This window comes from Phyllostomus hastatus, unplaced genomic scaffold (assembly GCF_019186645.2).
Source record: "Phyllostomus hastatus isolate PE091 unplaced genomic scaffold, TTU_PhHast_1.1 phas_scaffold_216, whole genome shotgun sequence".
NCBI classification, from domain to species: domain Eukaryota; kingdom Metazoa; phylum Chordata; class Mammalia; order Chiroptera; family Phyllostomidae; genus Phyllostomus; species Phyllostomus hastatus.
The window spans coordinates 14,802,704-15,083,873 of record NW_025334018.1 but is presented as its reverse complement, the minus strand read 5'-3'; the positions used below and the strand labels follow the sequence as shown (position 1 = coordinate 15,083,873).

The following is a 281,170-nucleotide window of genomic DNA, read 5'->3' as shown; positions in this document are numbered from 1 at the left end:
TAGGGCAGTCCCGGAGTCCTGCAGAGAGGGCGCAGGCCGCTGCCCCTGCCGTCTAGGCGGAGAAGGCAAAGCCCACCCTATTGTTGGCCATATCGTAGACGGAATAGTACTCCTTGAGGAAAACGTCGCCCAAAATCCACAGGGGCTGCCCGCTGGGGGAGGGCAGGTAAGTGGCCTCGATCCCCAGCCTGCAGTAGCCATTGTTCTGAGGAGACAAAGGACATAAGGACATAACCAGTTGCACTGTAGAGACCTTCGCCCACCAGAACCTCCCCCAGCCTGTATTCCCCGGCACCCATTGGGGTCTCTGGATCCTTGTTCGCCCTCAGCCCTGCCCCTGGGGATCCAGGGAGCCTGGGAGCGGCTACGTACGTTGAGGACGTAAGCAGAGGGAGGCAGAGGGAACTGGGCCCCGCTGATGATGAAGGTGATGGTGGGCAGGCTCTGCACGGAGCTGCAGTCGACCACAAACTGGGAGACGGAAAGGCGAGGCTGTAGCCGCCAGGGGACTGGAGCCCAGACGCAGGGCCCGAGCCCCCGTCCCTGTGAGACTCTCTTCCCGACCTTCCCTTTTGCAGGGCACGGCCGGCAAGGCCTGACCCCAGGTCCAGCTCCGACCACGCCCTCGTGCTGTCCGTGTCCTCTCCTTAGACACATCTCAGCCCTTAGCTTTTGATGCTATCAATATGGCCATGTGGAGTTGGGCTCACTCCAGAACACAATTTCTACTCTCAGAAAGTATGATTACAGAGAAAAGGCACAGATACACAGCAACAGAGGCACGCACACCACACACCCACCACACACCACACACACACACCCTGGGGGGCCAGGATTCCGTCTGGGCCCAGACTCTCATGCAGGGAGCAGCAGCTACTGATACGTGAACCAAAGCGGGGAGGTGTGGGGACAGGGGGCTTCTCAGAGTCACACTCTAAGGTGTATTCCCAGCGAAGACAGAAGCCCACGTGGAAGGGGAAATGCATTGTGCCCCGACGACAGTGTCGTCCCATCCCAGCGGCCAGACCCAGCTGGCGTGTGCTCCTAGGACCTGCAATGCATTAGCAGCCCCTCCTGACTCACAGGCTGGACGGAGCCGGTGCAGCTTGTGCCCTTGCCCTTCCTGGCGTGGAGGGTCCATGCCTGACAGGTGTCCGCACCTGATCTGTCCTGCCAGGGGCTCGAGGGCCTACCCAGCCCTGCCTCCTCCCTCTCGTGAGCCCCCTGCCCGAGCCTGGGCTGCCGTGTTGAGGCCGCCTGGGTGGACCAAGAGACCCACGGCTTCCCTTTACTCACATCGCCGTTCTGAGCCTGCTGGGCTCCCGTCGCCTGCAGGAAGGAGCCCATGTACTGCTGGGGGACCGCCAGCAGGAAGGTGCCCGTGTCCACGATGGCCTGGCAGCCCTGGGAGCACCAGCCAGTGGCCTGGTTACCGATGACAAACCTGAGGGGGACACCAGTTGCAGAGAGAGTCATGACCCTCTGCTGCCAACGTGACCCATGTCCACCCCTCATGCCCCCAACCCCGCAGCTCTGACGTTTGGACTCTCCCGGGAAGCCGAGCCACCCCCCACCACCTCCGCCCAGGTAACGCTCCTGTGCAAAGTGATGGCTGGGGCAACGGCCTCAGTCCCGGCCTGGCAGGAACTGGAGCTTGTCTTCTTTAACCCCCGCGTAGGTACCCATGGGCCCCGCACATGCGCCAAAATCAGCCAGGGCTTGGAGTCGACTAATAACTCCACCTGGAGCACCCGCCACGCGCCAGGCCCTCTTACAGGGGCTGAGGTGATGTAAAGAGGGGTAAGCGGTGCTCGCTGCTTTTGAGGAGCTTGTCCTAACAGAGATGAGCCAGCGCGAGACACTGAGCCTCGACTCACACTCGGAGGCAGCAGTGGACGAACCCCACACCGCGGGGTGTAGAGAGGCCCCTGTGAGCCAGTCCCCGGTCCCTGGCCCAGCTCTCTTGCTGCTCCGCCCTTCCTCTTCACTCCACACGTGTGTGGTGCCGTCCGTGAGCCAAAGGACATGGAGATCCCATGGGAGCAAGACAGACACGCGTCCAGTAGAAGCGCCAGACACATAACAAAAGCACACGGTGGTGCGGCGCCAGGAGGGGCCGAGCAGGGAGCCCTGTGTGCCTGAGAAGAAGGGAGTCCATCTAGCTGGTGTGGGGCAGGGGCAGGGGTCAGATGAGGATTTTTCCGAGCAAGTGATGCTTTAGAAAGAATGAGACAGGCACCTCTATTCCAAGCACATTAAACTAGTCCCCGGACCTGCCTTAGCTCTTCTCTCTCTCTCCCTCTCTCTCTCTCTCTCTCTCTCTCTCTCTCACTGGGTCATTTCCCAGAGGCTCACCCAATGGTTGGGACATGTAAACTGTGACAGGGGCACAGGTAAGTACTACAGGAGTGAGAGAGAGAGAGGGACAGAGAGAGAAAGAGGGGGGTTGATTACTGGGCTCGGCCGACTTTTTGGAGGAGACAGGAATTCACCCGGCCTCACAAGGCTGTGCCCACGTGGGAGTAAGCACAGAGGAGAGGGGTCATACAGCAGGGGATCGATTCGAAAGCAGAGAAGTGAGAAAGTCCCGACAGGGTGCGGGGACACAGTGTGGGGTCACAGGGCGGGGACTCGGGGAAGCCCGTGCCTCAGGTCGGGAGGTGGTGACACGGCCGCGTTGACAGGCAGAGCCGGGCTTTTGTGTGGCCTTGAGCCCGGGCCCAGGGTATTTTGTCTTTAACCCGCATGCGCTGAAGAATTTTTGAGGACCTCGGGTGTCAGCGTAACTGATCCCTGATCGTGGGCTTCGAGATCCGATACACCTGCGCTCAGGTGTTTGAAATGCGCGAAATGCGTGCCTTGGGTAAGCTGCTTACCCTCCGAGCCTCGGTTTCTTTATCTGTAGAGTGGAACATACTGCTGCCCTCCTGGTGTTGCTGTGGCTAGTACACTCAGTGATATATGCAAAGCACTGAGCATGGTATCAGACACATAGAAAACAGCAGCGCCAGCGGCCGCTGTGACTAACGGTGGAAGGTTAGAGACTGTGCTGACTGCGACAACGAAGCTTCCAAGAACAAAGACAGGGACTCGCATGCCTGGGCATGGACCAGTTTGCTGGCACCACAGGCCTCAGTGGCCAGTTCAAACATTCAGTGACAAGCTGGCCACCAGAGTGTATCACAGCCTGAGGGTTTGGCGATTCCTTAACAAAGCCGTGGCGGGAACGGGAGATACCGTCCTGCTGGAGAAGCACCTGGGAGTGTCCACACGCCACGGGAACAGCCCTCTCTACTTACTCCTGAATGCCAATCTGCCAGTACAGCTCCCGGGTGACGGGGGCCCAGACGATCTGACCGGAATAGAGCCGGGGGTCCACCCCTCCGAGGACGAGCTCCCCGCCGTACTGGTAGGTTGGTTGGCTGAAAAGAAACGAGCGTGAGTTTCCACAGCACGAGTGGGTCATCGTTCTTCTCTCTCAGCCCGCCCCCTCCCTGCCCGCCCCCTCCGGCACAGGGCACTGCAGAGCGAGGGCTGCTCTCCCGAGGTCACCGTCTCACAGCACAACGGAAAGGGGAACCCTCAGAGAAACACGCAAAGTATTAGGACTCTGGAAACACGGACTGTCTGTAAAAAAGGTGGAATTGGAAGCCAGGCACCCGAAAAGGAACTGTAAAAGGAAACCCTGCCTGGGGCAGAGGGAGAACCCCCACTGAGAGTCCCTGGAATGGGCCCGATCTCTCACAGGGGCGCTGGAGGGGCCCTAGATAACGCCAACAGGACTGAGAGCCATTGGGTTCACTACCCTGCACCTGCCAGTCATAGAAGAGAGACATTTGGACCTCAGGTCCTCTGAGGAGCATGTGTCTAGAGAAAAAAAAATCCAGGAATAGAGCATGTCACAAAAGTTCAAGGCCAGATGGAGTAGGAAAAGCTCTGGATTTCAGCTCAAGATGCTTATGTTTGAGTCTCGGCTTCACACCTCCCAGGAGGGGAACTTCCTCAGCATTCACAACCTCTCTGAGCTTCCGTTTCCCCACCGGAAAAAGGAGGCTAATTGCAGACGTGTAAGGTGTCATTTGAAGGCATTGCTATGAGAACCCGTTAGAAAGCCAGAGGCATCGTTATAACTATCATCTCATGGTTGCTCTCTTTGCCACTGAACGCTCACAAGTCCAGTTCTGTAGTCTAGCACTGTGCTGCTCCAACACAGCGATCTCCAGGTTTACTAGGCAAATACTGAGGGACTATTGTTTATTTTTAAGAAAAGAGTCATCGCCCTGGCTGGGTAGCTCAGCTGGTTGTAGTGTCGTCTCACTGTGCCAAGGTTGCTGGTTCGATCCCTGATTCGATTCAGGGCACATATAAGAATCAGCCAATGAGTTCATAAGTAAATGGAACAACAAATCAATGTTTCTGTCTCCCTTCCCCCTCTCTCTAAAATCAATAAAAGATTTTTAAAAAGAGGCATCATATGGTTTATAACCATAATAAAAAAATTCTTCCATTGCACTTAAAATCGCCCCCCAAAAATGTGCTTATAAACTTTCAGAGCTACATGGATTGTATGTAGCAAGTTTTATTCACTGAGTCAGAAAACTTGATGACCTGAGCCCCGCCTGAGGTTTGAGTCCCCCCCCAACCCCCACCCACAAAGCCCCCCAGAGCCTCGCCTGCTGAGCGCTTCCCAGGACGTGGCCCCCTACCGAGAGAAGTAGAAGCTGAAGACGGGCTGGGTGAGCTGGCCTTGCTGCAGCATGCCCTGCATGACCGTCGGGGCGCTGCCCACCGCCATGCTGGGGTAGGCCATCCCCAGGATGCCGTCGAAGTCCGAGTAGTAGAAGGGGCTGCTGGGCTCATTCTCGCTCAGGCCGAACTCCTGGTTGTTGACGACGATGTTCTGAACCTGGGGCGAGCAGACGGAAGAGCTGAGCGGTTCCCACGGACAGACCCCTCCCGGACGTAGGTGCCCGAGGGCTGGAATTTAGCACCTCTCCTGGGGAGAGAGAGGAGTTGGCTTCTTTCCTGCCAAGCTCCCTCGTGGGTGTGGGTGTGGATGTGGGAGGTGAAAGGGCAACAGCGTCACCCGACCGGGTGTGTTTTGGAGACGAAGAGCGTGGGTGCTGGGAAAGCAGAGGTGGTTGTTTTCTGGAGTTTGAGTTTCCATTGCCAAGGTCAGCAACTGCGTTTTGACCGAATAATCCGTGTGCAAGGACGATGGAGAAACCATGGGTGTCAGATGTAAAAGCACAAGAACACAGTGAAAGGACAGGCCCTCAAGTATCCAGAGTGAACGTGTGTGCGGAGGAGGAATGCAGACTTTCCTGTGTGGTTGCAGAGGGCAGACTTTCCTGTGTGGTTGCAGGGGGCAAAGCCGCAAGGAGGCGAAACAGGAGAGCATTCTGCAGCCCGGACCGCGGCGGAAGCAACTCCGTCCTGGGAGGAGGGCTGAACGAGATGGCCTTCGGCGTCTTCCCCAGCTCTCAGCTGCGGGGGAGGCTGGACCTCACTGCTTGTCGTGGATTTCTCTGGCCACTAACGGCTCTAGAAATGGGAGCCAAAGCCCAGCCCCTCAGAAGCCATGAGAACATCACTCACGGTCACGGTGTCATATCCGAGGACCACGCTCAGGCTGCCGCTCCCGTAGGACAGGGTGTAGGTTTGCCCGTTGTTTCTGAAGGTGGAGGACAGGCTGGGGTTGAACCTGTGGTGATTGGCTGGGAAAAGACAGGACGAACTGTCACCGTCACGCCCTGCTTCCCAAAATCCTTGGAGGCAGCTTACCCTCCCTGGCCTGGGCTCGTCAGACCGAGGCTGGGGTGGGCTCAGCCTCAGGTCCTTTGGGGCACTGACCACCTGTGTTGGCCCCAGAAAAGCCTGTCCCCTTGGGTAACAAACAGCACCTGAATTCCTTCCAATCCATCATTCCCTGAGGGATGGGTCCCCTCAAAAGTGTCGGAAATCCTGGCCCACTGGAGAGAGCTGAGGGGAAAGGACAATGTAGAAAGAACTGGAAGTTCTAGTCTATTTCTGCTGTCTCTCTCCAGAATGGCCAGCACTTCTGAAATGTGGCCTGAGGGCGAGGTGGCTGGACACTCCTCATTTAAAAAGGACTGGACAGTGGATATGCACCAAGAACTCTGGACTGGACACTGTGAGGCTGGGCTCAACCCTGCCCCCACCCCTCACTCTGCTCCCGCCGTGGCAGGTGGTGGTGGCGGTGGTCATGTACTCACAGCAGGCCTGGCTCTGGCAGTAGGTGGAGGGCACCCACAGGTTGGAGGAGCCGGTGTCAAAGAGGACCAGGAAGTTTTGGGGTGGTGTCCCAATGCTGATCTCCCCAAAATAGAAAGCCTGCGAAGAAAGCTTTGTCACCCTCACTACGCAGCTTAGCCTTGTCCTAAAGAAGCTGACCCACCGGAAGTCACATTTTGCCCAAATCATTTCCTTGCAGGAAAAAGAGGCTCCTGCCACAGCTTTTCCACCCTGTGTGGAGCTAGCTGTCCACAGTATTTTACTTTTTTGTTGCTAATTGTTCATCCTTGACCGGCTGAGACAGTCTTACAGGACAATATCTTCTAAATGGGTTTTCTCCTTCGAGGTAAGGTGATACCCCCATAGATTTACCGCGCTATGCCAGAGCCTGCAACATTTGAGAAGCAATTGCTTTGTTCTCCTTTCCTCCTCCTCCTTCTCTCTCTCCCTCTCTCTCTCTCTCTCTCTCTCTCTCTCACACACACACACACACACACACACACACACACTTCTCCCCCTTCTCTTCCAGTGTTAGATACTCCCTCCACTGTCCTCCTCCCTCCCGGCCACACACCAGCACAGGGTGCTGGGACATCTAGGACGAGAGGTTGCCGGGAAAGCCAGAAGAGAATGTCACTGAGAGGCGGTTTAAGTTCTAAGTGAATTTCCCATGTCACTTCCCTGCCTCCCCTTCCTCCACCCGTAACATGTGAGGTCCCTGAAGCGGCTTCCAGCTCTGACGCTCTACGTGACACGTCCCTAAGGACAGTCCACAGGACACCAGGCAGTTGAGACGCCCTAGGCAGACACTGCAGCCTCAGGAACGTGGGGATACTTTCTCTGGACACCAGCGCATCTTTCTGGGGGGTGGGGGGCACACAGAGTCCAGAGGCTCTGGGGATTCTCCCAGGGGCCCTGCACGGGTTTTCCTTCTTCCTCCTGCAGCTCATCGCTAGGACTTCCTTGGGATCGGTCCACTGAGTCGAACACTCCCACCGTGAATCTCTTAACCATGGAAGTGAGGCTTTGGAGAGATGGGCTGGTGATGAGAGGAAGGAGGGAAGGACAGGGAGCTGCTACCTGTCAGGTGGTAGCAGCTCCTCATGTATGCAGATACTTTCCACAGGAAAGTGAAAGGGAAGAGCAAGGCCAGACCGGAGCTCCCGAGGGGGACAGAGAAGTACTCAAACACGGCCGTCAGCCAGCCGAGGGTTACGGACACGCCACTCCCTTCACTCACGTCCAGGTAGTTGGTGATGGGCTCATAAGCAACAGCGTCGCTGCTGAAGCGATACTTGGCGGCGGGGTCGGCCTTCGGGTGGCTCTTCAGGAATCGCTCCAGCACGCCCCGCTCCTCCAGCGTCTGGCGGATGGACTTGCCCTTTTTCAGGATGACTCTGCAGACACAGGGCGGGGAAGAGGGGCGAGCTTCGCCTCGTCCCACTCAAGCCCTCTCTCCCCTCAACGGTCCGACCTAGCGTTTCCAACCGCTCCTGTAGCCAACTCCGCAAGCACCTGTCAGCGGGAAATCCTCCTGGAGTTCCGCGAGTTCTGACCACCCCAGTCATTCCAGGAGTCCCGGCACAGAAATGCACTACATAATATTTTGGGGGGCTTGTGATTATCTATTATTTCCAGAGAATAAATGTCTGTTTCTTCCCAGTCTGTCCTCTAAGCTCGAGACAGGGATGGTCCATCCTTCTTACACCAACAAAACACCCAACCCACGCTTACACACGCACACACACTCTCCACCCACCCACCCACCCATCCACCCATCCATGTCAAGTCCTGGCCCCCAGTGGGGCTTCAGTTCGTGGCACCAAGAGACAAGCTGACCTCTCCAAGAGACCCGTAGAGGAAGCCCTTTGTTCTTCCCCATCTCGCCTGGCTCCCTTAGTGCTGGAATTCACAATGGGGTGAATCCCAATACACACCTTTCCACACCCTCTGAGAGCTGTAGGAAAACCAAGACCAAGACCAGGATCTTCATGGTGCTGATTTTCAACCGCCCGCCAACACTCAGGACACAGCGACAGACCCGTGTTGGGACACGCAGAGGGAGGTCGGGTCCCTCTCTTATACCCTCATCTCCCTGGGCTATTAATCCCGAGGCACGTGGGCTTTTCCAGCTCTGTACCAGCCTGTTCCCCTGCACGTCCGAGGGCTGTTTGCTTTTCCCTTTGGCAGGCGCACAGGTCTTTAAAGTCCACTCTGTGGTCTATTTAAAAAGCAGTTAATGGCTTTGCTGATGGAATCTAAAGATTAGGCCGTGATAACAAATGTAAAGTGTGCTGGGGACAAAAGATCCCGGTGCCCGCGTCTACTGGGGAGTGTGCGTGGCAACCTCTGCCAGAGCCGTTCGCTCCCACCTCCGAAGGGCACATGCTTCTTTGAGATTTGCAGTCTCCTCTCCATGTCTTTCCTGCCTCTTCCTCGGATCAGCCTCACCTGCGGCTCTCCATATGCGATTCTCGGGGTCCACGGCAGTCTGCTGTTTCGTTTCAACGCCTCCGTTCTCAGATTAGCCAACATTTACGGAACGCCTACTCCATGCTCACTTCCTATCTGAGCTCTGGAAGTGCAAAGATAAGAAATGGGCCTTGAATGCAAACAGCTGCATGCCTGCTAAAATGATTGACACATGATGAAACTGTGAGGCAATGAGACTACCCTAGGCATTCAAATGTGTGTTGAATGAAGTCCTCCTAAAGGGAGCAGGGAGAGGGGATGCGGGCTCCTGCTGGGGCGGGAAAGGCTGCACAGAAGAGGCGGCATTTGAGTCAGGGCCTTGCAGGCTGCTGGATGAGGGAGCACGGGAAGTGGAAGAGCCACTAGAGGCAGGAGGGAGGCGTGCAAGCGTGAACCCATGTGATGAATTCAGAGAACGTGGTGAGCCCTGGGCCAGAGAGCAATTCCCAGCATGCATCTGCCCAATTCTCCTCATGCTAGTTGCAACTTTGAACATTGTTTCCTACTCAAGAAACCATTTGAGCCCTGGCTGGCGTAGCTCAGTGGATTGAGCACGGACTGCGAACCAGGCATCGCAGGTTCGATTCCCAGTCAGGGCACAAACATGCCTAGGTTGCAGGCCATGGCCCCCAGCAACCACACATTGATGTTTCTCTCTCTCTCTCCCACCTTTCCTCTCTAAAAATAAATAAATAAATAATCTTTAAAAAAACCCATTTGAAATGGAAAGGGCTATAACGCTAAAATAGGAATAGTCTTGCATCTACAACACTCAGTAAAGGAGTAGCGTTTGGTATTTTAACTATTACCCTACCAAATTACATATGACATGCCTCATAACTGATCACAACACACCATGGTTAGAATCCCTGCAGTGCAGCATGCCCAGATTGTAAGGCGGGCCCTACATGCCTGGCTAGGCAATATTGACTTTATTCTGTGAGCAGTAAAGAGCCACTGAAGTTGTTTAAAATCCAGCAAATGACACACTTAATACTTTTCCTCTGCCATTTATACCATGTGACGTTCTAGAAGCATCAGTGGGAAAGGCCAGTTACCAACATGATTCTCTCTGTAAAATTGTGGCTGGCAGAAGAGAAGTTACTGGAACTTTGTCACGGATCTGCCCTCCAAGCTGCTGAACTATGCACAGATCAAAAGAAGCTTCCAGTTTCACGTGTGTGATCCAATGTTTCTTATATACATGCTAAATAAATTCTTCAAGGGAAGCTTAAGAGCTACTGTGGATATGCTTATAACAGTAACTCCCACGCATTGAGCGCCATCTTTGTCCCAGGCACACTCGTCACGCGCCCACTGCTGATTTAACTGCCCGCTGACCACACAGCTAACAAAGGGCGGAGCGGGGATTTTACATCTGGTTTCTCTGAACTCAGCTTCGACCTAACCACAGCCTCCTCTTTCCAGCAAGAGGAGCAAGTGTGAGCAAGTTCTGTTTGCTTCGGTGTGCACGAAACTATCGGCTTTAACAATAATAGCGATAAAGAAATTTATACTTGAGTCCTCCTTTTTTGTAGAAAGATACTCCAGTCGCTTTTTTCTGTGCTTCGAGTTTTCTTCCCATCCCTGTAAAACGTGTAGCCCTGTGTGCTGCTGCCCCCTGGTGGCAGTACTCCTCACTTGCCAAAGCCGTTTTGGAAATGAAAAGGGAGGAAAGCGGAAGGTGGAAGGATCAGTGAAGGAACGTGTATGAAGGACCCGCGGACTGGACACGGACTATGGAAGGGGGGCAGGCTGGGTGGAGGGGGGCAAAGGGGGAAATAATTGGAACAACTGCAAAACATTAAAATGAATAAGGAAATAAATAAAAGTGAGAAAAGCTCATAACGTCTGTACTCATTTTCCCAACGAGGACCACCAGGCTCTCCTGAGCCCGCCCCCTCGTGCCCAAGCCAATCAGCCAACCAGTCACCTTGCAGCTGCGTCCTCAGGCCTCCCCCACCCACCGCTGTGCCTCTGGCCTCTGGGCGCTGCCTCAGCACCCTGGACTCTGGCTTCTACGCTTATTCACTGATAGTCCGTTGTTAGGAGCAGCTGCCCCTTCTTCCCCATTGGATTACTCGATTATTCCCTGATAGCACGTGAACTCACAGTGTGCACTTCAGTCTGTGGGTTATAACCCATTATTATCGTTATCTTGTTGCTCAGACTGTCCCACTCTTGGCCACTGGGAACTCCTTCAAGGTGGCTCTTGGGCCCCTCTGATGGGGTCTTAACGTTTTTGAGGACTTGTTTAGTTTCTGGAAACATAAGATATTCCTGTCTTGTACCTTCCCTGCTCCAGCCCAAGAATCAGCCGCCTCTTCGAGGGTTCCCCAGTCCTTTTATTGGGAAACAAAATTTAGGGATCAAGATCTGGGCCTCCTGTGGGCCTCCTGCTCCTGAGATGCCGCTACCTCCAGGCCCTCTCAGTGGTCCCAGCCAGGAGTACATTTATGTGATGCCTGCTGTATATCTCCATGCCAAGTTTTCAGGTGACCTGTTGTACACTGTGAGAACCATGAGTTCGTACCGAAACCTCCAATTCCAACACCACCGGGCTCACTCCGGGCACTCCCTGTCTAGCCTGTTCTGCAAGTCACTACAGTTTTGGGGTTGGTTTGTTATGTAGTTTAACTGATTTGTGACTTGTGCTGTGGCCATTGGCCTGTGGCCACGAACTCACACGTGTGTGGGTACATCCTTACCTGTTCCAGTCATTTTGGATGGGTGCCTGGCCTCACGGGCATTCTAATTTGAGACTCTTAAAGACTCGGAGGCTTGCACTTCCAAAAGACAAGGTAACATCAGCCCTGGCCAGTGCAGCTCAGCTGGTTGGGGCATCATCTCATAACCCGAAGGGTCTCAGGTTGAACTCCTAGTCCAGGCACGTGCCTAGGCTGCAAGTTTGGTTCCCGGTCGGGGTGCGGGCAGGAGGCAACCCATCGATGTTTCTCTCTCTGACGTCGATGGTTCTCTGTCCCTTCTCTTGTGTAAGCATGTTCTCAGGAGAGGATTTAAAAAAAAAGGTAGCATCACTGATAGGCATGGCTCCCACTCTGAGCATCATGGTCTCCTAGAAGGCGGGGCCAGAAACTGGGCCTGTGTCTATACTGACTTACGAGGGTCCGTCGGGGCAGGAAGTGCCCCCGGGGGGCGGACTGCAGGGTGGAGTCAGCAAGAACCCACACGTCTGGAGGAGACCTGGGAGAAGCGTGCAGGTCACACACAAATTGCATGCAGGTCACACACAGGTGTGCTGCGTCTGCTTCCCTCTCAATCACTGCCTATGGGAAGAACGAGCAGGGAGGGATCTTTTCAGAGACAGCTAAGATGCCACCAAGCAGGGAATATAATTGGAAGGTGCAACTTCTGCCTCCTTCTCCCGGCCTCCCTTGAGCATGACGGAAAACTCCAGGAGAGATTCTGGTTCTGACCCACAGTCACGTGAGAGGTTGGCAGAGAGAAGCACAGAGCAGAACCATCCTGTGGATCCGACACACCTCGCTCTTCCCAAACCTGCAGTAGGGGAAGTGGCCTTGAAAAGGAGAAGCTGAAATCGGGTTGCACAGGCCACCTCAGGAAAGTAACTTCGGGCTTGGGGTGGTGAACACACAACACGATATGCAATTGATGTGTTACATGTAGAATTGTACCCCCACGACCTCTGTAGTTTTATCAACCACAGTCATGCCAGTCAATTCAAGGAAGGAAGGAAGGAAGGAAGGAAGGAAGGAAAATAACTCCAGAGAACTCAGACGGATTCTTTGTTTCTAGTTTATTTGACAGAAAGAGATTAGCTTGTTGTGGCTTTGCCCCATGAGTGGTTACGAATGGCTGGGGACAGGTGGCTTCTGTCAAGAAAAGACAAGGGCTGTCCCCAGCATGTGCCACCAACAGAGCTTAGGGTCCTTGACCCACAGAAGAGTTTTCTAGGTTTCCTTTCCTTAGAGAGAGAGGACTCGGAAGGGACATCGAGTTGACAGAATGCTTTCTGTCCACGGGAAACAAGAGGTTGTCAAAAGCAAGAGACATGTGTCCTGGGGGCTCGATGACAGGCCACAGGGCAGAATCCTGTTCTCAGCTCCCATCTAAAGACCAAGGTAACCTATCGGGGTCAGTGTCCCCTCAGATGTCAAAGTCCTCCCACCAGGAGGACCATCATCTCTGCGAGGGACAGTCATCTTAGCAGGTGCTACAGCCTTCCTTCCACGGACCTCGACCTTCCCTCCAGAGGTCTCAGTCCGAAGAGTCACGGAGGCCAGAATCATCTACTCAGGGGCCACAGGAGTCACGATCTTTTCTACAGGGGTCACGATCTTTCCCACAGGGGTCACGATCTTTCCCACAGGGGTCACAATCTTTCCCACAGGAGTCACGATCTTTTCTACAGGGGTCACGGTCTTTCCCACAGGGGTCACGACCTTTCCCACAGGGGTCATGGTCTTTTCCACAGGGGTCACGATCTTTCCCACAGGGGTCACGGTCTTTTCCACAGGGGTCACGATCTTTTCCACAGGGGTCATGGTCTTTTCCACAGGGGTCATGGTCTTTTCCACAGGGGTCACGATCTTTCCCACAGGGGTCATGGTCTTTCCCACAGGGGTCACGATCTTTCCCACAGGGGTCACGATCTTTCCCACGGGGGTCACAGTCTTTCCCATGGGGGTCTCCGTCTCCCCTTGCAGAACCACACTGTGCTTCACAAAGGGTGCGGTTCCCCAGGTGGGGCTCACTGCCCTGCCTCTGGGGAGTGTCGTCACAGTGTCAGCCTTTCTCTGGGTCCCAGTGGCCACGCCCTCTGCCCCTGGGAGCAGCCCCCGCGAATCAGTGGTCAGCGCCTCGGTCACATTCACCCCTCCTGGGAGCAGCCCCCGAGAATCAGTGGTCAGCCTTCCGGGGCTGGTTCTTGAGGAATTTGTAGCAGATGAGACCAAAATTTTTAGTGAAAGGGTTGAGCTGGACTCTACAGAAAATCATCAGAAAAGGATGAGATTTCCCATGTCTTCCTTCCCATCCCATAATTCCTGGCAGGGCCAGCACCACCCCAGGCCTGAAGTCCCTGCTCCCCAAACCCAGAACTGGAGGATCTCACAGGCACCCACATGAGGACATAGGTAAAGTCCCACCGCACAGAGGCCCTGCTCCCCGGCCTCATCACATACACCGGACCCCAGGCACCCATGGCACTCAGTGGGTTTGCCGCACTCCCGGTGAAGGACCCAGGAAGGCGCCTGCCAGGCCTCTGTCCTCAGGCCCCCACTTTGGCCTCTGTGACGGCCCCTTCAGCAGGACCGCGCCCCCAGGGCCCAACTCCTTACTTGTTGAATCCTCAAGGCGAAACCGACCGCGCCCCCCATTGTAGGAGACACTAGGAAGAGCCACAGGCCGAGGAGGCTGTTCCGGACAGCGTTTCTTACAGACCGGGGTGCAGTCCAGGCTCCCCCTGGCAGCTGTCTTCCCGTTCCGAGCCCCCTCTCCCCTTCCCCCCCCACAGTGAGCCCTGCACACCGTCAGCTCCAGGGCGCCAGGCCCCCTGCCTAACTGCCAGGGGGAGTCTCCAGCGCCCAACAGATATCAAAAGAAATGTAATTTTTCTTTCTGGCCCTTGGTCCATGAAGGCAGGAGAGAAAAACCGGGAGGAATAAACTAACGTTCACTGAGCGCTCACCATGAGCTTGCCGTTTCCCTTCCCTATCTCGTTTGGTGGCCGTAGCATGTCCCGAGTCTAAGGACCGCTCCCGCAGGACGGACGCAGGAAGCCAGGCCCGGAGAGGGCAAAGGACACGCTCCCAAACTGGGAGCACAGATCGGCCTGGGAATCGTCGAAGCTCCTCCCCTTCCCTCAGCGTCCCCTAAAGCCTCAGATCTGACGCACGCCCAGTGCAGCCGCTCACACAGCTCGCGACCCCAGCTTCCAGGTCACAGCCACTCACCGGCCTGCCGCAGGAGGCGATGCAACACGCAGACGAGGGGGAAAGGGCCCTCGCCGCAGAACACGCCCCTGACGTCGTCCAGGTCCAAGGTCCACACCATGGCCCCCCCGAAGTGCTCTCTCTTTATATACGATGCCTGAAGGGGGAGTGGTCCGTCAATCTGCTGTCCTGGCCACCCTCGGACAGGCCCCCTGGCCCAGAACAGAAGACGGACTCCCAGAAGGCAATGCGGCAGGAGGGTCAGGAGGACAGCCTGTGTCAGAACCTAGCCTCTACCACTCACCAGCTGTGGGATCTTGACCCACCGAGACTTCTCCTCTTCCAAATAAGAGGGCTGGACCGGGTGGGTTTAGGAGACCTTGTGTAGTTCGGGTACGCCTGAAACTCACACGTGCCTGCCTTTTCGCCCTCTACTCAGCACACACGCACCCCCCCCCCCGCCCCACCCCAGTGCAGACAAGGGCCTCGTGGTAGCCAGGGGGAAGCTATAGGCTGGATCGAGAAGAACTGAGGGCTCACCTTGTATCTGAAGCTGGTGGGGTCGTCATAGCCAAGCCACTCCTCCCCTTTGTAGGCATACGGGACGTACTGGTGGTCGATCCACAGCTTCCGCGCCCCCTGGAGGAAGGAGCACACCTGCCCGGAGGATCTGGGTTAGTTCTGCGGAGGGCCATGGAGGGAAGCGGCCGCAGGCGCCCTGCCCCGTGTCCGGGAATGAAGCATCCGGAACCCCGCACCGGGGAGGGAGGGGAAGGGGGACCCGAGCAGAAGTGGGGGAGCCACTTGCAGGAAAGCCTCCCTCCGTTCTGAATAAACCGTCCTGCTCCGCATCGCTTCCTCCAGCGCCCACGATGGAAAGGACAGCAAGAAGCAGGGGGCGAGTGACTCCCGTGGGAAACCCAGCCTGGGTTCCGTAAAGAATGCCAAGAGCAAAGTCCTCGCCGTGGCACACTTGACCCTGGACCCAACCTGTGTCTTTTCCAAAGAGTTTTCATGAGCAAATCTCTCTGTTCATTAGCAGTTGGTGTGAACTGCCCCATCTAGGGACTTGTCGAACTAGCTTTTGAATCTAAGGAATTTCAAGTTCCCGAAGGCAAAGAGAAGTAGGTCATGGCAATCGATCACGCATCCGGGGGCGGCGTCTCCCTGCAAGCGGAGGTATTTGAGCTGGGTGCAGAAGTTAGTATCTAAGTCTTTGTGGGGTTTGATGGTTCTTTAAAAGTTCTTTCAAAATCTCTTTGACCCATAATGCCCTCCAAGGACATTATTTCACTACATTCTTATTCATCGCGATGTTTTCATTCATCGCGATGCGTCACTGCATTAGCAGGAAAACGTCCCTGCAGGTCAGCGCGGAGCAAAGATTAGAAAGACGCTGGCCCCTCCCCCTGGCACCCCTACGCCCCGCCTACCTTTGCGCCTGCTGCCCTCCGCCTGAGAGGGCCTTCCCGTCTTCCCGCTCCCGCCCGCCCATCAGGGCCCTGCTGCGCTTCGGAGCTCTGCTCAGCAGCTGCCTGCTCCAGAAGACCTTCCAGCCCCGACCGCCGCCCCCCTGGGCCTCTCACTGTCTACTCCCGGGCGTTACATCGCCTTGGTGCCTTGTGTCTTTCCTCCACAAAAATCGCAAGCTGTGCTGAGACTGGGGTGAAGGACGTAGAATTGGGGTAGAGGAGAAAGAATCCGTGGTACAGATTGTTTCGGAATTGCCTCAAAACAATCTCGTGGTGGGGAGGGAGAGGGCCAGGGACTAGAGGTGGGACAAGGTCGGCCAGGAGAGGTGAATGAATGAGGCGGGTGGAGGGGCGGCACTGGGGGAGGGGAGAGGAGATGGTACTATTACTTTTGCAAATGTTTACAATTATATATATGTATACATAGAGCAAATATTAACTATTTCCATTTAGGCTGTATAGTAAGTCAGGATTGACTAGTATGACATTGAAGTCTTTCGAGGGGTAGAATATCAGTCCCCCTTTATTCAGATCCCATCTAGCCCCTCAGCCCTTGCAAAGGACTCACATAACTTCCCCTGAAGAAAAAGGAACTGCCCCAGAGAATGGATTTCCCCTGCCCAGCAAACTACTTCTCGGCCCCGTCTCCAGCCCTCACCCTTGCCTTTGCCCCTGACCTTGCTCTCTGGCCCAGCTACAGGTGGGGGGGCCTTAACCAACCGACCGAGGTCCCTGTTCCTGTCACCTCGAAATAAGCCAAGAAGCCGGGCTGCTTGGTGTACTTCCCCGGAGCCGCAGGCCCCACAGCTTTGGCCCGCAGCCAGTTCTCAGAGGCCTGGCGGAGGTGAAACGTCCGTCCGTAGGTGGGGAACCCCATGAGCAGCTTCTCCGAGGGGGCCCCCGACTCTCGCCAGGAGTTCATGGCATATGCCTGCACAGAGGAAGAACAGACCCCTCCTGTCACTGCGGCGCGGGCTTGGGGGCAGATGTCCGGGCTGCCTCTGGGAGCGTCCCTCTCTCACCGAAGATTTGGGGTCTCCGAGCTGAGAGAACAGGGGGCTGTTGTGTCCTGTGAACTTTTCCCAGCTTCCGTGTAAGTCGTACGTCAAGACGCTGATGAAGTCCAGGAGTCTGTAAAGGGCGGGAGGAGGGCATAGGTAGAAAGTGTGGGCTGGCTAGTCGGCTCATCACAGTGCTAACTAGATGACTAGCTAACTAGCTAACTAGCTGTGTGCTGGCCACCCAAGCTCCCCTGCCGTTTCTGCCTGAGGGGCCGGCCCAGCTGTGCCATCCACTTTAGATGCTGCCACCAGAGCAGACTGCTGGTTAGGCACACCTGCGTCTCAGGACCTGCGCCACCCTGAGCGTATCCATGGAAACAGGGAGGCGCCACACTAGAACACCAAGGCCCTCCAGAGGTGTGCACACGTTGTCAGGAGCAAAGCGGCACTGTCCCTCCACAGTCAAAGAGCTTCTGTCGTCTGCCACTCAAGGGACCATCGAAACCCCCGTCATCCAGGAAGCTGTCACAGTGACGAGGTGTACCGCACTTACCAGGTCACTGGAACTCGAGTTTCCATGGATTATCTCATTTAATTTCAATCCGGCCAATACCCTGAGTACCGCAGCTGTCTCCGTGTTAAAGCTGCAGAAACTGAGACCTGGCCGGGTGAACTGACTGGCCTAAGGTCCCCCAGGTGGGGGAAGGCAGGACCCCCCTGCCCCACCCCACGGGGCCTCTTCCCCTCCCGCTCACACTGAAACCCCTCTCCCTGGCGTAACCACACACAGGCGCGCCCCCCCCGCCCCCCCGTCCTGTCTTTGCTCGGCCGGCATCCGTCTGTAAATACTTAATTCTTTTTTTTTTTAAGATTTTATTTATTTATTTTTAGAGAGGGAAGGGAGAGAGAAAGAGAGAGAGAGAGAAACATCAATGTGCGGTTGCTGGGGGCCGTGGCCTGCAACCCAGGTATGTGGCCTGACTGGGAATCGAACCTGCGACACTGGTTCACAGCCCGTGCTCAATCTACTGAGCTACGCCAGCCAGGGCTTGTAAATACTTAATTCTTGAAATTCGAGCAAATTAGTGCAGAGCCAGCCTGGCCAGGAGGAGTTATGAGCTCTTCATTGTCTGGCTTTGGAACTTTTGCAGGGTTCCCGAACCCTGAACACTGGGCCCGACTGGGAATTTCTGTGCCAGATTATGTGCCAGTGATTGGTGATTCAGCTGCCTCTCAATGTCGGTCACCTGCCAAATGGCAGATGTCCGCAGATGGAGTCTGGGACGGCAGAGGCCGGGCCCATGGGCCACCCCCTGGGAGGCCTGGTGGTGGGCTACGCAGGAGATCCTACCCGGGACGGTGTTGTGGGGACTGGCGCTGCCTCCCCTCCCTCTGACCCCTAAAGAAAGCCTGGGGTCTCAGGGATCCCGTCCGTGTCCCCACCATGCTCCTCAGCCCACCCCCTCCAAGGGAGGCACGCAGGAGGCTCTAGGGCAGGGTCTGGGCAGCTCTGGGGTTCTGAGCGTGAGAGACATCCTGCCTTCTGACCTCCGAGGCGGCCCCCACTCACCTTCCTAGTTGGGGCACATCGTACGCTGTTTGGATGACGTGCGGGTCCCCGGAGACAGCCGCAGACAGCAGCAGCCTCGGGCGCGAGGTGAGCTGGGCCTCCTTCTGGAAGGCCGACAGCAGTTCCTGGGGGGACGAGAGGCAGCCAGACGGCACAATCAGGGAGAGGGGCGCCCTCCAGGACCCCTTCATTCGCAGAGCCCCTTGAGCCAGGCTCTGGAAACGTGAAGGCGAGCCAGACTCAGGCCCTGACTCAGGCCCTGCCCACGGGCCCTTCAGAAAGGCAGGCATGAGCCAATGTGGTCAGCGATTTAAGAGGGGGGGGCAGGCAGGGTCAGGAGCAGAGGGTGCAGACCGCCTGCCTTTGGGTGTCCAGGAAGCTGCCCAGAGAGGGCACCGCTTAGCTGGAGGCCTGGAGCAGGACCTGCACACGACAGAGAACAAGCTACCCCAGGACACCTGCTCAGCAGCTCTTTGGCCCAACACCTCTAGGCTGATGGCAGGAAAAGAACATTCTGTTACCACTCTCTCCTGCCCTTGCCCTTGGCCTCCTGCTTGCTCTTCCCATGCCACGAGCCCATATACGATAGAAGTAGAATCATTTCCAGACCCGGGAGCTGCCAGACGGGGCTTACTTGAATTAAGAAGAGAAAATTCCACCGGTCGTGCGTGGGGCTGCCTCTCAGTCCCGGGTACAAGAAGCAGAGGTCCAGACCATCGAAGCCGTGTGTCCTCAGGAGGGATATAGCTGAACTGATAAACCTCCCCCGGGTGGCGGGTGTGGACAGCATATGGGTGAACCTGCAGGGAGACCCGGGCTGAGGCCAGGAGCGCTCTCTGTGAACCACCACCTCCCGCAGGGCCCCTGGGTCCTCATCCCGTGAAGAGCACCAGGATGTGGCTGGAGGAGAGGAAGGCGGGTCTTTGAAACTCTCAGACCCTTGTTAGATTCGCTCCCAGCACTGGGGGCCGAGTACCCAGGAATGGGGTATCGGGGCAGCGGGGAGGAGGTACAGAAACCTTGACCTGGCTCTGGGCGGGGGCACCAATAAGCCCCAGCCTGGCGTGGGAGGCGGGCTCCGTCTCAACGGCGGCAGGAACACGGGGCCCACCGGCCAGGCACTCTGCCTGCATGGCCCCTTCACTTGTCTGGGCGCTGACACTCTGTCCCTGACCGAACTAAGGGAGGGAACCCCCGCCGAGGGCCAGCATTTCCTCAAAGCTGTCTGAGCTAATCTGGGCCGGGGCTGCAAGATGAGGTGTAAGAGGCCCGGGCTCTGATAGGGGTTCTGGCCTCTTTGCTCTTTGATTCGTCAGCTGTTTGATTTTTTTTCTACATTACTGGAAAATGTGTAATTAATTGAAGTTGAACTGGAAGCTATGCTCGGCTAATTCTATGTGCAGGGATTAGACACCTCACCAGGTTCAGGGTGAGGCAGACCGGGGTCCCTGACCTGTCTGCCACCTCCCAGGTGGGTGGTCGCAGAGGGACACCTGTGTGCAATGTGGCAAGTTCCCTAATGCCTCTCATTCCTGCTTTCTCTTCTGCAAATGTGCAATGCAAAGAAGCCCTCTGTGAGCCTCTTCCGAGTACCCACGAGATGGTGTGTGTAAAGCCCCCAGGCCCTCCTCTGCACACAAGTGTCTGCACACAGGTGTCTGCATGCAGCCCTCTGCACACAGCCAGCAATCAGGGGCCCCGGAGGGGCGGGGCCTGGGGTGGGGCCTGGGGTGGGCGGAGCCAGCTCTTACCCACAGCCCATCCTCCCTCCACTGTCCTGCACAGAAACAGCCGTGCAATCCCAGGCCACCAGGTTGCCCTCCCCTGAAGCTCCTTCCTCCAGGGCGAGGTGGATAGTTATAAATACCCATTTATAAAGTGAGGAAACCCAGGACCTGTGAGGTTTGGGGTTTCTTCTTCTCATCCTAAACAGGACCCCTACCTCCTAGGAAGGGTTGCGGAGACAATGGTGAGGCCCCATTTTGTCCCTCATTTCCCCCCACCCCCTTTCTCATACCCGGCTGGAAGTTCCCTGTCCCTCTCCCTCGCCACAGAGGGGAGGCGGGGGGGCCCTTGAGTCCAGGGCCAGGTCAGGACAGGAGCGGGGAGGGGGGCCTGGGGGCGAGGGTCTGCACTAGTTTTCTCTCCGCAGCCAGGCTGGCTTCCCCTCCCTGTCCTCACTTCCAGCCCGCCTGCTGCACCCTCCCACCTGCCACCCCCCGCACCCCAGAGAGAAGATGGAGCCGCACCGCCTCACCTGGACGTGCCGAAGTTCCAGCCTCCGACGGACAGCAGAGTTTTCAACCCCCGGTTCCTGCGATGCGGGAGAGAGTCAATCAGCTGGGTGCACGCGCCAGTGGGCGGCTGCAGTCTCCGCTGTTCCCGTCATTCATTCGGGGGGCCAATGGGAAGTGGGCGGTGGGAGGGAAGGAGCAGAGCAGAGCACAGGAAAGGGGCGCAAAGGAGAAGAGGGGAGAGATCAACCCACAGGCGTCACCCCCCAGGAAGCCCCAGGCTGCCCAAAGTCCGCCCAAGTTCCCCCCGTCCCCATACTGTCCCCGTGAAAAGGAAAACGTAGGCTGAAATGTCTCTCTTCACTCGTTTTCTTAATCAACAAATATTCACTGAGCGATTACTATGTGCCATGGAGTGCTTTCGGTGCTTGAAATTCGACAGCGAGCACGACACTCAAGCTGTTCCCTACTCACAGGGGCCTTGTAATCTAATGACACGGGTTTTCCTGTCTGCTCGCCTGTGACCATCCACGCAGGCACAGAGAGAGAGAACCCAGGAGTTGTGCAGGAAGGAATGCTCACACAGCACTCACGGAGCGCCAGCGCTGCGCCAGGCACTGACCTAGCCGCTGGGAGACAAAGACAGAGCAGACCCCGCCCCTTCCCTTGGGGGTTCACAGCTGGGGGTTGCAGGTGACAAGTGGCAATAAAAACGCCAGCATTTGTGAGGCATCTGTGATGGGCAGGCCCTCTCTGAAGCACTTTAGCACAATGCGTGAAATCCTCACCACTGGCCTTGAAGGGTGAGTTAGGGGCAGGCAGGCCGAGAAGAGGGAGAAGGACATTCCAGGGAGAAGCATCAGCAACCACAAAGAGAGAGGGCAAGGAGTTCAGGGCGTCTGTCAGCAGGGAGTTCCCAACTCCTGGGATGCTCCCGAGTCCTGCCTGAGGGGAGGCTGGGACCCGAAGAATCAGAGGAACACTGGGGAGGAACAGGAGAAAAGCCTTGATTCTCTTCCATCTGTGAAGCCTGAAAATGTGACCCCCACGTTCAATGCAGACACACCTCTCCTTGAGCTTGTTGAACTCCGGGTAGAGAATTTTCTCATCCTGGAGGTCCTTGGCCACCAGCTGATTGTCGTTCATTGAGGCAAAGGCGAATACCAGGTGGGTGCAGAGAAAGGGGTCCAGGTCACGGGGCCAGATCGAGGCCAGGCCAGGCCGGCTGTGTGCCCAGTTGGTGAAATAACACACCAGTTTGTGGGCAGCACCTGGCAAGGGAGAGCACGCGTCAGCTGGCAGAGGCCAAGGGACGGGATGGAGCTCAGCTTCCAGACAGCAGTGTGGACACAGCCCGAGAGGACAGGCCACTGTACTATCACCCCTCACCCCTGCCCCCCAGTGCTATGCTGAGGTCCCCTGCTGCTGAGGTCCCAGAAGGAAAAGAATGCCTAGAACTCCTGGTCAGAATGGGTCCTCGGGCCTGGATCCCAGCACACAGAGAGTGCCACCAACAGCAGGTGACTGAGAAGCCTCTGCTGAACTGTACGGGACCAGCGACCCCTGACCCAGGGCCAAGGCAGGGCGAGGATGCAGGGCACTGCCCAGCCGGAGAGTCGGCCTGGCTCTGGAGTGGGGGGCACAGCGTCCTTACCGCCGTGGTGCTGCAGCGCAAGGGCCAGCCCTGCAGGAAACGAAGGAGGCCATCACTCACAGATTCGGCGGGTGCCCAGAGTGGGTGACATGCCCCCCCAGCCCTCTAGGGACCCACCGACCCAGCACCATAGCAGACGCAGACACGCCAATGGAGACTCACGCCCTGTCCACTTGTTTCTTCATCTCTAGGCTGAGTCAGTGCAACCAGACCTATCCAAGCTCCTTTGCACTCCAATAAACCCCATGTGCACACACACATGCTGTGCTCAGGGGCGACCAGAAGTCCCAGCCAAAGCCCTGGGCCAGTGGTCCTCCACCCAGCTACAAATAGGAAAGCAGTGGTATCCTGGCTCCTGCCCACAGAGGTTCTGACTTCTCTGGTCTGAGGTGGAAACCAAACCTAAGAATGTTCCACGCGCAGCCAGGTTAGGGAACCACTGCTCTCCTCACTCCTCCCCGAGCCCCTCCGGCCCCGCCCCACCTCTGTCTAATCCAGGGCACCCCGGGGCCCAGAGGGAGGACAAGCTTACAAAGCCTGGACTGAGGGACACACTCACCAACCCACAGCAGCAGTCTCCCCATCTCCAAGGTCTGAGGGCTGCAAGGCTGGAGACCAGGGCCCTTTATATGAGCTGCCCCAGGTGACAGCACCGTGGGACAGCGCCGGGGTGGCCCAGCAACACATGTGCACGCACACACAGCCAAGGACAGTGACTAATGGGCTGCTGCCCCAGGGTCAGAGCGACCCCAGCGCCTCCTGTCCTCCCTTCTCTGGCTCCCAGAGCCAGCAGAGCAGAACCTCCAGCAGACAGTGGCTTGGAGCGGGCGTCCCCACGGGCCGTGGCCAGGGCAGGGTAGGGAAGGGCTGGCCCCTCTTCCTGGCATTCGGCCCACGCGGCCCGAATAGGAGGGGAAACCCCGCATGGGAGCAGAACTGCTAGTGTTACGAGATTGCTGTGGAGGGAAACGTGTTACAGTTTTAAAGCCCCGGCTTGGGACTCGGGCGGGCCTAAGCGTGCGTCTCAGCGCTACCGACGAGAAGTTCCACAGTCTGGGGCAAGTTCCTCAGCTCTTCGGGCTTCAGCTTCCACCCTTGTAAAATGGAAATAATCGCCCATAGCACTCAACAGGCTTTTAGAGGAGTTAAAGAGGTAACATCTAAGAAGTGTTAGGTCAGTGCTTGGCAGCCCCTAAGGGCCCGGTAAATGGCACTGGCCACTGGGTGGGGGGCAAATGAGCTGCCCAGCAGCACAGGGTTCTCACACCCAGACGCTGGCACTCGCCAGGCAGGGGCTCGAAATGGCTGGAGGGACAGGACCAGGCAGCTCACTCTCCACGCTACCGGAGGAATAACAGTCAGAGCCCAGTGACACGCGTCAGCTGACACGAAGCATCTCAGGTCAGGAGACAGCAGAGACTGGCCGGAGCAGGGACGTGGCTCAGTAGCCACTGAGGGCAGCCGCGTGGTAAAATAGACCCATGTTGGAAGAAGAGTCTTTGATGTCTCAAGAGAAGACAGACAAAAGCCTGAATTTCTGTCCGAGCCGACAGTGACTGAGCCAGCGTGTGGGGCCACGCCGAGCGTGTGCCATGCACGGAAGGAATACAATGAATGCAGTTCGGGTACCTGAGAGCCGAACTTTGAAACTACAACAGAGCCACAGGAAAAGTGAATTAGATCGGTGGCCAGGTGCTTTTGCGGTCCCTCCATTTCTTTTTCCCACGACAGAAAAAGGCCGTGGGTAGGTCCCAGAGTTCAGGACCTGAATCTCGGGAGGGCGGGGGGCACCCAAAGTCAGTTGTGCTCAGTGTCCATCCCCAGAGACTGACACAGTCACCAAATCCATGTCCCCGAGGTACTAACCAGATGCCAACAGAGTGAATGAGACAGAAAAATAACACTGCCTAGCAGTTGAATTTGCTTCCCTTCCGGTGTGAAGAAACCAGCAGAAGCAACCTTTTCATCAGCAGTTTGCTTGGGTGTCACAGAACGAGATCGATGGACGGGACGGGACGGGACGTTTCGGGCGAGGGTGTTGCGCTGAGGCTGGGAAAGCCTCGTGCAATGCCCGCCCAGCAGAGGCTGTGTCTCCTCCACCTGCTCCGCAAATACTCCTCGGGCAGGTGCCCGGCCCGCTAGGCGCTCCTGCCATGTCTGATTCCATGGAGATCGAGACACAGTCCCTGCCCGTTAGGGAGCTCCGGTCCAGTGAGCAGATGGACCCCGTGTGCGGTTCTCTCTGGGAGAAGAGGGTGACTCTCATCCCTCTTGGGTGGGTGCAGCGGGGAACACATGAGCCCCGCCTGCCCCCTCAGCGCCACCCTCCATCCCTTGGGTCAGTGCGAACCTGAGCGGGGAGGTAATGCAGCCTCCTGGGAACAGCAGTGGATCGGGCTTGGCGACATTGGCACCATTGGGTTAGATTACCCCTTGTGTGTAGCTTCTGACTCTGACGACCTTGCTCTTAGCTGTGGCCCAGTTTCTAGCCCAGGGGCCCTGATTCTTGTTACCGGCTCTCTGCTTTGATTCCCCTTCCTGTCCCATGTGCTGTACAGTTGATTCCTAGGGCCTGGGGCCCGACTCGGTCTCACCGGGCTTCCGGGGCCTTGCCGGCTGTGTCTGAAGACCCCCTTGAGGTGCAGTGCCTGCCTCTCTCTCCTCCTGAGCCTCCCCTCACCCCAGGCCTGCTCCCCAGACTCCACATCGCTGAGATTTCCCACTGGGTCTGTGCCCTCCTAGCCAGGCTCCTGCCAGGGGCGCTGGCTAGAACACTGTACCCATCTCAGAGCCAAGTTCGCTTATCTGAACCTCATTCATCTGCACTTGGGTCACTCCTCCGGGCTCCTATTCTGCTGCAGCGGGCAAGGCAAGATCGCAAACCTCACCATTTCATCCCTACAAAAGTGACCGGTAATGCGGAGAGGAGTGCCAAGCGATCACAATGGATGCCCGGGAGTGAGCTCTGCTTCACTCAGGGACGGCCGAGCCCGAGAGGTGGCAGCTCCGGCTCTGTGCGCCGCAGATGATGAATAGTGGGATGTCGAGGGAGGCGGGTGTTGGGAATCAGTGTGCCACATCGCTCTGTTTGTTCTCGGTCCTCGCCCCCTCCCCCGAGAGTTCTTGCTGTCAGAAAATGCAGCCACTGCTTTTTGTCTGTGCACCCCCACCCGGATCCTAAAAGCACTCCTCCTCTCCGGGGCTCAGCCTGTTCTCACCGAACGGGAAGAAATTTACAAATGCCTCGTGGGTGGCTTCCCAAATCCCCGCACCAGTGCGGCCTCTTCCGTATTTCCCCGCACTCAGCTAGACGGCGGCGTGGTGGTCTCCACCAGACCCTTTGGTAGGACTTGGAAGAGGTAAACTAGCTCTCCGTAAGTGCCCACTTTTGCTGGAGAATCCCAGAAAATGTGTTTTGGGTCTCCAAGGTTGGTCTGCTCACTTGACTTTTCCAAAACCCTGCTGTATGGGCTGCTGGTGTTTGAGAAATTTTAACTCAGGAGTGAGGGTGAAAGATTCCGACCGAATCTCTCATGAGTATGTTGAAGGAACTGGAGAAGTACGATTAACAAAATCAGCTGGTTGACGGTGTGGGAGTGCAGGGTGCTGACTACAGATCTACAGATCGGTGTAAACTCCCAGGTTTGCCCTCACCTTTGACACGGAGGAAATACACTAGGGCAGTGTTTTTCCCTAATATTTAACACAAAAGATGGCTTTTGGTTGTGCATAAGGATTTTTACAAATTTAAAAATGTATGTTTATTTTAATGTGCATTAAAAATGTATCTTACCCAAACAGCCATCATTTCCCGGATATCATTGAAGTTTAAAAACTGAGGCAGTTCAAAAAAGACTATGTTAACAAAGTGGTAGAGGTAAGTACTGTGTCCAAGCGTGCGTCATTCATTACCGTCCCCAGCTGAGGGTTCCCGCTGAAATGGAGAAGGTCAGCGTGACGTTCCTAATGCTTGTACCATGGTGCCGCCCAAAGGGGTGCGCTTCCTCGGAGCCTGGCACCCAACGTGGAAGGGACAGGCGAGATGTCTGTGTTTGCTGAAGGGGCTTCCAACCAAAGGCACTGGCCGGGCACCCACCCGGAAGCTAAAGGATGTTGTTTGGAGATTTATCTCTTTACATACAGATCTTTTGAAGTTTAATGATGTATTTCACCTCGAAGCTGCAGGACATTATTTATGAGACAGGAGAGTCTCTGGAATACGTTGAGCACTACACTAACCCTTACTCCAGACAACCAAAGGGCACTGCAGGGTCCTGGGTTGCACTGTCTCTTAGGACAGATTAACCCCTCCTCTCCTGATGGGCACAGCTCTGTCTCTCTGGTTTGCACTAGTAATGGGACCGTGTTGTGAATTCATGTCATGAATAATGATGAAAAACTTCCTGGTGGCCCATTTTTGATGGAGAACTCAAGAAAATATGTTTTGGGCCCAAGACTGGTCTGCTCACTTGACTCCCCCCCCGCAACCCTGCTGTATGGGCTGCTGCTGTTTGAGACAATTAACTCAAAACTGAGACCAGAGTGAGCCTACCTTTCTTCCAAATGCAGTTTGCTGCACAAGTGACTGCGTGTTGTGTGACTCAGAGGGGCAGTGAGAAACCCACTATGAGAGGTAACTGGTCGTGAACTCCCCGCATCTGCCCCACACGCCGGCTTTCCTCCGGTGCCCCTGAGCTTCCCCAGAGCACATCAAGGCACCCAGTGCATGCCTTCCTGAAATACTTAGGCAAGCACACTTTGGGACAAATCTTCTGTTTGTAGATGCAGTTACTAAGTCACGCCACTACTGACACACAAATGCGAAAGGCACAGTATCCGTGCTGTTCGAAGTCAGCAAGACCCTGCCTTCTGAAAACCGCAGCCTTCACTCCCAGGTCTAGCTGTGGCCTGTTCCGGGGCCCTCTGAAGATAAATGAAACTACAGGGGCGCCCCCACCTGCCCCCGTTCCACCCCCCAATTTCCTGCCCTTTCGAACATGCCGCTCGGAGGAAACAAGGACGGAAGACAGAGCGGGCAGAGCCCGGGTGACTGTGGCGGTGCTGATGGCAGATGCAACTTGCTCTCACGGGCCCAGATCCGAGCCCAAACTGTGTGCAACAGCAATGCGACTGTCCCTTCTCTGATGTTTCCCTTCTCTGATGTCACTTTAACCACCTTAACCCAGACCTACCTTCCCTGGGGCTCTTAACCTGTTACACCTGTTCTCTCTGCCACTCCAAGTCCTCACCCCTGGCCTCGCTATCTCTAAATGATCACAAATTTTAAGCTTTTACTTCTGGGAAGAACTTAAGGGTTTCTACCAACTCACTCTGTTTACACTTAAGAACAGAGCTTTGTTCCCATCTCACCTGGAACCTGGTAGGTCACATGACCACAGTCCCCATGGATTTTCCCTGGAGGGGACTGGGAGACAGGTGGAGCTTGGCAAAGGAAGCTTTACTTAAAACATTGTGTCTGTATTTCCTCCAAATGCCCCATTTTTGAGTGAGTGTAGCTACACTAAACTTGCAAAGCACATACTGATTATATTTAGTGCTGATACACTCGGTAACTGATCCTTGACTTCTAATTGGCAGGGGTAGCCGGTCCACCAACCTGAGGAACCCAGTGTTTACCTTAAGTTCCAACCAGCTACTCTGGGGGGCTGGGAAGTAAAAAGAAAGGGGGGGAGGGGTTGCACGACTGACACCCTGACAAGGGAAGTATGTCTAACCGTACAGAAGACACGCTTCAAAGGGCAGGCCAGCAAGGCCTGAATGTTTTATTCACGGGCCAGTATTTCCGGTCCTCTTTCTGATGCTGTAATTCAAGGCTTCCGCGCCTCCCCCCCCACAGTTTTCAGACGCCCCGCATCCACAGAAGGGGGTCTGGAGGCAGGAGAGGTGAGCCCCAGGCTGCGTGCAGGTAAGGAAAGTGGCGTTCCTCTGCACGTCTGGTCCGGCTTTACCTTCACTGAAACGCTAAGCCCTCCCCTGCACCCCAAACTCCCCCCGCCACCTCGTGGCATCTGAGACAGAAAGACACTCATCCCGCACGTACACAACTCCATGGGAGGCGGGGAGGCATCACACAGGCACCAGTCACATTTTATTGGGCCAGAAAGTGGATTTCTGAGTCAGTTCAATGGCAAGATGTGCAGAACCGTGGTGAGCGATGCGGCTCTCCCTCAGGGTGAGCGGGGTGGATTTCCGTGAACGGGGCCCCGCCCACGCCCGCGGTGGATCAGTCTACTAAAACGCTCCGATGTCCATGAGTGGCCTGCGAGCTGCGTCCTCCGGTCCAGGAATGCCCACATCCCACATGCCACCCGGTTGTGGCCAATTCCTCACGCACAGCCACATGGGAAGCACAAAACCCTTTTGTGAACTCTGTTTTAGGGTGGTGGGGAGGGTGAGCCCCAGGAACAATGTGGGATGGACTTCTTATCCCCCCTACAACCAAAAACTACACACACACACACACACACACACACTCAGACGTACAAACCAACCCATCTTCCAGGAAGGTTTTCTTCCCCGCGCCTACAGGATCCCAGCACCCAGACACCCCCCGGCTGGGAGACACGCCCAGTGATGCCCAGATCCGGGCGTCAGCCTGCCGCGGAGGCCTCCGCACGGCCTCACAAGCTGAGGGGCAGGGGCAAAGGGCGAGGCTACTCTGGGGGATCTGCCTTTTGTCTTCAACCCGGCCTACTCAGCGACACTGTTAGGCCCCGGGGCTGGGGGAGGATCCGTGAGCACCACGTGGTGGATGACCCGGTGGTCCCAGCCCACGGTGGTCAGGAGGGAGTGGTTGAGTGGAGACCACGTGACGTCCCTCACGAAGTCTCTGTGGGCTCGACTTCGGAACCTGGAACAGGAGAGTCTGAGTGCGGTAGGGGGCAGGAGGGAAAACCGACTTGGGGAGGAGAACCCGACACACCCACGCCCCCCTGGGTGTGGGGCTGCCGGCAGGAGAGCAGCGTGGCTACCCTCCAGGGTCTCCTCCATCCCTACTGCCCCAGACTCGGGCGACTCCAGCACGGGCAGGGGTGTGGGCAGCCCAGATCAGACGGCACATCGAGGCCAAGCAGCAAGCACACTTCAGATATTCTGTGGGGCGCCTGTCCCCCCAACAGGCTGCATCCGCTGTGGTTCTCTCTGCAGAAAGGGCAGCCCGCCCTCCGGGAGACAGAATGCCAGCCCTAGAATCCCACCCGCCGCCACCTTCCTCCTCTACCCAGGGACAGAGCCGGTTGAGCGCCGGCCCCAGGAGCAGAGTGGTGGCCTTCACCCAGTCCCCTTGAAGGAAGACAATGCACTTTTCTGCAGGAGAGGAAGGAGCCGGCCACCCGCCGCCCCTCTCCCCAGCTCCCCCTTGCACTTACACCTCGGACAGGCTCGAGTCCAGCAGGGCGAGGGAGCAGTCCTCGCTGACAGATGCCAGCAGGGGGGCGCTAGGACAGGAAGGAGAGGGTTGTGAAAGGTGCAGCCCATGGGACCCCGGACACACCCTGCATGGCAGCCCCCAGCCCGACCCCCACGTCGGGCTAAGGTCTGGCTGCTCCTCGGGTCCCCGTCACAGGGCCCACGCAGAGACGAGGGAAACAGAGGGGAGCCCTGGGTGACACGCAGCCTGCGACTAACCGTCCCGCCCGGCCCCACCCCCGCAGCTCCAGCCACCACCCACACACACGGGCTTTTCAACTGCACTGTCCCCACAGTATTGACCAATCTGGGCGCTGAGCAGGGTGTCAGCCACGGCAGACAAGGACCGCACCACCCAACAAAGGGTGCCAGACGGCGGACACTCTGAATCCTCAGGAGAGCAAACCCACTCGGCTAGGCCTTGGCCAGAGTGACCCTGCCCCCTCGAGGGGCCCGTTCACGCCCAGCAGGCCCTGGTGACAAAGGACAGTACCTGTGTGGGGAGAACACCAGCCCCGTGACGCACTGGGAGTGCACCGCCGAGCTGAGGGCGCAGCCCGCACTCTTGGTGTCCACGAGGGAGACGGTGCCGTTCTCATCACCTACAGAGAAGACAGGGCGCGTCACAGGGGGGGAGGGCGGGGCCCCGGGGGCAGCTGGGCCCGGACCCGAATGCCCGTCCCTCGAGGCTGGACAAGTCAGCCGGCTGAGGACCGGTTTCCTCTCTGGGTGAGTGGGGACGAGCAGTCGCTGGCGGCCGTGGGAATTCAGTCAATGGATGATGAAGTGGTTGTTTTAACCACAAACCACGTCACCAGCACAGCACTACAACTACCCACAGTGTAACGAAACCCCCTACACGGTAAGTCCTCACTAACGTGGTCCGATTGTGTGAGTCTAAGGGAAACAACATACAAGGAAACCAACTTGACTGCAGGCGGAACTGATACCAGAGTTACTTCCTAGGATGTCCCATCAACATTGTAACGAAAGGACGTTGAGTGAAATGACATCACTTGAGGACCTGCTGCATAGTGAGTAATCCGTGTGCTCTGGGGCCCACTGACTCCCAGCCATGTCCAGGATACCAGAACCAGAACCAACAATCGGGACTCACATCCCCCGGGGAAAAAATCATCATGTTGCCCAAAGCTAAACTGAAACCACTTTTGGGTCCCCACCCCTCCCAGCCCCCCATCAGCATAAGCCATCGGTGCCCAGGGGCGCCGAGGATGGAGCTGCCGGAGCCTCGCGGGTGTGGAGCTGGCACTGCCCCTTCCCCCCTCCCCTCCCCAGAGTCCCCACACGGCTCCTTTGTCGCCCTCACCAAAGACGAAGACTTCGCTCTGCTGAGGATGCCAAGCCAGGGCGGTAGGAAGGTGGCCAGAGGCACTGCAGCCTGCAGAGGACAAAGAAGGGGTCAGGGAGAGACCCGGAGCCCGCCCCGAGAGGCAGCCTCCCGGATGGAGCCCCGCTGAGTTCCAGGAGCGCTGCACTCGGGCCCCCCCAGCCCGCCCAGGCAGCCGTGCCCTCCGCCTCCTCGGCCCTCACAACCTCACTGGGCCACCAGCCTCCTGCCCTCTCCGGACACAAGTCACAGGCAGGTTTCGAGCACACGGCACGAAGATATCAGCTCTGGCCCCTGTGCTGACCCTTCCAGGAAAGGGGAATTAAGTCGCCCACCCAGGACCCAGCCCTCCCCCATGGTGCCCGCTGCACAAAACGGGGTCAGCAGAGCCTCAGCGGCAAAGAAAGCAATCGTGTAACTCAGGCCACAGCAGCGGGGCATTCGGTAGCTTGTCCTCCGACCCGGTCCAAGGCAAGCCCCTTCCGGGCGGGTTGGCGGTACCGCCCGCCCACACCGGCTCTCAGACTCACCCATCTGCGACGCCGGCTTGGGGCAGCGGGTATCCCAGAGCAGAATCCGACTGTCCTGGGAGCAGAGGAGCAGAAAGGGGGCTTCAGACCCAAAGCAGCAGCTGCGGGTCAGGGGGTTGCCACACTGGACACTGGCCTAAGGGCTGGAGAGTGGTGGGGAGCGGGGAGGGAGGTGGAGGCCGTGTCTCACCTCGCTGCACGAGAGAAACACCGAATCCTGGTGGGGAGAGGCGGCGACACGGGTGACCTGCCCCGAGTGAGCTGCGGAGGAGAGAGGAGGGGACTCTGACACAGGAGAAGCTGGAGGTGCCCCCCCCACCCCCCACGCAGGGGGCAGAGGGAGGGTGTGAGCGACAGGCCTGGTCTCCAGCTGCCATTTACTACATTTCATGAGATACTGAATTAGACCAAACCTCAGAGGAAATGGTGATGGAGTTATAAAACCTGAAAAGGCTTAGGGAAAAAATCCAATTAGCACAGATGATGCAAGAGAAATCAGGGGCTGAAGAAGAAGAGGGAGGGAACTCGTAGCTGGCCCCCACTGTGCTGCAGTAACCTCCACCCCGCAGGGCACGCCTCAGCGGGGTTCTGGGCACCAAGGTGTTAGGGGTGTCGCCCTCCTGAACGTCCTCCTTCCTGACAGTGACTGAGGAGCTGCCTGCAGTCTCTCCGGGCTCTTCCCCGCCTCTCCCTCCGCAGACACCTTCTCCCCCGTCACAGAAGGAACACGCAGCTGTGTCCCAAAGCTCACCGCGGTACAGTGCTCGGCGGTGTGACCAGCAAACGTGCGACACAAAGGGGGCTTCTCCCCGAGAGCCGCAGAGCAAGGACAGAGCCCTCAGGTAAAATTCAGGGAGGGGGCCACCTTGCCCCTCCCACACCCGACTTATCTCCGTCAGTCTAAGGATGGGAATGTTGAGAAACAGGACAGATTCCTAAGCCTCAAGGCTCCTACTTGGAGAAGGCCAAGGATCTGCTGGGGCTGGGTTTAGCTACGGCGCAATGCCTGAAGGGGCGGTGATGGTGAAAGGGCTCGAAGGCCGTGACAGGACAGTGGGACTTTGGTCTGCAAGCCACAAGGAACCAGTGGCAGAGCAGAGGGGACAAGTCCAGAGCCGAGAGTGCCACCGTCTGTCTGTGTGAGGTGAGGCCTAGAAGCAAGTGGGAGCACGAGCAATGGGAGGGAGGTCACTGCCACATGGAACAAGGCGCACAGGAACGCGGTGATCGACTGAGAGCGGGAAGCAGGGGAGGGGAAGGTGACTGCGACTGAGAGCCCCAGGTGGCCGAGAAGGGGGTGAGGCCATCAACAGAGGCAGGGAGTTAAGGGAAAGGGCAAGGGACGGACGCCTGTGGAAGAGAGCCATCAGGCAGGAGAGCGGGGGCTGCTGCCCCTGACTGACATCCAAGCCAAGTCCAGGGCGCCCAATGCGAAAAATAAGAATGACACAGCTAAGGCCAGGGCTGGGAAGGAAGAGTGGGCACTCACCCCGGTACGAGTTCAGCACCATCTGCTGAGGCAGGTCCCAAACCTTGATGCTAAGAAGCAAAGGGAAACGGATACTTCAGTGGATTGCAAGCCCTCTGGGGAAACCTTACAGACGCGCCGTGTTAGTCACTGGGTTCTCACGATGAGTCCGAAGCATTATACAATAAGGCTAATCGGACGGTGAGGACACCGCAGGAGGCCCAGGGACAGGAGTGCTGAGGGCGAGGACCCACCAGAAGTCCTGGCTCCCGCTGACAGCCTGCGTGCCGGAGCGCAGCACGCTGACGCTGCACACGATGTCGTCGTGCTCGTACTTGCAGAACTTGCTGACGATGAGTGTCTCGTTCTCGTCCAGCTCCCACAGTTCGACAGCACCTGTCAGGGAGAGGATGCAGGGGGATGGAAACAAGCTTGAATTCCACCAAGACAGCAACTCACTCCCGGGACCCAGGTAGCCCATCACCACTACACTAACAAAGTAAGTTATTTCTACAACAGCAAAGTCCATATCATTGGAAGGGTTAGCCTCTATGCTGGCATTACTCTTTTCCTAGTAACGGCCCAGACAATTAGGTGAGGAAGACTTCTAGAAAAAGATGGAACAGCCAGTAAAATCCATTACCCCACTTCCAGTGAGAAAACACTGGAAAAGAAGTTCCTGGGAGAAAAGGACAACAAAGCTTCCTAATTATAATAAATATTTGCTGAACAATTCCAATACACATCTCACGGAATCTTAAAAATACACGTTGAACAACACAGTGTCTTGCACAGTGACTGGCTAAGTACTGGGAACGCCCCAGAAGTTGTCCTGAGTATATGAAGTGTTGAAGTTCAACTGTCAGAGAGGGTCAATTTTTACTGTCCACATCTACCCTTCCCAGTGAAGCCTGCCAACACCCAAATTCTGTGTTTTTTTTTAAAATAACAAAGTCTCCACTACTGAGTCTGACAGTCAAAACAAAGAAAGCAGAGTAAAGACATTTATGAAGAAAAAAATGGGAAGAGACAGCACAGATTGGCTTGGTCTGGACTGGGGGGATACGGGGCAGGTTACATAGAAGGAAAAGTGAATGTAACCCATTTCTTAATTTTTCTGTGGATTTTGCTAGAATCTTCTATCCGGCCACTTAGAATCATTGTGTAGAAAAAGGCATTTCTACCTACACAAAACCAACACCCTCAAGCTCCCCCAAGAACTCAGTTTGGGGCATGAGAGTGAACCTAGCCCGACCTGTACCCCCTGGCCTCCATTCCCCCTGCGAGATTGAGGAGAAAGTGACTCACCTGAATCGGAAGCCACCAGGATACCTTTGTCCCCCACCCAAGTGAGGTCAGCCACTCCGGCCTCCGTCTGGACTCCAGCGGAGCAGAAGCCTTCATTGGGGGCGGCACAGGGGTCTTTGAACAGCCAGAGGGAGCCAGCCCAGCAGCGACCACTCAGGCTTGAAGCCCCAAGCAGGAGCGCTCCATCTAAAGGAGGTACAAGCTGTCAGCGCAAGAGGCGTGTAAGGGCTCGTCTCCATGGCGACCGCACAGAAAACCACGCGGGCCTGGATTTGAGCTCAGGAACACTGGGCACAGTTGGGGACAGAGCTCAGCGAGGGAGGGACCAGGGTGGCAGGCGGGGCGGGGGCAGGCTGGAAGGACTAGTCTGGGGAAGGGTCCTCCCGAGCCGGGGTGAGAGAGCCCCAGGCCCGCGATCTCCGCTCACCCGACCGGTACCGCGCAGCCTCCAACTGCCGCTCCATACAGGCGGGCGCATTAGGGGGAAGGTTCCACTCGCGGGCCGCCGGGGGCACTACAGGAGGCGGCGTTTCCTTCCTCATGTCCACGGTTTCAATGCCAACCTAGACCCAAAGTGGCCGTCCGCAGGAGATTGAGCCCGGAGAGTTCCCACGTGGTACCTCCCAGGGCCTCCGCCCCTCTGGACAGGCAGGCTCTCTACATCTCGCGAGAATTGCTTCTACTTTTCATTCTGCGTTCCGGCTGCCGCCCTCAGCAATAGGTTCACCTCGTTTTGTGCTTCTTATCGCGAGAGAAAAAAATTCGACAGGAAGTTGAAGGGAACGAGAGTTCACGTTCTTTTCTCGCGATCCTTGCGAGCGACCATCTTGCTCCTGCCCCTGACAGATTCTGTCGTTCAGGTCACTGGGACGCCAAGAGTTCCGAGCGGACCCTCGCTGACCATGCTGTCTCGAGTGGTACTTTCCGCTGCCGCCGCAGCAGGTAAGGGGTGTAGACCGTGGTCTGACCTGTCAGTGACTGTAAAGCAGCCCGTCTGGGGTTATATGGAGGGGGTGGAAGGAAAAGGGGCGAAGAAAGGCGCAGCGGGACTTGGGCCTGAATGGGGATTTATTAGCGCCTCTCGGAAGGTGAGCGTGGGGTCTCGGGGGACAGGAAAGAGGGTTTGAATGGCCTTAGTGATCGGGCCCCGGGGGGACCGAGGAAGGGGCAAACCAGATTTCACCTTGACCTTGCTGACCTGCGCCTTTTGTATTTGCAGGCCCCTCTCTGAAGAGCGCGGCCCTCCTCGGGCCAGGGTGAGTAAGAGGGGTGTAATAACGCCCCTTCGTCCTTGTTTTAGCATCACTTTTCGCTTCTCGGGGACCTTCTCTTAGCTTCGGGCCAGGAATGACCTTTCTTTAAGGAATTTTGGAACTCGTAAAGCATCATTCAAACATTGGGGCTTTTGTAACTGCCTGGAACATTATCGTCGTATCACATAATGGCAAAGTTGAAGGGTTTAAATGACGTGTTCTAACTGAACTACAAACTGGTTTTGTTGTCTTCTAAGCCCCGCCCATCTCCCTGTGACCTTCAGCTAGATACAACTGCCAAAGCTCCGATCAGAGTTCCTAGAGTAAGAATTTTTGCATACCCAAGAACACGTTTTTGCTTTCTTTTGAATTAAATTTATTGGGGTGACATTGGTTAACATTAAGTTTCAAGCCCACAATTCTCTCGTGCATTGTCTGTATATTGTACTGTGTGCTCCTTCGGTCATCATATATCGGGCCCCCTTTAACCTCTTCTTCCTTCCCCTCTGGTGACCTTCATGCTGTTGTCTGTGTCTGTGAGTTTGTTTTGTTAGTTCATGGCTTTCTGATTCCTATCCCACGTATGAGTGAGCAGGTTTTGTTATGAAGTGCATTGCTTTTGCTCCGTATCCCAGATTCCGACTTTCACTGTTAGATCAGAAGAGTTAGAGAAATGTATTGACTCAGTAGGTATTTATTTGCTACTCGTAGAACCAGAGTTAGAAGGGGGAGTGAGGCTAAGTGCCTGCCTTTATGGAGCTCACACAGTCTAGAGTGGGGGTGGCTATAGAGCAGTGGGTTAGAGTGAGGACTCCAGAGCTGGAAGAGCGAGGGACACCGGACCTCCCCACTTAGCAGCTGTGTGACCTCAGTCTCCTTATCTGCAAAGTGGAGGTAATAGTACACTGTGGATTTTAAAAATTACAAGACTTTATTCCCATGAAACTGTAAAAACAGTGCATGGTATAGTGTGTGCTTGGTAAATGTTAGCAGCTGTTACTATTAATATTATTTCATAAAACATGTCGGTTTTGGGGGGAGGAATTTCTGTTTTTAGCCCTAAATCTTGCCAAATTTGATAACTGTACTATGGCTTGAAAAAGTGGCTTTCTTCTACCTGCAACTATTTTTGTGTATGCAGTAAAGTGAGACCGCTTTCATAATTGACTGCTTCCAACTTACCAGAGGTAAAAGTAAGAGACTCTCTATAGGCGGATAAATAATCATTATATGGGTAATAAGTGAAATATACAAGATAGACACATAACATACAAGGAACATGCTCGATTTCGCCGCCTTTCACATTCCACATCTCATACATCAGCAAGGCTCTCCACCAGCTGAGGTCTGGACCCCGACCCCTTCTGCCGCCACCACTGCTGCTGGGCATGGACCCCCATCAGCCTCCACCTGGGAGATTTCAGGAGTCTCCACTAGTTTCCTTGCATCTCTTTCTTTCCCAGTGCAGCCCGTTGTCACAGCAGCCACAGGGATTATGTCCGTCCCCTCGCCTGTGCCCCTCCACAAACCCTTCAGAGTTCCCCATCCCACTTGAAATAAAATCTAAACTTACAGAACCCAGAAGACCCAAAATGCATCCATCCCTTCCTGCCTCTTTATGTATCTCCTCCTGCTGTCTTAGCTCATTCTGTGGTTACAATGGTCTTCCCGCTTGTCCTTTGAAAACTGCCAGCGTATTTTTGCCGCAGGGTCTTTGTACTTGCTCTTCTCGCTTTCCCCTGGTCCTTGGCTCACATGTCCTCAGGCCTCCCGCCAAAAAAAAGCCATTCTCCCACTCCGTTGCTCCCTCCCTCCTTCCCTTGCTCCTTCCTTCTCCATGGGATTTAGAACAGCTGCCTGAAATTGCGTGTGGCCCTGTGCGTGCACGCCCCACACCCCTGCTAGAGAGTGGAAGGTCAGGACTGGGTCTGCTCACCGCCGTGCTCTCAGGGCCTGGCATAAGTACCAAGTCGGTGAATGGTTTGTGGAATGAATGACCCTTAGCCCAAGACTGCAGAGACCTTTGTAAAGGATGTCCTCGAGGTGTTCTGAAGGCTGGGTGGGGGGCATGTCAGACAGAAGGAACGGCACGAGGCATGTTTTTATTGTTTTGTTTGTTGTTGAGACTTAAGTACTTTCATATGGCTGGAGGGTAGGAGAGAGAATAGAGGTGAGGGTATAAAATTTGACAGGTGCTGAATCGTGTGTTATATGAGTTTGTTTTCTCTAGGCAGGAGAGAGCTTGCTGGAGTTTCTAAGTCAAATTTGCGTTTTAAAAACATTGACGACAGTGTGGAGGGGGCTGGGTTTAAGCGATATTTGACCAGAAGAGAGGAGGTAAGGGCTTGAACTGAGCCAGCCAAGTGGGAAGGGATTTGTGTCAGCCTAAAGCGAGTTCTTTAGTGCTGTGATTAAAGTCAGTGGTTCCCTCCACGGGACTCCTGTCACAGTCTGGAAACTTTTGGTTGTCACTCCTGGGTGGGAAGGTGGGGGTGTGACACCAGGTGCCTGCAGTGTGTAAAGGCTGCGGAGACGCTGCTGGTCACTTTGCAGTGCACGGAACTGTCTTCCGCAACAAAGAATTGTCAGTAGTCCCAGGTGTCAGTGGTGCTGAGCTTGAGAAAACCCTGATCTAAAGGGAAGAATCTCAAGCATGGTTCTCAGACTGCAAAAGTTTGGTGGGGTAGCTAATAAACTGGGGGGCAGAAATAATATTCACACTATGCTGTGCACCTGAAACTAATACAAAATACTGTTGAATATAAATTGTAATTGAAAAAAATAATATTCAAGAGACAAGCAACTAACCAAAATCAAAGAAATAATATAAACTCTTACATTGCACGGGGAGGCACAGAGAGTGGGGAGGGAGGACAAAAACATGCTGCGGATTTGAGGGAGACTAAGCTTGACAGCAGGTAGGGAAAAGACTAGGGTACTTTATTTCATCAGAAACTTAATGAGATACCAGTTTGCTATAATCACTAAGAATGCAGTCTTAGACTACTTCGACACAAGAATAGCTTGCAAATCTATAGTACAACAGCTCAATCCCAAAAATGGCAATAGCGAGTTCAAAATGTCTATTTGTGGAATGAATGCTTTGGTCGTGCTGTACTGGTGAATCCGCTCTGTGCACCTCGTTTTTGTAAGCAAAGCCACCGAGCCCCTTGTGGACGGTCAGGAGCGTGAGGGAGCGAGGTGTCTAACCCAGATGCAGGAGCGTTACCTTTCTTTCAGAGAATGGTGTTAGAACCAACGGAGGGAGGTTTCCAGGACGTACACAGCTGTGCAATTCAAAGGTGAATGTAATTAGCTCTGCCTAACACTGAAAACCCTGTTTCACATAGTGTGGTTGGTCACCACCCTATCACAGAGAGTATCAAAGGTCAAAGTTCTTGCCAGGGAGCGCACAGCACAGAGGGCGTGTAGTAGCTAACTGCTCACGTAGAACTTTACCATATGCCAAGTACTATTCTAAACACTGTACGTGTACTAACTCAGTTCTCACCAGAGCCCTGCAAGGCGGTACCCTTTATTCCCACGTACGGGAATCGGACAGTACAAAGTTTAAATCGCTTGCTCAAAGTCAAGTGGCAAGTTTAGGACTTGAACCCGGGTGCTATGGCTGCCGTCCGTGTTCCCATGTATTTCAGTGCTAACAGTAGACGTACAGAGTGCCAGACAGACAACTGGTGAGACTTACCAGTGGGATCCTAGTGCTGGGGAGGAGATGACATACGGCTCTACCAGGTCATTTACCCTTGTCACACAGCTGATCATTCGACCCTAACCTTCCCGTTCCTGGTCTCGTCTCTCCCTGTTGTGACCGTGGGAAACTGCCTCCGTCCTCACCCCCATTCATTGTTTCTGCTGACTGTCCCTACACTGAGTTCTCTTTTAAAGAATGGGCGTTGAGTTTGCACAATTGCTGCCTGCAGGGTGTTGCAGGCAACCAGGATCTTCCACACTGGACAGCCAAGCCTGGCCCCTGTGCCGCCTCTTCCGGAATATGGAGGGAAAGTTCGCCACGGGCTGATCCCCGAGGAATTCTTCCAGTTCCTTTATCCTAAAACCGGCGTAACAGGTGAGCGTTTGCCCATGCAGGTGGCACGGTTCATGCTAACCCAGGGCGTTGGTGGCCTCTGACCTCTTCGCACGTGCCACGCAAGTCAAGTCAGCGGTTGTGGAAGTAAGCTGTGGGAGTGGCTCCGTGCAACAGGACCTTGAGTTGCTCTGACTTGTCTTTGGAATATATTTGTTTGGGATTTTTAACTTGAATTTTAGCATTGTCTTCTCCATTTGTGGATGTACCAAGTTCATCAAATGGTCCAGGCGCACAGCGGTGAGCCAGGGGCCGGCCATCACGGGCCTCAGATTCAATTGCAGGATGCACAGTCCAGAAATGCAGAACTATAGGCTGTACTGTCAGATAACAATGGAAAGAGTGGCAGGTTAAAATAAAGCATGAAAACAGAAATTGGGCCGTATTTATCCGTTTTTCCCCTCTCAGAAAAGCATAAACTGTTCTGAAACCTTGTATTTTCATAATGTAATGTGTTTTCATTTAACATTATTTAATGCTTACAACAGTCCTATGAAGACATTTTTATTATCCAGAAGAACTAAGAAACTGCGCTGGCTGGTATGGCTCAGTGGACTGAGTGCCGGCCTATGAAGCAAAGGGTCGCCGGTTCGATTCCCAGTCAGGGCACGTGCCTGGGTTGCAGGCCAGGTCCCCAGTGGGGGGCATGTGAGAGGCAACCACACACTGATGTTTCTCTCTTTTCCTTCCCATCTCTAAAAATAAATAAATCTTGAAAAAAAAACTAAGAAATCAAGATTTTGCCAGGGTTTATTCTCTCTTCATGAGTTGTACTTGAATTCAGGTGTTCCGAGTACCCAGTGTCCTTTCCCCTGCATGCGCTGCCTTCCTTGCTGAACCCAGTACTGCTGGGACGGAAACCTTGGGAACCGGAGGCTTTGTTTTTACCCCCAGGGAGTGGCCTAAAATAGCAGGTCCCTAACCGAAACTTTTGCAGGAAACATTAGTGTGCTCAGAGCTTCACTAAAATGTTATGTGTGGCGGGCCTTTTAGGTCTTTTTTTTTATATATATTTTATTGTTGATGCCGTGACAGTCATCCCACTCCCCCCCCCTCCCCCCGCCATGCAGCCCACCCCACCGCTTCCACAGCCAGTCCCCGCACCGTTGTCCATGTGAGGGCAAATGTTTAAAAAATAACTTGGAATTTGGTGTGGGAAACTCAGGGTAAAATATATCTGAGACTATAGTTGACCCTTGACATGCGTTCAGACTGCAGGGTCCACTTACATGCGGATGTTTTCCCATAAGTACTGTAAATCTTTTCCTTACGACTTTCTTTTCTCCTGCTTGTTTTGATTGCTGAATGTAGTGTATAACCCATACAGTGTACAAAGTACGTGTTGATTGACTGTTTATGTTACTCACTGGTGAGGCTTCTGTCAGCAGCAGGCTGTTAGTGCTTAAGTTCTGAGGGAGTCAGAAGTTACATGCGAATTTTGGACCGGGTGGTGGGGGCAGCACCCCTAACTTCCCCATCGCCCACCACGTTGCTCCGGGGTCTGCAGTACAACCCTTTCGTTCTCGGCAGAGCCTCCCATCCGCTGGTGCTAGTCTTGCTCGGGAACACTGGGAGAGCTGCCCCGGGGGCCTGCCTTGTCTCTGCGCAGCATTTTGTGAGGGGAATAAAGATAGCTACATCGATGTGAAGCATTGTGATTGGGAATTGAGAGTTCTAACACTTAATTTTTCATTTTATATATATATATATACTATTTTATAGTTGTGGGGTTTTCTTTAACCTTCGGTGCCAGGTTCCTGTTCAGTAAAAATGAGCAGGAGTGGGTAAGTTTTGTCCCGAGCAGTGTCCCATTCAGTAAGTTGTGCAGCTCGCTGCACAGATTCCTTCTGAGAGTCACCATCCTCATGGAGTGGCTGTTTGCTGTGCGGCCGTGCCAGGCCCTTGACACCGTTATTTCTGTTTCATCGGCCCTGGGAGAGGGCCCTGTTCCCGGGTTACGGAGCAGGAAACTAAACGCCGAGGTATTTGTGTTGATCAGCTCCGTACAAGCGCAGAGTCCCCTTTCCTCGAGTCCAGATCCCTGCCCTCTCAGCTCGGCTGGGTGTCTTCCAGTCCGCAGTTCCTCACTCGGCCATGACTTCACTTTGCCCGCCACTGAGGGAATACAGAAGTGCCTCTCTGTCTTCCCCTTCTCGCCCAGGCATATCCGTCATAAAGTAACATTTTCTTCTTTCAGGACCCTATGTGCTCGGAACTGGGCTCATCCTGTATTTCCTGTCCAAAGAAATATACGTGGTCACTCCCGAGACCATTTCTGCCATATCAACCATAGGGCTGCTCGTCTTCATGGTGAAAAAGTACGGCGCCTCTGTCGGGGAGTTCGCTGATAAACTCAACGAGGTAAGAGCCGCAGACCCCAGTTCCCACTCGGGGCCGCACCTGATGCGTCCATCAGGGCCGTCAGGTGGTGTTTTCCTGTGTGAATGTGTGTATGTGTGTTCGATATAATCGGAAATTAGCCTAATTACTATGTGTACACTTATAGGTATTGTTAGATACTAATTTGAGATCAGAAGTTTAAGGATTTGTGCATTTTTCCTATATGTATGTTTCTTCAAGGCGTCGTGAGCTACTTAGAGTGTGCTTTGATTTTATAAATGAGGGGTATGACTTTGAGGAAGAATGAAATGGATCTGTTTTGAGAACCTTGGTGCTTTCACTGATCTTTGTTATAAATATCATAATTGCAGCAAAAAATCGCCCAGCTAGAAGAAGCGAAGCAGGCTTCCATGAAAGGCATCCAGGATGCAATTGATCTGGAGAAGTCGCAGCAGGCGCTGGTTCAAAAGCGCCATTACCTGTTTGATGTCCAGAGGGTAGGTTTCGGAGCTTCCTAAGGGGAATGAAGTTACTCGTCCGTGTGCACTTGAAGCAGAAATTCAGAACCTGTTACCTGAGGAATGGCTGAGTGGATAGAGCGTGTTTCATTCAGGAAAGAGAAGATGGGGGGGGAGTTGGCGGTTATTGCTGTGCAGACATTGAAGACCTATCCAGTGGGTAGTTGATTAGGATTATTACTCTGAAATTAGGAAGAGTGCAAGTTATAAAAGAACACATTTCGGATCCACATAAAAGGAAATAGTCATTAATTTATAGCTGATTAAAAAATAGTATTCACTGCCTAAGGCACGTCATGAGGACACATTTGCCATAAGACCGTCTGATACCTTACATTCCAAATTCACAAAGCAGATTTGGGTAGCACTAGAACTTTTCACTGTGGTCAGAGCATAGTTAGATTCTCAGACGTTTTGTTTCTAAAGCAATGTCGGGAACATACGTGTTTGGGTGTTGTGTTGCTCACTGCTTTGAGCCTGGCACTTCCCACCTCGTGTTTACAGTGAGGCATCCTGACAGTGGGGCGTCTGTTACAGGAGTCCGAAGATTGTGGAGTTTGAACCTCTGCCAGGAGCTGTCCAAAAATCTGTATTTTTAAAAATAGGATCCCCCAAAATTCTTAGGTGCATAAATGTTTGAAAACCTTTTTCCATGCATATTTAGGTTACGAGGAGCGAATGCTTTCTGTCTCACGTATAATATGTACACACAAAGAAGATCTGACTTTTGAGGACGTAGTTTTTTCAAAGGAATCAAATGCTAGTCTCTAACATTCTTATCATTGAGTTCTCCCTCTGCGGAGACACCGGCAGGGCAGGGCTCTGGGATCACAGCAGAGAACAAGGCAGAGTCTGCCGTCATGGAGTCTATGTTTTAGCCGCAGTTTGAGAGGACAGAAAGGAAAATCTATGAGACATGAGTTCAAGTGGCAGTAAGTGCTCTGCAGAGCAATAAAGGAATGTTAAAGGGGCAGAGTTTGCAAGGAGGGAGTTCCAGTTTCTGTGGGCAGTCCGGAAAGGCCTCTGGTGTGGTTTTTGAGCAGAGACCTGAAGAAGTAGTGCTGTGAGCCGTGTGGACTCCTGGGGGAACAGCGTTCCAGGCAGAGGGAGGAACAACTGCAAGGTCCCCTACCAGGAAGCTTGCCCGGTGTAGGCAAAGCAAAGGAGGGAGGCCGGTGTAGTGAAGGAGAGTGGGTGGGGCGGAGGACTGGAAAAGCGAGGTGGGGTGTGGCCAGGGCCAGCTCACGGAAAGTCCTACAGGCTCCGTGAGAGCTTGGAAGTGAGCAGAAGGAGAAAGTCACTGAGGGTTTTAGGCAGAGATGGGATAGGATTTCCCTCCTGTTTGAAGGGTCACGCTGGCTGCCTTGCTGCAGCCTCGGTCTCAGGCGCCCGGGGCCGGAAGTGCCCGCGACGTGGTGGAGCAGAGCTTAGGACATGGGATGTGTGAGTCTGGACCTGACGGGGAGACGTGCGGGCTGCACTCCGGGGGTCCTGAGTTGACAGGTGGCACTTGAAGCTGTAGGACTGGGACACACAGGGGAACCGCAGGTGTTTCAATTTGTAGTCGCTTACGATCAAGTGATAAAGGGCCTAAGAATTTGCCATAGGATGTGGCCACATGGAGGTTCTTGGTGGCCTCAGTAAGGGCTATTTTAGTGAAGCGATGGCAGTAGATTGGGGGAAAAAAACAGAAAGAAAGAAATAGGAGTCAGTATAGACAACTGCAAAAATTGTCAAGGAGTTTTACTGTAATGGTGAACAGAGGAGTTAGCTAGGAGGAGAGGGTGTGGCGGTCAAGGCAGATTTTTTTTTAAAGATGGAAAGCACCATTACCTGTGAGCATGTGACAGGAGTTAGCAGAGAGAGAGAAGTCAATGCAGGAAAGGGGAGGGAGGAATTTGCCGGAATGATGCCCTTTGGGAGACCAGAGGGCCTGTGGGAGAGGGCCCCAGCGGAGGGGCTGTGAGAACGTGGGTGGGTCAGCCGCAGTCGCATAGAGGAAGGCAGGGTGCGTGAGTGTGGGGTCAGGTGGGCTGTCTCACGGGGTGGCAGAAGTTCGTGGGGAGTCTGGCATCGCTTCCTTTTCTCAGTGACGTGGGAAGGAGGGCCGTTCGCGGGGAGTCGAAGGCAGTGAGGGAGAGGGAGAGGTGGGAGCGGAGAGCGAGGGCACTGAGGAGGTGTGCTGGGAGTGCTGGGGCCTGCTGGAGGTGGATGCACCAGGCCTTTATGTCTGACGGGCAGACCTGGAAGGGAGGGGTCTCATCACAGACTGGCCAGTGAAAACATTCCTATCACCAGTATTAATTTGATACTGTTCTGGAGGCAAGAGTTGATATGATTAGAGAAGAGAAAGTTGATTAATAGAAAAAGTAACGAGTATCCAGAAGTATTCAGAGAAAGTGAATTCATGGGGAACAGTCCTACCAGATACTAAGATTCACTGTAAGATTAGAATGAACTTGAACCAGCGCAGTGCGGTGTGAATAGAAAGGTTGGCCAGCAGGCGAGACGGTTCAGACGGACCTGCACACAGAGGGCGGTTGGGTAGGAGGCATTCTCATCGTGGGGGAGGAAAGACAGGTGGGCACCTCCGTTGATAGTGTAAAGTTGGTCTCCTGCCTTCCGCCTCGTACTAAAACAAGTTCCAAATGAATTGAAGATCTTGAGAAATGGAACCATAGAAGTAGAAAGAGAGAACGTGAGAAGCGATACGGCACCCTTGGCATTGACAGGGCCTTTCTGATAAAACCAGCAGAGTCCAGAAGTGCATGCGTGGTGACAGATGGTGACTGGACTCGTGCGGTGACCGTTTCACAGTGCATACAGATACTGAGTCGTCATTTGTCCGTGTGAAGTTACTGTACTGTTGTGTGGCAGTTACACTGAATGAGAAAGAGAACACTCAGAAACTGTGGGAGGCAGGAACCTCTGAGTGGAAGTGATCCTTGAGCTGTGCAAACAGTTTTCATCGTTTCTTGCTTTTGCTTCAGAATAACATCGCCATGGCCCTGGAGGTCACCTACCGGGAGCGGCTGCACAGAGTGTACCGGGAGGTGAAGAGTCGCCTGGACTACCACATCTCCGTGCAGGACATGATGCGGCGGAAGGAGCAGGAGCACATGATAAATTGGGTGGAGAAGCACGTGGTGCAGAGCATCTCCGCACAGCAGGTACGCGGCGTTGGAAGCTTCTGGAGTTGTGGCGGGGCCTCTGCCGTGCACCGGGTGACGGCTGTGTTAGGATCGGAGGGGCCGGCCAGGAGACCTCAGCCTGCAGACAGGCCCTGGCTGCTTCTCCTGCGGAGTGGGGCCTAGAAACGGCTGCACGTTCGCGTGCTGGCTTCTTCCGCCCTCAGAGTCTGGTTAGTGTCCCTCACCTCAGAGGTCAAACCACAGGTTGCTCAGAACTCTGCTTGTTACCGACTTGTGTTCAGGTTCCTCATCTGGGAACCGTCCACCAATGTCGCTCACTTCTCCATAACTCTCAGCCACCGGACAAGGCTACTTCCGAGCCTCTTCCGTCCTAGGTCCTTGACGATTATTCCGTTTCCTCTTCCTGCCACTCGGTTTATTGGTCTGGAACAGAAGTGTTTTCTGTTATTTACCTGAACTTGATTTCCTTTTTAAAATTATATTTTTTATGTACTTATGACCTAATTTCCTCTTTTCCAGATATATAGTATATTTAATGAGTTTTTTTAAGAAACCATCTTTTACATAAAAAGTACTATATACTTATTAAGAAACTTGGAAAATACAAAAAAGTACAGAAAAGAAATCAATTATTTCCATCCCCAACGTTTGCTATATTCCTACCGTTCGTTAGTGTGGTCTTTAGCGGGTGGTAACCCGTGCAGGCAGCTAATACCTGGTCGTGCAGGTTAACACCAGTGGCACGTGGTTACAGGGGCATCTGGCTTCAAACTCTGCGTAGGTTTCACTTGTGAAAGCTGTGAGCCAGGGGATTCTAACTGCAGGGGTGCCTCGGCACTTGTTAATTCGTTCTGGAACTTCTGACGAGTGCCCAACGACGAAGCATTTTCTCTCGTGGGGCGGCATCTTGACGCGAACAGGTTCCGGCAGACGCAGCGAGTCCTGAGCAAGCGTAGGAGCTGAGACATTTTTCTCGTCAAAAGGCCACAAGTGCAGGGTGTGACGAGTTCTGAGATGTGGCTGTAAGTCCCTGGATTTGCTCAGAGTCGCACCTTCCCTGTGTACATCATTAAGTAATTCCCGGTAGTCTGTTGTTCTGAGCCAGGCGTCCATTCTGAGGGTGCAGAGGAACCTCCAGGTCCCGCAGGGAGCACCCTTGAGATGCCGGTGTCGGGCCGCCTTGGGAAGGTCTAACCAGGTTTCTCTTTCCTCGTCACAGGAGAAGGAGACGATCTCCAAGTGCATTTCAGATCTGAAGCTGCTTGCAAAGAAGGCCCAGGCGCAGCCCATCATGTAAATGACCCACCCAGACCGGGACGGCTAGAAACCCTGACTGAGCGGAAGCCGGGCTGTGGCAGAAGCTTCCTGTGTCGCCTCCTCCTGGAGTCCAGCGCCCCCACCTGAAAGTGAGGAGCGCGGGCTCCCTCTCGTGAGGGAGTTAACACAGTCTGCTGGCCAGGACACGTTTCTTGCTCCGCATTTTGAATCGTCTGATGGTGGTTTTGGAAAAAGCAGTGTGCTTTTAATAATATTTGGTGCCTGGCGAAAGACTACTGAGTTATCATTTACATTTGTAATTAATTCTGTCGTCTTACAATAAAGTGACAGTTGAACACGGTTTGTCAAGTCATGTAATCTTCTGAAATGATATGGTGACATTTGTTGTGTGGGTAAGAATTAAAGATGCCATTGAACCGATAACCTTGTGGAGAAGACTGTTACCGGTGAGCTGCTTCTGGCTGCCTGGTAGGTGGTGGGAAGTTTAGAGCCTTTTAGTATTCTTTAAATAACTAAAGGAAATACTGTACATGAAATCATATCACTGACTTTATTATCATTTTTGTAATGTCTGTAGAAAATATTAGGGACTCAGTATGTTGTGAAATCATTCTGAAGAATCCAGCAGGTAGCCCTGGCTGGTGTGGCCCCGTGGGCTGAGTGCCAGCCTGCGAACCAAAGGGTCGCCAGTTTGATTCCCAGTCAGGGCACATGCCTGGGTTGCAGGCCAGGTCCCCAGTGGGGGGCGCATGGGGGACAACCGGACAACCACACATTGATATTTCTCCCCCTCTCTTTCTCCCTCACTTTCCCTCTGTTAATAAATAAAATCTTAATAAAAAAAAGAACAATCCAGCAGGTAAATCAGAAAACTCTGCCTTCCCATAGGTTTTTCTGCATTTAGTTCTTCCATACTTGTATAAAGATTTACTTGTACGCAAATGGACAACTTACATAATAGGAAATATTTGAGAATAGGTATCGTATGGGTGATAGCTATTTTCTCGACTTCTTAGGATTTTAATTTATGTAACAGTCATCTGGGTCGGTGTTTACTGATGGCTAATGTATTCATCTACTGTGGAAATCACATTGACATCTTTATTGTTAAAAGCGTGTGAGAGGGTCAACACAGGTGTTCTGAATTATTTGATGATTACAGACACCTAGTTCGTGCTAAGCCCCGTCTTACACTGGTCCTCCAGAGATGCCAGGTCCTAACGCAGAGGTGAAAGTCGGCTGGAAAGGCAGTAAGAACATGTGACACAACACCAGAGAAGCAGCTCTGCTGGGACACGTGTGTGTGCGTGTGTGTGTGTGTGTGTGTGTGTGCAGGGGTTTGCCTGCACCCCGAGTGGGAGCTGGCCGAGCCGTCTCCGGGAGGCCGTGTCTCTGTTCCTAACGCAGGAGCTGAGGCTCACAGAACAGGCCGTTCAGGAGGGGAGATGGATGTAAAGTGGGAGAGAGCGGGAATGGGTGGGAATCACAAGCGCACACACACCGAAATGGCCAGTTTTATTACCTTGGACGTCGATGGTAAGATTGCCTGCAAAACCCCAGGCCCTTGACCACACACGCCTGGTCTGAAGGTCAGAGACCCCTCAGGCTGACCCCGGGAAAGGCTGGGAGGGCCCCGCCACGACTGGCGAACCAACAGGCCGCACGTGTGTGGGCTGCACGATCGTTGCTGCCTCGCAGCCGCCCTCTAAAATCACTCACGAGTCTCTAGCGGCTCACTCAAATGTTCTAGCGAATATTCCGGGAGTAGAATTCCGGAAAGTACAGTTCAGCCTAAACAAATGGACTTGAGAACCACCACAACTGCCTTGTCAAATGTTAACCTGAGAGTAACACCTAAAGCAAAATCTCGTCCCACGAAGGCAAGTACAGCATCCAGGAAAACACGGAGAAAGCAGGAGAGCAACTGGTCCGAAAAGAAATGTCCGACCTGGCATTTTGAAGAGGAAGTCAGCCAGAAGAGGGTCGGGATTGGAGTCCGGGAAGATGGAGCAGCCAGCGTGCATGATTGTAGAGGAGCCAGTGAAGGAGAGTAACATTTTTTAAGCCCAAGAAATTAAGAGGGTTCCCTGGCTGGTGTGGCTCAGTGGATCGAGTGCTGTCCTGCGCACCAAAGGGTCGCTGGTTCGATTCTTGGTCAGGGCACGTGCCTGGGTTGCGGGCCAGGTGCCCAGTAGAGGGCGCTCGGTAGGCAACCACGCATTGATGTTTCTCTCCTTCTTTCCCCCTGTCTCTACAAATAAATAAAATCTTTTTAAAAACATTAAGAGGGAACTATAAAAAGTAAGGAGTTAACCTTAGGGTCCCTAAATACAATGCTTAGAAGTTAGACTTTGTTCTGAGGACAGGGAAGCCCATGAAAAACATCTTAAGCAGAGGAATGATGACCAGATTCTTGTTTCAGAACATCAGTAGCAACTGGAGGGCAGTTTGGAGAGAGGACATTGGCTCCTCCTAACTGTAGGGCATTGAAGACCTTGGCAGTGTGGATGGAAAGGCAGGAATCGATGAGAAATACAAAAGACAACATTAGTAATGCTTAAGTAGGGAGTATATGGGAGAGGGGAGGAACTGAATCACAGTTCTCTTGAGAGAAGGAAAAGGACGGCGCCATCCACTGTGATGTGGAATATTGGAGGCAGTTTGTCTCAAGAAAGACGGTAGGCTGAGCTCAGAGCCATGGCGGAATGCACGCCAGAGGGAAGGCAGAGACAGGGTTCTGCAACGGGACGGCTGGCCCCCAGGCAAGGGGAGTGAGTACGAGAGGTGCATGTAAGTTGTCCCCTAGGTTTCTGGCTTGCGGTGGCGCTACAACTTGAGATAGAGGATAGATGAGAAGAAGCCAGTTTCTGGGGAAAAGGTTCTGCTTTCAGTTTTATTCTTGGCCATGAGTATTGAATATCATTTTGAATAGGAGTGAGTGAGACCACCATGTGGTGACATGTGGGAAACGAACTTACATTATGGCTGGAATCACAAACTAAGGCATCCGTGGCATATAGTATAGATAGTCAGGTCCTGGGAGTGGGTGAAACAACCTAAGAAAATAGTGTGGAGTGGGGAGGGAAGGCTGTCTCAGATCAGATGGAGGTCAAGCAGGCCAAGAGGGGAAGTCTGATGCTAAGAGGTCGAGGTAAACAAGGGCCCATTTGACTCAACCACAGCGAGACCACTGCTGCTCTTCGTGGGAGCGCTCTGTTCAGCACTGTGGCTGCAGAGAGGAGGCCCTGAGGACAGACTCCGGCCGGCAGCCAGTAAGAAGCTGGGGCTCGGTCATACAGCTGGAAGGAAGCGAATTCACACAACAAAGAGGGAGTTCAGAAGTGGATCTCGCTCCGGTCAAGCCTCTGATAACACCGAGGCCGCAGCCAGTACGTGAACCGCAGCCTGGTGAGACGCTGAAGCAGAGAACCCTGTGAAAACCGCCCAGGCCTCTAACCCACAGAGACTGGGATCGTAAATGTGTGTCAGTAAAACCCTCTAAATCAGTGGTTGATTGTTACGCTGCAGTATAAAACCGAGACGGCGAGGATCCCTGCCATTCCCACCTGCGGCATGGGGTTTCCCTGTTCACCCGCTGGGGGTCCGATGCGCCTTCCCACCCTCCAGCCGGCTTTCGACTGGGTCTCCTGACCGCGTACGCCCGGCCTGGACACCCCAGCTACAGGTCGCCACACACAGGCGGCTGTTTCCGGAGCCGACACCAGCTCCAGGTCTCACTCGACTCGCTTCCTTTCTGACCTTTGAGGATTCCCAACGTTTAGTTCAGCCACGCGTGTTTGAACTATGGTCTTTAAAGTATGTGACCCAGCTTGTGCCGGTGTTCTTTGACAAAGATTTCTTGAAAGATCTGTTCTGCTCTCTGGGGTTTTCCCATTTGCCCTTCAGCCCGTTGAAGTCTTACTCCCCACCCTGACCAAACCCAGGCCGCTGTAGCAGAAGAGATTGTGATCTCTCCATTTCCAAACCCAGTCACCTCTTTCCAGGCCTTGTCTGCCTTGGCCTTTGAGCAGACTGGCAGAATTAGCCGCAACCTTTCCTTCCTCACCATCCTCCCTGGCTTCTGACCGCATTGGTTCACTGTCACTGTTTCTGTTTCCTTCAGTGACTCCTTTTTTATTTTTTTTAAATTTTTTGCCTCCCTCCTAAATGTTGGTGTTCCTTTGAGTTCTAGACTAAGGACTTTTATTCTCATTCTACAAACTGTACCTGCATGACCTTGTCCCCTCCCTTGGCCTGTACTGTCACACATATGACGATGACTTCCTAATCCGTGTCTCAAATTGTATTAAGCCGGATAGGTTAGACTAAGTGCTTTAAGAAACTGTCCCCCCAAATCTCAACAGCGTAAACATGGAGAGAGGTTATTACAGAATCCACTCCAGGTTCTGGTGACCCTCCGGAGAAGCTGTCCCTGTATGGTGGCTCGGTGACCTGGCCTCAGAGCTTTCAACCTCATCTCCTCATCCAGAATCTCCGTGCTCACCCTGCAGGGGGGGCGGGGGCGGGGAAGGGGGCAGAGGAGGTCTAGCTTCAGCAGTGAAGTGATCCAACTAGAGGGGGTAGCCATGACTGTTACACCTCGCCCACTGGGCAGAATTTGTCACGTGGCACTGCCCAACCACAAGTGGCTCTGTGACAGAAGGAGCCAGCCACTGGTCAGGGACGAGCGCTAGTGTCTGCCACACAGATCTAGGTCTCTTTTGTGAGCCCCAGACCCGTGCATCCGACCACCCTCACTATGTCTCTGGCAGAATGCCCCGCAGGCACCCTAACCTCCATGTCCAGAAGCGGACTCACTACCTCCCCCGCTCCCACATTCCCCTGTCAGCCAGTGAGACGCGCAGAAAGCCGGGAGTCATCCCGAGTGCTCTGTCTCCCTTCCCTTCCGCTCGCATCTAACAAGTGGATACATGCACCAGTCCGCCTGCCTCTTCTTCCCCGTGGCCACGGCCTCTGGTCACCTCTCCCCCACTTCTCATCACAGCTGCAACGCCAAACCCCTCCTGACCAGCCCTCGCGAGTTCCTCCTGCGCTCTGTTGCCTCAGCCCAAATGTCATCATGTTCCTGCTCTTCCGCAGTCTCCCTGTGGCCTTTAAGGTCAAGTTCGTTTAGGGTCTTGCCCTCCTCTCCAGCCTTTCTTAACTCTTCCATTTCCCATCCCCACCCCACGCTCATACCCCGCAGCACCTGTGATGGTGAAACAGTATTTGCACTTCCCTAAACATGACACAGCAGGCGTTTGCTCACGCTGTCCCTCTGCCTAGAACACGTGAGTCAGCTTTCAAGACACAACTGAAATGTCATCTTCGTGATGCTTTTCTTGATACCCACTCTCCCTCCTTATTGCGTAGCCTGAGCTGCTTCTCCTTCGGGTCCCACTGCATCCTGCAGAGACGCCTGATGTCACATCTGCCACATGTCACCACGCTTGCGTGCCCCGGAACGTGGCATTGCGTGTGGGTGCTCAGCAAACATCGGTTCATGGGTTGATCCTCGCTCCCAGTCCTGAGCTGCTGCTGTTCCCTTCTCTGGCTTCCTCTTCCTCCTGCCCTTCCGTGACATCTTCGGCCCCAGTCTTTGACGGTTTCCCCTCCCGTGTTTCCCCACCACCCTCCCAGATGTCCCTCAGAGGAATTTCTCTCCCTGCCTCTGCCTACTGCTGGTCCGGGCTCTCCGTGTCCCTCAGCTGGCTCCCGGCGGGAACCCCTCCTCAGCCAGGGGTTCCTTGGCTGCCCCGGCTGCCTCCCAAACTGTTCTGGCCCCCAGTTTTAGGGATGCTTTCAGACCGCAAGTCCGATCGTGTTCCCCTTGTTTAAATAAATGCCTTTGGTACAGATAACCCACTTCTCTTCTAAGAAGCCAGAAGCTCTGAGGAAACTGGCTCCTTCCTGCTTCTTCAGCTTCTCTCCCCCCCGCCCCCCCCCCCATGCTGCATGTCCCAGCAGCCGCACACTCTGGCACACTCTGTGCTTGAGAAACCACCCCTCACGCTAGTTTGGTCAGACTTCCTGTCCCCCTTTCTGACACAGGGCTTTTGGGCTTTAATGTTCTGTTCCGTGTGATCATCACCCACCATGCCCCCCTCTGCTTTTGGCCTAAGGAAACTCCAACTGGCACCTCAGAGTTCGGCTCGTCTTCCTCCTCCAGGAAGCCTGCCCTGGTTCCCTGTGTCACAGACACACACGGGCGGGGGCCCCGTGCCTTCACAGCTCATTGTCTTGCTCACCATTACAACCTCAGAACTTACACTCAGGCGTGGCACAAAATAAGTGCTCGCTGTGGAGTGAACGAAAGAACGGATTCTCTCCGCCACTGAGATTCAAAATCTTTGCCGTCCGTCATCGACTCACCTGCTACATCCTCCGCCCCCCCGCCCCACCCTGCGTCCCCGAGCGCCAAGTCCTACTACTTCCAGTGTCCGGGCCGGTTTCCCGTGGGCCCCTCCCCATTCTCGCTGCTCCCGCCCACCCGTGTTAAATACCTCGAACACTGCCCTGCTCTCCTAGAAGATTCCTGCGCCTCTTTCTCTACCCGCAGCTTATCTTACGTGATGTGCTATCACCTTCCTTAATGGCCATGTTTACTATATCCCAGTCCAGAAACCTTTCACGGTCCCTTATTAACCCTGAAAATACATTCCTTGCTCGGGCTGAAAGACTCCAGCAGTCTGGCTGAAGTCCACCCAAGGAACTGAGTCTTCTTCCCCACGTTCCGGCTCTTGTTTCCTCCCTCAGGTTCCTGCTCTTTGGCAGTCTTTCTGTGGCCTTTAAGGTCAAGTTCAAATTGCCCCACCCTTACAAACGCCCCGCCCTGGAACGGTGCTGAGATCTCAGAAATACAGCGCTTGAACCCAGCAACCAGACATGGGCCTGGGGCGCTCCTCACACACTTTCTCCTTCCCTCCCCGCCCCATCCAGGTGCAGGCCCCGGCCCCGGCCCCCAGGTCTATCCGCAGGCATCTCTGCCTGATGTCGCCCACTCCACGAGGCCCTGGGACTTGCCCTGTCTCTGTCTTCCCCAGGCTCTCTGCCTGGTCAACTCTGTCCTGTCCTCTCTCTGGTTGTCCCTGAATGTGTCTGCTCCTTCCCCGGGCACCTGTTTTATCCAGAGTCTCCCCCATGGACTCTCAGGCATGGGTGGCGTTTGCTGCTTTTCTCCGTGGCGCGAACTCGACCCGCGATCAGCCTCCCCTTCACTCGTCTGGCCATCTCTGCCCCGGGAGGTGGTCGGGTCCGTGACAGCACCCAGCCCGCTGTGTGGCCCATTGCGTTTACTTAATGAGTGTATTTATTAATATTGTGTTATGAATAAACGTTTATAAATGATTTGCCTTCTCTTTGAAGGGCTCTCCGTGCTCTTAACACAAAGTCCGCACAGCTGGCATTTAACTTTATTTTTTTAATCCTCAGCCGAGGACATGCTTCTTGATTTGGGAGAGAGAGGAAGTGGGGAGAGAGAACTGGTTGCCTCCCGTACACACCCCGATGGGGGGTCGAACCCACAACCTAGGTATGGGCCCTGACCGGGGATCGAACTCACAACCTTTTGGTGTACCTGACATCGCTCCAACCAATCGATCCACCAGCCAGGGCAGCGCTTAACTCTTCACACAGCTGCTCGGTTTGTCTGTTTGTTCTATTCACCTCATCTCCGTGGTTAGAATAAATGACACTGTAAGATGCTTGATGACAATGACCATCCCACACTGCTCACCACCGCCCCCAACACCAGTACCTGGCGTGTGGTTAAATACTCAACATGTACTTGATTAAAAATAAATTTGTCTGATCCCTTGTGCTCTGACTTTCATGTTTCAAAAGATATGAAAGAAGTTCTCTGCTTATGGGATTAAAAAAATACAGTGTTGTCCTCAAAGAGGAAGTCCGCCCTCGAGTTTCATTGATTTGCAACACAGCTTGATGAGGCCACGACAGTGACAGTAGTCACTTAGTCATTTTTGAAAAATAAGAGTAGCTGCGGAAGCAAGTTTCAAGTTCAGTTTTACACAGTGGCTTCTCGTGACTGGACGTTTTCTGAAAAGGTAAATGGATTTACCCCATGCTTTTAATCTAGACAAGATAATCATTCACCGAAGGAAAATGTCACCTGATTGTTAGTAGTTTCTATCACTTTCTGTCTTCTAAACTTCATCTGGTGGGAAGGGGATTGGGTTTGAACGCCCGCACGGAGTTGGTGAATTTAAGCGCAACCAGGAAGGTCCTGCGGTGCTGGACAGCATGTGAAAAAGTGTACGTAGCATTGTTTCTGTTTCATTGTCTGCTTCTGCCAAGTGCGTGAGTGTTGTTTTCCAAGGACAATGTGTTTCCCTCTTTCCTCCGCCTGGATTTGTAAGTAGCTATTGCCCTGTGGTGTTGGGTAATGGTTTTGTCTTTCGGGTTGGGGTGGCCTGACTTTTTTTTAAGGCTTCTGTGGTAACATTTCTTTGGGACAGTTACAAATTCAGAGCCACTGTGGTGAAGGTTCAGATTTTACAGAAACCTCTGAAGATCTTCTCTTCCACCTCCCCAGGGGTAGTAGGGTCTAGTATAAGTTCATAGGACAAGTTCATACTGTGTTTCTTTGGCTCAAGCCCATATTTCAACATATTTTAAATGGTGTATAAATATCTTATGGTGCTTTATAGAGCACTGTTGATTTTTAAATGCAAAAAAGGAGCAAAAGAGTGCTAGAAAAACCATTGCCACCGCTGATTCCACTACGCATGGTGGCCTTCTGTTCTCCTAGCTCAGGGTTCTCGCACCGTTTCCCCGCTGGTGCCTTTCTTACCGTCCCGCTGCGTGATCTAAAACAGTCGGGTCGAGTGGTAAGTCGCTGGATACGAAGCTGCTGTTGCTGCTGCTCCAAGGCAGTGAGGTCCTGCTCCCAGCCCTCCCCCACGTGCAAGGACTTGGGAATTGATTCCCTTTTGAGAGCTGGACGATTAAACAACTGATGTCATTCGTTGTCTAGATACATTACCCTAAAATACAGTGATATAGCAGAGCCAAAAATTCTTACCATGGGTTTACTTAAATATGAGATAAAAGTGTGGCCTCCTAAAATTGTTTTATTATAAAGTAATGAAATATAAATAGTAACACAAGTGGAGACGTTTATGAACAAGCAGGGAACTGGGTAAGCAAGCTGTAGTGCGTAGCTGTAGCGGAAAGACCTGTCACCACGAAAAATGCTTCTAGGAAATGTTCTGTGAAGTGAGAGAATGCCTATGATAAAAAGCTTTTTTTTAAGAACTTCCGGCCAAGATGGAGGCACAGGTAGACACACTGTGCCTCCTCGAACAACCAAAAGAAGAACAATGACAATTTAAAAACAAAAAGCAACCAGAACTGCCAGAAAATTGAACTGTATGGAAGTCTGACAACCAAGGAGTTAAAGAAGAAACGTCCATCCAGACCAGTAGGAGGAGCGGAGTAGGGCAGCTGGGTGGAGAGGACTCCCAGCAAGGTGGTGGCTGGAGGAGCAGGCAGTCCCACATTCTCATGCAGATAAACCAGGAGGAACAACTGGGAAGCAGAATGAACTGCGCAACCCAGGGCCCCAGCTCGGGGAAATAAAGCCTCAAAACACCGATTGAAAACACCTGTGGCAGGAGAGACTCCCAGCCTCACAGGAGAGTTCGTTGGAGAGACCCACTGGGTCCCAGGAAAGTACACAAACCCATCCACACAGGAATTAGCACCAGAAGGGCTCGATTTGCTGGTGGGAGGCAGGGGAAGTGACTGAAACCCGGCAGAGAGCGGAGCAAGTGCCATTGTTCCCTCTCAGACCCCTCCCCCACATACAGCATCACAACGCAGACATGGGTTGCCTCGCCCCGGTGAATACCTAAGGCTTTGCCCCTCACTATGTAACAGATGCAACAAGACAAAAAAAATGGCTCAAACAAAAGAACAGATCAAAGCTCCAGAACAAATAAAACTAAGTGATGAAGAGATAGCCAACTTATCAGATGCACATTTCAAAACACTGGTAATCAGGATGCTCACAGAATTGGTTGAATTTGGTTGCAAATTAGATTAAAAAATGAAGGCTATGCTAAGTGAAGTAAAGGAAAATGTACAGGGAACCAATAGTGATGGGAAGGAAATTGGGACTCAAATCAATGGTGTGGACCAGAAGGAAGAAAGAAACATCCAGCCAAAAAAAAAATGAAGAAACAAGAATTCAAAAAATGAGAAGCTTAGGAACCTCCAGGACATCTTTAAATGTTCCAACATCAGCATTATAGGGGTACCAGAAGGAGAAGAGGAAGAGCAACAAGTGGAAAGTTTATTTGAACAAATAATAAAGGAGAACTTCCCCATTCTGGCTAAGGAAACAGACTTCCAGGAAGTCCAGGAAGCTCCGAGAGTCCCAGAGAACTTGGACCCAAGGAGGAACATGCCCAGGCACATCATAATTACATTACCCAAGATTAAAGATAAGGAGAGAATCTTAAAAGCAGCAAGAGGAAAGGAGACAGTTACCTAAAATGTAGTGCCTATAAGACTGTTAGCTGATTTCTCAAAAGAGGCCTTACAGGCAAGAAGGGTCTGGGAAGAAGTATTCCAAGTTATGAAAGGCAGGGACCTACATCCAAGATTGCTCTATCCAGCAAAGCTATCATTTAGAATGGAAGGGCAGATCAAGTGCTTCCCAGATAAGGTCAAGTTAAAGGAGTTTATCATCACCAAGCCCTTATTATATGAAATGTTAAAGGGATTTATCTAAGAAAAAGATAAAAATATAAACAGTAAAATGATAGCAAACTCACAATTATTAACAACTACACCAAAAACAAAAACTAACTAAGCAAACAACTAGAACAGGAACAGAACCACAGGAAGGGAGATCACATGGAAGGTTATCAACAGGGGAGTGGGAGGGGGAGAGAGGGGAAAAGGTACAGAGAATAAGTAGCATAGATGGTAGGTAGAAAATAGACAGGGGAAGGATAGGAATAGTATGGGAAATGTAGAAACCAAAGAACTTACATGTACAACCCATGGACATGAACTAAAATGGGGGAATGATGGTGGGAGGGGGGAGTACAGGGCAGAGGGGAATAAAGGGGAGAAAAAAATGAGACAACTGTAATGCCATAATCAATAAAATATATTTTAAAAAAGCTTTCTAAAGCCCTGGCTGGCATAGCTCAGTGGATTGACTGCGGGCTGTGAACCAAAGCATCGCAGGTTCAATTCCCAGTCAGGACACATGCCTGGGTTGCAGGCCATGGCCCCCAGCAACCGCACACTGATGTTTCTCTCTCTCTCTCTCTTTCTCCCTCCCTTCCCTCTCTGAAAATACATTTAAAAAATAAAAATAAAATCTTAAAAAAAAGAAAGAAAAACTTTGTTAGAAATATGTATTTAAAAAGCTTTTAAAAAATAAATAAAAGGATGTGTGAAGAAATACTTCAACTAGTCTTTTCAAAATGTGTGGCAGACACTCTCATGTGTGTGGGATCTTTACAAATCAGACTTGTAGATCCAGAGAACAGATGCCAGAGGCGGGGGCGGTGGGGACATGTGGGAAGGGGGTCAACGGTACACACTTCCAGTGGGAAGAGAAATAAGCCCTGGGGACCTAGTGTCCAGCATGGTGAGTACAGTGAAGACTGTATTGCATATTTGAAAGTTGCTAAGAAAATAGATCTTAAACGTTCTCATCACAAGAAAGAAATTGCAGCTAACTTACTGTGGTGATCATTGCCATGTATACATATATCAAATCATTGATTTGTAAACCTTCCATGTGTACACCAATGTGATGTGTCAATTATGTCTCAATAAAACTGAAAAAAATAAAACATTAAACAAAATTTAAATTCATGGAAGTACAACTAAAAGGAAATACTCTAAAATATTAACCATGGGGCAGTGGGAGTTTGGGTGCTTTTACTTTTCTGCTTTTCAGGACTTTGTACTTTTTGGTACAAATATAAGTAAAAGCACAGGGCGGGGGGGCGAGGGGGGGAAGGGGATTGAGAACCATAGCCTAGACCAGGATATTGACATGCTTGAAAAGCAGTGTGCGAACAGAAGTGTCTCATGGAGCCAAAGGACCGCCAACAGCAAGTTTGTCCACGTTCACTCAGTCTGGCCGGGGAAGAGGGAGGCAGATGCCTCAGACCTAGATAACAACCGGTGTTAAAAATATCCGCCCTGGCTGGTGTAGCTCCATGGATTGAGCACAGGCCTGTGGACCTCCAGTAGGGGGCGAGCGAGAGGCAACCACACAATGGTGTTTCTCTCCCTCTCTCCTTCCCCTCCTCTAAAAATAAATAAATAACTAAAATCTTTTTTAAAAATATTATTTAAAAATATCCATTTGTCTTCTCCCATCCTGATTTCAGTCGTGTGGTTTTCATTGGCTTTCTTACCTGTTCTGATAGAATGCTACCTGTCCCACCAACATGTTCCTTCTGTCATTTCAGAGCCTACCTCCGTCTGCTGTGAGTCGGTCGGTGGGAGCTAGTTCTGGAGTAATCTGTCCGTTCTGGGTTCCCTGATAAGATCAAATTTCTAGGCCTGCAAAGCTGAGGAGGACTGGCTGCTGAGCTGCGGCAACCACACCACAGCCCGTGACCACTGACGCCGGGACCACGCCCCGCCCACGACCTGCCTCCCTCTCCCTGGTACTGCTCCTACACTGAGATCGCAGTTGACCCCTGCGCTGCCTCTCCTCTCCAGGCTTTCTCAGAGGCACCTTCTTCATTCTCAGGGGAAGACAGCATGGGAGCAGGTCCATCCCAACCTGAATGCAACAGTAAGTCCGGGACAGAACCCGTTGCCTGCCTGGCCGCTTTGTTCAGAGGACCTGGCGTGGCTGGGAAGTGCGCCGTAATGACGTAGCATTTCTGAAGTTGGAAGAGCCTTGCTTCCCTGTGCTGAAGAGTGGAAAGGGGCCCAGAGAGAATGGACCCTCCAACTTTGAGTAAAGGGTGTCTCTGTGCTTGGTAGTAGACCAGCGGGGTAGTTTGAGGAAAGGCAGTTTGCGTTCTTCCTACCCACCCCACTGTGGTGTAGGTGTTGGGAAAAGTCACTGCGCTCCTTCCCCTTCCCTGCAGACAGGTGAACAAACCAAGAAAGCAGCAAGGGCAGATCTATCGCCAAGGATCTTGGGCAACACTAGTTCTGGAATTCCGTTTTGGTGCTTGACTTCCTGGCCTGGAGATGGATTCTCTGCTTGGAGCCGAGGGAGCTTATGTCCCTAGGAGTCCTATTAAAAGCTTTGAGGGAGACAGAGAGGTTTTTGTCTATCAAAGGGACATACGGAGCTATAGAAACACTAGGCTTTTCCTTCATTAGTGTGGCTGATGGTTTTTTAAGTTCTGGTTCTAATTTCCACGTTACAGGATGCAGGATCTAAGGAACAATGTTCTCTCCGTTTGCTGAATTCTAGCCCCCTACATTAATCTCCGCTGGGTGCTTGGAGAGGGTGGGCACCTGGGACACTTAAGCTGGGAAGGTGCAGAGAGAGTGGCAGACACACTAACCCCCTTCGTGTTCTCTCATAGTCCACACCAACCCAACTACCGCAGCACCCTGTTCCTGCGGCTACCTCAAGTAAGTGATCGTTCTCACACCCATTTCATCTTGTACCACGTGGGGCTCGATTTTGTGTTGACAGCTTGGCCGTAGGGACTTGGGGAAGGACGTCTGGGGAGGAGAGGTCAGAAAGAGTGGAAGAACTAAATCATTTGTTATCCTTGTAGTGTTTTCCTTAACCAAGGGACCTCCAAGACTCAAGAGATCTGTGAATCTCCTAGATTTATAAATAAAATTTGCTGTATGGGGCCACCTATGAACGTTTTTTAAAATTACAGCTGACATACCATATTATATTAATTTCAGGTGTAATGACATAGTGATTGGACATTTATATAACTTACAACTCATTCTGCCAACTCCCCTCACATTTGGCAATTGTCAGTTTATTCTCTGTCTCTACGAGTTTGTTTCTGTTTTGTTTACTTTTTATTTTTTTGGATTCTACATATAAGTAAAAACATATGCTATTTTTCTTTCTCTGACTTTTTTCACTTAGCATAAGTGAAATACCCTGTAGATCCATTCACGCTATTGCAAATGGCAAGATTTCACTCTTTTTTAATGACTAATATTCCGTTATATAAACACCTGCCCACAACTTGCCTCTCTCTCATTGTTACTGCCCTTATTTTGAGATCACAGTTGCTCCCTCCACTGCCTCTCCTTTCCAGGTTCTCTCAGAGGTGTAGATATGCCACATCTTCTGTATCCATTGATCTGTTGGTAGACACTTAGGTTGCTTTCATATCTTGACTACTGTAAATAATGCTGCAATGATCATAAGGGTGCATATGTCTTTCCAAATTAGTATTTTGAGTTTCTTCAAGTAACTTCCCAAAAGTAGAATAACTGGGTCATAAGGCAGTTTCATTTTCAGGCTTTTGAGGAACCTTATGCTCTTTTTCCTAGTAGCTGCACCAATTTACCATTCTGCCAACAGTGCATGAGGGTTCCCTTTTCTCCACATCCTCACCAACACTTATTTGTGGATTTGCTGATGATAGTCATTCTGACAGGTGTAAGGTGGTATTTCATTGTGATTTTAATTTGAATTTCCCTGATGTTGAGCCTATTTTCATATGTCTATTGACCATCTGTATGTCCTCTTTGGGAAAAGGTCCATTTAGGTCCTCTGTCCATTTTTCTTGGTGTTAAGTTGTATGAGTTTCTTGTATATTTTGGATATTGACCTCTAATCAGATGTATAGTTAGCAAATCTATCTTCTCCCATTCAGTAGGTTGGCTTTTCATTGTTGTATTTTTAATGGTTTTCTCTCTGTGCAAAAACTTTTTAGCTTGATGTAGTCCCAAACTAAATTAAATTTGTTTAATTTTTTTATTTGTTTCCCTTGCTCGAGGAGACACATCCAAAAAACATACTACTAAAAGCAATGTCAAAGAGTTTACTGCCTATGTTTTCATCTAGGAGTTTTATGGTTTTGAGTCTTACATTTAACTCTTTAATCCATTTTGAGTTTATTCTAGTATATGGGATAAGAAAATAATCCATTGTCATTCTTTTGCATGTATCTGTCCAGTTTTCTAAACATCCTTTACTGAGGAAACTGTCTTTACCCAACTATATATTCTTGTTTCCTTTCTCATAGATTAATTAACACATAGGCATGGGATTATTTCTGGGCTCCCTGTTCTGTTCTGTTGATCTATATGTCTGTTTTTATGCTAGCTCCATGCTCTTTTCATTACTATGACTTTGAAGTATAGTTTAATACCAGGTAGTGCGATACCTCCAACTCTGTTCTTCTTTCTCAAGATGGCTTTGGCTATTTAGGGTCTTTTGTGGTTCCATAGAAATTTTAAGATTATTTGTTCTAGTTCTGGTATTTTGATAGGGATTGCTCTGAATCTGTAGGTTGCTTTGAGTAGTGTGGATATTTTAACAATGTTAATTCTTCATATCCATGAGTATAGTATGGCCTTTCATTTATTACTCTCTTTTTCAATTTCTTTCCTCAGTGTCTTACAGTTTTTGAGCACAGGTCTTTTGCCTCCTTGGTTGAATTTATTCCTAGGTATTTCATTCTTGTTGATGCAATTTTAAATGGGATTTTCATAATTTTCTTTCTGATAGTTTGTTAGTAGTATATAAAAATGCAACCAATTTCTGAATATTAATTTGGTATCCTGAGATTTGTTGAGTTCATTTATTCTAATAATTTTTGGTGGATTTTTTAGGGTTTTCTCTATATAGTCATCTGCAAATGATGACAGTTTTACTTCTTCCTTTCCAATTTGGATGCCTTTTATTTCTTTTTCTTGACTGACTGTTGTGGCTAGGACTTCCAGTACTGTCATATAAAAGTGGTGAAAGTGGACATTGTTGTATCTGCTCTTAGATAAAAAGCTTGTAGCTCTTCACCATTGATGATGCCATCGGTGGGTTGGTCATAGATGACCTTTATGACGTTAAAATATGTTTCCTCTATCCCCACTTCGCTGAGAGTTTTTATCATGAATAGATGTTGGATTTTGTCCAATGCCGTTTCTGCATTTATTGATATAATCGTATGACTTTTTCATTTGGTTCTGTGGTAGGTCACATCAACTGATTTGTGAATATCGAACTAGCCTTGCACCCCAGAAACAAATCCCACTCAATCATGGTATAAAATCTTTTCAATGTATTGCTGAATTCATTTACAGGTATTTTGTTGAGGATTTTTACATCTATGTTCACAGCCTATAATTTCTCTCTCTCTCTCTCTCGTTTTGGAGTGTTTCTGTCTGGTTTCCATGCCTCATATTGCTGGCCTCATATAGTGAGTTTGGGAGCCTCTCCTCCACTTCAATTTTGTGGAATAGTTTGAGAACTAGGAACATTTCTTGAGGGGAAAGAGAGTCCGTGGCTTTCGTCGAGGCCTCAAACAGATCTGAAACCTGAAACCAAAAAGGTGAAAACCAGTAGCAAGTGTGAAAGCTGTTTCAGAGGTTTACCCATAAAAGGGAAATGTTACACTCGGGTCTCCAGAAACGGGCTTCCAGGGGCCCAGAAAACCCTCTGCTCCCTTTCTTTGCCATGACAGAAGAGAAGTTCAGTGGGCCTTAGCCTTTCTTGCTGGGATTCTACTGGCATCAGTGTTGATGATGATTGTCTTCCTTATCATCAAGTGCTGCAGGAAATGTAAGTGGCTCCTGGGAGATGGGGCGGCGCTTTGGTCTCTGCCATGGAGAGTGGAGTCAGCCTTGAGTGGAAAGCAGAAAGGAGGGGGTAAAACCTGCTCAGCCCACCTTCTCTGCAGACCACAGACTGGAGTCCCTCCATTTCTCACCTGCCCTCCTGACCCTCCACCTTTCCCACCTACATCTCCTCCCAGCCCACCCATCCCCCCCGGGACTGAAGGGAGAGGCTTCCAGTTCCTCCAGACCCCACCAGTGAGATTTGCCCCTTTTCTTCCTGGCACTTGTGGCAGGTCACTCAAGTCCCCAGGCTCTGGATGATCACTCAGGTTCTCTGGCCGAGGTAAGATGACCATGCTGTTTCCGTGACCGTGGAAACCTGCAGCCATTGGACTTTCCCTCTGTGCTGTGCCTTATCCACTAGACTAGGGATGTTTTTCTGGGCGCTGGGCAAGTGCTTCTTTGCGGGGTTCTTCTGCTCTCTTTGGGTCTTCTCTGACCAAAGCTTTCAAGTTGCTCCTGAAGAGGCCCTCGGAGTCCAAGAGACAAGGTGAATTAGCTCATCGTCCTCCCCCTTCCTCTGTAGTTTTCATCCACCCCGGACAAGGCACTTACCTCTGCTGACACGGATTTCAAAATCTTGGAGGAAACGAGGGACCACTGCAGCGAAAACCATCCAGCAAACGCAAACTCGGTCGTCTACGCTCAGATCCGCGTGACAGGCTCACCCTGAGTTTCCAGGAAGGCTTGGGTCCTGTTCCTCTCGCACCAGCTCCGTCTCCACATGTCACGTTCCCTTCTTCGGCATCGGGACCACCGTCTGGGTGGAACTGCAGCTGGGGCTGTTTGGGTGCGGCCTGGCCATCCCAGCCTGCAGTTCTGTGACCCGGATCAGCCTTTTGCTTGGCCCGAGAAAAGATTGCCGGCCTCCCCACTTGGACTGACAGCTCGTGAGCCCCCCGCCGAGGCCAAGCCTGCCTCCCTTCGCCCCTTCCAAAGTGCCCCGCACAGACTCCGTGCACCAAGAGTGTTCTCTCCGGGTCATGGGTCAGCGTGGGGGGGGGGGCGGCCAAATGGACAATCTGGCAAGAATTAAACCTTAATTCTTAAATAAACCTTTATTCTTAAATAAAACCAAACCTTCTGCAATGTCGGCTTCCTCTTCATCATGTCTCCCTGTTACCTCCAAATACTGGGGCCAAACCTCCAGAGGGTGTCCCCAGCCGGAGGGGACTGGCAGAGGTGATGGTCCTTAAGTTCAGGGCTGATCCAGGCACAGGTCCCAGCCTCTACCACCACTGCCTGGCTACATTCATTCAGACCCGAAAACACCTCTTAGGGCCAGAATAAATGAGACGTAACGCTCATGCGCCCTCTGCATGTCCCAGGGTCCCACACGCGCACGAGGTCCCTGCGGCTGAAGCCCCGATCGGATGCGGGCGTTCACCTCCTTCAGGAGCATGAGGTGTGCAGAGCACCGTTAGACGGGAGCTGGAGATTAAGCTGTTAATCCCCCAAGTCCCAGTGGATAATCCCACAGACGGTCCCAGTAAAAATGCCAATAAGATTACTTTTTACTCAGCAAGATTACTCTAAAGTTACTCTGTGAACAATGACCAAAAAAAGCAAATCCAGAAAAATTCATAAAAATAAGTAAGCAGGTTAAAGTAACATGGGAAACCTGGCCCCAACAGTTCATTGAAAGTCCTATTTTTATTAAGCATATGAAGACTAATTGAAATGATATGTTAGTAGCACATGAATAAGCAAAACAATAGCATAGAATAAAAAGACCAGAAATAGACCAAAACATGTAAGGAAATTCAGGTGTGATGAAATTGCATATCAAATCATGTGGGGGAAATGGTTTATACAACACATGGTATGCGACAAGCCGGTAGCCATGTAGACGAAAATATAATTGGACCTATTTCTCATTCACTCCTTATACAAAAATAAATTCCAGCTGTGTCAAAATTTTAACTGAAAAAAAATCATTAAAGTACTAGAAGAAAATACAAAAGAATTTTAAAAAGTACTCTCAGAATGAAGCATGCCTTTTGAATATATGACACGAAGCCCAGAAACCAAAAAAGATTGGTTAACTTGGCTTAGGAAATGCCATTCCTAGGCAAACGACACAAAGGAAAAGCTTAGAAAATATTTGCAAAGCATCTCATGGACAAAGGCTGGTTTTCTTAGTGTAGTAAGAGCTCTTCGCTGACTCAGTAAAAAGAGGGGGACAAAGGAGAAGGTTTGGGGACACACAGGAAAGGAAACAAATGGCTTTACGCATATGAAGAGATGCTCAGCTAATCAGTCCGTCATCAGAGAACGAGTGATGGGAGCTACACTTACAGAGTTTCCATCAACGAGATTAGCAAAACTCACCGTGTCTGCTAACAAACGGGGCAAGGTCGTGGGGAGCCAAGGCACACGCGGGTTCCAGGTCGGGGAGTCGGCTGGTGCTATGGCCACGGGAGGGGCTGTGGCCATCGCTAACACCGTCTGAAAGTCTGCGTCTAAGCATTCATCCTACTTAAACACGTGGCGAGTCATCTGCGGAGGGGGTCAGAGCCCACGTCCCCAAGGTGCACCCCTTCGGCATGGGGCGCATTTTGAGCTGAAGGCAACCGAGATCCTGCAGGTTCTTGAGAAACTTTCACCTCTTCCTTAAATAATTTAAATGAAAGCTCTTGCTCATAATGAGAGTTATCACCAGACATAACTTTCTGTGACCTATTTCTGTGGCAGGGCGAACATCCAGTTACTGGACCTCCGCTCTTCCCATCGTGCCGCAAACGATGCCCCTCCCGGCTGGCGCCCCACGGCTCCCTACCTCTTCCCTTCACTCAGGGTGTCCTGTCCTCCCTCCCTCACTCCCCTTCCCGCCTCCGAACCGCTCCCGTGTGCGGGGTCCCTGACCCTCTCACACATGTGGGCTTCCCGTGTGCACAGAATCAAACTTGATTTTCTCCGTTAATCTGTCTCCTGTCGAAGGGAAGAGGAACAGCCCTCCCTCCCCGGCACCACGTAATTCTCATCACAGCATTCATCAAACTGGCTAAAACTTAGTGAGGTTAGTGATACTCTCAGTCTCTAAGTGTTTGGCGTGTATTCATGGAATCCTCACAAAACCGGGTTACGGTTATTGTTCTTGTCATTCAGACCCAGAACTGGAGGCACAGAGAGGGTGAAGTCACTTGCCCGGGAGTGGAACCAGCTCAGCTGGCTCAGAGCTGGCACTTTTACCCATCATGCTCCACTCTCTGAAATGGTGGCTGACTTGGGGAACCCTCGATGTCTATTGAGGAGGGACTGGCTGATGGAGCACACGGTAGCCATTAAACGCAGAGGAGGCAGCTCTTTGCTTAGGTTGTGGGAAAAAAGATTTCTCCAAGTGGTGGTGTTGAATGAAAGGGGCATGCCAAGGAACGAAATTCTGCATATTCTTTTTTAATATATTTTATTTATTTATTTATTTGTTTGTTTATTTATTTATTTATTTTTAGAGAAGGGGAAAGGAGAAAGAGGGAGAGAAACATCGATCAGTTGCCTCTTGCACGCCCCCTACTGGGGACCTGGCCTGTGACCCAGGCATGTGCCCTGACTGGGAATCAAATGGGTAACCTCTCCGAAGGCCAGCGCTCAGCCCACTGAGCCACACCGGCCAGGGTTGCATATTTTTTATTCAAGTAGAAAATGGCTGTGTGTGTGGTGCACGCACACCCATATTTGTGTGCAGCTGGTACAGTCAGCACGTCTCCCGAAGGAAACACTGTTAACTGGCCTCATTGACCGCCCCTAACCGCTGGATAAAGGGGAGGCAGAGGGGCGGGGTGCAAGGACACAGGCGTTCACTTAAAATCCTTCTGTGCCGTGAATGTGCCTCCCTCACCTGCCCGGCGTCTTCAGGGGACTGACACCCAGTGCTGCCTTCCCCATCCGAATTCTGAGCCAACTGAGAAACGAGGGAGAGGACTGGGCAGGCAGAGGGCCGGGTGTCACCTTTATTATAAACCTAGTCCCCACGGGAAAAGGCAGCGCGTCCTGGCGCCACGGACACGTGGGCTTCAGCCCGAGGCACCCACGCGGACCGAGCAGCACCAAAGCTGGTCCCCCCCTGCCCCACGCCCCAGCCAGCGCTCCGCCCTCCCGAGAGTTTCAGAAGAGGTCACGTGCTCTTTGTAAGCCGCGCCCGAAGGATTGAAAAAGAAAGAGGAAGGACAGAGTAGGTTCGCCCAGTTCCTCCCCCGACCCCAACCCCCACATCACACAGGTCACCCATCTGCGATGGGATGTCTCTGAGGAGTGTCACCATGGAAGGAACCCGGAGTGTGGGGAGCGGGGAGCATCCTCCGCTAACCTGTTTTAAAAAATACATTCCATAATGCTTTAAAAAACCAAAGTAAGGGAATTTAAGTTCAAAGGGCTGCAGTAATGTACCCAAGGGTTCCAGCTAGTGAGTGGCAAGATGAACTTGAAACCAAAACCTCTGATTTCAGGTTCCTGGCATTTGGGCTCTACACCCCTCCACCCCCCTTCCCCCCCCCTCGGCCCCCCCGCACCCCAGAGCACGTGGAGTGGAAGAAAACCCAGACAGGCTGAGTCCCGGCAGGAGCAAGAGAGCCTGTTTCCTCTGAGACAGAGCAGCTGCTCCTGACATCCTGACAGCCGGCTTTGGAGGAGACAGCGGAACTGGAACCGGGGTCTGATAAAGGAGTGGGCCCGCTGTGGGAGCCAACGGGCCCAGGAGAAAGCCCGGTGGGGAAGGAGTCTGGGAAGAGGCCGCCACACCGTGGAGCAGCCACCCCATGAGGGCAGCAGAGCCCCACGAACGCTCTCCTCCCGGGGCGGGCTGTGGGAGGCACTGGCTGTGGGAGGGGCTGGCGAGGAGGCCTCCATCGCTTTCAGCTGTTCCCAAGCTCTGGGCCGGCTGCAAACAATTCTACCAGCTCCGACCCTGGAAGCCACACCAGCCTTGCAGTCCAGAGCCAGGGCCTTACAAACAGCTCGTAGAGGAGGGGGTGGGCATTGTTCCATGGCCATCGGCTTGTACGCGAACTAGCAGGCTCATGGTTTTGCCCTCTGTTTTCTGGAAGCTTCCCATTTTTAGCAGCATAGCCCTCTGTTTACAAGGTTCTGTTTTTCCTCCCTATCATGAGAAGTAGTGTGCAGCTAGCCTTGCTGGAGAGTGAAGGGAGTGGCCACAGATTGAAAAAGTCTTTGTAGGCAAGGGAAGAAACAGGGTTTAGGAGCCCTGGATCACAAGCCAGATACGTAATCTCCCGAGGCACCTGGAGAAGGCTTTGTGTGTCTCACAAGATGATTGTTCTCTTGCCTGGGGTTGCAGGAGGTCCTAACCCAGCCCAGGCCCCAGTGCTATGGCGGAGCCCGCGGGCTAGTGGCTCCTCCGTGCAGCTTCAGTACACGGCCCAGGGCGAGGGACTGGGGGTGTTTTGTGGCTGCGGGATAAGATGGCACCTGTGACATTTGATCTGTGATTCTGGGAAGAATGGGGGCTGGCTGTGTGGACACACGGAAGATGCGGGAGTGGGTCGAGGTCCACACTCCCTCCGCGTCCCATCACACTGTTGACTAGCTGTGAGTTCCCTGCCTACGGACAGAGGGGTTCCTGAGGGCGGACGCTGCCGGACCTGGGCTCACGGAAGGCTTCCTGGCAGCCTGGACCTACACTTGCAGGGTGTGCGCAGGATCGAGGCAGGACCACACTCCCGGTCGCAGTCCTGCTCGGGCCAAAGGGCCACTTGAGTATCCTGAGCACTGAGACTGGCCGGCACCCTACTGGGAGAGACCAGAAGAGCAGGGGTTTAACGGGGGTGGCAGAGGCAGCATGGGGAGACCCTGAGCACCCCCGAAATAGCAGGAGGGAGGCTACGTGGGGAGAGAGGAGGTAGACACGCAGTGCGAGCCGAGAGCTTTGGTGATTCGGGTATGCAGGACAATGTAACATCGCCTGCACGCCCAGCAGCTGGTGCCTCGCTCTTGATTTGTGTTGCCTGATTTGCATGAACATTTGAGTTTTCGCACTTCGGTTTCTCGTCGATCAAAAGCAGCGCCCATTCAGTCTGGTGGCGGTTTCCCCTACAGGACAGCCTTTCCCCGAGGGAATGTGACAGGCACGGGGAAAGTCTCTCCCTTGCTTTGGGTAGGACAGCCCCTAATAGCAGTTCAGGAGTAAGTCGGAATAGTACACTTTAAAAAGAAACTTCTCCAGAAATACTTTTCCAGTGACGTCCCGGGAGAAGTTAGTCATACTTTGGAGCTTGTTCAACACCGCTTAGAAATTTATTGGCTCACAAATGCAATGCAAGTGGTCTCCAGGGCCCCCTGACTGAGACTGCCCCTCCTCCTGTGTCCTCCGGCTGGCCCTGCGCGGGCGTGGCCTGGCATAGCCGCTCTGGCTACCGCTGCTCTTACCTAGCTGCAGCGGTGGGCCAGTCGTCATGGTGATTCTGCGGGAGCCTCACTTTGCTTAGAAACTAAATAAAAGAAATCTTCAGTCGCATCTGTCCAGTTTGAGCCACTTCCTTTGGGGTCAGGACACGCACGGGAGGGGCTTCAAAGAGTCCTTTACTTTGTGGGAAACAAAAAGGAAAACTGGAGTTGAGAGCGGTCGCCTACCCCTGCGGAGGGCTTCTGCGGCCCAGGCTGCCGACTCTCTCCCGAGGGCTTCCAGGGACCTGACGCCGCCGACGTTTGTTTTCGGGCCGAAATCCGAGCTCATTGGTCAGTGGGAAGGCTTGGTGCCCGAGCTCCGGGGTAGGAAGGCCACAGGCTCTTTCAGAACCCCAGACCATAACAGCCAGGCGGGACGTGGGTTCAGGCTGCCATGCTTCCACAGCCCGAGTGGGAGGAAGTGGGCCACGCGAGAGCAGGCTGTGCTACTCCTCCTCGCTGAAAGGGTGTGGGGTCGGGGCCCCGAGTCACCCCTTTCCCGTGTCTCTCCTTTTGGTTCACAGGCCTGCGCTCAGTCCACTGAGCCACACCAACCAGACCCTGTGTCTCTCCTCTACTCACTCTGGCTGACAATTTTGCTCTGTATGTGTGTGTGCTTTGCACGCGCGTGTGTGTGTGCACGTGTTAGCCTGTCTCTCCCTCTCTGTATTATGAGCTCTGTAGAGACACATGCTATTTCCTTTGCTCATGTTTGCAGCCCCAGCACCAAGCATGGTCCCTGTTCATTGAACGAAGGAATTAAATGTATGAATAAAAACCCCGGGGAGTGTGAGAACGGGGTCCTCAAGGCCAGAAAGCAGGCCAGAGAAGTAAAACTGATACCCATGCTGTTAAAACAGGTCATGCTTTCAGTGACGGTGGTTTCTGCAAAAACCTAGACTACGAATGTGTCCCCATGGCCAAAACAGAGAAAGATGTTGCTTTGTCACCTGTCTGGTTCCCCAAGCTCCTAGAGAACAAAAGACCAGGAGTGCTGGGGGAGCTGGGACTCATTTCTCAGGGGTCCCGCTGTGGCCACGGGGCTGGACTGTCACAGGGAAAGAATGAGACCTGTCGGCCTCAGCTTGGAGTTTCAGATTTTTCTGGCCTTAGATCTTCATGTTTCACTAACAAGAGTCTCAAGGTCTGTTTCTCCCATTCTCTGAAGTGTTGTTTTTCTACATTTTCATAGCCAGAGGGGGTTGGTGTCTCTCTTGTAAGTATACCCACGTCTCTCCATTGCTCCAGTATTTCTGTGGCTTTTGAGCATTGGAAGGAAGGGGGGGGGGGAGGGAGGGAGGGAAAGAGAGAAAGAAAGAGAGAGAAAGAAAAAGGAAGGAAGGAAGGAAGGAAGGAAGGGAGAGAGAGAGAGAGAGGGAGGGGGGAGAGAGAGAGAGAGAAAGAAAGAAAGAAAGAAAGAAAGAAAGGAAGGAAGGAAGGAAGGAAGGAAGGAAGGAAGGAAGGAAGGAAGGAAGGAAGGAACTACTAGCCAAACAGTGGTATTTGTGTCTGGTGTCCTTTCTACCCTGTGTCCACTTGAGAGGCTAGCAAAATGCCCATGTGGTGGCCTTGGGGACTTCGGTTTCTCGGAGGCCGCCCCAAAGGAAAGGTGGACAGATCCTCACAGCCCGTCCTGAAGGAAGCTCCTGTTCTCTGTTTGGGACGGGGCGGTGGGGCAGGGTGGGGGGGCCTCCAGGTCAGGGAGTTGCAGGGCACAGAGCTCGGGGCGGAGGAGCCAGGGAGCCGACCTACCAGAGGTGTGGGGATCACAGGGGAAGCTTGGCTGGTTTTCTGGCTCCTGCTCAGTCCTTTACCTGTAATCGCCCGAAGGCGGGAGAAGGCACACGGCTTAGAGCCCGCTCCTCCTGGGGCCTGGAACTAGGGTCGCTGCCCCCAGGCATGTCCTCTTCCCCTGCTGACCCTTCTCAGGGCGACCTTTCTCTGTCTGCTCCCCCAGGGGCCCCAGAAGCTCTGTTGACAGGAGGATTGGCTTTGCTTCTAGTCCCTCCAGATGAACCAGACTTTTCACTCAGGGAGTAGGGCTGCCTCCCAGAGTGTGTGTGTGCGCGGGAGGCGGGTGCCCTGCAGATGTGGGGCAGGCACGACTGTCTCAGGGCCTCCCGCCTCCCTTCCTCTGCTGAGGAAGGGTGCAGGGCCCTCTCTGTCCCCTCTCACGGTGCCCAGTCGCCACGAGGCGGAGTCTCCCCAGGCCACTGGCCAGCTGCACGGGATCCCAGGGTCCAGCCAACAAGAGGAGGGTCCCTCTCGCTCACTGGAAAGCTGCTCCCCGATCCCTTTCACATCCCCTCCCCTCCCCTCCCCCAGCCACGGCTCGCCTCTCCTGGCTCTCTGACACCTCCTCCGCTGGAACAGGTGACTGATGATGGAGATGATCCCCACCGCTGTGACCAGGACGCAGAAGACGAGGATGGACATCCTGGGAGGGAGCAGGGACAGTTTTATGTCCCTTGGAAGAAACCACCTCTGGCTCTCGGCACAGGATCCCCTAGTCTGAGACCAGACCCCCCCACCTCCACTGCCCCGTCCCTGCGCCCAGCCAGCCCCTGGCCCCCACCCTCCAGAGCACACGTCACTGGACCCGGGGCGGGTGTCTGGCTGCGCAGGGCTGAGCCCCTTCCTCAGAAACAAACCTGGGACCTGGAGTAGACAGGATCCAGTTTCAGACTGGCTAGGCCTTTGAAGGGGGGACGTGAGCTCAGTAGTTTAGGCATGGGTATCTATCTTCTCCCAGAGCGGGGGGAAGGACAAAGGGCAGTACTGGGGAAGGGACGAAGCAAACACCACCAGAGCAGCAGATAGGTGGCGCTGGTGAAGTCCTGCCGATACCCCTGGTGGTCTCTGAGGGCCACTGGCCTTGTCCCCGCCCTTGCATTTAGGAGACGGTGCTCTCTCCTTCCTCACGGAAACAGGGACAGGGCAGTTCTGCTGCTTTTGACCAAGAGCCCTCCACTATATCTTTTTAAAGAAACCAGCTGGTCACGTTGAAGAGACAGAGCAGTGGTGGACGACAACACGCAGCTGAGGGGCAGGTGCAGGCCAGTGGTCATGCTGGGGGGTCGCCCCTCTGGCCCCGCCCAGTGGGTTTGTCTCCTAGGTTACTGCTCACCTGGAGTGATCGGCCCTGTGCACGACTCTGGAAGGCCTGCAGCTTCTGCTCTTGTTCCCTGACGGGCCTGCACCGGAAAGGATTTGCTGAGAGTCGAGCAAGGCCGTTCCCAGGCCCACCCTTTGCCTCTAACCTCTGCACCTCTGTCTGTCATTCCCTCAATCCATGGAGAATGGGTGGTGCTGGGTCAGGCAGAGACACCAGGGACGGTGGTGTGTCCCCGCACAGGGGTGACACCTGAGGGAACCAGTCAGGGCTGAAATCCAGCCCCCACTCTGCTTTCTGAGCCAGGCCCTCGGACCCTGACTGGGCTCCGTGCACCAAGAGGAGGGGCACCTTTGCAGATGGGCACGAAAGCCCTGGGCAGCCCCGAAGCGGCCCCTGGCGAGAGAGCCCCAGGCTGTAGGCTCTGGGAGGGGACACCGGAGGCACGAGAGGGCCGATGCCGATATTGACCTATCCTTACGGAGCTGGTCAGTAGGTGGCATAATCGCCACCTCCTGCTCCGGACAGCTACCAAAACCCAGTGGGCTGAGTTCCGTCACAGGGGCTTCTTCATCAGAACCTCAACACCCTTCCTGACCAGCAGCACAAAGCGCTCACACTGTCGGCCCCCACAGGCCTCCCCAGGTGCCAGGAGCACCCGGGGGCCCGGACACCCACCTCTCCCCCCAAGACCAAGCTAACCCCCAGCACCCCCAGCAGCCGCCATTCTCTGCAGTGAAGGAGAGAGCAGACAATCTTGGAGGGACCTGAGCCGGTGCCCACGGGCTTCAGTGGGCGCTTCCCAGTGGACAGCCCCCACCGTGGGGCACCCCCAGGGAGACCCCCGGTGCGCCCCTTACCCTTCACGGGCCAGAAGTCACTGGCGCGGACTCCCCCGCTGTCACTCACAAGCAGCTCGGTGAAGTCCATGTTGTCCCGCGCAAAGTCCCGCTGGACGCCACACCAGTACCAGCCCGCGTCCTCCCTGGTCAGGCAGGACACGGTGACGATGAGCTGGCTCCCCGTGTCCGTCAGGGCCACGCGGCCCGTGCTGTTGGGTGCGAAGGCGATGACGTGGCAGTAGTCCCGGAAGTAGCCCCGGCACCAGTACTTGGGGTGGTCCTTGTAGTGGGCGTCGTAGCTGCAGACGGCAGACGCCGTGTCCAGCACGAAGCTCTCCTTGACCTTGTTGTCCATGACCATGGCCTCTGTCGGAAGACACGCGCACAGGGAGGGAGGAGGGGGTAAAGCGGGGATAAACCGTGACGGCAGGAGACTTGCCTTGCGGCGGTGAACACACGATACAGTATACAGATGACGCATTATAGAACTGTACACCTGAAGCCTATATGATCTTATGAACTAATGTCACCCCAATAAACTCACTAAAACACTCACACCCATGTGTGAAAACGCCATTTTTCTTTTAAACGCATTGCAGCTCCTGCCCTCCTGGTGGGAAAGTAACTAAAGCATGGGAGGAGGCTGACTCTTGCCTGTTTGGGGCGGCACCTGTTATGGGCTGAGTGAGAAGCACTGTCTAAAGTTCACATGTCGAAATGCTACCCCCAGTAGTGCAGAATGTGACCATACTTAGAGCCAGGGACCTTACAGAGGCAACTAAGTTGAAATGGAGTTGTGAGAATGGGCTCTAGTCCACCGTGACCTTTGTCCCACCCTCTGTCCCACGACAGAGGGAGTGACCATGTGAGGAGGACACCAGGAGAAGGGGCCCCTCTGCAAACCAGAGAGGGGCCTCAGGAGAAGCCAAATGTGCCAAAGTCTTGACCTTGAACTTCTAGTTTCCACAACTCTATGGAAGTGAATTTCTCTGGTCTAAGCCACCTGGTCTGCGGTGTCTGTCATAGCTGGCCCAGCCAATGAATGCAGCAGCCCTAGGGGAGTCTTCCCCCCCGGGGCAAAGGGTGCGTAAAATATGGGTCCCCCTCTGCAAGAACAGCGGATGCCTCCCACCACGGCTCGGCAGGAAGCTTGAGGAGCCTCAGGCCTCCTGTTCATAGATCTCTGCCCCCAGCATACCCCCCAACCTTGCACCCCAAAAATGAAAGCAGTAAGGTTGGGGGGCGTCTGCTGGCTGCATGGGGCTGGAAACAGTGAGGCAGGCTCTGTCCTTCAGGACCAAGAGCTTCTTATTTCCCGGCTGCAGGACCAGCGTGGGGATCTCTATCATCTCAGGATATTGCACAACGAGGAAGTCATGCAAACCACATCCGGCTTGACCGTGGCTGGGGAAGTGACCAACCAAGGAGAAGAGATGGGGGCAGCAGCCCCTCCTCGTCTCAGCCTCCAGATGTGGGCCCGGCCCCCCTCAAATGCTGCCCCCGGGGCAGCTCACGGCGAGCGGGACCATCCTGCAAAGCAGGCTCACGCCCTTGAAGTCCATGGAGAGCAGCCGAGCTTTGGTCCTCACGTGGCCCCCCAGGGAGGGTGGTGTGATGCTTAGTTCACAGGTGGGGGCGCTGAGCCGGAGACATGCCGCCACTCTCAACAGCCACGTGGCCGGAGGGCAGCGGGGCCAGGGCCAGCCCAGCCTCGTCTTCGGAGCCAGCAGTGGGCGAAGATAGGAAAGTCCCATCCTAACACATCTGCACAAACATTTGTAAGGGGGCAAGAGGAACCTAGACTAACAGAGAGAACACAGAGCCCTCATTTAAGCCGAGGGTCTGAAATTCCCCACCGCCCTGTAACCGGAGACACGAACAACTATTCCGGACAAGATCTACTTTCGCCTCCTTTTATTTCCCCAGCCCACTCCTTCAGCGGTCCGAACTACCAAGCAGGAGAGGAGAAGGCAGCGCCGGCCTCCGGGAAGTCGGGGAGCTGGTGGTGTCCTTCCCCACGTCTTACCTGAAAAGATGGTCACAGAGAGCAGGAGGAAGAACCCCATGACCGGGTGGAAACGAGCCTTCCACTGGAGGGGTGAGTTGTATCCAGGGGTCTCAGGAATCCTGGGTCTGTTTAAGGGAAACAGGTATCTTTGAGCTTAATATGGTTTTGTCCTGTAGGGAGAAACCAGGGACAAGGGGACAGCCAGTTAATCCAGGCAGTGGGTCCATATACAGTGTCCAGGCTGTGTGACCACATACGGTGTCCAGGCCACGTGACCGTGTACAGTGTCCAGGCCATGCAACCATGTATGGTGTCCAGGCCATGCAACCACGTACGGTGCCCAGGCTGTGTACTGCACAGGGCACCTCATCGGAGGGACACCACTCGTGAACACAAACTACAGAGTAAAGCAGGGCAACTGAGAAAATTCTGGGCTCCCTAGCAGACTCCGAAACAGGAATGGAGACTCCCACACAGGTGAAGACCACCTGACACAAAGCCCTGCCCACACACACCACCGGAGGCACACATTCGTGTGTGCAACTGTGTCGTGCCCTGCCGACGTTCCGGTGTCCCCAGAGGCCATCCGTGTGGCCCATCCACCACGATGGGGGGCAATTCCTCTTCAGCTGACAGGAAGGCTTGTAAGGAGACACCTAGCCTCCCTGACTCCGGAGTGGAGGCTGTAGCCTCACTGGGGGTGGGGTTAGGGGCGGACCATGAAGCTGTCGGGAGCAGAGGTGTCCTGACCGATCGGCAGCACGTCAGCAGGCCCGCAGCCAGCCCAGGAAACCAGCCCCTTATCTGCAGAAGAGGCCCAGGACGCCAGCCTGCTACACGTCAGACCGGCAGGAAGTTGGGCCATCCTCTCCACCAGTAGCCCAGACCACCAAAGAGCACCCCTGTAAACAACCAGCCCCAAACGGCCAGGCCTTGATGATAACAGACAGCTCCCCTCATTTTTGTCATGCTTCCAAACTGGGACCGACCAGAGAAGGTCAGATGGCCCCGATAACCACGCACACGGGAGGCCCCCCTGTAGTCAGCCGGCCAGCAGCCTCCCCAGGACATCACCCCAGTCAGGTCGCCTGCAGCCTCCCCGGCTCCCAGCACAGCGCGTCCCCACTCCCCTGCCCGCCTCAGAGTCTCCGCCCAGACACAGGGGACAGCGGCTGAGACCCCCGGCTGCAGAAAACTCGGAACAGACAGTCTTTGCTTTTTCTCGTTTAGTCTTTATCCATAGTTGACTTGATTTTTAAAAACTGGATAAATAAACCCAGCTACTCAACATGTATCTTTGTTCCAGTGAAACCATACACGGAGAAAGCAACCTTGGTTTTGTCAGGTGGTCGTTTCACTCTCTTCCTTTGGAGTAAAAGCCCAACAGCCACCCTTGCCTGTTCAGCCGAGGGGAGCCGGCCAGGAGATGCGATTTGGGGAGACCCGGGATGTTGTCCCCAAACCTGAAACCTGGGTGTAACTCCCCACTTCTACCCAAGCTCCTCACGCCTTATTCTTGGTTCATCTCTTCTGAGTTCACCCCAAGGGACATTTTCACTTTAAGGGCTTCTTCTGGACAGGGGGAGCACCTTAGCTCAGCAGATGCCCGTTTGACAAAAAACAAAACAAATCAAATCAACTCCGTCAGGAAGAGAAGAGAGCGGAGGAGGAGAAAGGGAGAAGAGAAAACAATACGTTTCTGAAACTCAGGGGCCACACTCTGAGGGTGACATCTGAGGACCCAGGACAGATTGCTGATTTGTTCTTGGGGAAATGATCTTTTTAAATCAAGTTCCCAGAAAGGGCTGGTGCTGAGTGTTGCTATAGCAACAAAGTTCGAGATTGTAAATTAAGAAGCTTGAGTGAAGAGCACCAGAAACTGAGAACTAACCAGAACTTCCCTCAAGCTGCCCCGTAGGCAAAGTGAGGTTCCTGGGCAGAACAGTGGGCCAGGGCCACCAGCAGCCCCAGAGTGGACCCAGGGCCTGGGCCTGGAGGGACATTTTAACTAGACACAGAAATTAACTAGGAGGGAAGCCCCGACTCAAATAAGGGAATACCACTAAGAAAAAAGTTGGGGATCAGGTAGAATTCTTAAGGAAAAACATCCCCCAAAAGGCTGAAGGGGAGAGTGTCAGGAATAAAGCCACCCCCACTCCCAGGGACCCACAGGAACTGGGGGCTGTGTCCATCTTCCGCCCCCGAGATATGATCGCCAGTAATGCCAGGAAGTGGGTGGGTGGGTGGGTGGGTGGGGTGACCCGCTCAAACTTCCCAGATAGTGTTGGCCCTTCCTGGGGTGATGGGAGGGGGAACCAGGACCCTCCCCGGCGATGTTAACCGGATGAACGGGGTTGCCAGACGCCCACCTCACAGAGGGGTTAGGATAAACTTTCGGGACTGGCTACGAATTCATTTTTTTATTCATTTCAGTGCTCTTGTCCTCTTGGGTGTGGTTTAATTGAAGTCCCCATCTTTCTGCTCTTGTCAAGTTCATACGTTGTCTTGGGAGTAAGCATCCACAGGTGTAATTTTAGATAGACCACACCAGAGCTGCCACCTGGAATCTCCAAAGCCATACTCGTGCTTGGGTGATGTGACTTAAACTCTGTGTCTGCCTGGTGTCCCGATGAATGAGAGACCAACACTGGTAACGAAGGGAAAAAAAAAACAAAAAAACCCAAACCAGCAGTCCTAGGGTGTATAAATAGTAGCTTGAGCCTATGCAACTGCTAATGGTACACTGGGTGAACTTGAGAGTTTGGACTTTGAGAAGTCCAAGCCCTTCATGTATGAGAACAGGTGGTGAGAAGCTGGGGTTCTCCCATAAGGCAAAGGTGAGTTTAAATCCCGGTTCTCCTACTTGTTAATTGTGTGACTCTAGAAAAATTACCTAACGCCTCTGTGCCTCAGTTCTTTTGTCTGCAAAATGGAGATAATAATACTGGTGATGCCTACCCCAAAGACGGTCAAGACCTAAAGAGATAATGTATGCACGCAGCTCAGTGGATTGAGCGCGGGCTGCGAACCAAAGCATCACAGGTTCAATTCCTAGTCAGGGCACATGCCTGGGTTGGCCTGCACGGCCCCCAGCAACTGCACATTGATGTGTCTCTCTTTCTCTCTCTCTCTCTCCCTCCCTTTCCTCTCTAAACATAAATAATAAAAATAAAGATAATGTATGCAAAGTGCTTAGTACACAGAAAATGCTCAGTGGAGAGTAACTATGCAGCGTCTCTTTTTGCCCCGCCCCCTCTGCTCCTCTTACAATGAAACACCAGAGGAGATACTAGGACTCAGCTCAAGAGGGAGAATCATTCTTCCTCCCTCAGTCAGTGAACGGACCATGAAGCTGGCAAGAGCTCTGATCAACCCAGGTGAAAAAGGAGCAGAGTGTTTTGAAGGGAAGGGCGAGGCGCCCAGGATTCACACAGATGAACATGCACGTGGCTCCAGGTGGCCGGCGGGCTGCAAACCCACGCGTGACCCTGACCCTCATCAGAGAGCTACACAGAGGGTGGCTGTCATCTTTTATTTACTCAAACACATGTACACACAAATTCCATACTTTAAGCACCCCCTTCAACCGAGTTCCCTCCTTCTGTCCCCACCGGCTCCCGGGCCTCTGCTGAGAGCCGGCTCCTCCACTCAGTTCCCCCGTGGCGTGGAACTGCGTCCCCAGCACATAGGTGTGCGGCCTGAATGGGGCCTTTCGTTAAGTCAATGAGGTATCCTTTGGATTCCGTGACTTCTGTTTGAGAAGGGGGAGGACAGGAGATATTAACAATACAACATGCTCCTCGAGCCAGGCATCAGAAAACTGAGTTAGAGAGGAAAGACAAAAAAAAAAAAAAGAAATCAAATTTGAGGAAGAGGGTGGTAGAAGAGGTACACCTGGAGGCACCCGTGGAAGGAATCAAGGATGCGAAAGACCTCAGCCCAGGTGGATTGGGCCTAAAATGTGTGTGTTGACATTGAATCTGAAGATCACTGAGACCTTTGTCTTTCATGGATAACCATTAAGAAATCTGTTCAACATCTGAGTCCAAGGATGCAGAGGGCTGGCAGGTCATACAGGCTTTGAGGATGACGAGATAGGTTTCCTTGAACTTCTTTATTTTGAAAGCGTAGATGATAGGGTTCATCATGGAGTTGGCATGGGACAGCAGGATGCCCAGGTTCAGCACCACGTCCGGTACCACGTTCCCCTTGAAGTGGATGACACAGTTGATGATGGATAAAGGCAGCCAGGACAAAACAAACAGAAAGAGAACCAGAAACAGAGACTTGGCTGTCTTGAACTCCCGCCCATAAAATGCACCTGTCTCTTTAGAGCTTGAAGAGTTCTGATTGAGTCGGCGCCGGATGATACAGAAGATGTCAAGGTAGATGGTGCACATGGCCACGAGGGGGATGAAAATCCAAGTGAAGAAGCTGAAGTAGACCATGTAGTCCATCCTCATGACGGAGAGGAATTGGCAAGGAAGCGAGGTGCTATTTCCGGGCAACCCTGGGAACGTTTTCTTGTTCCAGCCAAACATGGGGGTCAGTCCCACCAGGAATGACAGCAGCCAGCAAAGGCCCAGGGCACACCATATTCTTCTCTGAGTGGTGACCCTCCTGTATCTGTTTGAATGGAAGAGAGTGGGTGAGTTTGCAGCCTTTGCTAAGAGGTGGGGGGACAGAGAGCTGCTAAGGGGAGGGGTGAGAACATTGGTGTTCTGTGACCATTTCCACAAGTCTGCTGGGTGTGAAGACAAGACGAATAGATGGTCATTCGAGGAAAATCTGCAAACTTCTTTCTAAAGGAGTACGAGCTATAATGGATCAGGAAGTTACCTAGACTCAGGTGCCTGCACGCTCTACCCATGAGTCCATTTGTAGCCCAAGAATTCTTCAATTCCTGGGAGGTCAGCATCATCTCAGTCTCCTGGGGTCACCTCCGTGGTGGGAAATGACCTCAAAGCATGTTTGCCTGCACTATTTTGTTTGTGGGGTTTGTTTTTCGGTGCCAATGTCCTTTAATTATACTCTGCCTCTCCCCGCACCCCATTTCCCTTGAATGCCCTGCTTCTGCTCCTGCAGTGACACCCACACTGGGTGTGTGAGTGACAGGAATGCTCGGTGTTGGGAAGGTCATGTTGAAATGCTTCAGGGTCCATCAGAGCCTCACCCAGGAAGAGCCATCATTTCTCCTTAAATCGCCCTTCCTGACAACATTCTCCTGACTGCAAGCAGAAAACTCACAATAAACTGGAGACCATTTTTTTTATAACTTCCATTTCACTGATGACAACAGTGAAAATAAATGGTATAGTTTCCATTTCTTGAGCAGAGACTATACGCCAGGCATTTTTTTTTAAGAGCCTCGCTTGTGTTCCCTCGCTGTGATGAGGAAGGTGTGATTATCGTCCCCGTTTCAGCGGTGAGAGGGGTGAATCACACAAGTAACTAGTACAAGCCAGAAGCGGTGAAGCTCAGACTGCAGAGAGGTGAGGCTGCGTCTGGAGCACCTCAGCCACTACGCAAAGATGAGGAACTGGAGCACAGAAACTTCTATCACGTGCCCAAGATCAGACTTCAAGATCTGGGACTGGAACTCAGGCTTGTTTGTATCACAGGTTCTCCTCTAGCTCCCTCACGATGTTTCTTCCCCAAGAGGAGAGAGGAGAAACACGAGACCCATGGAGCCAGGACGCCTGGGGAGTTGGATTTCTCCATTTGGCATCCCTTCCATTCCCTTGGTCACAGGAAAGAGCGTTACTATTTTGTGCAAGGGGAGAACTTTTTTGGTCCCCTTCTGGACATGGAAGAGGAAGCAAAGTTAAAAAAACAACTTTAAAATAACCTACATTTGCAGGGAACAGAAGTGTGAGTTTATCTCCTCCTATTCTTATCTGTCTGTTCTTTATCTTATCTAGTAGGAGGCTATCATTTCTGAAAGTCAAGAGCATTTTTTACTCATTAAAGTTGCAGCAGGCTTTTATCACCTTTAGATCCTCTGGCTGATAGAGCAGACACTCCCTTAGCCATTTGGGGGAGGGTGGGGTTCCTTTGTTTCTTGTTCCTGAGTCTCAGCTCTTCATTGCTAAACCCCTCACAAACCAAATGGTGGAAAGAACTCCCTTCAAGTGCAGAGGCCAATTTGGATTTGTTTTCATCAGAAAGTCTGGGGTCTGGACTCTGTAGCCCCATTTCCCAGGCCCCACACCACCCCTCTTTGCGCAGGTTACCTGACCGTGAGCTTGACCCGCAGGTATCGGTCCACAGCGATGGCCAGCAAGAACAGGATGGAGGCGTGCGTGAAGACCAGCAACAGGCAGGTCATGAAAAGGCAGCTATAGAAGTCGATGGTGATGCCCAGGCTGATGACAATGGCCAAAGGCATGACCAGCACCCCAACAGCGATGTCGGCCAGGGCTAGAGAGACGATGAAGTAGAAGGTGGTGGTGTGCAGGCTGGGGTTCAGCTTGACCACCCAGATGACCAGCATGTTGCCCACTATGGCGCAGAGCCCGATGACAGCCTCTGCGGTGATGTAGGAAATCCTGACCAACGGGTCGGTGCTGTTGACAGCCATCTTGGTTCCCCCGAGGAGCCTCCCCAGGCGACAGGCACACAAACGGGATCCGTGCGGGCCCGGGAGCGCGCGCTCTTGCTGGAGGTCCGGGCGCAGCAGTGGCGGTCTCAGACTCACAGCTCACCCATTCCTTCTCGAGGCCGATGGAGCGTTCTCCCCGACGGCCCCTGTCCTTAGGGAGAGCCCATCACGGGGCAATCAGTTCTGGCCGCTCGGCCGGCCACACATCCCAGGTCCCCGAGAGCCCGGAGGACAGCCCTACGTGGGCTGAATCTGAAAGAGCTGTGGCACTTAGTTCCCCAGACAGATGCGCCCGAGGACTCCGCCTTCCCGGGGCCCGAGGGCTAATGAAGCGCCATCGAGATAAGCAGTGCTCTTCGGGGGTGTTTCAGGAAGTGAGATGAGCGGGAGGAAGCACCGGGCCGGGAGCGCTCGGCCGGCGGTGGAAAGAGCGGAGGAGGGGGTGTGAGCGGCGGGGCCAAGGCGCGGCCTCCCGTTGGTCCACTCGGGCCGGACGCATGCGCAGCACGGGGCGGGAGAGGCGCTGGGAGCGCTGACGGCGTGGTGGCGTAATGGTCCGGCTTTCTGCTGGCGCAGCAGAAATTCCCAGGACAAAGAGGGAACCGGAGACACGGTGGACAGGAAATAGATTTTGCTGGCCGGCCCCTCACCTTAGCCAGAATTTGCTCTTCCCGGTGCGTGTAGCATAGAGATCGACCGCGTGTGAGCCTCCAAATTCGTAACAGAAATCTCAAGATGATGGTATTCGGAGGTGGGGCCTTTGGGAGATTACTAAGTCTTAAGGATGGAGCCCTCATGATGAGACGGACTAGTGACCCCACAGAGCTCTCCCAGCCCTCCCACCAACCATGAACCACAAAGTGGGTCCTCATCAGACACAGATTCCACCTGTGCCTCGATCTTGAACCCCGGAGCCTCTTGAATGGTGAACACTAAATTTCTGTTGTTTATAAAGCACCCACTGCTTGCTGAGCACAGCTGGAACCCAGCCTTTGTATCCAAGATCTTTTGCCAAAGTGACAAGCTAAGATTCTCTGCTCAGAGTAGCAGAAACTCAGCACCTCCTGTAGGCACCATGGCTGCCGCTCCTCCTCCTCCCCTTCTCAGCCCACAGCCCACCACGCCCTCGCACTAGTAACCACGTGGGTCCGGTCCGTGGGAGGCACAGCAGGACAGCAGGGTGACCGGCCGCGCAGAAAGGAAGGAACGCGCACTGTGTGCCTGTGACCACGTGGCACTCCCTCCTCCCCTCATGCCCCCAACCCTACCCCCACCCTGCGGTAACTGGTGTCTTCTGCCTGGGAATCAGAGCAGCTTCTTCTGAAGTTGCTCCCCTGGTCTCACCTCCCGGGAACCAGACCCTCAAAAGCAATTGCTGTTTGAGGGCAACCTAGTTCAGTTGCTTCTCAGTGTCGCCCAAATGGGCTTTATTTATTATTGGTTTAAAAGAGAGAGAGGAAGGGGAGAGAGAGGCAGAGAGACGTCGATTCATTGTTCCACTTATTGACGCATTCGTTGGTTGATTCTTTCATGTGCCCTGACCAGGGATCAAACCCTTAACCTTGGTGTATTGGGATGATGCTCTAACCAAATTAGCTACCAGGCCAGGGCCAAAGGGGTTATTGAGAGAGACAGTTGAACCTAAGCCCACAGTTGAACACGGTGGGTTTAACAGTTTGTCATGTCTACCTCGAGGCACCAAGCTATGTATAGCCAAAAGCAAAATTCAGCAACAACCAAGTGCTGTTCCGGGGCTTAGAGCTGCCTGGGCTGGGGCCTGCCCGGGTCTTTGTTAGCGGTTCTGCGTCTTCGTCACCCACTGGCCCCCGCCGCACCCCAGGCGGGTCCGCGTCTGTCTGAGCGCCTTGCTCATCCCCGCAGGACCCGCGCAGTCCCCCTGAGCGACCGCCCGCCCCGGCCTCCCTGCCTGCGTTTCCGGGCTCCAGCATGCTCCGGCGCCCGCTACGCCCCCTCCCTGCGCTGGCTCCCAGCGTGGCCTCTCACGTCTCTACTGCAACCGCTTTCTTTATCTCCGCTTCGGGGAAGGAAGTCACAGAGTCATTTCTGAGAGGCCGTGGGCTCAGGAAAACGGTCATTCTCACTCTCTAGCCATCTTTGAGTTTGGACGAATCACTCTAAGAAATGCGCCCTCCCACCCAGTGGCACCTTGTGAGCGCAAGACGCTCTGCTGGAGGGATGAGCCGAGGTGTCTGGTTGCGGGGTTGGCACAGCGGAGGGGCAGCTTTCCTGGGGGGTGTGGCTGCCCCGGTCTGCTCTCAGCCCAGCCTGGGGTGGCCGAAAGAGGAGGGGACCTGTTGGCAGAGCAGAGCGTGGGTGGGCACTCGGTGCTGGAGAGCTGGCAGGAGGATGGACAGCTCTTGCTTTTAGAGAGACGCCCAGGTGTGGCCCTCCCCTGGCCGTGGGCCAGAAGCTGGGGGGAGAGCCAAGGAGGCAGGGCCAGGAGAAATGCCCCTGCCTTGGAGCCAGCCACCTGGAAGAGGCCCTAGGGACCCAGGTGACAGCTGCAGCTGAAACCTGACTGCTGTGTTTTCAGATTCTTGCTCCTTCCTTCTCTTTGTGCCCAGCTGAGACCTTCTGGAAGCAGCCCGTCTCGGCTGAGCGAGGGAAGCCCAGGCCAGGGGCTGTGTGCAAGCAGCGGTCACAAGGGCAGCGTGGTGGGACGGGAGAGCCCTCGGGGAGAGAATAACCCACAGGACAGAGGACAGGCAGGGGCACACTTGGGGCCACCGACCAAGCCACCTCTTCTCACCTGGGATTTCTGCTTCCGGAATTCTCTGTGCAGACCTGGGGACTTCCTCCCACGGACCAAGGAAGCCCTTCCTTACATATTCTGAGTACACAGAGCCCATAGCTGCTGGGGGCTAGGGGGGTGATTTTTGGGGGGGGTGGGAGAAGAGGCTTTCCCAGTCACTTGACGTTTTGGCCTGGGACAAGGCCTTCAGCATCCTTTGTCCTTTTCTGCAAAGGGCAGTGAAGGGGCCACAGCCACTCTCGGTTAGGCAGCCTCCCTGGTCCCCTCAGGCAGCCTCGACCACCCCAACCTCGCAGCCCATCCCAGGGGCCAGCCCCGCCCACAGCCTTGGTGTTGCCCCCAGGCTGAAGGCCAGGCTTCTGGGAAGGGCGGGCGGGACCCTCCGGCCCCTGCAGCCTGCGGCCACCTGGTTCCCCCAGAAACCTCAATCCTCCATGACGATGCCCGTGGCTTGAGGCTGCTCTCTCACTTCCTCTCCCCTGTGAGGGTGCTCTGCCCACCCCCCGCGCCCCGCCTCTGCCTGGAAAATGAGACTGTTCCAAATCCGGACCTTGAAGAAACGGTCCCAGACACCACCCCCTGCTGGGCTCCCAACAGGCTGAGCTTAGCCCGTTAGCTAGCTCTGGAGGGCAGGGGCGTCTGCTTTTCACATCTGCACTTCCAGTCCCTGCACAATGCCTGGCGGGCAGCAGGGCTCCGTCTAATTAATGAGAAGCGCGTGGAAGCCCCTCAGCGAGCAGGGGCATGCACCCAGCAGCGGCACCAACACCAGTAAAGCAGCTAGGACCCGGGAAGCACTTTCCATTGTAACACCTACTGCGTTCGGCATTGTCCTTACAAGTCCTTACTCAAGGCTCTCTGATAAAAGAGATACTGTCCTTACCGCCGAGCTAACCAAGGCCCGGAGCGGTTAAGCGACTTGCCCGGGGTTTGCATGGCCAGGATGAGGCAGAGCTGGCGTTACAGCCAGACTCCTGGCTGCAGGGCGCAGGGTCCGATCCCCAGCCTTCGCTCTGAGCAAGTGAGTGACCACGGAAGCTTCCGCAGGTGCCGGAGCCCCCAGATCTGCTGCTGCTGTATTATCAGTAGGGGGTTCTGAGCTCATGTCTGGGAAAGAAGCGGCCTAGACCATGGGCGCAAAGCACAAGAGTAAAGTAGGTCCGGCCCCAGGTCTGAGTTGGGAAGACAGGGAGGAGCCCACAGACACTTGTGCGAGCTGGTGGAGCTGGGCCCCCAGACGGAGCCCCGGGCCAGAAAGAAAAACTTTCATAGGACCAAAGTGCCCAAAAGATTCTTTTAATAATAAAATAAATTATAAGGGAAACGTCTCTCAGGGGACGTTCCCATCTAAAAGAAGGGGCGTGTCTGTTTCAGTTCTTCTAGAAGAACCTGAACTTCAAGGAGGAGGCAAGGCTCTGGGCCTGAATCACAGGACAGGCCACTGGAGTCTTCCAGAGAGGCCTCAATTGTCCCCAACCCCAGCCTGGAGCCTCCTTGGGCTGATGCATCCATCCAACCACAAGGATGCATCCTTAACCTTGGAGTTCTGCTTAATGCCTGGTGAGAGGTTGGCCAGAGACTCATCTGATTCTCTGCAGCTTCTCAGAAAAGCCCGGGAAGCCCCAGCAGCAGCCTGCAAACGCAGCAGGAGGCAGTGTTGGGGGTGGGGGTGGGGGTGGAGGCCCGGGAAGGGCCGCTGAGCCCTGCCACTGGCGCAGGTGGCTGCCCAGACCGGATGTCCGCAGGCGGAAGGTGGCCGCTTGTGCCGGGGCTGGCTCTCCCGGTCTGCAGAGTTGCACAAAATCAGTTCGCTCACTTCCTCTTGGCTCCGTGGCGACTTCCCCAAAGCCTCCTAGCTTTACAGAGCTTTCGGCTTGCTGGCCAACTGTGGAGTCTTAGAAAGACCCAGAGCCCAGGGCCGGCCCAGGAAGGCGGCCAGGTCTTGCTCCCCTCTCCCAGCACCATCCCCCCGCCCCGCCCCTTCGGCCACAGGTCAGACCAGACGGAGGAGGCTGGGCCCTTCCGATGGCTTCCTCCAGGGGCTGAGCTGGAGCCACTGTCCCCATGGACTTCTCACTAGGGCCCAGCGACTGGAGCCAGTCCAGCTGTGGCCAAGGAGCCAGGGACTCCTGAGACCTGCAGAGTTCAGCGGACCCGGGACCAGCGTGAGGGGCAGGGGAGGGGGAGGGGCTCCTTCACGCTGAGTAACAGGAAATCCTGGCAGTAAAGGGGCGCGGCCGCCAGACCTGTCCCCCTCCCCCCATCCGTGTGTCCCAAGCCTCCGGGCCCTGGTGGAGCATCCAGAGAAGGGTTCGGTGAACTTGAAATTTGTTCCAGGTTCTAGGCACTTGGAAAATGAAGGGGTGTTCAGACTACATGAGTCTTACAGTGAGTATAAGCTTCCAGGCACCAGCTTCACAGCTTATTTCTGTCTCCGCTGGGCGCCATGCTCAGCAGTGACCAGCAGGTGGCAGCACATTTCCACTGCCGCGCAGGACACGGGTTGTAAAGGATGACTGAGTGGCGCCCTCTTAGTCCCTACTTGGGTGGCGACCTGAGGCGTCGCAGAAAGTGAAAAAAGTGAGAATTAGGGGCAAGGGAGACAAGGATCAGCTGCCAACTGCCTCAGTTCAGTCCCACCTCCAGACCCTTCCTGGGCAGGGCCACATTTCATCCTTTTGGCTTCCTTCTTGCTGCCGACCCCCGCGCCCCCACGCCCTTTACCCACACGCCGAGGGCAGGGATGAATCCTGGACAGAGACTGCTGACCCCAAGCGCGCACATGGGCCCATGGGCTGGCCCCCTTCTTTGTACCTTGTGCCTAGCGACTGTGACGACCCTCGGTAGCGAACCGCGTACAACATCCCCCATCACCTCCCCTGTTTCGACACCATCAGTGACTTCCCCTCCTGGCCGCCCTCGTGAGAGCTGCCATTGTCCGCAGGCCAGCGGACACGTGCCCGGCCCTCTGGGCCGCCCAGTGCTCACACTCTTCGTCCACAACTCCACAGCAACCCGGCAGGGAGCTGTTACCAGATCCCTCTCCCAGGTGGGGAAACTGAGGCTTGGTGAGGACTGAGTCTCCAGGCAACCCGGCAGAGCTGGGGCCCAAACCCAGTCGACCTTGACCTCAAAGCCCCAGGTCTTTGGGCTGAGAACAGCCATGTGCCAGTTGTGCCAAAAGCCAACTGACGTTCGGGGCAGAAATTCTCCAGCATCCGAATGGGTAAGACTTGCTCCACAGGTCAGGCCAGCCCTTGGGGGGCAGTGTGTTCCCGTGTCACCTGCCTGCTCTCCAGCTGTTGTTGAAGATCGGCTAAGGAGATTGTGGCTAGGGCCGGTGGAGAGCGGCCAGCCACCTCTGCCGGCACGTTCTCCGTGTGCCACTCGGGCTTCGAGTCCGCGATCAGACAATGGCCTCGTGAAACCATACACTTCGGCTCCCCGCTGAAACCTTACTCCCTGCGCTGCCTGTTAAAGGACAGCGTGGAAAGCTGCCCTCTGAGGTAAGTCTCAGCGTTGTGTGCCGGCCAAGGAGCCTCTCCGTCACTGTGTCGCCGACAGAAGGTGTCTGAGGATACATTTCTCCAGAGAGTTTGGTGCTGCAGCAGAAGTTGCTGTTCATAAACCAGCCCGCGCCATGGCACTCTTTGTGGGGGGCCCTGGAGTGATTTTCCTGGGCAGCCCCGAGGCTGGGAGCCACTGAGCTACCTCCGAGGTCACGCTTTGCCTTGGTGACATTGGTCTGCCCCACATCTGCCCCAGCTCCTGTCCGAGAGCAACTCCATCGTGCCCTGTTCTCATACTCTGAGCGGCTCCCCATCCTTTTTGGAATCAGGCAAGGCAGAAATGATACATGTGTAGAACTAACACTAGAAGGGTCACTGGCGTTTATTTCCAAGGCGTGTCCGCAGGTTGATTAGTCCTGGCTGTCACACAAAGACTTCTACCTGCCCCTTCCCCACCCCCCTGACCCCAGGACTTCAGGGTGAGAAGCTTTTCCTCCACAAGTGGCCCAGGGTCAGGGTCAGTTTGGGCAAAAGAAGGAACCCATGATGACACTCAAAACGCCCTCGGGAGTTAGGTGAGCCCTTCGAGGAAAGTTTTCAATACGACCATTGAACCATCAATATCCAGTAATATCCAGGAAATGCCCCCTCAGGAAGGGTGCGGAATAGGGCATCATTTTATGGTTCCCCCGGGGGGAGTTTATTTTTATTTGTGGACACACCACCTCTCTCCACAAAGGACTAGAATTACTAGCAGGCCCAGTGCGGAGCTTCCTCCTCTGTGCGCCCCCGCCAGCTTTCATGGTTCTCTATTCAAGCGCTTACTACACTACGTTGTGGCTATTGACTTACGTGACTGCCTCTCCCACTAGCTAGTAAACGCCCACTGGCTCATAAGCAGCTTCTGTGAACCCCGTAAGAAAAGATGCTTTATTTTTCTCTCTCTCTCCCTCCCACCCCACCTGCCTCCTCTCCAAGCACCAGGAGGCTGGAATAGCACCAGGGCACGTGGAGGACCTGCAACCAGTTCTCACCGAGCTCACGACGCCGGGTCCTCGGGTCTGCTCCTCCTCACCTGGCAGGTCGGAGTACCGGCCACGCCTCTCTACCAGCCGTCGGGAGGGATCTAGAAAGACGCCTCCCTCGACCAAAAAGAGCTCTTTGCCTCTGACTCCAATCCCAGACCAGTGCGGATAGAAGAGACCACGTGCCCAGTGAGGGTCTGGCCCGAGGGGCCCTGGGAGGGACAGCTGGCGCTGGCCGGCGCGTTTTTACATACCGACGCCCGTTTCGTCCTCTCCCCAGCCCAACTGCGGGGCATCTGGGACGGCGCCCTCTCACGCAGGCCTTCACGCCCACGCGCTCCCCGCCACCCCACGCCACTCCCGGCGTTGCGCCGCCGCTCACAGGCAGAGCTAGTCCCCTCGTCTCCTCACTCGCCCTGGAGCTGCTTTGTCTGCAGGACCGAGACCCCCTGTGGGCCTCGCCGGCTGGTTTGGTCTCACACGTGGCGGGACGGGGCTCACGAAGTCGAGTGACTTGCCCCAGATCACCGTGTTTGACGTGGGGCCTCCTGGACGCGTGCCGGGGGTGAGTCAGAGCAGCGGAGGTCACTGACGCCCAGAGTGGCTAGGTCAAGGTCAAACCTGCAGCCAGCAGCCAGGTTTCTTCACTAACAGAAACTGCTGGGAATCTGTGAGCATGCACTTGCCAGGTCCTGGGATTCCGCGGCCCTAACGCTCAGTCCTGCTGGAGGGGTTTTCTTCCTTTTCCACCCCCCGCCCCACCCCACCCCACCCCGCGCCTGCCTGCAGGACCTGCCCCTGGCTTCAGAAATGGGAAGTGTCCCAGGGAGATTATGGGGAAGCAGTAACATCCTCTCTCCTCTCTGTTCTTCACACTTGCTTTCCCGCTGTGAGTGGTTTGTCAGCACTGGGGAGGCGCCCACCTGCTGACCTGCTGGCCTGCTGGGTGGGCTCCCCGGAAGTCCCCCCTACCCCCAAGACTCCTGTGTGAGCCTGGGGAAAGGCAGCCCGGGTCTGAGGGTGCTCGGTTCCCGACGTGCGGTCCAGGTGACTAGCCCCTGGGAGCCGCCTGGGCTCCTGGCTTGCTGCAGGCTAAAACCCCAGCGCCGTCTTAAGCGCCAGATTATGCCCAGCGATCGTCATAGTTTCTGTGTCTCGTGTGCCATTCATTCTGGAGGTGCTGGCAGTCCTCGGGGCACACTGTTCACTCTGAAGGGGCCCCTTCTGCGCGGGATGTGAGTGTCGCTGAGTCCGGCCGCCAGCTCTGGCCCGAACTGCTGCAGGGCAAACTCGGGGGGCCTGCGAGGCCCAGGACTTAATCTGCGTTACCTGTATTTGTATTTGCACTCACCCTCCACCCCAAACACCCAGCTTCACCCAGTGTTCCGTTGAGCCCGGAATCTTTCCTGATCTCGAAGGAACAGAGGAACAGAGTCTGTCCTAGGTCAGGGGCTTAGCCTCAGAGCCGGGCTGTACTCCAGCCAGTCCTGGCCTCCGCGGAGGCGAGAGCCACGTTCTCTCCTTGTCCCTCCCAGAGGCATCCGCTGGCCTGCTCTGGCCCTCCCCAGAGGACAGCTGGACCTTGCCTCAGTGACCAGGACTTCAGCTGGAGTGACAGGACCCTGGGTCACCGCCTTCCCTGCCCCACCCCGCACTCCCCCCAGGGCCCATGACTAGGGCTTTTTGTGCCGTCATGGAGTTGGCACCCTCTCCCTCTCTGGCCAATAATGCTGGCTGTTGTCTCGGAGCAAATGGAGCAAGTGACCACCGTGAACTCCAGGCCATCTACAAACTGGAGACCTCAGTGGGGAGGCTGGCAGGGGGCAGGCTGCAGTGGCGGCGGGGAGGGCTGGGAGGGCCTGTGGGAGGGAGATGCCAGGACCTCAGGGAGGAGAGGAAAGGGCACAGCTTCAGCCCAGCAGGCCCTGAGACTCCTGCCAGGCCCCCAGCCCCTCCTCCCCTTCACTTGGAAATGAAGGGAGTCTACACATTACAGCCTTGTATAAATGTCATGTTACATGTTCGATTCCGTGTCAAAGCTGGAATGGTTCTGGAAAGCAGCAAGGGCAACCCCCACCTCACAGAGGCCAACAAAGGCCCGAAGAGGGACTAGATGGAGCCCGTCGGCAGCAGAGTCTGAAGCGCCACCAGGCACCGTGTACGTGCGTGCTCGTGCGTCTGTGTGTGCCGTGTGGGGACTTTCCTCTGCAGTCATACAGAAATAGCAACTGCCCCTCCTGTGGGCTCCCTCCGGGCCTGGCACCATGCTGGGTGCTGCCGTGGGCTCCCCCTGGGTCCTGCCTGCCCAAGGCTGGTGAACCGGGAAGCTAGCCTCCAGCCCAGCAGCCACTCACTCCGCCCCCAAGCTTCCCCGCCTGCCAGGGCAGGTCCTGGGGTCGCTCAGCCAGTCCCCACTAATGAGTGACAGAGGCGGAGACTCCAGACTCCTTAATGCAACAGGCAGGTGGCCCCGGGGTTTGCTCTTCCCCCAGAGGAGGAGCCTGCAGGGTGAAGGCCCAGACTCTGACCTGGACCAGCCTTTCTGAGCGTGGCGTGGACTGGCCCTGGCCCTGGCCCTGGCCCTGGCCCTGGCCCGTGGGAGACGCACTGGCTCTTCCCGCCCCCCTTCCCCAGGGCCTTGGAACCAGGACACCCCCTAGTTTGGGGAGGACTGATTCTCAGTTCCCCTGTGCCTCGGACAGAAAGTACCTGTTCCCTAAACTGCAGTGTGCTGACCCCCAGCCCTGCTTTACTGATGCCGGAATCCCCGATGGACGGACATTTTCAGGCCCCGGCTGCTGGGCCAGCCTGTGAGACGGGCAGCGGGCAGGGGCTGCGTGCTCCCCTGTGGGAGCTGGGGATGGTGCCCGCCAGCCCCGTGACTGTCCCTCGTGCCAGGAGCTGTTGGGCTCTGGGGCCGCACTCCAGGGGCCCCACTGTCAGTCTGAGTGCCAAAGGAAGCCAGAGGTGACAGAGATGGGGTGTGTCTCCTGGAAACCCCCGCAGCCTCAGCGCGTGCCCTGCTCTACGGTGAGGGTGGCGTGGAGGGACCGTCGGCGTTTCATCAGGGACACGGTTTGAAGATGCTGGCAGTGCACACTCTGGGCGTGCCCCTCTGCCAGGTGTCTGCCTCGGACTGCAGAGCGGAGCCGCTCTCAGGACAGCCCTGCCCAGAAAGGGCAGACCCCCCAAATCAGGACCTGCCCTGTGATGCCCATGCTCCGTGCAGTTCCTCCCCAGAGAGCCTGCAGGATCCACGGGACTCCAGCAGGGTGACCGATGGGGGTCCCGCCCCCGCCCCCCACCCCCGGTCTCCACCCAGACCTGAGCCTGCAGCTGGGAGTCCTTTGACTGTTCCACCAGGACTTTAGTCGGGGTTGGACTCCCCTCCCAGGACTCTCCTCCACCACGTCACTGCCCAAGCACAGCCGGCCCTCCCCTCCCAGGACCCTCCTGGCGTCACCCCAGCCCGAGCCTAAGCAGGAAGCTGCTGTCAGGGCCTCTGAGAGAGGAGAGCAGGACAAAGGCCAAAGGAAGTCACAAAGATCAGCTTAAAAATAACCCCCCTCTCCCTGTCAGTCAGGAGGAGGAGCGTGTGGAGGAGCCAAGTGCCAGTGATGGTGGTGGCGGCTCAGAAAGGCCCGGAGGCAAGTCTGGGAGGCCCACCGGGGCGCCCAGCCCCGTCCTTATCAGCACCAGCAAGGCACCGCCCAGAGCCCATCTTCTCCCCGGCTTCCGCCCCAGCTGCATCTGTTTCCTCCACTTGAACAGCCAGGTTAGTGAACTCAGAAGAGCATTTCTGCCCAGCGGAGGGAGAGCACGGCCTCCCACCGAACGCACAGGGCGGGGTGCCCCTGCACCAGTGAAGCCCACGCTTCCTGACCGGCCCCCGAAGCCATCATCTGTCCCGAGAGGCAGGCACCGGGGAGGCCTGCCCATGCCGGGCGTGATGATGCCTCCCGGCACCCACACGGTGAGCGGCGCCCCCTCGGAGCCGAGATCCACGCAGCAGCACCTGCCTCCCAGCAGAGCTCTGGGCGTCGGCCCCTTTAACCCTGCCCATCCTGGGACACACTCAGGCCTCGCCGCTATTTTTAGGCGCAGTTCCCACCCTATCTAAACAGAGCTGTTTGTTTGCCGGAAGGCCACCGGTCCTAGCGGGGACCTTTTCCTGGCTCTGCTGGTTCCTCCGTGCCGTGCCAGGCCGTTGTGGTCTCGTCACACACACGCACACACACACACACACACACACACACACACACGCGCGCCTCCTGATGCATTAGAGAGAGGAGGGCCATCTTGGGGAATCCTCTGGAAAACATCTCACGGCAGGAGTGCCAACACTGGCTAAGTTAGCACATTCATAACTAAGGTCACGGAGTCCCCGTCCCCTCTCTCAAGCGGCCAGGCTTCAGCTGTTACCGAGAAACGTTCTCCGTGAGTGGCCTTCTGCGGCTGTGACAACGTGAGATGGCTCCCCAGACTCAGCAGTCGTCACCGGAGAAAAGCGGAGACCGCCGGCCCCCCTTCCCTCGTCCCCACACACCCCTGGCCGTTGCTCTCAGCCTGTCCTAGAGGGGGAGGCTTGGCTGTAGCTGGTCTCCCTGTCTTTGCATGTGGAGGAGTCCGACCAGTCAAATGTTTTCTGTCTGGGACTTTGCCCTGACCCGGGCATTTCTGAATGTCAGCCCATGAAACACACTGGATTCAAAATCCCAGCTCTCCCCCGTAGGGCTGCGTGAGTTTGGGCCAGTTCCTTTCATTGTTTGGAGCCTGTTTTCACATCTGCGAAGTAAGGAGGCTGAAACGGGTTTGTAAACGCCGTTTCGGAGAGTTGTCCAGGGGAGTCAGTGAGATGGAGTTATAAACACTCGGCCCCTAGCCCGGTGGCTCGTAGCAGGTCCGTAGCAGGTCTGTAGCAGGTCTGTAGCGGGCTGATGCACTTTCTGTTGCCGTGTGAATTACTGTGTGGACTGCGTTCCCCTTTGAACTTCACATCAGAAAGTTCAGAGCTTCTTGTTGCAACCAGTGCCCCTCTCAGCACTGGCTCCATGACGACTTTCCTTGTGTCAACAGCAAATGTTAGTAGAGTATTGCTATGTTATGCAGACCCGAACTTTGAGCGTCTTCACCCATGTCTTCGAGGTGGGCACACTGGTGTCCCCACTTTATAAATAAGTAGACTGAGGTTAGGTGACTTGCCCAAGAACACACACGCAGGAAATGGCAGAGCCAGGATTGGGAGCCAGGCAGGCCGCTGCTACAGCCGCCGCTTTGAAGCTCTTTGCTGCACCTGCCCTAATGTTCAGTGCACGGCAGGTGCCGCTCTCGGCGGGGGGTGGGGGGGTGGGGTGGGGTTCTGAGCCTAGGACAGACTTCCATGGTTCTTGCTTCCCCGGGATTTGTTTTTCATTAGCCACACTGAACCGATCATCGGGTAATGACAGCGACCGCTGATTCCGCACCTACCTATCGCTTGCGGACACTTTGCAGGCATTACCTCTAATCCAGGACTTCTCAGCCTCAGCCCCAGTGACCTTTTGGACCAGATAATTCTTTGCTGGAGGTGGGGGGCTGTCTACTCATGGTACGATGTTCAGCAGCATCCCTGGTGTCTCTCCGCCAGGTGCCCGCAGCACCCCGATACCCACCCAAGTCATGACAACCAAAGATGTCTCCAGATGTTACCGAATGTTCCCTGGGAGGGGGGCAAAATCAGCCCCAGCTGAGCACTACAGCTACAAGTGAAAAGTCTGAAGTTCAGAGAGGGTAAGCAACTTTCCCAAGTCACAAGGCTGGCAGGCAGCAGAGAGAGAATCTGACCCAAGGTTTGCCTGGCACCAAGTATTGTGTCCCTACATCGTATTCCCTCCTAGTTCTAAACAAGGACGGTGTGGCCTCGACACCAAAATCTGTTTGCTCAGGAGAAACAGCATCAATATTCTCTGATTCTTCGCCTCCAGGACTCTACAGCTTCTGGAATTACAATCTCTGGCTGCTACTTATCTGAACAGAATCTACATCTTGGGATTTTGAAGCCAAATCACCTGAGACCTAGGCCACTCTGCCAGGCGTAGGAATTTAAGCTCTCCTTTGCACTCCCGTGTCCCCCGAGTGAGCCGTGAGGCTTGGTTTGGGCATGCACCCCATTAGTTCTTCTGGGACCATGGCAAGGCTGAGGTCCTGGGAAATGATGGCGGTGATTTCGGTTTCTTGTCTTCAGCCACTTTCTAGAAAAAATGCTGAGGCCAGAATCGTAACTCAAACTTCTGCGTGACTTTCATCTCCTTTGGATTCCGCATTCATTGATTAAAATCTTCCCCGACAGAAAATGGACAGAATTTGCAAACTACACCACTTCCTGTTGCACAGAAAGATGGGCCGTTGATGGGAGACTGCCAGGCACGCAGACACAAAAGCCGCACACACGGAGACTAATTGATAGCAGAATTGAAACGACTCCAAGCCCACATTTCTTTCATCATCCTCTGCTCTCTGCTTCCCTCCTGTAGCCTCTTCTCTTCTTTGCTGGACCCTGCTGTGCACAGTTGCTTCTTGTACCTTAGAAAGCAGGAACCACGTTCCACGTGGCCTTCTTCGTGCACAGGCGAACACGAAGGGCAGCGTCACTTCTTCAGGAAACGAAGTCAGTCATCACAGAAAGCAGGGTCGCTGCCAGAGCCCGCTGGCTTTCCTGGACAAGGGAGACGAGAGCTGATGGCAGCGGCCACCTGGACCATGACATCCCAAAGCCTCGGCAGCCGTGGGAACTGCATGGTCAGTTCCTGCCCTCTCACTGTCCCCCCCCACGGCCTCCCAGAGGGTCCCTCCAGACCAGAGTCCTCACAGAAGAATTTCCATCATGAGATCATAAAATCCACAATGTCCCAAACCAGTTGGTAGGAAGGTGGTGGCAAAAGTGGGAGAGGAAAGTTCAGTCTCCAGTGCGAGAATCTGACAGAGTCGGGCCTCCTCATCAGCAGAAGCGGAGCGGAAAGCTGGCGGTAAAGACGTGGAGACTGACTCGGGTGTTGTTAACTAAGAGACCGGCTTGGGCCCAAAGCCCAGCCCAGTGTTTTTCGAATCAGGGGCACCGGCCCATCAGTGAATGGTGAAGTCAGTTTAGCAGGTCGTGAGAGGAGGGTGCTTGCAGTTCAATGGAGTGGGATGGAATGGATGTATCAGACAGCACTGCACGCAGTAAGACTGATCTTGTTTCCGTTATGTCTGTGTGATGAGAGTGATCTAGGGTGAATTCCTCTGCTTTACGCTCTCCTTAAAGTGTAAGGGACATGCAATAAACACCACACACTGAAAGGCACAGTCTGATCGATTTTGGCACATGCGTACACCCATGAAACCATCACCGCAGTCAAGATGACGTGTTTGCTGCTCCCCAGAGTCTCCACGCGCCCCTCCGCACACCGACCCTCCAACGGCTGATCTGCTCTCCGCCACTCTGGATTAGTGTGTGCTTTCTAGAGAGGTCTATGAATGGGGTCACACAGTAACTGTGCCCTTTTTTATCTGGCTTTTTTCAGTGGGCATAATTACTCTGAGACTCGTCCACATTGCTCTTGCATCACCGGTTCCGTTCTCATTGCCGAGTAGGATTCCACTGTGAGGGTTTTTCACAGTTTGCTTAAGCGTTCACCTGTGGATGGACATCCGGGTCGCTCCCGGTTTGGGACTCTCACACAGAAAGGTGCCGTCAACGTTCACGCATGTGCTTCCTGGGTAGAAACCCGGCTGTGGAACGACCGAATCACATGGTGGCTCATAGGTAAGCTTCTTCGGAGACTGCCAACCACACCGTGCAGTGGTGGTGCCACTCGCTGCCCCGCCGGCAGTGAATGAGAGTCCCAGGCCCCCACACGGGTCCTGCGTGTCAGCCACCCCGGCGGCCTGCAGCGGCAGCTCAGTGTTTTAATCTGCATACATCCATAACGACCGGTGAGGCCCGACATCTTTTCATGCGCTCACTGACATTCGTGTGTTTCCTCTGGGGGGTGACTGTTAAATCTTTGGCCCATTCTTCAATTATTCGTATTCTTACAAAGTTGTTAAGAGTTCCTTTTCAGAAACACGTTGTGCAAATATTTTTCTCCTAGTCTGTGGCTCACCTTTTCATGTTCTTAACTGTGCCTTTGAAAAACCAAAGATTCATTCTGGTTATTTATTTTGCATTGTGTGTCCTATTTACTTATACTTGCTTGTCTAGCTTGTGCGTTTTATGCCATATTTAAGAAATCTTTGCCAAGGCCTCTGAGACTTTCTTCTGTGTTTTCTTTTAGAAATGTGCATGGTCTGGGTCTCATATTCCAGCCAACAATCCGTCTCCATCAATGTGCGTGTGTGGTGCGAAGGAAGGGTTGAGGCTCATTCCATTACACGTGGCTCTCCGATTGTTCCATTGCCACTTGCTGAAAAGACCGCCCTTTCCCCATTCCATCGCCCTGCTATCTTTCTTGAAAATCCACCGCTGACAGACGCGCGGGTCGATTTCTGCACTCTGTATCCTGCGTCAGCGACCTGTTTGTCTGTACGCCCACACGACACCGTCCTGACTGCAGGGGCTTGGCGGTCAGTTTAGAAATCAAGTAATGTTGTTAGTGCCTCCACTTGGTTCTTTTCAAAGTTGTTTGGCCTATTCTAGGCTTTTTTTTAACTTCCATATGTATTTTAAAATCAGCTTTTCAATTTCTTCAGGAAAGCCTCTGGGAATTTGCCAGGACTTTTGTTGAACTGATAGATCAGTGTGGGAAGGAATTTCTACTTCAGCAACACAGAAACTTACGACCTGTGAACCCAACATGTCTGTCCGTCTCATCAGGCCTTCTTTGATTTTTTCCAGCAATGGTTTGTCGTTTTAAGTGTTCAGATTTCACATACATTTTGTTAAGTTTATAATGAAGTGTTTTTTTTTGTTGCTATGGCTACTGCAAGCAGCATTGGTTTTGAGTTCCATTTTCTAATCATTCATTACAGAATAAAAAATGTAATTAATTTTTGCATATTGAACTTACGTAAGATTTTCTACATAAACGATCATATCACCTGCCAATAAAGACCATCTTACTTCCTTTTCAATCAGAACGTCTTTTATTTCTTTTTCTTGCCTCATTCCACTGGCTGGATCCTTTAGTACAATGCTGAGCAGAAATAGTGAGAGCGGCCACCCTTGCCTTGCCTCTGATCTTAGGGAATTTTGTCCCCATTGTGTAGACAACTAGACTGAGGTTCAGTGACTTGCCCGAGAACACACTGTAGTGAATGGCAGAGCCAGGATCTGGACCCAGGGGGGCTACCACTCTTACCTAACATACTTTTAGGGCAAAAGTATGATGGCTTCCAGTACGATGTTGGGTTTCAGTATGAAAAGTAGGGCTTTCAGTAGGATGCTGGTTGTGGGCTTTTCATAAGTGCCTTATATCATATACAGGAAGTTCCTCCTGTTCCTAGTAAGAATTCACATAGCGGGTATTGGAGTGCTGTTCATGCCTGGGAAGGTAGAAGAGAAGCTGAGACCTTAGACCTGACAAGGTACGACTGGGGGGTTGATGCTGCAGCTCTGGCCACCTGTTCACGAGGGTGCTGTGTGTGCGTTATGTGCCGATGAGTAGGCTCTGACTTCCGGTGACCCACGACTGAGCGATGCCCACAGTGTCCTGTCCTCAGCAGCCCGGCGCGGCTCCTGCAGACCCAGGCCTGTGGCTTCTTTCACGGAGTCCGTCCCTCTCATACGTGGTCTTCCTCTTTCCCCGCTGCCTCCCGTTTTCCCCCATGACTGTCTTCTCCAAAGATTCCTGCTTTCTCCTGATGTGTTCCAATTTCATCCTTTTTGCCTCCATTTTTGCCTCAACCTTAATTTGCTCTAGGACCCACTTACTCCTCTTTCTGGGGGTGCGGGGTGTCTGTAGAACTCTCTCCTCCAACACCGTGTTTCAAATGAATCAAAATTTTCACTGTCAGCCTTCAACTTTCGCGTCTGTACACAGTGTGAGTGATCTTAGACTTGGTCTCGAATGACGCATCTTTGCCCCCGGGGATCTTGCCTAATTCTGCCGTTGCTGCCCTTCCAAGCCTCAGCCTTCTCTTGGCTTCTCAGCTGCCGTCTGCACTTGAATTGATGACTGAACCAAGGTGAACAAAAGCTTTAACATTCTCAATGTCTTCATTGTCTGTCTTATGGAACTACTTGATTAGAAAGTAGTTCCCGTGTGCACCTGAAAGGGCGACCTAGCATAGTGTATAATGTACACATTTAACGTGTACATTTACCAGCTTTGGAGTTGAACAGGGCTGGGTCCCAGTCGCGCCTCCTCCACACGCGAGCGGCCCTGGAGGAGACCCTGCTCTGATGATCAGTTTCCTCATTGGTAAAAGGCGATGCGATTCCTTATTGCAGCATCTCGTCGTGAGAAACGCTCGAGTGTGATTCCGTAGCACCCACTCAGCAACTACGGCTCTAACGACCACCCTGGAAGCTATCTGGGGATGAGGCGGTGGCCCCGGGGAGGAGGTGTAGAGGCGGTACCTCCTCTTACTTCCATCCGAGGCTGGGAAAAGCGAGGACAATCTCATCTGCACTCCCCTGAATCACCACGGTCAGAAACACCCCAAGTGAGGGTGGCTCTCCTTGGCCCCGACTGATGGTCCTTTAGATGCTATTTTTTTCCAGAAGCTCTGCTTTTTGCACAACAGAGCCCCGGACACCACACAAGCCGCTGGGAGTCCCCCGGGGCTGAGCACTGCTTGGCCACGGAGAAGGCCCTGCCGTGAAAGGCAGCAGCACGCTCCTTGCCCCAGAGACCTTGGCTCTAGTTCAAGGGTAAAGGGAGATAAGCCGATAGCAGACCTGGCAAAGGCACTGCTGGGATCCGTTGGAATGGGGCCACCTCGTAGAAACCTGTCACCGGGTCAGCGAGGTGTCCCGGCAGCTGAAACCTGACCCCTGCCCCGGCTCCCCAGCATGGTGGTGGGTGGCCCTGTGTACCCATCCGGCTCGGTGGGAAAAAGGTTCAGTCTGTATCTGCATTTTTTTACAGACAGGGAGCCCAGTCCTGCTTTAAAAGAGCAACATGCCCGCACCGTACACCTGAAGCTAATACAAAGGAAAAAGTGTTGAATGCAAACTATAATCAAAAAATAAAATTTAAAAAAAAAATTAAAAATAAACGAAAACAGCAAGCTTTCTTTCTAACCAGAATACCCAGGCTCAGGAGGTAAGACTGGGTTATGATCGAAATTCTCCCTGGGACCCTCTGACCATCCCCCCAAATGGTACTATCTGATTCTCTTATCAAGAGTGCAAACTTCTTCTCTCCTGTGCGTGGGGACACGGGTGCTCCTCCCGCGGAGACTCCGCAGCTGAGCGTGGGCCGTGCGAGCGAGCAGGGCCGGCATCCCTGCCGCTCACCGCGCTCCAGAGCACCCATTTCAGCTGCCTTCCCTTCCTTGTTGCCTCTCCCGGCTCTCAGTCCTCTTCCTCCCTTTTCTCTCCTTTTCCTCTTCAATTTTTTTTTACTGCAGCAAAACACATCTAACATAACATTTATCATCTTAACCATTTTTAAATGCCCAAGCCCGTGGCACTAAGGGCACGCACTGTGTGAGCGGCCATCACCGCCATCCACCCTGGAACTCTTCACCTTGTAAACCTCAGGCTCTGCCCATTGAAAACCACCCCCCCTCCGCTCTGACCGGGGGAGCTCAGGGGGGCGGGCGTCGTCCCTCAAAGCGAGAGGTTTGATTCCTGGTCAGGGCATGTGCCTGGGTTGTGGGTTCGATCCCCGCTCGTGCCTATGCGAGGCAAGCTATTGTTTCAATGTTTCTCTCTCCTACCCCCTCTCAAATAGATAGATAGATAAATACTCCCATTCCTCCCTCCCCCAGCCCCTGGCAAGCCCCGTTCCACTTCCTGTCTCTATGATTCTGATGAAGCACCTCCTATCTCCCTCTTATCTTCAAGCCATAGTCTACGCTTTCCTTCCCACTCATGGGCCCAGCTCACTTCTCTCTCTCCCTAGAAACAGCATCTGTTTAACCTCTTCCTGTGACTAAGCTACCACATATTCAATGGTTGCCAGCAGCCCTTGGAGGATTTTTAAAACTGTACCCAAATAATAAGATATTTAAGAATAATGCCAAAAGGTACAAAAGGATTATAAAAATAAAATTTCCTCCACTGTCCTTCGTCCCACCCGCCAATTTCCACAGCTCTCAGCCAACCATTGTTACCAGCTGGCTGGCTGTTTGTCCAGAATTGTTCTACAGCTACGGAGCACGTGATGTTTCATAGCAGACACTCTGGAGCCAGGGTGCCTGGGTTTGAATTCTGACTTTGCCCCTTAGATGGGTGACCTTGGGCAAATTACTTAACTTCCCCATACTTTGACTTCTTCATATAAAATGGAGATAATATAAGCATCCATTTCATAGGATTGCTTTCGAGGATTAATACATTCACAAATACACTTAGAAAATAATGTCCAGTGTGTAATAAGCGCTATGTAGACATACTTATTGTGCATTTAAAAAAGATTTTGCTTATTTATTTTTAGAGAAAGAAGAAGGGAAGGAGAAAGAGAGGGAGAGAAACATCAATGCGTGAGGGATATATTGGTCAGTGTCTCTTGCACACCCACAGCTGGGGATGCATCCTGCAACCCAAGCTTGTGCCGTGACTGGGAATCAAACCAGCGACCCTTCAGTTAGCAGGCTGGCACTCAATCCACTGAGCCACAACAGCCTGGGCTTATTATGCATTTCTACTATTGTTACTATGCAGGTATTTTTATCTTTGTTACACAAATGGGGTGGCACCTGGCCACATTTCTGCAAGTTTATTCCACCTAATAAACACACCGTGGGTACCTTTCAGTATCAACTCAACTCAACCTCGTTTGTTGTAGTGACAACGCAGCATTCAATTGTGTCGTTGTAAGAGTTGGAGTTGTTTTGAAATCCAGGACAAGAAACTACAGAGCACATGATAGCTTCTCACAGACACAGCCCCACGTGCACCTGAAACTAATATGATATTGTATATCAGCTGTAATTAAAAAATAAAAATGATTTTAAAAGAAGAATATGTCTGCAGATGACAGTTGTGGGGTCCCGGGCTGTGGGCATGTGTGGGAGGTGACGCATCAGAGCCACCGTTTGCTCTTGTCGACGCTGGACTCCCGCAGGGCAGGGCTGATTTCCTGCTGCGCGCTGGGAGCTGGTGACTGCGCCGTCCGCCTCACACAGGCTGCGCCTGTACGGTCGCTATTCTCACGGATCGATCCTTAGGAGGGGCCCTCTCCAAACATGGTTTTCCGGTCGGCCCTTGGAAAGGAAGTCATCTCCTTCCTGCCCCTTCCCATGACCCGCAGGGGAAGGGCCGTTTCCGCAGGGAAGGACTATGTATAACCTGGCAGGAAAGGCGCCCCTGAGGCTCCTGAGTGATGGGAGTATAACAAATGCATGGGCTGGCTTGTGCGTGTACACACGTGTGTGTGTGTGCACGCACGCTGTGTGCACGCGTGTGTATTGTGTGCATTGCCTACGCGTGTGTGCGTGCGTGTGTTTACTCAATGCCACGACTTCTTCCCTTTCCCTCCACCTCTGTTGACTCTCCCACAACTTCCTGCTCCTCTTCCGCCTGGGAACCAGGGGAGACAGACAACCCAGCCCCGCTCCCTGGAAAGCCATGGGGACCACATTTGGGATCCGGGTTCGACTACCTATCAGCTTCGTGATTTAACCTCTCTGTGCTGCAGCTTCCTCAAAGTTAAAGTGCTGAAGAGAATCATCTCTATTTCATAGAGTGTCTTTGCGGATTAAATGAATTAAATGCACAAAGGACCTCTACCCGTGCCTGGCACCGAGCAAGCACCGAATAAAAGCGGACTGTGTTATTACTGCATCAGAGTCATCCACCCGCCGCCTCCTCTCCAAACCCATAGTTTTTGTGTGTCGACTCCTGAAGCTTCGTGGGTTTAAAGAGAAGTCACAGGAAAGCAATCACGAAGAGGGCTAGCAGATGAAGACATTTATCCTTTTAGAAATTTTTCGCAAAGCCAGGATCAGAGCCGTGTCAGGGACCCTGTGATTAGATCTTATCAGCAGTAGGCACAGAAGTCCCTCTGGACGTCTGAAATCAGATGGGCATGCATCCAACGCCTTCCTGTACGGGGCAGTTTGCAAACTGCAGCGAACACAGCAAAAAGACCCAGCAGTGCAGACACCTAACCCCCCAAAACGGCCATCACGGGCAGGCACAGAGGAAGGTGAGGGTGAGGTGCTGAGCGCTCCTTGCTGTGTGGAAGGTCGTTGTTCACACATTGCTGAGCGGCTCTCTGAGGCCGCGTGCTAACAAGGGCTGATGACTCCGGCTCGGGATTGCTGCTTCTTTGCTAGACTTTATGACCATGACCAGGCAGTATTCTCTCCTCCAGACTGGCGTGTCCTGTGGGCTGTGTCTCCAAAAGAGGAGATTCAAACAGGAATAAAAAAGATGCTGGAAAGGGGGTGCAATCAGGACAACTGGAATAGCGTAATCGATCAAATATAATTTTGAAAACAAGAAAGAAAGAAAAGATACTGGCCACTGAGTTCTAGAAACCCAGCTGCCTTCTCCCAGCCTCTGGACTCACAACAGCTCCATTGTGTACGGAGAAAAAAATTGGACTGCCGCTTTCCTGCAAGCGTGTTTGAACTTGGACCTCCAGTGCACGGAGCAGCAGCCAGCTCCCAGCCGAGGCACCCCCTCCCTGCCTCTCCTCTCCATCTTTGCGAGAGAATTCAGTTCCATTTAAGTCCAGGGGACGTGGCAAAAACAACACTGCAGACACCACTTCCATTTTTGGCAACGGGATCCTTGGAACAGTGAGAAATAGGCCTCCAGCTCTCAAGTCCTTCAGATGCCCTGTGCACCTCGTACGTTGTCAGTGTTCTCTGCTCACTTCAGAGGGAGGAGCTGAAGTTCATTTTTTAACTTGGTTTTTAAGGAGAAAGAACACCAACATCAGCAAGAAGGACAGAAGTCACTGACGATTAACGCCAGAGAGATAGTACTAGTCACCAATCAATTCCTGCATCTTGCAGATGAGGAAACGGAGGCCAGAGAGGCTGACGGCCTGGGCGGCACCTTGAGAGGTGTCCCCAGGACGAGCTGTCTCGGGACAGCGGCGAGGCCGAAAGCCTTGACGTCCCACTAACGCTTCCTGATAAGTCGCCACGCGCTAAGGACTCGAGAAGGAAGCAAAACTCCACCTGCAGGAGCGCAGAGCGACTAGCTCATGCCTTTCCTTTGAGTTTCTCGTCCCTGTCATGTTCCTTGCACTCGCCGGAACCTGCGTGAGTCACGCCGCCGCCCCACAAGAGAAAGCGCTGCATCACTCGTCGCGCTCAGCGCTGCTCTCGAGTTCCGGAACAAATTAACAGCGAGTGCCAGGTACCACTGTACACTGCCCATGAGCCATCGAGATATCCCATTATCCTCTCAACAGACCTTTATTCATCGCCTACATGGGCCAAGCACTGTCCCTGTCCATGGGGCCACTTCCTTTTCTCTCCGCTTCTCCCCCATCGCCCTGATCCCGGCGTCACTGCTTCCAGTCGACTGCTAGTCAGTCCTAAGAACCGCTGGCTGCCTCCGGGCCAAGCTCCCTGTCTCCCACACGTCATGCCTGACGAATTTTCCCTGCACAGATCACGGGTCATGCTGCCCTGGCCCTCAGGCTACGGTCGATGGCTTCCTGTTACTCACCAGCTCGGGCCCCAATTCCTCCCGCTGGTTTCAAGCTGTCCTGCACCCGCCTTCTCTGCCCAAACCCACGTCCCCACTGTCCTCCCCCAGCTCCTCTTCCACTGGTAAGATGCCTCTCATCCTTCAAGGCCTGGGGTCCACGGTCCCTCACTCTCTAACAAGTTCCCCTTCCCTTCCTCCGAGACGTGCCTGGGCGCCGCCCTCTCGCCCAAGGCGCCTCGAACTGCTGTGGGGGTGTCTATTCATCATCTGGCGTCACAGCCAGGCTCTTGGAGTACATCCTTTCCCTCTTGTATTCTAGCGTTCAGCAGAGAGTAGATGCTCAGTAAATACCCCGCGTGGAAGGAATGAGTAGTTCCTGGCACAGCACCGGGTCCCACTCCAGCGCACGTGGGGGTGACCTGGCATCAGAGCGCATCACCCAGTGACGCAGGCGGGGATGTAAATAACGATTGTGACGCAAGCCACGTGCTCACAGAGCACCGTTATTCACGGGGGAAGCTCCCCTGTTTGGGCAGCCCAGGCCAAAGAGGCTGAGAGCCCACGCAGCACTTAGAAAGCTGTCCGGGATGAGCTGTCTCAGGACGCCAGAGAGCTCTCCCTCCAAGGGGAACCGTCTCCTTTTGATACGTGATTTTAGAGAAGTAGGAAGGAGGTAGTCTGAACTCACTCGTAAATGCTAAGGAATAAAAATATTATGTTTCCAAGGGAAACGATCCTACTTTACCAAGCTTAAGGAAGATCTATCTAATCTGGTATTAATAAATTAAAAAACTGAAACAGGATCCTTAGCAGCATGAGATGCGGCGGGGAGGGCATGGCAACCGGGATTAACATGGCTGGGATCGTGGTGCTGGACCATGTCAGTTACTGTTCATTTATTCAAAGCCATTCCCCGCACTGCGCTCTGAACACCCGCATGGCCCTCTCACCATTTTCTTCAAACACTTCCCTTAAAAACCTAAGTATTTAAGATTAAAAACCACCTGTTTGCTTTTTTGGCAGGTCATATGGCGTTTTCACAATTCTTAACAAGACTAATTGCTTCAGAAAATTGAGCATATCAAGATGGTGATACCAGCCATTGAAAAACACGCATTTTATGATTTGCAGAAAACTACACCAATTTCACTGAAAAACAATGAGCTCTTCTGGAATTAGATCTCATATCAAACGTTTATCAAGTACATTTGATTAGTACACTGGAAGGGTGTTATCTAACCACCCATCACCTCCCCCACTTTCCAATGGGCTTTGTGGGCATGGCCAAGATACTACACAAAAAAACAATTTGTACCCAAGCGACTCCTTATTCTCGAGTTTTCCAAATACAGAAAAAGGACTTGAGTTGGGAAGTTCATTACTCACACCCTTCTCTCCCAGGCCTGCAGAAATTGTGAGGTCCTCCCATGATCAAGTGCGTTGTTCAGACATGTCAGGTGTCTGTGTGGGGTCAGTGGCTCTGAGCAGAGCGTGAGGAGGAGGTTCCCGGGAGGATTGTCTCCCTTTTTGTTGTGGCTGCCGACTCAGCCGGCTCCTGGCACCCGGCCCACTGTCGTAGGCTCCTGCCACTGTGTCTATTTCGCCCTAAATGCATTTGTTCGCTCTTGGGTGTCCCAGGAACCAAGCCTGCTGGGTCCCCTGTGGGTTTAGAACCACAGCGTCTACAAACTAGTCGCAACACCTACAGTTACTGGAGCGCCTTTGGAGAAATGATCTCAAGAAGTACAGACCTGACGTGGCATCAGACGTGTTTCCATATGAAAGCACTGTGGGGTAGGAAGGTTCCCAGGACCTCTGGCCTTCTTCCCGGAGCGGACTGCTGCACCACGGAGAAACTGGACTTTTGCCTGGTGGCCTTTGGAACGACCTGAACTTCATATATTTTTTCAAATAGATGCCCTGCACAGGGCCCTGGCAACAGAGAGTTTTCCCAGTCTTCCAAACAGTGCTCATCTGATACTTACATTCCTCTGCAAAATTCCATCCGTACCACCTCCCCGCCATGTCTGCGCCCCCCCCCCTGCCGCCGTGAGCCTGATCCACAAGATCAATAATCGGGAGTTTCTCCCACTTAAACTTCTGTTTGCCATTGGCAGTGATATGTCACCCTTAGCGGCAGGCACTTGCCTTGGTGACACAAAATTCCTTTCAGTTTTGTTAAACTAATTTTAATAGATGTTATCTAAGGGCCAAAAATTGTGGTTAGCTACCGGAAGTTAAGCAAAAGAGCAAGATCTGAGCCCCGATCTTGAAAAGCGTATAGACAATGGCCGCATAATATAATGTCTTAACCAAACAGCATTGGCTGGGGACCCCTGGGACTCAAAGGACAGGACCATGTCCAACGTGGGAGTTTGGGAAAAGCTTCTGGGAGAAGGTGGTGTGTAACCTAGTTCCTAGAGGAAGAATTGGGAGAAGCCACTCCCCCAGAGTAGGAAAGGTGTTCTGGGCAGAAGGAACAGTATAGGCAAAGGCACGGAGCCATACAGAGGGTGGGCTGTGGTAAGAAGCACAAACAGTTAGGCGTTCGCTGTCCAACAAGTGCGAGGAGGAAGGAGGGGACAGAGAGGAGACGAAGGAGAGCAAATCTACAGTGGACAGGACATAGGTACTTGCACGCTCATGTTACTCACAATGGCCAGAAGACGGGAGCTACCCAAATGTCCATCAACAGAGAAATGGATAAGCCAGATGGGGTGTAAATGGGATGAAATGGGATTCAGCGTTTGAAAAGAAGGGAAATTCTGACACGCGTGGCATCCTGGATGGACCTGGGGCATGTCATGCTGAGGGAAGCGAGCCTGTCACGAAAGGACAAACACTGTACGATTCCACCAGCAGAAGGGACCGAGGGTAGCCCGCAGGCACATGCACAGGCAGCGAGCAGAACGGTGGCGGCCAGGGCCTGAGCGGAGGGGGAGGATGGGGGTCAGTGTTCAGTGGGTGGGGAGTTTCCGTGTGGGAAGATGAAGAAAAATTCTGGAGAAAGGTGGGGTAGCAGTTTCACAACAATGTAAATGTGCGTAATGCCACCAAACTGTACATTTAAAAATAGTTAAATAGTAAAGTCTATGCTGTTTAAATTTTACATCACACGCCCGCCCGCCTTAGGAACACAGAAAAGCAAGAAAGTTACTCATAACCTTACACACCACTGTCCCTTTCTTCCCAGTCTGCTGCAGCAGCAGTTAGAACTCTCTGGAGTGGTGGGTGGCAGAATGCGTGATGTTGCTAGATGTAATTCAGTTTGTGTTTGATGGAGTTCGCTCCAGTCACAGAAAGAAGGACGGACTTGAGCAGGTAGGGGGATGGGCTAGGCAGTGAGAGCAATAAGGCAAAATACCAGGAAAGTCTGCACTAAGGAAGTGCCAGTTCATGGCTAAAGAAGAACAGACATATTAGAAAATTACTGGGGTCCTAAGGGGAGCAAGATTTGGTGGTTGACTATTCACGAGGATGGGGAGCAATGAATCTGGGTACGCAGCTTCAGAAATTTAGTGAATGGTGAGACAAGAGACACAGAGAAACAACAAATACTATTGAATTCAAACTTAAAATAATTGATTAAAATGTAATCATTGCGAATATGATTGCAGTGGTTTGTCATTTGTGAACTCGGTGAAAATGAGCATTTCCCAGAACTCTCTTCCTGGTGTGTTTCTGGATAGGGGGGACCTTAGAGACACCGTAGGGTGGAGGGATGGTGGAGGGGGGAGGGGACCTTTGGAAGGTGGAAGGAAGGGGCAAAGGTGGGTACAGGGCGTTGGTGGAGCTCACACACACTGTCACTTATCAGCTGTCTCCACTCCCAGACGTGGGAGAATAGCCCATCCAGTAGCTGCCCCAGCTCCTCCCAAATCTTCCTGCAACTCTTCCGATTCCTCAGCCAGGTGAGCATTTACCTCCCAGCTCCTCTTCCCCACTTTACACCCGCCCTCCCTTCCTCCCTGCTGGCCCTGCAAGCATCACACTCCAGCATCAGGCACGAAGCCCTCAGCCCCCAGCGACCGCAGAGCCACATGGCACGGTTGTGTAAGGCCACGTCTCTAGTGGTTTGGCTTCTTGTCAAGCTCTGCCTGGCAGGGACTTTGGCACCGGGCACGATTCCAGGGGGTCGAGGAGCTAAAGGGTGAGTTCTGTAAATAGGTTCTGTGTTTTCATCTGGAATTCATTCTCTGATCTTAGTAGATTTAAGGGTATGAATCACCCTGTTTCCGGTGGTAGAGGGACACTAGTACGACATGACAGGCAACGGCAAAACAGTCCCATAAATTATCACACCTTGCCACCTGTAGTCAAATGCCTGTAAGCCCTTTCTGAAAAGGGACAGAGAGTAAACATGTTAGACTTTGTGAGCCACAACTATTCAGCTCTGTGACTGTAGCACAAAAGCAGCCAAAGACAAGAAGTGTGTGAATGGGTGTGGCTGTGTTCTAATAAAACTTTATTTACAAAAACGGACAGCAAGCCAGATCTGGCCCAGGAGGCGTAGCTTGCCATCTTCTTCCATGAAAGGGAAAGCTTCGAATGAGCAAGTATTTGCGGCTGTCGGGTATTTTAGCGACAGGACGAGCTGTACTGGGATTGATGGGTCACTTGCAGGCGTGCTGGAGAACGCAGAGATGCGCTCGGGGTCCCTGTAGGGGACCTGAAGTGTTCTCTGGGCACAAAAGAATCCCCAGCTGAAATCAGTAGGTAATTTGCAGGCCAACTGAGAAAGGGGGAATAAATCGGTAGAGGCGGCAACTGGGGACACGCCGAGTTTGAAGAGTCTACGAATGTCCAAGCGCAGATGTTTAGCAGGCATGCACATGGTACCTACAGTCACGAGAATAGAGGAGCTAACTGGGAAGAAGAGAAGGGAAGAGGAGAGCAATGGGCAGAAGCCGGAGGAATCCCGCACTCAGTGCTGAGCCGGGGAGAGGGACCAAGCATCTTTCATGGGTCTCAAGAAGCTGAGAGTGCCGGCAGTGAAACTGGTTAAGTTTTAAGGAGGTTGAGAGTGAGAAACTGGGTAAGAGGGACCTGAAATAGACAGGAAAATGACGACTGCCTTCCAAAGAAACAGATGGAGAGGAGAAGCGAGATGTGAATGTTGATGAGGCCTCTGCCACCAGGAGCCCAGCCACTCTGCTGGCATTCCCTTCTTTAAATAGCCGTTGAACTTGGGGACAGTGCACAAAGGTTAGATAAAGGAGAAGTGGCTGCGCAGCTCCTGTCCACGTGGCTGAGAGGGCTGTGCCAGACGAGGGCTGAGAGACAGGAGTGATCGGAAGCGGCCTGATGAGCCCCATTATTTGATGAAGTAAGTACCGGGCACTGAGGGAGAAAGTTTGGGGTAGAGAGTTTGGAGAGAGGAGTGAAGATTTGGAAGTCACCTAGGGGTAGACAATTTTTAGAAGATTTTGTTTATTTTTAGAGAGGGGTGAAAGAGGAGAGAAACACAGATATTTGAGAGAAACATTGATCGGCTGCCTCTCGCACACCCCCAGCTGGGGACCTGGCCTGCAACCCAGGCATGTGGCCTGACCGGGAATCGAACCGGCGACCTTTCGTTTCGCAGGCCGGTGCTCAGGCTCCTGAGCCACACCAGCCAGGGCTGGGGTAGACACATTTTATTTAAAGCAGTGCAGACCTCTTGCACCACAGCTACACAAACGTCCTTTGGGCTGTGACTTATAATGTCAAAGAAGCATTTCTCTTAGGTGCAAACTTACAATATCAGACACGTTTGTCCACATCCAGACCGGTTCTTGAATTCCAGTTTTGTCAGCAATTTCTTTCCATGACCACAAATAATGGCAGGCTAAATTTAAAATTTCCGGGTTTCCTAGCAGCTCTGAGTGCATCCTTTTAGATTGCTAGTTTTCTAAGGAAATTCTGTCGGCGCTCACACAGATGAGCTGCGCAGACCTGCGGGCACGACAGTTCTGACTCACCCAGTCAGAACTTACCCAAGCACGACTCGTAGATTTCTGTCTATTTCTCTTTGGGACTTCCCGGGTGTGCTCTAGAAGAACCGCAGTCAGCCCTGCCGAAATGCTAGGCAGCTGTGCGTCTACCGTTTCACAAATTCAGTTTGCCCCTGATAAAAGGAAACGTAAAAACCCTACTTTGGAATGTGATGGGAAACTGAAGTCATAAGTGTATATGTAGAGTCTCCCACTTGGTTGAAATATCTAGAACATCTCTACAGAAATTCTTTCTGTTTCTCTCTCTCTCTCTCTCTCTCTCTCTCACACACACACACACACACACACACACACACACAGAGCAGAGGTATGAGTTCTTTGGTAACCCAACTGTAAAACGTAGTTTTTATGGGTATCTTTACTGATGAGGAAGGAAGGAAGGAAGGAAGGAAGGAAGGAAGGAAGGAAGGAAGGAAGGAAGGAAGGAAACTGAAGTAATTCTGTGTGAACTCAGGTACATATATAGAAATATACATCAATATAATATAATATTCAATAATAATATATATTTAACCTTAAAATCAGAGTTGAACTTGACTTCTTAAATGTATCGGAGCGACACTGGTTCACAGGATCACATAGGTTCATAGGGCCACATAGGTGTACATTTCTGTGATACGTGGCCTGTGTTTGGCATCGTGTGCCCAACACCCAAAGTCAGATCCTCTTCTGTCACCATACACTTGGCCCCCTTTGCTGTCCCCCACAACCCCCTGCCAACCCCCTTCCCTCTGGCAACCACCACACCATTGTCTGTCTGTGTCTATGAATTTCACTTTTACATCCCAAGAACTTGATTTTGAAAGGAAAACTGAAGAATTTCACTTCCAAGAAGATTCACTACCAAAAGCGAAAAACGATACGGCCCGGTCTCCCTGGACGCCTCTCCCGTCCACTCCGCGCGCAGCAGCCAGAACGGTCTCTCGGAAACACGACTGGATAGCATCATCCTTCTGCTCCACACTCCCGGCGGGGAGAGGTCACCAAAATGTTAGCACACTCCTGTCTTCGTGCCTTGTGCTCTGAGGAAATGAAACGTGGATTTCTCTCCTTGAAAGACTGGGCCCTACCTTGAGAAGGAGCAGAGGAGAAACTCGTGCAGATTGGAAAGCTTCCAACGAAAAACAGCATTATGCCTATTCCTATGCCGTCATTCCTCTTGTCGCCCAGAGTGCGCTATTTTTGAAGGGGGTGGGGTGTTGCTGATTTCCAAGTATTGGGTCTTCCCAGAGAGAGGGCTGGGCGCTTGACCTGCAGAGAGAGGCCGGTCCCCCGAGGGGGCGCTTGGGTCTCCAGTCCCTGCTCCGCCCCACGCGGAAGGCTCCCAGGGCTTATTTACAGCCCTGAACCTGGACTTGCTGCGCGGCTCGCAATTTCCAACCAAATGCAGCGCCTTCCGTTAGAAGGCAACATGTTTGAAGTCAGATTTTCCATTTGTCCTCAAATATCAAGCTTCTCTTCCTGTGGGTGAACTTATCCTCTTAATTATGCAGACTTGAACCCGGAAGGGGATTCACTTATTTTTAATTCATTTCTCTTTTTGAAATTGAGGTCAATCCCGAATAACATCAAATATACCATTTTACCAGTTTTGAAGTGTACAATGTCTAGTACATTCCCAATGTTGTGTGACCACCAGCATTATCTCATTCCAGAACATTCCCAGCTGGCCGAAAAGAAAGCAGGTAGCGGGGGCTTTCAAATCCCTCCACCCCCATCCACTAGCAACCACTAATCTATACTCTGTCCCTAGGGATTTGAGTATTCCAGACATTTCCATTAAGGAACAATAAAATACGTGACCTTGTGTGTCTGAATTCCTTCACTTAGCACAATGTTTTCAAGGTTCACTCATGCTGTAGCATTTTTTACGGCTAAGTAATATTCCATCCTACAACTATACCACGCTGGCTTTCCACACTGTCCTATAACCATCACCATCATCCATCCCCAGAACACACTTCATCTTCTAAAACTGACACTGTCTGTTAACCCATAACTCCCCATTGCCCCTCCCCCCAGCCTCTGGCCTGCACCATTCTATGTTCTTTCTGTGTCCCTGAACTTGGCTACTCTAGGTGCCTCACCGAAGTGGAACCATAGGACACTTGTCCCTTTGTGACTGGCTTCTTTAACTTATTGTCCTCAAGGTTCACACATCTTGTAGCATGACTCAGAATCTTTCCTTTGAAAAAAATAGATTTTATTGATTATGCTATTATAGTTGTTCCATTCCCCCCCCCCATTCCCCTCTGCCCTGCACACCCCCTTCCACCTGCATTTTCCCCTTTAGTTCATGTCCATGGGTCATACATATAAGTTCTTCGGTACATTTCCTATACCATTCTTAATCCCCCCCTCCCCTGCCTATTTTCTACCATTTATGCTACTTATTCTCTGTAACTTTCCCCCTCTCTCCTCCTCCCTCTCCCCTATTGCTAACCCTCCATGTGATCTCCATTTCTGTGTTTCTGTTCCTGTTCTAGTTGTTTGCTTAGTTTGCTTTTGTTTTTTAGGTTTGGTTGTTAACAGCTGTGAGTTTGTTGTCATTTTACTGTTCATATTTTTTATCTTCTTTTTCTTAGATAAGTCCCTTTAACATTTCATATAATAAGGGCCTGGTGATGATGAACTCCTTTACCTTGACCTTATCTGGGAAGCACTTTATCTGCCCTTCCATTCTAAACAATAGCTTTGCTGGATAGAGTCATCTTGGATGTAGGTCCTTGCCGTTCATGACTTGGAATACTTCTTTCCAGCCCCTTTTTGCCTACAAGGTTTCTTTTGACAAATCAGCTGACAGTCTTATGGGCACTCCTTTGTAAGTAACTGTCTCCTTTCCTCTTGCTGCTTTTAAGATTCTCTCCTTATCGTTAATCTTGGGTAATGTAATTATAATGTGCCTTGGTGTGTTCCTCCCTGGGTCCAACTTCTTTGGGACTCTCTGAGCTTCTTGGACTTCCTGAAAGTCTATTTCCTTTGCCAGATTGGGGAAGTTCTCCATTAGTTTTTCAAATAAGTTTTCAATTTCTTGCTTTTCCTCTCCTCCTTCTGGCACCTCTATGATTCGGATGTTGGAACATTTAAAGATGTCCTGGAGGTTCCTAAGCCTCTCCTCATTTTTTAAAAATTCTTGTTTCTTCATTCTGTTCTGGTTGAATGTTTCTTTCTTCCTTCTGCTCTAAATTGTTGATTTGGGTCCTGGTTTCACTGTCACTGTTGGTTTCCTGTACATTTGCCTTTATTTCACTTTTCATAGCCTTTATTTCCCCCTCTAATTTGCAACCATATTCAACCAATTCTATGAACTTCCTGATTACCAGTGTTTTGAACTGTGCATCCAATAAGGTTGGCTATCTCTTTGTCACTCAGTCTTATTTTTTCTGGAGCTTTGATCTGTTCTTTATTTGGGCCTTTTTTTTTTTTTACCTCGGCACACCTGTTACACACACATAGTAAAGGGCAGAGACTTAGGTGTTCACCAAGTGGGGCAACCCATGTCACTGATGCCATACGTAGGGGAGGGTCTGAGAGGGAATAGTGCCGCTTGCTCCGCTCTGTGCCAGATTTCAGTCACTTCCCCCACTTCCCACAAGCAAAGTGGGCCCTTCCGGAGCTGATTCCTGGTGGGTGGGTTTGTGTACGTTCTCGGACCCTGTGAGTCTCTCCAATGGACTCTCCTGTGAGGCTGGGAGTTTCCCCTGCCACTGCCTCAATCCCCACTGGTGTTTTCAATTAGATGTTTGACGCTTTATTTCCCCGTGCTGGGACCCTGGGTTGCAGGTGTGTCTCACTCCCCAGTTGTTCCTCCCGGTTTATCTGCACACCAGCCGCTGACTCGCCTCGAGTCCTCTCCAGCCAGCTGCTTGTCTCCACCCTCCTACCGGTCTGGGTGAGTGTTTCTTCTTTAACTCCTTGGTTGTCAGACTTCCATACAGTTTGATTTTCTGTCAGGTCTCATTGTTTTTTGTTCTGAATTTGTTGTTGTCTTTCTTTTGGTTGTGTGAGGAGGCACAGTGTGTCTACCTACGCCTCCATCTTGGCCAGAAGTTCAGAATCTCTTCCCTTTTTAAGGCTGAAAAGCATTCCATTGCATGTACAAACCACATCTTATTCACGCATCCATCTATTGATGGCCACTTGCTCTGCTTCCACCTTGGGGCTATTTTGAATAATGCTATGAATATGCATGAATGTACAAACATCTGTTTGAATCACTACTTTTTAAAAATTGATTTGAGAGAGAGAGAAAGGAAGGGAGGGCAGGAGGGGGAGAGAGAGAAACCTTGGTATATTGGGATGATGCACAAGCCAACTAAGCTAGCCAGCCAGGGCAAGTCCTTGCTTTCATTTCTTTGGGGTGTACACCCAGACATGCAATTGCTGGATCATATAGTAATTCTATTTTTCATTTTTTGAAGAACCATTACATCATTTTCCACAGCAGCTACACTATTTTACATTCCTGCCAGCAGTGCACGAGGGATCTGGTTTCTCCACATTCTCACCAACACTTATTATTTTCTATTATTTTGTGTGTGTGTGTGTGTGTGTGTGTGTATTCTGTAGGGTTTTCTGTATTTAAATTCACCATCTGTGGAAGAGATAGTTTTACTTCTTTCTTTCCAAACTGGATGATTTTAGTTCTTTTCTTGCCTTATTACCCTGGCTAGAATTTCCAATCAAATGCCAAGTAAAAGCAGTGAAAATGGTCATTTTTGTCTTGTTCCTGATTCTGTCTTATTCCTGATTTAAGGGGGAAGATTTCAGCCTTTCATCATTAGGTATGATGTTAGCTATGGGTTTTTCATAGGTCCCTTTTATCAGATGGAGGAATTTCCCTTTTATTTCTGGTTTAGTTAGATGCCTTTATTATGAAAGTGTATTGGATTTTATCAAATGCTTTTTCTGTGTCCATTAAGGTAATCATGTGTTTCCCCTTTATTCTATAAATAAGTTATATTACATTGTATACCACATGAGACATTATCCAGTCTTTCACTTATGGGACATGTCCCACTGGGCCATGATGTATAATCTTTTTTATATGCTGCTGGATTAAGTTTACTAGTATTTTATTGAGGGTTTTTGCATATATAGTCTCAAAGAATTTGATCTGTAGTTTTATTCTGATGTCTTTGTCTGGTTTTGACATCCTCCTAGAAGTTAGGAAGTGTTCACTGCTATCTATCTATTTATTTATTTATTTTTATTTTTTTTTTTTTGAAGTGTTGGTACAGGGTTGGTGTTAACTTCTCTGAGCATTAGGCAGAATTCACCAGTGAAGCTATCTGGTCCTGGTTTTTTCTTTGTTGGAAGTTTTTTTTTTTATTACTGACTTAATCTCTTTACTTTGTATATGTCAATTCAGATTTTCTTTTTATTCTTGAATCGGTTTGTTTCTTTAAGTTTGTTCATGTCATCTACATTGCCTAGTTTGTTGGTCTACAACCGTTCATAGTATTCTCTTTGTTTTCTGATGGGTTCATGCGGGTATGCATTGCCTCCTCTTTCTGACTGCAGGCAGGAAGGAAGCATGCTGGGCACCAAGCCAAAACTGAAGATGATTGATTGGAGTGGTTCAGAGTGTGTGCACCGCAGTCAGAGCTCCCAGATTCAAATACCTACCACTTACTGGCTGTGTGACCTGGGGCATGTTCCTTAACTTTTCTATGCCTCCATTTCTTCATCTTTAAAATGGGAACAATGATAATGATAATGCCTATCTCACAGACTCATGAGAATTAAAATAATACAAAAAAAAAGAAACACACCAAAGATCTCGTTGGAAGCTGCACGAACTTCAGAGCGGTGAGAACCCACAGGGGTGTGTAGTATTCCAGAGGGTTTCATTTCTGAAAACCTTGCTGCTCTAAACCACTGAAAACCACCAGGTAAAACCTAACCAACACCTTCCATTTGGCTGAATGATAAAGAAAATATTTGAAAGTTATGGATGGAACTGCAGCACAGACCTAAGGAGGAGGGTGAAAGCTAACCCTGGGGGCCACGCCAGAGCATTAGCTGGTCCACAGTGATCTAGAGCATTTGTTTCACTGGCCACTTGGAGGCAGCACAGGAAGTCTCAAGTTCACAGAGGTTGAAGAGTCAGATAAGAAGCCCGAACATTTATTGGGGAGTTGCCAAGAATTATGCACTCAGTGAATGGTTAAAAGAGGCACAGGTACCTGTCAAAGGACTGCAGTGAAACTCAATTCATACATTAGTCATGGCATTGGTACATGGTCCAAGAGTCTCCTTTGTGAATTTTTCACTACATGTGAGATTTTTAGTAAGTTTGGGGCCTGAATTCAGAATGCATTCATGTTCAAAACAAACCTGAATCACAAATTTAGTCAATGTGGTCCCAGTGGTCCCAGGTTAGTAGCACCCAAGCCTCTGGCAAAAGCAAACAAATTCTCTCCACTCAGGCCTCTAAGAATTCCCACAGAGTTCTAAAGAGTATTAGCTCACAATGAAAAATCACACAATATGTGAGGACACACACTCCCCTGAGTGAGACAGCAGAACAACATTAGGGGGAAAATCACCTGCCGAGACTTTAAATATAGGTATTGATGTCACAGGATATTAAATAAGTATATAGTCTAATTTACAGAGACAATATGGCGGTTGCTAAGGACTGGGAGAGGAGAGACTTAGTGTTTCATGGGTACAAAATTTCAGTGTTGAAAGATAAATGTTCTGGAGACAGATGATAATGATGATTGCACAATAATGTAGATGTACTTAATGTCGCTGAATTGTACAAATATGGTTAAAATGGCTGATATGTTTTTTCTACCACAATTTTTTTAAACTTGAAAAGATGACTATGGTTGATCATTTTTCCAGATCTGATAGAAGACACAGATGTTCAACTTAAGGAATCCCAATGAATCCTTAGAAAAAGAAAACTTAACTAGATACATTGGAATAAAACCACAAATTATCAAAGAAAATACTAAGGCTAGTCAAAGCAGAAAGATATTGCCTGAAGAGGGATGATATTTAGACTGACAACTGTTCCTCCACATCACAATGGAAGCCAGAAGACAGAAGTACAGTGCCATCCAAAGACTGACATGGAAAATAATTCTGCCTAAATGGATACCTTCATTAAAAAGCCTTACAGAAATAAGAGAAAAAATAAAGAAAATTCTACCTCCTTCTGGTCAAGATGGAGGCATAGGCAAACACTCCTCACCTCCATGCACAACTATAGCAAAGAGTGCACTAGACTACAAAAGAAATATCACCCAGAATTGTCAGAAAATTAAGCTGTGTGGAAGTCCAACAACCAAGGATTTAAAGAAGTCACATTCATCCAGACAGGTAGGAGGGTGGAGACACGGAGTGGTGCAGAAAAGTGTGGGGACAGGAACGAGCAGTCCCACATCCACATGTGGTGGATAAGAATCAGGAGGCATACCTTGGGAGCAAAGGATCCCAGTCCCAAACCACCCAGCCCTGGGTTCCAGCACCAGGAAGATAAGTCCTCATAACTTGTGGCTGTAAAAACCAGTGGGGGTTGGGGTGGCAGAAGAAACTGCGGGATTCTCAAGAGACTCCTCTTAAAGGGACTGCAACAGATTTAAGACTCATGCAGATGCACCCCCTTCTGGGATTTGGCACCAGGGAAACAGCTGAAAGGGCATACGGGAACAAAGTGAAGTGACTGGTAACAGGGCTAGTTCTGGGAGACAGCTTCTTCCCTGGCAAAACTCCAGAGGCCAGTGGCCAGTCCCCTCTCTGAGCATTCCCACACATAGAGCAATAGAACTGTGACATGGGTTGCCCCACCTTAGCAATTTACCTAAGACTCCACCCCATGCAACTTAACAGGTATGCTCTTCTGCAATAGGTCACACTACTAAGACAGGGAGTCAAAGCAGCTCCATCTAATATACACAAACAAAGGGAGGCTGCCAAAATGAGGAGACAAAGTAATATGGCCCAAATGAAAGAAAAGAACAAAACTCCAGAAAAAGAACTAAATAAAGTGGAGATAAGCAACCTATCAGATACACAGTTCAAAACACTGGTTATCAGGATGCTCCAGGAACTCCTTCAGAACTTCAAAAGCATAAAAAAGACCCAAACAGAAATGAAGATTGCATTTAGTGAAATAAAGAAAAATCTACAGGGAATCAACAACGATTTGGAACACAAGGAAGGAAAAAGCATTCAGTCGGAACAGCAGGAAGAAAAAAAGAATTCAAGAAAATGAGGAAAGGTTTAGGGACCTCTGGGACATCTTTAAACACACCAACATCCGAGTCAAAAGGGTGCCAGAAGGAGAAGAGGAAGAGCAAGAAATTGAAAACTTAATTGAAAAAACTGAAAGAAAACTTCCCTAATTTGGTGAGGGAAATAGACACACAAGTCCAAGAATCACAGAAAGTCCCAAACAAGGTGGACACAAGGAGGCCCACACCAAGACACAATATAATTAAAATGCCAAAGGTTAAAGATAAGGAGAGAATCTTAAAAGCAGCAAGAGAAAAGCAGAGAGTTACCTACAAAGGAGTTCCCATAAGACTGTCAGCTGATTTCTTCTTTTTTTTAAAGATCTTATTTATTTATTTTTAGAGAGAGGGGAGGGGAGGGAGAAAGAGAAGGAGAGAAACATCAATGTGTGGTTGCCTCACACATGGCCCCAACTGGGGACCTGGCTCAGAACCCAGGCATGTGCCCTGACTGGGAATTGAACCGGAGACCCTTTGGTTCGCAGTCCACTGTCAGCTGATTTCTCAAAAGAAACTTTTAGGCTAGAAGGGACTGATAAGAAGTATTCAAAGTGATGGAAAGCAAGGACCTACAATCTAGATTACTCTCTCCAGCAAAGCAATAATTTAGAGTGGGAGGGCAGATAAAGTGCTTCCCAGATAATGTCAAGTTAAAGGAGTTCATCATCACCACGCCCCTATTATATGAAATGCTTTAAAAAAATACACCAAAGATCATGTTAGAAATAAGGAAAATTTACAGGCTTGAATGATAAAGAAAAATGATAAAAATTCATATCAAAATTTGTGGGATCAGACTAGATCAGTATTTAAAAGGTAATGTACAGTTTTGATTTTCTTTATTAGCAAGAAAAAAGGCAAACAATCAATGAGTTAATCAACTAACTTAAAAAGTTAGGAACATAGCAAATTAAAACAAATCCAAAGAATTAGAAGGCAGGAAATAATTTATTCATTAATTAAGCTAATATTTATTGAGAACCCACCATCCGGGCATTGAAAATAGAGCATCGATCTAAACAGTCCTTGTCCTTATGGAACTTAGACCCTCCAGAACCAAATGTGGAAATAAGCACAGCACCGGTCACCAGGAGATTTGCGTTCTAGTCCCTGCTGGCCCAGTAACCACCTGTAAGCCTTTAAGTAAATTATTTATTCCTACTCTGCCTCCCTTTCCTTCCCTGGAAAGGAAATCATCCTATCTGTTCTATCAATAATGTGATGCAATCAAATGGAATCCAGTTACATAAACAATGTTTTGGAAAATTAAAAGCATTATTCAAATATAAAATGAGTGTTATTAATATTTAAACCATCCACATTCCATTTACAAGCGCTGCCTTCGTAGTCTTGGAGAAATGCAATGGCAGCTTGATTTAAAACGTTCCTTCTCTCAATGAGCTAAAGACCCTGAAATGGGTCTAGCGTCAAGGTGGCTTCAAGTCTGAGGGCTGGGTCACTTGATGCTGTGAAACCAAAGCCCACGTTACAGCACGAGTTACTAAATCTGCTCTCAGGTGTGCCCTCTATTTCCACAGCTCTCGCCAGTGGGATGTCTGCATGCTACAACATACTTGTCGGGTGTCCTGCCCCTCCCTTCAGGATCTAAGATTCTTGGCACATAAAGCACTGAAATCAAAATTGCCTCACAGAGCAGTCAGGTTTTGATTTGACGTCCTTTTACTGAGCACTTCCTGTGTGCTAGGGTATAAAAGTCTAGGCGCCGATAATTCAGAGATTATGGTTTGGTGGGTAAAGCTATCAAAATTGCCTGGCATTCTCTCAATACACTTAAACACATGAAATCACGAAGAGGACACCCCCACTCCCACTCAAGCCCACCCCCCCTCTACTTCACACTCTCCTGACAGCTGGGCCAATGGAGAGAGTGGGGGCAGGGTAGGTGGCCCTGATTTCAATTACTGTTGTTATATTCCCAGGTCCCAGGGCACTTGCTGATACTTGGTAGGCTCTTAAGAAATACTTGGGACAATGAATAAGTGGAGTAGGCAGATGATTAAGAAAGATGACCTGGGTCACAGGCACATGGTCCATGATACATACTTGTCGATTGCTTTGGAAGCCAAGAAAGAGGAATCTAGCCAACTTCTCTCCATTTTCCCAAACCCTTGCCAACCCTCTCCCTCCTGCCCCAGGACCTATCTCCTCATTGGCTCCGGCTCTTTATTCCTCATGTGAAAAAACTGCACTGGGTCTCCGGCTGCAGTCCATCCAAGACTGCCGTCACCCTCTGAATGCCCACCCTGCACTAGACTGTGTCCAGTGTCCAGTGAATGCCCGGCCTTGCGAGCCACTGACTTGAGGGGACTGCATCCCAAAGGAGCGTCTGGACTTTGCATCTTCAGAGCTTCTCCCTGGCCCAGTTGTTAATTTCAGGTGGACAATCTGGTGACCACCTGGTGGCTAGTATTGATTTCCTACCTGGCAGAAAAACAGAGTGTATGTACATTGGGGAAGAGAGAGGGCGGCGGGGGGGGGGGGAGTGTATAGGTCACATGGTCAGGCTGAAGCCAGAGTGAATGACCAGTTTTATTCGGTCACAGACCATTACTCTCCCATTGCTCCCAACTGTTTTTGAAATTTTTGCGATTTCTCCTCATTTATCAAGTTTCTGTTAGGAAATCTTTTTCTCGTGTGTGTGTGTGTACCCATAAGTTCATGAGTGCCTGAGTTGGGTCAATTCTAGCAGAAATATGTCTGAAATTGATACATTTTCTCTCCATCCTCATGGCTATTCATTAAAAAACTATTGTGTGAATAAATTAAACAAATAGCCAAGTAGGTAAACACGCTAATCATGTTGGGTGATGAACAATGACGTATCTACACTTATGCCCGTCAAATTTTCTGAACCCAAATCAAGATACATGGTCTGAAAATGAGGTAAATGATTTGAAACTGGAAAATACCTTTGAAAATATGTGTTATTGTGCCCCACACCGATATCCCATAACCACCCCGTCACCATCTCAGACTAATAGGCCCATACCCCTTCCTCTATCCAAACCCACAGTGATATATCAAGTGAGATTTATCAGTTGTCGAACCGAGAAAATGAATTGCTTTTATATCATTATTTAAGTCTCTGCCTGGGTCAGAAAGCTATGACCCTTGTAGTTCTTACTGCCAGACTGGGAGATTCAAGTCAAAACTGGCCTTGAATTCCTATTGGCTTTATTTGCTTTACTTCCTGGAATTGCCATTTGCTTTCTTGGCTTTACTACCGGTTCTCGGGTATTTTGGGAAAACCCAGAATACTAGCACAGCTGCGCCTGGTCTTGCGTTGGCCTGCATCGTTCAGAAAGTGCCAGTGATCGGCCTCTTGCTATGGACTCAGCACGGACTCAAGAGCACGGGATGCATTCTCTCTTTCAATCCTCACAACACTTTACAAGAGTTATCATTGGGGTGTCAATATTGTGGGTAAGACTAATGCTTAAAAAGACTGAGCAACCTACCTAGCAGGCAAGTAGCAAAGCCAAGATCTGAAGTCTGCGCTCTGAACAACAAGCAGTTTATAGCCTATCTGGGGAGATAAGACATTCAAACACAAAATCAATGGAAAACAGCATTCGTTAAAATGCCAAAATGTGGCTCCTTAAGTCACAAATGATGGTGGTTCTCCAAGGCCAGACTGAGATTTGTTTTTCTGAGCCCTATGGGACATGCACGAGGGAAGGATCTGAGCTTTATAACAAAATAAACGTTTACAAGAGCCTGGAGTTGTGTATAATCGATAAACCCAAGGACTGAACGTGCAGGGTGGCAGAGGAGAGGACGCAAAGGAAAAGGCCTCGAGCGCTAATAACGCGTATTTCTCAAACACTTTACAGTTTACAGAGCACTTTCCCGTTTATCATGTTATGTCATCTTCACAACAATCCTGCGAATTACAAATTATCTCATTTTCCCAGAGAGGACAGAGCACTGATTGAGTGGCTTGCCCCCGCGAGTCACGTTCCAAAGCGATCAGTATGCAGACTCAGAGCCAGAGGGTGGCCTCCGGCACCGACGTTTGGTGCTACGCCTCACCGCCACCCGGGACTCAGGCCGCCCAAGAGCCAGCCTGACTGCTTTTCCTAGAAGTTTTCCTACCTGGCCACCTCCTGGTCCTTGTGTCCTGCTGGGGTCCCTTCCATCAGCCCAACTGCTGGTCTCCTTTACCAACTGCCATGGAAGCTTGCGAGGGTCACATTCCACCCAGCCAACCCCTCTGCCCTTCGGTGCAGGGGCAGGCAGCTGGGTGTGCTCGTGAGGCCTTGGCCGCCTAAACTCACGATCATCCTTCTTTCTTGCAACAACGTTTGCACCATAAATCAAGGAAAAGCTGGGTGTTGGGCCCTGGCCAGTTGCAGCTTTGTCCTATAAACCAAAAGGTTGTGACTTTGATTCCTGGTCAAGGCACATGCCTAGATCGCATGCTTGGTCCCCTGTCGGGGCAGGTTTGGGAGACAACCGATCAATGTTTCTTTCACATCTCTCTCTCTCTCTCTCTTCCCTCTCTCTCTCCACCCCCCCACCCTACTCAATGGATATACCCTCATGTGCGAATTGAAAAAAATAATAATAAATCTCGTTGTTGGGTGACTTTCTAAGCCGTTGGACTATTTCTTTTTAAGATTTTTATTTATTTATTTTTAGAGAGGGAAGGAAGGGAGATAGAGATAGAGAGAGAGAGAAAGAGAGAGAAACATCAGTGTGCAGTTGCTGGGGGCCGTGGCCTGCAACCCATGCATGTGCCCTGGCTGTGAATCGAACCTGCGACACTTTGGTTCACAGCCCACACTCAATCCACTGAGCTACGCCAGCCAGGGCTGGACTGTTGGAAATCTCAACAGGGAGAAATATTGAAATTTCTGGAACTCCGCGGTGGACAGTTTGTTACCCCTTCCCTCTCCCCAAGCTCCTCTTCATAGATAGCCCAACCTCCTGGCAGCCTACGAATACTTACCAAGCCCCTACGACACGTCAGGGACTGTTCTAGTTTCTGGAAATGCAGTATGGAGCGATACAGAAAAGCACCTCCCCTCACGAACCCTGCATTCTAGGAGGCAGAGTCAGATGAAGTCAGTAAGCAGCATGCCAGGTGGTGAGGGGCACCAGGATGAAACATAAAGGGGCTAGAAAATGAATGGCAGAACGGAGCCTGTTTTTCAAAGGTCGGCCAGGGAAGGCAGCTTTAATGAGGTATTCAAACGCAGGGAGGGGACACGCAAGGTGGCCTGGTCCAGCAGGGGAAGGGCTTCCCAGGCGCAGAGAAGGCCGTGCAAAGGCGTTCAAGGAAGGGCAGGAGGCCAGCGTGGCTGTGGCAGAGAGAGCAGAGGGAGGCAGGCAGGAGACGAGGTCCCAGAGCCGGTCGGGGACAGAGGAACTGAGGGGCTATTTTAGGCCTGGATTGCTGGGTGCTGGAAACACAAAGAAGAAGAAGACAAAGTCCTAACTGTCAAGTTTATAGTCTCATGGAAAGCGGAGACGAGGAAGCAGGCCACGATAGCACAGTGTGGTAAGTGCTGTGACACAGACGGGGGACATCGGAGGAAGTGACTCGTAAACCTGTGCTGCCTGATGGGTGGGCACAGTAGCGCCACTAGCCTCACGGGGTTAGCAAGCCCTTGCAGCGTGGCTAGTATGACTGAAGAACGGAATTTTTAATTTTATTGAATCTGATCTAAAACAAGGGGAATGGGCTAAATTATCACCAAGCTCCCGTGTTGCTGAGTGATTCTAGGAATCTAAGCCATTGTCTGTCTGGGGTTCATGTTCGTGGGCCTCAGAAGTGTGAAATATCACCGGGTCCCACACGCAGGAATCGTTGGCTAAGATGGGGCGGTACCTGTGGCCAGGAGGCCTCCCTGGATCCTTCAACCACCCTTGGGTGCTCGGGGGACTGTACTGCCTCTTCTAAAGTCTCAAGATTCCCCCACTTTTTGGAATTTTTGAAGCCACGGATATATTTGCAGGGTATGAAAATTCAGGGGGTTCCCTGGAAGGTTCTGATGAATAAGGAGTGTTAAAAAAATCTTTTCCTACTTAGACAAGGAGCGTCTGTGGTTGGAAAAAAGAAATCAAAACATAAAATGTCAGGGAGGACGGTGGGGAGGGCTGTGTCCTGCGCGTGTGGCATGGGGAAGCTTCCTGGCTTCCCAGAGGGCACGCAAACGCTTGCCGACCCAGGCTTCACGTTGGCGCGGACGCCAGTGCCCCACTGGCAGACAGTGGCCGGCACCCATCCCTTCGCCCCGTGCCGGCACTAAGGTCGGTCGGCGTGGCAGGCCTGCCCAGAAACGGGCTCCGAAACCACGGGCTGAGGCCGCCTGTTCGCCTCTCGCTCTTTCTCACCCTACAGCCTGAGCACCTTGGAACATACCTGAATTGAAACTACACTGAAGTTGAAAGGAACTTCAAGGTCAAATCAAGGCCAAATGAGGTACAGCAGTTCACTTGTTGGGTACTTAACAAAATGGCTTTAAATTATGCACTTTTTCATGTGCCCCTGAAACCCAATTAGTTGTACACTCTGAGTGGCTATTATTTTGGGGTCTGCTGCTTGGTACTTAGTTTGTCCATTTATGAGTGATGCTTTTTGCCATGTCTCCTAACACCAAATATGTGGGGTTTTCACACCCAAGCTGTTTCTAGTTCAGCAGCAGAGAAGGGCCTGTGTGGAACTGACGTCGTGCTGCCCATCAGTCCGTCTCGATTCTGATTGGGCTCTGGTTGTACGTGATGGCTGCACTAGTCCGGAAAGAGTGGGGTGGCCAACTTCGGTGGTTTGCTTGGCGCTGAAGGAGTTTCTGGGACACGGTACTTTCAGGGCTAAAACCTGAACGCCCAAGTCCCAGGCAAACTGGCACGAGTTGGTCACCTGGGTGATGACCAGGACTGGCCTGGACCAGAGACGGTCCCGTGTAGGTGTTTATGAGGCAAGATTCAGACCCTGGTTTTGTTTGAAAATTTTCTCTACTGTTCTCTTGAATTTGGTCATTAATAATGGTGTAAGGCTACACAAAAATGAATCTCTATAGAAGGAAACAGGATAAGAATATAGACTCCAGAATAAAAAGTTAAATTCAAAAATTTAGTTAATAATAATGTATCAAGAACAGTTCAGCCCTGGCTGGTGTGGCTCAGTGGATTGAGCACCAGCCTGTGAACCAGAAGGTTGACGGTTCGATTCCCAGTCAGGGCACAAGCCTGGGTTGTGGGCCAGGTCCCCAGTGGGGGATGCACGGGAGGCAACCGTGATGTTTCTCTCCCTCTCTTTCTCTCTCCCTTCCCTCTCCCAAAAAGTAAATAAATAAAATCTTTTTTTAAAAATGAGGTTCATAAGAGTAGGAACCATGATTTCTGTAGCCCTATCACATACTACAGAGTATAACACAGGGTAGATATCCAATAATTACATACTGAATAAATGAGTAAACAAACTAATGAGTAAAAATAATTCAGTTCTGACTCTGTCATTACTGGTGGTATGTCAATCAAGTTAATCAACTTTTGAAAGTCCCTGTTTCTTCATCTGTAAAATGGGGGTAATAATAATTAGTTACTTTGTAGTTGCATTGGGCTGACTGGTGTCCCTCCAAAATACATACGTTGAGATCCTTACCCCCATATTTGGAGATCAGATCTTTAAAGAGGTGACAAAGGTGTGCTTGCCTGCCTCTCTCTCTCTCTCTCTGGAGCACGCCCGCGCCTCCTCCCCTCTCCTTCCCCCGGGAGCGTCTTCTCTGCCTTTCTTTCTCCTGAGCACCGAGGGCCCTCGGTAACCTGCCTCTGTAACCTGTTTCCTGAGCCCACACGGCCCAGCCGGCTCGCTTCTTCCACAGCTCACGTCGACGTCTGTGCCTTTCTCAATAAACCTTTGCTTGTACTTGAGTCTGGGCTCTGAATGTTTTCTTAGCCAGAGCTCAAGAACCACGGTCTAACATCCGGTGCTGTTTGCCATTAACATTCTAGTGCCGGGACTTGGGTGGTCTTACAAGGGAGAGGGGGGAGGTAATTAAGTTAAGACGAAGCCATTAGGATGGGCCCTAATCCGATCAATTTACCAGAAGGGGAAATTCAGACCCAGAGAGAGAGAGAGCAGACACCTGCACACATGGATGAAGGGTCACGTGAGGACACAGCAAAAAGACAGCCCCATCTGCAAGCTGAGGAGGGAGAGGTCGCAGGAGACACCAGACCTGCTGACACCTTGATCTTGGACTCCCAGCCTCCAGAACTGTGGGAAAAATAAATTTCAGTTGTCTAAGCTACCTCTGAGTCTGTGCTACTTTGTTATGGCAGCGTAATAACATGTAAATCACCTAGCACACGAATGCTCAGTAAGTACTTCTTGTTCTTCTTATTTACTACTAATAAAAATATCTGGGGAGGGCACTGAAAAATATACAACATATTACATATAATATTTTATAGTTATAATATACCAAATATCATAAATATCATAAATATATATTAAATTAAACACAGCTAACATATTCATATTAATCATATATTTAATATTAATATACAATATATTATATCAACTTATAATATATTGTATATTTAATATAATTTAGAAAATAGTATATAATATATAATTATATAATATAAAAATATAATACAATTTATAATTATAACATTTGGTTTATATTCATTAATCATAAATATAATGTTATAATATAAAATCATTTATATAATACATTATATTAGTTTATAACATATTAATTATATTATAAATTCTGGTATAATATGAATTGATATGTAATTAATTTATGTTAAATATATAGATGTATGCTATGTGTGAAAACATACCAAAGGGATGGGTAGGATTATCGTCCGCCCTGGAGGACCTCGGCGGGCAGAGAAGGCAGAGCCTGCCCCGCGCGCTGCCACCGCGCTGGGACCACAGAAGAAAGAGCCCGTCAGCGTGTCCGTAGACGACACCCTCAGCCAGAGCCGCGCAAACTGTAAGGGGCACGTGCATCACCTGAGATCTTGGTAGAATGCAGATTCTGGGTCAGTGGACCTGGGGTGGGGCCTGAGAGTCTGCATTTCTTTTTTATTGTGATTGATAATAATGTGATAAATATAATATTTAAAGTAAATATAATATTTATTCATTATTTAATTTTTTTCTCTTACAGTTTATGTTCAGCATCATTCTGTGCTGGTTTCAGGTGGACAGCATAGTGGTTAGATAATCATATCCTTTACAAAGGGGTGGCCCCCAGGGGTCTGCATTTCTAACGAGCTCCAAGTTAATTCTCAGACCGTTGGTCAGAGGACCACACCAGGTGACCTGCAGTCCCAAGGAGGGGTTATAAACTATTTGGATACACAAGACAAAACAAAATACATCAAGTGGCCAGAAAATACTCGCTAAACTGCATCTTGTACCTATACATACTGATCAGAGTCTGCAGGACCATTTAAGTAAATGTATAATTTGAGCCATAGAGTTAAGGCGCTCAGGCAGATAAAGTGATCTGGAAAACTTCTGGAGAATAAAAGGAGGGCATTTGATTCTGATTCGGCAAGGGAATGAAGGGGGCCTACGTGCCTAGAACCTCTCTGGGTGAAAGCGACTTCAGACAGTCAGGTGGTATTGGGGTGTCTTTATTTCCCTACACAAATAAGCACAGGAGTGGCTTTTGCTGGTCCTTTGAAGGGGTGCAGGGAGGAAGGCGTGGGTGTGTTTATGGCACTGTTTGCTGCCAGCTCGCTAATGTTTGGTTTCCTTATCTTTGGAGAGTGTAATGGGTGTTGGTGCCAGCTTGGAGGCCACCTGATCTCAGTCAGCCTGTAAAGTCATTAGCAAAGCGCCCAGGAGGCAGGCCTCCCTGGGGACCTGCAGCCAGCACTTTGGGAAGAGGGCCTACTAGGGGAAGGACAGACTTGGCCTTGGGTTGCTAGGTAACCTCAGACGAACGTCTTTAACAGAGCCCCTGCTCTCCCTGTGCCCCCAAGAAGCAGTCCCAGGTACCTGATCCCACGCAGGTCAGGTTTTCCTAGTCCCCTGAGACTGAGTTTCCCCGGGGCAAGCAGGTATGAATCCAGCAACTGGGCGAGCTAGTGTTTTTAGAGTTTTTCTGGAGTTGGAGGTGGGAAGGTGGGTTGAGAAGGAGCAGTAGAAATCTCAGCCCCTGGAAATTTGGATTAATCAACCAACACCTGGGTATTCTCTTGCAGAAATCCAGAGTTTCTTGTAGGGTAAGCTGTCCTGATGACCAACCCCTAAGGGTAATTTCTCCCTGAATAGGTTTTGGAGGACTTCATTCAAACTGTGGCATCAAATATATTATCGTATTTAGTAGATGAGGACCTTGGATTTGGGGAGCGTATTCGCTGTTTGGTCAAGTCACCTAACCTCAGTAAAGTCACAATTTCCTGTATTTACAAAATAATACCATGTATTTCCAAGTAAATCATCAATTAAATGAGAGATAAAGTGTATAAAGTATTTAGCTTTTATTGTAATTTCTTCTTTCTTTACTCCACTTAATAACATTCGTTTTCTTATTTTATTTTTAATATATTTTATTGATTATGCTATTACAGTTGTTCCAGTTTTCTCCCTTTGCCTCCTCTCACCTGGTACCCCCCCCCATTTTTTCTGGCAACCCCCCCACCCCCCACTTAGTTCTTATCTATGGGTCATGCATATAAATTCTTTGACTACTCCATTTCCTATGCTGTTCTTAACCTCCCCCAGTCTATTCTGTACCCACTAATTTGTACTTCTTAATCCCTGTACCTTTACCCCCATACTCCTGCTTCCCCTTCCCAACTGATAACCCTCCAAAGGTCTCCATACCTATGATTCTGTTTCTGTTCTGCCTGTTTGCTTAGTTTGTTTTTTACATTCAATTGTTGATAGTTGTGAACTTATTGCCATTTTAACGTTAATAGTTTTGATCTTCTTCTTTTTCTTAAATAAGTCCCTTTAACATTTCATATAATAATGGCTTGGTGATGATGAACTCCTTTAGTTTTACCTTGTCTGGGAAGCACTTTATCTGCCCTTCAATTCTAAATGATAGCTTTGTTGGAGACAGTAATCTAGGTTGTAGGTCTTTGCTTTTCATCATTTCGAATATTTCTTGTCGGTCTCGCCTGCAAAGTTTCTTTTAAGAAATCAGCTACCCATCTTATGGGAACTCCTTTGTAGGTAACTGCCTCCTTTTTTCTTGCTGCTTTTAAGATTCTCTCTTTGTGTTTAACCTTTGGCATTTTAGTTACAATGTGTCTTGGCGTGGGCCTCTTTGTGCCCACATTGTGCGTGACTGTGCTTCCTGGGCTTGTATGTCTGTTTCCTTCACCAAATTAGGGAAGTTTTCTTTCATTTTCATTTTACAATGGCAAGCTCCAAAAAGGCAGCAGGGGCTGTAGCTTTTTTCTTTCCCTTCCCTCCTCCCATCTTAAAGTCTACTCCAGTGCTTCCCAGTTAGATGACGTTTAAATAAACATCTCCTACGTGCCAAATAAAAGACATAGTTCTTGCCCTTAAGGAGCACACAGTCTCTTAGAGGGAGACAGATGATTCAACAAAGTATAATCGAGCATCCTAGATGCCCCGACAGATGCCTAAGTGGGCAAAGAGCAACAAAGCAGATGATGTTTACATTTAGTTTGGAGACTAAGATAAGGAGAGGGTTCAGGAGCTTCCTGGTTGGTGAACACGTGGAGATTTAGGGAGAGCACACCCTCACAGTGGACAGGAAAGCCCCACGCCCTTTCCCCACGCCTCACCCTTTGCATCTCTTCCACCTGGCTGTTAGTAGACCCGTGATCCAGACTACTGACTCACTCTCTCTTACAAGAGTCTGGCCAGCCCCATAGGTTGGCCATACGTGTGGCTGGGCTCCCACAAAAGCCACAGCCGCGCCAGCCGTTCTGGGACAAACTGAGGATTTCTGCTCCCTGCCCAGACCATCACAACCACAAGTATGTTTACAGATCCACTACACTTTGTATCATCAACCTGCTCCAATCAAGAAAGAAAATCAAACTGTCCAGGACTCAGGGCAAAGCTTGTGGCACCAGTATCTGCTGCAGCCCTGTGGATAGGAGGGCCTGAAGTCCAGTCTCTTCTCCTTCACAATAAAGGAAGGCATTGGAGTGTCCAACCAGCCACATCAGAAGTCCTAGAGAGGTTGGGTAGGTGGAACTCAACAAACATGTCTTCGAACTACCATCTTAAGTAAGAAGGCACTGAACCACTATTGAAAATTAAGGATCAGACACAATTTTGTCTAGCAGGCAAAACAACTCCAGCATACAGATAAATAAAGCTGAGAAGGATGCAACAGAAAGAGTGAAAGAAAGAAGGAAAGAAAAGAGGGAAGGAAAGGAAGGAAGGAAGGAAGGAAGGAAGGAAGGAAGGAAGGAAGGAAGGAAGGAAGGAAGGGAGAGGGAGGGAGGGAAGGAGGGAGGGAGGAAGGAAGAAGGACTCACAGAGTATATGTTTGAACTGAGTCTTGAGAAAGGAGAATTGGCCACGTGTCCCGGAGGATGTGTCTGAGTATAGACCTACAGACCTGTGTACGGGCACAGGGTGGAAGGGAAGGAGGGAAGGTCATGGGTCAGTCACCAGGCGAAGGGAGAATCCTATGCAGAAACAGGCCACATCCTGGCTTGTTTGGGAATCTGGAAGAGGTTTGGAGTTGCCAAAGTGTTTAACGTGGAAGGGAGGCAGTAAGGCATAAGGAAAGGTAATGCAAAACTAGATCAAGGCCAAATCAGAGAAGATCTTGTAAGCCATGCTTAGAGGTTTAGACTTGACCATGAGGGCAATGAACAGCTAGTAGAGGGAAGTGGATTGATCAGATGTGCCTGTCGGGCTGTTTTAGCAAAACTTTTTCTTTTCGGTGGCAAAAAATGATTTCTTTTCCATGGGAATACATTTTAGAGAACAGAAGAAAAAGATCACTTATCATCTCACTACCCAGGCACAACTCCATATTCTAGGGTGTGTTTATATCTGAAGAAAATAAGAGAGAAAGGGAGCTGATATGGACCGAGTACCCAGTGATAGGGGAACTCCAGAGTTAAAGATTTTAGCTGTAGTTATAGTTGATAGATTTAAGTGATTAAAGCATGTGGAAAGCTGTCATTCCAAGAACTGGAATGCGTGACTTACATGACACCAGGAGGTCAACAAGCAAGTCTCCCTTCGTGCCCCTGGGTGTCTGCAAGCCTTCCATTGATCAAGATGGTCTCTGAGTCATCCTGTTTGAAGGAGGGAACATCCTTGTCTGCAGAGATGCAGATAAAGAATTGTTGATCGGCAGATAGATACTAGGAAAACCACCCTCTAAACTGCAACTCTTATCTGGTTAACCTTTGTTCCAAACCCCTTACTTACCCTTTTCTGCGCCTTACAAAAAAAATCAGCTTGTTAAGATGGTTTTTGAGTGTACATCACCTTCCATCTTCTCAGATCACTGGCATCTGAGTAAAGAGACACAAAGATTTAATCCTTGCCTCTCCTTATTGGTCCTGGTAGTGACAGGCAACATGAACTCCGACTTTTCCAGTTTCACTAGTGTGTCCCAGGTGCTTTATCTCATTCAAAGTCATGGTAAGGTTCTCTGCTCCGGGTGGGATGCAGCCACAGGGTCGCAAGGAGGGCCTAGGAGGAGAGGAACTGGTTCCACCTTGCCTCACTGGGTAACTACCTGTGATGAACACCTTTACCAAAGGGCCTAGTATTTGCCACACCAGGGCCTCGTGCTCACACGGTGCTCCACTGGGCAGATAAATGGGGCACAGGAAGGGGAGAATGAAGCAACTTTGGAAAGAGATGTGGGTGAAAGTTCTCTCTGAAATGTCTGTGAGCCGTGGCTGGCGTAGCTCAGTGGATTGAGCTTGGGCTGCGAACCAAAGTGTCGCAGGTTCGATTCCCAGTCAGGATACATGCCTGGGTTGCAGGCCATGACCCCCAGCAACCGCACAGTGATGTTTCTCTCTGTCTCTCTATCTCCCTCCCTTCCCTCTCTAAAAATAAATAAATAAAATCTTAAAAAAAAAAGAAATGTCTGTGAGACACATCGTGGGCATATAGGTTTGGTTCTCAGGAGAGAAACGTGGGCTGGAACGAAACATTTTGGAGCTGGTGCTTATATTAGAAGTAAAGCCTTGAGACTAGGGGGCCACGCGCCGCCAGGCTGAGAAAGAAGGGAGAGGACTAAGGAAAGAGGCCCCGGGGGAAATGACAGAACTGAAGGGGCAGATCAAAGGAGAGCCCTCTAGGGTTTGTGAGAGAGGGTCAGAGAAGAACCAGGAAAGAAAAACATCCTGGAATTTATCCAGTATCAGATGTCCCAGAGTCCGAGCAAGATGAAGGGTGACAGAGGACAGGGGGTTGGCCGTGTAGCAGCGGGCACCTGGGCAGAGCACTTCCTGGAGGGCTGGGGAAGCCTGGCCGCCGCGGGTGGGAGGATGGATGGGGGGACAGCGAAGGCTAGACTTTCGGAGAGCTTGCCTGTGAGGGCAGAGGCTGTGTTTGTGTTCAATTAATTTGTTCTGAGAGACTGGGGAAAATGACACTTGACTTTTATCAGGAACAGTTGCCAGTGGAGGCTGAATATAGACACTGGGGACAGGGTGAGGGTTAACCAAGGGAGCAAAGTTCTGGAGCGGTTTTTCGCAACCGGGGCAGTCAATGTCTCAGAAGACGTTCTGGGTGGTCACGTCTGGCGTGGGGCAGTTGTTACCAGTGTCTGACGAGAGAGGCCAGGGATGCTGCTCAGCCTCTCACAATGGAAGGGGCAGGGCCCCACACAACAAAGAATTATCTGGCCCAAATGTCAATAGTGTCAGAGCTGAGAAACCCTACTCTAAAGGAAGAAAAAACAAATCAAGACACCAGTGATGTGGTTAGCTGCTATCTCATGTCATTAAGTAAATATTTGTAGAGTAAATAAATGAATTCAAAATTCCATCTGGAAACCTTCTAACTGAGGCACGGCATGAATTTGAATGCTGTGTAGATACTACAGACTCAGAGATAAGACACAGGCTCTCACACTCTAAGGTTTGGGTAAAATCATGCAGCTTAGAGAATTAGGGAAAGGCTTGGAAGATGCTCATGGCAGAAGGAAATTGACATAGTTTGCATGCCTACTGGGTGCCAAGCACTTTATATAGTTGTGTGACTTCATACTCACTACACTCCAGTGAGCGAGGTATTAGCTCTATTAACTGAGGAGGAAGCATCCTGGATAGATGACATCAACCTGTCCAAGGTCACCCATCTAGCAAAAAAATGGTACCAAGATTTAAACCCACTTACGTCTCATTCTGAAGTCCAAGTTCTCTCCACTATACTATGTTGTCTCCGTGCTATTACCAAACCAAGTGACGTCTCAGCCTTGAAGAATGAGCAGGAATGTGCCGAACAAAGAGGGGGAAAGAGAGGAACGGGGGTGTCCCAGGCGTTGTGAGCACGTGTAAAGGCCCTGTGGCGTGAAACTGCCCAGTCGGTGAGGTTGCGTGACTGAAACAAATGGCGAGTGGCCAGCGCGGGGGCAGGGGCGGAACCTGGCGCCCAGGACAGGTTAGTGCTGTGTCCTCTACCCAACTAAATCTTACCTGAAAGTCAGCAGCTCTCACTTTTAGCCTTTCCTGATGCCGCCGCACCAGCGAGAGCCTACCCACCCTGGCTCACGTGGCTGTCCCTCGGCCCAGTGCCGGCCCTTCCGTACTCCCAGCACAGGGGTGTGTAGGTACTGCTGTCAGGTTTAGTCAACCTTTTCCTTTTCTATGGCAGCAAAAACCAACTATGCCGCCTACAGCCCTCTTGACTGAGACCCTCATTTTGCAAGGGCAAGCGAGTTACTGATTGGTGCGGGACTACTTCAGCACCTGCTCAGCAGCACTGAGGCGCCCCGCGTACAACTAGGGCTGCCGGGAGGCCGCTCTGACTCGTTCACTGCCATGCCAGGTACATGTCACCCTCTGTGCGGACTTCGCAATAGTTTCGTAGAAAATAAAAATAAGATGTACTCAGTCGTGCTTCCTGAGGCATTTCCTGTTTACGGGCCGTGTGTTCTAACAGCTGTGTCGGAAAGCATGGCCTGAGTGAGGACTGTCAGATCCGATTGCCCTTTGAAGCGCCCAGGTGCCAAGCTGGGGGATTACTCCCACCCAGGCCGGAGCCCGCTCCTGGCCCCGGTCCTGGCCGTTCCGGGCTCCCAGCTGCTGCAGCCACACGGCCCCGTACTGACGGCAAGGGGACAAAGGGTGTGTGGAGGTCTAGAGTTTCCTCTGTCTGTATGAACTGGGTCATTTCTTAATAATTGGAAGGGAAGAAAAAATGATTACCACAAAGTATTTTGCAGGGATCCCTGTGTTTCCTGGTCACGTCGGAGCAGAGGTTGCCAGGCACAGACCCACACTGGTCCTCTAAACGCCCCCCGGCCACGCACCCCCGATGTCTCTCTCCACTCTGGAAAGGTGCCAAAGGTGCAGGAGGGTACACCCGAAATCTAGGGGCATGTACACCCAAACCTCCCTTTTTATTAACACAGTCATTTTACTTATGGTTTGCATTCTTTTTTGTGTTTTTCATTTTAATTTTTCAACTATACTTTAGTTCCAGTCTTATTTTTATTGGTTTCAAGTGTACAGCATAGTGGTTAGACAATCGTATACTTTACAACGTGGTCCCCTTGGTATTTTCAGCACCCACCTGCCACTGTACACAGTTAATAATATGTAAATATGTAAATATCATGTACATAATATGCAAATAGCATCGACTATATTCCTCATGCTGCACTTTACATCCCTGTGACTCTCGTAATGACCGGTTTGTACTTCTTAACCCCTTCACCGCTTTCTCCCAGCCCCCCACCCCCTCCCCTCTCTGACAGCTGTCAGTCTGTTCTCCGTATCTTTGAGTCTGTTTCCGTTTTGTTTGTTCCTTTATTTTGTTCCTAGGTTCCACATATAAGTGAAATCATATAGGATTTGCCTTTGTCTGAATTATTTCACTGAGCATAATACCCTCCAGGTCCATCCATGCTGTTGCAAATGGTAAGATTTTATACTTTTTTATGGCCAAGTAATATTCCATTGTAAATACAGTCATTTAAAATACAATGTATCACTTTTAGGCCACTGATTCACTAATTATCATTTCAGCATAATAAAAAATACTCCACCAGCCTGAAAGAGGTCAATGTCATTTCACACGGGAAAAGATTAATGCATGAAGATACTCATCACAGCACTATTTACAAGAGCCAAAGCCTCAAAATACCCTAAATCTACAATCACAGGAGAATGGGTTAAAAAAAAAAACATATGCTACATTCACAGTGAGACATTACGCAACTCTGAATAATCATACTTGGGAGTGTTAGTAGCATAAAAGAATGTTGACATAATAATGTCGAACAAGCAAAACAAAACATACAACTGTATATACAACCGACATTTTAACTGCGAAATACAAATGTGGGAAAAGGATGGACGTGCTCGGGCCCACCGTTTGGACTCAGTTCCATCGGTTCTTACGGTCGTTTGTCAGATGCCAGCAGCCGAAATGGTGAAGCAGACGGAAAGTATGTTTTCTCAGGACGCCTCGAACAGTGCGGGAGATCAGCTCGTCGGAGCAGGCTTCTCGGCCACGTGCCGTGTGCCGTGTAAAACCATTGAGCCTTCCTTCCATTCGCCCTCTTACATGCGCCAACGCAGTGTGAAGTCAAATGTACGCCGACCTTCCTTTTGTTTTTGTTTTGTTTTGTTTTTAAATATTTTATCCATTTGTTTTTAGAGAAGGAAGGGAGGGAGAAAGAGAGAGAGAGAAACATCAATGTGCGGTTGCTGGGGGCCGTGGCCTGCAACCCAGGCATGTGCCCTGACTGGGAATCAAACCTGCGATGCTTTGGTTCGCAGCCCACACTCAATCCACTGAGCTATGCTAGCCAGGGCTTCCTTTTGTTTTTTTATTTTTTAAATTCATTTTCAGTTGTCAGTCTTCCAGTTTTGAAAAGGGATGAATTTTCCAGAGCTACTCAGGAAAAACTTGAACCCACCATGAATGAATTAGTTTGACGTTTTCTGAAAACATAACTAGATATCTATTGAAAACTTGTGCTTTTTTATTTACAAAAGTGAAAGACCAGAAGGATGTGTAACAAGACACACTCTGGATCAGTTTTACCGTCAGAAAGGGGCCCACCTCTCCTGTATTGGAAATACTTGAAGGTAAAAAGAGTCACAAAGTGGAAAGAAGAGAGAAATAGAGTCTCTCATCATGGCTTACATTCTCCTGATGCCTTCAGAGTGATTCATTCATAAATTAGGAATAATTTATAACTCTCTAGTGTGGCTGGTGACCAGAACGTCGTTATTTAGTAAGAGTAGAAATAGTAGCAACCATTATATAACCAACCAACCAACCAAACAAACAAACAAACAAATCTGGATCAAAAAGAATGAATTCCAACTGCTGGCCAGAAAATTCTCACCACAGGAGTGTCTAGCTTTCCACTTACAAACCTAGAAAAGTAAGTATCTTTCCTCTTGTTTTCACACCCTTTTGCTATATTTTCTTACTAACATTAGGAGCTGTGGACAGTAAACAGAGACTGCGTCTGCGAGAGCAACAGCTAGAAGGAAACGGGTAGGAGGCGGTAAGTCTCTCTAGTATCTCCACTTGGGTTTCATCAGCTGCAGACCACCGCTGTTCTCCCTGTAATCCTTGTTTTCAAGTTTAGACCCCTGCTTCCCTTACCCACCCCAGCCCCCAGGGAAGACCAGCAGTGAAGCAACTTAGTGTTTTCGGTATTGGAAAAGCAATATCACACCAAATAATGGACTATTTTATGTTTTAAATAGCTTGTTTTTTCTTCTGTCTATTCTTAAACTGTATTATGTGTCTTGGAAATTTCTCAAGAAGAATAAAAAGGGGCACTGAGATGTGAGCTGTGTGAAATATTTAAATTATAAAGCCAGCAAGGCCAGTGATTAAGGAGATTAAAGAGACAGCGAAGATGAGCATAAATCAGAAGCCTCTTGTCAAAAATTAGTAGTTACTAAACCTGTTTGTCGTCCTTCCAGTAGAAAAAAAAAAGCAATCCTATTATGTAATTTTTATCTTTTCTTGCTTGTTTGCCAGAAGGCATGATGATATCAGCTGCCTCTAACAAGCTGCAGGTGCAGTCCTGGGCTTGCCGCCTACCTCCGGGACTCAGTTTCCTCGTTTGGAAAGGAGAAAGTCGCTTCTTGTAGGTCTGGCGTTCTATGTTCCTCTGAAAGAAAATGTTTAGCTAGTTCTAGGCCACGCAGTGTCGTATCATCCACTGTAAACATGTTTAATGATAAGATCCACCGTTGTGTTATGTATCGCGAAGAAAAACAATTCCGCCTCAACCCTGACGCAATGCCTTGCCCGTAACCCTGGTCACCCAGGAATTAATCAGTCACACCAGCCTCTTGGCTTTGCAATACGGGACAGTTCTCCAGATCTTCCACGTCATTGCTTGGCTTATCCCAGGCAATTCTTTGTGTATGCGTCAGTAACAAACACAACACAATTGTATTTATTTGTGGGTATCTTTTCTTTCAAAGGTCCCGCAGAACACTTGGTTCTTGAGTTTCACGACAATATGTGGATTGGTGGTCATTTCTCCAATGAGGACTGTCTGCTTCCCTCTTATCGGGGTCACGTCCCGTCATTTCCATGCCTTCTACAAACACAGTGACTTTCATTTCAATGCCAAACGAGAGTGTAATGTTTTGGAATTTCAACAGCAACTAAGCTCAACGTGTTATTACCCACAGTGTACTTAAATCAGTTGAAGTCATGGCCACGTGAGCAGCTGTGACTAAGTTGGAGCCCGGGGAGACCGGGACAGCTCCCCCATGACCGCAGCCTGGCTGACATCAGTGTGCGGAGCGTCCCAGACGATTTCGGAGATATTTTAAAAATTGGAGGAGTGCGGCGGGGGTGGGGCGGGTGTGTTTCAGCACTGACGCGTTGAGATAATCCCGGTCTGCCTCCGCGATGGTGCTCCACACGTATTTTGAGGCCGTTGGAGGTCTGGAGTGAGAGGATGGGTGGGAGGGTGAGTGAACCAACAAGTGGGCAGCTCATTAGGAATGCAGAGAGGACGCCTCCCTGCCTTCCTTCAGATTTTTGTTTTTAATTTGGCAAAACTGCCCTGCAGTCTTGAAGCCCCAGAGCTGGTGGGAATCCTGCATCCGCTGACCTTCACCGAGGACCTGGCATCCGGTTCACATCCCACTCCCTTCCCCGGCACCTCCTAGGCCTCTATCAGGCTCCAGTGTCCACGGGGAAGACTGCACGTTACATGACCTTACATGTCTGGACTCCTCAACACCAGTGACCTTGCCCTCCAGCCCTTTCCAGCAGCCTTCTTCTGGCCCTCTTCCTCCTCCTTGTCCCAGTATTTCAACCACTCTAGAACATTCCATCCTCGGTCACTGACTTCCTGCCTCCTGTACTTGTGTACCAGGTGGCTACAGCTCTCAGGCAGGTACCTTTGCTCCCGCTTCAGGTGGCTCTCCAGCCGCTGCTGCCCCTGCCTGCTGTCATTCTGATCGACAGCTGTCCCACTCTTTCCCCTTCTCCCCTCAAACCCGCAACACCTTCCCGTCCAGCAAAATGTGTTACTTTCTACCCTCTGAGAAAATTAAAGCCATCTGCTTGGAGCTCCCTAAGCTCCCTCCCCAGCACGCGAAAACGGAAAACCCTCATTCTATCCTTTTCTCCTCCCCCCTGTTCCAGGGTAGCTGTCTCTCCCGTCCAAGGCTAATGCTAATCCCCCCATCTGGCCTCTGCCGCCTCCTCCGGAAACTCGCACTCTGTGAATCACCCCCTCTTTCTCCTTTACTCCAAGCTGCCCCTTTACTCAGTCTTTCCTGACAACATATAAATATTTTCATCTCTGCTCTCTTCAAAAACAACATCCACCCTTCCGCACAGCGCTGTCCTCTCCTGGCTCTAGCCCTTTCCCTCTCCTTCAAAGCCAGGTCTCTAAAGTCTACCCCTTATGATTGTCTCCACCTTCACCTTGCATTCTCCTAACACCCAGTCCTTTATGATGTGCCGCTGCTATATCTCGGGCTCTTATTCTGCTACGTATCCTAACACTTGCTTTTTTCTAAACGTACTTGACCACCCACACGCATAGGATGATTATGCTCCTGAGCCTCCTCCTTGGATGAGCTCCTACTGTCTCCTCTTTGGTCTAGCTAACTAACTGCTGAGCACCCTTCTCAAATACTTCCTCCTCCAGGAAGCCTTCCTTAACTCCCTGGTAGCGGACGCTCCTCAGTTCTGTAAGAGCATCCTGTGCACATGTCTATCGCCTCTATTGTCATTGTTGGTTCATTTCTATGTCTTGTCCTGGAATAGTATGCTCCATGAAAGAAGGACCATTATTACTTCGCTTAGGCTGTTATAAATATTAGTAGCATGAAATAAATGAACAAATGAGTCCCAGAGCCTTCGAGTCTAAAAATAAGCTCAAGGCCTGGCCGGGTGGCATGGTTGGTTGGAGCGTCGTCCTGTAGGCCAAAATGTGTCAGGTTCTGTTCCCCAGTCAGGGCACCTGCGTGGGTGGCGGGTTCGGTCCCAGGCTGGGGTGTGTACAGAAGGCAACCAAACCAGTCGATGTTTCTCTCACACACTGACACTTCTCTCCTTCTTTTCCTCCCTCCCTTCTCCTCTCTCTAGAATAAAACGTAAAAATTAAGAAAATAGCCATAGCTCTCAAATTAGATTTTCTATTTCTTCCTGAATTAGTTTTAGGAAGTTCCATTTTTTTCTAGAAAACTGGTCATGTCATGTAAGTTTTCAAATTTAGTTGCAGGAAGTTTATAAGATTCTCATATTTCTTAAAAGTTCTATAATGTATGTAGTGATTGTCCCTTTTTTGTCTCTCTTGGTTGATTAGTTTTTTCAAAAGCACCAGCTTTCTGTTTTCTTGATCATTTCTGTTATGCCTTTGTTGTCTATTTAATTAATTTCTCTTCTGTTTTATTTCTTTCCTTCTACTTTCTTTGTGTGAGTGCTTTTGTTCCTTTTTCCAGTGTCATGAGTTGGATGCATGGCTCATTCATCTCTAGGCTTTTCTGAAAATAACCATTTCAAAACTTTTGTAAATGTCTCTCTGCAAACTTCTCTGTGTCCCACAAGTTTTGACATATATTGTATTATTTCACTCCCTATGTTGTCTAATTTTGGTTATGATTTTTTCTTTGACCCATCCATGATGATTTACTCTTAATGTTACTTAGAAATATGTTTAAATGTACTAACATATGGAAATTAAAGTAAGTTCTTTCCAAAGCGAGTTTTAAAGTAAGTGTTTTCATAGGTCAGAAAATGGGATCCATGCAATGCTGTTGTCTGGGCTGAGCTGGTGACGTGACATCATCAGTGACCGGTCCTTCCTTGTTTCATTTTCCTTACACATGGATTCCACGCTACACGTGTTTTATGTCTCACTGTTTCCAGTGAAAAGGTTTGCATGTAGCAGCTGTGGGTTCGACCTACCGTTCTAACACACCATGCTGCACAAGAAGGAATTCACAGCCCAAACCCCCAAATCAGGAGCTGTATCTCGAATCAGTCCTCCCTGCAGTTCTCATCAGCTCCATCCTCTTGCAGCTCAGACCCCTGTTCCAGAGTTGCCCATCAGAAGCCTGGGGTTTATCCCATCCCCCAGCTCTGGGCCTGACGTTAGGCATTTGGGGAATATTTGCAGAGTGTCAGACCACATAATTAGAAAGAAATGAATGGTCCCCCCACGCTCCTTTTTGCAAGCCCCAAACTGGAAACGGGTGGCAAACGCCACAGACGGTAATTTAATACTCTCACTAAAGAGATTAGGACTAAATCAAACAGGGCAGGCTCGGAGTACGAGCAGACGCATCGTGTACTGAACAGTCTTAGGGGGACAATTTAAGGAAAATTGATTTGTAAACAATAACTTTCTGGAAGCCTCTCAGACCTATGAAGCTTCTGGCTGACCTGTCACACGTGGTTTTTCCGTTGTTCACAACAGCAGCACTGCCCGTGCGCTCAGGGGAGCAGCAACTCCGCACCGGACACTGTGTCAAAGGGGACCCAGGCGGCTGAGCCAAAGGCAGGTGGGTGCCGGGCAGGCGGGGGCTGGAGGTCCCGGCCGAGGACTGGGACTGGATTTCGTAGGCACTGCTCGGCTGTCCCGCCCGTGCTCCCTTCCACCTTGCTCTGGCCCACTCAGCTCGGGTGGGGTTGCTCCGATATTCCCAAAGAGCAATGACGATTCTTCTGCATTCCTGAACGCTCCATCTCCGCTGTGGGAGAACCCTGGGGGGTGTGTCCTGCCTTCTCAATGAAGGTTTCATCAAAGCCCCGCTTCCTTCCCGTTGTTGCCTTTGGAATGGCCTTGTTCTTTGAGTCTGAGCTCGGGCAACAGCACCTCGCCTGAATTTTTCCATAGCGGCCCTTGGACTCGTGCCCCGCTCCCTCCCATCTGCACGCCCCCGTTTCCTCTCTTCTCTGTGTTGGCTCTGTGTGGTTCTTCTGGGTAAACTGGCTGAAGAGTAATGAACCCAAAATACCTAAGTAACAAATGAGTCACCACCGCGCTTCAACAGCAGAGCTCTGAGGCTGAGCGGGTGTGTTGGGTAAATAGCAGAGGAGGTGGCTGCCCAGACAGAGAGGAAGGGGGGGAGAGAAATAGAAACAAAACGCACCAGTTGGCAGAGGTGGCTAACAGCAGCTGAGTGGGCACAGGGGTGGGGACCGTAATTGGGCTGCAAGAGTGAGATCAGCACGGTGGCTCGCCACACGCCCAGGCTGACTCAGGCTACGAGCAGGCCCCTCAGGAGCCGTGAACACTGGGCTGTCTAGTAAAACTCAGCCGGACCCGTCCCCGGACGGCTGTCTCCCTCTGTTTACAAGCTCTGAGACCCAGGGCTTGGGATTCTCGGTTCAGGTTGCGGCAAGGCTGCTAGTCAGGGACACAGAGACATCGCTCCAAGGTCCTGCGCTCTCTGGGTACTAGGAGTCGGGACAGAAGTTTAATTTCTCCTTTGTCCTTTTCTGTTTAGGACTCGAGGCATAAGTTCAATTTCTTCTTAGTACTTTTTGTCCAGATTTTTTTAGAGTGCATCATTTTCCCACAACCTTCTCTTGCGGCACAGCAGTGAGCCTGGTGGCCAGCTCACGGCTTAAGGCTCCAGGCAGCACTGAGGGCAGACGTGACAGCCAACGAAGGCTGTGGCTCAGCGGCGAGACCAGGGACACGGGGTCATCAGGGTCAGCGACTTAGAAACTATGGAGCATGTGTCCCTGCAGCTTAGGGCATGACTCCTGCTTTTTATGCCTTTTTAAGTAAACAAGGAGTTTCTCTCTTTGAAACATGAAACATGTCCAGTGTCTGATTTGATGGGGGTCTGTCCGACCAGCCCACAGTCCTCGAACTGTTACAAGAAGCCGGCGTTGGGAGGGAACAAACTTTCCTCTTCCCTCAAGGTTCTTCTGGCTACTCTGATAATAATCCAATAGACATAAGACAGGTCAGCAAGAGGAAACAAGCAGGTTTAATACATACGTATGGATGGGGACCCTGTATACATGAAAGAGTCAGAGACCCACGTGCAGGAGAGGTTCAGAGAGAGACACAGGGACTGAAGTATGTAGGACATGGGGGCTGGGGATGGGGTACTGCACCGGGGTTGGGGGGCGCTTCCGAGGCTCTGTGCAGGGTGAAAAGAAAAACAGACATTCCGTGAACAGATACTTGCCCTGCCCTATAGATAGCAGTTAAACGGTGGGGGGGGGGGGTGGGCGGGGAGGACCAAGTTTCTCTTGAGCAGGAAGCTAAACTGCCTTTGGCTCGAAGTAATCTGCATAGCACTGAGGCACAGTTGGTGGCGGCTCCTTCCGACCCCCAGCTCCAGAAAGTGAAACCACCTGTGCAAGGAACAAGGGCTTAGACGCATCCAGGACTGTTACTAGGGTATGGCTGCCGGGAGAATTTTTTTGGGGAAAAAAAAAAGATAAAATGTCCCCTGAGATAGTCTGTCTCAGATGAGGAGGATGACAGGATCCGCTCACCAACGCTCTGGTTCTTGTTTTAGGTTAAAACCCAGGAAGTTTGGGGACTGGCTTGAAGGAAGGCAGGGAAAAACAAAACAAGTGGACTGGGTTGAGGGCGCAGCCTCGAACGTTCTGCTTCACTTGCTGGACGCAGCCGGCAGGTCCATCTCCGGCAGCCCTTCACCCGCATCCCGCATGAGGGTGCAACCAGACCCATGACTCAGAAAGAGCAGAGCCTGATCTCAAGAGGAAGCGGGGAGGCTGCAAGCTAACAGGGCCTGGTAGCTAGAAAGAAAACTACAGCGCTGGTAGGAAAGACCGGAAGCCAAGACTTGGTCAAGGCCAACTTTCCTTTCGTCCCCACTGAGTTCCTTACAAGTGCTGCCTCTGCGCACCTGAACCTACACTCAGCTGAGCCACCTGTGAATTACTGAAAAATCTCCTTGGGAACGATCCACAAAAATCATCTCAGGGAAATCCATGTTCTCGGCTTCAGAAGTCTTCATTTCAAAACGCTTTTTTAGCCCTGGCTGGGTGGCTCGGCTGGTTGGAACATCATCCCGGTGCGCCAAGGTTGTGGGTTCCATCCTGTCAGGGAGCATACAGGTATACCCACTGAACGCATAAGTAACTGGAACAACAAATCCATGCCTCTCTCTCTCCCCCCCTTTCCTTCCTCTCACTCTCTCTAAAATCAATAAGTAAATAAATGCATTTTAAGACAACATAAACAATATATGCTTGTTACAAAAATGAAAGTAGAAACCAGAAAACTAGCCATAGTGCCAAGCTCAAAATGTTGACATTTCAGTGTTTCCTTCCAGTCTTTTTATAGGCATAGATTTATTTTTTTAACCCAGTTGCTCTCATTCTGTATGTAGAATTTTGTGCACTGCTTTTTGCTAAGTGTTATCTTACTGTCTTTCCCTGTTATCACGTGGGGAACTATGTCACCATAAGTATTATGTTGACCAATAACACATACAGTTGACTTAACGATCCCCAATGTTTTGGATATTACATCTGTTTCCAGTTTGTTAAACTAGAATTCTTTGATTAATGTACAAAACCCAGAGATTTTCATATCAGCCCCATCACTTACCCATGTGGTAAATCCTACCAACATCCGGACAGGTGACCGGAGAGTTAGGGGAGGGACTCGCAGGACAGGCGATCAGAGGGAGCTGCCGACTCCACACCCCGGGATTCTGGCCCCCGTGGAGCTGTAAGTCTCACGGGTTTCTGGTCCAGGGGCCTTGAAGGACATACCCATTGCTTACGGCAATGCCCCCAGCATCTAGCTGTGTATTTCCCTGCCAACGTGGCCCACAAGTTCCATCTTCAGCCCAGCATTTTCAAGGATCCTGAAGAAAACAGATAATATTTTTTGATGCGTGAAAATAACAGTAAAATAAAGGACAGGGGCTATACTTTTGTGTGACAAGGCTGAAGAGCTCATTTTAAACCATTTATAAACATCTTACTGTCTCTCATTCTGACTGCATCTGGGCGTCCCCAGGCGGGTCACTGGCCAGAGAGGGAGGTTCTGAGCTGCAGGGTCAGGGCAGCGGAAGCAGGAAGAGTGGGCCCCGCTGGGGGTGGGTAGAGTCAGCTCTGGGCACGATGTGTCACTGATCATGGCTGTATGGTCGTCATTAAATATTGCAGGCGAATGCCGTTTTCTTACAAAGGCAAGTCCTGCGTCATGTCGAACACAGTCCCTGAGCATGACGGAAGAGAATGTGCTCCGCGCTTAGCACTTCTCGGTGATCATCTCAGTTAAGAATCTCAACCATCCAGAGTGAAGTACTCTTTCCCCCATTTCTTACATAAGGCAATTAAACCACAGCAGAGGAAAATAACTCGCCCAAAGGGACACAGCTATCAAATGTTCGAGCCGAGATTAGAACCCAGGGCTGCCTTGGAAGTATGTGGTCTTTACATTGCACCATGCTGCCTCCCGTATGAAACCTAGCAGATAAACATGCCTGTAATAAAAAATTATTTAATATTGGGTTGGCCAAAAAGTTCATTTGTTTTTTCCATAAGATGGCTCTAGTAGTACTTAGTTGTCCTTAACTTCATTTGAGACAATTTCGTTAGATTGTATCATGACAGCTGTCATGTCAGCATGCATTTAAAAAGAAATTTTCAAGATTGGTGAATTTTTGTGTACAGCCATTTTAATATTGAAATGAAAGGAACTATGCAACATTTTCAGCATAATATGCTTTATTATTTCCAGAAAGGCCAAAATGCAACTGAAACACAAAAAACGTCTTTGTGCAGTATATAGCGAAGGTGCTATGACTGATTGAACGTGTCAAAAGTGGTTTGCGGAGTTTTGTGCTGGAGATTTCTCACTGGACAATGCTCCACGGTCGGGTGGACCAGTTAAACCTGACAGTGATCATACGGAGACAGTAATTGAGAATAATCAACATTATACCATATGGGAGGTAGCCGACATACTCAAAATTTCCAAATCAATAAAGCTATTGATGAAAATGAAAAATGTGTCTTTTATTTCACAGAAAAAAACCTAAACAGACTTTTTGGCCAACCCAGTACTTGTTGATTAAGGGTGGAACTTTCTCAAGTCCCAGAGGTCACCATCAGGGGCAGGCAGAACTGTTCATGACATTCGCTTGAGAAGACCCCGGAAGACGACTCTTGCAGACCAGGCCTAAGCCAACTCAGCTGTGGACGAGCGGCTCTTCGAGGGACCATCTGGTCTTCCTCACTGCTGTGTTCCCTCTCCAAGGACAGTGCTTAGCCCATAGTAGATGCTCAATAAAATTTGTTGAATGAATGAGTGAATGAATGAGAATAGTATCTTACCAGGTCTGGCCCAAAGGTGTGGGCTGGAGTTAAAACGGTTCATGCGTAACTCCCCGGGTATAGATGTACTTCTCAGGACGTATAGTCTGAACGGAGGTGGCCCAAATCAGGATTGGTCAGGTGGGAGCACCATCAGTTTCCGTTTTTAGTATCTCTAGTAAACTCTGGGTTGTAAGCATGAAGCCATCTGACACGGGAAGGGAAGAGCTTCCTTCTTTCCCCGCCCTTGCAGTGGGGAGTGAAGATAGACTTTTTCCTTCTGTCTCCTCCTTGATTCCTGAGTCAAACTGGACTCACGGAGGCGCAGGCAGGAGACTCCCCCTGCAGAGCGCCTACGGCCTCCCACTGGTCCCCCAGAGGGACCATTCGGACAGCGTGCGTGTATATGGAGCCCAGTCATTAAGCCATTAATACTGGGCCCAAGAAATGAGAAGACGCAGGAGCATCACCAGTAGATTTTGTCGTAATCCTCCGTCTCCCAAACTTGGAAACTCCAGGCAAGTTCCGCTCGCCAGCAGGCGCCCATCTGCTGCGGATCTGGTGTGACACACTTCTGTTTACGTTTGCTCGTTCCTCTCACCGAGTGCCAGGAGAGGAAAAGTGATATTTTAAAAATTTCATCTGCTAGTATTTATGCAAACACATTGCTCTCCAAGTGTGGGTTGAGCAATGTGAGTGAAGGAGACACAGAAGCCTCCAGCGGACCACAGCGTCACTTCCTAGAGAGAGGGGAGACCTGCGTGCCCAGGAGGCCCGGAGACCAGAGGGCAGGCCCTGTCCTCTGCCCAGCCGCAGCCGACAAGGGGGGACGTTCCGGGGCTTGAGCCCCAGATCTGGGGGCTCGTTTGCATCTGTCGGTGAATCTACTGGGCTTGCCCTGTGGGCTAGCCACTCGGGGACTGATAAAAGCTTTAGATTCCTGGTTGAGAATATAAGAGTGAACAATTATAAGAGAGCATATTACCGACATAAGGGGAAAGGGGAAGAAACATTGGTTGAGGCTTGTTTATGTGCCAAAAAACTCTTTGCTAAGTGCTTCACATGCATTATTTCATTTCATCTGACAGCTGTCCTGGGATGTTATCTTTGTGCAGACCACACCTCACAGAGGCCATGCAGCTTTGCTCAGGATCGTACCGCTTAGGCCATTTATTTCGAGAGCCACGCTCTTTCTCCTAAATCACACCTAAGAAGCTTCTAAGGCTTAAAATCTAGTGTCATGTGCATTCGGAACCTGAATGGATAACGTGAGACGGTGCTTACTAGAAACAATGTCCAAGTTCTTTATATGTTAACAGATCGAAACTTTGTAATCACCCTGCAAGGTAGACACTGCTATCCTCCCATTTTAAGGATGGGGAAACTGACTTTGCATAGGAATAAAGTTGTCCAGATCACACGGAGATGTCAAAAGCCAGTCTGGATCCAGGTGTACGCATTTAAGCGTTGTACCACCCTACCTCTCCTTTCAGGAGCGCTTCCAAGCACATTCCAGAGTCTGCCGCCCCTTCCACCACCCCTCCAGTGATCTCATAGGGACAATACTCAGCAAACACAGTGAGTGTCTCAGTCTCTCCTCAAATCCCTCTTCTTGCTGCCTGGAGACCTTGCCTGGATGAGTAATGCCGCAGGCAGTTCAGGACAGTCACTTACAACCAGCTTGAAAGAACAAAGGGAGTAGGCAACACTCTTTAGAAGTTTAAGAGCCAAGCACTCCGATTTTAGAGTTTCCCCCTGATAAAGAGGATGTTCCTCCGTGTGTGACAGAGGTAAGCTGGTCTCCTCGCCAGTAGGATGCTGGAAGGAGACGGAGCGGACGCCTGCACACCGGGCCCGGAGTCCCCTTGTCCCCTCCTACCTGCTCCTCTCCAGGTCTCTGCCTGAGAGAGGGTGAAACCGTTATGAGAGCACCAAGGACAGGAAAGTCACTTCCCAGTCCCCGTGAAATCCCTTGTTGGGGCATCGAGTCTAAGAGGGCACAGCCACGGGGCGAGGGAGCCAGGCCTGGGCTCAGAGCCGCGCGTACCCCCTACCGCAGTGATTGTTCACCGGGGTTCTGAAAACCCGTAACACCTGACTATTTTGTCCGCTCTCGGCCTCTGACCTCTCTCCCCTTAGACTGTCAAATAAGAATGACAACAGCCAACAAGCAATTGCCGTCTGGTGTGAATGAATCAAAATTACACCTATTTTTCTTGTCAGATGGGCAAAAAATACATTTTTCGGTGTGCCGCAGAATTTTAGTCATTAGTTTATGGGTGTCATGAGAAGAGAAAGGTTGAAAATCGCTGATCTGCAGAGAAGCTAGCGGAAGGGAGGAGTTGGAAAGGCTGGGCCTTAACCCAGACACCCAGCGTGAAGCCTAAAGAAACGGTTTAAGTCCTTGAATGACTGAGTTTTCAAACCTATTGAACTAAAATTAGTTTTCCCCCTCTGGCTACCCAGCAGGCCGAGGGCTCAGAAGAGACATTAGAGGGACTTAGAGAAAAAAAGAAACTATGTTTTCTTTGCACTTCTGGAGGGGTATGAGTAATTCCGTGACCCTGGTTTATGCCTGAAAAGGTCTAGGCAGGTGTGAGTTTCGGCAGTCAAGTTCAAACGCTGAAAGGCTCAGTCTCACTCAGTTCCTACTTAGCTGCTCTCCATAGTGACTGAGGTCTCTCTTGAGGGCCTGGCCTCTCCCCAGCGAGGTCCGCATGCTTCTGTTTAGACGGCAACACAAGACCACGTTCATGAACCTCAACTGCCATGTGCAGTGAGGATAAACCGGCTGCCTCTCTGCTGAGGACGCTGATGACAGCAGGACCCTTTGTGCCCAAGGAGTGGGTTTCAGCCACTCTCTATGCACAGCTGAGCGTGAAGATGCCAGTCTGCAGCCGCCCTGTTCCCGTCTCAGGAGGAAGATGCTGAAGGCCAGCTGAGGACAAGGGAAGGGAGGAACAGAGCCGCGTCACCAAGGACTGAGCTCAGCCCTGTGGACTCAAACAGGTTACGTGTGTTCGCATGGGCTAAGGGACCTAGTGCTTCACGTGGCCAAAGGATGTTCTTACTCTAGAAATGGAAAAGGAAGAAGGAAGAATCTTCTCCAAGAAACGGCCCTTCCTATCTATGTACAATCTTTCCCCAAAGACAGGCAGCAAAAAAGGGGATGGTAGGCGCTCAGGCCTGGAGGTTCATACCCCACTTTTGCCACTTCCTTCCTGTGTAACTTTGGGCAAGTGACTTAACCTCTCTGTGCCTTTCGTCTGTCCTTGCATCTGTAAAATGAAGAAAATAACACTGCCCTCTGCCTAGGATTGTTGGAGGATTAAATGACACATATAAACTTAAAGAACAGTTTCTGGAACATATTAAGCCCTCAATAAATTTGGCTACAATTCTTTTACGGCAAGCACAAGAGTAGTTACGATTTTGAAGGCTCTTCTAGGTTGAAGTACCCCTTAATTTACTAACAGGTGATAAGGGTAAACTCTAACTGGATTTTTCAACACACGCATCGTAGAATATGTCCCTCTAAAAGCTGATCACCCTGCACAGGGACCTGCACCCACACCCTGGAAAATGAAAGGTATTTGTTCAGTGAATCGGACCCTTCAGTCAAGCAGTCTGAGATCCCGACCCCTCCTGTCACTGAGGATGTTTTGACAACCGTGTTGTATGAGAAGACGGTCCCCCAACTGCTCTCCTTTTCCTCCTAGAGGCTGGGTTCAGGATCAAGTCAGTCTTCATTCAAAACGCACACGTCAGCCTGGTAACAATATTCATGCAGGGAAGGCGGGGTCAGGGAGCGCTGGGTGTTACATTCCAGCCTCGTGGCTTCGTAACCTCGAGAGCCTATGGGAGAGGCTCTTTTTTAAAAAAAATGAGAATAATCATACCTACATGGTAGGGTTTTGTGAGGGAGGATTAAATGATTTATATAAAGTGGACAGCATAGGGGTGGCACGCATTAAATGTCAGTTCTGACCCCCTCATCCCCCGATCCCTGCTGAGATGCAGACCACCTAGTGCGAGGAGCATTCACTGAATGATGTATCAGTCTATTTTTCTCTCACTTTTCTGGGCAAGAGATTGTGAGGATGGGGGCGGGGGAAGCCCCCTGTGGGCTAACCTTTTCTACCTAGTGACAATTGTCCGTCTTTCTTTTCTAGCACTCAAAAAAACGGCCACCGTCCAGCTGACACAGAATGATCTAGCCCGCAGGTGGCAGACTCAAGGCCCACGGGCTGAATGCAGCCCTCCACCTTGTTTTACCCGGTCCGGCACCTTGTTTCTACCCGGCAGTAGTGCCGAGCTCTCACTTAACTGTTGGGGACTAGTTACATTTATCCAGTCCTAAAATGACATTTGGCCCTTTGAAGGCAACCTCGAGGCTGATGTGGCCCTAGGTGACAATGAGTTTGACAGCCCTGGTCTAGCTACTTTTAAGATCGCCTTGATCGAGCCAGGAATAAGAGCCTGTCCATCTCCGTGGAAGGAGGAAACAAACAGGGCCCCCGAGAAACCCCGCCCCCGCAGTGTGGCCCCTGTCCATGTTACAGGGTGTGTGGGACAGGACACCTGAGGCTTGGGGTCCGGCGTGCCGCGGCCTTGCGAAGCTTCATTGCCAAGGGCGACGCAGGGGCCCGTCCTGCCCGCTCTCGTCAGCATTTCAAGGACACCCTGAGCCTCCAGCCCAGCCCTCCGCAGCTGTATTAATCCGCAGCCGCAGAGCCCCTCTCCTTCCCTGCGAAGACCCCTTCAGGCACCCGCCCATCAGACTCCGCTTCCCCGCCCCGCACCGTTCTTCGGCTACCCGGAAAGCTTTTCTGAGAGAAGCAGAGCCCAGGGACCGGGGCCCCTGGACCGAGTCATCTTGGCTGCTGACACAGAGTGCTGGCACGGGAAAGTACCGCTGCTGAGTCAAAACGCCACTTCCCAGCGATGACAGGCGGCTTGAGCTGGGTTCCTGGAACACTGCCGGCGCAGTCCGTCCAGAACCCAGGCCCTCCATGCCTCAGTTTCCCAGCGTGGGGGAAGGGGAGGGACAATAAAGGAAAATTGCTACCTACTGCCCAACCTGTCATCACCCTAAGTGTGAATCACTCGACCAACGTCAGGATGCTGTGAAAATTAATTAGCATTTGCAGTGCATTCCGAGATGAAAGGCGCCAAAACTGGGCAGACAGAGGCGAGCAGTAGGCTGTTAGCTGGAGTGTAGTGAGTTTTGACAGAGTCTTCCTTTAGCAGGTAAGCTGAACTTTTAGCTGTTGTCCAGGCAGGAAATTTTAGGTTGTAGTCTTTTTATTTTCTTCCTTTGTAAAATATTCTCACCTCTCTCCGAAGTGTTCAGCCGCTCCACCCCGCTGAACTGCTCAGGAGCACAGTTTACAAAGTAGGGAACATATTTTAGATTCTTCTTTGGACCTCGCCAACTAAAGTAATAGTATCTAGCTTTCCTTTTTTTTTCCTTTCCTCCTCTCTGTAACAAAACAAGTACAATTTTGCCCTGGCTGGTGTGGCTCAGTGGGTTGGGCATCGTCCCACAAACCAAAGGGTGGCCGGTTCAATTCCCAGTCGGGGCACAGGCCTGGGTTGCAGGTTCGGTCCTCGGTCAGGGCACAGATAAGAGGCAACCGATGGATGTTTTCCTCTCACATTGATGTTTCTCTCCCTCTCTCTCTCCCTGCCTTCCCTTCTCCCTAAAACAAAAAATAAAAATTAAATTTAAAAAAAGTAAAATCTGTCAGATTGATACTCCATGAGATGCAGTTCAGCATTTGCCCTGGAAGTCTGTCTTTGCGTGCTGCTGCTACATTTTCAAAGGCGCTTCCTCTCGGACTCATTCTGGAAATGCAGGCATTTCCCTGCTCCCCGGCCACCTCTCCTTTGCCGCTCTGCTCAGACTTCAAGTGCACAAAAGGGAAAGATGGCAACGAGGCTCTGCCATCTGCCATCCCAAAGCTCTGCTGTAAGAGATGCAAAGCAGGCGAGGGGGCCTGGGCCTCGCTGGGGAGCGGAGCAGCTGAGGAGGAGGAAGTGGGAAGTGGCCCTGCGGCTGCGGCTGCGGGCAGGGGCTCCTTCAGCAGAGTCAGCACCTGGGAGGCAGCACGTGAGGAGCCGGCCGGTGCCCGGTGCTCCACAGTGAAGCTGCCCATCAGTCGGTGTCCGGGCTGGCGAGCCCACTTTCGGTGCCTGTCTGCGCTCCCCGAGGCTGTGGGTGACGCAGGCGTCCTCTTAAGTCGAGTGACTGCCTCTTGGGGGACCAATGCCTCTGCCTCTTCCTCGTCTCCTCGATGCCCCCCCTCACTTCCACGCTCCGATCCAAATTTTCGGAGGTCCCTGTGTCATGCTGGTTTCCCCTGAAATCAAGTCCCAGGGTCCACAGTTTGGTTTTATACCCTTAAAAGCAAAAACAAAATTAAAAAAAAACCCCATCATGATAAACATAAATGAAAATGAGTCCCCACTCCTGGCACCATCCTGGTTTTTTTCAAAAAATTTGTGTACAAAGCCACAGTTTCTATTTACTTCTCATTTTGTGTGGCCGTCAGCCTTATTTGGTGCCTTTTTCCCTCTTCCTCCTTTTGGGCCAACCCATTGACACCCACCCCACAAGTCACTGGAGAATGAAGTCCCTGTCTTGTGAATTTACCGCAAAACCATCGTTTAGTTAAAACTGTACTGGGTGCCCTATCAGAAATGATCAGCGATGTGCTTTGAAGCATCCGGGCCTGTCACCTCCCCAGACATACCTGGGACTGCGTTCGTCTCGGCTCCTGTGACTCACCAACCTCCGTCCCTGGCTTCTGTGCTGTTAGATCACCTCAGGGGCAACTGTGAGAGGCGCACCGCTCCCAGGAGCTCACATTAGCAGTGATAAGACTCCACCGAGCCAGACAGAAGACCAACATGGTTTCTTGGCTGCCAGGAATCAGCCCCCACAGGACTGAAGGGATTTCCAAGACTCAGGGTTTGCTGAGAGGTCCTCAGAGTTGGGAGCCAACAGAGGCAGGGGGATGCCCAAACCCAGCCTGTCCTGGGAGGTGTGGGGCACCCTCGGTCTGCTAAGAACAGTGGTTTGCTCGTTTGTGTGGTTTGCCATCATTTTAGGAGGATAAAAATCCCCACAGGCCAACTTACCCCCCTGACTGCCATGTACCAACGCAAAACCAACAGACGCTTGTTTACCGAGAAGAAAGCCAGAGCTGTGGCAGAGGACAAGAACCACGTCTTTGGATCCCCATGGCCTCGTGGCCTCAAAAAATATTTACTGGGATCATTCAATTCCTCTGAGGGTGAACGGTAATTTCCCAATCATTTTGGTCTTGGCATTGTCCCTGGAACATACACCTCTGTCTTAGAGTACAGTCCAGGAATGGGTTATGGGCTGACTAAATTCTTGATTCATAGAAAGTGTGATAAGGAGCATCGGAGCAGTAGAAGCCTGAGCCCCCTGATGCTTAGAATTCATTGATTAGTCCATTGATGATTTGTCAAAGATGTTTCTCTCTAAACGTTGGTAGGCAGACAAAGGACGGTCCAAAGTGGTCGCCAAGATCGCCAGTAACGGAAATGCTGTTTCAGGTCAAACTTGGCATAAGAGGACAGAAAACTGGGTGGTAGGATCGGACCATGTTTCTGAGGTCACGTCAGCAGTCCCCAGGGCCACGGCTTTTGCTCACTCAGGGTGCCCTTCATTCAGGCAGTGCAGCTGGGCTGCGGGCACAAAAGCCTTGGCTGGTGAAAAAAATCCAAAATAATCCCCATTAAGTTCCCATTATCTGAAAAAATAGAAATCCTAATGACAGGCTTCCAGAGAGAGCTGGGCAGCAGGAGGGCACCTCTGATGGACCCTGTCCTCTGTGAGGTTGTCACTGTCACCCTGGGCAAGTGGAGTGCCCGAGCGCCTCCGAGCAGTTTCCCTGGGAGCAGCCAAGATGGATGGGGCACGTCAGGGCCAGGGTGCCGTGACGAAGAGACAGAGAAGCAGCCCAGAGTGAGGCTGGCACCCTGAGGGAGCCCCTTGGCCTGAGGGGGATTGCCTTCAACCCTGCGTTCTGTGAACTGTTCCCCAGAAACTCAACAGACTTAACTTTGAAGGTTGCAGATTCTTGCAGGGGTGGTGCTGTCAAAAGGTAGGTAAGCCCTGGCTGGTTTGGCTCAGTTGGTTGGTTGGAGCAACGTCCCATGGACCAAAAGGTCGCAGGTTCATTCCCCAGTCAAGGCCTATACCTGGGTTGTGGGTTCGATCCCCGGTCAGGGTATGTGCCAGAAGGCAACCAATTGATGTTTATCTCTCATGTCAATGTTTCTCTCTCTCCCTTCCTCTCTCTCTAGAACATGATGGAAAAAATATCCTCAGGTGAGGATTAAAAAAGAAAATTTTAAGGCAGGTAAAATGCCCTGGAAAGGACTCCCTCACCTCTGTGGTCCCCAAACTGCATTCTCCTCCGATTTCAGGTAGAGGAGCCCGTGGTGAGAGGAAGGTGGCTGGGAAGGTGTCTGGGAAGGCCTGGCCCCTGGCAATGAGCCAGTGCAGACACGCTGGCCTCACAGACCCGGCAAATGGCTCCCCCTGTTTTCCGTCCAAGCACGATGTCTCCTCACCAGCTCTGCACTTCATCGCGGCCCTGCACAGGCCACTGGTGCCACATCCTCTGGTGGCACTGAGCCCAGAGCGTGCCCAGCAGTGCTTACTTAGCTCCTTACAGGGAGTCCGCAGGCCCTCCCAGCACCCGGCACCGCGCTCCTACAGGAGCGAGGACGGGATCAGGCCACAAGTCACGGTGTTGTCACTACTCCCCGGAGGTGTAATAAATCTGCGTGGTGCAATAAACCAAGGCAAGGCTCTGTTCTCGCCTTACACGCTGCCAATAGTTTTATTGTAACAGCTCGGAGGCAGCGCTTTCCTTTTTAGGCAGGGCAGAGGAAGCCGCGAACGTTGAAGAGAGAACGAAAGGGGCTTGAAGGTAGTTTGCGGGACAGGTAGGGCACAGGCGCCGGCTCATCAGCACACCCGACAGTTGACGTTTTTGTGCTTGGTGGTGTTAGGGGGCTTCGAGGCCTTGGAACATCCCCAAGAACCCACTTGGGGTTCATTTTCATGTCCAGGTACCTGTGGGCCGCGGAGTCGGCCTCCCTAGCGACAGCACTTTCCTTAGGTGGTAACGCGGAGCTGGTTGTGAGATCACAAATTGGTTCCGGAGCTCATTAAAGTCAGCAAATGAGCATTAGCGAGGTGATTGCATAGGCTGAGTCTGTGATGATTTGTTCATTTCAGCAATTACAGCGGAGAGGGTGAAGAGGGGCAGTGAGAAGCCCTACAACTCCCAGCACAAAGATGCTGGTCTACCAGATGCCTGTCCAGAGGGGCACAGGCCCTGGCTTTTCCCTGATGCCAGGCACCTCTGTGTGGCAGGAAGCAAGGGAAGGGCTTGAGGACCACTCCCCTCTACCCTCTGCCAAGTTCAAAGCCCAAATGAGGCCTCCAGTCATGTCCCCAGCATCCCCAACACTGAATGAATTTTGTCAGAAATCCTCCTCTTTGGCAGCAAGTTCTCTTTCCATTCTCTGTTTTAGGCAGCAGTGAGATAGGGAAAAGGTCAAAAAAGGAGTCAAAAACTTGACTCCTTATTTTTCTTAACTCAAGTGTTCATCATTGAAGGGATCTTAACCCTCTGGTTCCAGAGCCTTCTTTTTCTCCTCTTCTTCCATCTCCCCTAAGCTCATGGGTCCTTTCCCCTAAACTGGACCTACTGGGTGCTGGTGCTCTTCTTTACGTGAGACTGTAGAGCATCCCCTGAAGGCTGACAAAGCTGTGGAGCACACAGTCTATATCCAATGTACAGACACGCCCAACTTGCAATCAGTCTACTCAACAAGTTTTTGACTTTCCGATGGTGCAAACGTGATACACGTTCAGTAGAAACTGTTCTTCGAATTTTGACTTTGATCTTTTCCTGGGCTAGCAGTTCGTGGTATGATACTCTCGTGGTGCTGGCTGGCCGCACACCCCATCAGCCACGCAATCACGTGGGCGAGGCACGGACACACGACAGTGTGCTGTGTTGCCAGCGTTTTTTGGCATATTTCGCTCTGGGGTGTTTAAGGTGGATCGGGCTGAGCCCTGATGTTCCCCCCAGGCTAGGTGTATTGAATGCATTTTGACCCACAATGGTTTAGAGGGATGTCACCCCACTGTGAGTCAAGGAGCAGCTGTATACATGTGGATTCACTGACTTTTAAAAGAGTTGTCTAGCTGATCTTACAACTGCCCTAGTTTGCCATCATCCCCGTGTTGTCCGGTGATGCTCTGCTTAGGACCTTCCAGCCCGATGTACTGCCTCCCTAGGTGGCCCCCTTGGCAGAACCCTAGTGCCCGCTCCCTCGCCGCCCCTGGAAATGACCACACTCCTTCGCCGAGTCTCATTCACCAGCAGCAGATGCTCAGGCAGGAACTTCCACTCTCTGAGGTGGAATGTCCTCATGAATTCCAGTTTTTTCTGCTGTGCTGTCCCCCTAATGCATTCTACCTCCGCTTGTGCTGTAACAAGCCTAGCCGGTACAAACTGCAGAAAAGCCGAGTTCCTCATTTCCGAATCTGGCTGAATTTGGGATTTGCTTCCTCAGCTCAGCATCAATAGCGTAAATGTAGTGGAAGTGAAATGTTCACTTTCTGGCCTCCAGCTGATATTTTTTTACAGGCAAAGTTTGGTATCTGGCTCAACTAGTTATTCAGATGCACGGGGAATTTTTTGACTCCTTTTTTGGCCTTTTCCCTATCTCACCGCCGCCCACCCCAACACACACACACACACACACACACACACACACACACACACGAGTCCGTGGAGATGGAAACGCTGGCGTCCTTGCTTGAATTCCCCTTAGGTTGTATCATTGTTTGGAAGGTTTTGGTTCTCACCCAGAAGCGGATACGGACAGGGTGAGGACCTCCCGTCTTACTTAGCTCAGCCCTGCAAGGAGCACGAGCGCAGGCCTTGCTCCTTCCCCAAGGCTGCTCCAGCGTGCTGTGCTCTTCCTTCTAAGGAATAAACAAGCTCATATCGGCAAATATTTATTAAGCGCTTATTCTGTTCCATTAGAGCATCTTATTCAACAACTATTTATTGAATGCTTGCAGTGTCTGTTATATCACCTTATTTAACTTAATTCTCACCCTTTGAGGTAGTACCGGTTTTCTTCACTTTGTAAAGGAGGAGGCAAATGTTCAAACTCTCGAGGCTGCTTGCTCCGAGCGGTAGAACCAGATGTTGGGGTTCCAGGTCTAACGATCCTCACATTTCACCACGTTTCCTCTTGTGTGCTGTCGAACTTGGTGCTAATGGGTCCCACGCGCAGGAACTGACCTCCTTGGGCAAGGCGATGGCTCTCAAACGGCCTGCAGAGTGCAGAACCCCACTCTGAAGAAACCCCATTCCAGAGCCGCCCTCCCCTCCGGGGTTTCTCCTGGCAAAGCCTCAGGCAGTACGTTAGGAAAGTTTACCCAACTTCCCAGGGAAATTTGGAGCTTAGGACATCTTGGAGACTGGGCCCAAGTGCTAGAAACCCAGGGAACAAGTAGGAAAACTGATGATGCTGAAAGATGCTGGCTGTGTGCTCCTCTACGCCATACGTAGTGGGTCTAAAACGCAATTAATTGAATTTGTTAACAAAATTGAAAGTACCGTGAAAATGGGATGAGGGGAAACATCTCAAACTAAATTTTTTTAAAAGACCCTTGGACTATAATGTCAATTTAAAACTTTTTTAAAAATTGTATTTATTTATTTATTTATTTTTAAAGATTTCTTAATTTATTTATAGAGAGGGAAGGGAAGGACAGAGAGAGAGAAAAAGAGAGAGAAACATCAATGTGCGGTTGCTGGGGGTCATGGCCTGCAACCCATGCATTACATTTTATTTTAATCGTTGTTCAAGTACAGTTTTCTGTCCTTTACTCCCATCCCAGCCCATAAACCTTTTTTTTTGATGAGTAAATAACCACTTTCCTTTCCTGTAAAAGGAACTAGTCCTTTTTGAGCATTTACTATGTATCTGTTACCATTATACATTTTTTGTGTGTTTTTTAATCTTCACAACAACTCTAGGAGGTAAATGCTGTCTTCGTTTTACACACAAGGAAACTGGATTTCAGAGAGGTTAAGTAACATGTCCCAGCTCACACAGCTGGTAAGTGGCAGGGTCAGGATTTGAATTTATACAGTGTGACTCCAGAGCCAAATGTTCAACCACACTTCGGGCTGCCAGATAAAATACAGCATCCCCAGTTAAGTCTAAATTTCAGATAAACAACCCAAATATTGTGTGGAACATATTTATTCTAAAACATATTTGTTTTTTCTCTAAAATTCAGATTTAACTGGACATCTTGCATTTCTATTTGCTAAATCTAGCCACCCTCATCATGCTATCCTGCCTTCTGTAAATTCATGTATCTATATATATTCGGGTTGCTTAACTTGTGGTTTACATATGCTTGAGTTTTGTTACAGAATGAACGATGTGAACTCAGACCCACAAAGTTAGGGCGAGCCCTCTCGGATTCCTTTTCCCTCCATTTATTGAAGGCTGGGTTGGTCTGGGGATGGTGTCCTCCTTGATAACGTTGTTCAGTGCCAGCTTTTCCCTTCTGATAAGAGAAAAACTTTGCTTACTGCTGGCACATTCTGGCCCCCTGCCTGCATGGAGCCTTCTCATCAGTGACTGGCAGGGTCCTGCCTGGTGGTCATCCGTATCCTACTTCCTTGCTGCAAAAATTCTTGACTCTTTCTAAGAGCTGCAGAGCTGCATGGCTGAGTAGCCGCTTCCCTCCAGACGTGGTGGTGTTCATGGAAGGGAGTGGAGAAGAATGAGCTGGCTACTGCTCAGCAGGAAGCGGACCCTGCATATGAAGCCTGTAACAGACACATGTAAATGGGCACTGGACACACCACCAAACACACGACTCTTCCTTATCTGCCTGTGCCCTCCCCCCACTCACGCGCGTCATGCCTTCTCTCTCCACCCAAAGAACCTCAGCTCAGGGGAGGGAAACTGCTTTTAGTAGCCACTGAGAAGGCAAATGTATTGTCCCACAAATCACGTAAAGCATTAAAAAAAAATGAAAAGGACTTTGAAATGAGCTGATCTTTATTATCTTTTAATAATGTGGACCATGGAAAACTGACCATCTGTCTCTTTATAAGCCAGGATAGTTACAGAATTACCTGTAGAGTCAAGATTTTAAAAATCTTTTGAACAGCATAAATTGTTAGGGAGCCAGAATGAAATAGTAATGATAATAATAATAATAATAAATATTCATTATAATATAAAAACATTTTGTCATTATGAAAAGCATTTTACATGCCTGATCGCTTAATTTTTACCAAAACCTTATGGAATTTTGTACTTTTATTGGTACCATATTACAGAGAACAACTCTGAGGCTGCAAGAAGTGAAGAATTTGCCCTAGTTGCATGGTGAATAAGTAGTAGAACCTGCATTTAATCCCATGGAGTCTCACCATAGGTTGTGGTTAAAAAAAAAAAGAAAAGAAAACTTAACAAAAATGTTCTTCAAATCTGTTGCTGACACTTTTACTCCAAAGGCATGAAGAGTATCCACGAGGAGAGTGAGGTGGGTGGCAAATAGCCAACATGGTTAGAATTGGATGATTACATTCCTAAAACACACAATCTACCAAGGCTGACTCATGAAGAAACAGAACACCTGGGCAGAGTCTCTACTAGTAAGGAGAGTGACTCAGGAATCAAAAACCTGCCCACCAACAGAAGTCCAGGACCAGATAACTCTGCCAGTGAATTCTATCAAGCATTTAAAGACCCATTCTTTTCAAACTCTTTCCAAAAAGAGAAGAGAAGGAAACTTCTCCAAACTTATTTTATGAGGCCAGAGTTACCCTCATACTGAAACCAGACAAGGACAACACAGGAAAATTACAAGCCAATACCTCTGATGAGCATTGAGACAAAAATCTTCAACAAAATATCAATTCAATAATGCATTCAAAGGATCATAAACCACAATCAAGTGGGATTTATTCCTGGGATGCAAGGATGGTTTAGCATATACATGTCAATTGACATGATACACCACATTAGCAAAGTGAGAAATAAAGATCATTGGATCATCTGAATAGATGCAGAAAGAGTGTTTGACAAAATTCAACATGCATTTGTGATAAAAACTCTCCACAAAATGGGTAGAGAGGAAATGCACATCCACATAATAAAGTCTGTGTATGACAAGCTCTCAGCAAACATCACACTCAAGGGTGAGGAGCTGAAAGCTTTTCTTAAGATCCAGAACAAGACAAAGATGCCCACTCTTACTACTGTTATTCAATACAGTATTGGAAGTCCTAGCCTGAGCAATTAGGCAAGAAAAGTAATAAAACACACCAAAATTGAAAAGGAAAAAGTAAAACTGTCACAACTTGTAGATGATATAATATTATATATAGAAATCCTTAAAGACTCCATCAAAAACTGTTAAAACAAATGAATTCAGTGAAATTGTATGATACAAAAGTGATACATAAAAATCTGTCGAATTTCTATACACTAACAACACACTCTCAAAAAGAGAATTTAAGAAAACAATCCTATTTATAATCACATAAAAAAGAACAAAATATCTAGGAATAAATTTAACTAAAGAGGTGAAAACTACTACAAAATATTAAGGAGAGAAACTGAAGACACAAATAAGTGGAAAGATATTCCAGGCTAATGTATTAAAAGGATTAATATTGTTAACATGTTCATTCTACCTAAAACAACCTTCAGATTCAATGCCATTTCTGTGAAACTTCCAGTGGCAATTTTTAAAAAGATTTTTTAAATTTATTTTTAGAGAGAGGGCAAGGGAAGGAGAAAGAGAGGGAGAGGAACATCAATGTGCAAGAGAAACATTGATCAGTTGCCTCTCACATGCCCCCATCTGGGGACCCGGCCTGCAACCCAGGCATGTGCCCTGACTGGGAATCGAACCAGCCACCGTTTGGCTTGCAGGCCAGCACTCATTCCACTGAGCCACGCCAAGCAGGGCTCCAATGGCAATTTTTACAGAAATAGAACAAACAACCCTAAAATTTGTGTGGAGCTGCAAAAGACCCCCAATAGCCAGAGCAAACTTGAGAAAGAAGAACAAAGTTGTAGATATCACTCTCTGATTTCAAACTCTACTACAAAGGTATAGTAATTAAGAGTATGGGATTGGCATAAAAACAGAAACATGCATCAATAGGACACAATAGAGAGCCCAGGAATAAATTCATTTGTATCTGGTAAATTAATTTAAAACAAAAGAGCCAAGAACATACAATGGGAAAAGGACAGTTTCTTCAATAAATGGTGTTGGGAAAACTGGACAGCCACGTGCAAAAGGGTAAAAATTGGACCACTATCTTATGCAAAATTAACTTAGAATTGATGTAGGACCTGAAATCATAAATCTAGAGAAAACACAGGTGGTAAGTTCCTTGACATAGGTCTTGGTGGTGATTTAGGAATTTGACACCAAAAGTAAGGGCAACAGAAGCAAAAATAAACAAGTGGGACTACATCAAATTAGAGAGCTTCTGCACAGCAAAGAAGACCATCAACAAAACAAAAGGCAACCTACTGCATGGGAGAAAATATTTGTAAATCATATCTGAGAAAGCATTAATATTCAAAATTAATAAAGAACTCATACGAGTCAATAGCAAAAGCACCCTAACAATCCAATTAAAAAATGGGCAGAAGGTCAGAATAGACATTTTTCCAGAGAAGATATAACAAATGTTCAACAGGTGTGTGAAAAGATGTTCAACATCATCGATCATCAGGAAAATGCAAATCAATACCACAATGATCTATGAGTTCACACCTTTTCGAATGGCTATTACCAAAAAGACGAGAAATGATGCACTGGCAGGAATATGGAGAAAAGGGAACTCTTCTGCACTGTTGGTAAAAATGTAAATTGGTCCAACCACTATGAAAAACAGTACAAAGTTCCTCAAAAATTAAAAATAGAACTACCATATGATCTAGCAATTCTACTTCTTGGGTATATATGTGAAAAAAAAATACCTGAAAATGCTAATTGGGAAAGATATGCATCCCTATGTTCATTGCAGCACTTTTTGCAATAGCCAATATGTGGAAGCAGCCTAAAGTGGCCATCGATGAATGAAAGAAATTTCAATATACATACATACACACATACACACACATGCACACAATGGAATATTATTCAGTCATGAAAATATGAAGTCTTGCCCATACGCTGTGAAATAAATTAGAGAGAGATAGAGAAAGACAAATACCGTATGACCCATCTTCCATGTAGAATCTAAAATAAACCAAACTCATAGCTCTAGAGAACAGATTGGTGTTTGCCAGAGGCAGGGGCTCACAGAGTGGAAAAAGTGGCTGAAGGGAGGTAAAAAGGTAAAAAAAAATTAGGTGCCAGATGACAAGCGCAGAGCTCACACCACGTCACTCAGCACAGAAGCTGGACGGCACCTCTATGGTCCACATTCTGCTCAACAAGACGTCTACTGATCACTTGTATGGCACAGCAATGTCAAGTTGCCACAAAATATTCCAAGTGCTCATTCTCCCTTTCTGGCCTTATGTTAAGGCCAACTGCTGCTATGGTCGGGTGGTTGTTTCCTTCCAAAGTTCACATGTTGAAGTCCTGACTCCCCAAAGATGGTGCATCAGGTGGCTACCCAGCAGGTGCTGAGGCTGTGAGAGTGGAGCCCCCCCAAAGGGGTGGGTGCCCCTGTGAAAGAGGCCCCAGAGAGCTCCCAAGCCCCTCCCAGCGGGAGGGGAGGCAGAAAGACATCGTGAAGAACCAGAAAGAAGCCTCTAACTGGACCATGACCACGCTGACACCTTGATCTCAGACTTGAATCTCCCAGGACCGTAAGAAATAAAGAAAACAACCTCCTTGCTGTTGTTCGTAAGCTCCTCTGTCTGCGGTACTTTGTTACAGCAGTCGAAATGGACGAGGACAACACAGTCAAGAATTCTGCAGACCAGCACTGGTGTATGGATCACGTTTTGAGTAGCACTGTTCTAGAGAAGCTCCATTTAGCACATACTTGTATTTTTGCTGTGTATAATGCCCACTTTTTTGCCCAAACTTTTGAGGGAAAAATTAAGGTGTGCATTATACATGGGTAGTGTCTCAAATGCCTTGTATCTGTTCTTGTGTTTTGTAATTATGTGTTACATAAAATTTCTTGTACCATAACATGTTGAAAAATAAATGCCAAAGATCCTTTATAATACAAAAAAATTAACTAAATATAAATAAATAAAAAATTGAACTAAAATTAAAATGAAAGACTTTTTTTCTGAAAGTTTGGGCCAAAGACACGGGTGTGCACGAACACAACAGAATATAGTATACATTCTCTCTCTCTCCCCACAACACACACACTCCTAAAATATTTATTGAGAACTTACCACATGCCTGGAACTTTTTTAGGCTCTGGGAATGCAGTAATGAACAGAACAGATCAGGTCCCTGCCCACAGGACAATTACATTCTAACTCAACCAAGGTTTTGTCACCCAGAGATCGGTTCCAGTTTGAGATCTTGCCAATTAATAGCTCTGTGCTTTTGTGCAATTCATTTAATTCCCACCGAGCAAGTTGTCCCCTCTCCACAATGACATACTTTAACGACATCATTGCTAGGATTAAATTAGGTTCTGTGGAATCGTTTTGAAAACTGTAAAACGACATACCAAGGTGAGGTCCCAGTTTTACCTTCTTGAAGGTGGGGACCATAATATCTTTTCCATCTTTGTATCCCCAGCAAGGAGCCTGAGTATCTGGCAAGTAGCAAGCACTCCGTTAAGGTTTGTTGAATAAATGTGCGTAATGTGCATAAGGTACTAACTACACATGTAAGGTGTATTTTTATGTAAAAACCACTGCACCAATAGGAAAAGTGTATTAGGCACAGCAGATGTGATTCTTCTTTTGGTTTATAGGTTTCTGAGAGGCTGAGGTCTAAAAATACATTTCTCAACCTTTGTTAGATGGAAGCCTCTTTTCATTGATCTGTATCACAATCTGAATGCTTCTCAAAGGCCTTTTCCATAAATTGACCCTAGCAGCAGCTAGGCAGGTCCTGACATTTCCAGGCATGTCACGCTCTCTAGGATTAGAGTGCCCTGGGCTTAGGGAGCATTCGGAAGGAAAGGCTATGTAGCCAGTCTGTTTCTCTTCGGAAGTTTGACTCTCATGTTAGAAAAGCTCGTGGCTTTATTTTTATTTAAGGTCAGTTTCTTAACTTGCATGATGAAAGCCAGAGGAAGAATAATAGTAAAAGCATGGGTCCACTGGTGTAACACTAACTAGGTTAGCACAGATAAGCAAAGGGTAACTTTGTTTATGTGTAAGCTATTTTCTAAAGGCCAAAGTCTGTTCCATGCAAGTCCCCGAGTCACATATAAAACTTTGTAGCTCTATCGATACTGAGTAAACTTGTTGGCACGTCTGACTGTACTTTCCCAGTTTTACTGGAATGCGTGTTCACATTCACCCATACTGAGGGAGTTTAAAGAACCTAGAGTGAGGCTTAAATGGTATTGAGCACTGTCTTGCGGCAGTTAATTGAATCCAGATTCTAGGAAAAATACATGATAGTGGAAGCTGGGGGAAAAAAGAATATTCCCCTAACATTATTTTTTTTCTTAGGAAAGAAAGAAAAAAAAAGAAAGAAAACCCACACCCTGTCCGTACAGGCACAGATGCTGTGGCTGTCCAGCCTCTCTGCATAAGGCGATGACAGTCCCTTCGACAGTGAAGTCACGCTTTGGGTCAGCAATTTTGGAATTTGGATGGTCCTCGTCACCCTCCGGCTCCAAGTCATCCATTTCCTGGAACAGGCTCGTCCACCCCGACATTGTTTCCAGCACCCTCCGAGAACTGGACATCATGGGTCCAGAGTCTATCGGTCTCAAAGAGCTGTTTCCCGCTTAATTTATTTTTTCCTGAGTATTCTCCTTTCATTTCTTGCTTACGCATCTTCAGGAGTTTGGCATCAAACTTGGCCTTCCAACTGAAGACATTCTCAGCTGTGACAGGGATGCCATAAAATAACTGCCTTCCAGCTTCTGCTGCATTTTCTTTCTGTTTCTCCTAGGGCATAAGGACATCTTCACAGGATTCCACAAAGGTGTGTAACTCAACTTGGTGACTAGTGGAGGGGCACTCAGTGGACATAAAAGACGACAGACCGACACTGCAAAGGACACTGGCATGATCAAAACACTCTGCAAGGAGGAATATTTAGTAATAGGAATAAAATGAATACACAAAACAAAGGACAAGGCAGTGTCCTTGAACCCAGAAACAGTGACATTTCAGAGAGAGAAAAAATCAGAACAGGTTCCAGGTAGGAGCTGCAACATGAGACAGGCCTTCAAGGATTTCAACAAACTGGGGGTCTGGAAGAGGGGTGGGAGGCAATGTCCCAGGCAGAGACAGTTTAGGCAAGTGAGCTGGCTCCTTTGTAAAGAGTTGGTAGGAATTAGAGGGAGTAGTTCGACTTTGCTTGAGAACCAGCCCTGTCTCCGTAAGGGTGAAGGGCAAGGTCAGGCTGGAGAAGTGAGATGGAGGAGATACGCTGCTGGGCGAACGGCAGACTCAGTAGTTTGTACCCAATTTGACAGAGAACTACTGATGAATTTGTTGTAAATAGGGTGGGGATCTGGCCCCTGCTATAGAGAGACGGTTCTGGCAAGAAGACAAGAGGGACTGAAGGGGAAGAAACCAAGCAGACCAAGCGGGAGACCACAACGGAAGCCTAGGCTACAGGTTGCCCGTCCCTGACCTCGGGCAGCAGCCAGCGGACAGAGAGGACAGAGGGAAGAGACACTGTGTGGGAAGGAGCTACACCTGTCTAACATGGGAACCCCTGGCCGCGTGTGGCTGTTTAAATCAAATTAAAATTCACTGAAGTTAAGGAAGAGTTAAAACCCAGTTCTTCAGTTGTATCAGCCCCATTTCAAGCGCTCGAGAGCCACCTGTGGCCTCTGCGTCGGGCGACGCAGGGGTAGGACACTCCCGTCTGGCAGAATGAGCTGCTGGACGGTGCGGGTGGCTGCACTTCGGGGACTAACTGGGAACGGGAGGGGGAAGACGGGTTCCGCTGAGGTCTGGTGGCTGAGTAACTGAGAAAGGCAGTGCCCTGAGCCAAAAAGGGAAATCGGGACGAGGAGGAGCTGGATTTGGGGGGGAAAGATGTCCTTCATTTCAAAGACCTGGCAGAACAAAATACCTACGCAAACGCTCGGCTGGGCTGTCCGTCCGGGGTGAAAGGAGAGAGCGGGCAAAGCAGAGCACCCAGGGGGCTCTCCCAGTGCTTGTGAAGGGGCCAGGCAGCATCTAGTTGGGTTATTCCCCCCTACAGCTTGTTTCTCCCCCACTCCTGCAGCCCCCTCCACCTCTGCCAGGCCAAGGCTCACACAGAAACTGGGAGGAGGGCGGGGGACCAGGGCGCTGCAGTGCCGAAACCCTCTTTTCCCACAGCTACCTTCACTTCCCCTCTCCCAGCCGCCTCGCTGCCTCGCTCACCCTTCCCCATGCTCCATCCTTGGAAAGTCCCCTTGCCTCCACGGACTGATTGCTTCCTCTTGAGCTGTTCTTTCCCACAGGGACCACCGAACCATTGGCTCCACCACTTTGGGACGTGCCCTCTCTTCCTTCCTGGCTGAGGTTCCGAGGTCTATCACTGTTACCCCTCCCTGGCATGTTCCCCTCCCCCTCTCATTGACCTTCACCAGCAAAACCCAGGGGGTAAACCACACAATCTTGCTGTGTGGTCTTGCTTTCAGTATAGGACCATGAACTCCAGAGGGCCCTCAGCGTTGTCCAGACTACTACACCTCTCTAGTAACTCTTCTACTCTCCAAGGGCATCCTTTCTCACCTTCTTCTATCTCCTCAAATTGCCAATAGCCCATCCCCAATCACAGCTATCACATAAAGGAAAGCACACAGTCCATATCTAACTCATCAAACCCAGTGAGGCAGCTGGCACAGACAATACAAAGAGGAAAAGGTGCACTGTGTGTGTGGGGGGGGGGTTGCTAAAAGGCACCACCACTCCTTTAGGCGGAGTAATTAGAAAAGATGCCCCTTCTCCAGGCTGATGTGGCCTCACAGTTTGGTTGGTAGAACAGGAGCTGGATTTCAGTTCCACCTGCCCGCTCCTGCTCCACAGTAGCCTAAGCATGCCGCCCAGTGTACTACCTGATATACCTGCATTTGCACCCACAGCCTTTGTGTTCTCTCCAAAAATAGTGTGTGAACAGTGTCCTTGCTCCCATCCAAGGTCAACCCCTTCATTTCTCTGCCAGGTCCAGTTGCCTCTCCCGTGGGTGAGGACAACCTTTCTCCAGTCGTGCTCTCGTATCTTCGGCCCCATCACCGTTCTACCTTAGGGGATCATTCTAGTATACCAACACGAGGAAACCTCTTCCATTTTAAAATACCCTCCCTTGATCCCAAGTAATCCTCTGGCTAAGGCCTGGTTCTCAGTTGCTCTTTACAGGGAAGTTCCTTAAGAGCTCCTTGGAGTTGCTATAAACGCTTTCTCTTCCTCACCTCCCATTCTCTCATTAACATACCCTAATCAGACTTTCTCCCCTTTGACCCTATTGAAACTGCTTCTGTCAAGGACAGGAGCTACCTTCATCAGGCCAAATCCAGCCTTCGAATTCTCAGATCTCCCTTTACTCATTTAATCAGTATTTAAGATGGATCACTCCCACCTTCCTGAAACAATTCTTATCTTCTAACATTCCACCCTCTCTGGGTGTTCATCCTATCTTCTCCATTTCTACGAAAACTCCAAGTGTTGGGTTCCTTTTAGTCCTTCCCCCACAGCTATTTTTCCTCCCCAAGCGATTTTATGTAAACCTAAGGCTTAAAAATCGTTTTTGTGCTGATGAATCCCAAACCTAAAGCTTCATTTCAGACTTATATCCAATGGTCTACTCTTCATCTCCACTTGGACACGTCTACCAAGCACCTCATGTAACTTGTGCGATGTAACGTGCAACACAGAGCTCCCGACTTCCCTCACCCCACATTTTCTGCATCTCCCCCAACTCATTCAAGGGCATGCCATTAACCCATCCGTCAAGGCCCTGAACCTAAGAATCATCCATAATCTTGTTGTTCCTTCACACACTCCGCCAAAATCACCTGTTAGAAATGTGTCTGAACTGTCCTCTTCTCAGCCCTTCCCTGCCCCCATCCTCTTCCAGTCCACCACAAGCAGCCTCTTGACTCGTTTCCCTATTGCGTATGTTACACACATTAGCAAGAGTAACTTTTAAATATGGGAATCATAAGTTGTCATTCCTCTACTCACCCTCCCATGACTTTGTTGTTCTTATAACGGCCCATAAGACTCCATAAGATCTGGCCACTTCCCCACCTCTCAGCCTACTCTTGGCTCTCTGGTCAGTTGACTCCTCAGCCATGCTGGCCTTTTGTTGCTCCGGCAACAAGCCAGGCGCATTCCCACCTCCGAGCTTATGCTGATTTTCTTTCAGAGTGGAAAGGCTATCCTACCGGCCTTCCCTCGCCCCAGGTATTGGCTAGGCTCATACTTGCATATCATACCTGCATGTGCTCAGAGGTTTCCCCTGAGTGGAAATACCCGGTCAGCTATGAAGTCACCTCCTCCCAGCTTTATTATTTTTTTCACACCACTTATCCCTACCTAGAATTTTTGTTTGTTTGCTGTCTGTCTCCTCTCTCCCACCCCACTGGAAGGCAAGCTTCACTAGGGCCGTTGCCTGCCTATGGCTCTGTCCCTTGTGCCTTGAATAGTGCCGGGCACAATAGGTGTTCAATTAGCATTTGTCCAACGACTGCATCCCCGCCAAGCTTGTACTCCTGAATCTTTGGATCCTTCCTCAGTTTCCGAACTTACGCAGCCCCACACCCCAACCTCCGCAGAGCCACGACTCTCCACACCTCCCCCACGGTCCTTAGCTGTCTCCACCCCTTCCTGCGCGGCCCCTTTAAGCGGACTCCGGAAAGCCGCGCGGAAGGCGGGCCCAAACCTTGCCGACGCGAACTCGGAGGGGCGGGGCGGAACTAGGGGGTGGCCCCTGCGTCCTGCGTGCGTGCGCGTTCTGGAGGCGCCGCCGCCGCCGCCGCTGCCGCTGTCGAGGCCGCTGCCGCCGTCGCCGCGCAGAGCCGAAGCAGGAGCCACGGCCGAGAGGAGGGAGGAGGAGGAGGAGGAGGTGGAGGAGGCGCTGGACCGGGCGGGGTGAGTGAGGGGCGGGGAGCCGGAGCCACCCCAGAGGGAGCGGGGGGCGCGGGTCGGCCGAGCCGGGGTTGAGGCGACTCCCGTCGCCGGTCAGTCCCGTGGCTCCCCCTTCCTCCTCCGCGTTCCCTCGGTGTCCGGGGCGGCGGCCCGGGGGCCTGGCGGGCGGGAGGGGCCAGGGCTCGCGGAGGCCCGGCAGCCGCCGCCAGGGCCAGAGCCAACCACGCCCGCGGAGGGAGCCGGTCGACTGTGGCTGGGCCTGCGGGAGACGGACGGGAGGGGCCCGGGCCGGGTGTGGGAGAGAAAGAGGACATTGTGTCCCCCACCCTCCAACTCCCGGAGGTGTCATGGCACAAGCCCATTTCCCTCGCCATCTCCCCGGACGCAGTGCCCTCGCCCCTCGTAGCCTGCGAGATACAGAAGAGCGGACATCGCCGCTGTTTTCCTCTCGCGTGTCCCCAGACTAGGGTCAGATCCTCCTTTAAACCCAGTTCTCCCTTTGGGGGCACGCGAAGAGGGGATGGGCGCGTCGGGTGAATTTTTTGCCCTCCCCCCAGTGCTGGCGAGGTGCGGGTGGACGGGAGCGTTGCCCTGTGTTCTGGCGGTCAGGGTCCAGGGTCTCCCTTGCCTTCCTTTATCCCCCGGGGCGCGGGGCTGACATCTCTACGCCCCACTCCACCTCCCGGCCCCTTTCCCGCCCTCTCCTGCCCAGGTCCTCGTAGCCTGCCATGTGTTCGCCGTGTCGGCGTTGCCTCGTGGGGGTCTCTGCTTCCCTCAATTTGTTAGGGACGAGGTGCGTCTGATTCTCGTTTTCCCTCGAACTGGTGCTAGTAGGGGTGTCGTTTGCCCCCTCATTCAGGAAGTTCAGGGACAGTGTCTTAAGCTGAATTGTGTAATTGACTGCTATGGGGAGAAAATGAGGGAAGACAGACACTTGTGCCTAAAAAAATGGGGTCTTTTCACGGGGCTAACAGCCAGAGTTTAGGGGACCTTTTGACTTCTTGGGAGGAGAACCAGCGTTGAGCGGTTAGGTGTTCCTTTTTGGGAGGGAGCATCGTTCTGTCGTTGCTTTGAAGGGAGGAGAGTGTAAGAAATGAAAGGGACCAGTAAGAGGGCAGGAGGTTATTGGGCCACGGCCTTACAGGTGGCCACAGTTTTCTGCTTCCTGAGTGTGGGAGGAGGCTTCTTTCTGCTTTTAATCACAGTCAGGGTCAAGTATCAGCTCTCAGCGCTAACGTGGGGCTCCTACCTTCAAAAGCACGCTGAAGGGCAGCCTCGGAAGGGGTGCTGCTGGAAACAGGATTTGGAAACTTTCTTTTGGTTTCCTGTCAGTGTGTGGGGGTGGGCGTGCGTATGTGTAGTCTTTCTTTTCTTTTGATGTAATTGATATCTGCCATATTTTGACATAAAAAGCACTAAATCAGGCCCCGAGTTCCTTTGTGTCTTTTTTTTTTTATGATTTCCTATAACGCTTTCTGTTTTGAAATTACATTTGCGTTGGTTGAAATTCCTTTTTATTCTGGCGTTTCGGTGAATCTTGTGCTTCCTCTGTATTTTGAATTTTGTACTGCAAACTATAATTAGATGGAAGTTGTTGAGGATTACACCGGGCCTGGTAGGTACTCAGTATTTCTTGAGTGACTTGAATGATTACAGAATGGGACTAGGTATTATATATCTTCAATGCTTTTGAGCGGTAGTGCACGTTTGAATGTTGCATTTCACTTCCAATATATAAAATAGTAATTCTTGACCCTTTCTAGGCCACTGACATTTCTGAGAATATAATGAAATATATAGACTCTGCAGAATTTTAATATGTAAAAATAAGTAATAGGCATTTATGCACAAAATTTTGCACGCAGTTACAGGGACCCTCTGAAGCCAACCACGGATACCTGTCTGAAAAGTAAACCGGAGCCCTGATGATTACGCGGTTCCGGTTCCGTTTGAAAGCTGTGCAGAAGCCTTTGTTCATTTTCTGTGTGTCCTCAGGAATGGCAGTCTTTACACTTGCAGATTAAACTTTGGGTCCTTGGGAACAAGATTTAAGAGTGATTGTTATTGCAAGTTGATGGGGCAAAGTTCTCTTTAATAGCTGCTGCCAGTCATTAACAGTTACTGATGGCTTCCAAGGAAATCAGATTGCTATAGTTGCTTTTGGAAGCCTAAAATCATAATTACAATTTTTATTGTGCAAACTTCTGAACAGTATGAACAGCACTTGAGAATGTTCACAAATCAAACTTCAGTTTTCCTGTTCTCTTCCAATCTTGTTTATATGCATGGTATTTAATGTAGTTAATAATTATTGTATCAACATTCAGTGTTAATTCAACAAGTGCTTTTTGTCTATCTTTGGGAATAAAACAAAGTCCTTACTGTCACAGAGTTTATGTTCCAATCAGGAGAGATGAGCCATAACCACATACATAAAAGTATGTCAGATTTTATGCCAAAGAACGAAGTAGGGTGAGAGGACCGTGAAACAGTGAAGGTAAAAATACAGGCAGGGGCGACGTGAGACCAGAGCGGAGACCTGAGGGAAGCGAGGGATGTGTGCTTTTGGAGAAGAAGGGTCCCAGCAGAGGGAACTGCAAGTGCAAAGACGTGTGCTTTGCCTTTTTTTAGAACAACTAGAAGGCGAGTGAGCAAGAGGGAAAGAGAGAGAGTTGCCCTTGAGGTTAGAGAAGTAGCCGGGCCTACGCTGTAAGGCCTTGCAGGCTGGGTAAGAACTTGACTATGGATTTCACTACGAGTGAGATGGGAAGCCGTAGAGGGTGTTGAGTCTGAGAGAGACCTGTTCTCACTTAAGTTTGTGAGAATCATTCTGGCTGTTGTGTGGAAGTCCGCTCGGTGGAATGGGGGGAGGCAAGAGTAGAAGCAGGAAGACCAATCAAGAGGATAATCATGATTTTAAATCTTTTTCACTGGTTGCAAATTAGTCCATCCACCTGCTGTTAGGCATGTAGGTAGTTTCCTTTTCCCCTATTAAAATGACAATGAAATGGGCATTTTTGTGTATAACCTTTTTCTTTCTTTTGGAATATTTCCTTGGGGTTGATTTCCAGAACTACTACTGAATCCAAGTATGTGAATATACTTGTGTTCTTGGTGTTGTATCTATGAATTGCTCCTGAGTGTAAGTAGCACTAGTTAAAGAAGTAGCCACAGTTGTTGATCTTAAGTTTCATGGCGATGTCACCTGCATTGAGTATCATTATTTAGTACTTTAAAGATAATGAGAAGTATAAAAAGAGATATGTAAGATTGTTAGATTTAGTTTTCCAGTGGTCACATTTAGAATTCACATCTGTATTATTAGCTAATTGCTGGGAATAGAGAGATGAATTAAACAGTGTCTCTGCCCTCATAGAACTTTGCGCTCTGTCTTATTTTATAATCTAACAGTGAAGTGACTTCAAATCTTGAGTGTTTACTGTTACCCATGAACTTTTTTCGTATGTTGTTGATGATCTCTTAGGTACAATTGGCATTCCAGTCAAGCATTTAATTTTTCATAGTTATAATTTCCTATTTTCTTAAAAGAGATTTTTCAATGGTATCTGCAATTGGTTTAATTTTTGTTCTTTAGAATTTTACCACGATGGCAGCCTGTGTTTTGTTCTTTGTAATAAATTATGCAACTAGTACTTTGTTGAGGACTCTTCACAGTTGAGTTTTTAAATCATTGCAATTCTTTATACTTATTCAAAACACAGACTATTGTGTCTGTTAAATAAGGTCTGCATTGCAGCTTTGAAATTTTAGTTTTTAAAGGAGGATGATACCAGTCTGTTTTTTAATTGATTTTTTTTTTTAGAGAGAGAGGAAGGGGGGGGAGAAATAGAGAAATGGATTTGTTCCACTATTTATGCACTCATTGGTTGATTTTTGTATGTGCTCTGACCAGGAATCAAAACTGCAACCGTGGCATATTGAGGCAACACTATAACCAACTGAGCTACCCTGCCAGGGCGATGCCAGTCTGTTTTGATAGAAATTATACCACCCTGAGGGCATTGCTCAACATTTCTGGTTCTGAAATCCAGATGGCTGGATTTGGCATGAGCTGGGGAACTCCATCTACAAAGTGAGTGGGTTGCACTAATTGAATTACCTGCACGCACCCAGCCCTGAGTCTGCATGCTAGTGCACCCAGGGGTTGTTCATTGAACCTCAGACAACACCTAAGCTTCCAGTTACAAAATTCCCTTATTTTAGAAGTTTAATATTGGGTTGGCCAAAAGGCCTGTTACATTTTTTCCTTAGGATGGCTCTAGTAATGCTTAGTTGTCTTTAACTTCACTCGAAACAATTTTGTTAGATTGTATTGTGATGGCGTATCCACATGCATTAAAAAAACTAATCAAAATTGGTGAATTTTTGTGCAGCCATTTTAATATTAAAGATGGAAGAAGATACACAACATTTTCAGTGTATTATGCTTTATTATTTCAAGAAAGGTAAAAACTCAATTGAAACGCAAAAAAAGATTTGTGCAGTGTATGGAGAAGGTGCTGTAACTGATCAAATGTGTCAGAAGCGGTTTGCCAAGTTTCTTGGTACTGTTGACATTTTGGTCAAAAAAGTTCTCTGCTGTGGGGCTAGCTGTCTTATGCATTGGGAGGTGTTTAGCAGCACCCCAGCCTGTACCCACTAGAAGCCAATAACAGGAGATAGCCGACAGACTCAAAATATCCAAATCAGTAAAGTTATTGGTGACAATGAAAAATGTGTCTATTTTATGGAAAAAAAAGTAATAGACGTTTTGGCCAGTCCAATAAAAATATCTCATATAAACCATTTATATATTAATATTTTAGTGAGTTTAAAATTTATGAACATAAACTTCCTTCTAATGTTCCTTTTCAAATCAAACTCATCAATTTAAAAAAGAGTTGTGTCATATTTCAAGTACCATATTTTGCCGTGCGTAATGTACACTTTTTTGCCCAAATTTTTGAGGGAAAAATAAGGATGCTCATTATGCATGGGCATAATGATTATCTACCATGGATATGGTAGTGGGGTATAATAATCCCGTGTACAATGCGCACACAAAAATGTGTGTGCATTATATATGGGAGCACATTATACACGGCAAAATACGGTATTTTCTGCTCATTCTTGTATCGTTTGCTGCCAGACTTAATGCCAGTGACATCTTATGAAAAAGATTTGTGTTAAGCAGAAAAATACTTACGCTTTCATTTTTTATGCATGAAACTTGGGGTAGTTTTTATGTGCCCTTCAGTCCTTTCACAGAGGTAATACTGGCCCATGCACACATTGAAGTTTTGTAATGTTGGTTGTGGGTTTGCGCGGAATGATTCACATCATTGCTCTCCAGGCCGCTTTACACAGCTTTGAGGTGCCTGGTTAAGAGGGCAGGCCTTTGGAGGTCGAAGGGCGAGTGTTCACCAATAAGGAAAGGCAGTTGTATGTGATACTTAAGATGAAGTCAAAACAAGAAATGGTGTGTTTTTATAAGTGGTTGAAAAGTAATTCTTTTAGTATAATTTTCAGAAGTACATGATATACACTTGGAGGATTAAATATGTTCTACAAAGCTTACTTTAATCATTAGACAAGTTAATGGCTTTTTTTTTAGTAATGACATTTATTTAGGCGATATAAATTTGTTATGTAAATCTTGAAAAAAACTTCTTTGCATATCCAGTTTTCCCAGATGTAGTTTGCTTTTTCTAGCCTATTCAGTTCACATTGGTAGAGAGTGGTTCAAAATGTGGAATGGTAAAGTTAACCAAATCTGGAATTACATATGTAACCCCATAAGAATAAGGAATATACCAAACACATTATAACTGATTTAAAAAGACACTGTTGGATTCATTCAAACTTCAAGTGCCTTTCTATAACTTTCGTGGTTGTTTGCAGTACTATGCTGTCTTACTCACTTATTCTGGTTGTAAGAGAGGCACAAAGAACTGGCTCCAACTGTTTCTTTGGACAAACCCCAAATGCAGTTTACGAGAGTCTAAGTTAGCAGCAGTAGGAAATTCTGTCTTGTTGCAGACTGAATGGTTCAGATCTGTCAGACGTGTAATCCAGATAGTAGATTCATTCACTGTGTTTCCAGGGACATTTTTCAATTCATTTAGAAACAGAATCATTCTGTTCTAGACAAGGATTATAGAACATTAAGCAAGCAACCATAACTTGATTATTTTAGCAGTTGAAATTTTAACACTATCTTGGATTTTATGTGGCTTTCAGTATCTAGCCCAAATCATTGATACCTTTTGAAATACCGTTTAACTTCCAGTGTGTGCTTGTGAAAGTGTTGCATAATTTCATTAGTAGATTTCAGATTTAGGCATTGAACAGATGTTTGAGTGACCGGTATTAGGCTCTTTGATGAAAACTGAGATGTGAAGCTGTAGTTTCTATTTAAGGAATTTATAGTCTAGTAATTTTGTTTGCCAGAACCTGACATATGTTTTATAAATAAACGTTGTATTTTCATGTTAGAATAAAAATAGTCATATTCATTTTCTAAGTGAAATATTTTAACTTATCTCTTAGCTACTCAACAACTATTTCTGTGGTCTCATTTTTTAACAGCTTTTTAGTATTAGAGCAAATTAGTTTTCCAGTTGTTTAAAATATAGTGAAATGAGAATTGTTTTCTAATGCCTATTTTACTTTAACCCAAGACTTTATTTTTCAAATTGCTTTTCTGCAATATGCCACATTGTGGGAAGTATTTTTTATTTTTCAGTTAGCATTTTATGTTTAATGTGAAGGGTGGTGTTTGTTTGTTTGTTTGTTTGTTTTGTATTCCAGCTCTATATTTTTTCGACACTGATTAAAATCATCCTGTGCCACTGAAGTTAACTATGCAGTGGAATAGAAATGTGTATAGAGACAAATGCATCACTGTGCATTTTTAGTGAATGTTGGTCACTTGCCAGCTTTATTTTCAAGTTCCTCCCCTCTCCAGACCTAACTATGATGTGCTTATAAGGCAGCAACAGTATATTTAATTTACAAAATGAGAATAGTTTTCCTGATTTTTCTGTTTTGTATGTTCTGGGTTAGGATTAACTGAACATTTATTCTCAATAGACACACAGCGAACCAGTTCACTTAATGGGTGCTTTCTGTTAGAGGATTGGCTGACTTTTAGGTAGAGAGCCTCATATAATTTTATGAATACTGCTGAGTTTTGGGTAACATTCTTTACACAGTCTAAAGGTAAACATGAATGTAACAGAAGCTGGAAACAAAAGCTTGCAATTTTCTTTGCATTAGGAAATGTAGTTCTGTTCCCGGTACCATGCCCTTGTTAGGCTCAGGGTCATTTTCAGTAGTTCTGACCACTTCAGCACTGTTTTCCTGTCCAAAGTAACTCATGCTCCGCTGTGGCAGATCTTGAAAAGAACGTAGATGTAAAGAAATAATTGAAAATCACCCATAACCCTGGCTAGTGTGGCTCAGTGGTTGGAGCACTGGCCAGCAAACTGGAAGGGCACAGGCCTGGGTTGCAGGCCAGGTCCCCAGTTGGGGGTGTGTGAGGTGGATGTTTCTCACACAATTCCCTCCCTTCCCCTCTCTCTGAAAATAGATAAATATATAAATTTTTAGGAAGAAAATCACCCATAAACCTGTCACCCAGAGATAATAACTACTAACATTTTAATGCACATTTTTTCTAGCTTTTTTCCTTACATGTGCAGATTTTTTTTATTTTTTAAAAAATTAGAATTATACTTTTATGTGGACTATTTTGCTCCCACTTTTTTCTCTGACCAGAGTGTTGGTGTTCTACCCAGTGTGGCACTTTCAGGTTGATTCTTTAAAATGTTACTGTTTTAAATAACACTGGGGCAGGCATTTTTGTGCATTTACCTTTGAGTACATCTTTGTTGTTATTTCTTTCTTTCTGTCTTTAGGATAGATCCCCAGAAGTGGGGTAACCGGATCAGAGGGCGTCACCCTGTGTGTAAGAGTGTGTCAGTGCCCTTCAGTGGCGTTGAGTGGGTCAGTTTTTACAGTCTACGCCAGGTTGGTAGATGTCTTTTAAAGTTCTTGGGTCGTAATCACAAAATCTTCATAGTATTAATTAAAGCTGTCACAGTGTATGATTAGTAGTTTGCAGTCATCTTGAAAAACTTGGTTGGAATGAATTTCTTTGAAAATATTTTAGGTAAAAATTATCTTTCTGACATAAAAAGATACTATTTTTTTAAAGATTTTATTTATTTATTTTTAGAGAGAGGGGAAGGGAAGGAGAAAGAGGGAGATATTAATGTGTGGTTGCCTGTCATGTGCCCCTCACTGGTGACCCGGCCCGCAACCCATGCAGGTGCCCTGACTGGGAATCGAACCTGTGACCCCCTGGTTTGCAGTCCGCGCTCAATCCACTGAGCTACAACAGCCAGGGCAAAAAGATAGTCTTTACAGTTACAATTTGAGCATTGTTTTTTTTATTGGGAAGAAATAGCATTTTTTTAAAGTTCTCCCTTTACTAAAATAACATACACGAGAAAGCTTATTGTATGTGGTAAGTAGAAATAACTATGTAGAACTAAATTATTGCAGAGAGGATGGAGGGGTTAGTCACATGGTTCAGACCAAAAAAATAAAAACTTAGTTTTTAGAGCATTGGCTTTGGAGTTAGGCAGCCTGGGTTCAAATCCTTGCTTTCCCACTTACTACATATGTGATTTGAGGCAAATTAGTATGTAATTCAAGGTAACTTACTAAATATATGATTTGATATTGCTGAAGTTTGGCTTCCTCATCTTTCAAAAGGGAGTAATAATACCTACTGTAGAGGATTGTTGAGATAATTGGAAATACAGTGTGAACTGCTTGGCATGTAGTAGGCATTTAAGAAAAGCTAGCTGCTATTAAATTAATTTGTTTGTTTTTGACCGTTCTGATGGGTGGGGCAGGAGGTGTCATTTGTGTGGCCTTGCCTAGATGACTGAATAAATGCAAGGTACATGGCCTTGAGCCATGGCAGCTGGAGGGGGTGGCGGCAGGCATTCTGTATGGTAGGAACAGCATGAGCTGAGATAGAAAGTCCAGGACAAGTTGGACGACAGGAGATTGGTTTGACGGAGCCTAAACCTGTATGACCAGAAAATAGGGCGATGAGGCCGGAAAGGTTGGTTGGGCCTAGACTTTAGACGTCATGGAACGCTAGGGCGAGAAATTTAGGCTTTATTCAAGCGCACAAAACGTTTTGATAGGAGGAAAATGAGCTCGTCTTCTGGAAGATGAGCCTGGCTACAGAGTGTGCGGAAGGCGCTGAGGAAGATAGGATGGAGGACACGGAGGCTGGCATAGCGCGGGTCAGGCGGGCACCTGGGCCGTGAAGGGGAACGAGGGAGGCTTTGAGGGGCGTAGCTGCGAGTCAGCCCCGGGAAGATCTGGCCCTCCAGACGAGTGCCCAGTCCGGGGGTGGACTTCAGAGGAGAGCTGGAGTCGGAGGTGCAGGCTGCCTCTGAGAGAGGAGACGACTTAGTTGCTCTGGTTGTTGCTGCCTTTTTTAGAAAATGGAAAGGTGAAAATCCCTACTATTTATTTCATCAGCGACAAGCATGTTTATGCGATTCCTTTGACAAATGTGTAGTCTCGGAAATTTTACTTATTTAGAATTTTGGGTTCTTAGTTAACAGGGAATCCTCACATTTAGCCATTGGTATTTCAGAAGATACTTTTTCTGTTTTCACATAATTTTTCTCCTGTTACAGTTGTCCCAGTTTTTCCCCCCCTTTGCTCTCCGGTGCTACCTGCCCCCCCCCCATCAGTCCCTACCCCATTGTCCGTGTCCGTGGGTCACTTACACATGTTCCTCGACTAGACCCTTCCCTATCAGAAGGTGTCTTAAAGTACGTCACTGTCGGCGAGGTCCTTCTGTGTGGTCTTCGCAGCACTGGAAGGGCGGGCCTCAGCAACACCAGTTGTGTGAGCAGAAGCGATGCAGGTGGAGCGCGGACTTCTTATGTGGTGAGCAGCTCGGAGTGTGGGGGGCAGTGAACGGCGGAGCCGCGGAAAATACGGCATCGAATGTGCGAAATACCTTAGAAAAAATACTACTTTTAGTGCTTCTGTCCCTTCCCCCTTAATTCCTTAATTTAAAAAAATTGTTAGTTTGCACGTGCCATTCTTAGCCATCCTTGTGCCTGGCTCTAGCTCTGTGTTCATTGAACTTTCCACGTGGCTGAATAGTATGCAAGTGAGTTAGCCTCAAGATTGATGTATTTCTTTCTGACTGACCAGTAAGTTCACCTCAGCTGCGAATTATCTGCCCGCTCTCTTCCTTGTTTTTTGCTTAAACAACAAATTTATTCTCACAATTCTGGAAGTCAGAAGTGCTGGTGTATTCTGAGACCTCTCTCGTGGGCTTGCTGGTGGCCGTCTTCGCTGTCTTTGCCTAATGTGAGCAGCCAAGACAAGAAGCAACCCCCCAATTTCAAAATGTTAAATATAGGCTGTTGTACTTTCGAGATGGGTGCGTATTTTAAAGCGTTGAGTTGTTTTTTATACCTTTCTGAATGTTTCTTTTAGTTTTCAGATATTTTCTAAACTCAGAAATAAAGTATTTGCTATTAATTTTTATTTAGGTTTCTTTCCTTTAAAAGTATATTTGAAGTATTTTTAAATTACAGTCGTGCACCACTTAATGTTCCTGTCAGCGATGGACGCGTCTACGACTGTGGTCCCGTCACATCACAGTGGAACTGACAGATTCCTACCACCTAGTGACGGTCCTCTCGCAGTGCAGCGCCCGCGCGGCTGTGATGGTGCCAGCGGAAACAGACCTGCTGTTAGGTCCAGTACAGGAGACTCAGTGTGGATGAACTGTGTTACTGGTTTACGCATTCACTCTGCTTTTTATTGTTATTTTAGAGTGTATTCTTTCTACTTGTAAAAAAGTTCGCTGTAAAACAGTATGCCCTGTTCGACTGGCAGCAGCCTTTGCATCAGGTGTCTACTGCACTCTTGATTGCGTCACTCTGTCTTGCTTGATTCAGTTTTGTGTTAGTTTAAAATTTAGCACAGGGTGCGCAGTGATGTCCTGGGCCTTCACAGTCACTCACCACTCTCTTGCTGACTCCCTGAGCACCTTGCAGTCCTCCAAGTTCACTCATGATAAATGCCCTGTCCAGTGTGCCGTTTTTTACCTTTTACACTGTATTGCTGCTGCTCTACCTTTCCTACATGTAGATACACAGATGTTTGCCATTGCGTTACAGTTACCTACAGTATTCAGTACAGTGTACACTGTGCAGGGCGTGTAGCCTAGGAACAACAGGCTATACCACAGGACCTAGGTGTGTTAAGAGGCTGTACCATCCAGGTTTGTGTAAATGCACCCTGTGCACTCTGGGATGTTTGCACAGTGACAGGATCTCCTAATGACACATTTTCCAGAGCCTGTCCTGGTGGTACAGCACCACTTGACCGTAACAAGTAAATGTAGCACATAAGGTTGGGGATTGTTCGTGGGTTACTTTTTCTAAAGACTGTTTTTCTTATGTAAACTGCAACAGCCCAGATCTGGTTGACTGAATGACACGCCCTTTACTAAAGGGACCCCAGATAGCCAAAACACTGATTTAACGCCTCACACTGTCTATCACATTGCAGTGGATTCTGTTTTGAGTTGGTTCGAAGATGTTTCTGTTTGTCAGCGGAAATCAGAACCACGTCACTCTCCCCGGACTGCTCACTCTGGCCCGTCCCTCCCCTCCCCAGCGCCCCTGAGAACGGAGTGTCCCTGCCTTGGGCCGCTCGGGCTCTGTCACTGCTGGCAGCCGTGCCCGTCCCACTGTGGACGCCTGACATTCTTAGAAGTCGCCTTGCCTCTTGGCAGGAAAAGTAAGTTATTAGATTGCGTGGCTAGCAGCTCTTGGTACACTATTGTAAGAAAATTCACAATTTTGTATGTTTAAAAAAAAAGAAAATTCATTCATTTTTTACATGAGGTGATTTGTGAAGTGTGTGAGACATGAATATATTTTCCTATTCTATTTCCAGAGGACTGAAATAAAAGAACATAAAGCCCACTAAGGGTTTTTCTTTAATATTTTCTTGAAAGTAAAGCCCTTACATCTCATTTAATCAGCACTACAAATCTATGAAATAGATACTGTCCATTTTTTGTTGGTGATGAAACTCAAAATAACTGTATAATTTATGAAAAGTCACAAACTCTAATTATAGAGAATAATGCTGACAGCAGGCTGCCAGAAGCAGAGACTGCCACAGAAGAAAGCATAAAATAAGTGATCAATAAATATTTGTGTTTTGCTTGCATGCAAACATGAATGAATGAATATGAATGGAATGAATGAATCTGTCAGTCAGTCAGTCCGTAGGTGACGAACAGAAGGCTGCCACTACCGCTCATCATTTCTTCAGGGCAGCACAGCATGTTTCTTCCAGATGAGTCTAGAAATTTTTCAAAAACAATTGAGTTCACCTTTCTTTTTTCTCTACAAAACTCCCTCCTCCCCCTTGTGGTTTAAGCTACTTAAAATAAACCACACAGTAAAAATCCTGAAGAGGGAAATAAAGACCAGAAGCAGAGAGAGTGTAAGAGTATAATTTTCACTTGGATTTTAACTGTCTGAGCAGTCTGGAATGTTTTCAGCTTTAAAAAAATCTGCATGAGACCCTTGAATTCACATTCACGATATCATCTTTTGGTTCTGTTTGTATCTCTTAATTCTTAAAAACTACTAAAAATTTACTGCAGTCCGAAATGAGATGGTAGAACAACAGTAGTCGAAATGATTGTGTAGCCAACACTAGTTTTCCATCTAATCCTTTCTGTTGTGTGGAGGGGCCCATGGTTCTGCTTTCTATTAGTACAGTAGAGTTTATGACTTGTTCAGAAATATGAACTGGTAATTTAATAGGGTTAAAAAAATATGTAATGGGATAAATTTTTTTCAACCACTGTTGATACCTAGGCGGGGTAGTGTTATAGCGTGAAATCTCCAAACTGCACATTTATACAGTTTCTAATTCTTCAAATGATTTAATATCTTAAAGTTTAGAATTATTTTAAATGAATATCGAATAGGAATGGATACCTGAAGGATGAAAGTAGGTGCTGATAATCGAGAGAGAGAAACTATTTGAGTGGAAGGTTGCAAAAGGGAAGGGATTATGGTGCAGGATTTACGTGTGGAAGTCACTCGGCTAAACCGGAAAAGACGTTTTCACAGAGAGAGAGAGATGGTGAAGTGCGGCCCGAGGAGGTGAGTGAGTGTTCGGGGGATGGGCGTCAAGGGCCCCGGGCTAGTGTGGTGGCTGCAGGGACCCCCGGGAGAGGGCCGGCGCATCTCACACTCAGGCAGTAGGGGTCTGCCCTGTTGGTTTGAGCTGAAAGTACCGTAAACCTAGAATGAAGAGGGAGGGCTGTTTTTGTAAAGAAGGAACATTTTAGAGTTTGTTTATAGTTGTCTGAGACTAAGGCTGTAATATGACAAGTTTATAAAAGATTGTCCTCGAACTGCTTTTTTGTTTTTTAATTTTTATTGATTTTGCTAGATTTCTGTGTGACGACAGCACATGGGCTGCTCCGCTGCTGCACCCTCCGTGCTCCGTCCTGATCACACGGCGCGGGCAACAGTAGGTTTGCAGCTAGGAGTCCACGAACCCGTTCCTTCCTGTACCGTTATTTATTAGTTACTGTGCTACTTTTCATACGAACAACTGTAGACCTGCTTCTGCCCACTTTGCCCATCCTGTGTGGTCGGTGTGGTAATGACACACATAACCCCTGGCATGAAATTTTCACGGTTCAGAAAGTTTTGCATGTAAAGTACGGGTATCAGTTCGCTCTGTGGATGTATATATGTAACAACTGATGTAGGTGGAACTTTTATACATGTAATTATTTAAGAATATTAGATTAACTTAAGAAAAACCATGGGCAAGTGAGTTTGGAAGGTGAATCTTATGTCCAAGACCCTCTTTATTTGTTTAGATTTTTCAGTATGAAGTTATTTTGATGGTATTTCTTTTATATCCAGATTGGAAGTTGGAACTTAAGTACTGGTAACTCAGATTGGTCAGGTAGTATACTGTTTTTAAAAAGTTCCTATGCTTTTTGAATATTGAATAGCACTCTTTGGATAAATTCCATTGTAAAACATCCCTTTGAATTTTAAATAAATGCTTAGTAACCTCTTACTTGTACTCAAATGTCATAATTATTACATTGGAATATGACAGCATTGTAACTGAAGAACCAAGCACACTCTAAGGTGGAAACCCTGAGCTGCGGGGGCTCAGGTGATGCTGTTGCTCCGTTACTCCCGTCGTGCTTTAGATGTGGACAGCTGTCCCATTAGGACAGGCCTGAGACTGTGTCACCACGCATTGCGTCTGTTTGCTGCGTGTGTACGCGGTAGGCCTTAGATGCCGGAATTAAAGAGTCACCCCGTTGTGGTGGTGGTAGCTGCCTCTGCTTAGGTTCAGGTGTGCGGGGTTGAGCGAGTGTCTCCAGGGAATTGTCACAGTTTGGGTCCTTTGCAACTGTAACGCTTTGCAACTGAGACATCAGCTTCCATAACCACGAGTCTGATGTCTTCTCTGTGTTGACGTGCCGAAGGTGGATTTGTGAGCTTTCTTAGTAGGGTAAAGAAATTGCCTATTTAATCAGTAACATTTTAAATGATTTTTTAAAGCATTCAAATTCCTGCAAAAGAAAGAATTCTTTAGTTGAAGGACCCACCATCCCCTTTCCGTCTTGTGGTTAATTTTCGCAGTATAACAAACTTTTTAAAGTCCAAAGTGTTTTGTAGAAAATCATCCATCTAATTGCATTCATCTGCACGATTTCTAAAACGTGCTCTATTATGGGAGAAAAAGCAGATTATCAGTGTTTACATAGTGTGATTTCAGTTCTTATTTTTACAAAATGTTCATTTGTATATAGAATACAGGCTCAGGAAATACCAAAAGGACCAAAGTTGTTCTCTTGAATTAGGATTTCAGGTGATTTTTCTTTTCCTCTTTAAACTTTTTATTTCCTGAACTTTATACATTGTTCGTATTTTATAATTAGAAAAAGTTCTAAAATGAATTCATCATAGAATATGAAATTAAGTTTTATAAAACTTTTAAAGGTGAACGTTCTTAGGGGGAAAAGGCTTTGCAAATGATCACTGAACAACATGCATTCCTGAGATGGAATCATATGTATGATAAAACCTGAACTTGAAACGAAAACGAGCGGAATCGGGTTGCCGTTTCTGGGTGTGGGGAGTGAGAGGTGGGAAGAGGACTGCACCCTTGGTAGGAAGGCGCAGACTTGGGTTCTTCGAAGTCAGGTTTGCCCCAGCTGCGTTCGTTCATATGCTGTTTCATGGAGTCTTGCTTAGTTACAGGATATAAACTTACTTATATAAATAATATGTCAAATCTCACTTTGAATATTGGGTCATTAAATAATGTGTTTGTGGTCAGAAGGCAAAGCACTGTTAACTTCACCTCTCTCTCTCCGCTTTTTCATCTGTAAACAAAAGAAGAAGAGTGCCCTTCTGTAGATATGTTTGGGGGTCAAGTACGTATGCCTGGCGTACGAAAAGCGCTCAGATGTTACTGCTGCCATTGTTGTCACAGCCAACAAAAGCTGGCATTGACGCCTGTAAGAAATTGCAAGTGGGTGATCACTAGGGAGCAGGGGTGTCCGACCTTTGGGCGTCTGTGGGCCACACTGGAGGAAGAAGAGCTGTCTAGGGCCACACATTCAATACATTGCGACACATAATCACAAAACACCTCATACTGTTTTAGGTCAATTTTAGACTTTGTGTGTCGGGCAGCATTCATGGCCATCCTGGGCGACATGTGGCCCGCAGGCCGCAGCTTGGACACCCCAGGAGCAGTATCCTTCCTTTATATCCACTGTTCTGACTAACCCCGTGTTTTCTGTTACTTAATGTGGGGCTGTTTAGCGATGCACTCAGGTAATTTCATTATATACACAGGAACCTTGGCATTTGTGGTTTATTGTTTTAAACTCAGGCTATTTAACATGAGAGATTTGTAATGAGAGTAGGGGAAAGTTGCGTACCTGACGACCGCCAACCGCCGTGCGAAGTCAGTGTGTGAACTAGAGAACTGAGCGGAGCCGGCAGCACCCCAGTTATCACCGCCCCGCGGTGACTTTGGTCCCCTGACCTGTTTGTTTTCATCCTCCAGTGAAAAACTGCTTCTGTGTGAGCCATGGTGCCCGAGAGGGCCCGTTCTTAATGCTGGCTTTTGCAGATTTAATTGAAATGAGTTTATTTTAGTGGCAAAACTGATGAATGTTGCTTATTTCTTGTGTACTGTTCCCAGTGCCTTGTGCCCAGTACAGACAATGAAAGTGGGGTGTGTTTGACAGGCTGGTGAAGAAATTTGAACCTTCGAGTTCCTCAAAGGAAAGAGAGGGGTGTAGCAGGGACTCCTCCTAGATTCCTGGGCACTGAGGTTATTTTTTAATTTTTATCACTTTTGTATGTAATTTTAACATTTTCTTAGAACAAATGAAAATATATCCATCTGGATTTCATTTCCATGGATACTCTGATGGATGTGCCTCATTTAGTCAACGCCACTGGCCCCATCCACGGAAACTCTGGTTCTGTTGGGTCTGCAGTGCAGCCCAGGAATGTGCAGTTTACTTCTCCAGGGGACCCCTCACCACTGGCTCTGATGCGGTAATTCCGTGTCTTTCTCCTGCATTTCATTTGAGTATTATAGTTTTAGAGTAGTTGTGTATTTTTAAAGTGTTGGAAGTATAGGAATAAATTTTATATTTAATAATGAAAATGTTGTATCTTTTTATCGTCTGTCCGTTTTTAATTAGTTCAAGGTACATACATTACTTACGCAAATCAAGTCATACCAAGTTCATTGTGGAAGAAATGAGAAAGTACCAGCGAGCATGTTTCCAGCCTTTTTTGTTGTGATCAGTTGCTCCACCACCCTGCTGCAGCCTTTTTAGATAGTTTTTCCTAATTGTGCCCCTCATGACGTTTTAATACCATAGACATACTGTATAGTTCCTTATGTATTGTATATTAGACTGTGCTTTGTATTCTAAAAGAGTTGAGGGGATTTTGTTTGGGGATTTATTTTTATTATTTTTTTTTTATTTATTTGCTCAAGAGCCACTTTTTACCCACTTGGGGGCAATATTGCCCATGTTGAAAATGTACACAATAGGCCAAAAGAAAAATCACCTCCCAGTCTGTAAACATTTTCTTATACATCTTTCCCAGTGCTGTTCAGTGCATCTATTTTTTCTTTAAAAAAATGAGATCAGATGCATAATATTTTTATATTGTGAGTTTTTCATGAAAAATATATTTTCATAGTGTCATATCTACCGGATAAATAATATCAATGCATAGTATTCCATTATGTGAATTTTTGATAATTTATTTAAATGATACCCTAGAGTTTTCCATTTTTTATTATAAAAGCTATGCTGTGAAAAACCATTGTAGTTGAATTTTTCATGCATTCTTAATTATTTCATTCTGTACATTTAAATGTTTTTGGTATGTATAACTTAAAAAATGAAAGTCCCTTTCCCCAAGAATATCTACTGTTAATGTGAATATTTGTTAAGGAAGAATAGATTGAACTTTAATTATGGCAAATTGCTTTTTTTGCCTAAGGTATTTTGGTCATTTTTTCATGTCACTACATAATTCTACTTTATTCTTTTAAGCAATATTCTGCTGTATTGATGTACGGTAATGTATCTGTTCTTTAGTGAAGAATCTTTTGTTTCCTGGCTTTTATTTTTGTTTCTGGCATATATTTTTGTTTGCTTGTGTTTTTTTTGTGCCATCAATTTCCATTGGTGGTAGAAATACTGGGTCATTTAAGAATTGGAAGCACTTTATATGCTTGAGTCTTTTTTTAGGCTTACTCTTTTTCATTTCTTTATTCGTCTTCTCTGATGTTGGTAGTCCTACATTTTAATTACTGTAACTTTATAGCATTGTACTTTTATATCTGGAAATAGAAAATGTTACATTAAGTAGGGACATGTGCCTGTATAGTTTTCAGATTACATATTAACAGTTTTAAGTTTGGCTAGGGTTTTTGTTTTTTTTTTTAAGACAAGTATATGTATTTTAACTAGATTAGAATAATACAAGATTTTCACTTTTAGGCTTGAAACCATTTATTGCCTGGCAGTAATTCAGAACTCGACAAGCACCTCTAACTTGTGAAGTGAATAAACGAGCTGGTGAGCTATGAGTTTTCTGGGAGGATCTGGAACCACAACATGTCTGTCAGATATGCCTTTTAATCTTGGGTCTGTTGACTGAAGTATGTTAGACAGACTCTCTCTCTGCTGTCTAACTCGTAGTCCTCTTAGAAGGAAATAAATCCTCTCTTTTTACATTTCTGGTAATGTCCTTCTTGTAGATATCTCATATGTTTCTGCTAATTTTATACAGATTCTTTTTATATTGTTTCCAGAGTTATTTATACATTTTTCTTAGGTTTAGAGTTTCATAAAGTTAAAAATATATCATAATAGATACTATATTAGGTAGCACTTTTGTGAATCAGCATCCGATTTTTACAGACTCTTAATCTGATTAGTGTTTTCTGGATTCAAGCAGATATCTTTATAGGAAACCATTAAGCATTGCAGAAGAACTATGCTCTATCACAGCAGAAATGTTTTTAGTTTTTTTTAAAGCACTAATTTTTTCTGAGGCAGTTTCTCCTTTAAGTTTAATTGCTCACACCATTACTAAAATCTTTAAATGTTGATTCTGACCCTGCTTAACTACAGTTCTATCCATGAGCTAACCTTGCTTTTTGAGACACATGCTTGAGTGAGACTTTCAAATGGTCTTAATGTCCTGGAAGAGTTAGTGTGCCTTCGTAATGAAGAATCTCCTGAGAGGACCGCGCTCACCACTAGGACGAAGGCTAACTGTAACCCATACAAATGCCACTCGGTGCCGGGGCAGGTCAGACGGGCGGCGTTAGAGCGGCCTCCGCTGGGCCGGGGGTCAGCACCGCCGGCGTGGGCAGGCTCCCGACGGAGGCTCCCGACTACACCAAGGGGCCTGGGTGTGCATCTGGCAAAGTGGGACACATACACACACACTTTTCCCCTCATGGTAGTGGGGTTTTGGGTTTTTTGCATGGTATGTTTAAAACAATTAACATTTCAAATGTGATTTTTGTCTGTTGAGGCTTACCATTGAACCAGATTGGCGATTTTATTCTTCAGTGCAGAATTTAACTTGACCGCTTTGTGAATACACATGAAGCTGGTTTCTTTACTCAGGATGGCAGCAGCGCCGTGACAACCCCTGCGTGAGCGCTCGCTGCGTAGGACTTGAGACCTTTGGCCGAGCCGGTGTGATTGCTCGGATACGGCCTTACCACGCCTTCTGCCTGGTGCTTGGTTTCCAGAAGCCTGAAGCCGTTTCAGAGGCGTCAGATTTATTTAAATGAGTAGTCCACAGAAGGGGAGGATACTTGGCTTTACTTCAGTGTTAGGTGAGATTATTATCGAGTATAAAAATTAGAATGGGATAGACATTTGTGTTTGTAAACTTCAGAAATTTTCCATTTTACTCTTTCTCATTATTTGCAATATGTCCCCCTCACGCTAAGTATTGTGATAAATTACTGCCCACTAAGACTTTAAGTAATACCCACCTGGCGGAAAGGGATACCCACCTGGCGGAAAGGGTTCTTGGTCAGGTTTGGTTGGAGGACACATCTCCATTGCACACGGAAGTGGGGAGATTCTATGCTTTGCGCTCTGACAGGAAGGAAAGTGCCTTTCAGGGAAGCATCAGGTAATTTCTCCTAGCTCTTCACACAGATAATTTTCTATTAAGAGTATAAGCAACATAATCTTTGAACATCCTGTTAGTCCCACTTTTTAAAATGAATTCATTTTTAACTAAGCAAGTAAAACATTATGCAAGAATAAAGATCAAGTAAAAAATACAGATAAGAAAAATATGTTAGCTATCAGTTTGCTATGTGTCCTTACAGGAATTTCCTAAGAATACATACATGTACAGAAATATTTAGTTTTGTTTTCAAATTTGCTTTTCTTTTTCTAAAAAATTCATTTATTTGTTGATTTGAGAAAGAAGAGAGAGAAAAACACTGATATGTTGGTCCACTTGTTTATGCATTCATTGGTTGACTCTTGTATGTGCCCTGACCAGGGATCGAACCTGCAACCTTGGTGTGTCAGATTGACACTAACCAGCTGAGCTACCCAGCCAGGGCTGCCTTTTTTTTTAAGTTTTCATATGTAAAGTGAGACATGAAGACTAGAGATATTCTTTACTAGCATGCTGGGGTACTAAATAAAAATTCCCATTTTCAGAGACAAGCTTTGTCAAGTTCCCCTATTGCTGCCCTTGTGCCTCTCCTCACCTGTATTTTTCCCTTTTAATCACTGCTCTTCTCCTTGAACGAAGTGTAGTGTGGTGGGTCTCAACTGGGTTTGGCTCTAAAATAGAATTAACTAAGAAGACTGGAGAAATATCCATATCCTGGCTCCACAGTTCAGAGATTCTTATTTAATTGGTCTTGGTAAGATATGACACAGGGGAAGAGACCATGTTTTATCTTAGCCTGCATCGAGACGCTTGCCTGAGCTTCTGAGTTCCAGTTTGGTTGGGGACAAGGCAGCGATCCAGTGCAAGGGGGAGTCTTCTCAGCTTCCTGCCTTCAAGAAAGAAGGTAGGCCTAGGTCTCTAATCCCTCAAGTTCTCTAAGGAACGCCCCGCCACAGGCGTCTTCATGTGTTCCGGTGCTGGTTCGTCCGCAGGGTCTGTGCTGCTGCAGCGTGAGGCCAGTGAACATCATTCGTGCAGCACGGACGCAGTGGGCAGGGTGAGCGGTAAAGCAGGACGGTGCTGTGGTTGACGTCACGGCTGCGAGAGCCAAACTGCCCGGCTGTGCTCCCGGTCCTGTGATCCGTGTTGGGCTTGGGCAGGGTTGTTGTGGCCCCTCTGCTTCATCCGTAAAATGGGGCAATAGCCTCTGCCTCACAGGAGTGTTGTGAGGGTTAAAAGTGTACAATACATGTAAAGAGCTCAAAGCAGTATTTTGTACATAGTAAGTACTCAATAAATAATACAGTTTGTTTCTTTTCATGTATCCTCTTTTTTAACTTTTCCCACTTTTTTCTTGACCCTCCCTCCTCAAGATGAGTAATGCCTTCTGCAGTGAACTGAGGCAGGGGCCAGCAAACACTCCTCCGGAAGGTCCGGATAAAAAGTGCTGCGGGTTTTCAGGGCCATGTGGTCTCTGTTGGAATACCCACCTCTGCTGTTCCGGGGCGAAAGCAGCTGTGGGCAGTATATGTGAGCAAATGAGCGTGGCTGTGTCCCCTGAATTTGAATTTTACAGAATTGTCATGAAGTACTATTTTTCTTTTGATTAAAAAAGTATTTGAGAATGTAAGAACCATTCTTAATTCACAGGCCACACAGAAATAGGCCGTGGCCCAGATCTGGCCCTTGAGTCCTGGTTCGAGGTCCCTGAAGGAGCTGTAGGAGGCTGCACAGCAGTCGGAGGCGCCCTGCCCTAAGCTGCCTTCGTTCGAGCGTTTCCCTGTATTGTGAAGGAATCTAGAAAATTAGTTTTATTGCCATCAGGGCTAGAATTCAGAAATTCTACTCCCAGCTCTGATCTCAAACTGTTAGCACTTGTGTGCCACAGCGAGCTCTTTGGGGACGCTGTCCTCGGCGACATAGGTACTCGGGTTCTTTGGGTGCAAGCGGACCGGTAGGGCGCACGTGCACTCACACACAGTGCGTGTGCATCTGTGTGTCGGGGAGAGAGGGTCACTTCAAGGAACTGAACTACGTGAGCAGGGGGACGGGCAAGCCCAAAATCTGCAGGGCAGGCCGCTGGGGGCTCGGGCAGACAGCCCTTCAGGAGAATTGCTTCTTCAGTGAAACCTCAGTTTTTCCCTCAGGGCCTTTTGGCTGATTGGATGAGGCCTCCTCACTTGGCTAATCCAACTGATTGTAGATGGTAGCCACCCAGGTATTACTTACGTCACGCCGTCACAGCAACGCTGACACCGGTGTGTGTCCCAAGGACTGGGGACTGTGGGTATCCTGGCCAAGTGGACACACATGACAAGCCATAACATACTTTAATAAACCTTTTTCTCATAAATGAACAAATGGCTAAAATGGTTAATTTAGGCAGAAAACGAGTGTTTATGTAGGGATGTTGAATAGCAGAACTGACGTAAGAAATGAGCATGTGAGCTGTAGGAAGCCTGAGGAGAACCCGGGCAGTTTGCACGGGCAGTTCCTGGTGGCAGGAGCCAGCCTTGTGCTGCAGTCAAGATGAGGCGGCCTTGACCGGCTCCATCTTCACGTCAGCCCGCTCAAGGTTCGGCTTCTTGGGAAACTCCGCCTGGTTGGCCTGGTTCAGGGTTGGATGGGATGTCTTCCGTGCCCGGTGGAGGGTGACATTCACACCGACACTGCAGAGAGAGAGACCAGGGTTATTTCCCGACAGAGAGTCGGGATGCTGATCCAAGAGGAGGAAGGGATACTAGACATGCAAAAGTAACAGATGTCTGCTTCACACCAACTCTTGCTATCCACCCACATGGAGGGACAGCTGGTGAGGCGGACGTGGACGTGGGCCAGGTCGAGGAAAACGTCACAGGCCGATAATGAGCTTGGGCCTTACCCTCCAGAATAGTGAGCCTTTTGGGGAGTCATAGACCCCGCTGAAAATTTGAAATTTTTGGATTGGGCCCTCTTCCTTCCTCTCTTCAGACAATTACGCTTTTAAAAAGATGTGGTTTGGTTTGGTTTGGCATAGCATTACAAGGAGTTCTCGTACTTTCTAAAGTGTGTCCCTGATTGGTGGGAGAGGGGCTAGTCTCTTACCCTGAAAGGTTAAGAGCTCCTGGGGACAGAGGGGGGTGGTGTGCTCTATCTGATGATTTTTGGCGGGGGAGCCGCAGTAGAACTGCGCAGTGAACTGTGAAGTAGATCATCGGAGGGTGGTTTCCAGAGACACAAGATTGGAGGCTGCAAAGACAATCACAATATTACGTCTCTCTCAGCTTCTGATGTTGGCATTTTCTCGATTCTCCTTAATCTCCTTGCTCCTCTCATGGCAGGATTTAACTAAGAGATGATGAGGACCTTGATTAACAGACTGGTAATAGGGATGAAAAGTATAAATAATTTTAAGGAATATTTAGGAGCTAAAAATCCATAGAACTAGCTTAGCTGTTTATTATACATGGGAAATAGAATCAGCTAGCTTATGTGTTCCTAGCTTGCATGACAGCATTGCAGAGGCCAGACGGGACGGCTGACTGCAGATGTGCGGAGGGACAGCTCCGTCCTCTGAGTGGGGCTGGGGGAGAAAGGACGGTAGTGACTGGACTTGATAAGTTTGCCAGTGAGAAGAGGGAATGAGAAAAGGGGCAACGATTGGTAAAAAGGTTGATGGGCAGTGCTGAGGGCCCAGGTGAGATTTTAGAAATTTGCACTAGTGACATAGTTACATAGTGGTATTTCCTCCAGCAGTGAAGAGAGGTTTTAAGATTCATTCATGGATATGGGTTATACAGGCTGATGTGGGAGGAAACACAGAAATACCAGGAATAGAGGGTCTAGGCGAAGAATAACTCAGATAAAGACGGTAGTGATAAAGATAGAGCCCTTGCCCCGTGCTGGGCACGTTTGTAAGGGTGTTTTAAAGGCGCTAATTCATTTGCTCAAAATAACCCTAAGAAGTAGGCACTATTATCCTGGTGATGAAACTGAAGCGGAGAGAAGTTAAGACATTGCCGAGGATTACAGAGCAAGTACGTGATGGGAGCTGGACTTTAAACCCAGGAAGTTAGGTTCCAAGGTCTGTGCACAGCTACTAAATTACACTGATGACCAGGTGTCGGAGAGAGGGAGAGGGGATGATGGGCCGGGAGACGATGAAGGGATCAAAATGTCTGCAGTTTCAATGGGGTGGGGGAAAGGAAATTAGACAGTCACCAGTAATCCTTAGTGATCTCTTTTCCTGAGTTGTATCTGTGTGCTGATAGGAAGATCCTCGTAAAAGTAAACCTCTCCGTTTCCTTTTGTATTCCCCACCACCCTGGGTCTGACAGAACCCCTAGCGAATGAGCAGATTTTTTCTCCTCTCCCTCTTCTCTCCATATCTTAACATGTATTTGGCAAGCTTTTTCACTTCAGTGTGTTGCATTGTCCATTCGGTGTGTAGTGTACTGTCCATTCATTGGGGGGGCCCTGTCGGTTGCAGCTACAGATGTTGTGTGCTGACTTGTAGGAGAGACAGCACTGTCTTCCTGTAAGCTCTCCATCAGACTTCCTTCCCTTTGGTTTTGTTTAACTTGGTACCCGATCTGTAAATAAATGTCAGCAAATGCAGACTAAGGGAATAAAAAAACGAACGCACCCCTCAGAGTGGAGTACCTAAATGCTTGGCTTTTCCCAACAGTTTTTGTTACTCTTGATCGATAACCAAACTAACACTTTGAGAAAGGAGTATAGTATTTTTTTCTTATTAAACCTATGTAACCGGTTTTATTTTTCTTTCTCTCTCATGGCCTCATGTCCTTCGTAGATACACATGATAGGTATTTGTGACATTAAGGACTATTATATATGTTTCCATATTAATCTGGATATTGAGGTAAGTTTGATGTTTGCTGTGCTTGGCATGCCTTACGGATTGGCTTGGGCTAATATTTCAATTACGTGTTTCTAGCCAGTGAAGCTACTGTTAGAAACAGGGCTCTAGATCTATAATACATGTCAGGACCGTTGCTTCTAGCAAGTGTTATCCCTTTGCACCCAGACCTCAGGCTTCAGTAATATAATACTTAAGGTGTCTCTTGAATTCAGGTGCTTTTTGATTTGGCTGTCAATACTTTTTCCCAGTTAACAAGCGTGGTCCGAATCTGGGCTTCAAAGTGAGTTCTTTATTTTTATTGATTGGTATCCTTTAACTAATGAGAAGTTAATCGAATTGATAAATTGTTTTGTTATAACAAGAAAAGATTGTAGTTCATTTTTTTTAAAGACTTAATTTATTTATTTTTGGAGAGAGGGGAAAGGAAGGAGAAAGAGGGAGAGAAACATCGATGCATGGTTGTCTCTCGGGTGCCCCCCACTGGGGACCTGGCCTGCAACCCAGGCATGTGCCCCGACTGGGAATTGAACCGGAGACCCCTTGGTTCGCAAGCCTGCACTGAATCCACTGAGCCACACCAGCCAGGGCTGTAGTTCATTTTTAAGAACCTCAAGAGAAGTATGCAAGTGTAAAAGTATTAAGACTCAAGCACAGTGTGCAGAGTTGGTAATTTCATCATTTATTTGTATGTTGCGTTTTTCAGATTTCACAGTTTGTATATGCTGTTATTCTGATAACTTTCATACATGCCGGCAGATTAAATTTCTCCTTATCAATGTGAATTGTATGAATGTTGTAGATAATGTTCCCCGTCTTTCAGTCTGTACTGCAGTGAGAATTCTCCTCCTCAGTGAAAACAACTGATGTACTTCGTGTCTAGAACTAATGCTACATAGAAATTCCTCTATAATCATTATATTTTCAGGTGTATTATAACAAAGTCGTTACTCAACTATAATTTCTATTTACGTTTTTTCATGTATGGTTGCTAGGAAATTTTACCACATTTCATGGGACTCTTTTTTTTTTTTTTTTACAATTTAAAGGTTGTTCCCATACATTCACATTTTAGTTTTATAATTTTAATTATTTTAGTTTTATTTCTTCAGCAGCTCTTTTAATATTCTTACCCGTCTCCATGTTTGTGACCCTTGGTCAACTGTAAGATTGTGGGTTTTTTCCCCCTATACTGTGTTCTCTAGATAAAAGAAAGGTATAGTTCATTCAGATATAACTTTTAGAAAATTAGATACTGATTTAAAAAATTAGATTCTAATTAAAAAATTAGAATTAGATACTATTAAGCACATATTTGCCAGGATTAATATTTTTCTAGTCCCAATTTTCCCAGCAGAGATGCATTCAAAATAATTTCCATAGTTTAAAACTTTGATCAGAATGGCATTTTCAAGGACACTTGTAATATATTAGTTTCTGCAAACTTGCAGCTTCTTTATGTGCTGGACCTTGCATTAATGCGTATACCAAAGCCGACATGGGAGTAGGGCAAGGGGAGGTGGGATTAGTCGCTGAAGGAAAGTGGGTGGGCCTGGATGTCACAAATATTTCCTGGCAGTCATTCTGCCAACAAACAGTATTTCAAGTGTTTAATGTCCTCTGCTCTGTGGAAGTACTCTAGCACCTTTTCAGCGCGTGACTAGAGGCCTGAAGTCATTGGAATGAGCTTTTTAAAAAGAATTCAGCCACCGTGAGCAAAGAGACCCGCTGAAAGAAGGCTTCATTTTGAACTTTAAAAAATTAGAAGCTGTTATTAGAACATAGGTTATGTTATTTCAAACCTCCATCCGTCACCTTGTTTTGTTGTATGGTCTTCTGGTCATTAACTTCTTCTATTTAGTTTTGTAGTAGTTAGATGTGGAAAGAAAATGAGATGAAGTACACCTGTGGAAATTTTTTTCCCTTGGATTTGGTGTTGCTTTTACTACAGAAAATGAAATCTGATCAGCACAGTGTGAGGAGACAGCAGTGCGGGTTAGAATGCGGAGCCAGAGTCCTGCCGCCTGAGTTCCGAGTTCCGATCCCAGCAGTGCAAACCTCCGTCCGTGGTCTTGGGCGAGTGCTTTTCTGAGCCTCATTTTCTTTGCCTGTGTAATGTGAATGATGACAGTAGGAGCCCTACCTTCTGTTCATGAAAATCCAGTGGTGTGGCCCTATAAAGCACCTACCATGGAACATATTAGACGTTATCAATTCTCTATTCGTTCGTTTTTCTTTTTCTGTTGATCAAAACTTTACTACTGATTCCGACTTAATTTTTGAGGTTACTGTTCAGCTCCAGTTGAATGTTAGCAGGCATTTTAGTGTTTAAAGGAATGTTTAGTGCATTGTTCCTTTTAGCTCAAATAAGCTAAAGATGCAAAAGAATGAATGTTGTCTTAGATTCCTAAGACCTGGGGAACTGGTCTGAATGCTTTTATGCGTTCGGTTAACCTTTACCCACTCACAGTGTGAGACCAGTTTGCGCTGATTCCCATCGCTCTGTGAGAAAGCCTTAAAGAAGAGCCACCGCATGCTCGTTGATGTCGTTAGGGCCGTGAGGAAACACACTCGTTATAACTGTGTCAACGCAGAGAACCCACTGCTTACTTATTTTAACAGTGAAAACTTGGTTTGGGTTTAGAATTCTTCTAACGATATATGAGTAATATCTGTAGGTGCTTTTTACAAACTTTCGTAAACTGTCTCATTTGATCTTCACAATTCTGTGAAAAAGGTAGGACAGATGGAGTAACTCCTACTCATAAAGATGAGGAAATCTGGACTTTGGAGACATTGAATGACTTTCCCAGAGATAAATAGCCAGTTATGTCTGCTACCTCTCAAATTCGTTTTCATTGTAAATACTTTATCAAAGTGATTCTATATAAACAACCTGTAATTTCCAGAATGTAAAACTCAAGTTATTGAAATTACTGGATTTTCACATTTGCCAGAAGTATACACCTTTTGCATTTTGGTAGGCTGTGTATGTCAACTCAGAGGAACAGACGCCAACTTCTGCCATAGTGCATTATTGTGATTGTAATTTCATCTTCAGCTTTAGGATCTAGGGATTTGATTCAGAAGGATGTCCTCAAAATAATTTGGTAAGTTCACTGACTAAATATAGTTTTGATTCAAAGGGCATTATGAAATTTTTTTCCTTACAGTATTCTTAGTTAAGCCACCCACTTTCAAAAGAAAAATGACTTTTTGCTTTTACTAACCATTTTAAAAACTGGTGTGCCTTATATAGTGTAAATACTCATGGGGAGATATATAATATTCTTTTAAACTGGGGACATTCTTTGTGCACGTTCAGTTCAGATATTTTTAGAACCTCTGCTCTTCTATTCATGGGCTCAGTGCAATCACTGTAAAGGGATACAAAACACTCCCTGCCTTGCTTTCAGCAAAGTTGACATCAATGGAGAAGGCAAGGCTAATTAGGAGACAATCAGAGTGGAGGCTGCCAAACTACTACAGTCTAAGGCCTGTCATTGTACTTAAGGCCGGGAAGTGGGGTGTGAGTGCTAATGATACGGGGTTTGTTGTTAGGGCGGTGACATGTTCTGGAATTAGGTAGTGCTGATGGTTGTCCAACCTGTGAATGAACTTTAAACCACTGAACTGTACCCTTTGAAGGTAGTGAGTTTTAAGTATATAAATGATCATAAATCTCAAAAGAAGAAAATGTGACCAGAGACTGTGTAGTTTTATAAAGGAAATAATGAGAGGTCAGGTAAAGAAGAGAAGGCGGAAGGCAAGAGTTAATGCAGGGGCCCGCAACCTGGGGCCACAGATACCAGTCGGGGCCTGTCGGGAACAGGGCCACACAGCAGGAGGCGAACTTGAATGTAATGTGCTTGAATCACCCTGAACCACCCCCCACCCCCCACAGAAAAAGGGTCTTCCACGAAACTGGTCCCTGGAGCTGGGAAAGGTTGGGGACTGCTGAGCTAATGGATATGAATTTGAGGTTGGGGTTTGAGATGCACCCCAAAGGACATGGAGGATTTGGATAGAAACGGGGGAAGGAGGTATGGCATTACAGATCCAAGGAAGGGGGTGTAAGCCAAGATACTGTGCTTAGCAGAAGGGGAAGACACGGCAAGACGTAAGAGGAAGAAAGACAAGCTGAGTCTCTTATTTTCATGGGCCTTCTAAACTGGAATAGTTAACTGATCTGATCTGCGAAGAGATCACGCCTTATGCTGTCATTTGCATGGAAAAAATCGTATACTCTTCTAGCCTGGTGCAGAATTTTTTCCAGCCAGAACGCCAGACCTAAGGACTGTCTGCCCTGGTGCCTGAAGAGGGTACTGCAGGGGTTTTAGTTCTCAGTACAGGTATGCTTTGAGGGATTTGCTGCCATCTTTTTTGCTTTTAACCCAATTTTAAGTCACACATTTTATAAGATCCTTTCATGTGCATTGCGTCTTGTAATGCTCTCACCACACCTATAAGATAAACGATAATTTCAGTGCCAAGATGGGACGTGAGTTAGAAAGCCTAGGTTCAAATCCTGTTCTACCATTTTCAATTTTATCAGAATTTTGATGAGTTATTTTACCTCTCTAGGTTATATGCTTTCTCTTACATAAAATGGTAATTATAATATGCTAGAGTAGTATTTAAGTAAGTTGACAAAAATAAAATTATTAGAATCATATCTGACATACATAGTAATCCCTCAATAAAAGTTATGCTGTTGATAGATCCTGAGGATTGAGTGAGGCTCAGAAGGCCAAAGTCTTCCAGGCAGTAAGTGGTAGACCCAGCACTTACGATAGGTGTTCTCAGTCCAAGCCCTGTTGTTCTCAATGCCTTTTACCAGATTTTATTACCTATTTATTTATCTATTAGTCATATATTAAGAAACTTTCTGAACTCGCATTTAAAAGGAGGCTAGCCCTGACTGGTGTGGCTCAGTGGGTAGGGTGTCATCCTGCAAATGGGAGGGTCGCAGGTTCCGTTGCTGGGGAGGGCACAGGCCTGGGTTGCATGCCGGGTCCCTGGTTGGCAGAGCATGTGGGAGGCAGCCGAGACAGGTTCCTCTCACACATCGATGTTTCTCTGCCTCTCTCTCTCCCTTCCTTCCCCTCTCTCTAAAAATAAATGAAACCTTAGAAAAATAATGAAAGGCCAGAATAAACCAGATATTCACGGCACAGGAGACTTTCTAACTTCCTTATACCAGAACTTTCTAACCCAGTCCTTTGTTTTAATCCACTGGTACCCAGTCCTTAGCAATTACAACTGAATTACGAACTACGAAGGGAAAGTGACAAAGGAATGTTGGATTTAACGTAATTAACAAAAATTAACTTGAGCATGATAAAATGAATAATTAAAAAAAGCCATAGGAGGGTAAACCTACAATAATCAAAGGGTGGATGTCCTTACTGCTAAACAGATCAGACTGATAGGGAGAAGTTCTTTCAAAAACAAATGTCAGAAAAGAATAGGCAATTCACAAAAGAAAAAAGATGTGACATAAATATTTGGAAAAGTCTAACCTCACCAGTTAATCAAAAGAAAGTTAAAGTACGACCATGCATTTTTGATGGTATTAACAAAATAAGAACATTTAAGTTGAAATAAGAAATTTTCATTTGAAACTCTGTACTGTTGGGGATATGGTGAAATGGGACTCACATATTTCTGATGGGAATGTGAATGGATAGAACTGCTTACTTCCATGAAGAACCTTAAAAATATTCCTCGCCTTAGATCTATTAATGGGCCGTCTTGAGAGTATAACCAACAGAAAGAAATGACAGCTCTGGTTAAAAATGTATGTGCATAGAACCACTGCAGCATCTACCTGTAGTAACAGGGCACGCACGGGGCTGTCCAGCAAAAAGGATAGTTGAATCATTGTACATTTATCCTATCGCTTGTATTATTTGTTGAAGAACTTTATGAAAAATTTGCACGACCTTAGGAAAAGACAGTGAGATGATGTTTGGAGAGAAAAGAGAGCGCGACTGAAAACGGCAGCACTGTCTGTCCCCCGGAGTCCAGCAGTGTGCTAGTCTTGGGAACACCCCGCACTAGCTCATTCTGGACGGTCACTGAGTAGCAGCCCTTCAGTGCCGGCGTGCCTTCTGCCTAGTGTAAAAGTGGATGAGAGAAAAGCCCTCCTGAACCCAAGTCCTCTTTCCCTTGTACTAATGACCACCCCATTTCCCTATTCTTTGAGCAGACTCCTCAAAAAAAAGTTCTCTGGAATGTGATTTTCAATTCCTTTCCTTCCAGTCTTTGCTGAACCCAGCCAGGCATTTGCCCCTAGGTTATGCCACTGAAATGAGCTCATCCAGTCCCCAGTGACAACAGTGGTCAGTTCTCGCCCATCTCAGCTTGTCGGCTGCCTGTCAGCAGGAGATCACTTCCTCTTCTTGGAAACGTGTTCTTCTTTGTTCCAAGAAGCCACACACATGGTTTCCCCCGCCTCGCTGGTTGCTGCTTGTTCTCCATGGCTCTCCTACCTGTGGGGTTTTCTTTTAAGTTAATATGGTGAATTACATTTTTAAAAAAATTATACTATACTTCATTATAACCATTTTTAAAGGGGGCATTAAGTACATTCACAATTTTGGGAAGCTGTTAGCACCATCCATCTCCAGAATTTTTTCCCGTTTCCAGACTGCCACTCTGTGCGCATTAAAGACTAACTCCCTATCCCCCCTCTTCCCAGTCCCCGGCAACCCCCGTTCCGCTGCCCGGAGCTTGACTGTGGACTCCTCTGAGTACCTTGTATAAGTGAATCTCACAGGGTTTGCCCTTTGTGACTGGCCTGTTTCCCTGACGGCAGTGTTCCCAAGGTTCCTCCGTGGTGTGGCGCGTGTCGGAATTTCCCCTTCTGAGTCTGAGGAATCTTCCACGGTATGTGCACACCACATCTTGTTTATCCGCTCACCTGTTGACAAGCTATACTGGCGTAGCTTCCACTTCGGGCCTGTTGTGGACAGTGCTGCTGTGACGTGGGTGTCCTTACAGATCCCTCTTCATGAGTCCCTGCTTTGCATCCCCTTGGGGATACACCCAGAAGTGGAGCTGCTGGGTCGCCGTGATTCCAGTTTATAATCCTTCGGGAACCACCATGATGTTGCTTTTCACATTCCCGCGGGCAGTTCCCAGTTTCTCCGCACCCTCACCAACACCTGTTGTTTCCTGGTTTCCTTGTCTGTTTGATTTTGTTTTGTAATAGCCATCTTAGTGGATGTGAAGTGGTATCTAATTGTGGTTTTGATTTTCATTTCCCTGGTAGTTACTGATGTTGAACTTCCTTGCGTGTGTTCAAGGCCATTGCGTGAAAATTATTGGAGGGTTGACCCATTTATCATTGTGTGTGTACATCATCTTTGGACAAATGTTCCTTCGACTCAGTTTTACTCACTTTTAAATTTGTTCTGTTTTTGAGATGTAGGACTTAATTTGTATATTTAACCTCTAAGAGTTTTATAGTTTTGCTCTTATATTTTTGTAGGTCTTTGATCCATTTTGAATTAATTTTTGTATACAGTGTAAGATAGGGGTCCAAATTAATTCTTTTGCAGGTGAATATCCTATTTTCCCAATATCATTTGCTGAAGAGACTGTCTGTTCCTCATTAAATGGTATTAGCATGCTGGCAAGTCATTTGACCATTTATATATAAGGGTTAATTTTTGGGCATGCAAATTTCTGGTTCAGCAAATTTTGACATGTTGTATATTCTTTTTGGAATACTAATTTCCCTTTTGATTTCTTTGAATCATAGATTGTTCAGTTAGTTTCCAGAAATTTTGGGGATTTTCTTGATGTCTTTCTGTTATTGATTTCTACGTTAATTCCATTGAATTTAAAGGAATTCCTTTAAATTTATTGAGATTTATTTAATAGGCTAGATTTGGGTCTTTCTTATTAAATGTTCCATGTGCGTTTGAAAATAATGTGTATTTTGTTGTTGGGTGAAGTATTCTATAAATATCAATTAGATCCAATTGATTGATTGTGAACTTTGTCCTTAACTGATTTTCTGCCTGCTGAATCTGGGGGGTCACTGATTAAGGAGTACTGAGGTCTCCGGTAATAATAGTGGCTTCATCTATTTCTCCTTGTTGTTCAGTCAGTTTTCACTTCATGTATTTGATTAGGCACATCCACATTAAGGACTGGAGAATTATTGGAGGATCGACCCATTTATCATTGTATAATGCCTCTCTTTATCCCTGATAATTTTTATTGCTCTACAGTCTGCTTCCTCTGAAATTAGCATAGCTGCTCCAGCTTTCTTTTGATCAGTGTTCATGTGGTATATCTGACTCCATCCATTTACTTTTAATCCGTCTGTGTTTTTGTATTCAAAAGTGGGTTTCTTGTAGACAACATATATATGGTTGGATCTTTTTTTTTTTTTAACCACTATGACAGTTTCTAATTTGTGTGTTTAGACCATTGATGTTTAAAGTTGATTGATGTCTAGTTGGATTAGTTGGATTGATACCTCCCGTAGTTGTTCCTGTTTTTCTATTCATTGTCTTTGTTATTTGTGGTTGGGGTTTTTTCCTTCTGTGCTACTTCTGATACCTTCTGGTTTAAACTGAGCATTTTATATGACCTTTTCTCCTCCCCCCTTACCATATCAGTTATACATCTGGGTTTTTTTTAGTGGTTTCCCTTGTATTTGAAATGTATATTTACAACTAATCCAAGTCCACGCTAATATGACACTCTACCACCTCCCAGGTAGTACCAGTACTTTGCAGCAGAGTATTTACAAGCCTTCCCACCAAACCCTTTAAGAGCTTGGTCTTGGATCCAGATATGCCAGCAGAAAGATCTTTCCTTTCAATTGGGGGTTGTTAATTTGGGTTCCTAGGTTTCTACTTCCATCTCCGTGTTGATGGTTTTCAAAACTGGGGACCTTTCCAGTCAATAAGGTTCAGCATCAATAAACGGTGTTATGCTGGCTCCAGATTTGAAGTTCCTAATCTCACAGTGCTCTCCGCCCTTGTTGTACATTACCTCTCCGCTGTTCTGCTCCAAGGACCAGTAACACTCTCCTTACAACAGCAAGGCGTTCACATGCGTTGTCTCATTTGCTGTCCACAGCAACGTTGCTGAACTGCGTCCCTTACTTGAAGATTAACCCTCTTTCTATTTCAAGTCTCAGGCCCATTCCGTGCCCTCCTAACTAGTCCATACACTCCAGGTCCTCATTCTTCTGTTCCAACCGCACTGTTCCTATCAGTCTTCTTTCCCCTCACGTTCTCTGCCTAAAAACCTTAGGTGGCTTTCCCGCTCTGGTCAGAAAGTGTCAGGTTCCTAGGCTCTGTATCGTACAGGGACTCGGGCACACCTGTGCTCGGTCCTTCCCCCTCCTTTTCATTGAAAATGCTCGAGCTTCCTAGACTTCTTAAAATAATTTTTTCATTAGACTCTTCATGCTCCTGAATTTGTACCTTGTTAAATGGACTTCCATGTTTATTATAATTTCCCTCTACCTACACCCCTACCTCTGCCTGACCTTCAAGAAATTCATGCAAGGCATAGTGAAAACATGTCTCTTCTTTCCATGTCCCTTCATTCCTCAGTTTCCTTCCGAAGGTATTCTATGCAAATACAAATTTCTGTGTACTTGTATGAGTAGGGGCAAGTTAGTCTGATGGTTTAAAGAGTATAAACTCTGGAACCAGGCTATCTGATTTTGAATCCTGGCTTCTCTTACTGGATTTGTGGTTTGGACAAATTACTAGTCCCCACCTCATAAGCTTTTTGTGAGGATTTCTACAACAGTACCTGGAATGTCGTGGAATGAATACCACGTGGAATGTGGTACCTGGAATGAAGCTCTCAGTAAACGTATGCTGTTATTGTTGTTATATAACAAGTCATATTACATAGAAAAGAGAATGGCATTTAAAATCAAGAGAGAGCCTTGGCTGGTGTTGCTCAGTGGATTGAGTGTTGGCCTGCAAACCGAAAGGTTTCAGGTTTGATTCCCGGTCAGGGCACGTGCGTGGGATGTGGGCCTGGTCCCCAGGAGGGAGTGTGTGGGAAGCAACCAAAGTTTCTCTTGCACGTGGATCTTTCCCTCTCTCCCTTCCCCTCTTTCTAAAAATAAGTAAATAAAATCTTTAAAGTAAATAAAATCAGGAAACATACAGCCTCTTAGTTTTCACTTACATCATTTAATCCAAGTTAAACTTTGTATGGTTTTCTCATCTTTCGAATGGGGATAATGCTATATAGTTTTGATTTTGATGCACTAAAAAATACAAAGGGGAAGACCTTTATAGATGATAAAATGCCACATAAAATTTAGTCGCTGCAGGTCACATCATGTGCTCTCCCTCTGGGAAAGGTCCAGGCATGTGAGCTGGTTTTAAGAAGTGAAGTAGTCTTTAAGGAATAACAATTTCAGAAATTTAGTGACAGTTATGCCATTTTGCTCTAGAAACTATTCTAAATTCATACTTTAGACTTGGCTTGTTTTTTTGTGTTAGTCTTACATTTTAAAATTATGATCATGTAATTTATGAGGCAATGCCCTTAAGAAAGTCAAGTGTCTAGCATTGACATACTTAGCTATACCTAGCATAAATTAGTAAACCTAATTTAGTAAACCTTATTTTTTGAGAAAAAGATATTTTTGTCAACCTAGAAAGTGTTGGTGATTGTCTATTAAATTTTCTTCATGGTTTACAAATGTTTTTATTAGCCTGTGATGATAGCAGCTGCTAAAGAATATTCATTTTACTAAGTAGGTGGTAATACAAGTAAAAAGGGTTCCCCTGTGATGCACTTTCTGATGACTTACTGTGTGGCTAAAATAGAATATAGGCTTTTACTTTTTTTTTTGACAGCTCATGGATTTAAGAACACATGTCCTACCCAAAGGCACAGAGTGTGGGATATTTTTGGGTACTGATGCATTCCCAGTATTCAGCATTTCGGAGGCAAAGTTGTAGTCGGGTTTAGTAAGCGGTGGAGCAGGATTCTAGCCAGACAGGAAGCACCCGTCAGACTTTTAACCATTTCACGAGACTGCCTGCGAGAAGAAGAATGAGACTGGGGGAAGGGCCTGGGGAGGACACTTCTAGAGGTGGAAACTCTAAATAAAAGTTTTTAAAACTCAATAGATACATTTAATAATAGATTAGAGAATTGGAGAATTCAATCTCGGTAAAATGAATATTCTTTAGAATTGGAGAATAGATTGGAGAATTTAGTGCACTGGGAGATGATCTCAAAAATAAATTAACCAAAATGAAGAGGCTGGGATGGAAAAGATCTATGGGGAAAAAGGAATTGGAGAGTTGGGGCAGAAATTGCTGATTTTCCTTGATTCAGTTCTCCTAAGTGATGGATGTGTTTGTTGGCTGTTTTGTTGACCAAGTTTTACAGCGTCCGTTTGTGACAGTAAGCTTTGACTGTATGACAAACCTTTGTGACAGTAAGCTTTGACTGTATGACAAAGTTTGGCAACTTGGATGCAAGTGGAAGTGACGCATGCGTAGGTTTTAACCCTACAGATCATGCCTGTAAGAGGAAAGGGGCATCCCTTCCCTCCCCTTTCCTCCTCCCCATGGCCTGGAGTGCGGGCATGGTGGTGAACTAGTCTCAGCTGTGTGGAAGAGGACAGCGCTGTGAGGACGACAGCGCAACGAGATGTACGAGCTCGGCCACGGTAGCTTGCCAGGCTGCCAGACCGGCCTGCTCTGTCCCTTCCATCTGTCATGTGAGAGGGAGAAAAATCTTGAATTTTGTTTAAAGCCACAGTAGGGCCCCTTATTACAGGAGCCTAGTCCATGCTCTAAATAATAAAAGAGCATGAGAAGCTCTAACAGTTGAACAGAATCCAGATGTGAAGAAAAATCAAGTAGAGATAACATTTGATGAGATTATGATTTTGAATTTTTAAGACTACAAAAACACAAATCCTAAACAGGCTATAAAAATCAAAACCTAAACAGTTCATGGTTAAATCTGCACATGTTCAGAGATCTTAAAAATAGCCATGGAGAGAAGACAAATTACCTTCAAAAGACCTACAATCAGTTTGATTTATTGAAAGGAAAAATTAAAACTAGAAGGCAAGAGAATAATAACTACAGTGTGCTGAAAAGAAATAACTATTAAAGCTAAAATATTTTTAAAGAGTGTAGGTAACATACAGTTCTCTGAAAAACAAAAACTGAATGATTTTTTACCACTAAGAGAACACCACTAAGACAAATTTACAAAGGTGCACTGTAGGTAGAGGGAAAGGGATCCCTGGTGGAATGCCCGAGGTATCAGTTGGAAATGAGAAGGCTAAAACTTAAATAGCCAAGCACTCAATGTAAAGTCAAAAAAGAAAGGAAAGAAATAATAGACCTATAAGCAAAAATTAAAGTAATATAAAACAAGCCACAGTGAAGAAAGCATAAAGCCAGAGTTTAGTAAAAAGTTGTAAAATGAACAGACCTGCTAAGATTGATCCAGAGACGGGAATGGCATACACAAACAATAAAAATAAAAGAGATGCTGTAACTACTGCTGCTACAGAGGTGGTTATTAGAGAAGCATACCAACACACTTTTGTCTAAGGAATGATTTCAAACAGTGGATTATTTTATGTGTTGTCATAACAGCATATTAAGCCTTTTGAGAACTTTATCAAACTTGCCCAAACTTTGACTCCTAAATAAGTAAGAAGGTTGAATTGATTATCTGGCAAGTTTGGGTGGAAAATTATGTTGATACATAAAAATTCTAGCATAAACACAAGTTATACAAAAAAAGGAAAGGCAGCCTTAATGTACTACTTTTCTGTGTGTTACTTAAGAGAGTAAAAATTCTCATCTACCAAAATAGCAGTATCTAAAACTGAAAACCAAGAGATAGTAGTATAACTGTCTTATTTACAAATACAGGGGAAAATGTTCAAAGAAACAGAAGTTCGATGTTTTTATTGTAGGTTAAGAGGATATAGTGAATGCTGTTTTTTCGTCCCAAGTGTTTTTATTTTTGTAATGCCTACTAATAGTGCCAATTTGCATATATTACTTTTATGTGAGTAAAGAACTAAAGCTTCTGCAGAGAAGACCAGATGATAACAGAATTTGAAACTTTATTATTTGGAAAAGAAACTAGAGCTGCTTATTGGAAGAGAGGATACGGCGGGCAGGGCAGGGAGATAGCTGTCTTCACGTCTTTGGAGTGGCGCAGACTGGAAGAGGAGTTCTCTCTGTTCCGCTCACCACTGTGCAGGCACCGCAAAGAACCAGCAGTGTGGATGGAGAATATTCTCACTGTCAGATCACCCAGAAGTGGGGCAACTGTCTTGTGAGGGTAGATTTGAAAGAACTAGATGGTCCACCATATCTAGAAATGGTTTTGGAGTGAATTGCCACAAAAGAAACACCTGTAGTTCAGACATATTCAGTATTTAAAACCAGAAAAGACAAAATAAGGTATTCATACAACATGTAACATTTAAGTATATTGTTTTCTAAGTCTTCAACTTTTATCATTTGTGGTTTACAAAGTTAAGATTTTGGGGGATTTCTTTTTAGTGTATTGGGGCTGATTTGTTTTTTCTTATTACTTTTGTGTACCTTTCTTTACTGTTATTTATTTTTCATTTTCTTTTTTTAAAAAAGATTTTATTTATTTATTTTTAGAGAGGTAGTAAGGAAGGGAGAAAGAGAGGAAACGAAGTATCAGTGTGTGGTTGCCTCTTGGGCACCCCGCACTGGGGACCCAGCCGGCAACCCAGGCGTGTGCCCTGACTAGGAATTGAACTGGCAACCCTTTGGTTCGCAGGCCAGTGCTCAATCCACTGAGCCACACCAGCCAGGGCTATTTTTCATTTTCTGCCTCACGTTGAATTGGTCGAGATTCCTTTGTCCATTTTTCCTCTAGTGACTTTTAGGTTATATATAATCCAGTTATTGACACTACATTTTTCACATTTAGATTTATATTTTTTAACATGTATATATAGAGATTCAGTATTTTTACCCTTTTCCAAGAGAAAAACTTTAACGTAACTTTACTTTTTAACTCTTCCCAAACCATAATGTTGAGATAATCATAGTTTTATTTCCAGATTTTTGTATGTATTTTATAGTGATAATTAGATTTCTAGCTATAATTTTTACTGATGTGATTGTTTGCCATGATTTCTTGTTGTAGTGCCTTTCCATTTCTTGGATAATTTTCCTTTTTGTTGGATTATCAACTCCACTAATTTTTGATATGTAGTTTTATCATTAGTTCTTACTGTTCGTATTATTTATAGTAGTGTTGTTGAACTTACAGTCATTCTGAGATTGTGTGGTGGTATTTTTGTATTGATTTCAGTCCTCTGGAATTTGTTGAGACCTGATTTGTGGCCCTGCGTGGTCTGTGCGGATCAGTGGTCCACGTGCATTTGGAAAACGAGTGCTTTGCCGCCGTGGGGCGTGGCGTTCCGTGTGTCTCTGTGGGGTTAAATGTTAACATCCAGTCACGGTTGTGTATTTGCCTGGTTTTCACTCTGGTTCTGTCAGCTTTGCTTTACATATTTTGCTTGGTGTTTTAACTTTTTTTTTCTATCACATTTATTAATGTGATTACTGATATATTTGGATAGTCTGACATCTATTTATTTTCTATTTGTCTGTCTGATCTTTGTTCCTTTATTTTTCCTTTCTTCTTCTGCTTTTAGTCATTAACCTATTTCGGAGTGTAGTGATTTAAAACAATAACCACGCATTACCACTCCAAGTTTCCTGGCTGTGGAATTAGGGCGTGGCTCAGCCGGGCGGCTCTGGACTAAGGTCTCTGGGGGGGTTGTAGTCAGATAGTGGCTGTCGGGCTCATCTCGAAGGCTCCTTTACTCAGAGTTCTGGGAGGACTCCGAGAGCCAGGGCTCCACAGGCCACTCTGTCTCCGTGGTCTCTCCAAAGTGGCAGCTTGGGGGCAGCTTGGGGGCAGCTTGGGGGCAGCTCGACAGCTCTGGTGCTCTCTCCGGCTTCAGAAGTCAGACAGCTTCACTTCTGCTGTTTGTGTACTGAGCCCGCCCACGTTCGGGCAGTGGGGATATATTTTTTCTCTCTAGGAAATGTTCAGGATTTTGCCTTCACTTTTGGTGGTTTGAAATTTCAACTACAGTATTTGCAGTTGTGACTCTTGATGAGGATGGCAGTGGTTGCATTTACCAGGCACTTTAAATCTGACGATTCCTAACTTTCTTAGTTTACCTCTGGAAATGGCCTTCTGTTATTTCTTCGGTGTTTCTGTTCAATTTCTAAACCTCATTCCCGATAGCTGGCAGACCTGGGGTTTATTCTCCTCCTTTTCGAGCGCCCTGCCCCTGGCCGTGGGCTCCGCACTCTGTGGTGGGCTCAGGGCCCTGGTTCGCGGATCTGCTTTCCGGCCACACCCGCTTTTCCCTTCAGCCCGTCTGCTGGGCTTTTTTGATGGTCGTATTTTATGTGCTAAGTTTTCCACTGCGTCCTTCACAAATTTCTTTAAGGACATTGCGTTTACTTTGCAGTCTTTACAGGTCCCTCTGAACTCAGTTTTCTTTGAATCATGTTTTGTTTGTTGAATTTATTGCCCTCGTCAAATTGTATTCCTCAAATTTGTGATCGTCTCCTTTTGCTGGGAACCCACGTGGGCCTCTTCTGTCCACAGGCGTTTATCTCCCGCCACGGCAGGTGGAGAGGGTGGGGGGCGCTGTGGGGCTGGGTGTGCCGGCGGCAAGGGTTCGAGGACTGGTTTGTAAACTACTGGGGAGGACAGCGTGTCTCATCACTTTACCTCTGTCTCCATCCTCCTCCCAAAGTGCCTGTCTGGAGAAGAAGGGGAAGAAAGTATCAAGAAGATTCTCTCTGAAAAAATAATGTGATTTCATGTCACAAAAAGTTGAACTTCCATTACTATGTGCTATGAAGAACACTTCCTATTTTAGAAAGTTAAATCTTAGCCCTGATTTCCATACTTACTCATCACTGCCCACCCCCCCCAGCCCCCAGCATGCTGTGGTCAGTTGTCAGTTTTTAAATATTCGTGGCTTCTGTAAACATTGAACTATAACCAACAAAATAACTGCTTGTTAAGAAACTACCATCAGTGTTTTTTAATGTAAAAATTTTTTTCTCTAAAAATTCTTGTCACAACTAAATTTTCTTTCATAGATTTTGTTTTTTGGGTTTAGTTGTAGAGAAATGATTTTGTCTTTGAATTACTTGGTGTACATATTTAAAAACAAAGTGGGATCAATTTGTGTCCTAAAGACAATCAAGTTATATATTATTTTGTGAAGTTTAGAAGTACTATTGCGGAAGGAAAAAGAGACAAAAGCTATAGTGTAACTTTGGACCATAATGTTAGGGACTCAAGATTGACTTAAAATGTAAACGTGGTGTAATGTTTGTTCTTGTCCTCCTTATTTGTCGGGGAACCGTACCGGAGTGGGAAGCTTCCTGGTGCCGTGCGGGAGTGCAGGGCACAGGGACTTCCATAAAAAGGCATGGGATTTGCTTGGGAGAGAATGGTGGTTTTCTAACTTGGCAGTCATGAGCTAGAACTAACCCCTTTAAAAAGAAAATATTAATTCACGCCATTCCTTATTGGGTGTGTGTGTGTGTGTGTGTGTGTGTGTGTGTTTTCTTACCCGAGCTTTACATTTTTGTATGTGCGTGTGCACATACAGATTTACATCTGTAAGCCGTGGTGTGTGTTCTGTGTGAAAGAAATAATCCTCTGTACATACAGTGTGTGTGAAGCATGACTTGGGGCCTTGAATGTCGTGCCACTTTACCTGAGTCACAGAGGCCAAGTATTTTACTGTTGCAGAATACGCGAAATAATTTGGCCATGCCCCAGTGCTTTCCCCAAATTTTCTTGCCCTGCAAGGCAACTTGCAGAGTATTAGTATTCCCTCTTGAAAGATACACATTTTTGGATTGAATGAAATTACGAAATCACACCTTGTTGAGATGACAGCAGCTCTCCGACTAAGAATCAGTTGGGGCCTGGAAAGGGAGTTTCAGGTCTGCGAACCTGTCTGGGTGAGGTACGTGTGCTCGTGTTTGACCGTCAGCATTTTTTCCCACAGAAGTCAGAGAATCACCTGGTGCAGGTAGAGGCTTAGGATGATTAGTGTCCAGCACATACTTCTTCCACATTACTTTTTCCTCAGGAATCTCAAGCTGAATGTTTGGCAGAAAGTGTTATTTTGGTTTTAAACCTCCTTTTGTAGTTCCTATCTTAATGGGAGGCATGCTGCCAGCCACCGCGTTTGTCCAAGCTGGTATCTAGGAGTTATCGTTGACTCTTCTTCTTCGTTCGCCTGAAGAATGGCCCGTGGTCAGCCACGAGGTCCCCTCAGCTCTCCCTGCAGGGACCGCTGTTCCGTCTTCAGCCCCGGGCTCCTGGGCAGCCTTCCCGGGGGCCTCCTCACTGCCCTCACTGTCCCCCCTGCTTCTCTTTCTCCTTTCTTCAGTCCATTGGGTATGGGGACTGTTACCAGCTATTTTGCTAGAGAATATATCTAACTGTATTACTTTTTTTTTTAAAGAATCACTATTTTCTCCCCATTGCTTACTAGGTGAGGTATAAACTCTTTAAATACGACAAATGCCTTTGCAAGCACTACCCAGTCCCAGTACCCAGCCTCACTTTTTAGACCTGTTAAAACCCTGTGTTCCAGCCACACTGGATCTTCTCTTTGTCATGGGTGCGCATGCTTGCTCCAGCTGTTCCCCTGCTTCGAGTGCCCTTCCCTGCCTACCTGGAGCGTTCCTACTCAGTTGTTCACTTAGCTCTGACGTAACTTGCACTGAAAAACTGTCTTGCCCTCCCCTTTGTTCCTCTGCCCCTCCCCAGCCCTCTGAGTGTGTCTTTGTAGTAACTTTGTTCACGTCATATGGTAGTCATTTGTTTTTCCTTCCTTTATGAGCTACTTGAGGTCGGGAAACATATGCTTTTGATTTTTGTGTCCCTGGTACCTAGCATAGAACTGTGATGCCCAGGAGATGCTTTCTGGGTGTTTGATGCAGAACAACCATACTTGCCATAGTGTCTGTTGCATAGTCTACTAATACAGCCTTACTGTTACTTAATCAGCTCAGGTTGCTGTAACAAATTACCATAGACTGGATGGCGTAAACAACAAGTTTCCTTTTCCCAGTTCTGGAGGCTGAGAAGCCCAAGATCAAAGTTCTGGCAGATCAAACGTGTGGCGAGGACCTGCTCCCTGGCTTGTATCCTCACAAGGCGAGCACAGAGAGAAACAAACTTTTCGGGTCTCTTGTAAAGGCACTAACCCCTTCATCAGGGCTCTGCCCTCATGACCTCATCTAACCCCAGTTACCTCCCAAAGGCCCCTCCTCTTAGTACCATCGAGTTAGGGGTTGGGTTTCAAGGTAAGACTTTGCAGAGGATGCATTCAGTTCATGACACTATGACTATCATTGGCATTCTGAGAAATTTCCCTTTTTCTCATTGAATTTTCTTAAATTAATTCTATTGAGCTGTAATTTACATGCAGTAAAAGGTACCTATTTTAAAGGTACAGTCCAGTAAACTTTGGTAAATGTATGCACCCATGTAACCACCTCCACAGTCAAGGTACAGGTCACTTAAGTTCCCTTGTGTGCCTTTGTTGTCACCAGCCCTGCCCTATCACCACGGGGCTGAGCAGCTTTCTGGCACTGTGACTGAGTGCATCTTTTCGAGGGTCTTAAGTAAGTGGAATCCTACAGTAGTCACTCTTTGCGTCTGTCTGGCTTATTATGCTGAGTGTGTCCGTCCATGTTGTTGCATCTGTCAACAATTCATTCCTTTATGTGGATCTAGTTTCTGCCTCAGCATTTCCCTTCCGTTAAAGAACTTCCTTTGCTTTCTTTCGTAAGAGTATGCTGGTCAGCGCACCCCCCCCCCCCCCGCCCGCCCCACCCCACCCCCTTTTTTTTGTCTGTAAAAGCTTTTACTTTCATTTCTGAAGAATATATTCATTGTATTTACCATTCTAGGTTTACTACTTTTTAAGCATTCTAAATGTTTCATTTTCTTGTCTTCCATAGCTTCTCAAAAAGGCTCCATATTTTAAGTTTGCTCCTCTGTTGTCTGAATTCTTTCTCTTCTCACATTTTCTCTTTTTGACAGTTTTTCAGGAATTTGATTATTGTTCCTTGTACTCTTCTTTGCATTTATACTGAGGAGAGGGCTCAGTGAATTTCTTGAATCTGTTGATTTATATTTCTTATCAGATTTGGAAAATCTTTTTGATAGCTTGATGTTGTCCTGAGGCTCTCTTCTTGTACTTTTCTTCTCCCCTTTCTTCCTCGCCTTCTCCTTTCGACTCCCTCTTCACCCTCCTCCTCATCGCCTTCCTTCTCTGCATCGTAGGTCTCGGAAATCTTCTTTGGTCTTATTTAGTAGACTGTTAATCCCATCCAGTGATATTTTTATTGCAGATATTTTTGAACTCTAGAAGTTAATTTTGGTTCTTTTTCCCCCATCATATCTCTTCTCACGTTTTCCCGTAAATCCTGAGCATATTCATAATAGCAGCTTCAGAGCCCTTATTACTACATGGCCTCATTTCTGGGACTGCTGGCGTTGACTCGTTTCACCCCGATTTCAGGTTACATTTCCTTTCTTCTGCCCATGTCTACTAACTTTTTATTGCATGAAATGGACATTGTAAATTTTACAATGTTTCCTATGATGGATATTTTTTTCTTCTTTTAAAGAATTTTGGATTCTGTTGTGACACACAGTTGAGTTACTTGTGGATTGGCTCTCTCCATTTGAGGCTTGTGTTCGAGCTGTGTTAGGAGCATCTAGAACAGATTCTCCAGTGCGAATCTTCTGGGTTGAACCGATGGCCTGTATTTCAACAAGGAGGACTTTCCTGGTCAGAACGCCATTATTTCCCAGCACTCTTGGAAGTGTTCACCTTGTACATACTTACTCACTCTTTATCTTACCTCATGGAGTTTCATCCTGCGTACCTGGCTTAGTGTTCGGCCACAGACTCAAGTGGACAGACTTCTGTGCAGATTTCTGGAATTTTCTGTATATAACTTTCTTCCCTGGTGTGCTCCTGGTCTCTGCATAAGCTCTCCTCCCTGCATCCCAGTCTGAACTGCGCCTTCGAGCCGAAAGCTGGGGTGTGGCAGGTCTCACTTCCGTCCCGCGTCCCCGCCCCTCGGCGACCACAGCCCTGTACTGCTTGGTGGCCTGTTGGAAAGCACTTGTTGTTATCTGTTGTCTGGTAGTGCTGCGACTGTAGGACGGAAAGCTCGTTCTTACGTATTCCGTCCTGGCCGCTGGAAATTCTTCTCTGTAGCAGTTTGGGCCTCATGGAGGACGTTACTACTACCCACCTATGCATTAAGTTCTAACAGCTTCATCCGTAATCTCCCACTCCTATCCTAGTAATTTTCGAGGTAACATTTGACATAGTTCAGCTATAGTACAATGATGAGAGCAAAATAGTATAGAATTATTATATCATATTTCAAGCAAACTAAATAGCATGTACATTATATTAAAGGTTATGAGTAAACTTTTTTAAAAAGTATGTAAGTTGTTTAAATGATAGCTTCATAAATAATTGAATTTATAATTGTACTTACAGCTGCTAGTTTGAACCTTATTTTCTGATCAGTCTTAAAAGTAATATGAACAGGCTAATGGTTGATGCTGGCCAAAGATGATCTGTAATGGATCAGAATGTGTGGCCGTAGTCCTGGAAGTTTATGTTAAACTCTGTGTGGTTTTACTGTGTAGCCTCTCTGCCTTTGCTTTGATTGTCTTGGAGGAGAAAGCAAACAAAACAAAACCTCATATTATTTTGTGTAACAGTTGTACATTCTTAGGCTAATCTTAGTATATGTATTGGTTTGGCCAAAAAAAAATTGGCTATGGCTTTTTTTGTATGATGGCTCTGGTAGTGCTTAGTTGTCTTTAACTTCACTCAAAAAAATGTGTTAGATTGTATTGTGACAGCAGTCATATCAGCGTGCATTCTTCTAAAAATCAGACTTGGTGGATTTTTGTGTAGCCATTTCAATAATGGAGATGGAAGAAAGCATGCAACATTTTTGGCATATTATGCTTTGTTATTTCAAGAAAGGTAACACAACTGAAATACAGAAAAAGATTTGTGCAGTGTATGGAGAAGGTGCTGTGACCAATCCAATGTATCAAAAGTGGTTTGCGGAGTTTCTTGGTATATTGACATTTTGGCCAAATACTCCTCTGCTGTGGGGCTGTCGTATGCATTGGAAGATGTTTAGCAGCAGCCCTGGCCTCTGCCACTAGAATCCCATAGCAGGAGAGAGCTGACATACTCAGATATCCAAATCAGTAAAGTTATTGGTGAAAATGAAAAATGTGTCTTTTATTTTATGGAAAAAAGGTAACAGACTTTTTGGCCAACTGAATAGTAATCTTCATTTTTTTTTCCTCCAGGTTGTCAGTATTTAAACAGACCACATCATGCGTGAGTACAAGCTAGTGGTCCTTGGTTCAGGAGGCGTGGGGAAGTCTGCTCTGGTAAGTTAGCCGCCTGGCTGTAACTACTTAGTGCAATCCGAGAAGAACACTGATATTTTCTTGCTTTGAAATTTCAAGTCACTAAAGAGAAAAGGGGCCAGTATTTTTTCATATGCTTACATCTAGCCCAGAGGGGACAGGGATTCTTTTGGTAACCGTGGATGTAAAGTTTTATAGTGGTGACTCCTTCATGCTTTCATTTGACCAAGTATTTAGTGGCTCCTACTATATGTCAAACACTAGTGTTCCTGATTCAGAGAGGTGTAAGATTGTTCTAGATTTTAAGGAACTTACACTCCAGTGGGAGAGACTGAGTATTACAGGTACCAGTAGAGTAAGTCCTACCCTACCTTTGGCTCCCAGAGCTACATGGAGTAGAGGTGGGTTTTTCGTGTGTGTGTGTGTGTGTGTGTGTATGCGTGCGCTGCATTTATTCAGTAAATATTAATGGAGCTTTGACAGTGTCAGGCTCTGAGGTTATGACAGTGAGCACACTTCATCCCAGTCTCATGGAACTCACATCACCCTGGATGAGATGTGCTAAATGCACAATTAAACAAAGGACCACTTGATTATAATTGCCAGAGAGATGGTTTGAAAGAAAAGTGGAGGTGGTTAAGAGAGGCCCCTGCAGCAGGTGACCCCAACAGCATTTAAATCACTAAGAGAAAGGTCGCACTTGCTGGGGCAGGGGTTGAAAGAGGGAAATGAGGTGAGAGGCAGGCAGCGCCAGATCATGGCTTAAAAACCATCTCAGAACTTGGAACCTACTCGTAAATGACGATGAGAAGCCATTGAAGACAGGGTTTGAGGGGAGGGCTGGCAGAACTGGGCATGTGTTTTGAAGAGGGCGCTGGGGCTGCTCTGTGCAGAGTAACTAGATGAGAAGCAGAGTGGATGTGGGGGCAGGTGGGAGTTAACACAGTACCCCTTCTTATCATTTGTGGGGGCTTACGTGAGGGCCATGGCCATCACTAGAGGAAAGTAGACGTTTGGAGACTCAAATAGGGCGGAACTGACATAACTCGGTGCTGGAGGGATGCGGGGACAGGGAGAGGAGGCGCTGTCGAGGACGACTCCCACACTTCTCCTCGAGCTGCCCATTTCACGGGTGGGCTGTCAATAGAACGGAAACACTGGGGAGTGAGGGGATTTAGGGTGAAGGTCAAGAGTCATGTCCAATTTTTTGTTTGTGAGATGTTGGAGAAATAAAATAAATAATGGATTCTCAAGATGATAGATTAAAAGAGAGACTTTTGATAAGACTTGGGGTGCAATGAATATGTCACTGGTATTGCGTTCCATGACCATGTGATGATAATTCAGCACATCCATCTGAAATTTACTCCCCCACAAAGTTTACAGAATGACATGGTCAAGGATATCCACTGTGACGTTCTTCACAGTAGCAGGAGTTTGGAAACAACCTAAATGCCTAGTTAAGTAAGTTTTTAATAGCATATTTTGAGTAGACTACTGTATAACTATTAAAAAGAATGTAGCAGCTCTACATATACAGATACGTAATGATGTACAAGATGTATTATTTGGGGAGCAAAAAGGTCCCAAACAGAGCAGACTACCATTTGTGTTTCCTAAACAAGGGAGGATGAGGAAGAGAGACATAAAATGCACGGACCGTCCGTCCTCTGCTGGGTTCAGTAAGCCACGGGTAACCGTCACTTCCTTGGGCGTGGAATGGAGTTGCTGGGGACAGGGGGCAGGGAGGGTTGGTGAGTTACCACTGCGTACTCTTCTGGATCTGTGGCACTTCATCCTATGTCCATGAAATTGCCTTTTTGAAAATAAAATAATTAAAAATGAAAATCCGTAGGAATAAGTAGGGTTGTCTAGGGAGAGGAGCGAGCTCAGGACTGGGCTCTGAGGACCTCTCAGCCTTTGAATGGCAGGGAGACTCAAAGGATCCCGCATATATAGAAGGAAATGTCTTGTACCTGAATGTGAAGACTGCGTCTTTACTGACTGCTCGGAGGTCGGGTCAGGCAGAGGAAAAGGATCTGGGAACAAGGGAGGTGGCTGGGCCTGACAAAAGCAGCTTTAGTAAGTGATGGTGTCGTGACCCTGCTGGGGCCGCTGGAAGAGGGAACGGGAGCCAGGGTGGTGGGACCACCCTTGTAGATGAGAGGGACAGTGAGGGGGCAGGAGCCGGAGCGGGTGTGGAGTCAGGGTAGGTTTTCGTTTTCGGTTGGGAGATGGGAGAGCATGTCAGTGGGCTGGAGGTGGTAGTCCAGTGGAGGGGAAGACAAGGCTGCAGGAGAAGGGAGGGACTGGTACAGAGAAGACAGTGAGTGGGGCGGGGAGCAGAGGGTCCAGCGGGAAAACAACAGTCTGTATGAATGAATGAGTGAGTGAGTGAGTGAATGAGTGAGTGAATGAGATGTCCGTGAGAACTGAAAGCATGAGGTTCAAAGAAGTAACCAAAGTTTGGGTTTATAAGAAAGGAGTGAGAAGTGTGGGATTGTCTTTTCTGCAAGTCCCTTGTCCAACGACTAGCTTGTAGAGTGACTTGGGTTCTCTCATACCTGCTTCTGCATCAATGTCTTTTTAAAGCCTGTGATGTACAGGGCTTGGCAGAAGTAACGCCGGCGTGATTGTGGTCAGTAGGGTAATAATATGGGTGTAACAATTTACAGTTTTAATTTGAACTTTTCACCTAAAATGTCCTATGGAGTGCTTGAGTGTGGTATTGTTATGCTACAGATTACATGCTTATGATTTTGTAATAAAAAGGGTCATTATTGGGCCGGACCCTGTGTGTGTGTGTGTGTATCCTTTGAAAAACTCCACTGTAAATTTATGAGAGAATGCATTATAGTATTAGGAAAACAATCCTTTTTTTCCCCCTCCTAAATCTCTGCCCTGAACCATATTGAGGACCTTTGCTCTAGTCTAAAGCATATTAGGAAATTTTTCATATTTAAATTATACGTAGTACTAAGAAGATGAGGTGATTAAATCATTGAAAGTTTTTGGTATAATTATATCCTGAGTTTCCTTTGAAGAATAGAAGTTTACTACATTCAAGTTAACCTGTTTAGCTAAAGCTAACTAAAATCACGTACAGAATACTCCTCTAGGTAACTCAGGTGTACGTGAGCTCAGCCCCACGTACTTAACCTTGTTTTCAGGCAGGGGTGGGCCAGATCCTGTTTTAAAGCTGTCCAGGAAGTACTTCACAATCATCTTCAGTGCTTCTTTTCATTTGTCAAATGACAAAATACCTAGTTCCTAGTCCGAGCTTACCGGAATCCTAGAGATGAAAGTAGATAATCTGAAAAGGATTTGTAGGCAGCATTTTCCGATGAAAAGCATAAGGCTTTGGAATCAGGACGGCGTACGTTTGAATCTCAGCTGGCAAATGGGAAAAATGCCTGAGGTGAATGTGAAATTTGAATGCGATTATACATTTAATAAATTCAATACATTTTAATTCCCTGTTTCCCCCAAATTTGAAAGACTGGTTTAAGACTGTACAATTTAGAAGCTTTTGTCTGTCTCCTCTAAGACCACGAGATAAAAGTAACTATAGAGACATAGAGGAGTAATAGGAGTTTGCTGATAATTTTCATTTTTTAATAAATCAGAGTGTGTCGTTATTTGTATGTGTTGTATTTTAAAGCTCAGCATAGTAATTAGTGGTGTCGTGTCAGCAGCAGCGCTGCTGGCGGTGTTCAGCGTGCCTGCCGCCTTTGCCCCAGGCCTGCCCCCATCTGTCAGGGTGGCCTTACGTCGAAAAACAGTGAGGCCTCACGTTTGCACGTTCACCCAGAATTCTCACTCAATGTCATTTCATCTTCACCACCTTGTGAGGTTAAGTACCATTATAGGGGTTGGTTTTTCTTTCATGTCCTTAACTGTTTTCTGCCTTTTTTTTTTTTTTTTTTTCAGACAGTTCAGTTCGTTCAGGGAATTTTTGTTGAAAAATATGACCCAACGATAGAAGACTCCTACAGAAAGGTAAAATATCGAACTTGTATGCGTGCACATGCCTACAAGTAGTTCCGTACGACTTTAAAACTTCACATCCATGGAAGTGCTTCCTAAAAATAGTTTTGAGAAATGATACAAATGTTCTGTATCTGTTTTTAAAAATTACACCTAGCCCTGGCTGGTGTGGCTCAGTGTACTGAGCGCTGGCCTGCAAACCAGGGGGTCGCTGGTTGGATTCCCAGGCAGGACACGTGCCTGGGTTGCAGGCCAGGTCCCCGGTGCAGGGCACATAAGAAGCAACCACACATTGATGTTTCTCTCCCTTTTTTTCTCCCTCCCTTTCTCTCTGTCTAAAAATAAATAAATAAAATCTTTTAAAAAAAGTTACACCTAGACAAAATATTTGTTACTGAATACTGCTTAGCTATAGGGAGCTTAGTAATCTGTTCTTTAATATACTCATTTTCCTAGTGGGGAGTATTTTTAATGTAGAAAAATTGCACATAAATAAGTAGGTATATTTTTGACAAACTTTGTGAACTAAAATCAAGATCACTTTTATGCACGCAGTTTTCCAGTGACTGAAAGATTTATGTTTAGTTAGATAATAACTGTAAAGGTAGTACTTCATCTTTAGACTATACAAAGCTAGTTACTGGGTTCTGTGTGATACTGTAATGGTAGACACGTGCCATTCTACACTTGTTCCAACCCACAGAAGGTAACCAGGGGTGAACTCTGTTGTAACCTGCGGGCTTTGCAGGGCACCAGGGTGTCAATATAGTAGGTTCGTTGGTTCCAGCAGCACCGACTCTGCTGTGGGGTGCTGAGGGCGAGGGAGGCTAGTGGGGAGCAGGAGCAGGTGTGTGGGAACTCTGCTTCCCGCCCTGTTTTGTTGTGACCTGAACAGTAAAGCTTATTTAAAGGGAAAAAGTTGATCTTGACAAAAGTAGTATTTTATTTAACTCTAAGACTAGATAGAATTATAGAGCATTTTTATTATTTTATTTCCTAGACCTTATGGGCGGGGGGTGGGGGGAACCTAGAGTTATAAGAAAGACTAGCAGCCAATGATACACCAAAAAAAAAAAAAGATTAAACCTCCCTTTCAGCAAATAGGAAATTAAGTTCATCCAGCTGTACTGGAGGAGCAGTTTCATTATCTGCAGATTGGATACAAAATTGTGCTTCAGAGACTCCGAGAAACTGCAGGCCTAACTCATCGTGCCCTGAATCCGCCCATTCACAGGCCACCACACCCACCCATACGTGGTGGTGGGACAGGGCATCTGCGGCCGCCAGTGGTGCTCCTCAGGCCCTGGTCTGACCCGGAGGCAGAGTTTAAAATAGTCCTCAGGTTAACTTTAGAAGACAGTGTTGCATTGCAGAAATTTCCCCCAAATAAGTTGCTGGTTAAAGCTTTAACTACAAATGGGGATCTGTACCTGGAATGCAGGCGATTGACCACTTTTCTTAATCCCTTCTTGATTAAAAATGTTCCACACAGGTGAGAGTTGATACTTTCTTTAGGCCAACCTTCTCTTCTTTTATAAGATGCTGGGAAAATAAAAGTTCAGTGTATAAAATTTCACCTTATGCACACAGCTTTTGCAAAGAAGTACCTTGTTCTTAAAGTCTCGAGGACTGTATGAGTTCAGTGTTATCCATGAGCACTTCTGTGTTCCCGTTATCTCTTTTTTTAATAAACTTTATTTATTGAAATTTTAGAGAGAGAGGAAGGGAGAGAAGGAGAGAAGCATGGATTTGTTGTTCCACTTACTGATGCATTCATTGGTTGATCCTTGTATGTGCCTTGACGGGATTGAACCCGAAACCTTGGCGTACTGGGACAATGCTCTAACCAACTGAGCTACCCAGCCAGCGCCCCCATCTCTTACATTTTTTTTATGTATTAAATTTGGGATATAAATTTCAGTAAAACTTTTAACAACTTGAAACATGGCAAGTTGCCAAAATTTCTTTGCCCCAAAACCTGTCTGCATTAATGACTTATTTAAAACTTTTGTGCTTTGTTTTCTTTAAAGGTAATATAAACATTTTTATATATTTTTGACCATTTTCTTTCTAATAATAAAAAGCGTTTTTTATTTTTTATTATCAGAGTTTACAGTGGTCAGAACTATCTAAACTCGGCATTAACAGTCCTGGCACCTGTACCATTAATAGAAAATGCCTGAGACCGCCTGTTCTTAATCGTAACTCCACATTAAGCCTCAACCAGTACAACATCTGCTGAGGAGAGGCTGCGTAGTTAGTTGTCGATATGCACTGTGAGGGGAGGGGGCAGGAAAGCAGACCGGCGGGCGTTCTGACGGTGCGTGTTCATTTTTTCCCGCCGCCGCAGCAAGTCGAAGTGGACTGCCAGCAGTGTATGCTCGAGATCCTGGACACCGCGGGCACGGTGAGGACGCTGCTTCTCCTCCTCCTCTGGTAGACTCCACTCGGGAGCAGGCTTTACCTTCGTAATTCCTCCGAGTAGAGTAATTATCCTGATGAGGAACAAATTCCGTAAATGTAGGGCTTCTTAAATATTCTTGTGTGCACGAAACCATCTGTGCCGGACCTAAAGCCCACATCTCACGATTGAATTGTATGTGGAGCTCACCCGGAGAGGGGAGTGTGGGGGGGGTTCTTTTCCATGTGTCCAGGGAAGGAGGAAGCTGTTGCTGCTCCAGAAAAGGTGTTTTCAATCCAGACTTTTAGGTAAGATAGGTATTTCACTGGGGTTAAATAAGACTTTCTCTCTTGTCACCGGAGTAATTTTATTTTATAAGAAAGTGAACATTGTTTTCGGTTTTTGTCAGTATTTGGACATCTCGGGGCTGCCGGCACGTTTTCCAACAGAACCCTCTGGGGTTATTCGGAGCCTCGCTTCTCTCGCCTTTAACTGAGTACACGGACCGGTGTGTCTGCTTTCAGACCCCTCCCTGCCCTGGAAGGACTTTGCTCACTCCTTCCAGCCCCTCCGCAGTCGGCGGCTCGGTGACTTTTGTGTCCAGGTGGAGTCTCTCCAGGCGTTTCGGAGAGACTTCTCCAGCGGCGTGGCCTGTCGTCACCGCGGCCTCCGTCCTGCCTCGGCCGTTCACTCCCATAACTGTGACACCGTTCACCCCCATAACCGTGACACTGGCCAGTCTCACTTTCAGACGCGCCACCCCGCACTCGCTGCTTTCTCGGCTCACTCCCTTCCACGCCCTTCAACGTGGGGAACCTGCTGTCCGGTCCGCTCACCCTGACGTCTCGGATCGCTCTCCTGCCCTCACCCCCTGCGTGTCGCTCGGGCCCACGGCCTGTTGTTCCTCCAGGGTCCCCCGCGTGCATTTGGAGTCCCCGTGACCTTTTAGCACCTTCAGCTCAGTCGTTCCTTGTCTGTCCACTTGGTTTCCGAGAAACACCACTTGCTGGTTTTCTGCCTGCTCCGTTGACCACTCCTGAGTTTTCTCTCCTCTGGTCTTCGCCTCCCTGACCGGCGGTGACAGCCAGCCTCCGGGCTCCACCGCGGGCTCCTCGCCCTGCCGGCGCTGCCGTGCGGCCATCTTTGTAGCGTCGGAATGGTTCAGTTGGGATCTGTATAGCGAAAAAGAAGGATACCCTTTTTTTCTAAATCACACAAAAGCAAATTAAGGTGGTTAAGATTTTCTTTCTAATTTTAGTTTATTTTCATTGTTTCTAGTCAAGTAAGTAGGGACAGCAGGAACATTGCGTCAGGAGTGTCTAGAAGCTGTACGTCATGTGTTACGTTTGTAAAGCGTGGAATAAAAAATGCAGCAGCTTACTTGTGATGAGTAGGATTTACGTTGTTCCAGCATCTGTTTAAGAAGTCATGTTTACAATTGCATGTTTTTATTTATAGGAGCAATTTACAGCGATGAGGGATTTGTATATGAAGAACGGCCAAGGGTTTGCACTAGTATATTCTATTACAGCTCAGTCCACGTTTAATGACTTGCAGGACCTGAGGGAACAGATTTTACGGGTTAAGGATACGGAAGATGTAAGTATTTTTGTCTCCTACGGGACACACTGCCATCTCTCTGTGGCCAAATAAAAAATGTCTGTTTTCTCTGTCTGGAGAGTATGTGGAGGTTATCCACCACATGCCCAAAAGGGCCCCTGTGACCAAAACAAATTTACCTTTCTAAATTTACCTACAAACCCCACGCTTGCTGCGATGGCTGGAGAGGAGGGCGGACACGAACGAGAAGGCGCTCATTGTGCTTCGTGGTCACCACGTGCGGCCCAGAGGGCAGGGGCGGTGGGCAGGGCTCCGGGGGCTGTGGGGGGCGGCAGTCGTTTCAGAAACAGGCCAGAGTGCATCGCAAGGACCACAAGGATTTGTTCCTATTTCTAAAACTCTGTTGGTATAGTTTTTACTCACAGGTTTTTTTCTTTAATTATGTTAAAGATTTTAGTTAACTGGGCTTTTAGAATTCTTATTTGGTGAGTAGCGTCACTATTGTTGTGCCTTTTTGCAAAGACGAAATGTATATTCTGTATGTTCACTTCAGTTTTGAACCACGGAGTGCTCCTTTCCGGTTGTGTCAGTTAGAGTGTAAAACTTCCTGTGTGCCTTTCTTTCTGTTTTGTGTGTTCTCTCATTACTAATGGGAACGTGTGCCTGCTCCGGACCTTAGCTTTGGTGGCATTGTAAGCGGGAGGGATTTATGCCATACGACTCAGGACCAGCAGCACCCAATGGGTAGTTCTCTAAGAGAAGTCTGTTTCAGACAATTAAATGCAACTCACTGAGCTCAGGTATGTTAGTCTCTTTACCCCATATAACAGACTAAAGATGATGGAGTTGCAGTTGCCTAGTGTTTCGTGATGATCTCCTCTTTTAGGTGCAAGAACCACCATGTCCCTTAAATTCTTTGTATTCTGCCCGTCACCTCACAGGTGACTTTGCCTCTGGATGCCTTTGAACTAAGGAATGTTGTACACTTCGTTAGCAGCCTGTTTCATTGGGAGGAAGCAGGGGTGTGGAGAGACATAGCCAGGCATTTCCAGTGTGGAGGAAAACGGAAGGCAGCGCTGCTTTGCAGCTCTGTTTTCTCCTTAACTTCCCACCTGAGCTGGCCTTGAGGCCCGTGTGGCAGCTGTGGGAGCGGGACCTGCTGCAGTGTCTGTGTGGGTCTCGCCGCTGCTCCTGGCGTTCGCCCGGACCGGAAGACGAGGGACTTGAACCATGGGCCCCATGAGCACGTTCTTCTCTGTACGCAGGTTTTTCTGTTTGGAATTCAGCTGTTGTTAGCAGCCCACATAAGAATCTGGGATTATATTCTTAAAATAATTAGCGAATCTATGTTGGTAGGGTCTTCTCCATAATTTTTCTATTAGAGAAGGGGTTCTGTCCACCTCCCCCCCCAGCACACACTCACGCCCCTCTCTGTAAGCTCCGGGCGAAGTGTGCAGTCCGCGCGAATACGTTCCAGTTGGTGGCTGGTGACTGCTTACTTGTCAAAGGATAAATAATAATTGTGCTAGTGTTCATGTTCTGTTACTTCCTTCCCACAGGTTCCAATGATTTTGGTTGGCAATAAATGTGACCTGGAAGATGAGCGAGTAGTTGGCAAAGAACAGGGTCAGAATTTAGCAAGACAGTGGTGTAACTGTGCCTTTTTAGAATCTTCTGCAAAGTCAAAGATCAACGTTAACGAGGTAACCTAGCGCGGCTCGGCAACACAAACAAGTGCCTTTTCTGTTTCCCTGAAGTTAACAGCCAAAAACTATTTAAGAAAAAACGTATTCTTATAAACACTCTGGATTCTATAATTTATAGAAAACACTAAGCAATTCATAGAAACCATATTCTCTTGCTCGCATAAAATCGCTTTGATGACTGTGATGAGGGTGTTCCTATTTACCTTGTTGGCAAAGATGACATTTAAGTCACAGAATACGTTTCAAGTCCTGCTAAGCCTCTAAATAATATGCCAGGAAGTGGTCTATGCAAATCGTCACATCACCCTTGTATTTTAACAGTTACTTGTGCAGATCTGTAAGAATAGGTTATAGGAAGCCACAGAAATTCAAATAGTTACTGTGATGAACTTATGTTAGGCAGAAATGTATTACCTTCTGGGTATCACAGAAGTTGGAGTTTGCGTCTGGCCTCCCTTTGCTGTGTGACTCAGGGAGGAATCTGAGTGCAGACTGTGGTTCATGCTCTTCTCCGCCCGATACAGCAGGTGCACGAGGCTTTTTCTGTCTGTGACGTAAGCACTCCACTATCTTGAGAACGTGGCTGTGGACAGGAATGCTTAACAAGTAAGCTGCCTGCCAGGGTGTAAAGGGCCAGTAGTTTGCTGGATCCCTGAAAGATCAGTGCAGTCCCCAGCCGCCCCCACCAGCCAAGTGGAAACTGGAGGTTCCCTTGGCTTTATTAATTTTAACATAAACATTTTTTAACACCAGTGTTCTCCGGGAGGCGCACAGGCTTCACTTGCTGGTGTGCTTGCCAGTTGTAGCATCGCAGGTAACCAGTCGGAATTCAGCTCACACGAGGTACAGAGGAGAGCAGAGAACAGAGTGGGTTATCATAGTCGTGTGTTTTTGCCTGCTGTTCCTCTGGCCTTTGGTTCTATAGGTCACTCTTATTTGACTCTCATTGGGTTGGCCAAAACATTTGTTTTTTTCTGTACGATGGCTCTAGTAGTGCTTAGTTGTCTTTAACTTCACTCAAAACAATTTTGCTGGATTGTATTGTGACAACTGTAAATGTATGAATGTGCATTTTTTAAAAACTTACCAAAATTGGTGAATTTTTGTGTAGCCATTTTAATACTAAAGATGGAAGAAAACACAAAACATTTTCGGCATACTAAGCTTTATTATTTCAAGGAAGGTAAAAACACAACTGAAACGTAAAAAAAATATTTGTGCAGTGTATGGAGAAGTTGCTGTGATTGATCGAATGTGTCAAAAGTGGTTTGCGGAGTTTCTTTGTACTGTTGACATTTGGCCAAATAATTCTCTGCTGTGGGCTGTTTTCTGCATTGGAAGGTGTTTAGCAGCAGCCCTGGCCTCTGCCACTAGAATCCCATAGCAGGAGAGAGCTGACATACTCAAAATACCCAGATCAGTAAAGTCATTATTGGAAATGAAGAATTTGTCTTTTATTTTATGGAGGAAATGTAATGGATTTTTTTGGCCAACCCATTATTTCCGTTGTCTGACTTTTGAAATGACCAAATTACTTTTAATTATGTGCCAGGGAAAATATTAAACTTGCTGCAAATTTCTGTTTTATAAATAAGAGTGTCAAAGCTTGTTTTGTTTTGGTTTGGTTTGGTTGTTTTTTGGGGGGTTGTGTTTTTGTTTTGTTTTGTTTTTGTAGGTAAAACCAGTTTTAGTAAGTATATAAAAATAAGAAATTCATAAGTTTCATTCACTGTGTGCCTGCGTGTCTGGTACCGTGTTAGGCACCAGAGTAGCAGTTAGGCACTGTTCGTGCCTGAAAGAGGTTTACGTCCCAGCAGGGAACAAGTCCAGCTCTGACCTTCAGTAAGAATTAGAGTTCAGTTCACGGCCAAGTAAACAGAAGTGTGAGATGCTTCCAGCTTCAACTTTCTCTGGTGTAGAATTACAGATGCTGTTTTGAAAAACTTGGCTAACCAAAAGTTTTCATTTTTAGTATGGTCTTTTCCAAAAAGAAGGATAACCTTGAGATAAAACCTGTTGGGACAACAATAGTAGTACACAGTCTCCACCTGCAGGGTGATTGGCCTTTGGGACCTGGTTCCTTGCTGGTCCCGCCCTCTCCCTTACTGGGACCACCCAGCACGTTCTTGGGCTCAGCCGGGCTGGGTGGGGCCAGGGTCCCTTGAGCACAGTGGACAGGAGTCCTTCCTTTCCGTTTCAACAGGACGTGTTTAGGGGAAGTCACGTGCTACTAAATCTTTCTCCGGGTTGTGGCTTCCAACGCAGCAGAACTACATTTTCACAGCAGTTGTTAAAGTCACGCCTTGACGTGAGGGTTTATAAAACAAAAATAGAAAAACAAAACACAATGGAATACATTAGCTATTTAAGAATCTTTACTCTTTTGGAAAACACTACAAACTTCATGCTAGATTTTTGGGGGTTTTTTTATTGTTTCTCTCTTTACCGCCTGATAATCCAGCTACAGAGTCCCTTACGTAGTTGACAGTCCCTCAGACAGTTGGTGCCTGTAAACGTGAGATTCCTGAGTGCCCGAAGACGGGGGGACCGCACCCACACAAGATGCAGCTCTTGCACCCGGATGTGCAGTCCGTACGGGACATCCCACTGGGCTGAACAGCCGTCTCGTTTCTGATCATCTGCCTGCCTGCTGCCTGCCTATTTTAAACTCGGATCCGTGCCATTTTTGCTATGCTTTGAAAGTAATGCATAGCTACACTAGAATCACCACCAAGAATTAACGGTTCTTTGCTGAGAACAGTAATAGGAGTCAAACATCCCGGTTGAGGGATGGCAGAGGAATGGAGAAACCATCCTGTGCTCCCTTTAGATGTTTCTGTGGTTCAGGGAGACGAGGAAGAGCTGGGGCTGAGGACTTGCGGCCTGCCTGACCACAGCACGGTTCGAACCCGCCGCGTCAGGGGCCAGCTCCCGCTCTGGAGGAGGCAGCGTTTGCCAGAGACGCCGTCGGGGGTGATGACTGCTCCAGAGTCAGCCACCGCTCTGCTCAGTATGTGGACCTGAGACTGGCTGGCACAGGGAGACATGGTTTTGATTCACTCACTGTTCTAGTTTATCTTCTATCGTTTTTCACTTGATAGGTTGTGCATCGAGGCTAGGAAGCTAACAAGCACACGTCGTAGCTTATGCATACTGAGTCCTTACAGGGCCTCGGTGTTGTGAGACAGCGTGTATTCCAGAGCCGTGAAGCTCTGTTTTGTTCATGAATTCTTCGTGTTCAGCTTTCTTAGCAAAAGATAATAGTTAAGTGGTTTGCAGAAGATGGGAGGAGGGGAGCAGAAAGAAAAGAATATAAGTGAATTGTCACTCTCATAGGTTTAGGATAAACCACTCAGTAGTGTTTTCCTTAACAATCGATAACCTTAGGGCCGTTTTTAAGGATAAGTAGAAGTTGTTTTATCTGAGTTCATCTTTTAAAATGTAGACCAATAACTTAAAAAATATTTTACTTTGAAAACTTACTGAAAAGATATAAGAACAGTAAAAAGAATTTTTGTGTACCCTTCAGATTCATCAATTACTAACGTTTTGTCCTGTTTGTATAGCATTCTTCTTTACTCCTAAATTAGTGTGTGTACCCTTAGATCCCAGATGTCTTCTTACACAACTGCTGTACATACAGTTATTAAAAATCAAGAAAATTGCCCTGGCTGGTGTGGCTCAGTGAGCGCTGGCCTGCCAGCACTTAAGTTACCAGTTCGGTTCCCAGTCGGGGCACATGACTAGGTTGCAGGCCAGGTCCTCCAGCAGGGGGCGTGCGAGAGGCAGCCAAATCTCTTGCACATCTATGTTTCTCTCCCTCTCTTTCTCCCTCCCTTCCCCTCTCTCTAAAAGTAAATAAGTAACATAAAAAATCTTTCTAAAAAAATCAAGAAAATTGATGCTGACACAGTCCATGTTCAGTTCATAATGTAGATTTTGCCACTTGTTCCTGTACTGCCCCTAAAAGCTAGAACACTTTGATACATGCCTACAAAGCACTGTTCATTACAGGTGACTGATAGTCAGGAGTGTCCTGGGTCATTTGTTGTCCAGGTCATTGGTAAGTGACGTTTGCATCGCACAGTGGAGAGCCGCACCCAGCTGTGCTCGGGTGCTCAGGCGCTCGGGCGTGCTGCACGTAGCACTGCGAAGCACAGGCAGGCCCGCGTGCACCTGCTTCCAAGGAAGAGGGAGTAGTGCACTTGTCTTTGGTGCCCTGTATTTTTCAGACAAAGTGAGCCCGGAAGGCTTACTAACAGACACTACCTGTCACTGCAGGTCAGGGCTCACAGACCTGTTCTCCTGTCCCTGTCACTGAACTGGCATCACCAAGAGGGGCAGGCAGCACCACGCAGCACTGAAAGTAGCGCATTTGTGCTGCCTCGGCCAAAATGCGTGACATGGGTCTGGCCGTGCAGAAACACCGGGCAAACCCGGGTCAAGGACAGCTCTGGAAGTCACTAGCCATTTTGTTCAGAAGTGACAGTGTGTTCCACAAAAGTGGAGGACTCTTCCAAGTTATAGAAGATCAAAGGGGCAGGCGGGCGAATACAGTGGGTGATCTTGGGTGGACCCTTGGGGCCGGGAGGGGAGTTACTGTGAGGGACGTTACCGGGTCGCTGACACAGACCGGGTTTGCGCTGGGGGCGGGGCAGCGTGATGGAGTGGCGCCCACGTGTCCTGAACGCGGTGACTGTGACGTGGTTGTGGCTGTGCGAGAGAGCAGCCTTGTTCTGAGGACACACACACCCCACGAGCAAGGAGCTTGTGCTGCGCAGCCTGCTCTCCAGTGGCTGAGAGAATAAGCGTGTGTGTGTGTGTGCGCACGCGTGTGTACCTGGTGAGAGTGCATATGATGATCACATGGCAGAATGTTACAGGTGAATCTGGGTAGAAGATACACACAAGTTGTAGGTACAATTTTTGCAACTTTTCTGTGAGTTTGATGTTTTTAAAAAATAAATAGGAAGATTTGGTTTTCCAGCATAGAAGATTCTATGAAGAATAGAACTTTGCTGTCTTTTGCTTATTTGATATTGGAAATCTCAGAGCAAGTGTGTTTCCCTTGTAAGTAGGTAATTCCTTCTTCACCCTGACTGGGAGTCCGCTGGCACTCCCTAGGCACCCGCCTTTAAACACAGCGCAAGATTCAGGTCCAAGAGCAGAGTAATTTTTAACAGAACCAGGGTTGTTTCGTGGAAGAAGGTCTCAAAGGTTGGTTGAATCGGTACTCTTTTCTTGCTTTTATTCAGATATTTTATGACCTGGTCAGACAGATAAATAGGAAAACACCAGTGGAGAAGAAGAAGCCTAAAAAGAAGTCGTGTCTGCTGCTCTAGACCCGCGGCGAGCAGCAGCTCTGAGCCAGGTGAGATGCAGACCACGTGCCTCTCTGTGCCTCTCTGTGCCTCTCTGTCCCTGTCGCTTTGCTTTGGGCCGTCCCCCAGCCAAACCACTTCCTGCCGCGCTTGCTAGGGCGTTTCCAGGCTTCCGTGACTTGTCCGTGTGGGGCCTACTCGTAGATGCGCCCTCTGTGGGGTCCTTTGTGTCCCTTCGCAAGGCGCTCAGCTGTCCGAGGGACGGGCCAGGTCTGTTTGCTCGCCACAGCGTCCCCAATGCCTGGCACGGAGTGGTCCTCAGAGAACAGCGCGGGGTGAATAGAATGCCCGCCAAGGTCACTCCCACAGTCGAGCCCGACCGGCTCGCAGAAAGGCTCGGGCGCAGGTCGCATGAAGCGTTGGAAGCGAGCACCCCCACACATCCTCGCAATAGCAGCAGCGTTCCCTCCCCGGGTGGGCCTGCTGCCCTGCGTCCCAGCAACACGGGGCAGTTTTGCCTCTTTGAATCTAATACAAACAAAAATGTGGATTACTTTATGTCTGGCTTCTTTTACTCAAAAATGTGGGTCTTTGGAGAGTTGTCCTGACTGCGCGTAGCAGTGGTTTATTTTTGTTGCACAACTGAGTGTGCTGGCCGTATGTCTGTGTGTCCTGCTGTACCGACGGGCATTCGGGTTCCTGTCGGGAGCAGGCGGGGGCGGTTCTGCCGTGCACATCGGGTGCAGACCCTCCGGCACGCATGCGTGTGGCTGTCAGTGTGTGTCCGGGAATGGGGTGGCCGGGTTGTACGCTCTGGGTGGACAGCTGTAGTGGGTCCCACAAAGAAGTGCTTCGGTAGTTGTACCAGTTAGCACACTCCCAGCAGCTTGGGGTGCAGCCTCTCCCCGGATTTGGTGTCGTGGGTCTTTTCGCCCTGAGCCGTTCCTCGGTGGGTGTGGACCTGCATCAGTGTGGTGTCGGTGGTCGTCGTATCCCAGGTGTGGGCTGACTTCTTGCACACGTTTTTTCTGGAGGCTTCCACCTAGTAGTGACTTCACCACGTAGGTTTTCAGTAAGTGAATGCTTTGGAAAGAAACTAGTGCCAGCTCTGAAGCCATTTGTCAAGTGAGAAGCTGGCCCTGTGGGCTGGCTATTTTTCTTCAGTTGTGCATCTCAGCCCCCAGCCAGTCTCTGCTCATCTCCGTTACCTGTGGACAGCACCACGAAGGGGTGTTTTTGTGCAGTGCGCTGTGGCGTGGCCTGTAGACTAGGCCCGCTGACAGGAGCGCCCCTTCAGAGCTGGTTGTGCTGACCCTGGTCCGTTGGGTCTGTTTGGTAGACTGCCTCCTCCGGAGTCCCCATGAGCTAGAATGTGCTTCCTTACAGGCGGGGATCTCCCTCTCTCTCTCTCTCTCTCTCTCAAGGGACAGCTGAGCAGTCGTACCCCCTTTTTGCAAGGAAGTGCGAGGGGACTGGGCAGAAAGGGGAAGGGGGCATGCAGCCACCTCCGAGAGCTGGATTCAGGAAAGACAGCTCGGGCCAAACCGTGGCTTTAGGCTCTTAGTGGGTCCCCGTTCCGCCGCCCTGAGTCCTCAGCTCCCTGGAGGTGGCTCTTGTCCGAGTCGCTGCTGCGCAGAGGCGGGGCAGATGGGGACTGCGTTCTCCTTCTGAGGTGTGCTGTGCAGCTCTCCCAGAGCTGGCCGGCCTGCTTGTGCCTGCACCCCAACGGGCCCCGGTTGAATTTCCCACTCTCAGAAATGTGCAGTAGCTCGTACTTAGAGGAAGAGGTGCCATCTCCTGGCGTGTCGGGAGAGTTCACGCTTGCACACCCTGCGGGTGTTGTGAGATTTGCCTCGGAGGAAGGAGACCTTGGCCTAGATCTGGAAATCAGACCTGCATCCCGGCCGCAGAAGTCCTCAGACTCTGCTGTGTCTCCCAGCTTCCAGGGAGGTGCTTGGTCACCTGGGCTGTCTCTGGGCGCTGGGTCCAATCCCGGGCCGCCGGAGGGCTCAGCCGGCAGAGCACGATGGCGTGGCTGCAGACGGGCGGGCGATCCCGTGTGGAAAGTGCTGCGATGCGGGGCCGGTGTTCCCAGCCCTTTCAGCGCGTGCGCTGTTAAAGACCCAGGGGAGCAGTTCCTGTTCGGGGGAGTCTTCCTCTTACCTGGTTCTCTCCTGCTGAGCAGGAAGGCTTTGGGGGTCTTGTGCCCTTGAGTAGGGGACCAGCTCTTCCCGCATCGTCTCCTCCTGTCTGAGCCGCCTTGGAAGTGGCAACCCTAATGCACACAGTCAGGAGATGCTTGAGGGAAGCGTTGCCCGCGGAGAGGCGGGGCAGCAGCCGCTGTTTCCGTGGGGGAAGGGGCTTTCCGAGGGGAGCTGCGATGGGGTGGAATGAAACAAGCACCGTTCTGAAACCATCACCGTCCTTCACGGACGGGACTGTCAGGTATGACGGGACTGTCAGGTATGTCGTGACAGTCTAAGTGGGATGAAACTACTTTCTGAGCGTCTGTAAAGGAAGCTTAAAACAGCCCCGTGCCTGCAGCTGGTCAGTGCAACTTCGTGCTCTAGTGACGATCAGCCAGAACCATCGTTCCTTCTGCTGTTGGTCAGCCCTGTTCACTGTCACCTTCTGGTGGCAGGAGACTAACATAGATGTCACATATCTGTGTCTGTTCCGTGTCCTAGATCACAGGAATGAAGAACTGTTGCCTACTTGGAAAGTGCCAGCATTCCAGACTCCAACGACTAAATCTGAAGAGGCTTCTCCTGTTTTATATATTATGTGAAGAATTTAGATCTTATATTGGTTTGCACAAGTTCCCTGGAGAGAAAATAAATTTGCCCTGTGTATATCTCTTGGAAAATAAGACAATAGTATTTCTCCTTTGCAATAGCAGTTATAACAGATGTGAAAATAAATATACTTGACTTCTAATATGATTATACAAAAGAGCATGGATGCATTTCCGAAGTTAGATATTGCTACTATAATCAGATGATTTCATACCGACCTTTTTACCATGATCCCTCCTGTCAGGCACTGAACGCCGAACCATTACACTTTATATCTGTAATGATAGAGATTATGAAATTTCCCCTCAGACTCATTACAGCAGATAACTTTTTTGAGTCATTGACTTCATTTTATATTTAAAAATTATGAAATATCATTCTGTCATTATATTCTAATTAAAATTGTGCATAATGCTTTGGAAAAATGGGTCTTTTATAGGAAAAAACTGGGATAACTGATTTCTATGGCTTTCAAAGCTAAAATATATAATATACTAAACCAACTCTAATATTGCTTCTTGTGTTTTACTGTCAGATTAAATTACAGCTTTTACGAATGATTAAATTTTAGTACATTTTCATTTGGTTTGTGTGGTTTTGTTATTGTTTATAGATTTAAGGCCTTTATTTTATAAGGGCTGCATCGTCTCCAGTGCAGCAAGTAGCTCTGTCTGCCCAGAGCCTGCAGAGCACTGGGCCTCGAGGCCCCGCGTGACTGGTGGCTCCTCTAGAAACAGACCTCCCGCTGTCTGTCCCAGACGTGCCCATTCCTGCCGTCCAGCAGCACTCACGGACTGCACAGAATAGTTTTGTACATTCTCTCTTGATCTTAAAGATTGTATCTTACCGAATAAAATATCCCACTGTGTTTTATTTTTATATGTAAAAAGACAAGTTTAATACTGTATCAGGGTTTAACTTTTGCAAATCTTCCATGGCTTGTAATCTCACCTAGGGAATGCTTTTGCCGTTGTTAACTCGTGGGTACAGGCCCATCAGTGAAGTGGCCCGGGAAGTTTCCCAGACTTGCGCTGTAACGGACGGAAGGGTCTGGGAGAGGTGGGTGCGCATGGGGCAGCACAGACGCTTCTGCTCTGACTGCTCAGCGGGCAGCGTGACGGTGGCGGTGTGGGCAAGACCACCGAGTGGGCGTCTCAGCGGACCGTCTAGTGGTGCTTTTCTTTTCCTTCACAGTTTTTTTTTTTTTTTTTAAACAAAAGATGGCACTTAAGTAGGACATGGACCGGGGCGATGATGACCTGTGTATTCTCCACGGAGGTGGAGCAGAACAGTGCTGGAGAAGGAAGGAACAAGCTTAGGAAACCCTGTGCCTTGTCCCCGAATATTAGGAGGCCAGACCCAGGAAGTCTGAGCCTTTGCTCAGGGATCGGGATGCCGTCTCGCGGCAGCCGGGTGTGCAGCAGCGTTCACGCCCCACAGGACCTCCCAGGAGTGGGGTCAACCAGCCGTCAGTTACCAAGTTGAAATTTAAAACTCAGATTTCACATGTAAGCTCTGACCAACCTGAGAAAATATTAAAGTATTGTAAAAAAAAAATTGGAAATTGTATTCTTTTTGAGTTTCTAATAAACTTAGTTACCTACTACCTTCCTTCCTATGGATGCACTTACGCTTATGTCTGGGGTTGACGGGCCAGAACTCTAATAAATGCAATAGATATGTTTTTAAGAAACAAGGGAAGCATTAGAGCCAGTCTGCGCAGGTCAGGGCGGCACGTTGTAAGGCCTCCCAAGTCGCTCCTGCTGCAAAGCTCGCCTCTCGAGCATCCTCTCGGACCCGGACACAGGCAGGCGTCTCGCGGGGGGTGGTGGCTGTGTCTGAACAGAACCTGTTCCGGAAACCGTGCAGCTGCCTGCCAGACCGAGTGGGGATCACTCAGTGAGAATGACTCCGCATTACAGTCTGCTTGGCGAGTAGCATGAACTCGGTGTCCTCTGGTTTGGAGAAAGATGGCAGATGCTGGTTCCTCTGTCACGACCCCGTACGGTCCCCTTGGGACGGAGGTGGGACTGTGGAGAAGAACACCCGTGTGCGGCCCCGGGGGTGTGCAGAGCGGGCCCAGCCGGGGCCTCGAGATGGCCTCTGCCGAGCAGGCGGAGAGGTGTCCTGTTCGGAAGTAAGACGGGTGTGCCCTCACGTGGTCCTTACGTGAACGCCCTGGCTTTGGCTCCTGAGGACGGGACGCCTGAAAACAAGGTGTATGTTTATCGCCCAAAAACGGCCTTGAGCATCACACAAAGCCCACGTGGTAAATAGGTACATGAGGACTGGCGCCCGGCTGGTACGTGTAGCTGTGCAGGCTGCAGTGGCTTTGGTTGTGTGTCACATGACTTAGAGGAGCCGTGATGTCACCAGTGATGGGGAGCTTTTTTCCGCTCACACACACACAGCTTTAGTGGCTTAGTGCCTTCCAGCAATCTAGCTTTAGGTATTAGCAATAAATGCCTAGTGTGTGATCTTACCGTCCACCAGGGGGAGCTTCAGTATTAGCGTTTCTGTAAGCACGAAGTACACACGCAGACCATCTGCTCTGTGAGCACTGCACACCTCGCAGAGAGGCAGAGAGGCCTTCCCGCACGAGTCCGCCTTCCGAGTGGGCAGGGGAGACACAGAAGTAGTTTGTCTCAGTTGTGTGATTATGGAGCTGTGGCCACAGGGCTGGTTCTGTTCCTCCCGGGACCCCGCAACTGACCTCGTCACACAGGCACCACAGCCCGCTCCTGCCATGGTTACTGCCACCACGCACGCACCCCTCCAAGGACCAGCCTGCTGCTCCCAAGCGAGTGTGTGCCCGGAGCAAGTTAATCCTCGGGAAGATACCGATCTTTATTTTATTACCGACTTTATTAAAACAGGTTACTTGATAGGGAGCTGTTTTTCTCATGAACATTCTCCGTGTTCTGGACCTGTCCAGTTCCAACTGTTTCGCCTCATTATCCTCACTGGCACAGTGGTCAGTTCACGTGTCTGGGTTTTGTTTTTAGGACCGAGGGGCAGAGAGACATAAGGTGACCTGAGTGTGTCCCTGTGGAAGCCATCACAGAGTCTCGGAGGACATGAAATACACTGTTACAGATTGTGTGTGGGGGGTGGAAACCAGATGGTGAAGAAATTGTCGGGTACCTGGAGGAGGAAAACAATTTGTAAAATAATCCTTTGTTGCCCTGGCTGGCGTGGCTCAGTGGATTGAGCTCGGGCTGCAGGCCAGGCATCGCGGGTTCGGTTCCCACTCGGGGCGCATGCCTGGGTTGCGGGCCATGGCCCCCAGCGGCCGCGCATTGATGTCTCTCTCTCTCTCTCTCTCTCCCCTTCCCTTCCCTCTCTAAAAATAAATAAAATCTTTAAAAAATAACAATCCTTTGTTGTATTTGGGGTTTGTACATACGTAAGGTGCTACTGGAATGCGCATTGAAGTGGCACCCGTGGGCTCAGCTCCAAACCTCAGAGGGCAGAGTGGGTTGGGTGCTCGTCCGGGATCTGGAAGGAGCCGTCTTGCAGGGAGGAAACTGAATGTAAGCTTTGAGGCAGTCGACCACCCGGCTTTTAGCATTCCTTTTCCCACAGAATGTACAAAACGCAAGCCACGCCTGAAAGTGTGGTGCAGACGTGGCATTGAGCGTGGGTTTTTCTCACTAGTCTCATCGCGGGTCTGTTGAATGTGCAGTCCACGTAGTTGATGCCACGTCTCGCTTAAATCCTCTTGCTGAGAACAGCTGGAGTCCTGGAACTGGGTGCCCAGTTCTGTTTTCTGGGAATGCAGCGTGGATTCTGTTTTGCAGCTTTATTAGCGAGAGCTTTACAAGGGGGATGGGGGCGGGGTGCAAGTTCCTTGGCTTGTTAAGGAGTCGCCACCTGTGGTTCTGGGCCCAAGGTGTGACACACATTCCCTGCTAATTGCTTCTCTCAGGAAGCCTGGGCTTGGCTGTTCCTCTTGAGGAAAAACCTTAATAAACCTGCCCATTTTAAGCGGCAACGTGACTCTTATTTTGAGCTGTTGTTTTCCATGCATTCACTTTCCAGGTTTAATTGGACCGTATGGGTTTTTGTACTTGCTCTTACCTGTGTAGAAGAAGTTCTTGTAGGGCATTCAAAGCAGAACAGGGCATGATCACTATGGGCTTAGCAACAAGCATTTATTGTGCTCCTGCTGTATGCCAGATGCTGCTCTGCACGTCGGAGATCCAGTGGTGAATAATAGCAGATCCCTCCCTGGTGGGGTATTTGACAGGTGTGTGTCAGGTTCGTGTGTGTGCGTGCATGCGCATTTGTGTGTGTGTGTAGGGGTGAGTGCTGTGGAAAACAGTATAGAGTTGAGAGGGGCAGGAGAGCTGGGCAGAGGGGAAGTGGGGGGGGGGTTCTGGGATGGCGTCCACGCAGTGGGAAGGGCCTGTGCAAGTGCCTTCAGGACGGGGGTGCTGGGCGTGGGGGGCACTAGCAAGGAGGCCGACGGGGCTGGGGCAGAGTGAGCACAGGGGAGAGACAGTCGGGTGGGTTGGGGAGGGGGCAGATCTCCTCTAGCGTTTTCTGAGTGGAGACCATGGGAAGGATTTCAGCAAAGGGTAGAAAACACATCTGACTCCGCCCACCACCAGGAATGTTCTGGCTGAGCCCGCAGAGGTCCGGTTAGGACACAGAACACGAGTAGGAGCCTGATTCAGAGGAAGAAGGCCAGGCAGGAGAGCGACATGTAACGTTTGGGAGCGTGGAGGTGAACGGGCCGCTAGGGCTGAGTGCAGGTGGGGAAGAGGTGTAGGGCGCCGCCGTGGGGTGGGGAGGTAAGAGCCGTGAGCGGAGGAGAACCCGGGGGCCCCTGGCGACCCAGCTGGGCTTCGGGGGCACAGCGGGGCTACCGTCAGGAGTAGGCGCAGGAGCACGTGGAAGAAGGGCCTTGGGGACCTCGAGCACGGGCCGCTCTGTGCAGGTGGCGAAGCTGCACGTTCGTGTCTGAGGTGGGGACCCACTGGGGACAACCGAGGAGGGGAAGTGGGGTCCCGCGGGCGGGTGAAGACGCTGACCAGGTCGGAGCACGGGCGGGCCTGGAGCGGAAGGGAGGGCAGCATGTGGGCACGGGAGCCGGTAGGTCACCGGGACTGGTTAAAATGCCATGGCGTTTTCAGCAGAGGACAGGAGTATGAGATGGGAGCGACAGGTGCCCTCTGTTCTGGGCCCTGAAGTGCTTCCGAGAGACGGGTCGGAGGCACGCCTTGGGGTGAGAGCCGGGGGGACACCACAGGCAGAGCCCGGGAGAAAGCCGGCGCAGAGAGCGGGCAAGAAGTGACGTGGTTTCCGTCCGTGTCCGCGTGGAAGGAGCAGGCTGGGGCCGCACCCACGGGCGTGGAGCCTCGGGACAGGAGGTGGACAGGCCCGTGGGGCGGACTAGGTGACTGGCCAGGCGGAGCGTCAGCGGGGGCAGACCTGGAGAGGGCAGGGGTGGGGGGTTTCAGAACCGACCAGAGTGAAGTTTCAGAGTTGCTTGCTCCCTGCGGGCTCTGTCTCCCCGTCCTCACATCTCACTCCGTTTCCCACCCGGAATGGGGACGATCTCGGTGGCACGCGGTCGTCATCGTCCCCAAAGGAAAGCTCAGTTTAGACGGGGACCAGCGTGAACACTTAGTGCTCAGAGATGTTAGTTAGGGGCGAAGAGAGAAATCTCTGCTCTGTGTTCGCCCGCTCCACCCGGCGTGAGTCTGCCGCCTGCAGGATTCCGGGCACCTGCTGGGCACGTGGCGGATGCTCCCACCCCCTCCCCTCCCCCTCCCCCTCCCCTCCCCTCCCCTCCCCTCCCCTCCCCTCCCCAGGCTTCCTGCTGTTACTGTTCCTCCAGAGCGTGAGACAGCGCCCCCCGCCCTTCCCCGGGGGTCTACCATATTCATGAAGAAGGCTGGTAACAGAGTCTTTTCCTTTTTTCTTAAGATTTTATTTATTTTCCGAGAGGAATAGAGAGGGAGAGAAACATCATTGTGTGGTTGAATCTCATGACCCACTGCTGGGGATCAGGCCTGCAACCCAGGCATGTGCCCTGACTGGGAATCGAACCAGCGACCCTTCGGTTCACAAACTGGCACTCAATCCACTGAGCTACACCAGCCAGGGGAGAGGCTCTTTTCCTTAATCCACCTCTCTGTGGTAGATGCCAACACTCCCTCCAGGATCCCCTCATTCAGGCCTTCCCCAGGGTGATCGGGGAGCCACCCACTGTCGCTCCCTGTCCACCTCACCCTTTGCATCCCTTGCGTCTCCCCGATCGGAGGGGCTGGGCAGTTTGAAGAGCCACCGGGCTTGAGGGGATGCTGAGCATGCGGTCTCCCCAGCCTGGAAAGCGGGACTTGGAACTGGGACCAGGCGTGGGGCCCCCTGGCGGCCGCCCCTTTCAATGGGGAGGTTTAAAGAAGGTACTTGATCCCTACGCTCCAGCAGGCTCCCGAAGTCCAGGCCCGAAGCTTTGGAATTTGGGGGCCCTTGAAACCCCTTGTTTTCTGGGATATAAATGGACTTATCTGAACAGATGCCTGGAACCTCCCATCAGGGCTTCTAACACCTGCCTGAGTCCGTCCGGCCCGGGGCTGCTGGCCACCGTGAGCATGCTCCGAGGCTGCTGGGGTGGGGCTGGAGGCTTCGAGGGGAGGCCAGCGGGGCTGGGTTACCAGGCTCGCATCCGGCTCAGGGGGCTGAGTCTGCGCAGCAGTTTTAGTTGCTGCACTTACCCTGTTTGGAAGAAACTGTTTTTGGCTTGGGTTTTTTGGTTTTTGGCGGAGGGTTGGCTTTTAAAAATATGTGCCTGACACCCTCCCCTTTCCCACCACGTGTGCACGAGTGACTGCCCGGTGCCTCGCTAGCCCCTTGGCCCCCGGGAGACAATGCCTGGAGTGTGGCCAGCAGGGTGGCTGGAGGTAGGCAAGGCACCGAACACCCAACTTCCTTCCCCCTCGCCCTGCCCTGGCCCTCCACACTCACAATGGGGGAAGGAGAATCCAGCAGACTCGGTGTCCCCAGTCGGGGTGGGGATCCCTGGCAATGCAGGGTAGGAAACACTAGGGCAGAGCAAGCGTAGGGCCCGGAGTTGTCGCCAGAAAGGACAGGGAGATAAGCCAGGTCAGGACAGTACAAAGGGGTGAGCAGGAGGGGTGAGAACCTGCCCACTGGGGCAAGAGTGATGTCCTCTGGGGTGGGAACTGGGGTCCGCTCAGGAGCGGCAGACCTGCGTGACAAGTGCCTGTGGTTGCCTGAAGGGACCTGGGCGGGAGGGGTGAGGACAGCCTGCATCAGACTACGGTGGGGCCCGGGGCAGAAGCCCCAGCCACAGGCCAGGGGCAGAGGGGCCAAACAGCCACTTGGAAAGGTGGGGCTGGGGACGGAGAGTGCGCCCGCTCTCTTGAAAGTGGCCTGGGCCGCACGCAGCTCCCCTCCTGGGACCTGGACTGGAGAGTGGAGTGGGAGGTGGGCCTGGGGGCCGCGGAGGAGGCCGGGGCCCGCTGGTCTCGCCCGCTGCAGGCTGGGGCTCGCTCTGCGGAGGTGCGGTCACACGGCAGCCTGGGCTCAGGCTGCAGACTCGCAAACACAGAGTGAGCGGGCGCTGCCCTGGAGGAGCTCCCAGTCTGGAGGGGTGGCTGGCCGGCACAGAGTGACTCACCCTGAGTCTGGTGGCGGGGCACAGGCCCACACAAGGCCTCCCCGAGGGCGTCCAGGGCGGGAAAGGCGAGAAGACCGTCTGAGATGGGGAGAAAGACCTAGAGGCGTGAAAACCCAGACTGGGGCACTTCACCAAGTAGCTCATCTCCCCGGGGGGCAAGTCGGGGAGTGAGAAGTGCCCAGAAGTACAGCTGAGCTCCGTTGGGGTCTGGTTGGGCTGAGCTGGGCCCCGGACACCCGGACACCCTGGGGAGACAGGCGAGCGAGGATGAAGTCACAGGATCTCAGACATTTCCTTCCCCCCTTGTGTCCCCGCGGGCCCCAGGGGCACTTCCTTGCAGCTGCAGCCTCCGGGCCTCCTGTCAGGGACAGCCGATGAGGAAGGGGCTGCGGGAGGCCTGGGAGGAGGAGAGTGACATGTGCAGAGCGGGAACAAGGAAACAAAACCCGATTCTTCCCTTGGATGGGGGCACCTTCCCCGCATAGCAACAGCCCCAGAGACAGGGGCCACCTCAGGCAGGGGTAGGCGGCATCTGCTGTGCCAGTGGAGGAAACTGGGGGTGTCTCTCCGAGGGGAGGGGGCAGACAGGACAGGTGGGCAGCCCGCAGGTGGGCAGCCCGGAGCCGGGCGTGGTGGGGGGAGGGCGAGGGCAGAGCGCATCAGCAGGTCGTCTCTGGCGGTGCGTCCCGTGTTGCTGGAACAGAGCAGACACGCCCAGAGGGGCCCCTCCCGAGGGAGTGGCTTCTGCGGAGTGGCAGCCAGGGCGCGTGGCCTCCGTGGGCTGAGCCCTGGCGCCGGGGCCCGGGTGTGTTGGGGACCTTGGCGAGGCGGACTGCACTGTGCCGCCCTCCGTGCCCGTGCGCGTCTGCACCAGGATCGGGGCGGGTCTCTGGGCCTGGGGGTGAGGGGAGGGCTAGGTCTGCACTGACAGAAGGGCCCAGGGGCAGGGGCGGGAAGTCAGCTGGTCAGGAGCAGAGGGAATCTCTCGGGGGGGCTTCATCATCCCACTGGCTGTAGGGATGGGCAGGAGGGGGCAAAAGAGAGGCGGGACATCTGATACTCGCTGCTGTCTGCGGTCTGGCCCCTGACCTTCGGGGTCAGGGTCGGGGTCAGGGTCAGGGTTGGCCCAGGGTCTTCCAGGCCCTTCTAGCCCATGGCCCTCTCTCTGGCAGCAGCAGCCCAAGCCCTCACGGAATCGGAGCGGATTCCAGAAGGACGGCCACAAGCCCCCGTGGGCCATCGGTCTCCAGGGGGACGGGTGATGGGGGTGGAGAAGAGGAAGACGTGGGGCCCGGCAGAGACCCCCGCCGCCAGGCCTTGGGGCAGGGCCCTGACTCTTCGTAAAGCCATTAGGACCCAGCTCAGGCAGCCCCAGTTCCTGCCTGGACCAAGAGGGCCCGGGGCCACCCGCGAGGGAGAGCTGGGGCACTCCCCAGAGTGCGCCCTCGGGCAGAGGGGCCCTCACGCCCCATTTGTGAGCGCAGCCCGTCTGCCGCCCTCCCCACCCCCACCCCCACCCCCCACCCCCCACATTCATTACCCTTCCATGGACAACTGTCAGCTGGCAAACAGCAGCCCTCCCGGGGAACATTTTTACACCACACAAAAGCACGTCCACACCTATTGTCTGCTCTGGTCCTGGCTACATCCTGTGAGGCAATAGGGCCGGTGCACATTTTTTATTTTTTTTTTTTACAGAAGAGACCAAGGCTCAGAGAAAGCTTTTTTTCTTTTTTTAGCATTTTGCCCTGGGTCATGTGGGGAGAGCTGAACTGACGTCAGGCGGTCCAATATGTTCTGCTCAGAATACGGACAGCGCACTGGCCCTCGGGGACCTCTGGCCTCGCAGCAGCCCTGCGGCAGGCCGGTTCCTCCGCAAAGGGAGCGAGGCTCCCGGAGGTCCAGCAGCGAGCTCAGGCTCCCACGTGGTGACGACAGAGAGGGGCCCCACGTCCCTTCTGGCTGGCTCCAGATCCAGAGTGCATGCCGTGGCCCTGGCAGAGAGATCTTCGGTGCCCCGATGGGGACGGCACCTGAGGACACAGGCCCCTGCTCCCTGTGACACAGGCTGGGCTGTTGTGGACAGAGTTTCGGTGACGGGAAAGACGGGAGCCCCTCCCCCACCGGCTCTGGGGAGCAGGGAGGTGGGGCGGGGACCGAGCTGAACCTGGTCCCTGTTACTCCCGGCAAGTCCCGGTCCAGACCTTACCCTGAGGGGGCGGCTGCAGGGACAGTGCTTGAGGACAGAGGGGTCCCAGGTGTGAAGGGTGAAGGCAGAGGGCGACCAGACAGGCCCTGGCTGTGCCCAGCGGGGCCTCTTCCAGCTCCTGCTTGTGGGCCGGGGACACAGACAGGCACACCTTCCGGCCACAGGGCCACAGGGAAGCAGGTGGGGTCCTGAGCAGATGCCTGAACCAACCGGGGGCCCCCGTACCTGCCAGGGCAGCAAGCCAGGTGTGAGGCGGGGCCCTACGCCAGGGAGGGTATTAAATGAGCTTCTAGCTTATTTGCATGTCCTAATTAACCATAAAATGAGCCCCAGGGGTAGCATTAAGCTGTCAATCTCTCGCTGCTTACTTCCACTAGCCACCCCGCCCCCCAACACACACACACAGCTCCCCACCCCTACACTCCCCTGCGTGGCTCAGGCCTTGGGCATTCCCATGGCCTCTCCTCTCAGCTTCAGTAAAATACAGTCTCCATCGTGGCCACAGTCACGGTCACGGTCACGGTCACAGCAGGAGCCTGGGGGAGGGACAAGGGGAACTCTGGTGGGGTGAATGAATCGGCCATGAGCTGCCATTAGCAAAGCTCGACACACTGAAGAGGGAGCACTTCAGCCCCAGCCGGGCCCCGGCAGACCTCCCCACCGGAACTCAGCCTCCGCCGGAAGTCAGCCTCCGCCGGAAGTCAGCCTGCCCTTACTCGGCCGTGCCCGGGTCCTGCAAGGGCAGGCTTTGGTGCTGCTGCCCTTGACTTGGCTTTGGGGCAGATTTGGACAACGCGTGGGGTCCTGTGAGAAGCGCAAGACTGGACTGTTCAGGTTGGAACTGTTCCGATCCCAGCTCTGCCCGTGTGACCCCGGGCAGGTGGCTCCGCTCCGCCGAGCCTCTCCCTGCGAACCGAGAGTGGCGGCCGCCGCCCCCGAGTGCGGTGGGAAGGAAGGAAGGGAAGAACGCGAAGATGACGGCACCTGACATCGGTCAGCGATGTCGCAGCAAACGTCACTCCTGATGGCTTTGCTCTGGCCCAAGTTACAGTGAAAAGGCGCCCCTCGCGCTTGAATCCTTTCTTCCCGCTGGGCCCTGAGTCGGAAACTGGGTCCTTACGTTACTCGGTTCTTAGTTCCCACTGCAGTGCCCAGCACTGGGAGACGTTCATGAAGTTTTGCTCAGTTGGTCTGAACTGCTGTGCCTGGACCACAGAACCAAGGAGCTCGTGGGGTGGGCGGCCAGGAGGTGGCTCGGTTTCCTGCAGAATCATTCCCAACTCGGGGCTGGTGCCTTCTTCAGTAGTTTGCTGGGTGGCTTCTCCTCTCAGGCCTCGGGGAATCAGTAGGTGGAATCTTCACACTCACACTTTCCACACACACTTTCCACACACATACACACCCACCCACCACCACCACACAGGCAGCCACAGCCCACGGGCCCCCACCCAGGATGGAAACATCCAAGTCCCTGAGGGCAGACATGGGGCGGAGAGAGCCAGAGAGACGGTCTCAGGGCCAGACCAGCCCCGGCTGCAGATCCCGCTTCTTTGCATTCTGAGGGGATGCTGGTGATGCTACCTCGGTCCAGGGTCATGCTGAAGCTTGGAAGACACGTGCCTACTGCCTGGCAAATAGGGAGCTCTCAAAAACAAACAAACAAAAAACGGGGCCTGTTCCCCTTGTAGCTGCCACCACCTGCAAGTAGACCCTATCATTGGATTGTGTGGGAATGTGGGAGTGACCCTAACTGCCCCCAGCTCCAGTGATGGAGCCGCTCCCTCCAAGGTCCTCCCGCCCCTGCCACCGCACTATGCGCCCCCGGGGACCCGGGATGCTGGAAGAGCCTCTCTCGTTATTTTTCTTCTCCAATTTGCTATGAATGCTCCGAGGGCAGGAAGGCAGCTTGCCTCTAATTGCAGCTGTCACCTCCCATCAGGCAGGGGACACCGGCGGGAGGGGCAGGGGGCGGAGACAGGCTGCGCCCTCCCAGGCTGCCTCTGCCCAAACAGGGACCTGCATTGTTTGTTCCCAGCCTGCAGGCTTCCTGGGCCAGAGTAGGCGGGCTGGTGGCTTCCAGGGGGTGCCTGGGGTGGCATCACTCCTGGGCCACGTGCCACCACCACCACCGTGGCTGCTGCTGGAGCTGAGCCACTGCTCGGGGCCCTGCCTTCCACCCGTTCCCTCCCCCGGGGGCTGGCTCTGGGGCGGGTGGGAAGAGGCTCCAGACTGAGCCTGAGCAGAGCGAGGCCAGGTTTGGTGCTAGGAATTTTACTTCTATCACCCGGGCACGCCTTGGCCTCAACGCGGAATCCACACGTGTTGTGTCCTGGGTGGGGGTCCAGCCCTAGCCTGGGTGTCAGGGAGCAGTGTGTGTGGGACTGTAGGGCCCCACTGTCGCTCTCAGTCTGCCCTGGATGCCCCCCCCCCACTCCAGTGTTCCTGGACAGGCACACCTCACCAGGAAAGTGGGGCAAACGCCTGCCTTACTTGCTCACTTAGGGGATAATGGACATGAAAAGGCTTTCTGATGCTTCATGGTGTCACAGATATTCTTTCCTGTGCTTTTGGAAAGATGGGGGGTGGGGGCTTCCCCCAGTATTCCTTGTGCCCACGCTCCGTATTCAGCCATTTCTCAGGGTCCAGGGCCGGGCTGGAGTCTCTGAGGCAGCCGGCACAGCTGCAGGGGGTCGGGGGGGGACTTGTCTCTCTGCACTCCCACTCCCAGGAGGGCCAAGGGGTCCTAGCTGGGCCTGGAGCAGCACTTCGGCAGGGGAGCAAACAGTTCTGGGGACATGAGAGACAAGGTCTTTATTGCGGGCCTCTCTGGGGAGCAGAGGCCCGGAGCGCTGGTCCACAGAGAACGTTCGGTGAGGTCGCTGGGTGGGGAGGAATGTCAGAAGGGTTTCCTGCTCCTCCCCCTGCACATCTGCTGCCACCTCCAGCCCCAGAGTGAGTGACACACACCCCCCCCACGTGTGGCCACTCTCCCACCAGCAGCCGGGCACAACCTCTCCAAACACGGGCTGCCCATCCTACTCTGAGCACGCCTGCCTCCTCTCCCTCCTTTCTGCAGAAAAGGAACCTGGAGCCCTGCTTTTGGAAGCCTCTCCAGCCACTGCCAGACCCCCGCCCCGGAGGCACTGGGCCCTGGCCCCTTGGGCGCAGTCAGCTCTCTGAGTCCCTGGGATTCAGACCCAGACGGCGGTGTTGATATCGAAGCCCGAGGGCGAGGCCTCCAGGGCCTTGGGGCAGCCGGTGGAGGGGCTTTCTCCTCGCCGGGGCTCCCCCGAGCCAGGGAAGGGGAGATGGCTGGGGCCCTTGGAGTGGCTCCGCTTCTTGACCTTCTGCGCGCGCCCGGCTCTGGGCTCCGAGGCCGTGGGCGTCACCCAGCCCGGCTTCTCCTTCAGCAGCCGGTCCCGGTCGGGCCGCACGCTGCGCAGGAGCTTCTTGAAGATGTTGGCCGTCAGCGCGAGCCTGCGGCCCAGCTCCCGGGGCGGGCCCCTCTCTCCTCGGGGCTCTCCTGCCTCCCCGGGCTCGCCCTTGTCCCCACCCTTCTCCAGTTCTGGCAGGTCCAGCCAGTTGCCCACCAGGTCTGCGAAAACGTTGTCGCCCAACACCAGAGGCTGTCGGTTCCGGCCCCGGGACATCAGCGTGGAGGTCCAGTCGTCGTCGGGCTCCGCCAGCTCCGGCTGCCGCGGCGCACGGCTCTGGGGCTCTGGCGGCTGTGTCCTGGGCCCCGCGGCCAGCTCCCTCCCCCACACGCTCCTGGGGGGTGGACACCTGCCGCCGCCACCACGAGGAGGTTGGCTGGAGGGAGAGGGGACAGCGGGCCTGGCGGCACCTCTGCCGCCCTCCCACGGAGGGGGCTCCGGCTGCGTCCTGGGGCTTCCGGAGCAGCCTGGGGCGGGGCCCGCCCCGGAGATCTGCAGCTGCTCCAGGGCCGTCTGCACCTGCAGGAGCTTCAGCTCCTGCAGCGCCCCCATCATGCAGTTCATCTGGTCCTGCAGGCCGTCGCCCACTTCCTTCATGGATATCTGCGGACAGAAGGGAGAGTAGGGACAGTGACCACGGGGTGGGGGGTTGGGGGGGGCGCGGAAGGGGGGCTGCCCCTCACCAGCCGGACTAGATTCCCCCTCCCCCAACACACATTTCCAGGGTCATTCCAGCCGCCCGTGACCCCGCCCGGTCTCTACCACCAGGGCAGGGCAGGGCAGGGCAGGCCAGAGCCGGGAGAGGAGGACTTCGAACACCAGCAGGGCCGCGCGGAGGAGTGACAGCCAAGGCCGCCCACTGGCTGGGGCCGGCGCAGCCCGCTGTTCCGTGGGTGTATGTGCAGACGCACGTACATAAATTAACTTATATTTAACCTCCGACTACTCTGTGAGGGAGTGACTCGCTCTGTCCCCATTTCACAGATGAGGAAACGGGGCTCTTAAGGAACTTTGCTCGAGTTGACACAGTGCGGGGCGAGCTGGGGTCCGCGTGAGGGCGCCCTGGGTTGCGGGGTGCACAGACGTCATCGTCGCCGTCCCTTCCTGCGTCTGCACCCTCTTCCCCCCCGAGGCTCCCTGAGATGACAGTGACAGCAAGGACAAGGACACGCTCCTGCTCCTGGGGAACAGGAATGGTCCCGAGGATGCTACACACCCCATTTCCTTCCGTCTTCACCTCTCACTGTCCTCGTTTGAACACACGAGTTAACCACCGTGGGGTGAGGTCGCTCGGCTCCCAGGGCTGGACTCGGTCAGAAGCCCCGCACATCTCTCTCCAAGCGCCGCGGTCTGACCACCCGGCCCCCTGCAGCCCGTGGTGGGCGGTGGCGGGCTGGCCTCGAAGCCAGCTCCGTGCCCCCGGGGGAAGCGGACACCTCGCCCAGCTCCTCCCGGTCCTCCGCTCCCTCCAGCACCTGTCCTCTCCCAGCTGTCTTGGACTTGGCTCCTCTGCTCTTCCTGCCTTCTTGGCCCAGTTGGCGCTGCTGCTGCCTCAGCCAAGAGCAGGGACACGGGGGGCCAGCCCCCCAGCCCCTTTGTGGGTGTCTGAGGCCCGAGTCCCCGGCGCCAGCTGGAAGGGGCTGAGAGATGGGCTTGGGTGAGGGCCGAGCTTGGAGGCCGGGCAGGGGATGCTGCTTCTGATAACATTCACGAGGCTCCCGAGCCCGGGCCCAAGCTGCCCGGTCCCGCCAGCTCCCTCCCCAGATCTGCTCGGGTTACCACCAGCAAACGCCTGTGCGGGGACCATCTGTTCCTTAAGCCCCCCAGAGACCCGTGGGGATCACCTTACCTCCCAGCCTCGTCCTGATGCTCAGAGCTAAGCCCACAGGGCGGAAGGGCTGGGGGGACAGGCATGAGGCCCTGCAGGGCCACACTCTCATGCTCTTGGGCTTCAGGGTCAACCCTTCCCCTGCCACCTCGGCCCTGGGGTGGGGGTGGGGTGGGGGCAGCTCTTGAGCCAGCCTCAGGGGCAGAGAGAGGACTGACTGTCCCTGGAGGCAAGGAGGCCTTTGCTGAGAGGGGAGAGGCTGCGCTGCACCTTCCTCAAGACGGGGCAAGTGGTGGTGGTTCGGGCCCCACCAGCCCTGGGGTTTGCCCACTCTCTGGACGAGCACGTGCCACTCGAGGGCCGTCACAGCAGCAAGAGGCACAGCCTCTGGGGTCACCACGCTCACCCGTGGCCCCTTGCTCCACCGACCTCTTTGCTTCTACCTCCCTGACCCCTTCCTCGGCTGCAGCCGGGAAGACCCAGAGCAGAGTCACAGGGGGCACTAAGCACCGCCCCCCACTCCTCTGCCTTCCCGCTTCCTGCCCCCTCCCCCCCATACCACCTTCCTCCTCACCCCAGGCTGCAACCGCAGGGTCATTTCTGGCTTGCCCACCCAGCCACCCCCTGAAATGCAGACGCCTCCCCAAGTTCCTTCCCGCCACCAGAGGGGTCTAACCCACCCACCCCTCAGCATCAGATCCCTACCCCCGCCCCGTACCACCCACGAGCTTGTCCGACCGCTCCTGTGACGCACGATGTGCTCCGCCCCGCCCCCCCACGCTCCTCCGGGTGTTTAAATGCTCCGTCACTCAGGCAACGTTTACTGAGCATCTGACTGACGGAGGTCGGGACTCGTCGTGTCCACCCAGAACCTCGCTAGCACCTTGCACCTGCTGCGTACCCATAAAACATATATTGAGTTCCACTGAATACCCCATATCGCCCCCCCCCGCACCCAACCGCTTGCCGCCCTGGGCCAGTGCCTGCCCTCGCAGGGAGACCGAGTCAGGGACGGGTCCCAGGGCTTCGTTTCACCCGGGGACCGGAGTCCGCGCTTGCAGGCTTCCTCCCGGAAGGCTGTCCGCGGGCCGGGTCGGAGGCAGTGGGAGGAGTGACACGACCCCATTCCGTCTCCTCCAGCATGGAAGAATGCTGCAGAAATAATGCTGACATTTGGTGCCGTTTCGCAGTGAGAACGAGTGTGTGGGCACGCATGAATTCAGGGCTGCCCGTGAGACAGAGGCCCCATTTAGGTGAAGAGGAGCTGAAGCGACGCCCACAGGGAAAACGATGTTCTGCCTCGGGTGAGATCTTGGGTTCTGGAGACAAATGCAAGAGGGTTCGAATCCCAGCTCCACCAGCTAATAGCCGCGTGATCTCAGCAGGTGGTTTAAATTCCATTGTCCAATTGCTCCATTCTTTAAAATGGGACTAAGACGTCCTTCCTCGTACAGCTTTGGGGGGCTCAGGCGAGGGGGCATGTGGTCGTGCATTGGGGCTGCTGTCTTAATTTAAGACTTCCTGAGAACTTCCGGGACGTCTAGTGATGACTGGACTCCGCTCACCCACCTGGTCTGACCAAGGAGAAGCTCATTTCTCTCTCTCGTCCTGTAGCTCTGCTCCCACCCCCACCCCCACCGCGGAAGGGGGCACGGGAGGGGGGGACGGAAGGGGCAGCCTTGGCATCCTCCCGCCCATCGCCAGCCAGCCAGCGTGGTGAGGAGGGGAGAGGAAGCCCGAGTGTGGGAACGGTGGCAGGGGCATCAGCTGGGTCCCCGCCGAGAGGCAGCTGCCTTTCCCAGCCTCGAGGGGGATGATGTCACCCGGGAGAAAGAGCCAGGGGCAAGCTGCTGTCTTGTCCGGAGCGTGGGACCTTCTCGGGTCCCAGGGTTTCTCCTGCCTCGGGAGCGGAAGAGGGAGCAGGGAGTGGAGACAGCCGCGTGGGGGAGGGCAAGGGAGGAGACCCCGGTGAGGGGGGGGGAGTCAGCGGCACTGAACCCCAGTCCTCGCCCCGCCGGCCGCCCAGGGGCTAGGCCCTTGCTCAGGGCAGGGACCACATCGTGTGGTCTGGGCTGAGAGGGGCTCAGGCTGAGTGGGAATAGAAATAACAGCCTCCCCCACCTTTCCCTACTGCGAACATCTCTCTCCCCCACCCCGGGGATGAGGGTGGGCAGCCCTCCTGAAAGAGCCCACAGAAGGTCCCCCCACGCTCCTCACATCCACCCACCCGCCCCACGGCCATCGTCTGCCGCCAGCCCCTCCCGAGCCTCCAAACGCTGGGTTCTAACACTTGTCTTCACGTCAGACTTCGGTGTCTCTTGCTGAAGCCAGCCCAGGCTCCCTCCCTGTGTCAGAGGCCGACACTGCCGGGCACCCTCCTGGGGGCTGCGGGGGGCCACGTGCTGGGGTCTGAGACCTGGCCTGCGTCAGGCTGGCTATCTGAGCCACACAGCACTGGGTGGACTCGCCAGCCTTCTGTGTGTCGGGCTCTGAGTCTGTACAATGATAACCGCTCCCCTGGGGGTGGTAGCACCGGCCCTGCCCTCCGCGTGGCCAGATCCGACCCCACAGTTACCCTGGGAGCTGGGGGTGGTGAGACCAGAGTCTCCCCCTCGGAGGATTCGGGACTCCCGGCTGAGAGGTTCCCAATCATTCTTCCCGGGGCTTCCCGCGTGACTTTCATCACAGCTATATACGGCCTAGCCTCTTACTTAATATTTTATTTAAATCTACCGTTTATATAAATGTATTTCTATAGAAACTCGATGCAGTGCGCGTCACTTGCCAGAAGCAGATGGCGGCTCTCCGACTCGAGCTCTGCCTCTGAGCACCAGCCGGCATCCCCCGAGCACCCCCCGCGGAGACACGGTGCGCGGGTGTGGGCGGCGGCGGGACCCCACGCCTGGCCCTCACTCAAGGCCGGCAGGCTTCCCATGTCATCAGCATCCCTGACTTCTCAGCCTCGTGGGACTGCTGTGGAAAGAAACCAGGACGGCCAGTGGGACGTGCAAAGTCGCCATCGTGCAGAGAGAAGAACACGGAGTCTTGGAGCGACTCCAAGACCCAACTCAGCTCATTTCCACCGAAGGCGTCTCTCCACTGAGTCCTCCAAGGAGGGAAGAGGGACCGGCTGCCCGGGGCTGAATGTGGCTGGGAAGGGACAACATCCCAGCCTCCTGGAGCTCCAGGCCTGAGCCCTCGAGGGGGTGGCGTGGGGTCAGCTGTCTGTGGGCAGCACCCTGCGCCTCCCCCCGCCCCGTACTGGCTGGGCCCACTGTGGCGTGGGAGGAGTGGGGGACGGGAGAGTGTAATACCAGCATCCTCGGCACCTTCCCCAGCCCTCTCCCAGGCCCCTGACGGACCCACAGCTGTGCCCTGTGTCCACCCATCTCACGCCCTCCCCCAACGCAGCCGGAACCCCCCGCCACAGGCTCCCGCTTTGCCCATGGGCCTGGCAGGGTGCCTGCCTCGCCCCCCCCCCCCATTACTCACCACGCTCCCGACACTGTTCCTTTCAGCCCCTCTGGAAGCAAGAAGGAGGTTCAGGGCCGGAAATGGGAAAAGGCCTGCTTCTGCCAAGCGGCCCATTCTCCAGCCCAGTGAATGGGGACCTTCACAGCCCCCCGATCTTGGCTGGAACACTCCGCAGGAAGGTAAAGCAGAAAGTCTGCCAAGAGCCAGAGAGGGAGGGCGGGAAAGAGAGGAGGAAGTTTGCAACGGACGAGCCCGCCCTCCCAACGGAACCCTCTCGTGGGGGCCACGTGCTCCGGCAAGTGGCGGGCAGATAGAGAGGGGTGCCCCGTCTGGCCCCCTCCGCAGCCTCTCCGCCTCATGGAGCCCTTCTGCCCGGCCAGCCTCAGCTCCCGCCCACGGCAGCCAGTCGGTCAAGTTCCCTGCGCGTCCAAGGGACCGCAGGAAGTTGTCGCCTCCCTTTTCTCCCTCACTGCAGGCCTTCATCCTCTCCTGCATGGACTCTTTTGGTAGCCCGCTGACTCGCCCTTCTGCCTCGGTTCCCCCTCCCCACGTCCACCCCACACCACGGCCTGGATCATCCCGCCCTACGCACGCCGAAAAGGCCACCACGCTCTTCAGTGTGGCATTCAAGGCCCCTAGCCCGCCCTCAGCTCTCTCAGCCGCGTTGTCCACTGTCTCTCCGCACACGCCCGACATCCTGGCCACACTCAAGCGAGTCCGCAAACACGCCCGCCAGACAGTCTGTGATCATCCTCGTTCCTCGCAGCTCGGGGCCTTTTGCTCGTGTAGTTACATGGTCTGCCTGGACATCTGTTTTTCTCCTGCTCACGTCCCTGTTCCTCCCGCAAGGTCTAGGTCAAATGCCACCTGTTCCACGAAGTTTTCCTTTTTCCCCCAGCCGGAGGTCATCTCTGCCTTCTCAGAGCCCGGAGCCGTGCCCTCACGCGCCCGACCCCTCCGCCTGTATTAGGGATTCGCGTGTGGCGGCCCTGGGCCCGGAGTGAGCTCTGCACTCAGACAGACGGGCTGGGGGGAATCCCAGCGCTGCCACCGCCCAGCTCTGTGATCACGGCCAAGTCTCCTCGCCTCCCCTGGTCTCCGTCATCAAACAGGAATAATCGAAGTACAGCTTCTTAGTGTTGCTTTGTCGGTGAGATGCCATAATACATTCTATGCTGGTCATATCAAAAATGTTAATATTGATACATGTTATCTTCTCTCTTAGTAAACTGGGAGTTCCCTGAAGGCAGGATCCGTGTCTGTTTATATTTGTAACTACAGCACTCATGCTTGGTAAAGCACATTAAACACAGTGTGAGCTCAGTACCCGTGACCTGTGAATGAAGAACCCGTATGCCCCGGTGTCATCAGTCCACCGTCAGTTTATCACGTGCCTACCGCACACCAGGCACCGTGTGGCACGCTAAGGACATACAGTTGGAGAAGCACGTTTCCTACGTTGTTGTGTCATCTTCTCAGGAGCTGTATAAAGTCAGTATTCATAAAACCCCATTTTACAGATGCGAACATCGAGGCACAGAGAGGTTAAGTCGTCTGCTAGGGTCACACAGAGCCAGGGTTGGAGTTCGGGCCCCAGCTCCTCCCACTGCCCAGCCCGCCTTGTCCGGTCCAAGCTTCTTCTCTTCGTCCTGCTCTAAAGCAAACATCAAGGGAAACTGTGCTGGGAGATCCTTCGCAAAAGTGTTCTCTGCCTCAATAAAGTCGCTCTTTGGCCACCAAGAGCTCAAGTCTGCTCCTGCTGTACCTCCCCGATCACCACCTTTCCTGCTCCTCACTCTGCCTTGAGGCCCTGGCCCTCCTCCAGACGCCAGAACCTCCTGAGCGGTGGCCACCAGCCACTGGATCACTGCCTTCTAGGAACACCACGCTGTCCTGGGATGACCTTCCCCGGCCTGAGAGAAGTCCCATGCCTCAGCTGGGGTGGACCTTCCCAGAGCTGGCCTCTGTCAACCTCCTCCTCCTCCAGGAAGGCTTCCTGGCCTGGCGGTACTCTGTGAGCCCCCATCACTCAGCCTTCATGCACTTTGTTTGCTCTACACTGGGCTGAACTCGGGGGAGCGTCCTGTGAGCATCTTACATCTGCTTCCTCCGTGCGCTCTGTCTACCCCTTTGTTAGAAGCCCTCGGGGGAGCGGTGTGTGCGGAACAGCTGGTTCCAGGGCCTATGTTCCGGGCGGGGCCCCCCTTTGGCAGCTGGAAGCGGGGAGAGATGTGTTCCCCAGTGAGCAGTTGCAGCCCCCCAGCCCCCCGTCCTAATGAAGAAGTGTGTCAGCTGCTGCTACTCTCCTGCCACGTTTCATCCCTGAAACCCGATCCCGCTCCCCTTCCAGGCAGGGCCAAAGGGCCAGCTCTCTAGACATCAACCATCCGCCGAACTGAGCCAGGATCCCCAAGCCCTCAGCCTCCCGGACCGCCCTGTGCTCACTCATTCCAGTGCGAATATCCTGCTTCGAGAAATTGGGAAATTCTTCTACTTTGGTTTTCAGGAACAGACTCTCCTTGTCTAGGTTTTCTGGGCCAAGGACAGGGCCAGGACGCAGGAGGGGAGCGCAGAACACCCTCGACAGAGACCAGTTCACAGGAATTTAGTGGAATAATGTTGAGCTTGACTGCTGTTCCACAAGTGCGGGGGCGGGGGCACGTGGCAAAGCCAGTCCTCTTGGGTGGCGGGTAAGATTCGGCGGGGACAGACAGACACACACACACACATACACCCTCAAACCCATGACCCAGACTGACTGTGTGCCTCCCCCGCCCACTGCCTGTAGACCTGAGGGATCACCAGGCCGACACTCTGCCATCTCAGCTACAACCAAGCCGCACTGACTTCAGTGCCCATGGCCTCTACAGAGGCCAAGGGCTGGGCCTGGGCTAACTCAGCTCTGCTCTCTCCTTCGCTCCCCCTGGGGAAACTGAGGCACTGAGCTTTGGCTCAGGGAGCTAAGCCCTGGGCTGAGGTGTCGGGCAGTGAACGAGCCTCTCACAGCTCTGCCTGTCACTCTGCTTGCTGTCTCCTTTCTGGGCAACTGGCACAGGGGAGGGGGTGGAGCCCCATGGGGAGTGGGGACGGGGAGGGTGCAGAGCTCTCCCATCTGAGTGTCATTCTGGGCCCCAGGCCAGGCATTTGGCTTCCTCTCCAAGAGAGTCAAAGGCTGAGGCTGCTCAGACAAAGGGCCGAATGAGAGCTAAGGGGGAGCTGGGTGACTTCGGCCTCTCCCCTTCCTCTTCCTGGGGACTGGGGCTCCAGCCCTTGGCGGGAGAAGGTGCAAAGCAAGACCTGGAGCTCAGTTCGGTGCAGATTCCTGTTTGCCTTTTTTATTCTCCTGGCACCCACAGACTCTGCCTTCCTCCCTCACCACCTCCCACCTAGGGTGCTGTGAAAAATGCAAATCGGGAGGATTTTAAAATTCAAGCCCAATGCCAGGAACACCCACAAACCCTCTATTAAGGCAGATCCTGAGGTGGGTGGTGTGGCCCCAGATTCCAAGCATATAAAGAGGATTTGGTTAGATTCTTTTCTCTACATGGGCCTTGGACTTCAGACATTATCTATGCTGGCCTTGACCTTTCTTTCTGCTATTGGACAAATGCATGGGAAAGGTCAGAATTGTGTTTGTGTGGGCTGGGCGAGCCACTCCACACTGACATGGGGCGCATGGGAAAACTGGTTTGGGAAGGGACATGATGGAGACTCTTCTATCCCTCATCACAGAAGCATTTCCCATCTGTCACCACCAAAAAAGGGCGTCAGGAGGAAGCACCAGAGAGAGAAGTGACCATTGACTGGACAAGGCAGGCCCTGCAGTGGGACAGACAGGAAGAGTGCCTGGTCCGCTTGCCCAGGAAGCATGGCGGAGAACACCTGCACCCCCAGCTTTCCGCCCCCCCCCCCCCCGCCCCCAGCTGGCCTCTGACCCAGCGGGAAGGGTGTGGAGTTTGCAGGCAGGAGGGGGAGGCCGTCAGAGAATCTGGAGAGCCACAGGCTGGCTCTTTCTGCCGTGGGGGGCCTGGGTGCGCCTGGCTCTGAACAGTAGCAAGAGGAGGGGAGAAAAGGTGAGTCTGAGAAGAGGTCGACTCCAAGTGACACCAACTAGAAGGGACAAAAGAGGCAGAGGCGAAGGCACAAGAGAGGCTCCTCGGCTGAGAGTCCGGCTGAATTCTGGTGGTCGAAGGAACAGGGTGGCAGGTTGGGGTGGAGGGACAGGAAGTCGGTGAGAATCAACCAGAGTTTTAGCAGGCACCCGTCCCCTACCTGGGCTGCCCCTCCCCCACTGCGCTCCCTCTAGACCCAGCCCCAGCACCCACACACGCCCCCGCACGCTCCCTCCGCACACCCAAAGCCCAGACCCGACATCTGGCTGAGCCTCCGCAGCTCCCGCTCGCGATCTGCCAGGCGGGCCCCTCCTCCCCCCCGGGGTCCTCCCTCGCCGTTCCAGCTGCCAGCCCCCTCCCTGCTGGCAGGCAAGTCCGGGCAGACAGCCGGCCCAGCGGGCCCCGCAGCGACGGCAGCTCTGCCAACCCCGGCAGAGTTGGGGGCCCCAGGCGGTGCCAGCTCCTCTCGAGCGACCGGTCCCCGGCTGACCTGCCGCCCGGGGCAGGATTCCACCCGGCGCACCCTCCCCAGCGCCCCGCCCGCCGGCCCCACGAACCCCAAATCTCCCAGCGCCGCCCCAGCGCCCCGCGTCCGCTCCTTCTTTCCTCTTTCCCGGTGTCCATGAGTTTATTTTCTCTATGCTTAATCCCTTTACCCTTTTCATCCAGTCCCCCAACCGCGTTCCCCTCTCTCTGTGCGGGTGCCTCGGTCCCACTCCGTCCGCGTGTCCGTCCGTCTGGGTGAGCACCCTCTTTTCTCCCTAAGGTTCCCTGGGCACCTTTCCGTCTGGGTTTGGCTAGCTCGGCCTCTGTCACTTGTTCGTGTGGCCTCACTCTCACACAACCTTTGCTTCAAGTTTCCTCGTGGCCCTTTACTCTCGGGACAGGCCCTGCTGTCTGCCTGCCGGCGCGCGTCTCCCCCTCCTCCCCAACCTGCTTCCTCCCACGCGGGTCCTGGCTCCCGGGGTCCGGCGGGGCCAGGTACGGATCCCGGGGAGCAGCCCGCCCTGGCACCCGCTCCTCTCTTACCAGCTCCTGTTTGAGGCGGCGCAAATAGCAGTCCATTTCCACGCTCTTCTTTTTCATGCGCCCATTTGCCGGGCTCGGCTCCACCACAGAGTCTCGGGTGGGAACACCAGCCCCACTGAAGCCGCGCGCTCCGCGGGCTGCTGGACCCTGAGATCGGCGCCCTGAGCAGCTCGGAGCCGAGCCTGCCGGACTTAAGCGGCTTTCCCGACTGCAGGCGGCGTGCGGCCCGCGCGGGGCGGGGGGGGGCGGAGGGAGGAGTGGGCCAGCCTATGAGCGTTCAGCGGGGATGCCTTCAGCCAATCAGGAGAGCGCACGGGGGGGGAGCGCGGGCTGGGCACCCACTAGTGGACCCCGCCTTGGGGGTGTGCACCCGGCAGGGGCCGCTGCTTGTGGGGGCCTGGCGGGGGGACACCTGGTCCGGGCCGGCACGGTAGGGGGCATAGTGACGCCAGACTGTGCCGACGCTCGCCAACAAAGCACATGAGCCCTTCTGGTCGGAATGAGAGAGCTCGGTCTCTCGGGTGGGCGCTGGGTAGCGGTCTCAGAAAGAGGCTGAGTGCCGCGGTGTCAACCCCCTTGTGCCGAACTCCAATCAGAAAAGAAACACCCTCAGTCCTCCACCGCTCGGCGGCTCTTTGTTTGTTTGTTTGTTTGTTTGTTTGTGTCCCCCTGGTGGACTCCAAGTGTGGCTCTACCCCCACCTCCTAGTGTAGGGTCCCCCCAGCCCACTCCTTGCCGGTGGGGCAGAGGACCCGCCGCTCGGTCCACTCCCTTATTTAACACATTGAAGACTGCCGTCCTTTCGGCCCAGGTTGTAGGTCTGGGATACCGAAGGGAACAGGTAAGGTCTCTCTCTCACGAAAGTATGTGGGGAGGGAGCAAGAGAAAGATGAGACAAATGCGCAAAACAACAACAACAACAACAACAAAACCCGGTAATTTCAGGTAGTAATTCTTTATGAAAACGTAAAACGGAGTAATGGGTGGAGGCTGCTTTCAATAGATGGGCAGGGAGGGGAGGAGCAGGCCTTCCTCGTGTCCGGGACGCAGGAGACCTCCGTTATCCTAACTCGGGAAGCGCTCTAGAAGGTTGGGGAAGGGAGGAGGACTCAAAGATGCTCGGATTCTATTCAACACGCACCGCCGGGACCCCGAGGTGTGCGAGCTCCAGCCAGGCCCTGGGCGGTGGAATCTCTGCCCAAGGACCGGAGAGGGGCCGCAGACCCTCCCGCGTTCCTCCCAGGCGAGGTCCGATCCGCGCGCGGGCGCGCGCGCGCGGAGGTGCAGCTCCCTCTCCATGCCCGGCACAGCGCCACCCGGCCTAGCCCGCGGGGCGGTGTGGCACCGCCCGAGAGTAATTAGGACAATTAGCGATGTGTTGTTTCAAGGTAATTAACGAGAAAAGTATGCCGCAGGCAGAATTTGGGGTCTCTGAGCGAGACAGAACCTTGAAGAGCCCCAGAGAAGGCGCGAAGAGAGACTGCGGGCGCGGCAGACCTTCGGATCCGTGTCAGCAAAGAGCGCCACTTCTGTTTACGATTGGAAGGTGAGAGAGAGGAACATCTTTAGACCTGACAACTTTGCAGAGTCCAGCCGGATGGCCTCCCAGGTCCTCAATTATAAGTGAACGTGCCTACGTGTTTCAGCCTAGCGCTGAGAGCCCCGTGGGGACACAGTTGGGGCAGCAGAAGCTGAGAGATACAGGAAAGAAAGGAGAGGCGCAGGTGGGCCAAAACTGGGTCTGGCCTTGGCTGGCATAGCTCAGTGGATTGAGCGCGGGCTGCGAACCAGGCATCGCAGGTTCAATTCCCAGTCAGAGCACATGCCTGGGTTGCAGGCCACAGCCCCCAGCAACCGCACATTGATGTCTCCCCCCCCCCTCTCTCTCCCCCTCTCTTCCCTCTCTAAAAATAAAATAAAATCTTAAAAAAAAAACCCGGTCTGAAGCCCGTGTTTCAGTGGCCTCTTGTCAAGCTCAGGTACCTGCGCTCCCTTCAAGGTCTGTTTAGGATCCTGCGTGAGTCAGAAAAATCGACACCCACACGGTGGAGTAGGAGACCCGTGCAAGCATTACCAATGCCTGCTGGAAGAGCCTGAAATTATATTTATTCTGCTCCCTCGAAGGTCGCCCAGCGAGTGCCTCCTCACCTTCTGGTTTCCTTGCAGTTGTGAGCCAAGTTGAAATCCCCAAGGGCCTCCTTTCCGTGGGACACACAGAGTGTTCGGGGTGGGAGCCACCCCCGAGGACGGAGCTGCTCTCTCCACCCCGGGGAACCAGTTCTGGAGTTGAATCCTCCGGTGTTAGAATAGAAATCGGAGCCTGGCCATTAACACATAGTCCACGGAGGGACACATATACTAGGGGAAGACCCCAAAGGGGGTTCTCCAACCAGCAGGGCAGAGCTTCACTCACTGGGACACTGCTGTGTGGGTCTGCGGTTGAATAGTCCTCAGAGTCAAGTTTAAGCCCTGTTTTTCTCCTTGCCTGATTGCTCGGGAGCTGGAACTCTTTTGGAACTTAGGTACCTACCGTCAAAGCTTCAAGAGATGCAGGCTGAGCTTGTGGCAAGAACTTCAGACTGAGTGGTTAGGTCTTCCATTCTCTCGACCCTGACACACTAGGAGGACTCTGCACAGTGCTTCCCTTCCACTGGCCTCAGTTTCCCTTGCGTATCGTTTACACCCATGGGAATTGAACACATCTGTGCTAGGAAGTAGTCAGGACAAGAGGAATCTCTCTTAGAGTTCAAGTGTGTGTCATCAGCAAAGACAAACTGCATTCCATCCATCCACTTTCACGCAGAGGGCTAGAACAAGAAACTCGATGGCCATAATCTCAGTTCAGTGCCTGGAAGCGAGGTCCCAGGCAAGTCAGAGGTACTATTATGTGTGGGTCCTGCGGGTGACCAGAGGTCAGCTGCTGTCAAACTCTGAAGCCCTTCCACGACGCTGGGCTGCTGCACATGCCTTGCTTCCTTTCCCCTGACAGGGCCAACATCACGCCTAGGTGTGGGCACTCCCTCCCGAGTTTCCGAAGAGGTTGTCTGGGCAGAGCAGGAGGCAGGAGCCGGAAAAAGGGCTGCCTTCCACTTTTCTCTTTCTCTCTTTTTAAACAGGGTGTAAGTGGTAGAGACCAAATCCTGTTGCCATGGTTATATAAACACGGGTAAATATTCTGGGGTTGAAGATGGGGGGGGGCATGGGGACGGTGGCCATGATCCATATTTACTGTAGAGGAACCAAATGATCAGCCTCCTCCTCCCTCCTGCCCCCCAGAACTCAGCCTCGAGGGAGGATGAGACTAGCTCACTTGGGAATGAGGAATGAATCCGAGGTCTTGAGAATGGTTTTGAACATGCTTTCCCAAAGCCACCCAGAGCGGGGTTGGGGGGGGGGCATCTCCGCATTTGCCCCCTGCAGGTGGGGGTCAGAGATAAGTTTCAGGGGTGTGCTTTTCCCGGGGGAGATGGTGCAGCTGCTGGAAACTGTGTCTAAGCATGTCAGACTCTTGGGGTTTGCCCAGCCCAGCCGGGGAGGGTGGCCCCCTCTGTCCCGCTGCCAGAGCCTGAAGGCCCTGGCACCGAGGACAGGGCTCCGAGGGAGAGGCAGAGCCAGCTGCGTCCCAACAGAGCTCAGACCCTAAACTAAACAGTGGAAACGTGGCCCTTCTCCTGGCTCCAGACCCACGGCCCCCACCTGGAGGTCACCACCCATGTCCCAGGGAGCTCTCCAAGACCCACCCCAGGGGGAGGGAGAGCCTGTCTTGTCTCCACCAGCAACGGAAGAGCTGGGGAGCTCATCCTGGGGCGAGGAAAGAGGCTCGTGGCCACGCGCAGCCTGGAAACCTCAGCGTCACCTCGCCCTCCTGAGGGCGGGGCCTGTGTCCCCATTGCCCCTTGCCTCCACCCCTTGTGGCTGCCCACAGCCATTACTTACCCCAACCCCCTCCTGCTCCCCCAGGGCTCCTGAGCACCGATGGGAAAGGCTGACCCTGGAGATGAACCTGTGTCGCTGGAAGGTGTCCAGATAGCAATGCGGCCTGACCTCTCCGGCAGAGGGCCGCCTGGCCGGGCCAGCGGGCCCCGAGGTGCTGAGCAGAGACGGAGAGTCTGAGGGTGCACACACCGGGCTGGCTGGCGGGGACCTGGGCCGCGGCCCAGCTCCTCTTGAAAGGATCCAACTCCCAGCCTTCACGACATCCTCCTCTGTCCCTCTCGGACAGGGGGCCGGCCTCCCTGCCTCTTAGAGTCCCAACGCCAGGGGAGACAGCAGAGGGGTCCGTGGCCTCTACGCTGGGAGACCTCTCCGTTCCAAAAGAGAGATTCACTTTGGGTTTTTAATGAAAAGTCTTTTGACCAGGTAGAGGACTCAAAAAAAAAAAAAAGCTCCCCAGCTTCCGATGTCTCCAATGCGGAGTGTCATCCCCCCATTCGGCAGACAGCGCCACTGAGACCTGAAAAGGAGGGTCTATGAGGCGATGCAATGAAATCTTCCGCTCTCCCAGCCCCAACTCCTGCACGAAGTCACCGGGTGGCAACACCAGTGGGCCGCCAGCCACGGAGCAGCGGAAACCTTTTGGAGGGGACGGGAGGGAGACGTACAGCATGTCCTCCCTTAGCGTCATCCATGCGCTCTGTGACTTCAGCTAGACGACGCCCAAGGAAACCGATTTCACCATCGGCTAATCGACGTGCACCAGGGCTCAGGTCCCGCGGCACCTCATGGAGTGACAGTGACCGAAATGGCGCTGTGCGAGCCTTGCTCTATACAGTCTTTTGAGAAAACTCTGGGCATGAATGGGCTATCTCGTGTGAATAATGCGGAGGGGAGCTGACCTGCGAAAGGCTGGCCCAAATAACACACAGTCAGCCTACGGGCTGCTACTGAGCCCCGCGTGGAAGGAGCTGCCGCCGTGGGCCTGCCGCCTCCCGGCCCCAAGCAATGGCTTCACTGCTTCTCGGGAAGCAAGTGTTTTCATCTTGCAAACGTTTGCTGGAAAAGCAAATATTTTTCAACTGCAAAACACTTGAAGAATGTCAGGACACGGCTAAGGGAAACACTTACGAAATTTGTGCAAACTAATGCTGGTCTACGGCAGGAAGAAAGTGACTTGCTCAGCACTCTCCTGGGGACATTCTGCCACGTCCGCCTCCCTGGAGACCCAGCGCTGGCTCTCCTGCAACCTCACCGCGGCCCGCCGCTCAGAGCGGAGGCTCGTTTTGTTACATGCTACCCTGCCGCCTCCGCCAGCTTCTAGGAGCGGCTAACAAGGCCCAGGGGCTGGCAGCCGGCCAGGGAGAGGCTTGTTAGCGACAGAGAAAGAAGGCTACCTGCTCCTCCTCCTGGGGCCCTCCCTCCCGCAAGGAGGAAAAGAGGTCACGTCTCAGGTTTGTCCCGGGTATTCACTGCGGCTCCTGAGCCTCTTTGGGTGGTTTTCAGGGGCCAGAGAACTGTCTCAGCCCCGATCCGACGTCAGACCTGGGGGGATGGTGGAGATTTCAGCCTGGACACTCGGAGGGGAGCCAGTGTCCGGGGTGACAGCTGCTTCTGTGACGGCTTCCGCCTACCCCCAGAGAGAGGCGCACCCCCTTCCCCGGGGCTCCTGGGGTGGGGCGGGTGGGCAGCGGCTCCCGGCACCAACAGCCTGTACCCAGAGAAAGCCTCGAGTTTCCAAAGTGGAGAGCCGACGAGGCCAAGAAACACTGTCATCACTGAACAAATGAAGATACACACTGAAAAATAGGAGCTGGATATGCAAAGGAGTTTGGGCTGTTCCTCTCCCCCCGCCCCTTCCCCGCCTTTGGACAGGTTTTCTTTGCTGTGATTATTCCTCATGAATCATCATCCACAGAAAGTGGCTGAGGCAATGGAGGGTGAATAATGAACCCCTAAATGGTCTGTTGTGTCTCTGCCTGGAGGGTTTTGGAAATAACTTGCATTTTAATCTTTCTGACTTAGCATCACAGAGAACGGGGGATCTGAGAAGGACCTCAGAGATAATCAGGGAATTGTGACCTCGAGGAAGGGCCGGAGGTCGAGATGTGTGGGGCTGGGGATCCGGCCCGCCACGCAGAACAGTGCTCCTAACACGGACTGAAGGCTCTCCTTGTGTCGGCTGCAGCCGGCCCCTCCCGCGCCCTCGGAAGCCGGGGCTCCTGTTGCCCCCATCCTGCAGGATCGGGAGGGAGCCCAGGGGACAGAGGCCCTCTGGGAGCACAGAGGCTGTGGCTTCCACGGCAGAATCCACTTCCTTTCCGCGTGGCCACGGACGAGTCCTGCTCACCCCTCTGAGTCTGTTTTCTCCTCTGTGATCTCTCAAGTTTTAAAGCTGCAACGGTCTGCATTTCCTGCCAAGCCGATCATTTTACAAGCCAGGAAGGCGCAGCCCAGGAAGGTGAGGTGACTTGCCCTGGGTCACTCACGTAGCTAACAGCAGAACCCGCCCAGGAACCGGGGCCCAGGGATCTTTCTTCTCTGACCATCAGGCAAGCTCTCCTTCCCCTCCATTTCCCTTGGGCTGGTGTTTCTAGAAGAATCTGACTCCTTGCCTTAGAGACGATCTGTCCTGTAACTTCAGATAGACAGATCGGCATTGCGGGGTGTGGGTGGGGCCAGTTACAGCCCCCAAGAGGAGTTTTGGAGGCTGGCGGTGTTGGTCTGAGTCTCTTGGACCTGCCTCTCTGTCTGCTGTGTGCCGTCCTTTTCAGTGGTCAAAAAACTCATGCGGTCACCGTGGCAACAAGCATGGGGATAGCATGCTCTTCCTGGTGAGTGGTGTTTACAGTCGTTTGTCCTCATCAAGAGAAGGTCTGTCTCTCACCCAGCTTCCTCCATGGTGCTGGCGGCTGGAAGTCTGCTCCCCTCTCCCCTCTCCCCTCTCCCCTGTCCTTCTCCTGGCCCGGATCCGAGCACCCACTGGGGTGTGCGCCTTGGGAGAAGCAGGGCCTGACGGTGTTCTCTGGCCATCAGTGTGCACCAGCCCTCCCAGCACCCCCATCCTGGTGCCCTCCGCTCGGAAGAAGAAATTGGAAAGGGGTGCGGGTGTCAGCGAGCAGAGCATCAGAGTGCCCCCGAAGTGAGACCCGGGGCATCATGGGTGAGGCGTGACTCTGTCCACAGCGGCGCTGGGAATCCACATGTGTGTGCGCACGTGTGTGACTCAGACACCCTGAAATGAGTTCTCACCCACTGGGGAGTGGAAAATTAGCTTTGGCAGGCGAGGAACTGGGTGACAGGTGAGGGAGCCAGCAGGGTATCGCTGTGCTTCGTCTACAGTTGCCGTTTGCTGGTGTTGCTGACAATATCTCACTGCGCTCCCCAAAACTGTAATTAGGTAGAGTGGCAATGACTTGGAAGGGCTTGGGCATGTGGGAGGGGCGTGCGAGCACCTCAGAACGGCCTTGTGACCTTGGGACACTGGCCGCGTGCTTTGCAGGTGGGCCGCACGGAGGCAGTTGAGAACCGGCATGTTCCCGATGGCCCGCAACGCAAGCTGTGCGGCTTACATCTCTCCGGTGGGTGGGAGAAGGGGCAACAGTCCAGGGACTAAATCTGGGAAACTCTGCCATATGGCACAGTGCGGGAGGCGGCGTGGGCCGGGACCGGCGTGGGCAGAGGACCTGGGGTCTCGGGCTGGCTCTGCTGCCCCAAGGTGGGCCTGTAAGCTCTCCATGCCTCATTTTCTCGAACTGCAAACTGGGGCGAATAGTCCCGCTGCTGCCCGCCTGCTGTGAAGGGAAAGCGTACGCAGGCTCTTCGACACGTCAAGAGTGCTGTTCCAAACCAAACGGGAGGTGCGCCGGCCAAGGGGATCCTCGGAGCCTGCAGGGCGGCAGCTGCCTGGGCGTCAGTTTCACCACCTGTGCTCCGACAGGTACATGAGCATCTGCGACCCATAAGTCTCCTCTCCTCTCGATAGTCGGCAACTGGGGGGAGCAGGCAGCCGGCTGCTCTGCTGCCACCTGGGCTTCCCACCGTCCTGGCTCTGGGCCTCCCCCGCCCCCACCTGAGGCGACAATCATCGCTCTGCCCGCCCTGATCTCTTCCCCGCCTGTCAGTTTAATTTCACAAGGTTGCGGGAGAGGTTTGATTTAATCAAACCCGCTGCTGTATCCATTCTGCTCAGAGGTCCCTCAGTGTCACCACTAAGGCTCGGATTAGACAGTGACAATTACTTTTTCTTCCCTGGCTATTGCCTCCCCCTCCCTTCCTGTCCCTGGAGGGACTGGGGAGGCGGACGGGTCTCCTGGGACCTAAGAATAGATGCAGGGGATCAAAGGAGGGAAGCGGCTGTGGCCTGAGCAAGCCCCTCTCTGCCTTCCCTGGCCTTGTTTAAGGCTGAGTGACAGCTTGAGGGGGGGTGGCGGGGGGGGGCGGAGACAGAAAATGGGAGCAGAGCCACCTGGGAAAGGCTCGAGGCTGCCTGAGGACAGAGCCGTGCCATCATCGGTGCCATCGCCGATGGGGCGATAAAACCCATCTCCGTCATCCTCGGGCCTGGGCGGGAGGGTGGGCCAGAGGGTCAGGGAGCTGTGTGCTCTTCCAGCGCCAGACCACCAACACTTACTTCCAGGTGCTCAGCCTGGATTCTGGGGTCTCCGCAGCTGGGGGACATCAACAAAAAAAAGGTGAGACTCCATCCCTCTGAGCTTCTGTGGCTCTCTTCTTGGCACCACCCCCTGCAGAGACGGGAGGAGCGGCCGCCTGAACCAGGAGCTCCAGGGAGGCTGTGTGGGTGTGGGTGACCCGTGGGCGTGCGTGGGCGGAAGGAGGCTGACTGTGTGGGAGGGCATGTTGTGTGTTTAAGTGCCGGGGGCTGGAGAGCAAGGCAGGGGGGCTCTCTGGTGCAGAAACCTCTGGGTTTAGGGAGTTTAGAATTCCAGAACAAATCTCTCTTTTGGCCATTTAACCCTTGCAAGTCCCTCCTTTCCCAGGAAGTGGGTGGTCAGCACCTTTTTTTGTGGGCAGCTCACGGAAGAGCAACAAAGGCCTCCTGAGGGTCACGGGAATCCTGAAGGTGAAACCTGTTTTGCCTTGTGCTCATCTGTGTCACGTTCTCCCATCGGGCTGGGCCACTGGCAGGTGCTCCCCGCCCTGGGCCCCCTTCGGAGTCCCCCCCCAGCCCTGTCTCCCCCAGATAGCCAGCAGACACCGTCACCCTCAGGCGTCGAATGTGATTAGTAGAAACCCTCCCGACAGCTCCAAAGAGAATCCCTCAAACGCATACCCTATTGAGCGCACCTCACCGCGGCTGACAGCCGCTTTATCAATTAAATTCCACATTCCCGGTCTTCAGAGACGCCACGAGCCTCCCTACCTAATAAATCACAGGCCCCCAGTTATTGTTACATGTCCCATCAGTCTCTAATAAAATCCCTGCCAACAGGGGTAGGTTATTTATTATGCTGCCCGGACAGGAATGAATTGGGCCCCGTTCTCACCAGGAGGAGAGCGAACGTGATGCCTTCCTCCCTAAAGACTGAGGCTGTGATATTAAATGGGGGCAATTAATCAATGTGGGCCTTGGGTGTTGGGGGGGGAGTCTGGTCTGGAGAGAGGGAGGATGGCCTGGGGCTCCGTGCTGAAAGCCAGCCAGGCAAGTCGCCACGGCGAGACTGGCTGCCCAGAGCACAGGTGCCTGAATGCCTGTGTGGAAAGGTACCCCTAGGCCATGGGGCCCCTGGAAATACACCTGTCTCCACGTGGGGTCCTAGCCACTTAGGATTAAGCAGGGGCATGATGTGATAAGTTCTGCCCAGGTGTTATTACTTGATAAACTTGATGTAACAAGTTTATCTACTTTTCATATTTATTTTTAGAGAGAAGGGAAAGGAGGGAAAGAGAGAGAGAGAAACATCGATGTTCGAGAGATACATTAATCAGTTGCCTCTCGAGCGCCCCCAACTGGGGATCTGACCTGCAACCCAGGCATGTGTCCTGACTGGGAATCGAACTAGCAACCTTTTGATTTGCAGGCTGGTGATCAATCCACTGAACCACACCAGCCAGAGTCCAGGAGGGATTTTTAAGCAAAGAAAGTGTCAGCCACTCCATCAATGTTTATAGGTCCATGAAGGGCCTGGTGCTGCCTTGACAAAAATTCCCTTCTCTGAGAAGCTGATAGTTTGCTTAGCGTGAGGGACAGACATGGGAACAAGGAACAAGAACACAGTCAGAGCCAGGCTGGAATGATCTGCAGTGTGAAAGGGGAGCCCGGGGAGCGAAGCAAAAAAGGTTGTCCAAGGAGCAGCATCTGAGGCTGGACCCAAACAGCCTAAGATATCCGCTTAAGAAAAATCCTTCCAGCCCTGGCTGGTGTGGCTCAGTGGACTGAGCACGGGCCTGCAAACCAGGGAGTGGCCAGTTCAATTCCCAATCACGGCACATGCTTGGGTTGCAGGCCAGGTCCCAGTAGGGGGTGCGTGAGAGACAACCACACATTGATATTTCTCTCCCTCTCTTTCTCCTCCCTTCCCCTCTCTCTAAAAATAAATAAAATATTTTAAAAAATCCTTCCAGCACCTGTGCGCACCTGTGGGGTGGGTGGCGGGGAATGAGAAGAAACTTGGCAGGGAGACCATTCAAGAGGCTGAGGCAGTAGTTAGGATGCAGGGACCTAAAATGGGACAGGTGCTTTGGAGACTGGAGAAGAGGAACAGACGAAATGTTTGGAGACACGATGACCTGTGTTCAGCGAATTGTTAGAAAGGGAGAGAGACAGGAGAGGTGAAATCAAGAGTAACTCCCAGCCTTGGGATTTGGGGGTTGGGTGGAGAAGAGAGGTGGGGTGCTAAGAGGAAGCCTGGCACCTCGTCTGTCCACTCCCAGGGGTCCCCCTTCTTTCATATGGACAGTTGAAATGTTCTCATCGTTTTCTAATTCTAAGCAAGATGCGTCTCCAGGAGCCCCTTTCACCGAGGTTACCGCACCAAAGCCTCCTTTGTGGTTTGGAATCTGGGTCGCCACTGTGTGTGTTTGTGCATGTGCACCCAGTTGAAACACGATGACCAGGATTATAATATACAAAGAAACACACTGAGGTTGGATGTAGAACTTCTTTAAATTTGAAATTGGGAATAAGATTAGGTTGCAGAAATGGAATTATGACTTCAACTTTGTTACGGGAAATCATTTATGCAATAAATACTGAGCATTTACTATGTGTCAGATTGTTTCTTTTCCATTGGAGGTGCAGCAGACAACAGCACAGACTAGGTCTCTGTCTTCAGAGTGGGGAAGACACAACAAACACGTAGACTTTCAGACAGTGACAAGTACCATGCAGAAAAACAGCAGACAAGGGAGTACAGAGTGATGGGGAAGGACGGGGAGCCGACAGGATGGAGAGCTCATTTGGGGTGTTCAGGAAAGTCTCTGAGAAGCTGCTATTTGAGCAAAGACCTCAAGCTAGGGAAGGCAGTTAAAAACTAAGTTACCACCCTTGGGGGGGACACGGGGGTGAGGTGGGGAGGGATAGAAGCAGCACACAGAAGACATTACATTTGAGATGTCTATGAGGCATGCATGTGGAGATGTTGAGAAGGTGGATGGATGTCCGAGCCTAGAGTTTGGAGGCGGAGATATGAATTTGAGAGGGCACGGTCCATTTCCTGGCTTCAATTGCATTAGAGCTCACTGCGTGCGGGTACTAGCGGCTGGGACGCACAGATGAATGAATCGGTCCGAGGAACAGACGCCAGAGCACGTGGTCTTGCTCTACCGCGGGCCCTGCGCCGCTGGCACAGAGGCGGCGGCAAGAGGGAACAGAAGAAGGGTAAGGGGTGGTGATTGCGGGGGCCAGGGTAGGCAGGCCCGAAGCGTGACGTGTGACGCGCATCACAGTGACAGCACTGTGAGGGTGGTGACGCAGGCGCAGGGCTGGGTGGTCCCGCCCACAGAGGGCCGGGAGGCGGAGCGGCGGCTCCACCGTGACCGCGCGGCGCCCCCTGCAGGCCGCAGGCGGCGACATAGCGGTATCCTCCCCTTTCCTCTCCCGCCTCCGCCCTCCTCAGGCCACACTTTTTCGGTTGTTGTAGTTGTTTCCGGGTGTAAGCCTCCGACTCCCGTCCCTCCCCACCTCTTCCAGGCCGAACGTGTTAGTGTCGTCGCGGGACGAGTGCTAATAAAGTTTTTTTTCTTTCTCGCTCTCAGGCTCCCCGACCCTCCTCAAGTACCGCGAGATCTCGCGGTGCGGTTACGATGGCGGCGGCGTTTGAAGCCGCAGCAGCAGCAGCCGTAGCGACCGAGGAGACCGCTGTGCCCGCGGAGCATGTGGCCGCACCCGTCTCGGAGCCCACCCCCGGGCCGGTGCGGAGCCTACGGATGGCCCACGACATCAGTGGCCCGCGGACCCGCACGGGGGACGTGCTGCTGGCGGAGCCCGCCGACTTCGAGTCGCTGCTGCTGTCGCGGCCGGTGCTGGAGGGTCTGCGGGCGGCCGGCTTTGAGCGGCCCTCCCCGGTGCAGCTCAAGGCCATCCCGCTGGGGCGCTGCGGGCTCGGTGAGGGCGGGGACCCCGGAGAGGCCGAGGGGGCCGACGGGTGGCGGCGGCGTGGTCTGGGGAAGCCCCGGGTCGGTCGCCGGTGCAGGGCTGTGGGCCGGGGGCTCGGCCTTGCACGCGTTCGAGCCCCAGCTCCCTCTCTTGTAAAACGGAGCCGCAGTATTGAGTTTAAACATAGTTAAGGCTCGCTCCACACGGACAAGTGGTTCTGAGTTTGAGAAGATAAGCGGCAGAGGTTCAGGGGCGAGGCACGTTTCTGGGTATGGCCATGCGTTTTTGAGAGTTAACGAAAAGTGGAGGTGCCAACTAGGTGATTTCTGGAGACCCTAGTAGGTCTGTGATTCATGTTTGGTACCTAAGCATCTTCAGTCAGTACTGTCTAGTGATAACTTTTTTTTTTCTTCAGATTTAATTGTTCAAGCCAAGTCTGGCACGGGGAAAACGTGTGTCTTCTCCACCATTGCTTTGGATTCTCTTGTTCTTGAAAACTTAAGCACCCAGGTGAGTTTAGCTCAGAGGGAGGACCCAGAGGAGGGTGCCTTAGGGTGGATTTTATCACAAGTAGGATGAAATACCGGTAGTTCCTCAGATACATGCAGATTTGATGAATGATTCCGTTAAGCCACGTGCAAAGTGTAGAAGACAGACATTAGGCCATTGAGGGGTGGTGTGGTTGGTGATCGAGTATGCATTACTTGCGTTAGAAGCTTGGAATTTTCTATTATTACTGTGTCTTAAATAGAATGTTAACATGTGTCAGTGTGGTCTTACTTGAGAATACAGACTGAGGTTCTGTTTTACTTGCTGATCACATGGTGGTGAGATTGAGCATCTGCCCCGATTCAGGGCAGCCTGGTGCCCTGGCTATTCTCTGTCACCGCAGGTGGTTCTTAGCGTTCCCTGAATGGATCATTGGTCTCCCATCTTCTAGGTTCCTTGGAGTAGGTCTCAGGTGGCCTTACCTCAGGTAACAGGAGACTTGGCTTTGGGGACCTTTCCTTCAGTGAAGGTTTGTGGAGCTGTGGGCTCCACAATATTAACAGTATGAACAGTCTGCCAGGGTTTGGGAATGCAAAGATGTCTCAGATATGCTCCTCGCAGTCTTACCTTGTGGTTAGTGGTTGGGACCGACTGTACACCATGTTCTCTGTCATGTATCTTGCATGACGGTTCTGCAACAGTGGTTTTTAATCCCAAAACCCACACTCAGGGTCTGTGAAGCTTTTTGAGTCCTACCTTATACCCGCCAAATCCTGGGTGATGCTGACACAGGTAATCCTTTTACTTCCCAAGGACCTGGGCTGTTCTGCATGTGAATTGGGATGTAGTTCAGATATAGGCTTCTGATAATTTAGCAGCTGGTCAACTGTCAAAACCCTGAATAAGTCCCATAAATACAATTTGTATTTTCTAAAAATTTAAGATCTTTGTGTTACCCAAGTGACACATAATTCATTTTTGAAAATTGGGAAAATTCAGAAAAATTAAGAAGGACCAGAAAACAAAGTATAATCTCACCTACCCAGACAGAAAGCGCTGTGAACAGTTTTGGCATAGTTTCTCCTAGTCTTTTATTTGTTAAGTGGTTTTTTCTTTTCTTTTTCTTTTTTTTTAAGATTTTTATTTGTTTAATTTTAGACAGAGGGGAAGGGAGGGAGAAAGACAGGGAGAGAAACATCAATGTGTGGTTGCCTCTCTCACGCCCCCAACTGGGGACCTGGCCTGCAACCCAGGCATGTGCTGGACTAGGAATTGAACCTGTGACCCCTGGTTCATAGGCTGGTGCTCAACTCACTGAGCCACACCAGCCAGCGCGTTTTTTGTTTTTGTTTTTTCATAATTGAGACCATTCAGTTTTATTGCAGTGCTCTCATTGTGAGTCACAGGGCCTTCCACCACCTGCCCCCGCAGCTGGGTCTCTGACCTTTTTTCCTGTGCTTCTGTCCAGCCGCGTGGGCCTCCCTGCTGGCCCTCCGATCAGACACACCAAGCACGCTGTTGTTCTCAGGTCTCTGTGTTTGCTGTTGCCTCTTCCTGAAAATACTTCCCCGAGGGTCACATGGCCAGCTCTGGTCTGGGATGTGCATCTGGGCATCTGCTCAGACATTAGAGGGGCCTTCTGCGATCACCCCATTTAAAATGACTCCTTTTTGTTGCTTCTTCCTCTCTTCCCTGTTTGCTATTTCTTCATAGCACTTTTAATTCCCCGCCAATTATTCATGTGTGTGTTTATTGTGTGTCTTCTCATTGTCCCCGAAGGAAAGTGCCTTTAGAGCGAGGCGAGCATTCTGTGTGGGGACTGGGTGCTGCGTGGCACACAGTGGGTGCGCGTTTAATGTTTGTCGAATGAACACAGTGATGGCTCAAGGGAAGAGTAGTTCATGATGCGATGTGCCACTCACATGGACGCGTTTTGCCGACGCGTTGGTGTATTTTGCATTTTCTTAGATTTTGATCTTGGCTCCTACGAGAGAAATCGCTGTGCAGATACATTCTGTGATCACCGCCATCGGCATAAAGATGGAGGGCTTAGAGTGCCACGTCTTCATTGGCGGGACTCCACTGTCTCAGGACAAAACCAGACTTAAAAAGTGTCATATCGCCGTCGGATCTCCCGGTAAGACATCAGTGCCTGTTCCTAACGGAGCTTTTGGGAACTGAACACTTTTAACCCAACAATAACATTGCAGCCTGATGAGATACGTTTCTTGAGGATTGTGAATGGAGAGCCTTAGACCCGTGAGAGGCAGACCATGCGACTGGGGCGCTCGCAGCATTTCCCAAGGACATCTGAGAGCACATCTGGGTCAGGCTGCGGAGCACGGGGCGACGAGGAGACGTGCGGGAAGCCCGTGGGCTGGGGGTTATGTGCGCTTTAATCATTCAGGCCCCAGTCACTCAGGATGGGGTGCCAGCATGCAGCGCCTTGGCCGTTCAAGTCTCCTGGTGGGAGTGGTGTGTCTTGCACACTCACTGGTGACGAAATGTGGGGGGAAAATAAGGGACTTAGGCAAGCTCGGGACTCAGGGCTTCTAGTTCGTGGTTTGGTGCATGCATGAACGCGGGCTGGATCAGGAAAGACAGCCATACGACCTTTAAATAGAACGACATTGGCTGAGACTTGCACGGATTTGGTGCGTCATAAACATTTCAACTTTTTTTCTTGAAATTTAGGCAGAATTAAACAACTGCTGGAACTGGACTACTTGAACCCAGGCAGTATACGCCTCTTCATTCTGGATGAGGCAGATAAGCTTTTAGAAGAAGGCAGCTTCCAGGAGCAAATAAAGTAAGAACAAGACCTGACTCGACTGTTGCCGCGGTGCCCACAGTCGTCTGCCTCTGGCTTTTCCAGGCGGCGGTCGGAACAGCTTCCACGGCGTCGTCCCTCTTCTGTTTTGCAGTTGGATTTACTCTTCCTTGCCCGCCAGTAAGCAGATGGTGGCCGTGTCGGCTACTTACCCGGAGTTTTTGGCTAATGCTTTGGCGAGGTACATGAGAGACCCCACTTTCGTGAGACTGAACTCGAGCGACCCAAGTCTCCTAGGTGCGTGCAGATACTGGGTGCTCACGTTACCGGCTCGTGCTGCTTGGGAGCTTTCGTGCAGGCCGCTGGGAGGTGGCAGAGGCGTCTGCCTGACAGGAGACCCCCTTCCGCAGGTTTGAAGCAGTACTATGCGGTTGTCAGCTCCTACCCTTTGGCCCATAAGATTTTCGAGGAGAAGGCTCAGCACCTGCAGGAGCTGTTCAGCAGAATTCCGTTTAATCAGGCCCTGGTCTTCTCTAATTTGCACAGCAGGTAACGTGCCTTCAAAGGTCATCTGGGGGTCGTGTGGAATAAAAGGGTAGGTGTGGGGCAGTGTCTGTGAAGTCATCACCCTCGGCTGTTTTTCGCAGAGCGAAGCATTTGGCCGACATCCTCTCTTCTAAAGGCTTTCCGGCAGAGTGCATTTCGGGTGAGTTCGCCTTCCCCGGATCCCGGTTCGTGCCCTGCCCCGGAGCCTCCCTCGGGTCACGAGGAAGGACCGCCCTTTCGGGAGGTGTCTTGTTTGTGGGGGGAGGCTGTGCTGAGTCCTCAGAGTAAGGAGAACTTCAGGGTCATTTTTCACTGGGATTTGATGTATTAGTGTCTGTTTTATTAAGCAGGAATTTAGTATGTTAAAAAAAACACTAGAAAACTGGAGTTACGTCCACAAAGTTTGTTTTTGTTATTGTTAAAATGTTAAGACTCGCTGCCTACACTGACTGTTTTATGGTCTTGTGGAAGGTAAAAGGGACTCATTTTGATACAAAGTGAAATTATTACTGCTGGCCAAGTAGGAATAAAAACTTTCAAGGAATTTTTTTTCAAGATTTTATTTATCTCTCCTTAGAGGAGAAGGGAGGGAGAAAGAGAAGGAGAGAGACAGCAATGTGTGGTTGCCTCCTCTTCACCCCCCGCTGAGGACCTGGCCCACAGCCCAGGCGTGTGCTCTTCCTGGGATCAAACCAGCGACCCTTTGGTTCACAGGCCAGCACTCAGTCCACTGAGCCACACCAGCCAGGGCACTTTCAAGGAACTTTTGATCAGTGAGATCCTTTTTAGGGTCTTGATTGACACCACAGCTTTGTCTTCAACCTGTTAGCCTGTGTGTTCAGTCTTGGTGTGTCGTGGGCACTGGAGACTGTTTTGTGAGGGATCAGTACTTTGACTATAGACCAGGTTTCAACACCAAATTTCTAAACAGCTGATTAAAGCATTTTCAATTGTTATACTTCGTATGTAAGTTTCACAAATATAATGTATCTGTAGGCATAACTTAGCCACAATTTAAAATTGGTTTTTGAATTTCCAGTGGATTGCCTAACTATGTTTTAAAAGTTTCTGACAGTTAGTCTTAACGTAGATCTGCGTAGGAGGACCACTTTCCCTTTGGTTTGCACATTGTTGGGTTGGGAGAATGGGGGTTCCCGGTTCCTGCTTTTTGTGGGTTTGACACGTGTTCCTCTGGGTCTCCAGGCAACATGAATCAGAACCAGCGCCTTGACGCCATGGCCAAGCTGAAGCAGTTTCACTGCAGAGTCCTCATTTCCACAGACCTGGTGCGTTCCCTCTTCAGGCTGGGGGGCCGCTCCCCCTCAGCGCGCGCTCTGTTAGCAGGTGCTCAGGTGTCACCTGCGGTTTTATGTGGGTGCACCTGACGGGAACACCCGCAGATGGCGGTCTTTCCAGTGCTGGGGGGTACCCTTCTTGAAAGTGTCTTTAATATCTTCACCTTCGTTTTTGAAAATAGTCACAGAGATGAATCTCCTTCTCCTTTGCTCCTAAATATTCTCTTTCCTCCTAAACGCCGTCCCGTCTTTGACCTGGCTCCCGGCTGCACTAGGGCAGGGTAGCGAACGCTGGTAGAATGAGGTAGCGTGCGTTGGGGCCACGCTGCAGTCGTGCAGACGGACGTTGCTCTCTTTCTCAACTCCAGACTTCCCGCGGCATTGACGCCGAGAAGGTGAACCTGGTCGTCAATCTGGATGTGCCGTTGGACTGGGAGACCTACATGCACCGGATCGGCAGAGCCGGCCGTTTCGGTAAAGAGAAACATTTAACTGCTTTGTTTAGGGGGAGGAATTTGTGACGTGACCCAGGTGGACTGGGGGTGTCATTCGTGGGAAGGTGATTTGCTACTGAGCCTTCTCTCTGTGCGTCAGGGACCTTGGGCCTGGCAGTGACCTACTGCTGCCGGGGAGAAGAGGAAAATACGCTGATGAAAATCGCCCAGAAGTGCAATATCAACCTTCTGCCGTTACCAGGTATGTTCGCCTGTTTCGCTTTGCTGTCAGGTTAATAATGGTGGCGATGACGGGCCGAGTAAAAATAACAGCGACCACAGAGCAGTCAGGGTGTCTCGGGTTTACCAGACACCCTGGTTCATATTTTACCAGTTTATACGTAACTCCTTTAGTAATGTTTTTTAAAGATTTTATTGACCTATTTTTAGAGAGAGGGGAAGGGAGGGAGAAGGAGGGAGAGAAACACCGACGATGTGAGAGCTTGGCTGCCCCCCAGGTGTGCCCCCACAGCGGGGCCGAACCTGCAACCCGGCCTGTGCCCTGACTGGGAATTGAACCGGTGACCTTTCGCTTGTGGGATGACGCCCAGCCCACTGAGCCACACTGCCCAGGACACTCCTTCAGTGATTTCATACAAGGCTGGACTGGGCACAGGTCTGGGAGTTTTGTGGATCTTAATAGCTTATAATAACTCATTCTGTGATTTTTTTACTGATTTCGTTAATTGCTTTAAGCTTATGTCCTGATTTACAAAATACTTGTGTTCTGAAACCATTCGGAAAATGCAGGTCTAGAGCAGCTCGAGAACGCTAGTCTTTCTGTTCTGTTCCGCAGACCCCGTCCCCCCGGGCCTGATGGAAGAGGGTCTGGATTGGGACGTGGAGGTGACAGCAGCCGTGCACACACACGGCTTCTCGAGCGCACCCAGCCAGACCCTCACAAAGCAGATTCAGAGAACAGAGAGGACCTCCCAGACGCAGAAAGCTCATGGTAACCACGTGGCTTCTGGTAGAAACACCTCCGTCTCTGCGCTGTCGGTCAAATCAAAACCCGCCACCAAACCAAGGCTCCCTGCGAGAAGCCACTCGGAGGGCGGACTCCTAGAGAAGGCAGCCTCGCCCCCGGCCCCAGGCCACGCCGTCCACCCGGAGGAGCAGAGGGAGGGTTCCGCTGGGACTGCTGCTGAGAGCTGCAGCGGTGGCCAGCGCCAGGCCAAGGAGGACTCGGCAGTGTCGCTCCCCCAGATTCCTTGTCTGTCGGCCTTTAAACCCCGCCCGCCGCGCATGCTGACTTTCTCGGAGCTGGTGGAGGACTACGAGCACTACGTTAGGGAGGGGCTGGAGAAGCCCGTGGAAATCATCAGGCACTACACGGGTCCTGGGGACCAGCCTGCGACCCCTCGGAACGGCTTTGTGAGGAGCCGGGTTCCTGACGAGAGGGTGCAGGCACTGGTGAGTAGCAGCCAGTCCGGGGACTCAGAGAGCGACAGCGACTCCTCCAGCTCACGGACGTCTTCCCGGAGCGTGGGAAACAGGGCGCACACGGGAGGCTCTTCCGATGCCCAGCCGAAGGGCTCGGCGCCCACTCCTGCGGACGAGCGTGTCTCTTCGGAGCGGCCCCTGAGTGGAAATGACGCCCCTAATCCAGGAGGGCGTCAGGGGTCGCCTGAAGTCCCGGTGAGGGCGAGGCATGCCGCGGGGGCCGCCCAGAGAGCTAAGCAGGGCCGGAGAAGCCAAACGAGGCGGCCTTCCCACCGCTCGCAGGCAGAACCCCCGGAGGAGGAGTGGTGTGGCCGCCAGGGGGAGGGCCGCGCGGGCTTTCCCGGGGCCTGTCAGGACTACGAGGAGTACTGGAAGGCCTACTACCGGGCGTGGCACGACTACTACGCCGCCGCCTCCCAGTCGTATTACTGGAACGCGCAGAGGCATCCGGGCTGGATGGCGGCTTACCACATGAACGCCGTTTATCTGCAAGAAATGATGCGTGGCAACCAGTGACGGTGGGCCGTGCCTCGGACCGCCTGGAGGTGCCACTGATGGGACCTCGGGTAGCCATCCTCCTCGACCTACAGGAGAGGGGCAGGGAGGAACTTGAAACGTCTTAAGGCTTTTTGCTGAGATACGTTTATTTTTCAGATTGTTTTGACCTACCAAGTATATTACCTATTTTTAAGAGACTTCATGGGTCAGATTCTTGAGAGACGTGTTTTGGGACTAAGAGCTAAAGATGCCGGGGTGCCGTCTTCTGTCGGCTGTTCCACGCAGAGACGTTTGAAAAGACATATTACTTACTGCTTGCTTGAAAAAATAAAAAGTGTAGAGGTTTGAAAAATGTTTGCTTGTGCTACAGGGTTCTTTACCGAAGGCCCGGGCTGCGTGCCCACAGGAGCGCGCGTCCTCGTGGGGGCCTGTGAGACGGCGGGCCAGGAAGCCCCCGCCAGGCTTGGTGGGAGGAGCGAGCGCTGCGCCAGACCGTCCCGGAGGCGCTCGGCTCGATGCTCTTCGCTCGCGGTAACTGCGTGTGTCACCAGTAGAAGCACAGACTCGGCCAGACGTGTCCACGTACTGTTCATCTCCTGACCGACCGTCTTGTCTTTAAGGTTATGAACGCTGCCCACGTCTTCACGGCGCAGCAAACAGCTAAGCTCCCACGGCGGCGGCTGTTCTGTTTCTCAGGAAAAGGAGCAGCTCCTCACCTTCCTTAGTCTTGGGATCTTTTTATGCCCCTGATGAAAGCTATAGATTCGTCCCAGAAAATGTCTTGTCTGTAAACAAGAACCATGTGCGGTTTCAAGGGGCCCGTGGGCCCTCCAGGGTAGGAGCCGCCCGGCATGCTGCTGGGCTAAGGAAGGTTCCAGCTCGTCATGTTAAGTACTCGGTAGAAGCTGGGACTCATTCAGCTCAAACTCCCCACTGCGTGTCCTAATCTTGTGTCTTCTAGAGATTCTTCCCCAGTTTCTACCTCTCATATTCGGGTCCCCGGGGACAGTCGTTTTTCTGAGATGGTGTTACCTGTGACTTGCCATTTAGAGAAATGCAATCGGAAGTTACTCTTTCATTTCCTCTCCGAGGCTGCCCTTCCTGATCACACGTGTGGTTCACAGACCGTTCTGTGCGCTGCATTTGTGAAGAGCGAGTCCTGTGTGTGTTGTTTGGAAGAGGAAAGCTCTTCTTTCCCGTGTGCACGCTGGTCGAGGCGGTGGGATCGCCGTCCCTCAGGGACATGACACAGCCCTGAACTTCTGACCTGGGTTCCTGCCCATCGGGATGGCCAGGGGTAGGGTCTCCTTACCCAGATCGGTGTTGCCAAATTAGAGTGGATTAATTAACACAGAATAGCAAACCCACAATTAGGCCCAGTGTGTTATTAGGAAGTGGAGACTTTAATTACGCATTTAAATAAAGTCCTGGCGTTGCTGTGTAATTGCCATGCCCTCTCTACCCTTCCCCTTAGTGCAGGCAAGTTCATGGTTCGTCTTAGCCAGGGGATTCTAATTAGGGTGCCGCTGCCTCTTAATTAGAAAGGAGGTTACCCGTTAGGCTTGCAATTAATTGGATTCTCTCTTTAGGTTTGTCATACTTTGTGTTTGCTCCTTTTTTTTTTTAATAGAAAAAATAAGCTGGAGGTGAGCATGTACCTAAATAAAAACACTGCTTGTTTCATTTTCCATGAGCATTTGCCCGGGAAACGTCAGCTGTGACCTCCCTCCCTCCCTCCCTCCGTGAGGGGTGCAGGGGTGAGGGTGGCAATGGCAGGATGTTTGCTTGCAGAGACGACTGGTTTGCAGTTGTCGCCCCAGGTGTGTGTCCCTGTCATCTGTCTCAGGGACCACAGAGAGGTGTGAGGGGCACCCATGGGAGAATGCTTTGC

The 281,170-nt window shown here is 50.3% G+C and overlaps 9 protein-coding genes and 1 long non-coding RNA gene across 15 annotated transcripts in view; 5 read left to right on the top strand and 5 right to left on the bottom strand.

The window, feature by feature from the left end:
- LOC123804647 (pepsin B) overlaps positions 1–8,350 on the bottom strand; it is an 8,458-nt gene extending 108 nt beyond the window's left edge. The window contains exons 1-9 of the mRNA XM_045817019.1: positions 8,193–8,350; positions 7,496–7,652; positions 6,237–6,354; positions 5,599–5,717; positions 4,707–4,906; positions 3,300–3,422; positions 1,297–1,444; positions 373–471; positions 1–205 (exon numbers count right to left, since the gene is read on the bottom strand). The exon at positions 1–205 is cut by the window's left edge and continues 108 nt beyond it. Of these exons, the coding sequence (XP_045672975.1) occupies positions 53–205; positions 373–471; positions 1,297–1,444; positions 3,300–3,422; positions 4,707–4,906; positions 5,599–5,717; positions 6,237–6,354; positions 7,496–7,652; positions 8,193–8,248 (1,173 nt within the window). The 5' untranslated portion in view covers positions 8,249–8,350 and the 3' untranslated portion in view covers positions 1–52. The remainder of the gene's footprint in view (positions 206–372; positions 472–1,296; positions 1,445–3,299; positions 3,423–4,706; positions 4,907–5,598; positions 5,718–6,236; positions 6,355–7,495; positions 7,653–8,192) is intronic.
- Positions 8,351–12,630: 4,280 nt separating this feature from the next.
- OVGP1 (oviductal glycoprotein 1) lies at positions 12,631–23,157 on the bottom strand. The gene is given in 13 exon segments (XM_045816989.1): positions 12,631–12,788; positions 12,791–12,894; positions 13,003–13,693; positions 14,664–14,799; positions 15,183–15,299; positions 16,860–17,045; positions 17,137–17,245; positions 18,686–18,810; positions 19,320–19,485; positions 20,943–20,999; positions 21,986–22,190; positions 22,574–22,603; positions 23,133–23,157. Coding segments are annotated over 13 exon segments (2,109 nt in total).
- A 5,506-nt stretch (positions 23,158–28,663) lies between these two features.
- On the bottom strand, positions 28,664–35,305 carry WDR77 (WD repeat domain 77). Its single transcript, XM_045816642.1, has 10 exons — positions 35,083–35,305; positions 34,656–34,841; positions 33,602–33,743; positions 33,369–33,418; positions 32,070–32,140; positions 31,880–31,934; positions 31,329–31,400; positions 30,495–30,603; positions 29,962–30,030; positions 28,664–29,444 (listed from the first exon to the last, which is right to left on the bottom strand). Exons 1-10 carry the CDS (start codon positions 35,195–35,197, stop codon positions 29,285–29,287), a joined length of 1,029 nt encoding a protein of 342 aa, XP_045672598.1. The 5' UTR covers positions 35,198–35,305; the 3' UTR covers positions 28,664–29,284.
- A 141-nt stretch (positions 35,306–35,446) lies between these two features.
- ATP5PB (ATP synthase peripheral stalk-membrane subunit b) lies at positions 35,447–47,641 on the top strand. The gene is made up of 7 exons (XM_045816643.1): positions 35,447–35,597; positions 35,875–35,911; positions 39,850–39,995; positions 42,211–42,374; positions 42,725–42,850; positions 45,862–46,041; positions 47,243–47,641. Exons 1-7 carry the CDS (start codon positions 35,558–35,560, stop codon positions 47,318–47,320), a joined length of 771 nt encoding a protein of 256 aa, XP_045672599.1. The 5' UTR covers positions 35,447–35,557; the 3' UTR covers positions 47,321–47,641.
- A 12,121-nt stretch (positions 47,642–59,762) lies between these two features.
- On the top strand, positions 59,763–65,166 carry CUNH1orf162 (chromosome unknown C1orf162 homolog). The gene is made up of 5 exons (XM_045816864.1): positions 59,763–60,094; positions 60,846–60,894; positions 63,924–64,021; positions 64,311–64,360; positions 64,604–65,166. Exons 1-5 carry the CDS (start codon positions 60,061–60,063, stop codon positions 64,748–64,750), a joined length of 378 nt encoding a protein of 125 aa, XP_045672820.1. The 5' UTR covers positions 59,763–60,060; the 3' UTR covers positions 64,751–65,166.
- A 5,262-nt stretch (positions 65,167–70,428) lies between these two features.
- Positions 70,429–83,467, bottom strand: ADORA3 (adenosine A3 receptor). Of its 3 annotated transcripts, XM_045816745.1 has the most exons (7): positions 82,672–83,467; positions 76,457–76,563; positions 74,449–74,796; positions 73,604–73,670; positions 72,813–72,913; positions 72,229–72,290; positions 70,429–70,614 (listed from the first exon to the last, which is right to left on the bottom strand). In XM_045816745.1, exons 1-7 carry the CDS (start codon positions 83,016–83,018, stop codon positions 70,612–70,614), a joined length of 1,035 nt encoding a protein of 344 aa, XP_045672701.1. In that variant the 5' UTR covers positions 83,019–83,467; the 3' UTR covers positions 70,429–70,611. The 3 variants fall into 3 exon arrangements, with proteins under 3 accessions (XP_045672701.1, XP_045672700.1, XP_045672699.1); XM_045816744.1 differs by lacking the exons at positions 70,429–70,614; positions 72,229–72,290; positions 72,813–72,913; positions 73,604–73,670; positions 74,449–74,796 and having other exon boundaries at positions 76,534–76,563; positions 82,677–83,467; XM_045816743.1 differs by lacking the exons at positions 70,429–70,614; positions 72,229–72,290; positions 72,813–72,913; ... (1 more) ...; positions 74,449–74,796; positions 76,457–76,563 and adding an exon at positions 79,957–81,064.
- Positions 83,468–93,871: 10,404 nt separating this feature from the next.
- Positions 93,872–99,439, top strand: LOC123804777. 2 transcript variants are annotated; one of them, XR_006783207.1, is made up of 3 exons: positions 93,872–94,319; positions 95,973–98,129; positions 98,641–99,439. It is a non-coding gene; the product is annotated as an uncharacterized LOC123804777 (long non-coding RNA). The 2 variants fall into 2 exon arrangements; XR_006783206.1 differs by having other exon boundaries at positions 95,973–98,299.
- A 71,990-nt stretch (positions 99,440–171,429) lies between these two features.
- RAP1A (RAP1A, member of RAS oncogene family) lies at positions 171,430–236,098 on the top strand. 2 transcript variants are annotated; one of them, XM_045816996.1, is made up of 8 exons: positions 171,430–171,550; positions 217,685–217,768; positions 221,678–221,746; positions 224,085–224,141; positions 225,594–225,734; positions 227,255–227,398; positions 232,657–232,772; positions 235,410–236,098. In XM_045816996.1, exons 2-7 carry the CDS (start codon positions 217,712–217,714, stop codon positions 232,741–232,743), a joined length of 555 nt encoding a protein of 184 aa, XP_045672952.1. In that variant the 5' UTR covers positions 171,430–171,550; positions 217,685–217,711; the 3' UTR covers positions 232,744–232,772; positions 235,410–236,098. The 2 variants fall into 2 exon arrangements, with proteins under 2 accessions (XP_045672952.1, XP_045672953.1); XM_045816997.1 differs by lacking the exon at positions 171,430–171,550 and adding an exon at positions 179,540–179,578.
- Positions 236,099–248,173: 12,075 nt separating this feature from the next.
- On the bottom strand, positions 248,174–259,446 carry INKA2 (inka box actin regulator 2). 2 transcript variants are annotated; one of them, XM_045816904.1, is made up of 3 exons: positions 259,255–259,386; positions 254,132–254,306; positions 248,174–249,414 (listed from the first exon to the last, which is right to left on the bottom strand). In XM_045816904.1, the coding sequence occupies exons 2-3, from the start codon at positions 254,225–254,227 to the stop codon at positions 248,569–248,571; spliced, it is 942 nt and encodes a 313-aa protein (XP_045672860.1). In that variant the 5' UTR covers positions 254,228–254,306; positions 259,255–259,386; the 3' UTR covers positions 248,174–248,568. The 2 variants fall into 2 exon arrangements, with proteins under 2 accessions (XP_045672860.1, XP_045672861.1); XM_045816905.1 differs by lacking the exon at positions 254,132–254,306 and having other exon boundaries at positions 259,255–259,446.
- An 11,906-nt stretch (positions 259,447–271,352) lies between these two features.
- Positions 271,353–279,617, top strand: DDX20 (DEAD-box helicase 20). The gene is made up of 11 exons (XM_045817315.1): positions 271,353–271,753; positions 272,160–272,254; positions 274,202–274,370; positions 274,928–275,042; positions 275,158–275,300; positions 275,414–275,552; positions 275,651–275,709; positions 276,753–276,835; positions 277,213–277,318; positions 277,439–277,540; positions 278,135–279,617. The coding sequence occupies exons 1-11, from the start codon at positions 271,453–271,455 to the stop codon at positions 279,295–279,297; spliced, it is 2,475 nt and encodes an 824-aa protein (XP_045673271.1). The 5' UTR covers positions 271,353–271,452; the 3' UTR covers positions 279,298–279,617.
- The last annotated feature ends 1,553 nt before the right edge of the window (positions 279,618–281,170 follow it).

Excerpts from the sequence above, each read along its gene's own strand:
- ADORA3 (XM_045816745.1), bottom strand. The coding sequence starts at position 83,018 with ATGGCTGTCAACAGCACCGACCCGTTGGTCAGGATTTCCTACATCACC. Across the intron at positions 72,914-73,603 it reads CACAGGGCCGATCACTCCAG|GATGTCCATCCTCGTCTTCT; the intron begins GTGAGCAGTAAC and ends GCTCCCTCCCAG. Across the intron at positions 72,291-72,812 it reads GTGTCAGAGAGCCAGGAGAG|GTAAAGGACTGAGCAGGAGC; the intron begins GCGAGCCGTGGC and ends GGGCGATTACAG.
- ATP5PB (XM_045816643.1), top strand. The coding sequence starts at position 35,558 with ATGCTGTCTCGAGTGGTACTTTCCGCTGCCGCCGCAGCAG. Across the intron at positions 35,912-39,849 it reads GCGGCCCTCCTCGGGCCAGG|GGTGTTGCAGGCAACCAGGA; the intron begins GTGAGTAAGAGG and ends TGCTGCCTGCAG. Across the intron at positions 42,375-42,724 it reads TCGCTGATAAACTCAACGAG|CAAAAAATCGCCCAGCTAGA; the intron begins GTAAGAGCCGCA and ends TCATAATTGCAG.
- RAP1A (XM_045816996.1), top strand. The coding sequence starts at position 217,712 with ATGCGTGAGTACAAGCTAGTGGTCCTTGGTTCAGGAGGCGTGGGGAAG. Across the intron at positions 224,142-225,593 it reads TCCTGGACACCGCGGGCACG|GAGCAATTTACAGCGATGAG; the intron begins GTGAGGACGCTG and ends TTTTATTTATAG. Across the intron at positions 225,735-227,254 it reads GGGTTAAGGATACGGAAGAT|GTTCCAATGATTTTGGTTGG; the intron begins GTAAGTATTTTT and ends TCCTTCCCACAG.
- DDX20 (XM_045817315.1), top strand. The coding sequence starts at position 271,453 with ATGGCGGCGGCGTTTGAAGCCGCAGCAGCAGCAGCCGTAGCGACCGAG. Across the intron at positions 275,301-275,413 it reads GAGCGACCCAAGTCTCCTAG|GTTTGAAGCAGTACTATGCG; the intron begins GTGCGTGCAGAT and ends CCCCTTCCGCAG. Across the intron at positions 277,541-278,134 it reads CAACCTTCTGCCGTTACCAG|ACCCCGTCCCCCCGGGCCTG; the intron begins GTATGTTCGCCT and ends TCTGTTCCGCAG.
- CUNH1orf162 (XM_045816864.1), top strand. The coding sequence starts at position 60,061 with ATGGGAGCAGGTCCATCCCAACCTGAATGCAACA. Across the intron at positions 60,895-63,923 it reads TGTTCCTGCGGCTACCTCAA|AAGAGAAGTTCAGTGGGCCT; the intron begins GTAAGTGATCGT and ends TTGCCATGACAG. Across the intron at positions 64,361-64,603 it reads ACTCAGGTTCTCTGGCCGAG|TTTTCATCCACCCCGGACAA; the intron begins GTAAGATGACCA and ends CTTCCTCTGTAG.
- INKA2 (XM_045816904.1), bottom strand. The coding sequence starts at position 254,227 with ATGGGCCGCTTGGCAGAAGCAGGCCTTTTCCCATTTCCGGCCCTGAAC. Across the intron at positions 249,415-254,131 it reads GGAACAGTGTCGGGAGCGTG|ATATCCATGAAGGAAGTGGG; the intron begins GTGAGTAATGGG and ends TTCTGTCCGCAG.
- WDR77 (XM_045816642.1), bottom strand. The coding sequence starts at position 35,197 with ATGAGGAAGGAAACGCCGCCTCCTGTAGTGCCCCCGGCGGCCCGCGAG. Across the intron at positions 34,842-35,082 it reads GGCTGCGCGGTACCGGTCGG|ATGGAGCGCTCCTGCTTGGG; the intron begins GTGAGCGGAGAT and ends TACCTCCTTTAG. Across the intron at positions 29,445-29,961 it reads GACTCGAGCCTGTCCGAGGT|GTTCCGAAGTCGAGCCCACA; the intron begins GTAAGTGCAAGG and ends CTCCTGTTCCAG.